The 265,284-nt window shown below is 40.2% G+C and overlaps 6 protein-coding genes across 16 annotated transcripts in view; 3 read left to right on the top strand and 3 right to left on the bottom strand.

Annotated features, from left to right (window-relative positions):
* Positions 1 to 62,435: 62,435 nt before the first annotated feature.
* On the bottom strand, positions 62,436 to 182,251 carry dntt (deoxynucleotidyltransferase, terminal). 4 transcript variants are annotated; one of them, XM_086164535.1, is made up of 13 exons: positions 182,058 to 182,251; positions 172,044 to 172,218; positions 171,152 to 171,165; positions 166,878 to 166,906; positions 165,485 to 165,570; positions 147,082 to 147,252; positions 139,938 to 140,009; positions 139,575 to 139,698; positions 137,563 to 137,695; positions 125,422 to 125,524; positions 106,151 to 106,399; positions 104,957 to 105,040; positions 62,436 to 62,522 (listed from the first exon to the last, which is right to left on the bottom strand). In XM_086164535.1, exons 1-13 carry the CDS (start codon positions 182,249 to 182,251, stop codon positions 62,436 to 62,438), a joined length of 1,521 nt encoding a protein of 506 aa, XP_086020661.1. The 4 variants fall into 4 exon arrangements, with proteins under 4 accessions (XP_086020661.1, XP_086020670.1, XP_086020644.1 ...); XM_086164544.1 differs by lacking the exons at positions 166,878 to 166,906; positions 171,152 to 171,165 and adding an exon at positions 166,971 to 166,982 and having other exon boundaries at positions 165,485 to 165,564; positions 172,040 to 172,218; XM_086164518.1 differs by lacking the exon at positions 166,878 to 166,906 and having other exon boundaries at positions 165,485 to 165,600; positions 171,150 to 171,165.
* A 6,429-nt stretch (positions 182,252 to 188,680) lies between these two features.
* blnk (B cell linker) lies at positions 188,681 to 213,325 on the top strand. Of its 5 annotated transcripts, none has more exons than XM_086164504.1 (24): positions 188,681 to 188,912; positions 189,154 to 189,216; positions 198,148 to 198,194; positions 201,153 to 201,218; positions 201,637 to 201,686; positions 203,810 to 203,847; positions 203,940 to 204,057; positions 205,174 to 205,277; positions 205,375 to 205,441; positions 206,155 to 206,226; positions 208,098 to 208,123; positions 208,213 to 208,241; positions 208,344 to 208,397; positions 208,498 to 208,525; positions 208,614 to 208,665; positions 208,751 to 208,799; positions 209,111 to 209,138; positions 209,223 to 209,253; positions 210,866 to 210,941; positions 211,052 to 211,080; positions 211,167 to 211,222; positions 211,308 to 211,391; positions 211,466 to 211,621; positions 213,047 to 213,325. In XM_086164504.1, the coding sequence occupies exons 1-24, from the start codon at positions 188,844 to 188,846 to the stop codon at positions 213,188 to 213,190; spliced, it is 1,536 nt and encodes a 511-aa protein (XP_086020630.1). In that variant the 5' UTR covers positions 188,681 to 188,843; the 3' UTR covers positions 213,191 to 213,325. The 5 variants fall into 5 exon arrangements, with proteins under 5 accessions (XP_086020630.1, XP_086020610.1, XP_086020601.1 ...); XM_086164484.1 differs by having other exon boundaries at positions 208,605 to 208,665; XM_086164475.1 differs by having other exon boundaries at positions 208,213 to 208,397.
* On the bottom strand, positions 210,368 to 221,133 carry znf518a (zinc finger protein 518A). Of its 3 annotated transcripts, XM_086164454.1 has the most exons (6): positions 216,179 to 220,237; positions 215,126 to 215,465; positions 211,808 to 211,899; positions 211,020 to 211,096; positions 210,612 to 210,661; positions 210,368 to 210,493 (listed from the first exon to the last, which is right to left on the bottom strand). In XM_086164454.1, exons 1-6 carry the CDS (start codon positions 218,319 to 218,321, stop codon positions 210,472 to 210,474), a joined length of 2,724 nt encoding a protein of 907 aa, XP_086020580.1. In that variant the 5' UTR covers positions 218,322 to 220,237; the 3' UTR covers positions 210,368 to 210,471. The 3 variants fall into 3 exon arrangements, with proteins under 3 accessions (XP_086020580.1, XP_086020570.1, XP_086020562.1); XM_086164444.1 differs by lacking the exons at positions 210,368 to 210,493; positions 210,612 to 210,661; positions 211,020 to 211,096; positions 211,808 to 211,899 and adding an exon at positions 221,073 to 221,133 and having other exon boundaries at positions 213,394 to 215,465; positions 216,179 to 218,327; XM_086164436.1 differs by lacking the exons at positions 210,368 to 210,493; positions 210,612 to 210,661; positions 211,020 to 211,096; positions 211,808 to 211,899 and having other exon boundaries at positions 213,394 to 215,465.
* Positions 221,134 to 226,773: 5,640 nt separating this feature from the next.
* Positions 226,774 to 231,944, top strand: ccnj (cyclin J). Its single transcript, XM_086161046.1, has 6 exons — positions 226,774 to 226,883; positions 227,112 to 227,203; positions 228,303 to 228,513; positions 228,584 to 228,883; positions 229,864 to 230,023; positions 231,073 to 231,944. The coding sequence occupies exons 2-6, from the start codon at positions 227,135 to 227,137 to the stop codon at positions 231,431 to 231,433; spliced, it is 1,101 nt and encodes a 366-aa protein (XP_086017172.1). The 5' UTR covers positions 226,774 to 226,883; positions 227,112 to 227,134; the 3' UTR covers positions 231,434 to 231,944.
* Positions 231,945 to 240,223: 8,279 nt separating this feature from the next.
* btaf1 (BTAF1 RNA polymerase II, B-TFIID transcription factor-associated) lies at positions 240,224 to 264,250 on the top strand. Of its 2 annotated transcripts, XM_086164424.1 has the most exons (39): positions 240,224 to 240,638; positions 241,568 to 241,691; positions 241,874 to 241,988; positions 242,558 to 242,701; positions 243,254 to 243,453; positions 244,708 to 244,841; positions 244,999 to 245,128; positions 245,235 to 245,303; positions 245,668 to 245,757; positions 245,843 to 245,938; positions 247,094 to 247,270; positions 247,434 to 247,574; positions 247,684 to 247,808; positions 248,544 to 248,664; positions 248,751 to 248,855; positions 248,991 to 249,140; positions 249,528 to 249,670; positions 250,185 to 250,359; positions 250,706 to 250,909; positions 251,174 to 251,269; positions 251,351 to 251,594; positions 251,710 to 251,894; positions 252,296 to 252,452; positions 252,608 to 252,717; positions 253,213 to 253,414; positions 253,527 to 253,675; positions 253,759 to 253,911; positions 254,660 to 254,781; positions 254,958 to 255,125; positions 255,306 to 255,383; positions 255,454 to 255,583; positions 255,670 to 255,811; positions 255,916 to 256,046; positions 256,224 to 256,343; positions 256,624 to 256,776; positions 257,614 to 257,825; positions 257,912 to 258,071; positions 258,200 to 258,370; positions 259,029 to 264,250. In XM_086164424.1, exons 1-39 carry the CDS (start codon positions 240,625 to 240,627, stop codon positions 259,176 to 259,178), a joined length of 5,490 nt encoding a protein of 1,829 aa, XP_086020550.1. In that variant the 5' UTR covers positions 240,224 to 240,624; the 3' UTR covers positions 259,179 to 264,250. The 2 variants fall into 2 exon arrangements, with proteins under 2 accessions (XP_086020550.1, XP_086020541.1); XM_086164415.1 differs by having other exon boundaries at positions 251,174 to 251,594.
* A 652-nt stretch (positions 264,251 to 264,902) lies between these two features.
* cpeb3 (cytoplasmic polyadenylation element binding protein 3) overlaps positions 264,903 to 265,284 on the bottom strand; it is a 48,254-nt gene continuing 47,872 nt past the window's right edge. Inside the window, 1 exon segment of the mRNA XM_086164403.1 lies at positions 264,903 to 265,284. This exon segment is cut by the window's right edge and continues 1,478 nt beyond it. The gene's annotated coding sequence lies outside the window, so the exon portion shown is untranslated.

The following is a 265,284-nucleotide window of genomic DNA, read 5'->3' as shown; positions in this document are numbered from 1 at the left end:
ATAAAATATAAAAATGAATTAAAATAGAATATACAAATAAATTAAACATAATTAAACACAATAAAATAAAATAAAATAAAATAAAATAAAATAAAATAAAATAAAATAAAATAAATTAAATCCATGACGGGTGGCATAGTGGTCAGCACTTCCACCTAAAAGCACGACAGTCCCTGTTTCGATTCCGATTGGAGCACTTTCTTATTGGATTTTGCATGTTTTCCTGAAGTCTGTGTCGGTTTCTTGCTGGTTGTACAATTTCCTCCCACAGTCCAGAATGCAGAACCCATACAGTGGGTTAACAGGAGACCTTATGTCGCCCAGACGTGTGAATGAGAGTTCTAAAGAATGCTTTATATGTTTATATGTTATACAAGGACCCGTGATTGACTGATGACCCGGTTTGAACGCTTCCCAGCTCCCTCCACAACCTTGACTGCAGGAAAAACGGTATAAATAATGAATGAATTAAAATCAAAACACGATACAAAAGAAAAATTGAGTAAAATAAAACCCCACAGCGTTATCCTTTTGACAGACAAAATTACTGCAACACTGCAAAGTTTCCAGCGTGAGAAGAGAAATACAAATAAATTAAAATATATTGCGTTCAAGCTCAAAAAAAAAAAAAAAAAAAAAAAAAAAAGGCTGAAGTCCTCTCTGTACTTACAATGTGGACTATAAAATCCAGCAGACACAAGTCAAGTGATTACACAGCCCTCGCTGTTTGCGCTGTAAGAGCATCTGGACAAAACTCATTGTCATTCCAGCACGGTCGTAAAAACAACACTCTCTGGCTCGACTATATTTTTCGAAGCCATTTGCAGACATCTCGGGCAAAGTCTTAGATCAGGTTAAAGCCCTCCGAAATACTTGCGGAGCAGAGTCCTGATCTTAGAGGAATGTCTCCACGTCTAACTGACAAAACACATAAAATTCACTTTATTTTCTTGTTCAAATATCGACCGAAACCTCCAAATTTAAAGCTTCTCTCTCATTATTTAGCTCAGATGTTGCTTGTTTCACACAGAGGGGGATATTTTGAAAGTAAACGCTTCAAATTTTGTGTCATTTACACGGATGTATAGTTATTTTACAAATGACGGGGTCACTTTGCTCTATTATTCACTTTATTTACACTTTTTAATTTTATTTTACCTGCATTAATATGTTTACTGCTCCAAAAATATGGGAACGCTTAAACAATACAATGGAAATCCAAGTCAATCACACTTGTGTGAAATTAAACCGATTCATTTTAACACGTTTTAAGGACATTTCATGTGTTTTTCCACTTTTATTTTGAGCGTGACTCCAAATCCAGACCTCCATGGGTTCATACATTTGATTTCCATTGATTATTTTTGTGTGTTTTTGTTGTCAGGACATTCAACTATGTCAAGAATAAAGTATTTCATAAGAATATTGTATTCATTCAGATCTAAGATGCGTTAGTTTAGTGTTCCCTTTACTTTTTCAGCAGTGTATTTTTATTTTTTAAACATTTATAGACGGTGGATCTGCTCTAAGTTGCTATTCTGCCCCTTGCGCCCTCCGATTGTCCCTGGAGACAGAGACCGATTCTCTGATTCTGATTTTCGAATCCTGATTCTGACACTTTTTTTATTTTTCTTTTTTTTTTTCCTTTTGTTCACCCGGCAGCAACAGAAAGTGATGGAGCTGCACGTCCAAGTCCGTCTCCAGCCTTTGTCATACAGTATATCTACATTTCAAACCGCATCAGACGGCCGACAGAACTGTTCCAAATGCTTTCTGCACGACGGCGCAGAATCACCGCTGGCAAACCTTTTTTTTTTTTTTTTTTTTTGGCCCATCTGGCTATATAACATCGAGGAATTACGGCGAGCGATTCGGGGGGGAAAGATGGCGAGCGAGCGGCGATGTATCGGCGTCCGGTGTTTTTAATGCGATGATGGACAGATGAGCGTTAACAATGAAATCGCCGCGGATGTTGGCAGACCAGCAGGCATAAGGTGTGTCATTAATTTACACATGTAGAAGCAGATGGTCAGTCAGGAATGTGAAATTCGGTTTCCATTAAAGAAGATACTATACGTTTTTTTGGCGCGCGTCGTGTTGTTTGCATCGAACTTGGCTTTCGACAGCTGTGCGGCGACGGCGTAGCCGTATAATTGCATAGTTTGTGTTTCGCTCCAAATCCTTTCGCTGGAATCGCATATGCTGAGAGGGTGATATTTCTCAACCCTGTTTGACGGACATTCTGTCCGTTTTCTCCCTTCCATCTGTTTGTGGGAAAAGTCTACACTAAAATGCCCATTTTTTATGCCAAAATAAAAAGAAGCCCATTATTGTTGGGGCCAAGTTGTTTTGCATTTAGATTCAGAAAATGTATTATTTGTCCGTACGATTTCATTACATAGTGTTTAGAGACGACTTAGCCGTGCTACCTCTGCATGCGTGAATTGTTTTCTGCCAATTTATTACAATTTTGCTTTATCAAAAAAAAAAGTTGGGGGAAATAAGAATGTCCTCTGTTGAGATGTTTTGCTGTTGTGGAAATGCGGAGCGCATTACAAGTCAATGTTTGGGGATTACAGAAATATCTCTATGCTTGCCACCAGACATTATTGATTTTTTTTTTTTTTTTGACAGAAGAGGAAACATCTTCGGGTTTTAAAATCTCTTACTTGTGACGCACTCGTATTAAAAAACTTTTTTTCTCACCTTTTGTTCACATCTGTTGGAGTTTCAGGTCTAAAAACAGACTCGTCACCTCGCGGATGGGACTCGACAAAGCTCTCCCACACCGAGAGGGGTCAGATATGGCCGGGAGCGACGTGTGAAACGCGAGTGTGTGTCCGACATCCCCCCCCCCCCCACACACACACACACACACACACACACACACACACACACTGTCCAGCAGGAAGTACACAGTTTTCAAACCCCGGCCCTTGCAGTCAGATTCCTAAAAAGGAGAGCTAAAGAGAGGGCAAGCGAAGGGCGCATTTATATTTCAACATCCTGGTCCACCTTTAGAAAGACTGACTAGGAAAAAGCGAGATCACGCGGGATCTCGCTTAAATGTAGTATTTGTGGGAAAAGTGACGTGGAGGGAACGACCTCACAAGTCAAAACCGCTAGGTTTTTAATAAAATCCAAAAGTAAAAAAAAAGAAAAAAAATCAGCTAATTCCAGCGCATTTAAGTCACTGAATAATAACCGTGAAGCAAATTTGTAACTTTTATATTCCTCAATTTAAATCTATTCATTAAAAATGTTAAAAAAAGAACGATAATACCAACCGCCGACCTCAGTAGCGTTGGACTACGGATGACGGGAATAGTTGCAGGCAGTACTTTGCGGCGTATTTGATAATTTATCAAGAGCCTGAAAGACACATGGATACGCAAAATTTATTTTTCATGCTGACTCGCCGATATTTCGATAGATAGGAGCCATGTTTAAAAAAATCGAGCCTTCGATATTTTTTTTTTTTTTTACATATTTCATATTCATTTCGATGCTTATCATTTCCGCCGCGCATTTAATCGCTCCGATACGGTCGTTCCGGGTCGACGTTTTCCGAGGTGTAATATCTCCGCGCCGGTCTTGTTCAGACTCGTCCCATCCTGGCCTGGAAAACACTCCGGCTGATGAAATTTTCATTAAGCAGACAAAGCCGAGCGTCGTTTCAGAATTCCCCGGCGAGTTGCGTCAGCTTGTACTGATATAGTTCTATCAAAACCCACAAAAGAAGATTTGACGTCTTGATAGCTGAAGGGACTTTTTTTTTTTTTTTTTACCGATGTTACGTTTCGGAGCGGCGTGTTGTTTCCAGAAAGAGGTTGATCTTTTCCAGCGGAATATGTCATTGGCCTTTTCCCGTCGATACAATTTGCCTCGCCGCGGTTGTAACAAAAGGATGACGGACGAGGAAATGCCGGCGGGGATTTGAACTACAGCGCTCGGATACTTTAATAACAATGGTTCCTCCGAAAGACGATGTAAATGGGATTTATCTATGACAGCCACCGCGGGGGATCCGGGCATCCCCGCCGATTCTTGATGCGTCCGCGGGTAAAATCTTTGCCGAAACCGCGCGCGTTAAGCATTTAACGCTTTATTCTGACTTGTTCGAGCGCTTGACCGGCTCTTTCCAGTCGAGTGGAAAAAAGGGATGATCTTCAAAAAAATAATCTGTTTGACGTACATTATGTACCGCTTTCCGAAGCCAGAAAATCATTTATTACCGTGTGTGTTCTAATCTGGGTTACGATGAAATTCTTGCCCCTTTTTTTTTTTTTTTTTTTTTTTTTTTGTCATTTCTTGTCGTGTTGCAGAATAGTGGCACGACAACATGTTTATTTAAACATGTAAATTAGCAAGGGGCGAGAGCGGGTAATATTTTCTAACCAAATTATATGCAAATTGAAGACGGGCCCGGCTCTAAATTCACTCGAACTGAGGGAGGCTTGAATCTCTATCCAAATCCAATTCATTTTTATATTTTAAATATATATATATATATACATATATATCAATCAGCTTTGCTGGAAATACATGACTTAACTTAGCGAGACCAGAGGATGGTGAAGAAAGACGAAGACATTTATTTATTTTGGTTGGAAAGCTATCATCGTTGTTGTTTAAATGGAGAAACGGCACGAAAAGTTACCTTCGGAAACGACCGACAAGAACACACAAAAATAAGTCGTCAGAGCGTCTTGTTTTTATCGGCCGGTCAAAAAAACAAGTTTGGACTTCATCTCTGTTTTCTGGGCCTCCGGAGATCACGGGGACGCGTTTGTTCGGCACGCCGGCGTGAGGTCGTGTCAGCGCAGGTCGACCGGATAAATGCAATTTTAGCGTTCGCTCAGAGATCTTGTTTTGAGCCCGGATCTCCTTTAATCCTCAAGTTGTTACATCGTTTTGCAACTCATCGTTTTTTCGCAACCGCAAATCACCGACTCGTAGCGATTTAGTCAGCGTGCAAGAGCTGTCATCGGCCGGATCGATGGATGCACGGATTTTTCCGTATTTGTACTTTACCAACTTGCGGATGACTCCGTGTTTACTTGAAATGAAGCACTTGAAATACACAAGAGTGTATTTTGTTACATGTAAAATAGCGCGAGGGGCGTCGGTAGAGCGAATCTCAATGAGACACAATGCCGAACCGTAGCCTTGTTAAAATTGATTGGCAAATTTTTGGCAACATTTATCGCCTGACTTCCAGCAGAAAGTGAATTTGCATAATGTTTGACTGTGCGTCTTGTGCCTCGCCTAACTTCTGCCTCGCTTAACTCCCACCTCTGCTCATTAGCGCACGAGCGCCGAGGAACCCGCCGGCTTAGAATAAAACGTTTACATTCCCATAAGGCGTCGCATCCGATGTGGCCCAGAACGGACAAAATGCACTTTGTGCTCCAGTTTTTGCTTTGGATTGTCCTTTTTTTTTTTTAAAAGTCACTCACGGCGATTCTCTTGATCTGCACGCGAACATGTATCCGATGGGTTAGCATAGCATGGCTATGCTAAAATTATGCTAAAACTGTTAAATCTATTTCACAGATGATGTTTGATCATTTTTTTTCTTCTAAGTGATCACTGACCCACCGACGCGTCGACTGTTCGCCCGAATGCTAAACTTCCGAACGCCGTTTTTTCGGCAATCAACGCCAACCGAACTAATCGTATTGCCGCCCTGTGATGATGGACGCACTTTTCGGGAAAATATCGTCCGGGGTGCCCGACACATCCGTACGCAATTAAGATGATGAAGACGATGATGTGAAAAGCGACTCGGAGGGGAGGGAGAAAAGAAATGAGGCGTAAACAGCTCGGCGAGGTTTGCAGCAACTGCATCTTGGATGACTGATACTTCCGAATTACACGTCGCCGTGATGTAATTACAACAAGGGAATCTAAATGAGGGAAAAGTAACCGCATCCATATGCCGGCGTGTCTTGTTTTTTTTTTTTTTTCACGGCACATTTTAAAAATGTTAATTCTCGGAATTCCATCAGCTGAGGGAAGTTCACAAATGTGAATTTTTCACGAGTTTTAGGTGACGTAGATCTCAGTCTGAATGCAAGTATGACCTTCATAAGAAATCAACTTGAAATCGCCTTGGAAAAAAAAAAAAAAGAAAAAAAAAAAGGAAAAGAGAGCGAGCCTTTGTGTTTTTCTATTCTTAGCCGAAATGTTTTGTTGCTCCTGATCTTGCGGTATTAAAAGAAATATACAGATCCAGCAGATGAAGCACATCAGCATTTTGTTTCTACAAAATGCTAATTGCGCTAGTAAAAAGCACGACGCACTGAGACAAAGCTCGATTTTAGAAAAAAAAAAAAAAAAAAAATAGAGAAACGTCTATTTTAAATTATCTCACCGCGTCCGGCATAAATAATTCCGAGCTGTCATTTCCTCTCTGTGTCCGGCGCCGCGCTGACTTGTTGATTCATCCGAGCTAATTTGGAGCAGGTGATGTGGGGAAAGTTATAATTGTGCTTTTGTTCGCACATTCACAGCTGACAATGTACCACCTGCCGCCGTGTGAAGAGCGTGCACGTAGCATGATGCCCGCTCTTGCTCTGCATCCACCGTACACGTGGCATAATTATTCGGCGATGCTTTTCAAATAAGCTCATTACAGCCCCAGCATATAATCCTCTCTTAAAGCGGCATATTTTAAATCCAAAGTCCGCGGTGGTTTTATTACTTTGTATTTAAATGTAGAACCGGCGTTACCGCGCTGTCGTTTTTTTTTTTTTTTTCTTTAAAACAGGTTATCTGACATCTGAAATGGAGGATTCGCTGCGTCGGCGTGAAAAATTTCCCCCGCAATGTGAAACGGCAGTTCATTATCCAGCTCTCGGCCTTCCGCTGGTTAGAGACCAAAATTTCCGAGCGATTTTTAAGACCCCGTTTTGAAGCGTTAACTCTCCGCACAATAACCGTTCGCGCCGTCTCGCCGAGCCCAGTTAAATATTTTCCGACGCTAAATGAAGGGCGTTCAAGATATTTTTGAACATGCTTTTGAGAACTTTGGGTTCATGGATTTCTACCCGCCTTCATTTTAGTGATTAAATACACAACGCTAGCTTGCACAAGCACGTGCATCCCTTATCATATGTTCTGCTTGTTTCACGATGAAGTAAAGATGAAATTGAAGTTTGACACACCTTTTACCTCCCACGCGCACCAACGTCACCCTCTTCATCAGCTATGAAAATGCAGACAGGAGTGTGATGTGGGCCCAGGGAGAGCAAACTCAATAGGACGGCAATGTAACGCTACACGTCTCCTTGCAAAGTAGGTCAATCAAAAGCGCTGGTGTAACATTAAACACACCGTAATGATATAGGGTTACCGAAAACACGCTGGCAGGGGAGTCGTTCTTTGTCTGAGTTAAAAAGAATATAAAAAGGCCTCTTGTTGATTTCTGTTAAAGCTGTAAATCAGTGTTGCGTCAAATGTTTCGAGGGAAAAACAAGACAGAAGGGGTGCTTCGTCGCCATCTTCCGATAATTAAGCGAAGCTCATCGGCGTCACATTTTCCGTGTGATTCTTAGACGTTGATTGCTAATTAATTCATAGAATAACCGAGATGTGTAATTACCCGCAGGGACATTTAGTTTCCATAAGCACTGTCTCTAAGAGGTACAAGCAAAGAAATAGTGATTGAAAGAATTAGCGAGCCCTGCGACTTGGGCTTGATCAATATGATCGATGGCATATGTTACAGCCAACGTCCTAGTTATTGTTAAAATAACTATTATTATTATTTTATAATAATAGTCTATTATTATTATAATTATTATTATTTCCATTACACATTGTTACTTTCATTGATTTCATTGTGTCTTTTAAATCTATATCTTTTTTACGTCTGTATATTGTCCTCGAGTGTCTAGTAAGTTGCCTTCAATAAAATGTATTATTTCTATTATTATTATTATTATCATTATTATTATTATTATCATTATTATCATTATTATTATTATCTTCCATCCTTCCATCCATCATCTGCCGCTTATCCTGCACTCAGGGTATTGGAGGGATGCTGGAGTCTATATTATTATTATTATTATTATTATTATTATTATTAACATTAACATTATTATTATTATTACTAGTATCATTGTTATTGTTATTGTCAGTCATTGTCATTGTTATTTTTATTATTGTTGTTATTATTATTATTGTTTATGTCATGACTTTGTATGGTTCATCAACCACAGATTTACTATTGTTTTCAAGCAAAATAAATAGAATTAAAAAAAATGCAAGACAGACAAAGTCACTTAAGAGGGCAGAAGGAGATGAACAATAATAAGCACCACTAAGCAGGACAATGGAGCAGGAATACAATGAATACTATTGAGCACTACCATGGAAATATTAAAGACTCAAGCCATACTCTTTTTTTTTTATTATTATGATTTCCATGAAAATGCATTCACTTGGCATGAACATGCAAGTGGATGAACTTTGTTTGCCGTACTATGATATAAAGCCATTCGATTTTGCTATGATATATTTTGCAATAGCAGAATCTGTCCTCCCTGCAGAACCCGTGTATAATAAAGAAAAAGGTCAACCAAAACAAAATGCCGGAGCATTTTTTAAAAAAAAAAATTCCTGATGTTTCGGGAGAAATACCCAGACGATGGCGTCCTGGGATGGGCCGATCCCTTCGAAGATGACATCCGAGTACAAATCAAGAAGAATGACAGCGCTGTATCCCAAAAAAAAAAAAAAGCGAACCTGTCACGGCGGTAAGGGATGATGATGTCGTAGCGCGGATGCGTCTGTTGGTAGATCAGTCGTCTCATAATCGGAGGATTACGAGTTTGATCCCCAGCTGTCGGGGTATCCTTCAGCAAGACACCGAATCGCTAACTCCTCCAGATGTTGCGTTACCGGATTAATAATAAGGTGTAAATCAAAAACAGTGCGCTGCTTTTGATACAAGCCTCGGTTAAATGAGGTTAATACACATCGGATGTTTTCGGAAGCGAGATCTTACCTCCGGCAAAGCGAGCGAATTTCAAAATGAAAACATGTTGATGTTCTTCCAAAACAAATTCAGACCCCTTAAAATATGACATCATCTATTGATCCCTCCAACGAGAAGGTCGTCGGTTCAATTAATGGCCACTTTGGCGTGTAAATGGGTGAATGTTTTGCGATGAAAGTGCTATATAAACGGAAAACATGTATATCATGTATCTTGGATTAAGAGGAATAAGTGACCGACTCGCGTCAAAAATAACATCAAACCCGATATCATTAAGCGTAATTATTACGGCGACCCGCTGTTTAGCTACTGGGCTGCTAAGAATCCTTCAATCCGTAAATTTTAATTTATTTCATCACCTTGGGAACGTGGTTTAAAAATAAGTTCGTCAAAACACGATGATACCCGAACCGGCGTTGGATGTGTTTTTCTTTTTTTTTTTTTTGTTGTTTTTTTTTTTTTTCAAAACAAAAGTGTCCATTGAAGAAGTGCATACATCGGCGCGATGTGATAGCGACGACGGTGACGACTTCTTTTTCCCTTTCGATCTGAAGCCGGTTTGAAGTTGCGGTCGCTCAGAGACCCGCGAACCCTTTCTCTGCTAATAATGCCGATAACGCTGTCAGTATCAGCGGATCAAAAATGGCAGAGATAAAGGGGAAGTAGGCAGGGAGCTGGAAATGATCAGAGCCTTTATAAATTTTAGTTAAGAGCCTCTGTGATGTGATATAGCAATTGGAATAAGAACAAAAAGGATGCTCTGTAATTAGTCTTACCCCTTTTTTTTTTTTTAAATTGTCAAGGATACTTACAGGAATGTGTGCATTTGTCACGTGTCCATTGTTTTCAATGTGTATTTACGCGAAGCATCTAAATATTTCATGGTATGGAAAGGCTTTCGATGTTCTGAGTTTACATATTTATTTGTTTTTCGGGCTCGGCAAACGATTACTGACCGCGAATTCGCTAAAGTTGTGATTAGAGGGAAAGTACAGGCTTTTACAAATGAATTCCTCGTGCATTCGTCACTCATTTTGCCGGGCCTATAATTCACCCTCCGGCCCATAATTTAGAAAACACAACGCACAGCGTGTAATGCAAATGCGCGCATGTAGAGCAGAGGTCTTTGATGGATTTTCGTTACAATATGCATGCAACTGTAATTATTCCAGCTGCTGAAAGGCCAGGATTGCAAAGGAAATGCAAAGCCAATGTGTCTTTGTACTGATAGTGCAGCGGCACATCGCCTCAGGTAAACACATCTTCTTTTTTTTTTTTTTTTTCTTTTTTTTTGCTATCATGTCGTCGCCGGAAGCTGCCCAGACTAACTTTGATCACATCTAAAAATCCTGACCATGGAGGAATTACCAAATATGATAACTTTTGTCCCGTACTCAGCTCTTCCCTCATGCTAGCGAATAAAAGAAGCAGAAAAAAAGGAAAAATAGGGTGGTACTTTTGCTTATTCCCTGACAGATCTTTGAAGTTATTTGTATCCTTAGGCAAACCGAAAGTACTGAGTGTGATGGCCTTTTATCCTCTGTATGAATTTGTGTTTGTCTTGTTTCTTTTCATTTTTTTTTTTTTTTTTTAAATTATTATTTATTTATTGCTGCATAACATTTATTAGATACAATGATGGCGCCGAAGCCAAAGGGAGTTCCGGCTCGTCTGCATGACGAGTGCACGTGTGAGGGCCTCTCTATTTCACCGCTGGGGGACAAAATAAGACTATTTAGAAAATTGCAACACAATAAAATGTGATGCAAAGCGTCAACACTCCTTTAAAAGCGAGGGTCGCGCAATCTTCAGCTAGCTTGTTGGTTCGGCTGTGGCTCAATGATTGCTTTATGATCGATGGTCATTAAATAATTTTTTAAGAAGTAACATGGAAAATGAAGAAGAAATAATGAATATTAATGTATACATAAATAACTAATCATTCAAATTAAAGAAGGGAAATATTTATGAATAAATAAATATTACAAGAAGTTGTCAAAAATAGCCTTATGATTAGCACCAAATGCAGGATCTCATATATGGACGTCAGTCTGATTGACGGGTCTTGCAAACATGTAAGAATTTAATATTTTTGTAAGTCCAAATTATTTTCTCTTTCAGTTGTATATCACGATCATTAAATTGTGAAACAAATATTAAAAACAAATTAAAGGTGCATGCAACATGCTTATCCTAGTAACAAAATTTGCTCAGCTCCAACAATGAAGGAACCCATAATAACAACAAATACAGGATCAGTCACTTTAACTTAAGCTCAACATGATGAATGATCTGCAGTCTCTGTCATGATTGACCTCATTCATGTCTTAATAAACTCAGATAGACAGCCATTATTCCCCACCCACATCGCAGTGCAAGCTGGGTTTCCATAAATCGAGCCAGATCGGCTATTTCCTCACCCAAATCCACATTCGTATGATGCAAAGAAACTCCATTCAGCTATTTAACGACGCACGAGGTTAATCGTGCACATGTAAAAACAAACAAATGAATGCATTTCTTAAGAGATGACTCAACCAATAATTGAATTAAAATCCAAAAAGGGCACTGAAACCCTGCAAGGATACGCGTTTATTCCCGAAATAGTGCCGATGTACCCAAATCAAACTTTTTAATTACAAGAATTCCAATGGAAACTTTCCACACTACTTACCACACTTCTGTGTGTGTGTGTGTGTGTGTGTGTGTGTGTGTGTGGGGAGGTATTGTCATACAAAGAAAATCCTTTCAGTTTTTTTTTTTTTTTAACTCTGTTCTTCACTGCCGAAATCACCATACGATCTCGATGAAACATAATTTGTGAGAAGCATTATGTTCAATACAATGTCTGTGAGCTTATCAACTCATTAATTGCTGAGGAACTTAACAAAGAACGGCAGTAATAAAGTTACTGAAAATAATTAGCCCCGCATAGGCCTTCATTAATTTATGGCTAATAGGATTCTTTGATTAAAACACTTTGGGGTTGTCATTCACTGAACAAGAAAGAAAATTATGCCGTTGAAAAATGTTCGCGTTAGTTAAACATAGTTAATGTGCTTATGTCAAGTGAAGCAATAGTAACTTACCTTAAAAAAAATGAAAAAAAATAAAGAAAAACTCGGAGAGAGGTGTTTTTTTTTTTTTATTGACTATTCCTTAAAATTGAAATGCTATTTATGAAGTCTTATTCAGTCATATTAAAGATAACATGGATTTTAGAATATAATTTGTTCAAAATAATATAATATTAATGGGACAGGGTTGATAGGAAAAGAGGTGGCAAAAAGCAACAGGAGAGTTGGAGGGCTTTAAGCGTGGAGATCGATAAAGTTTCTTATTCTTTGAGCCTGGAGATTGTATACGGATCTATTTGAAGGATCTATTCAGATTTTGCTCCAACCTGGTTGTGGCCTCCACCCCTGGTGGGGTGTTTGATCAATGCAGGACTCAGGGTTTAAATCTTTAAAAGTTTAAAGACTTGGACAAAATAAACAGCTTCCCTTCCTTGTGACGAGATGAATGGAATTGGGTAAAAAAAAATACATATATGTATCCCAAGAATTAAGGGGAAACCAAACAACACAATGTACTCAAAGTCAACTGATGAAGCAACATTGATTAATTTTGTTTTAAGGACATTATATCAAAGTATTTGTATTTTTCCTCTTTAATTACGACTCAAAATCCAGACCTCCATGGATTGATACATTTGATTTCCATTGATAATTTTTGTGTGTTTTAGTTGTCAGCACATTCAACTATGTAAAGAACAAAGTATTTAATGAAAAATATTTAATATATATTGAATATTGCAAATATTGAATATATTTTTGAGCACCCTGTATATGTATATGTATATGTATATGTATATGTATATGTATATGTATATGTATATGTACAGGACTGTCTCTGAAAATTAGAAAATTGTGATAAAGTTCTTTATCTTCTGTGATGCAATTACAAAAACTAAAATGTCATATATTCTGGATTCATTACAAATCAACTGAAATATCGCAAGCCTTTTATTATTTCAATATTGCCGACTATGGCTTACATCTTAAGAAAACTCAAAAATCCTTCCTCAAACTATTAGAATATCATGAAAAACAATTTTTTTTTTTTTTTAATTGCCTTAAAGAAGATAAAGAACTTTATCATAATATTGTACTTTTCTGAGACAGTCCTGTCTATGTATATGTATATCTATATGTACACGCATATTTATAAATACACATATGTATGTATATATTTTATGTATATATGTCCTATACATACGTACAGGATGTATATACATCCTCTACATATATATCCTGTACATACATATGTATGGGTGTGTGCATATATATTTAGATTTATATATACACATAAATACACACATCCTATACATACAAACCCATACATACATATATGTGTGTGTGTGTGTGTATGTGAGTATATATGTATATATATATTTATATCAGCAAAGTTTTCATATATATTAGATGACGAGCTATTTAATTTAACCATTTGATTAGATTTACACTAATATGGACGTATTTCTGTAAAAGTATCCGTCTTTGACGCTCTTTTTCCTTTGTTAGTCAATGTTAATTAGCATTTACGTTTGGTTTCATTGGCAATTTTGCCTGAACAGACGGATCCGAGTTTCCTCACATGGCGTCAAACATTAGAAAATAGTGACGACCTCTTGACTGTTGCTCAAAAGGGATCCGAGGCCAGAACCTCTGGAGACAGAAACTGTCGAGCTTTTAACGGTAAGGGTGCAAATGAAAGAAACCTGCAGAGGAATTGAAGAATCTGCTCCACACTGACATTTCCCGACACTATCGCACAGAGGATAACTATAGACGGCGAGAAAAAGTCCTTCAAAACCACACCTAAGATCGATCGCCATGCAGGAAGGGGGCAAACCGATTAAGGGCAACTAAGAAATAATGTCCGTAAATCTTCTCAGGAGGCGACGGCTCCGTTGGCACGGATTTTAAAGATGATTGACATATGACCTGTCGGGAAGAAAAAAAAAAAGGAATCTCTTCCATACCTTTGTCTGCCATTTATAATCCTCCCTTTTGCCAAGAAAGTTGTTGAAATGAATACAGGTTTCTTCCGTTAATCCTATTTGGCTAATTGAAAAAAGCCAAATTAATTCAGGTCTTATTTCGGTCCAACTGCTGTCACTTTGATGGATGACTTATGCGATTAAGTCAGAGTCACCTCTGTTGTTCAGTTGCATCTTGTATGATAATTACTTCCACATTTTTTTTTTTTTTTTTCTTTATATACTTTTATACTGACAGTAAACTAATGGTTTCTATTAGCACTACCAGTAACTGCCTTTTTCCAACAGCGCTTCGATACGCTTTCTGATCTCTTACGATCTGCCAATTATCGGGCGTTATTTTAAACAGACCCATCTAAAACGGTCCTGCGTTGGGTTAAACCGGACCTCGTGGTGCAGCTTAGCGGCCGAGGAAGACCAAGCTGAAGGCCTCTTGCCAGAGAACCCGACCGGAACTCATTCGCATCGTACTGAAGCCAAGCTTTAGGATAAAGTGTCTATGAGAAAATGGCAAAAAAAAAAAAAAAAAATCACCCGGTCGAGGTAATTTTTTCCAAGTCACTGGTTTGGGATTAATTTCTAAGACATCATTGTCAGGATGGCCCTCTTAATGTCAGAAGTGTCTTGACTCTTGCATACTTAGATTGATCCTGCTGAGTCAACTATTAGGTCAAAGACGATTGTCACAACCGGAAAAAACGGGATTTGACTCACATGGGGGGATTACGTATGCTACAATACGCTAAAGATCGAGGTAAGAAATGGTCCATGAAAGGTAAAAATAAAGCAAATTCCATATATTAGAAAAGACTAAACCACAACCTCTCTCACTATGGTGATAAGCATCAGGAAGGGAGAGAGCAAGCGCATTAATGACAAAAAAAAAAAAAATCATAACAAATTATATAAATGCTGTACTTGTAGATAAAATAAAATAAAATAAAAATAAGATTGAATAATAAAACTTGCAATGATCTTTACGTGGAACAATTCTGATCTCTCATCCAAAGGAGTTGAATGGAACTATATATATATATATATATATATATAAAGAACGAGGCGTTGATATTGTGCCATGGCACACAATCAAAATAATGGATAATTTAGACAAAGACGGAGAAAAAGCGTCGAGTGCAACGCACAACTTCACAATGAAAGAGGACACAGCAAATTGGAACCGACGGGGGAGAAAAAAAAAAAAAAAAAAAAAAAAAGTTTGGTGAAGAGAATGACAAAAAACACATTACTCACAAGCACTCTGCACACTAACCACAACAATGCTGCTCATGCTAACGCCCACACATTTGCATTCAAATTAGCAGGTGCAAATAGCCGATTTCTGCAGAGATTTCAGAGTCCACCTGTGTAGAGCAGCTAGGTTGTGAACTCTGTATGACACAGGCATATGAATGCACCCCGGCATCCATCCCTGAATAATTTGTGGGCTACCAGCTGAACCGGGCTAAATGGTCTCCTAGCCCCTCAGAGATGCACTTTGCTCCTCGGTCTCTACCCGTCCACATTTTATGCATCGGGGGTTGCTGTGATGAAAGAAAAACAAGGTCACAACGTGGAGGTTGCATAACAGGTTTTGAAAATGTGTGCCACTCAACAGATGTTCAGAACTAATCAGTATGACTGACATGCACTTTGGGAATAAATCATGGTCTGCATTTAAATCGCTCGAACAACCCTGAGTGTTCGTATATATAGAAGGTATCATTAATTCCCGCCAGGAGATATATAATTATCAATACGTTTCCGTGAAAACGAGACGATAGATTGTCAGGGCTGTGCCGTGACTCTTTGTAGAACACTCCCTGCCTGCTAAAAATTACATTATCATACAAGCTAAATGTTGTTCGCTCATACGTCTTCGCCAAGCGCAGACACGGGAAAAAAAACGGAGCGTCCGAAATTTAAAAACGCGGCCTTTTGCAACGTGAGACGAGCATAAGCAGCTCAATAATAGTTTCGTGTTGCGCTCTCTCTCTGGCTTGGTTTATGTTCAAATTTGTCGGATTCCGAGCGGCGGACGGACGTCTTCGACCCGAGTTCCCGGTTTAAAGCAACCCAACATCTCCCGGGGGAACAATGTGAATTTTAAACAAGTGATTCCAGATTTAATTGGCTTTACTTAACCCGAAACGAGCTCCAAGCTTCTTTAACCTTCATCCGAATCTCAGCAGCGGCAGTAAGAGGAAGTGAGCTGTGAAATTGTAGGAGTAAAACCAAAACAAGGCGCGGCGGGATGCTCTTATGGTCTGCAGAGATGAGTCTGGTGATAAGGCCCTGTGATGCCATTTTCTTCAAATTTTAATAATCACTGATAACTGATGACTGGGTTGAAGCTCCATATGGAAAAGATAAAAAAAAAAAATTAGACTCTGCATCTTCCCATTGCGTTTGATTTTTTTTTTTTTTTTTTTTTTGAATAGGTTTCATCGCCAGACGTGCATTAACATTGCAATCAGAGCCAGCATTATATATGAACAAGACAAAAAGAAATAATCAAAAGGCGGCCGATGGGGATGTCGCAGTATGTGGCGACCGCAGTCGATTTCCTCTCCGCTGAGGATTTAGCGTATCAGAAAAGGGGTTAAGTGCTGCTGATTTTACACTTTGTGAACGGCGACGCGCCGGTCGGGAGATTCTCCGCCGAATTCACGCTCGACCAAGTATGAAAAACGGGGATATTAATTAGAAGATGGGCTCGCCCACCTGTCTGGAAGCCTTATCGGACCGGGCCATCTGCGGGTTTAAACAGTCTAATGCCTGACGTAGATCTTCCGAGCAAAAGGGGGGAAATGCCGGATTCACACCCCATTTGGCTCAAAATTAACATAAATCATTTTGAGGCAAACACTTCAACTTCACGGCAAAGTCTATGATTTCCCGCTATTCTGAAATTCTTACTTCACACTCGGTGATTAATGACGCATTTTGTAAGCTAGAGAAACAATTTCGAGTATTTTTTTTTCATCCTGTCAAAAATAATGAGCGCCATGGGGATTATCAATGTCAGGGTTTTTTTTTTGTTGTTTGTTTGTTTTTATTTTTTTTTCAAGATTCCAGAGGTGAATATATCTTTTTTTTTTTTTTTTTCTTTCAAAAGCAAAAAAAAAAAAACAAAAACAAAAAACATAGTTCCGGGTTCATTCATTTATCTCAAAATATCTAATAAATAAAGAAGCATCTTCTTTTCACTCATGCATGCACACAGATGCAGCTGAAGCTTGAACTGCAGTTTAACTGCCCTGAAAATGCCAAAGCCATGATAACTTCAGTCTGCAAAACTGAAAGAGAGATATTTCTCATATTTTATTTAGCATACAAGCTCAGTGACACTATGTCACAGATCTCATTTCAACAAACCTAATGCCGTCTGACCTGCAGGACTGGAGTGGATAAACACGTCCAGATCCACGGATACGCGTTCTAAATACAGCTCCGACGAAGACTGTGCAACTTCGTACCTCCATAACACGCTGAAATGTATCTCAAAATCACGGTGAATTAAAGTTGCAATACGGCATATTCTTGTCTTCCTTAACTAAGAACATCTGTATGTGTGCATTTTGAGTGTGCAAAGCTGAAATAGTCATTTTTTTTTTTTTTTTGCCTGTGAGAAAGTCATCTGAAATATCAGAGTGAAGCCATGAATTATTCATGCCCGAAAATGTTTAAATGGCAATGTTTTCTCTAAAAGCATGTACCGCTTGCATGCATTAGCTTTCAACAATCGCAAGCATTGTCAAGGACGGATCTGCTTTTTGCAGCCGTTCATCAGCCGGAGTCAAGAGAGCAACAGCTTCGCTTGCCACGGGATGTCAGCCGTTTCTTATGTAATCAACTATTTGATTGGTGTTTGAGGAGTTTTGTTAAATTGTTTTGTCTTTTTTTTTTTTTTTTTTGTTATAGCAGGGAAACATACAGTTTGCAGGATGATGTGTTAAATGTGGTTTCTTGCATGGGGTTCTGAAATGTGCTGCACTGATGTTGCGTGAGACAAACTTACGTTGATAAATGAACAGCGAAGTGCGTTCTACGATTAGCAGGATAAAGTGTCGCTCGTCCCTCCGAGCGACAGGCGACTTCTCCGACTAAATCCTACGTTTCGACGATACGCATTGCAATGTGAGATAAATTACACCGAGAAGGTAAATAATTGAGTAAGCTATCGCAGAATGTTGATGCTATTGGTGTTTCCCAGAGGCTAAAACAAGTCGCTTTATTTAAACCTCCGATCCCAGCATGCGGTGATAATATCTATCATTGCATCGCGTGTTCAAACAAAATGAACGTATTTTCCTTTTTTTTCAAAGCGGCCCCTCTAAAACAACAAATTTAGAGCAACATCCAGCATTATCAGCAGCGGCCAGATGTCTGCAGTCAGAGTGATAGCCTCTATTATACCTTTTCCGGGACATCCTGGTTCTTAAATGCGCGGAGCTTTTTATTCTTACGGGTCAAATGTTTTTTTTTTTGTACAACACAGCGCAGCTTATTCGGCTCATCACCGGCATATTGCTTCTCATCTCCCCTCGAACCCAACACCTGGCTCACCATAGCGCTGTGCATCCATCAGCGCTGCTCTGATGTAGGAATAAACAAAAGGGTTCAATGCATTCACCTTTTTGCATAAACGCTTTTTCTCATTTACTCTAGCCCAAGAAAATCAAATCCAGCAGCTAATTTATTCATGTCTCGGTGGTCTAGCGTTGAAAACCTTTTTTTTTTTCTTTCCCTTTTCTGGCTTTTGAAGGTTTTCCATTAAAAATGAATGGTCCTCAGACCTGGTCAAAGAGAGGCCGAGATCGTGCGACAGTCTCTCAGAAAGAGGACGGAGACCAGAATGAGGTCCAAGTAAAATATCTTCTCCGCCGCCTCTGCGCTCAGGTGTTTTTGGGAATGAGCATGCACGAAAGCAGTTACTTAGAGACAATTCTGTCTCAAATAAAAAAAAAAAAGAGGCACAAAGCAGCTTTGCTTCTCCTTTTAGTGGCAAAAAAAGAGTCTCATGGCCAAGCTCACTTCAGATTATAACATCTAACGCTTGATAATTTATTTACCATTACTGACAAATCTCTAGTTCAAAGTGGAAGAACAACTGTCACAACATATGACTTAGTAATCACTAATTGTTTGAAGGGACATGAAACACATTGGAGCTGTTTAATCTTCAGGGTTGGTTGCAGTTGAAAAGATATTATACTTTGAAAAGTTACCTTTAACAATTTTGAGCTCAAATCTAACGCTTCCCACCTCACAAGCGAGAAGATCCTGGTTCGATTCTCTAGATGTGGCGGATGTGTGGACTGGGTATCCCAACAACCATGAGTGCAGGATAAGGGATATAAATCATGAATGAAATGAAATCAACACTTGCAAAAATGCCAGCCATCTATCCAAATCTCTGCTGCTTATCTGGGTCGAGTTGCAGGGGCGGCATCTGAAGCAAAGAGGCCCAGACTTGGTCAAGCTCTCCCCAAGGTATGCCCTGACCAGCTGAGACACGTAGTCTCCCCATAGTCTTCGTGTCCTGGGTCTACCTCTGGGCTTCCCTCTGGTTGGACATGCCCGGAATGACCTCATCGGAGAGGCATCCCGACCATATGCCCGAGCCACCTGATCTGGCTCCTCTCCATGTGAAGGAGCAGCGACTCTACTCTGGGTTCTTCCCGGATGGCCAAATTCTTGGAGTTTGGCAAGAGTCTGGGAACCCTGCACAGAAAACTCTGGATCCCTGATCTTTTTCTTTCAGTCACTACCCAGACCTTGTGACTATAAATTGAGAGCTTCGCCTTTTGGCTCAGCAACCTCTCTACCATGATAGACTGGTGAAGAGTCTCCATCTGACGTTGCTTGTTGATCCAGCCTTCCTTCGCTCAAAAGCAAGACTACAAGATACTTGTACTCCTCTTCTCGAGGGAGGACCTCATCCCCAAGCCCGGAGGGGACGATCAACCTTATTCCACCTGAGAACCCTGGTCTCGGAGTAGGAGTTGCTGATCTTCATTCCAGCTGCTTTGCATTCGACCGCAAACCACTCCAGCGAGAGATGGCGATCATGGACTGATGAAGCCATTGTACCACATTGTCTGCAAAACGCAAAGACCCAATCCTTCAGCCACCAAACCGGATCCCCTCAATACCCTGGCCGTGCGAAGAAATTCTCTGCTTAAACAGAATCGTGACATGTCATGAACACAGTTGGTGACAAAGGACAGCTCTGGCGGAGTCCAACTCCCTGCAGAAACAAATCCGACTTATGACCGGCAATGGGACCAAACTCCGACACCGCTCATTCAGGGACCGAACTGCCTGTTTTTTAGGATTCGGTAGCCCATACTCCCGGAACAACCCCCATAGGCCTCCCCGCGGCACCGGTCAAATGCCTTCATTAGCTTCACAAAACACATGTGGACTGGTTTGGCAAACTCCCATGCACCCTTAAGGAACATGTTGGGTTATAGACCTGGTCCACAGTTCCACGACTAGGACAAAACAGAGATTCAGCGATCCAGCAAGCCCTCTTCTCCGGCACCGCCGAGTAGACCTTACCAGGTGAGGTCCCCCTGTAGTCGGAGCATACCCTCCAATCCTTTTTTTTTATCCTTTCACCACCACCCCTTCACATATTGAAGCAATGGAAATGTTCCCCTAAAAAAAAGAAAAAACTTTTGCTATGATATATTCATTGTCTCCAGTCTACCGAGACTTGACTGGCCATTAACTTTTTCAAGGCTCTTCATCGCTTCAACAATCTTGAATCTTAGATCCTTTATTACTGGCATATAGAAGAGCTACCCAAATATACCCCTTGTCCTATGTTGGGACAAACTTTTGGTTTTAAATTTATATAAGAATCACAAAAATCTGTTCAATGCATCAAGGCTTTTTTTACTTCGTCAGGTTGGTGTATATCAACAAAATGAAAATGAAATTTAAAAAACACATGCGTCTACTCACAGAAACAGAGACTGTTTGATTTACTTGATTGGTTGGTGTCGGTTTGACCTTGCAAATGCATATTTTGTGTTATCACTTGTTCTACTTTTCATTTACTGTGTGCATTAAACTTCTATTTCTGAACAAAATACTTCTTTGCCTTTTCTTGACCCGTAACATCATAAACGTTACTATGGGCAATAATGTTGAAATGAGAAACTATATAAAACGAGTTTATCAAAGAGACATGTTCTAATACTCCTCAGTAATAGAACCTTTAATTTATTTGTTTTTATGATTCTCTTGACATTCATTTTACCATTTAACACCAAAAATATATAAATATAACATATAATTATGTATATAATATGTAATAGATATTCACACCAATATTTTCATAGAAAATGACATATATGAAATTATGAAAGATAATTGCTTTTAGTATAATTTACAGCTGATTAAGTGTCGAAACCGACTTGTCACAACAAAACTAGGTTGTGAAATCTAACATAGGAGAAGGGATACGCAAGAAGGGAAGTTGATGGCTTGGATGCAGAGAAAACATATTGAATTACACACCTGAAACCAACTGGTTTGGAGAGAGTTAAGTGGATATTTGATTTTCCTGTGAAACGGCATCTTAATGTGATAAAGCAGTACGCAAGATGAATGCAAACAGGGTTCTGTATACCACGGATACGCGCATTCATAAATGCAGAAGCACGTGCTGAATATAATTTACAAACATGCATTGACAATCGCATTCTCCTTTTTCTTGACGTGAATAATTCATGTGTTACGGAGATGTAATATTTTGTGCAACGTGGCGGCGGCGGCACTACTGGTCATTTAAGTTGCCGATAGCCGCTTAGCATCAGGAACCAAAGCAGAATGCCAGGCAAGACTTTTACAGCTAGTATATCAGCACATTAATATCGGCACGTGTGTGTGTGTGTGTGTGTGTGCGTGTGTAGAAATGCAAAAGACAGGGGTACAAGTAAAAAGCATCTCTAATTTCTATGTTGATTATCCTTTTTTTTTTCCTCTAGTGCAAACGCTCAAATAACATTAAAGGAAAAAACAAAATAAAAATAAAACTCAGGAATAATTACATTCAATTTCAGCTGATGCGCCAAGGAAATGGCTCAAATGCAATCTTTTAAATAACCTCAGAGAGGGTGTTTACATCAAAGATGCATCAATAATTCTATGCCAAGACTAATTTCCTGCAGGTTGAAACACTGACAAGCTTAAAAAGTACGGTACATGGATTATATCATGGAGAGAAGTAAATCATGCTGATGGAAATATTAGTTCATTTTTCTCTTTCATTGATTTTACCCAGGGTATATTCTATTCAATACTGCTTCAAATGCTTGTACACCAGATGCCAAAAGAAGGGAACACAAAGGTAAAAAGCGACGGCGCCCAGGACTTACTTGACTTACACTGCATTTGCATGAGCTTTTTCCATGCCACATTAGGCAGAATGTGCAGATAGACTTAATAATATGAGCTCCTTCTCTTCCGACAGTAATGAGCTAATTTTCACCATTACCCTCGAGAAATCTCCTTTATTACCTTCAGGGAGAGTTTGCTGAGTATGCAAGCTCTTTTCTTTTCTCTAGGGTTTTTTTTTTTTTTTTTTTTTTTTTTTATGATGCATATTCAAACGCTTGTTAAGAAAGAAGAATGTGGCAAAAACCGTTGTTTTTTTAACCCCTCCTCTGATTTCTCGCAACCGCAGTCGTTTGAATGCACACGGAGCATTTGATCATCTCTATGTCCCTGATTCTTTGTGCAACGGCCGGGAGGAAACATGAATTGCATGTGTCTGTCCCATTGAGGCGGTCAATGCTTTTAATGCAGTGTTTATCTAGTGCAAGAGGAGGCCAGTCATTTGCAACCTGCTAAACTGTTATCTTATGAAACCTGATGATTTAAATCCAGAACTACAAACAGTACGAATAGAAGATGTGACAGTATCATGCAAGGTAAACAGTTAGTGCGTCCAATCCATGCAAGGGCACATGTCTCCACTTACATAGTGCTTTCATATGTGCTGTTTTAAGATAAGATAAGATAAGATAAGATAAGATAAGATAAGATAAGATCAACTTCATCGATCGCCATAGCGGGAATTCCTTTGTCACAGCAATGTGAAAAAAAAAAAGGAATAAATATGATTATATGAGTATAAATATAAATAGAAAGGTAGAAGACAGGATATAGCTAGACAAAAAAAAGAAAATCTATGAATAAATAGACAGCAGCGCAGATAAGTTGACAACAACAACGACAATATCAGGGATGACAAAGGGCGACATCAAGGAACTAAACAACAATATAAATAGAGTGAGTTATTTTCCTTCCCTTAACCAATGGTCATTTTCTCAAACCTAGTTCATAGAAAATCATATTTTTTTTAATTGTTCATTAGCAACTTATCTGTTGATACAGCCATCATTTTTTTGGAAATAGCTGACATTTTTTTTTACTTATTACTGATTATACTCCATCATAAGAAAGAAAGAATCGGCATTGCAAATGGAATTCTCAGCTTTATTGAACAAATCTGGTATTTTAACAGACTTTTGCTCATTTGCAAGTAGGCAGATTATCTGTTGATTGAATGTAATGGAAACTAATGAGATCTAGCGATGTACATAAACCACTTCTCTTTATTCACTCTGCTCAAAGTTAATGTTTAATAATGGCGTCATTAGACACCAGCTGTTATTGCTCATGGAAATCAAGTGATATTTTATATTTTTTTTAAATTTCTAAATTTAATCCTTCACACTTAATCTAACCACCTTGTAATTCCCCTAAAGCCCTCACTTAATACAGCCCAATTCTGACTGAATCACTCCATTAGCAGCAGGTAGAGGTGGGTGATGTAATCACAACCGGAGCACGTCTGAAATTTCAATCCCATCTGAATTTTTCACGGTACTACATTTTTCTTGAGTTAATTTGTTACAAATCTGTCCGTTTCTTTTTTTTTTTTTTTTTTTATGTAACTTCATGACATTTAGCAAAAAAAAAAAAAAAAAAAGAAAAAATAAACTAAAAAAATATGAGAAAATGAGTCCGGTCCAAACTGACATCCTGTAGCCTGTTGCCAAATTTCGGGGTCATTTCCTGCGAGAGAGAGAATTCCCCTTGTATGGTCACGGACCATCTGCTCCAATTGCAATTGGCAGCAGGGTTCGGCCTCCAGACAGAGCTGACCTGGAGTCTCAGATCTGCTACCGCCGCAAACCCGAACTGGTATGAATTACCTCAAACCAAAATAGGTGGCTGTCTTTCAGAATATGCATCTTTTGGGATTTGTATGGGACCAACTCTTGGTGGAGCTGAGACAGAAAAAAAGAGTTTTATATAGCAGGAGTGTGTGTGTGTGTGTGTGCGCTTTAACTCCTGACAACAAAATTCCGATCAACATTAATTCAAACCTAATAGGGCATTTCTGAGAGGATTGAAGTGATTTATTTACATCTCTGCTCCACAATGAACTGGGGTGTCAGTAAACAGATTTGCTGGTTATTAAAAATGCCATTACTCGCCATCGTCTCGCCTTAATTCCAACTATTATCGAGAGATCCACCGCCCGCAGTCAGCTAATGCCTGAAAAATTGAGAGCCCGAGATTTAATTATTCCACTTACACAGCAAACTGCAATTGAACTAAGTCGTAATAGATTTTGGCTCGCGGTGGGGCCCGTTTGTCACGTAATAGGAGCGGATAAACAAGGCGAAACCTCGATGCCGAAGACACCGCCGTTCGTTATCGGCCTCTCAGAGGCCGAGGTCATCGTCTCTATAAATCTCTAATCGCGAAAAGCAAATCCATGTACGTTCAAAAGCCGAAGCAAACAGCGCTCTCCTGTTTCATAAAGCTGCATGTGTACATAGCGACGCCAGAGCAGGGACGACTTCTTATTTTTCCAAAAAAGGGAAAAGTTGAGAGCCTCAGAACCGAAACTGTCAATCCTATTTTTTTTTCTTTTTTTTTTTCTCCTATTACATCACTCTCATTTGCTGCCGCAGTTGCTCCTAGCAGAGAATCGGTCTAATGAGAAAAAAAGTAAGGCTGAAAAATAGAAATGAAAAGAACATTTCATCGCTTTTAGACAGAACTTGGTGTTTTGCCTACTTTTAATGAGTTTAATATTTGCACTCTCAAATAAAAAGTAACACAAGACTCAAGAGACCCGAGTCCAGAAAACATTATTTTGATAAACAGTTTACCACTTGAGATAAGAACCGTTTACACGGCTGCAATGATGAACAAGGGTTTATTTCAGAACAAAACATAGCGGAGCGTCTTTTCATATTTTAAGATTGAAGATTCAAGATTGAAAACCCTAAATTTCCCAGACGTGTGAAAGAACGAGTGGATAATTGCGGATCTCCATTCGACGTTTGAATGAGAGTCAATGGTCTTTTTTGAGTAAAATGCAAAATGAGCAGCCCGACTACAAATAAACAATATAGATAATCAATGAATGAATGAATGTTAGTAAAGTGGGAATCATTGGGAATTCAATTCCATACGTTCTTACTGTTTTTGACAATATTAGATTAGATTAAACTTATTGTCATTACAAATGTAAGGCAACGGACTTACGAAATGCAGCTAGCATGTATGTGCAGAATGTGCTGTATTTACGGAATAAATGTATTTTTTTACAGCTAGTGCAAGTATGATGGGTAATTGTTATGTGCAGATTATGTACAAATAGGTAGTGATTAGTATAATTAATAAATGGTAATGTACAGATGGAACTATAAGTATATACAATGAATGAATGAATGGAGTCATTCCAAAAAAGAATTAACTTTAAAACCAACATCTTCAGAAATGGGTTGTTTTAAAGCAGCCAGATGGTTTCACACTCATGTACGCAACCTGTTGTGCAAGCAAAATCCACTAAATTCCTCTTTCGTTTGTGTCTGTAATATTATCAATTAATCAAACATTTGCCATAATTACCAGATGTGGTATTTCTTTCCAAAACAATGATATTTTGAACTTATCACTGCCCGTGTTTGTGTTTTTAAGAAGGTTGTTACTTTAGACCAGTGGTTCCCAAACTACGGCCCGGGGGCCAGATTTGGCCCGCCTACTCATTTTCCCGGCCCCTGAACAATACCAAAGATAAATTATAATATTTTTATTTAATTTTGGACACGTAATCGTGACTTGTACAGAACATTCTACTCTACGCTTCTGCAGTTTGTGCCTTATTTAAAACCCCTCCCTCAAAAAAAAAAAAAAAAAATCCCGCACACACCCCTGTCAAATAACACGGAATAATGCCGAAAAGATTAGGTTCAATTCAAAGAAAAGGCTGTTTGTCTCATCTGTCAAGAGATGAGACAAAGACATAATTCATTAATAATGTTATTATTCATGATTTTTTTTTTTTTTTTTTCCTGTCAAGATCCTAGAGAAGGGAAAAGTTATTTGGCCCTTGCAGGGAAAAGTTTGAGAACCCCTGCTTTAGACCTTCATGTGGAATTTCACAAAAAATATCAGGGCCATGTTTTCAAAGCTTTTCATCATTTCGGATCCATGTTTTAGTTTCTCCCATGAATGCTCCTCCTACAACGATTCACCTGTGTTCGCTCCCACCTCCGATATATTCGGTGTGTATTCCTCCCCCTCCTCCCTGCACCGGCTTCTCTTTGTAACAAGACTTTCAGACGCTTTTTCTCCGTTTGATTCCTGCACTGGTTTTTTGACCTTGCGTTATTCTCGACCTTTCATTCAACCTGCCAACTTTTTCTGCCTCACGATATCTATTTTTTTTTTTTTTTCCTTATCAAAGACTATTCTTTTTAACTGACCCGCTTACCGGGTTTTGTAGTTGAGATTCTCTACCGTCTATATGAGATTAAAATGCCAGAATGAGAAAATGTGTCTTGCTGTTTAAGGAGCTACTAAAAAATTATGCGAGATGAAAGACTTGTGAATTAGTTCTGAATTTAAGACGGATGTGCGGAGCTCTTATTTTTTTATTTTTTTTTTTTAGCTGAAGGTGGCTTTATGTTTTGCAGTGCTTGAAAAAAAAAAAAACTCAAATATGAGTGATATGCATGTAAGCTTTAAACTCCAGATAGCGCAGAAGGGAGCTCATATTCAGTTTTTTGACAGGATACTGAAATTCTATACTTACAAGCTGTGATATGGCTTTGGGGAAAAAAAAAAAAAAAAAAAAAAGGATGTATCGCACGTCTGACTCTATAACTGCAAAGTATTGATATATATATTTTGCCATTACGCTGCACTGTCTGCAAATATATCCTTTCCTGAGTTGCTGATTTATGTGCAAAATGTTTGACGTCTCGCGTTTTTGGGGGAATAATCCAAGTGATTAACAGCGAAAAGGTCCAGGTAAAAGTCAAGTTGCAAGACATTATATCAGTCAATAGACATTTATCCGTTCCTTCAAGGCCATGAAAATATGCAAATAAACATTCAATGATTCATTATTTGCATTTGTACTTTTCCGTTCGTTTTGGTGGTTGTTGTTTCAGGAGACATAATACAAATCCAAAGTGTTAGTGAATGGGTGAACGCAATCCAGTGTTATGTGCTTGTTGTTGTTGTTGTTGCTATTTATTTGTGGACATCTTGCTATCTTCCGTCATCCTATTTATATTTATGTTCACATTTATATTACTTTTTTTTTTTGACAGAGGAATTTCACCTATGGGGATCAATAGTTTATCTTATCTTATCTTAAAACACCATATAAGTGGAGACCGTGTACCCTAACATGGATTTCCCACACTGACTGTTAATCTGTTTACATGCTGAATTGCAAATCTAACATTTCCGCTGCATCTTTCATTAATTCATTCATTTTTATGCTGTATTTGTATTATGTCCTCTCTAAGCTACCCATTACTACTTTATGTTTCAAGCACCTCGTCATACTATCCGGCACTGCCTGAGGAAAACAAAGGAGAAGGGGAACATATTTCCTTGTTGTGCATGTGACTTTTAAACCTTGAATCCTTGAATATCTCCACTGATTTTTGTTGGGGATCTGTCAAGCTGACGGCACAGCGGCGCAGCGGTTAGTGCTTCCGCTTCACAGCAAGAGGCTCGATTCCCATAAAGGGGCCTTTCCGTGCGGAGTTTGTGTTTTCTCCCCGAGTCTGCGTGGGTTTTCTCCGGTTTCCATGCGACTCCATGAAGCACCGACTCACTCTCATCGCGAATGAGAGAGTTGCATGTTTCCATATGTGGCTCGCGATTGATTTGCGTCCAGTCGGGGGGTGAACCCTGTCTCTCGCCTGCTGACAGCTGGGATGTACTCCCGCACCCCAAAAAACCCTGAGCGCAGGATTAGCTGTGTAGATAATGTATGTATTCATATTTTGAATTTATCAAAGCTACCATACTTAAGCTCAGTCTTCTTTTGAGGCGATCATATCAATCAGTATTTCTAACTCTGGTATTGTAGTGGCTGAGAAGTATGTTAGACTGGAGCAAGACATGTATGCTAGCTGTGAGACAGTGGGGAGCTGTGCTATAGGGGTAACAGAGAAATTCAAGGTGGAGGTTAGATGGTGGTTGATTCGCTGTGGTGCTTTCTGAAGGGAAAAGCCAAAAGGAGAAGAAGAAGAAGAAGAATCGGTATTTCTCATCATTGCGTCCACATGTGAATGCAAAATTGAATGTTTGTTTGTCTGTAGCCTCTGCATCTGGCCACCCTAACCGTACTCTGTGAAGCAAACCTTGTCAGAGAGCTAAGAGATCCGACTGAAGCCGGGACGCAATGGCTTCCGAGCGAAAGCAGCATCCCAATCATGAGCCGGCGGAAGATAGAGATCTCTTATTAACATTACTTACCTTCCTTTGGCAATTTGAATCGGTTTTGATTGGCTCCCGCTTTATCTCCAAATGCATTTGTCCAGTCGTGTACGAATTGCAATCGTTTGATACTGAGAACAGCGATTTGTCAGAAACTTCATTTTGCCCCAAATTGAATTCTTTATCAAGGTGACGTAGAAACATTTTAATTTAAAATTCATATCAGCGCGATATAATCGAACATAATCAAAATGAATATGCTTAAAAGCATCCGTCCTGCCATAAAAGTTCCACCTTATATATTTGATATTTTTTGCAGCCTTTTTTTTTTTTACACTCAAAGTTGAGTTTCTTTGAAGGTGTTTATCACAGTTAATAAATTCATTTCATGCACAGATGTGAGACACAATGCGGGATACTTAGGTTTAACATCTACCAAGTACTCTTTACTCCGAATTTATTGCAGTTCCAAATTTTTTTTTTCAATTTTTAAGCACTGACTTCACAAAGAAATATAGCAAATGTCATTATCCTTAAATGCTGCTTCCAGATGAGTGTTACATGAATGTAGACGATGTCCAAAATCCCCTCCCTCCACTCAAATATGTGTTTTCTTTCCATCTCCCCTTCTCTCACGGCTGCTGTACCTGTGGATTGTCACGAGAAAGTGATTTTACCGCAATATAACATTTGAATATTTGAGATTAATCTCGCTGCTCTCCCAGAAATTGGACTGTTTGTTTTTAATATGTGTTATTGGTAATTATTAACATCCTTCATATACCTCCCTGCCCTTTATGGATCCGACAGAAGATATAAAACATTCACGTAGGATGTTTATTCACATGAGAATATTTGTTAACTGGTCTATTTCCTGTGTTCCTGTCTCTGCCCGTGTTGTTTGCTCAGTATTGTACTTCAAGTATTGAAGAAAACCGTAGATTAAAAAAAAAAAAAAAAAAAAAGGAAAAGGAAAATGGAGAACAATGAGCGATATTGAAACTTGAAGCCTCCGGGTCACCAACGCTGAAAATGAATTTTATAGAAAAGCATCGTGTTTCCGGCCATTTTGACTTGTGAAATGAAGGAAAAAAAATATTTGCATAATCGTATATTCTGGGATTTGTAACGAGGGAGAAGGAGATGCTGGCTGCTCGCTTCTGTTTGTCTCTCATTTACATTATTTCTTGATGTGTGTGTGTCTGAGTATGTTTAGAATAGAACAGAATAGAATAGGACAGAATAGAATAGAATTTTAATAATCCTGAGGGAATTTCTTAGTTCCTTCATTCATTTGAAACATGATATTGATTTTAGGGGTCATATAGTTTGATGGCTACAATAGAGAATATATTGGTAGACGGATGCTGGAATTGGAGCTGCCAGGCAAGAGGTCTCGAGGAAGACCAAAGAGAAGATTTATGGTCGTAGTGAGAGAGGATATGAAGGTAGTTGGTGTGAGAGAGGAGGAGACGGAGAATAGGATTAGATGGAGAAAGTTGATTCGCTGTGGCGACTCCTGAAGGGAAAAGCCGAAAAAAAGAAGAAGAAGAAGAGTTTGATGGCTACAGGTAAGAAAAGACCTTTTGTGGCGTTCTGCGACGAGCAGCTTCCTGAGCATCCGCCACTGACAAGACTGAGCGGCTCCCGGGGAAAGGTCGTCCGCACAAAGACCATCACCCTTGACAGCACCTTGGTAAGGCCAACGCCAACTGCGAGTAACCTGGTTGTTGTCCTAGTCAACCAACTGTCATTCTCAGCAAACATCGCAGCGGCAACTCCCTCCTTGCCGGCGCCCCGGCAGTGACCATCAGGCCTCTGGAGCTTATCCAGAAAGCGGCAGCCCGCCTGGTGTTCAACCGTCCCAAATTTCTCCCACGCAACTCCCCTTCTTATGTCCCAACACCGGCTTCCGGTAGCCGCCCGCATCAAGTTCAAGACCCTGGTGCTCGCCTACCGGGCGGTGAGTGGGACGGCGCCGTCTTATCTCCAGGGTACTGTCGAGCCACATGTCCCTACCCGTCCCCTCCGATCTGCCACCTCCGGGCGACCGTCCACCGATCGAACCGGTCTCGGCTCCTCGGTGGTGGAACGAACTCCCAAAAAAAGTCGGAACAGCGGGGTCACTGCCCATCTCTCGCCGTGAGCCAAAAACATACCTCTTCACCAAGCACTACCCGATTCATCGCATTTAACTCCCCACTCCCCCCCAAAAAAAGGGTGTATTAATGTACATGGTTCTGAGATGGCTATTTGGTTTAGTGGGCACTTCTGATTTCTGACTACTGGTACTTCGGATCTTCGGTGACTGAATTGCACTTGTTGTAAGTCACCTTGGTTAAAAGTGTCTGCCAAATGAATGTAATGTAATGTGATGTCCACTAGCAAACTCCCAGTACGGGGCCGGACTTCCTGATGAGTTTTTGGTCAATGGACTCCCAATGATGGGACGGGGTTTGTACCGATCCTCTATTTCCTAAAGTCCACCACCAACTCTTTCATCTTCGTCACGTTGAGTTGCCGTTGGTTCAGTCCACGCCACTCCACAAACCTGTCCACCAGACTCCTGTTTATGCTTTTCCCAAAATTCCCCGACCTTTCAACGCCGAGATATATCGCGACACATTCGACGTTGATATCCTCATTTCCTCTTTTACAATTTTAACCATTTCTCCAGGCAAGCCGGTCTCACTGCTCCACCTATTCTCCTGTGGTGACTCGCAATATGATGGCGAGGAGAGGTCGCCGCAGCCGCCCGAGCAAGACATGGACTTCTCAAGGACATCACGGTAAACGCCCCTGAGAAATACAGCAGGGAAAACTATGTAGAACCGAGAAACGTGGCCTCACCGATCACTCATGACATATAGGACACTTCAGAATTTAAAATCCCTTTTAATTCCTTTAGCAGGGAAGAGATCACCTACAACCCTGCAACCTCGCTACAATTTATCTTTCGGGTTGTTTATAGGCCAACAGAACAGCGGTCCAAATTTTACTACCGGTTATAGCTTTTCCGCTGAATACGTCCGATTTTACATCTCGGCTTGATGAATTTGACACCTCTAAATAAAAATGTGACAAAGTCAACGGGGGATGTTGGAGGCCGATGAATGTCGTTCTAATACGGTAAATCCAACCAAATAATGCACGTGTTGTTGTTCATTTATCGCACAACTGTGTCTCAGTCAACAAAATACAACAATTATTATTATTTCATGATTATTATTACCAATTTTATTTTATGTGGGTGATTTTAAGATAAAGCAAGCTCGTGAATGACAGAAGCCAACGCATGAAAGATAAGATAAGATAAGATAAGATAAGATAAGAACTTTTTTGATCCCCTTAGAGAGAATTCCTTTGTCACAACAACGTATCAGTTATAAAGTCAAAAACTCCAAAAGTAAAATAAATATGAATATAGATATAAGTAGATAGAAGAAAGCAAGCCATTCAGGAATAAATAGAGAGCTATAACAACAACAACAGCAACATCAGGGATAATAATGGATAACATAATGGAATAGGAAGGGTGAAAAATATGAAATTAAACAACAATATAAATAGAGTGACAATAGCAATGATAAGAATAAAATAAACAAAACAAAAAAATTGGCATGTTATCTTATTTTATCTTACTTCTCGGCAGTGGTGGGGACCCGGGAGGCTCAGGGTAATTCGGTAAAAATATTCCACTTGCCGAATTTACACTGTTTGTTGAGGATAATGAGTGCGAGACACCAAACACTCCATGTGTCTTGTCAAACTAAACCCTCCCGATCTGCCCATCCGTCACTCCGCCTCTCAGCAGACTCTGCTATTCCATAAATATGAGGTGCAAATACAAGGTCTTACTTTCCCAACATGTCATATTCATCCCCGTGTGAATCTGTACATGTGATTAACACGAGTTCACATTTCCTATTTGTTAGCACCGAGTTTAGAGCAATATTAATTATGACAATGGGGTAAAGACGTTGCTTGATTATTGATTGAGCTCGAATATATACTCTTGATGTGATTAACACACAATTATCCAGTGATTTCGCTAGATTAAAAGACAATAAAAAAAAAAAAAAGATACGACGATAAGAGGATTACGACAAATTAATGTCTGCAATTTAATAACTCGGCTAAATATGCTTATAATTTCCATGGAGAGGCTCGCAAAGGTCAGCGGCATCCATGTGCGAATATTTGACAATTCAATTAAAAATAACTCTACGGTGTGTCTCCTAATTATTGAGCCATTTCTCACCTCATTCAGATTTAAGGGCGTTCTGTGAACTCGCTCATTAACTTCCGACCCATAACTTTTGTTGTGAAACATTAATTGTCTCCCACGATTATTAAAAACAATAAGCAAGCAGCCAACAAGATAACCTTTCAAGGGCTGGATGAACGCATGGAAATTAATTAGGAGGAAAAAAATAAAGAAATCCAACGCAATATTTGGTGCTGTGTAATTTCACAATTATAGCTGCACTAATTATGTTTTTAATTGACTATCAACCAAATGAGGGTGCAAGTGTGTTTAATGGTAAAAGTGATCATCTCTGGAGAAGATGATCATCTGGCTCTCCTTTACAGCTTCACGAGGCGTCTTCATTTTTCCACGGTTATTTTTTGCAAATTTTTTGGGGAGAAATATTTCAGAACATGTACAACTGCGCTATGAAAACTATACATCAACCATTTCTCAGAAAAAATAAAAATAGTGCTAAGAAAATAATTGTAATTGTTACAGCTAGTGTTGCAATTATATATATAAAAAATTAAAAAAAAAAAAATATATATATATATATAAAATAATATAATTTAGATAATGAAATAATAAAAAAATTCAGAAAATGTATTAAAATAATTATAATAATAATAATTATATATATATAATTATTATAATATAATAATAATATTAAAAAGCAATTGAATGAAATAATATATTTATATACTGTTTATCGCTGCTTCTTTTGGATTGTGGGAGGAAGCCGGCATCCAGGAAGATCACGCAGGAAACGACACACACCCTTATCGGAATCCAAATGTTTGTTTTTCGAGGAACCGAACTTGAAGTTCAAGAATCTCATAGTTTCTCAAGTATTTTACTTTAAGTGAAATTGCTGTGTTTTGATATCATCTCTTGCATAAATTAGGTTCCTGAGGCAGGGAGTGTTAAGATATTAGATCAGTCTCATGACAAACTAATCACAACGTATGCATACACACACACTCACAATCACACACACCCACACACACACACGCGCACTCGCACACACGCGCACACGCCAGATGTAGATTATTGAGATGATTCACGATGACACTGACATTAAAACAGGGGATCCAGTGGGTTAAAGACTATTTGAAGTCCAAACCAACCTTCTCTGACATTTTGCTCTCAGAAATATTAGTCATGTGGATAAAAGCTAAGAAACGTCCGCTTCAGGCTCTCATTTGATGTATCAGATACCTTTTTTTTAAAAAAGGTTTAAGTTCCTAGGACATTTAATTAAAAGCCAGATCATGATTAGATACTTGTAAAATGTGGTGAGTCATCTTTACCAACCAATGATGATCATACTGATGGGGATACTATTAAAATAGAACATGATAATGCTAATAATAATAATAATAATACAATTAAAATGATTATAACTAATTACAACAATATCATGGCAAAAATATATAAATAAATATAATTGCATGTAATGATAATAACATTTAATAGTAACATCATTATTATTATTATTAGCATTATTATCATCAGTATTATTACTATTTTTATTATTGTTGTGTTTTTTTTTTTTTTTAATATTGAGCAATCTTCCCCGCAATGATGTACAAATCAGCAGGATTAGGAAAAGCATGCATGTGAAAACAAACATACTTTTCATTCATTTATTTAGTCAGAGGGACTCGAAGGGGTAAGAAGCGTCCAATCAATCTACTGCATATTTTTGGAGTGCGGTAAGAAACCGGAGAACCCGGAGGAATCCCAGACAGACACACAGTGATCATGCAGAAACCACACGGAAAGATCTGCTGTCCGGATCGAACCGCCAACCGTCTGGTTCCGAGGCAGAAGCTGTAACAGCTGCTCTGCCAGAAATGATCTTAACAAAACAATCGTCTGGAACAAAACACAAACAGCAACAAGCTATCGCACCGTTTAAAAGTAGGATTGAATCTCATCATCGCGAGCGATGAGCGGGATCTCAACACCCGTGATTGAAATCGATGGCACGCCGATACCATTTGTTTACTTCCCTAAAAGTAATCAGAATGCAGATGAAACAGATTCGAGCCGCTGCGGTCGACCGATTCCTCGCTCCTCTTTATCACGATAACAAAGGGTACGGATTAGATCGCTGTTGAATTTAGCCATTAGCTGAAGCTTTATGATACATGCCACTGATAGTGGAGCCTGTTAACACAAGCAATGGGGGAACGCTTTGACTTTTGTTCTCTGCGAAGATAATAACTGCTGCCAAAAGCAGACGTGGAGTCACGTCGGGCCTCTATTGGGATCCAAAGTCACTCAGGGTGAGCGGGTTGGGTTTTGGAGAAACCGGTACAGAGAACACACTCATATGAATCACGCCTTATCACACACCACTATAATATAAGTTATGCATGAAGTCAATGGCCAATGACAGCGGAGCACATAATGATGCAATATTGTACTTAAAACATTGGATTCTCAACGCTTATGAATGTGATGACAACAACCGCCGTTGTGTTTTCTTGGAATTAAATTCTGTATCTATTTAAATTAAATATCCTCTGTTCGGTTTGTTGCTTTTTTGCTGTTTGTGAAAAGAATTGTCAAAATTGGTCTTTGCCCTCAGGTAGCTCAACAATCAATTCTTATTGTTTTCTTGCAGCAACTGCTAAGCGGCGTAGCGAGCCACGATGGCGAATCCTGACATTTTTGATATTCTTTGTTACTTTGCGCTTCTAGATTGTCTTTTATCGGCGGATTCCTGATCTGACGCACTTGAACTATGAGCGAGTAAGAGAAAAAAGTGCATCACTGCCTACCGATGTATAGAGGAGGTCATCAAGGACGCCTGAACCACGCTTGCGCTTCACATCACAAAAAGCCCTTTCGCCTTTTTTTCATGCTTACCGAAGACAACAATGCGTACAAAACTCCATATTATTTTCACATGTCTCCACAAGCCTCTCAGTTCAAATAAAAAGCAGTCATTAATAGGCAAATGCTAATTTTCTCATAGCTTTTTTAGACAATACTTGTTTTTTTTTGCTCCACAGCAATGAAAGACATAGAAAAAACATCATTTTTGTAAACTGGAAAAGGTCAGAATATTATACATTCAAATAATAACACTAATGTAATAGCAGCCGGTGAAATATTGAGCTTCTGATTTTTGTGATTTAGCTACAACTCACAGGAATGTCATGTTATTATTTGTCTGTCGGCTTGACATGATGTACTTGGTACAAAATCCAACATAATCATATGGCATCAGCATATGCCTTCCAGCTAATATCTAGTTATGAAATATTTAGCAGAAACATTTCCCGACGAAAGCGCGCCTCCATCTTCGGAAGCAGCTGTGCGTGAACAGGTGGACGGGACTTCCAGCGATACATTTCCATTAATTTTGTTTATGTGGCGCTTCTCTGCTGAATAACTCTTTGCATTTCAATAAGACTTGGGTGTCACTGCTTGGAATATGTGCCGTCCGTTGAAAGTGTAGCTCTCCCTGTGTGAGAGAGCAGGACTGTCGTGGAAATAAATCAGCCTGTCGAACAAAATGGGTCATTTAGTCCGAAAGATTAAAATCCCGGAGGGTTAAAGAGGACTATACCTCATACTGTAGTTGTTCTAGGATTACAGCATATACGCTTTTTTTCTTGTTTTGCTATAGCAGAGTAGGGAGGACTGACTTCCTCTCAAATGTTATCCTCATAGTTTCCACTTAAGAGTGATGATATTAAAAAAATAAACTCAGTATTGGCCGTACAAACGGGAGAAACAAGCAAAATAACAGCCATTAGCTTGAGTTTTTTCTTTTTTTTCTATGCGTTTGTGGAACATCACAGAGAAATCTGCAGCCTCGAAGCCAAAATAACAAACAAAAATACCCTCAACATATGATGCTTGAAATATATCAATACTTGTTCGCAAAAGAAATGCTAAGCTAAGAGTAGAACTGCTGGAAATCCTGATCCACTCCTGTGTTTTCTATTAGCAGGCTACGTGTTGTTATTATTGTTAGATGTGGTGCTTCAAGTCTGTGCTGATATAAAGTTTTAATGAGAATTTATCTATTATTAATAGGAGCCTATCAGAGCCTTTGCAATCATCAAAATTGCTTTTAAATAAATCAAATATTTAAAAAAAAAAAAAAAACATTGAAAAATTAATACAAATTAATTAGGATCATAATAACTTGAATCTCATACTGGTTTAGGTGTTTATATGCGTTGGTTAGCAAAAATCAAAAACAGTTATTTGAATTTAATATTTTCATATTCTCAATGTTGGAAAATAACAATGATAATACGTCATTTTGTGCAACAGCCTGGTTAGGATTTGACATAAAAAAGGCCAGGTTTCATGGTGCGTTTTCAAATTGGAAATCAGTTTTTAAATAGGACTCTCAACAGTTGGAACAGTGTATGACTGAGACCTTTTTATTCCGCTCAAAATTAATTTAATGTCCTAAATCCTACCCTCTATGTAGCGAAAGAAGTTGTGAATGTTTTTACTTCATTTCCGCTCGATCACCTTGCATAATAAAAAATTAAAAAAATACTAAAAAATAAATAATAATAATAATAATAAATAAAAAATAATAATAAAACCTCACTCCTCTCAATAAATGATTCTAATTGCTTTTTATTAATAACCCACTGGTAAATTATCTCACAACTTACTTACTTACAAAGGGGTTTAATTTCCTTTCAGTGTTTGCTAGTTTGAATGAAGTGCCATTGATTCATAAAGTCAAAAATCAACATCTGCTCCAAAAGTACTCTTTTGATAAAATCAATATTTTACAGTGTTGTTGTTTTTGTTTCTTTGAACGACTTTGCCGAACCAGCTGAAGCAATAATCGTGTTTTGCCGTCTTAGCCGTCGAGTGCACATCTTGACTCGGCTTCTGGCTTCGGTTCAAATATTAACTCCAAAACGTTAAAGTTTTCCTTTTATTTTTTTCTCTGACGCCACTTTGCACTGAGGAAACCATCACGCTGCTGGACCTGGACCGTGAAGGACAAACCGGAAGCTATACTGGATAATCGTTTCCGTGGCCGATGTGTGGCTACTTCGGTCGACGGCTCATCCGGCCCCGGTAAGGAAACCGAACACTTCAGACGCTCCTTTGTTACCATGGCGACCATCAGCCTGTATAACAGCAGTCTGCTGCTGCAATCTCACCACCTCACCATTCACTGATGTTGCTGTGGTTGTTGTTGTTGGTGTCTATTTATTCGTGGATTTTTTTTTTTGTCTCGCTATCTTCTATCTCCTGTCTCTATTTATATTTATCTTCCTTTTTTTTTTTTTTTTTGGACATTATAGCTATTATGCTGCTGCGACAAAGGAATTTCCCGAATGGGGATCAATAAACTTTTTTTTTTTTTTTTGTCTCGCCATTTTCTGTTTCCTGTCTTTCCATTTATATTTATATTCATATTTATTTTACTTTTTTTTTTGTTTGTTTTTGGACATTATAACTTTTACGCTACTGCCACAAAGGAATTTCCCCTATGGGGATCAATAAACTTTTTTTTTTTTTTGTCTTGCTATCTTCTGTCTTTCCATTTATATTTATATTCATATTCCTTTTTTTTTTGATATTATAACTATTACGCTGCGGCGACAAAGGAATTTCTCCAATGGGGATCAATAGACTTTATCTTATCTTATCTTAAACTGTACACAAAAAAAAAAAAAAAAACAACTCTGCTGTTTCTCTCTCATGCCAACAAGTATAAGTCCGTATCTGCGTGCACTTTTTTACAGAGATGAAGATGTTGATGTTCTCTTTGGGACTGACCAGGATGGAGAGGATCAGAAATGAGTCCATCAGAGGGACGGCAACATGGTAGATGTTTTGAAGAGAAGGTCAGACTGAGATGTTTGGGTCATGGAAAGAGGAGGGGGTGAATATATTGTGAGACGGATGCAGGAGGTCTAGAGGAAGACCAAAGAGAAGATGATGGATGTAGTCAGAGAGGATATGAAGGTAAGGGAAAAGCCTAAAGGAGAAGAAGAAGAAGAACTGTGTGCACGTTATACTTCATACCTCATTGTTTTTTTACTGTTTGATGTAACAGAGCTCTTTACTGCAAATTTGCACTTGATTGCTATTATTATACTGTTAATTTCATGACACCGTGGGATTGTGAGAAACGTCGTTGTACGACCAGTACGTGCAGAGAAATTGACAATAAATCGGATTTTGAACATAATCGAATTTTCCGTTCTGGACAGGTTAAGCCAGATTGCCAAAAATGACCTGATGGGTGATGGAAACCTTGATGCACCCCGATTTGAAGGTTCCAGTCTCCCACAGTCTGCATGTCCATTTGCAAAACACTGAAACCCAATTTGCTCCCAATAGTGCGTTGAAACCGCGGGTCTTTCGTCCTCCGACATTTAGCTCGGCACGTTTTATTTTTACTTATTCCATACATCAGACTTCTGAATAATCCTGTCTACCTTTAACTGGCTGCACCCATTTGAACCAACCTTGCTCCCGTTGAGCCAGAATATAGGGAATATATGGGAATATAGATTACTTTATGGAAAACCTGTGATCCGTCTACATGCAGTCGGATCCTCGGATTATGAAGTCTGAATATAATTAGTACGTAAGTTGTACGGATATTCATTTTTTTGCTTCCAACTTGCCAATTCGTTCACTTATTCAAGCATTAAATGTGGATGATATTCATTGAAAACCCCACTATTAATGCATGAGCAATTACCGTCTTCCATAATTTATATCATGACGACCCGTCGAAGAATATATGAAGGTATAAATGTGTCATTAGACGGTGGCTAAGATTTTGTTTCATATCAAAGATGAGACCGGAGAGATAGCGATGGCGAGGCTGGGTTGGAGGTGATGAGTCAAACTCAGGAGGCTCAGCCCCATATTGACTTGACGATGAAGCGTCCGCCGCGCCAGGAAATAAAGCAATTTTTCATCATTGAGGCGCTGCAGGAAACATAAAACAAGAACACAATAAAGGTAAAAAATAGTTAGGGCCAAAGAGGGACCGGGTTTGGCCTCCTTGCAAAAAAGTTTGGACCGGGTTGCCATATTTTTGAGCGATGACTTCATTTCACCGATTCAAGAAATGACTTATTTTTGAGTGGTATCACAGTCCCTTCGGGGAAACGGGTAACCTTATTATTCCGGGTAAATTTCCTCTGAATCCGAGCCCGGTCGTGGCTAAACTAGATTATATCCTCAACAGGAGTCGTACGTTCGGCGATAAAAAAAAAATATGTAAAACGACAGCACGGTCTGCTGTGCGAGAATGTCTCCCCACCTTTTTATGCGGTTAGATTAAATGTATATTAAAGATTTAAGCATGTTCTCTTCCCTCCGTTTCCTCGTGCTCCCTCTGCGTCACTTTATTTCTCCCTTTCCTGTGAATGCCGTCCATTATTCTTCCTGTCTGGTGCTGAATGGAGGTTCTGTCTATCACCAACAGAATGCCAACTTGGACACTTTAGGTATATATAACTTGTTTTTAACCTCTCTTTCCAGCTGTTATCTGATAAACCCCGGCCTAATAGTTACAATTAGACCAAGATGACTAATGACCAAAAGGGCTAGCAGCTTAGTCGAGCCGGCGGCCGGCTTGTGTTTGTTAATGGCTCGCAGAGCAAGTTGCCGGTCAGCGGCTTAGAAAAGCCAGGATTGATTAAACATCGGTTTAATTCGGGACAAAACAACCGCTGAGTTTTAAGTGATAAATATATTGTCTTGTAATATATGGCTGGTATTTGGACCCTCACGTCTCCTAATGAAATTTAAAATAAACAAAAATGACGCCTTTTATGCTTTGTATAAACAAAACAAGAGTGGTAGTTTTTTAAATCAGCCAACAACTACGGAGAAAACAAAATCGCATTTCTGCACGCGGCAAAACATTTTGAACTCCGAAAACAAGAACCTGGGTTGAAGGTTACTTTTGAAATATTTTAATGCATTTTATTTAGATGCTGCAAGATTGCTATATTTTTCAAGTGTAAAATTATATTTTAAAAATGAATGAGCTAAAATAAAACACATCACCGGTCTATTTGAGTCCTTCTCGCATTTATGAAAAAAAGTGGAATTTAAATGAACATGCTGTCCTCTTTCTGGTGCGTGCGGAAAAAAATATTTCAACACGTATTATTTGGATGTTACGAGATCGCCATCATTTTCGGATTTAAAATGACATTTTAAAAACGAACGAACCGACGGGTTGCCGACACCCGCACGAAACTGGATGCGGACGTTAATTTGGTCGATTAATGGCAAAGGCGACAATTGTACGTCTGGTTTTTAAAGCATCGTGCAAAGTGCCGGGTTTGATTCATGCAAAGATGCGCTGAAGAAAAGCTACTCCGAAGTTCATGTGGGTCAAACACCAAATTGTTTAATTGCATTCCTCTTTTCATTCATGTACGATAATAAACCACGTCTGTTGGGTGAGAAACGCCAAACAACGTCAGACTTGTATCACTGAGCAGCTTGAAAGGCAAACCTCAAACGGTATATATATTAAAACCTTTTGGAAATGTAGTTTTTTTGTTACTTTGTATCAGAACTTTGTGTATACCTGAGGAAGAAAAGTGAACATCTCATCTTGGGCACATATTACACAAAAAAAGCTTCTTTTGTCTGCTGGATGCAGTCATAACAAAGACCATTTTTCACCGGCAACGGGTATTGACTGTGTAGGCCTGTCTTCAAACATGATCAATAGCAATGTATAATGTCTGCTGGCCCCCCCTCTTAATAATGAGCCACGGACACAGCTAAATTCTCACTTTGTTTGGCTTTGAAAGAATAACAAGGTTGTTAGTTACAAAGGTTACATTGATTAATATCCCTTCCCCCGTCATTGATAAGTAAGTAAATCTTGGTAATGGAACATGTTTTGCTCAAAGAATTGATCGGAGCCTATGGACGTGATGACGAAGATCGGTCTGGAATCAAAAAAAATGGAAATTAGACCACGGCGGGCGCGATCGGCGCCGACGCTTCACAGTTATCATGACTTGAGGAACGGATGCAAAAAAAAGGAACGGGAAAGCTCGAGGAACGTGTCGCGAACTGAAACTATGGAAAATCTGTTTCACTGTTGGAGATGGTGATATTATATGTGGGCGGTTTGCTTTTAACCCACATCCTGCGTGTGAACGGACTGGAAGTGACTCAGACCGGAGGGACACATGCCATACCTTGAGATAAAAACACCCCACCACATTTTAAATTCAGCTGCACGTGGCGAATTTTGCAACAGACGCCGCATCTTGTCATTTTACTTTTTTGTTATTATTTTTTAATTATTTTAGTATTTGTTTTTATTTCTATTCATTATTATTATTATTTTTTTAAATTTTGGTTTATTTTACTTTTTTATTTTTATTTTTCAATTATTTTAGTATTTTTTTATTTATTATCATTATTATTTTTAATTTTACTTCATTTTACTTTTTTATTTTTTATTTTTAAATTATTTTAGTTTATTTATTTATTATCGTTATTATTTTTAATTTTACTTTATTTTACTTTTTATTTATTTTTTTTATTTATTATTGTTATTATTATTATTATCATTATTATTTTTAATTTTACTTTATTTTACTTTTTTATTTTTTAATTATTTTCGTATTTTTTTATTTTTATCTATCATTATTTTTTTTTTATTTGACTTTGTTTTATTTTTATCTTTTTAATTATTTTAGTATTATGATTTTTTTTATTTATTTATTATTATTATTTTTCTAAATTTTACTTTATTTTACTGGCATCTCACCGGCATTCAGGTAAGATGCCATCCTGATCCATCTAATCTTCCCCCTCCGCACCTCGCTGCTGCCTATCTGTAACCGAGGCAGACACCAACGGAGAGCCAGATGGTGCACGTTGCACTTGTTTGGCTGACGTGCAACTGTTATTTATACGCCACAGAGACAGCAAGAAGCCCGACGCCTCCCCATCCCTCACTGCACAACCCCCCGTGATGAAAGGCTTCGGAGTCGGAGAGGAGAGGAGACGAGGGAGCGAGCCGGAGACGAAAACAAATGCCCCTATTAGATCATCACCTCAGGTCGGGTGCGAGAACTTTCTGCCGTCTTCATGTGCGGGCATAGCCGGTGTGGTCCTCCAGCCCCCCTGCTGTCGCTCATAAAAAAACAGAGGTTTGATATCTCAATCCACGGAGTATTAGCCCAGGAAAGAGGCCATGGATCATTGTAACGCCATCTCGTGTACAGGAAGCTTCCAATGGCGGATCGATGAAACATGTCCGCGAGCGACCGATGACACCGACCAGGACTCTCAACCCCCCGCCCAGCGCTTTTTTTTTTTTTTTTTTTTTTTTTATTTTCCACACACACCCATACCCCACCCTCGCCAGCTCAATAAACCCTGCGAAAAAGCAATATCTCTCTTGAAGCCGGAGGAATATGATTAAAGAGTTTTCGCCGCGGTTATCGTCCCATGAGCTGTTAACAGTGAGCAAAATGAAGCAAAGTGAATTACCTCCAGCTGTCACCGTGTCGCCCGCAGACCCTCGAGTCGAGGGCCGTGATGTTTAAAGTATCGGCGCGGCTTCTAATGACGGATTGAGGCGCGTTATTGGGGTTTCGAAAATGGGACCTTGTTACCGTGGGTAAAAGTTTCTGATGTTTCTCTTTCTTCACTGGACTAAATACGCGATCTATGGAACAGCGAAGAGTCTGAGCAGAATATTAGAGACGGATAAATAAGAACTACAGCGCAGAAAACATACAAAAAAAAAAAAAAAAACAGCACAGTCGGGGATTCGGTCGATGTTTTGAACCGGTGGTTAGCGCTTTCGACTCAGAGGAGTCCAAGTGTCCAAATTTTGGAGTCCAAGAGTCCAAATTTGGACACTTGGTCAATTTGCCCAAAGGCAATTTGGGCAATTTGGGCAATTTTGGCAATGGAACTTGACCTATCAGGGTACGATGGTGAGGTTCTTCCACCTCAAAAAAAAAGGTCTCCGCTTTATTTCTGACCTTTCTCAGGTGGGGTTCACATGTTTCCCCCTTCAACCGACGCTTTATCGAAGAGTCCAAGCGCTCCAGATGTGCGAATGTATGTTTGTCTCTACATGTTGTCCTGTGATCGACCGGCGATCGGTCGAGTTTGTTCCCCGCCTCTCACCCAATGACCGCGGGACATCGGCTCCAACCACCCTAACCCCGAGGGTACGATACATCGATACTTGATAAATCAGATTCCGGCTTTAACCAATCATAGCAAAGCAAGATGCGACAAACAGCAACACGATGGAACAGTAGTTCAAAGGTGCGGTTGGTGAGAATTTAAAAAAAGCTAACAGATGACACGGTGTTACCAAATGCTGTTGGAAGTCTGGCAAATTGTATTTCTCCTCGGCGAAAGCTTTCGATGTGTTTTTTTTTTTTTTTTTCGGTTCATCATTTACAAAGTAATTCGTCCAGTCATCCCGTCCTTTGTGGCGACAGCTGCGGCCCTTTTGTGTTCATTAATGCGTCTGGGATTGAAATGTCGGCGAGACGCGACATGAACCCGACCGCGCGTGAGATAACTGGTTGTGTTACCCTGGATATTTACAAATATTCTTCTGAGAATTTTTTCCGATTTTGGTTCATTTCTGATGATTTAATATCTCTTGTGAACTTAACGAAGCCGCGTTTCTGTCGAGGGTCGTGTCGTGTATTCTTTGCTCGAACGGGCTCTTTCAAAATGTTGTGTGTAAAATCAAAGCAAACCACACCCCCGAGCCACTCGAGTGTGAAAAGCAATCAGCCGACGCTCGCCTCATTTACACCTGCATTCCAAACTCGAATTTGGATTTGGTTTTTCCCCATTGAGATGCTGCGCCGATCAAGTTGACACCCGGCCTCAAGCGCGCTTGCCATCACCTCTGATTCACGTCCCGTTTATTTTATTTTTATTTTTTTGACGTCCCAAGGTGCTTATCAAATGGGTTTGTTGTCATTCTTTTGTATACACTGTGCAAAAACATAAAGGGAATACTAAAATAACACATCCTAGAGCTGAATGAATGAAATATCCTTATGAAATACTTTGTTCTTGACATAGTTGAATGTGCTGACAACAAAATCACACCAAAATGATAGATGGAAATAACATTTATGAACCCATGGAAGTCTGGATTTGGGGTCAGACTCAAAATGAAAGTGGAAAAACACATGAAATGTCAATAAAACAAGACAAAACGAATCAGTGGACCGTTTGATTTCACACAAGCGTGATTATCTTGGAGGTGCATTGTGTTGTTTAAGTGTTCGAGTTTTTTTGACCGGTATATATATATATGTACAATGTATATCTATGTATATTTTAACCCCAAAAAATATATATGCGTATTTTGTCTATATATATATATATATATATTTACACACACACAATATATATATGTATATATATGTATATTTTAACCAAAAAAAACTATATATACATATATGTGTGTGTGTGTGTGTGTTCTCGTACATATATACATATATACATTGTATATATACATATACACACACACACACACACACACACATATATATATATATATATATATATATATATATATACAATGTATATATGTATATTTTAACCAAAAAAACTATATATATATATATATATCTTGTATATATATGTATATATATACAATGTATATATATCTGTATATATATGTATATCTTAACCAAAAAAAAAAAAATAGTATATATAAATATATTTACTCACACAGCGGTGAATATCGCAATGTTCAGCTAATTTTAGCGTCCTTGTGCTGGTTATGTTCATAATGCTCACCCGTTTTTTTTTTGTTTTTTTAGTTGTTTTATTTCCTGTAAAACGATTATTTCTCCCTGCTCCCTTCATTTTTTTTTTGAGCGGTATATTTCTGATCCTTATATTTTTGGTTAGTTTAACACTGCCCGCTCGTGCAGAGGGAGGTGGAAACGTCTTTTCGATGTCTCACGCATGCCTGAAGCATGTTTAGCGGATAAGAGAGCAATGCGGGTTTACAGAAATCAAACACGTTGTTAATCCCGTCCCTTTTCGCTACTCTCGCTATTTCCAGGGTCCACTCGGGGGGAGTTAAACACCGCTGTTAAACAATATTCAGTTTGTCCCACTCTTAAACAGCCTGAGATAAGGCCGCGACTCACCCGCCGAATGAAATATCAACAGCTCGCCAAGTGCTAATCACTGGAAGCAGAGACGCCATGAGATGAGAGGCGACTCCGACAAGAAGAAACCAAACGGGAAAGAGGAAATGAGCTGGCAGACTACGAGTACGAGCCGGCTGTCCCGTCCCGTCCCGTCAGTTTTCCCGGTTTGATTGACCAACCGGTCGCACACCTGCTCAGATTTTTTTCCGCTTTGCGTTGACCCGTTCGACAACCGTTAGCGTTCAAATCAACACCCATTCCAGGACCCCGTTGCGAGTGCGTGTTGGTAAATGAAGGCGAATAAATGAGGACAGGGACCCATTTTACACCAGACGGACGATTAAAGGTGCCTTGGAATTCCCTTAGTGAGAACATTCATCTCCTATTTTATGTCCATTAATCAGGAGCAATCATCTAGACTGACACAATGAGTGCTTATGCCAAAAAAAAAAAAAAAAAAAAGATCACGCCGGTTTGATATTTTGGCAGCCTCTTATATCCAGCACTCATTTAACTGTCTCATTTAAATGTGCACGTTGATCTTCTTGAAGAATGTTGCTTGTATTTTTTTTTTTTTAATCTTCAGCATCAACGATCAAGGTGACTTTAAGCATCTGAAACCTTCATTTATCAATATTCATACATCAGGGAGAAAGTGAGAGCTGTGTAATGAGGAAGCCCGTCAACAGAAAACCACCGTGAACCGCCACTTGACTCATACTCTTTACTTTTTATGTTTTGTTTTTTTTAATCAACGTAGCCACATAGCTTACAAACAAAGATAAAAAATAATCACCGAACATCACAAATATTACATCCGGTCATTGATGCAAACCAATTACACCCGGAAGAAGCGGACCGACCTGAAGTTGTAGTTCTTTGTCTTCTTTCCATGTTTATATTGAACTTTGGTTCAATCAAATTATAGCGACGAGCTAATAAGACCAACGCGTTTGGAGTTTGTTACCGTTTCCCCCCAAAAACGTAGAACCCAAGCTTCATAAAACCCACAGCAACCTGCTTTATTGTTTTATTTTGCTTCGTTTTTAATGCTCGGTTATTCGACAGCGATGTCTAAGGCTCTTGTTGCCTCGGTAACCCAATATGGACGGGAAATATCAAGCAGTGGCTTCGCTTCTAGTGGCGTTTACATGAAGCGTGTCGCTAAAAGTCAACCTTATTTTAACAACTTGTCATCATTACAGCTGATAACTAGATGGTTGGGGATAAACGCTTTCTTTTTCTCAGTGCAAACAAAAATAGAAGAAAAATAATCTGTGCATCTGCGCTTTTACAACCTCGCTACTTCACCCCGTTCACATGTCATGCTCCGAACTCTGCTGTCTTTTTTTATCCTCGTCGGTCTCAGCCCGCATACATCCTGCCTATTTTTGTTTATTTTTTTTTTTATTATTTATTTTATTTGCCGTGCAAAACGCTGAACCCCTAAATGCTCCCCTGACGCTGGTGGACGGCAGCCGACTGCTCATGGTTCATCCGTAATGTGATGGATTGATTGCAAATTATAATAATTATTATTATCGTTACTCTAATTATATTGTCGTTTATAGTGTATTTTTCACCATTACTGTTTTTTACGGGTCACATCCGGCCTGTTTTGCCAAACTATTTTCTTTGAATATTTTAATAAATATTTTCAATCAATATTGAATTTAGAGACTCCTCATATTTTCCTTTTCTATAATTTTCGATGGATGATTACATCCAAAATAATGTCGGTACATTTACATGATCACTCATGATTTTAGAGTTGAAATAAAATGCCCCAAAATTTAAATATTTAAATTGCAATTTACATGATTCCTTTTTTGGTCTGCGCATAAAAATGAGGTAAATGTGTCCCGCCAGCCAAAATAATGTTGTTGTTCCCCCTCTTGTCTTGTTATCTTCTCGTTATTCATATATATATTCACATTTATTTTACTTTTTTGTATTTTTTGACATTATACCTGTTACGCTGCTGTGACAAAGGAATTTCCCTCTATGGAGATCAATAAACTTTATCTTATCTTATTTTTGCTTGAATGACCTTGATATTTGACCCATGACCCGAATTTAATCAATTTGGTTGATATCAATGTCAAATGTGGACAAAATTGCTCCGGCCTTCGCCTGTCGTGTTCGGGGGAATATGTCAAAATCCCCACGAGAGCTCAATGTTATATCCATTATTCTTGAAATAATGAAAAAATTACAATTTAAAGCTTCAATCTCTTGTCCGTATTTCAACATAACACATTCCAGACGTGTTGTAGCCCGTTTCCGAGGAGAAGCATTGAGCGATCGGAGTATTTTTTTTTTGTTTTTTGTTTTTGTTTTCGCCCGCACAGTGAGGGGGCAGACGACTCCGCCCTCGAGGTTCGCCAGACGTAGGTGTTTATTCAGCGTGAAATGAGGTGAAGCCCGAAAATAACCAGGCTCGGGTGGGTCGCCGACTGGCTGGGTGGGGTTAAGTGGATGGCCCGCCGTTCAAAGAGTGTCGCAATGAACAGCGCAGCCTCATTAGCGGCCTGATATGGAGCGAGAGGCTCCATCTGGAATATCGGGGAGAGAAAAATCGGTTTACGGGAAAAAAAACAAAAAAGAACAAAAAAAAAAAAACGGGTGGGCATTATGAACTTGACCTGCACAAGGACGCTACAATTAGCTGAACATTGCAATACCGCTGTGTGGAAAAATTATATCCATAAAGATATATATATATATATATATATATATATATATATATATATATATAAAATAATTTTCACACACACATATATATATATATATACACATAAAGTACATATATATAGTATAGAGTAGTATAGTGTATGTATATATATAGTGTATATATATATACATACAGTATATGTATACATATGTTTATATACATATACACACACATATATACATTTACACACATATATATATACATACATATATACACATATATGTACATATGTATATATACATATATATGTATGTATGTGTGTGTGTGTATATATATATATATATATATATATATATATATATATATATATACATACATATGTGTTTCCACTAATATATACCGCTTAAAAAAACAAAGGGAAAACTTAAACAACACAATGTAACTCCAAGTCAATCACACTTGTGCTAAATTAAACAATCCGCTGATTCATTTTGACATGTTTTAAGGACATTTAAGGACATTTAGTGACTCCAAATCCAGACCTCCATGGGTTAATAAGTGTGATTTCCACAGATCATATTGGTCATTTTGCTGTCAGCACATTCAACTATGTCAAGAAGTTCTTCTTCTTCTTTCGGCTTTTCCCGTCAGGTGTCGCCACAGCGAGTCAACTTTCTCCATCTAACCGTATTCTCTGCATCTTCCTCTCTCACACCAACTACCTTCATATCCTCTCTCACTACGTCCATAAATCTTCTCTTTGGTCTTCCTCGAGACCTCCTGCCTGGCAGCTCCAACTCCAGCATCCGTCTACCAATATATTCGCTATCTCTTCTCTGTACATGACCGAACCATCTCAGTTTGGCTTCTCTGACCTTCTCTCCAAAACATCGAACATGTGCTGTTCCTCTGATAGACTCATTCCTGATCCTCTCCATCCTGGTCACTCCCAAAGAGAACCTCAACATCTTCATCTCTGCAACCTCTAGTTCTGCCTGCTGTCTTTTGGTCATTGTAACAGTTTCTAGTCCAAACATCATCGCTGGTCTCACCACTGTCTTGTACACCTTTCCTTTTTTTCTGGCTGAAAGTCTTCTATCACATAGTATCCCTGACACTTTTCTCCATCCATTCCAACCTGCTTGGACCCGTCTCTTCACCTCTTTTCCAAACTCTCCGTTGCTCTGGACTGTTGACCCCAAGTACCTGAAATCCTCCAGCTTCTTGATCTCCACTCCCTGTAGCCTCACCGCTCCACCCGAGTTCCTCTCGTTCACACACATATATTCTGTCTTGCTGCGACTAACTTTCATTCCTCTCCTTTCCAGAGCATACCTCCACCTCTCTAGATTTTCCTCTACCCGTTGTCTGCTCTCACTACAGATCACAATGTCATCCGCAAACATCATGGTCCATGGGGATTCCCGTCTAACCTCATCTGTCAGCCTGTCCATCACCATTGCGAACAAGAAGGGGCTCAGAGCTGATCCCTGATGGAGTCCCACCTCCACCTTGAACTTCTCTGTTACCCCTACAGCACACCGTACCAGTGTCTCACAGCTAGCATACATGTCCTGCACCAGTCTAACATACTTCTCTGCCACTCCAGACTTCCTCATACAATACCAGAGCTTCTATCTTGGCACCCTGTCATATGCTTTTTCTAGGTCTACAAAAACGCAATGCAACTCCCTCTGGCCTTCTCTGTACTTTTCTATTAGCATTCTCAACGCAACTATGTCAAGAAGAAAGTATTTAATAAGACTATTTCATTCATTCAACCCTAGGATGTGTTGTTTTTCGGCTCCCTTTATTTTTTTAAGCAGTGTATACAAAAGAATGACAACATTATATATGTTTTTCCACTTTTATTTTGAGTCTGACTCCAAATCCAGACCTCCATGGGTTCATACATTTGATTTCCTTTGCTAGTTTTTGTGTGACTTAGTTGTCAGCACTTTCAACTATGTCAAGAACAATATATTTAATAAGAATATTTCATCCATTCCAATCGAGCATGTGTTATTTTAGTCTTCCCTTTATTCTTTGGAGCAGTGTATATATATATATATATATATATATATATATAAAGCACATTTTTCCAGTGTGAGGATGGCTGGCGTGGAGAGAGGATCCTTGAAGGAGGCAATAACGCAGCAATACCATCAGCTTACAGATCACAGAGGAGAAAGCAGCTGAAAAGGTGAGATAGTTAACGAAAAAAAAAAAAAAACATTTACTACACCGGGCAGCGCGGTGGCACAGTAGTTAGCGCTTTCGCCTCCCAGCAGGAAGCTCAAATTGGCTTTTCGAGGTGGAGTTTGCATGTTCTCCCTGTGTGATCGCTTTGCTCCCACGATCCAATAAAATGCAATAGCTTGATGGGAGATCCTTATTGTGTATTTTCAAACGAGGTTTAAAAATGTCTGTTTTTGAATATTTCCATATAAAGTGTACTAATCCTGTAATATCTTCTGTGATCTTGTGAGGGTTTCATAACTTTACATTATATGAAATTGTGGCAAATATACATTACAAATATTCGAATTGTGTTGGGGTAAGGGGTCGCCAACCCGCGGCTTTTGAAATAATTAAAATTATAATGGATTTTATTTTTTATTTGTTTATTTTTAAAACATGATTTTTAATTTGACGATGATGGCAATCTTGTATTAGACACTTTATAGTTTTATTTGTATTTCTTTTTCTCCGCCCTTTTTTCATACTCTTTCTACAATTTCCTACTATTATTTATTATTGTTATGTTTTACTTGAAACTCTGGCATAACAATTTCCTTTGGGATAAATATAAATATAAATATAAATATAATATCTTATAAAAAGCGTTCAAATATTTTTGTCACTCTTAATAAGCGACGGCACGTGCCAGTAAAAGCGACATTTTGTTTTTTTGCTGCAGGTGGATAAATTAAGTTCAGGTTTTTTTTTCTTTGTTGATTTTTTTTTTTTTTTTAATAAATACAAGAACTCAAATAGAAATTGAGTCTTTCGATTAAAAGTAACCTTCAACCCAATGTCTTTTTTTTTTAACAGAGTTCAGAATGTTTTGTTGCATGCAGAAATGTCATACATACATTTTAGATATTTTTATAAATTTGTTTCAAGGAAAAGAGAAAAAAAAAAATCAACCTTATATGCCATGTTAATTCATTTTAAATTTCAAAAAAGGGTTGTGTGGCTCCCGGTGTTTTCTTTACAGTGGGGAAATGAGTCGAGCTTATAATAAAAAGTGTCGGAACAAGTCAAGAATCGTTTCCAGAACTGCTTTAATAACAAAATTCATCTGCATTCAAATTTCTTAAAGTAGAGACACTCAACAAGTCCAGCTAAGAGCCGCCACTCCCTTAGAACTGCTCTTTTTCTCTGCGCGCACAATAAGGTCACTGCTTCAAAAAGGCGTAAAAACTAAAGTTGTGATGTTTCATAACTGTCGCGATGAAATATAAAGCGTCCCCGAAGTCGAGACTTGTCATGTGGGTTGTGAGATGCGTGTGTTTTGACGGATTCGGGGTGTGAGGCTGAGGACTGACATGCCGGGAGTCGGCGACCTTTCATTATAAAGTTTTAATGAGGCGGGTGAAACCGATGTTTTATTTCCCTTTTCAAAACAAGAACGGCTGTTTAAAGTTGGTATTGAACACACTCTAGTGACAACTACATTTTTGTATTTTTAAAAAATATCCAATTATATTCAAATATAAATTACCATTTTTTTTTTTATTCCTAATTCAGGGGTGGATGAGGCGGTAACACTTTATTGCTGCAGGCTGGATGTTAAGAAACTAATTTTGTCATCATTTTCACGCAAGTCTTTGCAAACCTTTGGCGTTAAAAACTCACGTTTGAGGTTTCACCGATATTCAGCGCGGACGGGATGTCGAGTCGACCCACAGCAAAGCCTCGGGACTGGGTTTGATTTTCCCATTTTCCTGTTTGCAGACCTAAACTATCTGATCGTGATTGAGACGTTGCGTTATATTAGTTTGTTGAGGCGCTCGGTCGTCCGGGTCGCGGTTAATTCTTGTTGAAATCCTTTCGTGGCAAGTGGATTTCTTCCCTTGGAGACGTTGCACGTAATACGTTATATTAGTTTTCTTTATTGGGGTGTGCAACCGAGTCGACTAATTTAATCAATTCACCGATATATTCCGAGGAACGGGTACGTGAAACCGTGCACGATCTTAAATGCATTAAGGAGAAATACGCCGACACGCCCTTGAAGCTGGACGTCTGTGTCCTAGGAAACAAAGGTTTGGCTGGACGGGAAATCTACTGCCACCACAATATCGACAATAAAATTATACATCCAAACCGGAAATAAGATTTTTTTTTTTTTTTTTTTTTTGCCTGAATTCATATAAAGCTCTTTCTTCTGCCTTATTACTGTTTTCCAGGCCAGTGTGCCTATTTTGTGTGAGTTGAAAAGTTAGTATGAAAAGTATGAATAGATAGATTAAAAAAAAAAATACACAAAAATAAACATTTTTTTAATAAATAATTAAATAAAAAAAATCAAGAAAATCAACTAAATAAATTGATTGATATAAAAGGAAATAATAGTATTAAATATAGAATGTAATGAATAAATTCATACATGCATACACACATGCAATTTCACATACATACGGTACATACGTGCATATATGAAATAAAAGTAAAACTTGTATTTGAAATACGTTTTCGCTAAAAAATGTAAATTTGCAGGCAGCAAACCACTCCTTCAAGAAATCAGCTGGTTAAGTGGGGCGCTTTTCTGTTGAAAAACGGATTCGAATATTACATTAAAATTTCTATTTGAATATTGTTGAATAGAAAAAAAGCGCCCTGTTTGTAAAGAGGTTCGTTTTTCTTCTGCGTTTCCATGCACTTAAACTCCTGCACGACGCTTTGTCTTAAAGATATTAAAATATTCCAAACTCTTCGCCAGATCGGCGCGCTTCTCCCGTATTTCAAAGCCTTTCTTCATTTTAAACACAAAAACACAGTTTCTTTTCCATCCCGCGGAAACAACAGGCGAACTTTAAACCATGATTTTTTTTTTTCTTTCCCTTCACATCCATCATTAGCAACACCCGTAACACACACACACACACACACACACACACAAATACATATAATGACAGCAGAAAGTGATATTTTGCAGCAGATGGCTCATCTCCCCCCTTCCTCCTCCTCTTCCTTGCATTCTTCTGCCACCTGTGGAGGTGGACACACACCCTCGCAAACTGTCCACCCGCCCCGAAATCAAGGATGCAGGTCATTTATCATGAAAGGAGCAGGTCACCTCAAGTTAAAGTGTGTGTCTTCGTATCACGCCGGACCGGATGAGCGTTAAACTCGCCGAGGCGGAACCTCGGAGAAGCGTCTTTTTCGGAGGGAATTTATTCCCCAAAATTCCAGATTGATCATTTGTCCTTCCTTTCGTCCTCTATGAATCAAAAGTAAAAGCGATGCAGCGGAAGCGGCGGCCATCTTTTGTTTGTTTTCCGTTATTACGGCAAATATTGAGATTATATAAGGCCCTGTTATTTTAAAAGTTCCCTGCCCTTTTAAATCTTTAAACAAAGGAATCTCCGCACAGAACTCGGAGGTGGTGACAGACGAGTTTTTTTTTTTGTTTTTTTTTTTTTTCTTGAAAGACGCCTTTTCATCTAACGGGCTCGGTTTCGCTCGCTGCTCCTTTGTTTCAGCGCCGGCCACAGCTTCTGTGTTTTTCTTTCTTTCTTTCTCTCTCTTTCTTTCTCCCCCCCGGCTGAGTTGACTTTGTGACAGGCCTTGAGTGGCAAGGATACACAGTGTCCTTATTCTGTCACCTTCCCCCGTTGGCTCTGACTGGCCCGACGCATCCCAGCTCCTGCAGCGCAGCCAATAAATCACTGTCTTCTGATACAATACAGAAGTTTGCAGAGGGAGCTCAGACTCCATAACAATTTTATTTTCCGGCTGTTTTGTTTTTTTCCTTAACATGAGAGGATAGTCACGCCGCCGGCTCGAACGTTAACCGAGATGCTCGATTATGTTTTTTTTTTTTGTATTCACATACATAAACATCCTATTATCTTTACCCGATGAGGTTTGTTGATATGATGTATCAGATTTTTTTTTTTGATATGCATCATACAGGACTGTCTCAGAAAATTAGAATATTGTGCTAAAGTTCTTTATCTTCTGTAATGCAATAAAAAAAAAAAAATCTTTTTCATGATATTCTAATATTTTGAGATAGGATTTTTGAGTTTTCTTAAGATGTAAGCCATGATCAGCAATATTAAAATAATAAAAGGCTTGAAATTTTTCAGTTGATTTGTAATGAATCCAGAATGTATGACATTTTTGTTTTTGTAATTGCATTACAGAAGATAAAGAACTTTATCACAATATTCTAATTTTCTGAGACAGTCCTGTATGTGTGAACATATTAGCGCACGGATTGACATAATATCTATTTTTCAAAACACAGTTATACACACATATAACATTATTTTCACCTACCGGAGCCACAGAATCTATGATAAATATAGTTTCCCACCAAACCAGACAATGCACAGATATATGCAGACGAAGCGTAGCTCTAATGAAGCGTGATCAACATGTGTGTGTGTGTGTGTGTGTGTGTGTGTGTGTGTGTGTGCGAAAGACACAAATAGTCAATTCTAAAATCAAATATCAATGCCGCAGTTGTAACTTCAATCCGATGCAATAGGTCTAAAAAGCAAAACTCCCAAGAATCTACAGCCTATTGAAAAACAAATGCACAAACATAATAAAAACACACGTTTATCCACAGATAAACATTAACATTCAGTCGGCGGTCCCACTCCGGTCATGAGTCTTTTGTGTTAAAATGTATATTTATTTGTATTCTCGTGCAGAACGCTCAGTGTTTTCAAAGTGTTTTATGCGCTAAAATAAAAAAAAAAAAACAACTTAGAAATGCAAATTGAGATGGGAAAGCAATGCATAAATAAACCGAAAAAAAAAAAAAAACAAATAAAAAAGGATGTACATGTAAAACAGCTCGTATCAAAAGATGAAATAAATAAAGAGAGACATAAGCAGGCTAAATAAGCATAAAAAAATAATAAATGAAGGAGCAGCTGAATAGATTTTATCTCTCGCCGTGACCGTCGGCACACACGTTTATAATCACAGATTATAAATAAAAGCTGTGTGTCGCATTGAGACGCGCTGACCGGCGACAGACGTACAACAGATGTAGGCGAGATCGCGTTGGATCGCTTACATCTGCTGCCGTCTCTGTCCAACCGAGGCCGTTGTCGATTTCTGGAAAAACACCGTCCTTGTCCACCCGATTCGCTCAACGTAAAAACCGAAGTCGGCGTTCTTGTAACCGACGCCATCCTTCAAACCGAACCCGCCGCAACCCACGGTGTTCGCTCGACCTTCTGCCGCGTTCCCTTCGCGATGGAAAGTTGTACTTCATATTTATCTCGCCGTCCTCTACCGAGAGGCTGATGCACGATCCTGCGGGAGGAAAGAGAAACCCATTCATCTCCGAGCGCTTCCCCGTAAATGCAAACTGTCGCCTTATCATCCGCTCCGTCCGTCAGTCTCATAACGAATCGACGGACCCGACGTCATTTTACATTATGATATATCAAAGTGCACGGCCTTATTGAAAGGTCAGGACCGAAGCCTCGCTGCACCACCGGACACAAAATGAGCGAGAGCTACTCGGCATCTACCATCCAGGTGTCAATCCTAAGGCGCTGCGCCTTGATGGATCCGTCCGAGTTAAAAGAATGGCTGTCGGATGGAAATGATTGAAGGTTTTTGGCGACAGACTGTGACGAGAGTGAGCCGGGAGACCCGGAAAGTGATTGCATGGGTAGAAATGAAAACTGATTGGATGGCGAAATGCCTTTTTTTGTCAGCAAATCAGCAGTTTTATGCAAATATCCGTTTATTTTTTTTTCTTATTTTATTTATTTTTTTTAACATATCCGCACATCTGTCATTGCAGCGAGGTCGATGCGAAAACAAACCAAAAAAAAACAAATGCATTAATTTGCAAAGAAAAATGGCAGCGCGCGATTGGCTGAAAGTGATGGCGAAATGCCTTTTTGTCCACAAATCAGCACTTTTATGCAAATATCCGTTTGTTTTTTTTGTTTTTTTTTTTACATATCCACACATCCGTCATTGCAGTGAAACCAATGCAAAAACAAACCAAAAAAAAATAATACAAATGCATTAATTTGCTCATAAAAATGGCAGCGCGCGATTGGCTGAAAGTGATGGCGAAATACCTTTTTTTCCACAAATCAGCACTTTTATGCAAATATCGTTTTTTTTTGTTTTTGTTTTGTTTTTTTAAATATCCACACATCCATCATTGCAGTGAGACCAATGTGAAAACAAACAAAAAAAGAAAACACAAATGCATTAATTTGCTCATAAAAATGGCAGCGCGCGATTGGCTGAAAGTGATGGCGAAATGCCTTTTTTTCCACAAATCAGCACTTTTATGCAAATATCGTTTTTTTTTGTTTTTGTTTTGTTTTTTTAAATATCCACACATCCATCATTGCAGTGAGACCAATGTGAAAACAAACAAAAAAAGAAAACACAAATGCATTAATTTGCTCATAAAAATGGCAGCGCGCGATTGGCTGAAAGTGATGGCGAAATGCCTTTTTGTCCACAAATCAGCACTTTTATGCAAATATCCGTTTGTTTTTTTTTTTTTTTTTTTACATATCCACACATCCGTCATTGCAGTGAAACCAATGCAAAAACAAACCAAAAAAAAATAATACAAATGCATTAATATGCAAAGAAAAATGGCAGCGCGCGATTGGCTGAAAGTGATGGCGAAATACCTTTTTTTTCCACAAATCAGCACTTTTATGCAAATATCGTTTTTTTTTGTTTTTGTTTTGTTTTTTTAAATATCCACACATCCATCATTGCAGTGAGACCAACGTGAAAACAAACAAAAAAAGAAAACACAAATGCATTAATTTGCTCATAAAAATGGCAGCGCGCGATTGGCTGAAAGTGATGAATAAACAAATGAGTTAGATCCGTGGACTTCTAAAAGGTGGAGAGGAAGGAAAAAAAAAAGTCTCTGCAGAGAAAAGAATTTGTCAAGTAATTTGTTTTCAGATATCGTGGCTGTGAATACTAATCACAAGGACTGATAAGCACTTCCTTGTAAATGTGTTTTTAGTCAAAACATCAATGAAGTTGTGCAAATGGAAAGGCAATGTGGTTTGCGACCGTGTTTTTTTTTTTTTTTTTTTTTCCCAAAAAAATCAGACCAAAGTGCTATAATGCGAGAGACGCCTGTTTTCCTCGATGCGGTTTTAACTTCGGCACTGAATTCAGGAGCCGGTCCGTCCAAAAGATCCAAAGGGCGCAATTCGTTCCCATTTCCGGATTGACAGCCGCGGCCAGAGGCGTTACATTTCCCGCCGTCCATCTTTCACACTCTCGACCCATTCGCTGGATGAGATATCTCCAGAAAGCCTTGGGGGATTTTCTTTTTTTTTTCCTCTTTTTAATTTAGCAAGAAGTCCCTCTCGGACGCCTCGGTGAACTGATTAGAATGCGGACGTCATATTTTGTGTCACTTTGACCCTGACGTGTATCCCCTTTGTTGAGAAAGCGATCCCTCGGAAATGCCTGCGGGGGACATTTATCACATTTGTCAGCGATGAAAAAGAGTTGTTTATAATGCGGCGGTCAAAAGCCAAAGTCGATGTGACCTTGCAAAACCGGCGACTTGAAAGTTAATGGATTATTTATGGCGATTCTACATACTGATATTGCGAGTTCGGCTAGCGAGGCTGTTAGCGCTGGAGGCGACGTTTCAGCTTTTCCATCTGACATCTCAGTAGACTCACCTGCTTGACGAGTTCTAGTTATTCTTAGTCTTAAGAGACCTCAGTCAGACTTCAATTATTCGGCGCCGACTAAATAAACTCCCTTTAAAACGGTGACAGGGTGTTTCATTTGGACTCGGGCTGCGGTGATTGGTAACTTCAGCCTGCATCAAACGCTGGGGACTTTTGAGATTTACAACCCTGAAGGTCTTCAGTAGGCAATTTACAATGTTAATCTCACTCTGTAGCGGCGGAGAGCGATGGCCAATGAATAGTAAAGCATTGATACAGCCGGCGAATGAGGTTTGGACGCGAAAGTAAGGCTTTTCATTCTGCCTGGAAGGGAGTCAAACCTCCATCCCCGAGCGTCATATCCATTCAACTCTCTAAAAACAAAACTCGGCGATCCGGCTCAAATCTTCCGACAGGGTTTTTTTTTTAAATTCCGTGGCGGCGACAAGAAGAAACTCTCCTGCGTATTCAGTATTTTTGCGCATCTCCTGCATCCAGAAGAGCTAAAATAGGCTCTACAGTTCGTTGCCGATCACCGCTGGGTGATGAAAGCGAGTCCCATGGCTCAGAAAGAACGGTGACATAGTTATTGATCGATCGGGTCGACTGGACAACATTCAACATCGCCTGCGGATACAGTTCATAATATCGATTAACATAAATGTAGATTATTTTTCCAATTTTTTTTTTTTTTTTTTATGTACCATGAGGTTAGTTTTTTTTGTTTGTTTTGTGTATATATTTTTTAAATGTCTGTATTTTTTTTTGGATACTCTGCCCCAAAAAAAGTAAAAATAAAGGAAAACACCCACATCCTGCTTTTTTTTTGTGTGTGTGTTATATATTTTTTAAATGTCTGTATTTTTTCAGACATACCCCCCCCCCCCCCAAAAAAAGTAAAAATAAAGAAAAACACCCGTAATCCTGTTTTTATTTTTGTTTTCATTTTTTGGTTTTATATTTTTTAAATGTCTGTATTTTTTTGGACATGACTCTCCAAAAAAAAAAAAAAGTAAAAATAAAGAAAAACAATCATAATCCTGTTTTTTTTTTTTGTGTTATATATTTTTTAAATGTCTGTATTTTTTTCAGACAGACCCCCCCCACAAAAAAGGAAAAATAAAGAAAAACACCCATAATCCTGTTTTTTTTTTTTTTTTTTGTTTGTTTTTTTTGTCTGTTATATTTTTTAAATGTCTGTATTTTTTCGGACATACCTCCCCCCCCCCCCCCCCCAAAAAAAAGGGAAAATAAAGAAAAACACCCACATCCTGTTTTTTTTTTGTTTTTTTTGGTGTATCAGCACTGTCAGCAGCTTTGTTTTTTTTCAGGAGACCAATCAATAGGCGGCCTAAATGTAGTTCATCGTGGCAAGTAGATCCACATGGAGGATCTTGTCCGTCTGTTTATTCAGTCGCGTATGTTTATCCCAACCGATAAAATATGATATAATGGCTAAGTTCAACCTACGGATGTTTTGGACGGACCTCCTTTTACTGGGCGCTGACAGCAGAACACCGACATGAAAACCAAGTCCCCTCTTCTGTGGGTTTGCTCAGGGTAAAAAAAAACAAAAAAAACAATGTTATATAAATAATTGAAGTCACACATGAATAATTAAAAAAAGGCAGGAAGATTCCACTCTTTCAAACAATTGGTTAAGCCGGTGTTGTCATAGAAACAAGACACATACCAGCATGTATGAGTCTGCCAACACTTATCTGTGTGGGGAAAAAAAAAAAACAACAAAAAGATAAAGGTAATTTTGTGTCTCGTGTGCGATCATGACTGTAACATATTAGCCATGTTAAATAATCAACTCAAGGGCAGTACCGGGACTCGTACCGGGACGCTCCGGAACAAAAATAACAGATTGAACAGCTAATAAGCACAACAAATTATTGCCATTTATAAGTTATTTTACGACTTAGCTTACGGAGGCTTTTTCTTTCTCTTCGTGTCTTGCCAGGTTTCCATAATTTGATAAAACATGAGAAAAGTAAGCTGTTCTTCACATCCGAGGTTTGTCAGGCCAAATATAGATATATAAGAATTGTAATAATAATCTGAGGTGCCTGAATGAGCGTTCGCTTCAAACCAAAACAACAACCTGAAATAAGCTTGGTAACACGAGTTAATAATTATAATTGTCATACGAGTAAAAAAAAAAAGCAAAAAAAAAAAAAAAAGCAACATTGCATGTATATACAGAGCAACACAAAGTTTTATTAATTGTCATTAGGGAAAAAAAGCAATGAAAATAAATGTAATACTGGATATTTGACAAACATAAACAGAGCTCACCGGCGTATTTTATTCTTTTATTTTTAAATGAATTCATTCACTTTCCTATGTGACATTTACCAACCTATAAGCACACAAACACGCCGATAAGAAAGGACAGTTTTTTTGTTTTTTTTTTTGGCTTCTTCAAGCTCTAGTTATCACTTGTAAATATTTAATTTGACTGCAGCTCTAGATCATAGATAAATTGGGGGAAATAGAAACAGGACATGTATTTACTTATTTATCTCATCAAGCCGTATTGCTATTTGAGAACCATAACACTGACGAGCCCGGGAGACCCGGCGGTCGTTTCTGCGCCGGACTTTCGAAAAAGAAGGAGGTCGAGTCCGCCAAGTGTTGAACTCTTCCCATTGAAGTTTCTTTTTCTTTCTTTTTTTTTTTTTAAATAGCCCGAATCAGTCAGACGCTCCGCTTTTCTTCCCGAAGCGCCGGGGGACGCGCTAGCGCCCGAGCGAAAGAGCAAACAAGGTTGGCGAGGCGGGGGTTTACAGCGGGGTCTTCATGTCATCGCCGAGGGGACGGCTCTGACTCGGCGGATCAATATAATTAGCGATCGGCGCATCACTCTCCCGCTGAGCTGCTGTACATTTGAAAGATACAGACGCGGAGCTTGATAATGCGCCATCCTACATAAAACATAAGACCACGGCGAGCTTGATGTTCGTCGGAGCCGACATCCGGGCACGTGCGAATCCCCCTCCTATCTGAAATTCCTTATTTTTTCGCATCTGATTGGGCGGAAAAGGCCTCCTTTGCGCTCCCCGAAGCCGGGACGCGAGGTAGAACGGCGGCTAAATGATCTCCGGCGGACGTGGGTTTAAATGGCGACTAAATGGCGTCGCGAAAGGCTCCTTTATCTGAGCCTCATTACCTGACTCTCAATTCCCCGAAGACCTGGCTCAGCTTCGCGCCGAGCACATCCCTGCCAGGAGGAGGGCGATTACAACATTTTGCTCAACAAGACCCCTCCCCTCCGCTTCTTTCAGCCTCCCTCTGTTCTGCACCTAGAATGATTCATCCTCCGACCGACTTGTCTTTTGTGTCCTCCGCGTGATTTCGACGCTCGCGGACAAAAAAAAAAAAAAAAAAAACGTCTCGCAAGAGGAGAGCGTTTACATGCTAACAAACGATAGCGAATAAGCAGAATGATGAATCGTGTAATCCTAGCAACAGCAACAACAACAACAAAAAATGGCAAGGACACAAAATGGTATGGAAAACAAAAAACGTTTGAAAGAGAATCACAAGAGAGCCGGGCAGATTGGATAAACATTGATGTCGGGTATCGCCCAGCCAAGAAGGTGCAGACGCCTAGGCGTTTCTCTGCCAAGGCTCAATGTACTCGAGACCCAGATGGGCAAAGATGTCCTTTTCAGTCGCCGCTGCCAGAAACTCGTTCTGGAGGAAGAGAGAAAAAAAAAAAAAAAAATGGAAATGGCACAGGAAGAAATGTGCAGGAATTTGTCCGCATTGAATCTCCGCGCAGATCCTTTCCGTTCAATTTTCACCATTACCTACATTTGAAAACATTTTATTCCAGATTTTCCTCACCTTTTCTATTTTTTTCAAATTCATAGGGTAAATTCCCGGTGTTTACCCGTCAGAGGTTTTTTCTTAAGACTTCTTGACTCGTCTCGTGCTCGAGGGATGCCGCGTCATTTCAGAGCCAATTAAATAGTTTTGACAGGTTCTAATGTTCTTTTCCCGGAGGACTTTTCATGCCAGTCATCGTGCAGCGCCGAACCCACAAACGGATATACAGTAACTCCTCTCCGTGCGTCATCGCTACAAAATGCTGATAAATTGAGCCCCGACTCCCTCTTCTTTTCCGGAAAAGGCCCGCGACCGCATTTTAATCGGCTTTCTCAGTCGTTTTTTGGATGTCGGTTGGGTAATTTACTGTTATGCGTCCCGCTAATAGGCAATTATTAATTAACTGTGTTCATGGACTATTTAATATTAAATGAATACGCTGTTTTAACGGTCAGTTCTTGCAGTTTTTAATGCGTTTTCATGTATTAAAGACACATTTTTTGGGAAGTTGTAGATTCATGATCAAAATTAAGAGAATATGCTGAGGGGAAAAAATGTAATTTGTTTTAAAATGTTTTTGTTTTTTTAAACTAAGGTAAATGAGTATAGGACGGGGGTGGGCAATTTTTTTTACTGGCGGGCCATATTTCTTATTTAATATGACTGCACGGGCCAACTAAATTTTGAAAAATGAAAATTTAAATATTTCATTTTTTTTTGCATTTTATTTCGACTTTAAAATCATTCATGATCATATAAATGCACCGACATTATATCGTATGTAATCATCCATACAAAATTAAACAAAAGGAACAAATAAGGACTTTCTGAATCTTATATGTTTCGAAAATACTTATCAGAATATTCAAAGAAAATAGTTTGGCAAGCCGGATAAAAAAAGCAAAATATAAAATGCCCAGGTCTGGTATAGGATTATCAAAATTGAAAAATGAAAATAAAGTGTATTTGGCTCAAAATAACTCCATCTGTCCCAGAATATTACCGTAAATACACACCGCATCCTTGATCCTCCAACATCGTGGAGGACGATAGATACCGTCAATATCACGACATCGTTTTCTTGCTCCGTTTTCACACCGCAAATGTAAAGCATGTAAATCTACCTCTGACCTTCCACCTCCTGCGCTCTAAGTGACTGCCGCTCAGCACATGAGTATTTCCCCACCAACCACGACAGGGCTATTAACCCGCCGGCCGTCTACCGGCGCCACGTGACGGCTTATGTTTCTATAGGAGCGGCGACACGGTCTGACTCACCTTGGGAGCGAGACAGCCGGGAGAGATAGGGGGCTGCGATTCTGACACATCCTGCCTCGGAGCGCTAAACTGGACCTGACACGTCGTGAAGAAGCGGCGGAAAAAAACCAAGAGCGCGTCGGCGCTCGCTGTCAACCGAAAGCACAGATAACCGAGAACAACTAGTTTGCAGCCCGGAGAGGAGAGAGAACACTACCAGGCATGTCTCCCGCTATCCTGGCTCTATGGAGATATCGCAAATGACAACTTTTGCACGTATTCTCCATTTCCTTCCGTTCTTTGGACGGCATGGAATGTGGTGTTTTAATCGGGAGGTTTTGGACGCTCCCTGATTTTTGTTTTCTAAATGATATCGTCGGCATACGCATGGGTGAAACCATGAGTTTTGTTTTTAAGGTTCTTTCTTGGATGTTTTAGGAGGTAGAAAGACTTTAACAGCTTCAAGCCCAGCACCCTACAGATGAAAAAAAACGCACAAACTGATTCGGAAGTGAAGTCACCGAGCAGCCGTGCGCGGTCAGCACGGCGCGGATTCCCTCGACGCGCTTTGATTCGCGCAATCATATATGAAATCGACTTCATGCAAATCAGAGCGAGGTTCGGATCAAATATCTCCCGGCCTGAAATGCTTTTTAAAACACTTTTTTGATGCTTAAAAAAAAAAATCAGCCCCATCGCCGGTCCCATCTATCTTTATAAGGATCTCAGTAATGTCATTCCAAAGCTGCACGCTGACCACCTCCACCCAGTTCACCTGCTGTCAGGTTTTCCTGTCAGTTTGCTTTTTAGCGTTTTTGCCTCACAGCAGGGAAGGTTCCCGGTTTGATCCAGCGATGGTGAAGTTTGCACGTTCTTCCCGTATTGGCCCGGGTTTCCTCTGGGATCTCCGGTTTCCTCCCGCAGTCCAAAGACATGCAAGAGGTTCACGGGAAGCTTCATCCTCCTTCGAGTCCCTCACTACAGGATGGGGACCCTGATCAACACTTTGATGGAAGCTGCACTAGAAATGAATTTATTATTACAGCAAATGTGTTTTGCCGCAGAACTTACAAATGGCCTTGCTTTAAATTAAATTGCACAGTGATGCAACTGCATCTAGTTTTTATTTATAAACATATATTTATATTCATAGTTTTCACTCACACACACACACACACACACACACACACATATATATATATATATATATATACACACACATATACACATACACATACAGTATATGTACATATGTTTATATACATATTTATACATATATACACATATATATACATTTACACCTACATACACATACATATATACACATATAAACAAACATATACGTACATATGTATATATACATATATATACATATACACACACATATATACATACACACACACATATATATGTATGTATATACATATATATATATATATATATATATATATATATATATACATACATATATATATACATATATATATGTGTGTGTGTACATATATACATATACACACATATATATACATATATACATACAAATGTTTTTTTTAATTTATTTTATTCTTGATGCTGCAACCCCATGTGCACCCCAATTGCCCCCCGGACACAAATAAAGTTTTTTTCAGATGTATTTATTTACTTATTTACTCATGAATTTATGTATTTTTTTAGCTCTAAAATCAACTTGCCAATACATATAACTGGTTTTGAAAAATTTCATATGGATTTTTCACCTATGCTGGTATAGCGTACGATCCACTGACTGGTCGAAGTTGATGGATGATGTTGTATGCTTTTGCACCTGTGTAAAAGGTCATTTGAGTTGTAACTTCAAATTTTGCTGTTTTAGATTCACCTTCAGGTCTTTTCAAATTCACCAACCATCAAATATCAAATAAACCAAGCGTACCTGCGACTAATTACTTAATTACAAGTTGAAAAATCCTTTGAAAATTGTGTAATAAAGTGTTTTATGCGCCTGTCTTTTTACACTGGAAATATCTTAAGAGAACCAGGAAAACAAACAAATGATTGCAAAAGCGATGCACTTCGAGCCCTGAATTGCATTTCGTGTATATTTGAAAGGAACGCTTAACTTTCACGATTAAAATAAAAACTATTACATGTCACTGCCGGCCCACTTTAAAAAAAAAAAAAAAAAAGAAAAACCTACCGCCTCTTAGATAAGACCAATCAATGTGCAATCGGTCTTATTTTCTCAGACACAAAAAAAGATGCTTAATCACCGCGGCGCTGAGAAATATTATCGCTTTTTTCCCCACGGGAAAGAAAAAAAAAAAAAAAAAACAACAACTGTGAATCGGTGGCAAAGCATTTCGGGAGCCATTAAGTGGTCCACCACCGCCTGTATTTTTCCACCGAGCTCATAACCTCGGGCCCATTTATGAGTCTAACCACTCAAAACAAGTGCAATGCAGACACATATCACTGCAATTTATGGTGCGGCAAGCTATACTGTATTAAACAGGCAGGTGATAAAAACTGGAGGCCGAGAGGAGGAATGAGAGAAAACAGGAAAGGGAGAAGTGCGCTTGACACGGCTGATGTGATTTGTACTGAATCCGCAATTCGACGGGGGGCTTATTGTTCTGGGGGGAAACGGGGGCCGACTCGGGAGAGCCAACTAAAAGAAAACAGATGAGATTTTCAACATTACCAATTTAAGCATTGTCCCGGATCAAGAGAAAAGCCCCTTTTCCTGCCGCGGTGTCCACTCTCCTCAATTCCTACAATCCTCACACGCCCGTGGGGAAACGCTGCTTTATTTACTTAGCACAACAGTGCCTGCGCTCCCTGAGAGATAAATCCACAAACCTTATGTACCTCTGAGCTCTACCCCTCAGGCATACACAGGGACGCTATACTTGAAATTCTAGAAGTATCGCTTATTCCCGCTTTTTTTTCCGCCGTATCAAGAGGAGTTCAAAAACAGACCGACGGCTAATTGGAAAGACGGGTTATCTGGCAAAGACGCCCCGGTTCTCCGTGACCGGCGAGCCGTCGGAGCCACAAGTGGTGTATGTTACCGTGAGCCGGTGTCCTTGACTTAATAATCCGCTAATCAGCTACATGTTTCTCTGTCTGCCGCATAATGACATCCCTGGTGGATGTGAACACGTATCGGTCCCTGCAAAACATCTGCCCCTTCTCTGCCGCCCGTCATCCTCCGAGCGCCGACCCGGCCCAAAGCTTGATGGATGGAGCCGATGGACATGGCTGCTTGCCCGACCCGCGGCCCGACTCATCCGACACTTCAAAGATAGGCGGGGAGACAAAGAGACGGATGTGTGGGGGGGAGAAAAGAAGGAAAAAAAAAAAAAAATGGACTGCTGCTAGACTCCTCTTTGCCAGGAAAGAACTGAAGGACAGACACGTGAAATTAGCTCGTTGTCGAGCGGGACGTTTCCATAAATGTAACTGTAAAAATGGATAAATATAATGCAGCTGTCAAAAAAATATTGTAAAAAAAAAAAAAAAACGTGATTCGTAATCCCAAATTTTGTATTTTAATAATATCCTCCTGCTCCATCCAGCAGTTTGAGGCATTTGAGGCATCCATTATTCTTTGTTTCCAAACTGGAGGAAGTGGTTCATTGCGAAGGGGAATTAGTAATACAGCTAAGATGATTTAGAACTCATTTCGAAGCCATTTTTTAATTATTTTTTTATTTTTATTTTTTTTATTTTATTTTTTTTTTATTTTTTTGGGGGGGGGGATTTATATTGATTTATATTTATATTGATTTATATTTTTTTTTTACTCAATACTTGGTGTTTTTCCTTTTTTTTCCCCCGACTTTAGAGATTAATGAGTCTTTCTAATCAATACATCAACCTCATTCATTTGTTGAAGGATGATAGGATGACAATTGCAACATTATTTGGTATTCTTATGATTTTACGAATGTGACTTTTAAGACTCCGAGGATTTGCTCGAGTAAAACGTGTTTTATTTAGTTGATGACTTTATGTCGAAAAATTCATCCATAAAATGTTGGTCTGCCTTAGAAACAGAACTTTCACACATTGATTTTCCGGGGAAACTGATATTTTGGGAGAAACGCCTTGAATTTGCGTAGTAAAAAACAACTTGGCCCACTTAATGTTATTCAGACCCTACATTTTTGTTTCCATGATCCCAAATAACAGGTGTGTCGATACCCTTTTGTTCTATACCGTCCATAGATTTTTTTTTTTTACTATTTTTTTTACTTTTTTACTTTTTTTAATCCTTTTACTGTGTTTTTTTTCATTAATAAATACATTAATTAATTTATCACTCACCAATTCTATTCATTTTCTAAATTTATTTCTCCATGTATTTACCCATCATTTTTTTTTTCCTATATATGTATTCTTTTTTAAAATTCTGGGAAGGTATTTTTGAGGCCTGTAAAAATTGGCTCATCTCACTGGCTGACAAAAACATCCAATAAGCACCCAGGTGAACTGCAGACTTATTTCCATTTCCTCTCCATGCCAGCAGCCATGAAATCCAAGAGGCTTAAAGTGGTGGTCTGAATCAACGTCTGGCTCCAGAATAATTTAATTAGCCGTTAAATCTAATTTATATAGAAACAAGGTAGGCATAATATCATCATCATCATCATCTTTTTCCAGTTTTCATTGGGAAAAGAAACTTGATCTAACTACGCATGTTTGGTCCATTTCACATATCTGATTGATTATTAATCATAACAAAACTAAAATGTTTCTGTCAGTAATAGAGGTGGTTTGGTATCTTCACATGATTGAATCTGACCCTAAAAGCTAAATAGTTTCTACTCATACAGCACTTTAACAGCACTTTGCTGTGAAAACACCACTTTCAACTAGATCGCATTCACACCCGATACACATACGGTCACACACACACACCGATGGCTGTGAGCTGCAATGCAGGGCCTTGCAGGTTCAGTGTCTTGCACAAGGCCACATCAACACACACACCCACACACACACACACACACACACACACACACACACACAGGAAGTGACGAGAATCAGTCAACTTTCCAATCGGCACCCATTCTACCAACAATCTGTGTATATACACATATATCTATATATACACATACGTATATAAATATGTATGTATGTGTGTGTATGTGTCTATATATATATAGAAATATATGTATATATACACATGTGTATATATACACACACATGTATATATATATACATATATGTGTATGTGTCTGTTGTGTTTGTGTGTGTGTGTATATACATACATTTATACACGTATACATATACACATATACATATCTATGTATACACATATGTATACACATACATATGTATATATACACACATACATACATACATGCACACACACATACATACATTTATACATATACACACACATACATACATTTGAATACATACACACACACTCATATATACACATACACAGATACATACATATATATACAGAAGTTATAAAAACATATATATATATGTATTTTTTTTAATTTTTTTTTTTTGCCATTTTGAGCATAGCCCTCCCCTCCATGCGCAGTTCATATTGTAAACGTGAAATGGGAGGAATGTGTCAGAGAACATTCCAGCTTAGGAGGCACACATCACACACTGCTGCTGGTGGATTGAGGACAAGTCAAGGGTGAACACAGTTCCAGTTGATGGCCTGCAGTGTCTGCCAACCCTGACCCAGTGCACCCAAAAATGGTAAAACATATGAAAAACAAGTTTTCTGTGAACATAATGAAGACTTGACCCATATATTATTAAAATCTAACTTAATTTTGGTTAGAATACGCATGCAAAATACTTTGATAATCGGGAAAAATAGCACATCACTTAACAACATAATGCAGAGACAAGTCATCTGTGACCTTCATTATAAAAGTATGCGATAAAGATGCCTGTTTTTTTTTCTTTTTTTTCCTTTCAAGTTGTTTGTCTTATCTTTTTCCAACAGTTTAAAAATAACCAATGTCTTTGGTTGTGTGTGCTCACAGTGAGCGAACCCTCCAGAACCAGGCCTGACAGAACCATCTCTCCTGTTTTTAAAGTAAAGCCGCTTTACCTGCGCTACAGAATGGCTGAGATTCCACAGTATGGGAGAAAAAAAAAGAAACATTTTGGTTTAAAACAAGCTTACGATCCCTTGCAGTTGACCAATGCAAGTCTCGTAACGCACTCGTACAACAAACACGGAGCGGCTTTCCACGTTTCTGTTCAGCGTGCACTCAGCAAAGCCATTTAAGATGTCAAATGTCGCTCCGCCGATGCTGCGGCCCTTTACTGGACCCTCCCTGCTCGTCATCGGCGCCGCTCGGCCCACAACCGTGAGTCCGTGAGATCCCAGAGGCGTTTTTTTTTTTTTTTTTTTGCAAGTACCCGTCAAGCTGCGGATGACAAACCGAGGGTTTCAAGACTCCCCGTTATTCTGCCCGTTAATCTTTAGGCTGAGCAGCCGTACGTGGAATGTGCTCCGTCTGGAGGGGTCGCCAACCTTTAACTCCCAAAGAGCCATTTGGACTCGGTTTCCACGGAAAAGAAAACACTGGGAGCCGCAATTACCTTTTGACGTCTGAAATAAAGGTACCGCTGTATATATTGCTTTTTCTTACCTTTACACTGTATAAACAACTATCATTAAATAATCATTAGATGGTCTATTTTCATCCGATATTTTTCTTTTCTTACATTTCTCCATATTTTGCCAACCAGGGGTCAAAAGTCTTGATGAAAAATCGAGAGGGAAAAAAAAGCGTCGAAAAAAAATAAACAGTACTTTATTTTAATATTTCAAGATCACAATGATCTTCCAGTTTAGAACTAAAATTTAAAAAAAAGGAACTAAAATAAATAAATTACACTTCATCCAACACGTTAAGATATCTGAGCTGGTGTTTTTCCAGCAATTAAAATTTGATATGTCGGGTTTTATCGGCGGTCTGAGTGATCCGCCGCGTTATTCATGCGTGCGGTCTAACCGAGCTCCTATTGAGCAAGTCAAACGTAGCTTTGTTTCATAAAATGTTTGAACCCGGTTTAAGAAAAAAAAAAATAAAATAGACAGAGTAGCAACCGCACCGTGACATCATTCATAACCACTAAGTGTTTTGATAAGTTGCGGCTTTTCCGCAGCGTTTCGGTCCGGAGGCAAAAACCTGTCTATTTCCATGCTGCGGACAAATTAGCCACTGACCATTTTGCAGCTAAAAGGCAAACGTATTTTTCTCGGGAAAAAGCGAAACAAGCAATATCGGACACCTCGCTACGTGCATCAAAAGACTTCGGACGATATTAAAAAAATCAACCGCGCATTGAGAACACGACATCGTTCAAGGTGCAGAATCACAGAAAGGTAATCGCCCAAAGTCCCGGTCACGCTCATGCATGCGTTGAAGGGTCGCGGGGGGGAAAAAAGCCGTCCCCCCTCGAAACGCTTACTGTGAAATCTGAAAAGAAATGAGGGAGTTTGGACTTCTGAAGAATCGGGACATCCGGGGATAATCAAGGGAGAAGATTACAAAATGCACGGTTTTCTGGGGTCAAATTTCCTGCCTCTTCCAGGCAGCGCAGATTGAACACTAGATGCACAAAGAGCTCCTTCAATCGTATCGCGCTGAAAGCAGTGTTTTTTTATTTCTTTTTTACCCTCAAATAGAATTATTTTTACAGCGAGGTTCGATTCAGTATTCATTTTGGTTTGATTGCCTGGGTATTTTTCTTTGCCGCAGCAGCACAAACTCTATTTATCATCATCCGTGATATCATTGACATTATTTGTAGAATTACAACCCCACATTGTCCGCCTGCTTGATGATTAACCGTCTCACGCTGCCATTGGCTTTTTCTGCTGAGGGATATTTTAAAGAGACACGGTAATTGTCGTAAGACAACTTTGTTAGACCGTATAAATAAAATACGATTTCTGATCCCGAATAATTGTTCGCCGTTGTAAAACAAACCAACACTTTTCAGTCTCGGCACGTGCGCTAGGGAATAGTGTGTTAATGTGCTAAATTGTGTTGCCTACTTTTAGCTTCATTATCAACTGTTAGTAATTAACCGTATGTGTGTGTACAATTTGTAGTTGCACCATTAAGGATTTATCTATTCGGGGGGTTTTCGGATGAATTGTCAGACAAAAGAGAGCATTAGAAGAAGTGAAAGGTTGGGAAACTCATTATTTAAACACAGCCCGGCATCGACGCATCAATGCCGATCCGGACGGGTCGTCAAATCGGCAAGTTCGTCCTCTCGGCGCCTTGTTGAGCCGCATTTTGTAATAAACGTCCAAAATGTAATAACTTTTTCATTTCATTTTGTAATAAAGCTGCATTTTGTAATAAACTGCCGCATTTTGTAATAAACTGCCCCAACGCATTTTTGTAATAAATTTTGCCGCATTATGTAATAAGTTATTACATTTTGAGAAGATTATTACAAAATGCACTTGCAACTTTTTTATTCTCTAGGAAATGTAATAACATGGAATTTATAGAATATTCTCTGTTAATGCAACCTTTGAATAGTGTACTGATAGTAATTGCTAAGTGCTGCTACTAGGCTAATACAGTGATACTAATAATAGACCTAGCTTTTACAAATACTTTAAAGTAAAATAAAATACAATCAACAAACTTATGCTTTAGAATTGTTATTACATAATGCACCATGTTATTACATTTCCTAGAGAATAAAAAAGTTGCAAGTGCATTTTGTAATAATCTGCTCAATATGTAATAACTTATTACATAATGCGGGAAAATTTATTATTAAAATGCGTTGGGGCAGTTTATTACAAAATGCGGCAGTTTATTACAAAATGCGGCTTTATTACAAAACGAAATGAAAAAGTTATTACATTTTGGACGTTTATTACAAAATGCGGCTCAACACGCCTCCTTTTTTTCATTTTTGAAGTTTGACAGTTACGCCGAGTGGACTCCTTTGGATCGCCTCCGACTGATTTTGTCATTTTTGCAGCACGCCGAAAAGGCTGTGACCCGCCGCAGACCCGAAACTTCCCCCGTGCGTCGGCCTGCGAGGCTTCGGTTCACAGGAGAGGCCGAGCGACCGAAAAGGGCACGGTTAGCTCACTAATCACGCTGGTAATTAGTGTAAGCATCATAAAGCAACCGCCGCCTATAAAAACGGCGATTGAGTTTAGTGCTATCGTCATTATCTATCCTTCTCTGGCTTGCTAATCAGCCTATGCATGGGGAAAGAGGTAGCAAATAATGACTTTCTAATCAGAAACATTGGGATCCTTTGCTAAACGGTTCCGCCGTTACGGCTCTTTGCTTCTCCGACGGAGTAAACATTTGCAAATCGGTTATTAAGTCGGTAAGGCCGCTCAGATACGACGAACAAAGAAACGCGACACGTGTGTTTTTTGTTTATTTCAGTGTCCTGATCGGGATTTGACACTTACGTTTCCATTTGTGCAAAGACCAGAATGGAGCAATAACAATTTGTGACAATTTTATGAGCAAATTTATGATGGCCATTAGAAACGCAGGCAAGCAACAAATGAGTATTTTAAGCAAATCTCAGCCAGCTTTATATTGTTGTGCAAAAATATGTTTGTAGTAATTAGATTGATTCTCCTGATGCAAAATCCCTGCACGCCCGGCCTTTAAATTTCATTAACTCTGGTTGTCTCGTTCGGCTCAGAATATAAGGTCAGTCACTCGGATGCAACCTTGGAGGTTTCAACCGCAGCAGATCTGAACGGTTGACGGACGGACAGATGTTATAACGCCATTGATTTGCAGATGATAGGGTGTCAGATATGTTTAAATTGTTTTATATTGAAATTATCCTTCAATATTTCTGGACGGCGGGTGACATTCTCCGGTAGATGACAGAAACACTATAGTTAAAAGATATTATTTCTCATTATATAAATATATAGTCATGACCTGTACACGCTTACACACACACACACATTTATATATCTATATCTATATATATATACACGTATATATGTATATATATATGTGTGTGTGTGTATATATATATACATATATATATGTATATATATATATATGTAAATACATCCATATATAATTTCTCTATATAAATATATAGTCATGCCCTGTACATGTTCACACACACACACACACACATATATATTTATATATATACATATATATGTCTATATATATATATACACACATACATATGTAAATACATCCATATATAATTTCCCTATATAAATATATAGTCATGACCTGTACACACACATACAAATAAACATATGTACATACATATACACACATATATATACATACATACATGCATATACATATATACACACACACACACACATAAATAACAAGAGTATTGAATCCTGTCAATCCTTTTAACACGATTATGGACACCTTGTTGTTGAACTTAGACCGTTCACCTTGGAGTTTAACCTTCACCTCCATCCTCCAACAGATACTGAATAATATTTTGAGTTATCTCGTGAAATTTTGAGGGGATTGAACTCTTGCCACAGTTATGCGAAATTCTGTCTAATCCCTGGAGCCTGTAATTGTAGCTCAACCCATCCTCACATGGACACAAACAGAACACTCTTCTAATGATAACAATAAATTAACTTTCTCTGCTCCGCTGAAGCCCATAAATAATTAACTGGTTTGTTGAACAGGGGGTTGGTTTTGCATGATCAATACGTTTCCTGCTTCCAGACAGAATGATCAGATGCTGCTGCCTCAGCACTGCAATCCTTCTCACCTAAAATGGCATATTGGTAAAATATGAGCTTTGTTTGGGAACTTTCATGACATGCTTTCAAACCGACAGGAACCAGGCCTCGTGTCATACGATCGCTTCCAACAGCGGATAATCAGCAACTGCGTAATACAGGACGAGGGGATTCTATATCTATCCAGACACTGGGAAGGTCATTTGGGTCAATGTGTGTGTGATCGTGTTACACTTTGAGATTGTAACCGTTCAAGTTGTGAAAATATAGGTCACGTCAGAGTTTGTCTTTGGATGAAAAATCGGTCCGTTGCAATGCAGACCAGCGTGAAGGGGTTCGGGTCAATAACGGGGGACTTCAAAAAAATAGAATAAAAAAAAATGAAAGAGCCATTCACTGTTTTCAGAAATTTAAAAAAAGAAATATACATTTATTGAAAATGTAAATTTTCTATTTATTTTGTTTCATCATATATTTGCCAGGCTAAAAAAAATATTAATTTTAAATGATTTTTTTTTTTTCTTATCATTCTACCTTCGGTGCTCCATCTACTTTATTTGTGTGAATCATTTCTTGCTGGTCTTGATGCGATACCTCATGTTATGTCATTTAGAGGATCTGGAAATCTCACTTTTAGACAGTTTCACTGCCTTTGGAGCCTTTTTCTTTTACAAATAAATTCAGTGATGTCTTCTTTGTAGCCCAGTCAATAGTCAGAGTACAAGTTCATCCTACAGATTTTTTTTTAACTCTCTACATTGTATTAACTATCTATCTTTCCCATAAAATAACCAGCGATTTTTTGCTTTTTTTTCCAGCTAGAATATGCAGAGAAGATTGATGAAAGTCAATCTCGAAGGGAGTTTACTTCTCCTTCTGGACCCGCTGAGTGAGCAACTGCACTCTCATATATTATGTTCTGTAGACTGATATGCATAATTAATCAAAAAAAAAAATTCAAATTCAGTATTCTTCTCAAGTACAATTAAATACCATTCAAAACATAGTTTTGTGGAATCCTTTTGTCATTTTTTTCCCGCTTTCTTTTTAAATAAAAGTGACTGATGCTTCTGTGTTTCCAAAAAGACGCAGCAGGAAAAAAGGGTAAAACAATTCTAAAAGCATAAACGTAACATCTGTCAAAATATCTGGAACTTCTTTTGAAAAATAGGGAACGTCTTCGAAATAGAGCGCCGTTAAATAGACTTTGTCTCATTATCATTCGAAAATGAAACGTGAAAAGATCGCCGATGGCGGATCGCGTTGGATTTCCTCGGGACGTCGTCCGTCAAATTGACGGACAAGGAAAAAGCGGCACGAGCTCTGCAGCAGAACCAGAATGTCCACGTCAGGCCAATAATGTGACGATGATGTCTGAAAAGATATAAAGCTGTCACTGTACGCCTTCTTAACTGATTTGTACAGTGTGCTGGCCGTCTTGATGAACAGAGCGAGGTGCCGGAAAGAGTCATTTTCTCTGTTACTGCACGAGCTCTCCAACTTGCAATTAAGTGTTTTCATTCAAACTGCCTCTTTTTAGCTGACTTTGCTTTCAACTACAATTGAGCTGTCAGTATGATGCACAGGGTTCTTGTATATGTCTGACAAATATCATCCTTCTACCTTTCTACTGACTCCCTTCCTGCACTGGAAAAATATCTTTCTTAGGATCTCAGAAAATGAGGCTTAATTTTCCTCCTCCCGCGACCCCGATTTTGTCTCGTACGGCTGTTGTGGTGTTGGACGAAACAACGAACAGAATGTCTTATAAAGAAACAAAAGAAAACAATTACATATATTACCTGGCTCTGATTCTGAATTTAGGGCTGGAAACAATTATTAAATTACAATTTGGCATGTTAACTGCTTATTTATTGATTTACTTTGTTGTTTCAATTCCCATTCCTGCAACCTCTAGAAGTTCTCAACGATGCATCAACAATGACGGAGTACAGAGTTTTGTCGAGTGGAGAAACCAGAACCAGCTCCTTCTCGACATCTCCAACACCAAGGAGGTGGTTGTGGACTTCCGGAAGAATCGGAGGAGACGGGTACCTTCCACCGGGAGCTTTCCTGGATAACGGTTCATCCCACCGTCTGCTGACAGTGTTTATTTATCTTATTCTTGTTATTACTTCCGTCACTGTATTTATATTGTTGTTTATTTTTGCTGTTCCATTCTGTTGTCCGTTCTTATCCCTGATGTTGTTGCTGCTGTTGTTCTCCCCGCCGTCTATTTATCCGTGGATATCTTTGCTATCCTCTGTGTTCAAACTGTCTCTCTTTTTATAATTATATTCATATTTATTTTTGACAATATAACTGTTACGCTACGGTGACAAAGGAATATCCCTATGGGGATCGATAAAGTATATTTATTGTCATTCATATTAATATTATTGGTAGTCGTAGTAGAAGTGGTAAGAGGATAGCAGTTGTAATATAAGCGCTATTGTTATTGTTATTTCACAGCTGGTGGTTAGCTGGTGGTTAGCGTCGGCGTCCCAGCGCTAAGGTCCTGTGTTCAATTCCGATTGGAGGCCTTTCTTTGTGCCGTTTGCATATCAGCTTCTCCGGTGTCCTCGCACAGTCCAAAAAACACAAAGTAGGTTTATATGACTATTCAAGGAGGACTATGTTTATATAACTTTCCCAGACGTGTGAATGAGGGGGTGGTTGTAAGTCTATATGCGGCCCTGTTACCCAGCGTTTTAGCGTTTACAGCGTTTTAGATCCTGAATGAATGAACAATCTTGCGTGTTAGCTTGGAATCCAAAGCGTGCACTTTCCTTACACATATGACGCAATACCTCCAACTTCGGGATGGACTTTCTTCAAATCCGAGTTGCTCCGAGAGATCGGTTGCTCAAATACTGGCAGCGGTAGACAAACTCTTAAATGCACAAGGATTCAGAAACATGTCACAGTAAATAAGTGCTCTTGAAGTTCTGAAAGCGACATCGCCTTGCAGGTTGAGTTTTCAAGAGGTCGGCCAACAGATGGCCGCCGCCGACGCGCCGGCATGTGTAAGGAAAAGAAAAGTTGACACGTTAAAAAGCGGTGGCTTATCAGCGTCCCCGTGCCGAACAAGCCCGTGTTATCATCTGTGGATGCTACTTCGCGAGCTCAGAAGCACTTAGCAGCTGTAAACACAGATAAACTGGGAAAAAAAAAAAAAAAAAAAACAATTACTCGGCGTAGTTCACAGGTGGGAGACATTCTATTACCGCCTCGTGGCAGAGGGAGATCTATGTCGCGATTTATTACAAGCAGCGTCACAAACCTAATCCATCAACAGTCCGTAAGAGGCAGAGAAAGCCAGGAAAAGCCGCGCTCGTACAGATTCACCCACGAAGTGGAGAAATCAAAGTATAACTAAATTACCCCTCGACTAATCTGCGCAAACAGTGAACAAAGTGCCGTATCAGGAGCAATAAAAGCTCGTCATCCTGCGGTGTGAAAGCAAATATCCCGACACGTGGACGGCACTGGCCCGAGTTACTTTCAACCTAAAATAGCCTGTGCCTCGTAACTTCAAATCAAGAGGCGACGATACGTGACTAAAAAGTCGATGTAACCTAAAAATGTAATATTAAGAAGTTAGATTGAGATTTAAGATATACAGTCAGTTTGATGAACGCTTCACATATCAGTTTCCAACATTTCATTGTCAAGGGCTTTGGCAAGTTAGAAAAAAAAAAAAAATGATGACGGCGGTTAAAATGAGTTTCTGGATTAAAAGTATGTGTTGAATAAGTTATAAGACTGTGAATATTAGCACAGAACTCTGCTAAAGTTGCAGTTTCTTAATGCGGTGACACGCCATGACTGGGTAACGACCTTCTGGGATGAGGATTGCAGACGCCGAAATTTTGGAAAAAATCTAAGTCGATATTAGTCATCTGAAATATATATCTTAACTAAGTCGAAAGTATGAAACTACGCATTCACTGTCGCTACTGCTCAATGAACTTGATCACCACGTTTCAGCTGTGAGACACTGGTACGGTGTGCTGTAGGGGTAACAGAGAAGTTCAAGGTGGAGGTGGGACTCCATCAGGGATCAGCTCTGAGGCCCTTCTTGTTCGCGATGGTGATGGACAGGCTGACAGATGAGGTTAGACAGGAATCCCCATGGACCATGATGTTTGCGGATGACATTGTGATCTGTAGTGAGAGCAGACAACGGGTAGAGGAAAATCTAGAGAGGTGAAGGTATGCTCTGGAAAGGAGAGGAATGAAAGTTAGTCGCAGCAAGACAGAATATATGTGTGTGACTGAGAAGAACTTGGGTGGAACGGTGAGGCTGCAGGGAGTGGAGATCAAGAAGCTGGAGGATTTCAGGTACTTGGGGTCAACAGTCCAGAGCAACGGAGAGTGTGGAAAAGAGGTGAAGAGACGGGTTCAAGCAGGTTGGAATGGGTGGAGAAAAGTGTCAGGGGTATGAAGAGATAGAAGACTATCAGCCAGAATAAAAGGAAAGGTGTACAAGACAGTGGTGAGACCAGCGATGATGTTTGGACTAGAAACTGTTCCAATGACCAAAAGACAGCAGGCAGAACTAGAGGTTGCAGAGATGAAGATGTTGAGGTTCTCTTTGGGAGTGACCAGGATGGAGAGGATCAGGAATGAGTCTATCAGAGGAACAGCACATGTTAGATGTTTTGGAGAGAAGGTCAGAGAAGCCAGACTGAGATGGTTGGGTCATGAACAGAGGAGGGATAGTGAATATATTGCTAGACGGATGCTGGAGTTGGAGCTGCCAGGCAAGAGGTCTCGAGGAAGACCAAAGAGAAGATTTATGGACGTAGTGAGAGAGGATATGAAGGTAGTTGGTGTGAGAGAGGAAGATACAGAGAATAGGGTTAGATGGAGAACGTTGACTCGCTGTGGTGACCCCTGACGGGAAAAGACGAATGAAGAAGAAGAAGAATGTTCCACGTTTCACAATATCTATAATTGAAGTCTGCATAGGGCATTTTTTCTTGGTATTTGAAACAAAGAACCGCTTGTACTAAAACCTTGTTTAGCAATCCATGCACTTTTCGAAACCAGCTTTAATATATGGATTTGAAGTCAACAACTGTGCACATGTAGAGTCCCGCTAGCTCCACGAAAAGGCGCGTGTCTGTTGGAACTTAAGCGAAAAATTATGAATCACCTTCTAAACTTGAGAAAATCCCTTCTTTCCGGTTCAAAGATTTGTCGTCGGCGACAACAAATGGGTTTTTAGCTTGTTAGGGATTTGTGTGGCAACGGCATCATCATTCAGATCCACTTCGGGAACGTACATCGGGAAGTCAACACATCATTCGCGCCACAGGGACATTTGGCACTGACTAAGTGTCAGCCAGTCAGTTCGGTACACAACTGTTGTTTATCGCTGTCAGACCACAGGGCCGGGTGTGAATACTGCTTTGCACCAGTAAGCCTTCAGAATGATGTAATCACAACCAAACATGCTGTCACCGAAAAAGATCTGCACACTCCACTTGGTCAAAACTTGGACCGGGGAGTTCCTCCTTTAGCATCCCAATCCTATTAGCATGGTATTCAAAATGAGCACATATGAACCCGAAATAACCCCCGGGTCTCCTTGTAAATAAATCACAGGAAACAGGAAACAGGCGGACGCGTGTTTCACAGCGAGGACTCGGTCAATTCATGTAAGGTGACAAGCCTTCCTGAAACCTTCCGACGCTCCGTTCCATCAATTATGGATTAGAAAATGCTCTTCCCCGAGACAGTCAACACATGTTCGGGGCCAATTCAAGCTATCATCGCGCCCCCTGTCCCGTCTTCTTTTGTTAAAAAAAAAACCCTCCCTCTTTGTATGTTCGGTCCATTTTCTATGTCAAGTGATTCAACTCATTTCTTCTCTTTATGCTTCATTTGGAAAAAAAAAAAAAAAAAAAAAAAAGTGCAGCATTTCCATTGTTAGTGAGGCCAAACACGAATCCAGTGATCCGACTTTGTCTTTTTCCGTCATTTCGCTTTAGGTCGGGGAAAGAAGAGGGTGCCAGAATGGTAGCGGTGTGAATGATTAGATAATAATCCTGCAATTATCTTGATTGTGCTTATCTTTGTATAACATCACGGCCCGTCTCCGGCTCCGTCTATCATTTTTCTCTCAGTCTCAATCCCCCTTAATTCCGGTCCATTTTTTCGGCAGGTCCACGTTCCATCCTCTGTCATTACCACCCCTTGTGCCAGGCAGTAGCCGTCAATATGATTTATCATTGATGCTAACCAATGTAGTTGTCCCGCTGCGAGGGATGATTAGATGGCCGACCTGCTGATGCAGCCTGGTCTGGGATAGCGGGAACTGTCCTCTCCTTCCTCCCCTGTCATTCCTTTCCTCCTATTTCATTGTCGTGACAGTTTGCTCATTTCCAGATGTTTGCCCGGTCACGTGGTTGCTGCTGAAAGTTCCACTGGGAAATGTATAATGTCTGTATTTTATGCAGAAATATACACATCCTGTCAAGGCAAATGTGAGCTCCAATTTCTTTGACACCGTTGATTTTGTCCGGTTACGTCGGAATAGAGCGGCCGATGACAGGTTTGCGCAAAAACTAGTGTAAGACAGAGTAAGTTGGGGTCTTGAATCTAGTCTGAATGCAATAGAATATATCTTAACATTTCATTTATGCTTTGGCTAGAAACACGTATCTGTTCGTTATGGTTTCATTCTATTTATCTTTTTGTTTCTCGAGCAGCTCAAATGTTCCCATTTCAACTTAATACTGTTTCCGTTTCTCTGCACTGTTTCTTTGCAAATGATTTATTGTCAAAATAAGAATGTCATTATACAGGGAAACAAGCTTCCGGACTGTACATACATGCCAATACGATTCGAATCTCTATGTTTATTTATTGTAAGCGGTGGCTGTAAATAGCACGACTGATGGAAAAATAATTGAGGTTTTTACATTTTTCATTTTGGCAATCACGTCGCCTTAAGTGCTCATTTCTATGAATTAAATGGTTCTTGAACTCCAACTCCATCACTGTTCGCCGGCGATCCAGCTGCCCTCCCATTCCTCCCAATCATTCCCATTAAGGCGCTTTAATTGTTTCTGTGACCTCTATGTGTAACGACCAAATCACACGGCAGCTGTATCCCGAAATGAATTTCCATTTCGCCTTGTTCACCTGTCACGTGTGTCATTACTTGACACGGTGGAGCGAACAGCCACTCTCCTTCCTCGGTGAAAGGAAGGACAAAAGGAAAGCCTCTTGTTTATTTCTATACGTCTTCCGTTGTCACGTCGGAGAGATGGATTTCACATGCCGTTTAAATTCTCATTCGAGTTCTGGGAAAAAAAAAAAAAAAAGGCAGCGCGGGTTTGAAGTTGTTGAACTCGTCACTTTTATATGAATTAAACAACAAAGTCATTCAACAAACCCCCGAGACTCAAACAGAAACATAAACACATCCCATTGACGGCCTTTAAATGGGAATTTTATGAAGACTGAGACTGGAGACACGACCAAAACGTGAACCCAAATGGAGAAGACAAGCAAGGATGACTTTTTTTGGGGGGGCAAAGCTGAAGAGGATCGGGATTCCACTCAACAACAACAAAAAACCTTCACATACAAAGAAAAAAGAAGCCCAGGTTGAGGCCAAATATCACAATTAAAAAGCTAAACAGTCCAAGCAGAAATAAGCAACCGATAGACCAATACTTTCACGAATCCAGCAGATCGTCGGCTTGGAGACTTTCTCCACTTCCGTCATTTCAAAACTCCTCTCACTAAGTCAAACATCAGCAAGAATCCCTGAGCCACATTTAAACATAATATTTACAAAGTCATAATGAGGTTTGGATCTGACGCGACGACGACGAAAACTTTTAGGAATAGAAGGCGGTTGTGGTTTGAACATTCTTTCAGGGACGGATCCGTGGCGGTATCTTTTACTTTCTTCCATTCCTTGACAATGCGCTGATCCAGACACGCTCTCCTGTGCCAATACAATCAGAATGTGGAGGGATGTCTGGCTAGAAAGGACGCCGGCCAAGTTTGTCCTTGTAACGTCTGAAACTGACTGAATTGTCGGTCACTGCTATTTTATAATTGGTTATATCATGGCACATTACGCGTTTTATATTTTTGGAAATAAGAAAAAGGATGATCGCAGTTCTGTATGCCCCCCCCCCCCTTTTTTTTTGTTATTCTTTGCAATGAACCCTTGAATTTTGTGTATATGAATATATATTGATATATACATACACTCTATATGTTCCATATTGTTGTTATGTCATCATCGTAATCAATTGACTGCATTGTCTGTCATTGCTATTTTATAATTGGTTATATAATGGCACATTACGCGTTTTATATTTTTGGAAATAGGAAAAAAGATGATAGCAGTTCTGTATGCCCCCTAGATTTATTTATATTGTTTTTTTATTCTTTGCAATGAACCCTTGAATTTTGTGTATATGAATATATATTCATATATACATGCACTCTATATGTTCCATATTGTTATGATGTCATCATTGTAATCAAGTATTCATTCATTCACACATCTGGACAATTTCGGGTCCCCAAAGACACAACTCTTAGAATTATTAGCATTTCAATGTTTTGTTTTGTTTTATTTTTTATCGTTTTCATGACTACAACAGCTACTGACAGATTTGTCCATGTATGTATAATAAATAATGGGACTTGTACACTCACAAATGGTATTTTCCATACCAAAGCGCGTTTTATGATTGATGGTAATTTTAGGAGTGGAATGAATTCAGCATAGCTCTCTCTCACACACACACACACACACACACACATACACACACACACACACACATATTATGGTGGGTTAGAGAACCCCAGAGAGGAATTAAATGCTGCTGCAGCAAACACCTTCACATCATCTGCAATGGATGCTGTCACTGCATAATCCATCATACATTCCCACTGATTTACCTGTCTACAACCATTCCCTTTCCCTCCCATTCTGCAGTCAGATCCTTTCAAGACCAACTCAGGGACACACCACAGAAATACGTCCAAACCGCCCGTGATCAAAGCAAATCCCTGAAATTAAAAAAAAAAAAAAAAATCTTGAAACATTTTTTTTTTTTTTTGCCTGGCAAAGGAAAATGGAAGCATGTGCAAGCTTTTATGGCGCACCAGCAAACTTCTGTCCTTGTAATGCTGAGTGGCAGCTCCCTTTGAGGAGTACGGGGTTTTTAATCAGAATAAATGCGAGATGACACTCCGACCTGTTGCTTGGCTCTGACATTAACGTGGAGTATGAATCAAATGGAACACGGCGGTCACGTCCAGGAAATCCTGTTTTCATCACCCGGACTCAGATTGGATCGCGGAAGCAGCAAACAGGCATCAATCGATGCTAATTAGTTAGCCAAAGGGCAGCGACATCCGAGGCTTCCCCGCGAGTTCAACAGTCACTTGGCTATGAATGGAAAAGGAACACAAACATTACAATAGCTTTGTTTTTTTCTTTGCTCTTCCCCACCTTTAAACCTGATTTTCTGATACGGATGTAAACAAAGCACTCAGTGGAAATTGCCGCAAGTCCTACAACTAAATGTAGCAAGAAAGGAAAATATGATACGAGGGGATATTACAAATGTCAATATTTCTCTATTATTTAGAAAATATTCGGAATTGGATATTACTTATTGACAAAAATCACTGTGAAATTAAATCAATAAATAAATGAATGGATAAATAAATAAAGATCATACCATGTTGAGGTATTTGGGGCAAAACTGGAATGCAGTTGCGATTTTTACTTGTTGCAATTGCATGACATGATGACATTTCACATTATGACTTTATTACAATTGCTGCTGTAATAAGTGATAACTACGAGAAAATGAAAGTAGGTGAACTAAAGTAAAGGCTCAAGACAAGATGGCTGCCAATGCGAACGTGGCGTGATTGGTTTATTAAAACACTGAGCCTTTCAATACGGAGAAAAGGTCGGCTCTATAAAAAAAGTAGGATTTGGTTGGCAGTTTGCTGTGTATTACATTATTCTCAGTGCTCAGTGTTACATCATGCATTCCATTACTTACATTTGTAGTTCCTTTGTACACTCCAGTACTCTGACGGGTTGTTGCATCACTCCTGTCATTACTCTCACATGGTGTAGGCTATTGAGCATATACTACACAAAAAGTGCCACTATGATATCCATTTTTCCTTTTTTTGTTCCTTGCAGTTCAGCTGGATCCAAGTTGGGTCATCTTTTTTTTTTTTTTTCCCTTCAGCGAATCAACCTTCACCGTCTAACCCTGTTCTCTGTATCCTCCTCTCTCACACCAGCTACTTTCATATCCTCTCTCACGAAGTCCGTAAATCTTTGGTCTTCCTCTAGACCTCCGATTCCAGCATCCGTCGACCAATTTATTAGATTACGTTCAACTTTATTGTCATTTCACATGTAAGGATACAGAGTAATGAAATGCAGTTAGTGTCTAATGAGAAGTGCATATGTAAAGAATGTGCAGTGTTTACAGATAAATGCAGTATTAAAGCATAAATGCAATTCTTTATTTTTACAGCTAGTGTAAGTAGAGTTGGATACGATATGAGCAGAATATGTATAGCTAGTGCAAGTATGTTATGTGCAGATTATGTTACGTGCAGATTATGTACAAATAGGTTGTTTTTGGTTTGCTGCCAGTGGCTAATTTAAGTTCGGCACAAAAAATAAAGGGAAAGCTTAAACACGATGTAACTCTGAGTCAATCACGCTTCTGTGAAATCAAACTTTCCACTGATTCACAATGCAATCTGCAAACATCATGGTCCATGGAGATTCATGTCCAACCTCATCTGTTACCCCTACAGTACACCTCACCACTGTCTCACAGCAAGCATACATGTCCTGCACCAGTCTCCTGCTACTCCAGACTTCCTCATACAACACCAGAGTTCCTCTCTTGGCACCTTGTCATATGCTTTTTCTAAGTCATATTCATACTAAAACGAACCTCAGCATGTTCTGGCAAAATTGTTCCGGAGTGTACACATGTATGTATGTGCGCCTGGGAATACAATACAGATATTGAAAATACTGTAATGACATAGAACTGTCTTCCAAAATTCTTTCACGGATGCTGAATATGTGGGTGTTTTCACTTTATTCAACTTTATTGTCATTTCACATGTAAGGATACAGAGTAATGAAATGCAGTTAGTGTCTAATGAGAAGTGCATATGTAAAGAATGTGCAGTGTTTACAGATAAATGCAGTATTAAAGCATAAATGCAATTCTTTACTTTTACAGCTAGTGTAAGTAGAGTTGGATACGATATGAGCAGAATATGTATAGCTAGTGCAAGTATGTTATGTGCAGATTATGTTACGTGCAGATTATGTACAAATAGGTTGTTTTTGGTTTGCTGCCAGTGGCTAATTTAAGTTCGGCACAAAAAATAAAGGGAAAGCTTAAACACGATGTAACTCTGAGTCAATCACGCTTCTGTGAAATCAAACTTTCCACTGATTCACAATGCAATCTGCAAACATCATGGTCCATGGAGATTCATGTCCAACCTCATCTGTTACCCCTACAGTACACCTCACCACTGTCTCACAGCAAGCATACATGTCCTGCACCAGTCTCCTGCTACTCCAGACTTCCTCATACAACACCAGAGTTCCTCTCTTGGCACCCTGTCATATGCTTTTTCTAAGTCATATTCATACTAAAACGAACCTCAGCATGTTCTGGCAAAATTGTTCCGAAGTGTACACATGTACGCATGTGCGCCTGGGAATACAATACAGATATTGAAAATACTGTAATGACATAGAACTGTCTTCCAAAATTCTTTCACGGATGCTGAATGTGTGGGTGTTTTGAGAACTGATAAATTACTTTCCAGCAAATGAAAAAAAAGCCTTTAAGCTCTTTTTTTATCCTTTGCTCCCGCCATTGAAGCATCTTCAGACTCACTTATCTAAAGTAATCATATAAATGTCAAAGATCAATGGATGCCGCTTTATCTACAATCATCCCTAGATGTGCATTGAGACAGACTTGAATGTGACAAGGTCAAATTGGTTATACAACCCCCAACTTTTACACTGTGAAAAAATGATTGGTTCTTCATTTTGAATCTCGCTGGCATCTGACATTCCATCAAGTGAGATATTTCTCCAATCGCAGCCCCGAAACAATGTTACTTGTGTTTTGTTTTTAGCATGCTTTGTTATTACCGGCCTTTAAGAACTTGGACAAATTTGATGTTGCTTATCTCTCTAAAATGCACGGTAGAGTCATACTAAATTGCGGCTTTCATTTGATAAATTGAAATATAAAAATACAATACAAATTTTAAAAGGCAACATATACATCCTTCCTCGCTTTTGCAAATTTCACCCTGCATTTCAACTGTTAAAATCTCACGCCACGCTCATTGCTAAACTGCTGCTATCCTGTGATGCAAAAATAGAAAAACAAATCAAAGTATAAAAATAAAATGCATCAAAATAAACATTTGATTTTAAATGAAAAGTTAACGTCATGAATCAATAGATAAACAAACTGTATTTTTCTTGCTATGGGTCATTAAAATTGGATAATGCCGGCATGAATATAATGAATTACAATACATTCTGTAGCTGGTCTTGGAAAAAGAAAGCAACAATAATGATGTCATTATATACACATACAGTGTGATTGTTTAATTTTGTTTAAAATAGCTAACAGAAAATTGTGTTCGTTGGACTCTACTTGCTCAGGTTAATGTTGGCTGAAAGAATAATAGACCAGAGTTATAGTGCTACATTACACTGATGATTTCCTGTAAATAATCACATAAATCCCAAAAATGTCTTATAGAATACTTGCGTTTGTGCGCCAGTCTCTCAATGCACAACATGACAATCTAACGAGGCACTACCTTTTCAGATAATTGGGACTTTTTTTTTACAAATCATTAATGGCTGAATGTGTTGAACTGCATTAACAATCTATTTTTGTTATTATTATTATTATTATTGTTATGACCGCCTTTATTTTTTTTCATCTGGAACAGTTCACAAAGACAATGTTTGCCATGAAAATGTGATTTTTCCAGGCCAATCAAAACACCATTTAAAAATCTTACTCCCTAAATGGTTTGGGCTTTACTGACAGAAGTTTGACATGATACAAACTTTAACATAGAGGATTTAAACATCATTATAAATATTCGACAGTATTGATCGACGCCCCAATGCCGTCATGAATTGCAGAAGAGAAAACGCCACGCGGGGTAATAAATGATGGTTATCCGATGGAAATAACATTATTTGTCTAGCTTCTGGTATGTCAACATTTTAGAAAAATGATGTGCTTTGAGTGCAAAACTAAAAAGTCTCTCATGCAATTCAATCACCCACACGAGTTTGACTCCCCTGAGTGTGACAGCAGCCTGACTTTGCTGCTGGCCTTGCTTCACACCGCTTTTCAGATTCTCGCCGCAGCCCGGAAGAATGCAGATGTTTGCAATATGTGAAATGGTCCGATTTCCGCAAATCCTATTTACGAATCCAAATGAATCTGGTAATCTGTAATTTCCCATCCTTATCTCAACTAGGTGGGAGCTTCTCTTGGAACGTAAGACAAGGTTTTATAAGAGAAATGCGGCGCCGGCGGCCTGTAAATATGAGATATGTTTAGATTCTTAAAAAATGCTGCAGACTGATCCCGGCTTAAGAAGCACATCTTCATCCTGCTCGGCTCCAAGATGACTTCATGCAGTATAGAGCTCTATTTTTATATATTTCCTGAACAGTGCTGTCACATCACAGGGAGATATTTTACTGGGTTTCGTGTTGCCAGCGTGGATCTCCAACTTTACTGAGCTAGAAACAAGAATGCAGGACGTGGTGAGGATCTCATTACCAATGATTATTTCCTAATTACAACCATGACACTGATACCACAATATTAATTAACAAAAATCACATTTCTTGATCTCGCCTGTTTAAAAGTGAAGATGCCTTGTTATCAAGGCAAAATTTTATTTTTTTTCTAAAACATGCCGAAGACTCGAAAAAATCAAAGCGGGCGACGGGTCCCTGACATTCATGGTTGGAAACATATTTATTACTAATTCAGCCGAGCACCCGTGAACTATTTGTTATTATTATACTATGTGTTGTCAGTATTTTGACTGTTCTGTCGCAAAAAAAAAAAAAAAAAAAAAGAAGAAAGAAGAACAATTTCAGATGCACAGGAAACAGACGTGCTAGATCTGTCAGGTTTTGCATAATGGGAAACACGACAGTTGGGAAAAGCGTATTTGGGCTTTTTTGAGTTGAATTATTCATTCATGTTTAAAAGTATTATAAGAGTATTTAATTTTCTACGAATGCATTTATTTACTTATTAATTATTTGTGCGTTTAATTCTTTTTTTTTTTCTTTATTTGGAATATCTTCATTTTATTTTCCGTGACGGCATTGTGACACGCAGGAGAAAACCCTTTTTCACATATTCCTCAAGCTAATGTTAGAGTTAGTCTTATTTATTTTTACAGACATATTTATTTGGTACCATTCGCTCAAGGTGACATTGTATCTCGGTAAATACCACCGCCAGTGCTCGGCCCAATAAGACTGACGGGTTTATGTCTGTCATTGACATCTCGCAAAGATTACCCCTTATTCTTTTAGGGCTATTTTAACCGACGCCACAATATATTTGTGGGAGTTTTTTTATTTTTTTTAAGCGGAGCCCATAAATAAAGAAAATTGAAAACAGTAAAGCAACTCCTGGTCGGGCCAAACAACCTTCTAACCTGAGCAATAATATTTAATGAAGAGAAAAGTGTCCGCTTTCGCTATCAGCCGGGTAAACTTCTTCAGAAGAAATCTTGAGCTGTAATAGGTTTTAGGCTTATGAAAGGTATTACAGTTTAGGTAATCCTTTGAGTACCTTGTTGTACTTCAGGCGGTACTTGATAAGTAAAATATAATTTTTTTTGCATGAATCAAAACTGAGGATGTTTTTTTTCTTTTCCCTGTCTCGGAAAATGACCTTCAGAGAAGCATTTAGTTTCAAGTCCAATTATCCAAAAAAAAAAAAAAAAAAAAAAACACACTCATTGCAGCTGCAGCCCTCTCTTAGTGTTAATTTGTGATAACAAAAAAAAAAATGGTTTGCAATTAAAGTATTAATTCAGCAATTATTTTATTAAATTAAAAGTTTGTTATTTAAACAGCACAGGCATGCTGCTGGATTCTACCTTTTTAACAAAATTCTGTCACACTCCTCTGAAGGTACGCGGCTCAATTATTTATAATCACTGGGAACAGTATGAGAACGGGTGAAAAAGGCCATTTATTTCACTGATAGAATGTTATAGGCTTTTGCCGGTAACATTACACGTAGTGCACGGGTAAAGGTTAAACTGTGCTCAGAAAGTTCTGCTTAACACATCCTCGCGACCGTGAAAGTAGGTCAAATGCAAAAAGAGACGCCCATCTAGTCAATGTAGGAAAAAAGGTGTAAGTAGCTGCATACTTATATCCCTGAGACTTTATCCAAAAAATATCTTCTATTTTTTTTCTTCCTTTTGCAAAAATAAGTCAAAAATCATGTTTTCTTAAAATCTGACTTCCACTGATCAAATGGCCTTAGTCATGCATTGCAAATAATTTGACAATTCTACATAGTAATGCTCAAATATTTTGAAAAATAAATACTTCAACTACAACTATGCAGCTGATAATAAAATCAAGTTCAGGATTTTTTTGGGACAATAAAGGAAAAACAGTCTTATATAAACCTTTCTCCCATTTTATATCTTAACCTCTCTCTTAATTGCAGCACAATTTCCATTCATGATCATTAAGCAATGACCCGGAGACAAGAAATTATTATTTGGATGATAATTCCGTGCATTAGCCGGAGAAATGTATTCAAAAGCACCTTTTTCCCCGACTCCCTTTTCAGTTTAAAGAAATACAACCTTTAATACTCTGCTTTTGACTGACGGATATAAAACTGCTGCATTGAAACTGGTCTTTTCATCGGTCAGCAAAAGTACAGCTTGCGATCACGATTATTTTTTTCTCTAAAACCATGTCAAATGAGTACTTTTCAGTGTAACTGTGTTTATCCAAGGCTTATTTGTATTTATAGGTTTAAGAAGAACAAATCTGAATTATTTATCCACCAATGCTTAACGTTCTAAAAGATGAGCTGTGGTTCGTTATATTTTTGGGTGATATTTCCTCCTCGCATGAATTCCCCTAAACATTGGAGAGCAATTTGAAAATAATATTTATATCTTTAAATGAACAGGGTGCATTTGAGTGTATTAGCAACCATAGTGAGTCATATTCTATGGCTCCTGAGTCATGATTCTTTGTCTCTATTAACTTGTTCACTACCTCGTAGCTGCTCCGAGAAGTTGCCAACCGCAAATAAGAGACCGGAAAACACAACACTCTTGCACGACTGCTATTTTAAATGTTTTTCTTAAAATGTATCACATTTGGGGAAGCTGCAAATGAAGAATTACAGAGTTCACACAATGGCCTCTCCCCGCTCACAAAACAAACGACTCACTCCGCAATAGGGGTGTAAATCAGAGCCATCATGACGATTCGATCCGATTCGATTTCTCAAGGCAACGATTCGATCGATTCGATTTTTTTTTCGATACTTAAAAATGCCCCACGATTCCATTTTTTTTTAACTACGACACAATTTTTTAGTACGATTTTTTTTTTTACTATTTCAAATTTTGAATAGATCAACGGAAGCTGTCATATCGTATAACTTCATATATATTCAATTAACTTCAATTCGACATTCTTTACATATCGCCACATCCTTTACCAATTCTTTCCCGTTTTTGCGGAAGCCGAAATACTTCCACACGAACGATTTTAAACCTACAGGAGTGTGTAAGTCCGGGTCCTTCTCAGCCATATCAATGTCCGCCTCCCGAATGTTTAAATACGAGTGCTATGCCAAAGAGGGTGTGTCCGCTGAAAGACTGTGCTGAAAGAGGGGAAGGGAAGCAAAGTAGGTGGAGACAAAGTAGGTTACCGCCACCCGCAGCACGGAGTGAGAATTACGCCTCAGAGCAGACTAAAAATTGACAGGTAAAACGCGTACATGGATCGATACTCTTGCGGACGTGTCGATGTATCGGATCGTCAGCTGTCGGATCGATATATCCATACATATCGATTTTTTTTACACCGCTACTCCGCAACTCTACAAACGAATCACTAAGTAGCTCGGAATCGCCCGCCCCCGTCAGAAAACGAACGACTCACCCAGAAGTGAGTGGGGCTGCTCCTTTTAGAAAACAGGTGACTGACTCAATAATTCAAATTACCTCAATTTATTCACCTGAATAAGCCGCGTCGGCTAAAATGTGGACATACATAGGCCACACTTTCAGCCGCAGGTGTCAACGTTGCAACGAGATATTTACACAGAAACATTTTTTAGCTGTTATGCGATCGCTATCTTGGTCTTCCACTAAAACCATTAACCCTCATATTATGTTAAGGGTCAATTTGACCCATTTCACCCATTGACCCAATGGGTCAAATTGACCCTTAACATAATATGAGGGTTAAAGACGTCATTTTCTGTGCCGGAATTGAACGGCCTCAAAATTTCACGGTAATTTCATTGGTCCGATGTGATGCAGTCAAATGTTTTGGCGGCGTGAAGCTTGCTAGCTTGCTAGCAGCATCACTGTTTAACTGTTCAGCGAGTGAAAAAAAAAAAAAGGTGCAACCGGAAAATACTGTACTCGAAAAAAAAAAAAAAAAAAAAAGTCAGATTATTTGTGTCAGTAAAAAAAAAAAAAATGGAGTTTCCCATTACTAGGAGAAGCCTTAAAGGAATAATAAAAAAAAAAACATTCATTCTGCTGACATTAGAAGAGCGAATTGCAGCCTTGAGTGTTGCTTTTGTTGTGTACTGCACTCCCCCAATGGCGATACACAGTGACGGTGATTCGACTTGTAATTCACTTAGCCTCCACAATGAAACGCTACTCGCTATTTGCAACCGCGTGAGTCAAAGCGAAGCGGGCAAACCCTCCACGGCACTCCTGTGCACTCAGCGTCTCTCTTCTGTATTTCAAATGACAACGATGAGGGCGCGGAAGTCAACTGGGCGCGAGTCTTATTTTAGCACCTTCATTCCTGCACTCCTCTTGACGCTTACAGTAATCAGCAATGGATTAAGACTCAGCGAAAGAGCTTTAATGGAAACAGGCACAGTTATGACAAATCACATAGTTGCTTTCTAATTGGCTGAGGACTTTTTTTTTTTTTTTTCTTTTCTAATTACAAGCAGGCTTGAAGGCTCTACCTTCTACATAAATCTGTAATTTCCATTTATTAATGGTAGTGGTTATAATCTGCCCTGCAGTTTGACAAAAAGACTTTTTAACTAGTTTGGGAAACTTTAGGTTCGAGGTCACGTACGCGATGAACTTTCTTCAGTTGTTTTTTTTTTTCCTTTAAACGTATGAAAGCTCTCACAAACGCGATCAATCAGTTCGGTTTGAGATATTATATTCCCGAAATTAGCGCCACAAAAACACCGGACTATTTTTGACCTTGGTGAGGTTAAAAAAATAAAAACAGATACATCAAAATGTGTGGTTCTTCATTCAGTCACATAGGATCTATTTTTCAGAAATATTTGCATACGACGAGCACATTGTTTCATCACACAAAAAAAATTAAAAAAAACGACAGATGGGCCGGGTTAGCACAAAATACGATACATATAAAAAAAAAATTAAAAAAATTGTTAACAGTACATATCAGACTCATCTAACATTTTATTGGTTTTGAAGGCGCTAACGTTTGCTTGCATTTCATGCACAAATCAGTTTTTCCCTCGTGGCTTCACCTGCAGCTAAATCACGTGTGTCAGTATTTCCGCAGTAAAGGCTAAATCACAAAGCTAATCTGTGTCATTCAGTTCAGGACAATTCTTAAGTAGCTCTAAAAATGAAATAATCTCCCACATTCACTGGCCGGATTAAAAAGACCAACGGGCCGGTTGTGGCCCGCGGGCCGTAGTTTTCCCACCTCTGGCTCGCTCACAGTTTAGTCAAAACATACATCCACGTGTCTTCGTGTGTGTGTGTGTGTGTGTGTGTGTGTGTGTGTCCTCCAGTGTGACGCCTTGAGGGCCCCGGCGCCACCATCCGCTAAATTAAACCTCCCCTCCTTTTAGCACTATGGGGCCCCTTTTTTTCTGCAGCGCTCCCATCCACGGCGCAAACACCGCCTGTGAGGGGAGCCTTCAAAACAGCGCTCCCAAAAGCCCAGCGCAATTGCCCTGTTATTGTCCATTCATCCAGTGCGTGCACGGTGGCGGGTCGAAAGAGCTGTGAGCGCTCTACATCCCAGATATTGTAATTTGACAGTGAGCTTCATATTAGATTCGGCATAGAGAGCGAGGGAGGGAGCGAGCGGTGCACTTTCTGGATAAAAACCATCATCACTTTTTGATCACTTTTAAATCAAACATTTTATGCTTGTCAGGGAAAATTGCGGGAGGCTGAGGATGAGGACTCTGCTGAGCAGTCTTAATTTAGTAATGTAATTTAAAAAGAAAAAAAACATAAGCTTTAATTTCGTTCTTCGGTCCTTCGTCTGGGAAATTTGCTCTCAAAAGCTTAAACAGATTTGTCATTGCTTTCTGACAGTGATAAATATCTTGCAAGATTCTTTGTCGGGCCGTTAAGTTGAGATTATATTTGGGGATGTTAATTTATTTGTATTTCAATAAGTTCTCCGGGTTTCGGCTTTCAGGTTGTTATATAACACAACAATTGAATAGCTGAACTTATAATATGCATACATGAATAATTTAGTCCGGCCTAATATTCATCAAAACTGCACAGTATAGTATTCATGCATACATTATAAAAGTAATAATCCTTCATTTTACAATAGTAGAATCATAACAAATAAATAATGGTTTTATCCGGTTTACATCCTGAAATGTCACACATCAAGACACAATTCATATAATTTTGCTCTAGACAAAGCAAAAATGCAGAGTTAACAAAAATAAATTTGTGAATGTATATTGTTTGCAACTTTGTGCGTGTTGAAAGGTCTCAGTGTGACCCATAAAAAGGAAGAAAGGATGAGGCTTTAAAACAGTATACACTGAAAAATATAAATATTAGAACCGTTGTTTTTTGTTTTGTTAAGTAAACAAGAGCACTTTTTTTTTTCTTTTCTTTATACACTGTACACACAGACACACACACACACACACACACACATATATATATATATGTATTCGTACATATACACACATATATACATACATACACACACATATATATGTACATGCATACATATACATACACACACAAGCACACACACACACACTATATATTTGTGTGTAAACACCATACATAAATACATACATACATACATGCACACACACACACTTATATATACATACATATATAACTATACAAACACTTATATACACACACACATATATAACTATACACATATATATTTGTGTGTAAACACCATACATACATACATGCACACACACACACTTATATATACATACATATATAACTATACACACACTTATATATACACACACATATATAACTATACACACATATATATATATATATATATATACACACACACACACACACACACACACAGTGAGTTCCAACTTTATTCCTCTTTATTCCTCGAACACCAACACAAAACTCAAAATGAACGTCTGGAGACCAAAAAGCCCCGGACCTAAAGCTCGCTGGAGCCACGAGTCCCCTGGGATGAGAGGCTTCATCCCTCAGTATCCACAGAAGGAACTCCAGAAAACAAACTAGTCTCTCATGGGAGGTTTGAGACGCCTGCCATAACCTCTGCGGAAGAAAGTAACAACCCAGGAAGAAAGTAACGCCGTGCCACGTCCGAGGTCTTGGTGGAGGACAGCGGGACGGCCTCCGGCCACCTGGTGGTTCAAGCAACCACGATCAGCAGGTTTGTTACACGGAGTGATCAAGTGTCTGGACGGAATCGGGAAAGGTTGGAGGGGTTCCCTAATGTGCTGGTGACTGTCAGGTTGCCACACGTGCAGCCACCGACTCCTTGATGTCCTTACAGACGCCACGCCAGCGGACATTTAAACTCAACAACTTCAGTGCCGCCTGGGTGTAAGAGGAAGTAAACAGTCAAAAACATGACGAAGCCAGGCCGCTTGAACCACTGGGCGGTGGAAACATCACGGATAATGACAGGACTACATTCTTGCACAACCACATCCTCCAGTTTGAGGCTAGTGCGCATCGATTTTCGGGCAAGGCGCCAGTCACATGAGCACACGCGACAGGAAATCAACAATAAGGTTGGACTTCCCAGACACGGGCTGAATGTCTGTCATGAACTAAGAAGTTGCTGCAAGGTCACTTTGGACATGGCAAAAGTCAGTGGTCGAAGGAAGCAAGCCAGAGTCCACCAGAAACTGTCGGCTTGACCTCGAGTCATTGACGAAAAACAGCTCGGCGTGCCTGTCAGCCGCCACAGCTGCCGCTCCAGCACCGCCCTCGGATCTCCTCAGTGCCTTGAAGGAAAAGCGCTGCGCCTGGCCGCCGAACCGCTGGTGGAAAAACCAGAGATTGGCCCGGCGTCGTCTCTGGATGGCCACTCTGGCCACCGTGGCCGGACCCCCTGGAATTGTCTGCGGGGGCTCCGACGCCACGCTCTGGACGGCCAGCCGGCCGGTAGCCGGGAGGACGTGGTCGGCCTCCTCTGCCAGACCCTGGCAGCCACCGACGGCCAGGCACTGGGAGGTAGCCAAGGCTGCGGCACCAAAGACGGGAGGAAAAGGAAACCGCCTTCATGGGATCCGCACAGCAACAGCATGCTGCTCATCAAGTTTACGCCATCCTGTCTCAAAAACTGGACTGGAGTCCGTCCGGCTGTTTGAGGGCGATGGATTTACAGTGTGGCGGAGGGTGGCGCAACAGCCGCAAGACTCGCGGTCCGGAGGGCAGTGACCACAAGGAAGGATCTGGCGTCGTCCGAGACGATTCCACACAGGTGGAAAAACGCCTGGACATGCCAGAGCAAGGACTCTGCCAGAACTCCGTGTCTGAAGTGCGGTCGTACGCTCGTCAGATACGTCCGGAACGGGGTCACCGATGTGGTGTGAGAAGGAAGGATTGCAGAGACGAAGGCAAGTTCCAACTTTATTCCTCTAAACTCGCAACCGACTTCAGCAGACCAAAATACCCGGGACCTAAACCACACCCCAACCCCGAGTCCCTTAATGTCGCAACTTGAAAATGTACCCTAAGTGCAAATGTGAAAATGTCTTTTTGGTTTGTTTGTTTTTAAATATATAATATACACAGATACTGTCACTTTTCTGGCAAACAGCCGGGAAGAAATTAAAACATCATCATGTTTAAATATCAGCGGTTCAACGGCGGTCGGGTTTGGCGCTGACACTACACGGGGAAAAAGCTTGGCTTGAGGTTGACTTATGGCTGCTGAAACTCACTGGTGTTCGGCCAGAGAACGTCAGCCAGAGAATGAATGGACCTCTCATATCAGCAACTGCGCTTCAGGACTTAAGCCAGGACATCTATGCTTGCAGCCATTTGACCGGGACCTCATTAATCACACCCCTACACATGACGTGGAGTAATTACCCTCTGCAAAAGACACACACACGCTTGGATGTGTGTGTATATATATCTTGTTTTATGCAGATGACATGATGCATAAATAGGCGAAGCTTACTGCTCTGAACAGTTTTTACAGCGACGTACGCTTTTTTTTTTTTAAACGTTGACATTGCGATGCGAGCGGCGAGCGAGTAAACAAAAACCGTTGGCGCTCGCGAGCTCCTGCGCCGAGCGGGTTTCAAGGGTAGATCCTGCCACAAACCGCCGAGTGTGTTTGAGTGTGTTTGCGGAGGTGTTGGGCAGGTCATGGATCCCTCCTGCCCAGGGAGGGAGTAAGTCTGTCTAGGCATGATGAAATCCTCCACCTGTCCTCATTCATCAAGGCCACTACATATATTAATTATCACAAACCTTCAGACTTACAGCAGAGGACACACACACACACACACACACACAGTAAAGAGCACACAAACACACACAGCGAGCGCTCTCAGCCGGCTCCCTCAACGGACTCTATCGACCTGTATTTCAGTATTTTTCTGCAACTTGTACATGTTCATTTTAGACAAGATTCATCGAAAAGGCCTCTTAATCGTCCATCCATCCATCCAACCGCTATGAACTTGCTAAATTGCCGTCTCAGTATTATCCGTCTCTTCGTTCCAAAGCCCCCCCCCCCGGCACTCAGGACAAAAGGACACACTGGCATTGCCTCCGGTGGACAAACCAGCAATTTCTCAATCGCTCGATCCATTCGGGTTATGCCAACCCTGACTTTTTTTTCCGTAAAGCAAGAATTGCTTTAGCGGAAAGATAACGGCCTACGGGTGTCATTTAAACCCGAGTGAACGACATCTCGCCGCGAGTGCACGCCTCTGAACAACATATGAGGGATCTTCAAGTCCGTTGAGGCAACGGCAGGCCACGACTCTGTGCTTTGAAATGCCGAAGAAGTCAAATCGAGTAAAACAAACCCAAACGGCAATCGGTTGACAACATTTTGGTGCCATTACAATCTTCACCTGAGAGCTATAATGTCTACTTTTAGAAGGATCGCGGCCCAAACAGTGAAAACAACTGTGATTTAAAAAAACAAAAGCTAAACAAAAAAAAAACAAAAAAAAAACAACGGAATGGTAAGACGGCGTGAAACCAACTTTAACAACAGTCTGTGATTAAATTAAGCAAAAAAGGCTATGATTTTGTTAATTAATGCGATGATCAGTGTCCGGAACCGACAGATGCTAACAAAATAAATGGTGCTTCCAATATTGAAATCACGACAGTTTAAAAAAGACAGAATGAAGACGCTCTAAATTGAGTAACATCCATCAATGCTGACCTTTCGGAAAAACAACATCTGTCTTTGCTGTATTCGATTCTTCAGAGAAAACAAAATACCGCGAAATAACTTTTTGCCAAAGTATTCTTCTAATCACTGAAACACATTCGTGGACGAGGTCTATTGTCAATTAATCGACAGCTGAATATTTCTGGATTTATTCGGCGAAGCAAGGACTAGAAGAGCCATCTTGCTTTTTAATTATATTCTTATTCATCCTGAAAATCAATAAATAGAAAATCACAAAGAATGGCTACATGAAGTTTTTCTCCCCTTTGCCTACAAGAAAAAAAAAAAAAATGTTTCCATTTTTTTTTTTTTTTTTTTTTCAGGGATTTCACACATTAAAAAAAATAAAAAAAATAAAAAAAGCAGCCAAAAATTGGGCAAGCTGTCATCCTGCCAGATTATAGGATTTGGCAGCAGGAGGATTTGCAGGGAGTCTAATGGTGTAGGCGAAACAAATTTAGCTCGGCGGCTCGCGATGGTTGCGCGTTCCTCCTCGGCCTATATCCTCAATAAAGGTTCCTCTCATTTTTTTTTGCCGCGCCGGGCTTCGGAATCCGGGCTGTCGACACGCATTTCCCGTTTGGCCGCGAAGCATCGTGTTGTTCGCTCATTTCCCCGGCAAATACAGCCTCCGTTTTCATCCCGCTTCCTGTCGCTCCGTGTGACAGTACTCTCACCTGTTCGGGGTTAGCGAATTCTTCAAAACATGTTTTGCTTGCGTGACCCTTATGTTATTATCTCTCCGCCGTGCGCGCCAAGCCTCCTCCCACAGTGATCTGCAGATTTCCCCCGAGCCCGTCCCTAATTGGGAGGAGATCATTAGTTTTAGTATAGCCGTCTAATCTTTTTTTAAGCATTTTATAATAAGACAGAGACCAGCTTGTATCCACTGAGAGGCTCTCAGAAGCCCACGAGATAAAAGTCCTCTAAATGACCGCCTTTGCTCCTCGGTTGCCGTGTCCCCCCTTTAATCAGACATCAGTCCGCGTCGCTCCCGTGTTTTTCCGCGACGCCGGTCACGTCGGCGGCGCCGTATCCTTTTCCGAACCACAGGCCAATTAGGAGGGACACTGAGAAGATGAAGGCGCCATTATCGCGCCGTCCCGAAGCCATACGTCCCACCGATTAATGACGGGGTCCGGCGAAAAATGGGTGTTGGGAGGAGGTTCGGCGGGGGTTTCTTTCCCTGCCCACAGCAAAGTGAGAGCGAACAGAGGGACGAGTCAGCCTTGTGTGAAGGCGGCCATAGGACAGTTAATTGATCTTCATTACATTAATTACCGCGGTGATGGGGAGCGTTGGGGGAGAGAAAGGGGAAAAAAAAAAAAAAAAACCTGCAACGTCGGACGACGCGGAACCCCGTCCGGCCTTTCGCCGACCTTGAAATCCACCCGGGGGAGGAAAGGATGCTTTCGAAGCGAGCGCCCGAACAGCCTTCCTTTCCCCGCGCTACCGTATTTCGCTCGCACCTTGTTTGCTCATCAAACTCCGGCCGGCAAAACTGGAGCGTCCGTCCACTCCGGTGCACGGATGGCTGCGCTGTCAGCGAGCCTGATGTTGACCTTGCATTTTAATAAACGCCATCTGAGTCGGCGAGTTTGCGTTTAAAAATCTGTCACGGAACTGCCACGCGGCCGTCCCGGGGACTCTGACCTCCGTCCCCGGGGGAGCGTCAGACAGGACGTCGCGTTGACAGGACGTCCCCCCCCACCGCCGCCCCGAACCCCCCCGCCGTCGATCCGTACGCATCGGAAAACTTGACAGGGAGCCTTGCAGGATGCAAAGAATACGGCCCGACTCGGTGACTGATACTCGGCTGGGAAATTGATCGCTATCGTGACCGGTCTATAAACTTTCCCCCCCCCCGCTGAATAGTTGAGTCCTTCGCCGTCAGTCTTTTATTCCATTTCCACGGGCAGTGAATCAGGCAGTTGGAATTAAAGGAAGTGGGGAAAAGAAAAAAAAAAGTTTGGTTGGAAAAGTGAAAAATATGTTTCAGTCAAACCTGTATTTGTTTTTTCTTTTTTTGAGTGGAGGGCGTTTCTGGGAGAAAAAAAAATTATCCTGGAGTGCTAAAATTCTCTAAAAATCCAAAAAATCATATTTGATGCACATGATTGCACAGGTTGTTGTTCTTGTTTTTGTATTTTATTCATTTTTTTTTTACATATTTATCCAATCTGCAGCCACAATTTCCTGTGGGTAGAATATTAATGATTCATCCTTAAAATAAATAAATGTCTATTATCTACCGCCCTGTTCCCCGATGTCCTGGAGGTACACATTTGATTAATTGCAAGTGTATAATTTACAAATTATCACTAATTGGACCTGAACTACACATATTTTGCAATTCTCATTTAGTTTTCCCTTTGATCATCTATTAGATCATCACAACTTCCTTTTCCCACCTAAACAAAAAAAAGCGAAAAAAAACCCACTCAACCCCGCCCATCACTCTGCTGCACAAACTCTGATCCATGCCTTCATTACTGCCTGAATCGATTACCTCAAAAGCACCCTTTAAGGCGCATCACTCAAAGTCTCAAATAAATCCCAGCACATCCAGTACTTTGCTGCAACTATTCCATTTCACTAAGCTTTTAGACATTACACATACTATTACATATAAATATATATTTTCACACATACATATATATATATGCATATATATACATACATATGTACATACATAAATGTGTATATATATATATATATATATATATATATATATATATATATATATACACACACACACACACATACATACATATGTACATACATACATACATACATACATACATATGTACATACATATATACATACATACATACATACATATGTACATACATATATACATATACACATATACATATATACATACATGTATGCATTCAAACATACACATATACATATACACATACATACATAAATATAGATATACATATACAAACATACATTTATACTTGCAAACATACATATATACATATAAATATAAACACATACATATATAAATACATACATACATATAAATATACACACATACACAAATACATACACAGTTAGACATACACACATACATATACATACAAACTGTACATATACATATTTAAACACACACCACACAGGCATATATATACATACATATGTACATACATAAATATATATGTATATATATACATATACACACATAAATATATATATACAAATGTGTATTTATCAAACATACACATATACATATACGCATGCATAAATAGATACATAAATATATATACATATATAAACATTCATCTATGCATGCAAACATGCACATATACATATACACATGCATAAATACATACATAAATATGGATATACATATACAAACATACATTGATGCATGCAAACATATATATATAAACATGCATGCATACATACATATTTACACATACATACATTTATGCATGCAAACATACATATATACATATAAATATATGCACATACATACATATATAAATACATACATACATACATATAAATATACACACATACATAAATACATACACAGATACATATACAGATACATACATACTGTACATATACATATTTAAACACACACCACATATATACATATATATATATATATATATATACATACACACATATGTACACATACATATATATGTGTGTGTGTGTGTGTGTGTGTTCTGAACAAACACACATACACACACACACACACACACACACACACACACACACACACACACACACACACACACACACACGAAGAAAAACCTCATTTAAACCTGGAATGATTCATGGCCCTTTGGAATTAATCGTTTCAGGTTTTTTCAGGTTTCAGGTATAAATATCGCAAGGTTCTGGTCCGGGTCCTTTTCTGTTCTTGGTTTTTCTGCTCCATCTTGGTCAAACGATCAGTTCCTTTCGCTGAATCCTCCATATCTTGTTTAAAGTTGATGACATCCACTTGAACTGCCCATTTTCATCCTCATCCCTTTGACCAATTGTTCCTTCAGAATGAACGTTTCAGCGTATTTAAGATCCGGGTGACTGATTACACTCCCTCAGCTCAATTATGATAAGTACGATGACTTCATAATAGCGCCGGAAAATTGAATTCCAAACATCAAGCAAAAGACGGGGATCATTAATTTCCTGCGTTCGGCGAAATGTCCAAAAATTTTTTCAGGGGACTCGGCTGGTCCGCGTTATCTCCAGCTGTTTTTCAAAACAAGCTTTTTTTTATAGTATGTTTTTCCACACGTGTAACGGTCGCGCCCCGATTCTACTGTTTTCTCCCGACTCCTCGGAGGACGTCATGAAACACTTGAAAGCACTTTTCCTCGCCCACATTTCTGTGATGCTTACATATACGGGTAATTATGACTGCTGAACTTAACGCGGCGGCACCAGCAATACCGCGTCAATCCTCGCCCTGCTGGTTAAGAACAAACCTCCGCTTTGTTTTATCCTCCGCGATACCGTCTCGGCACATAACTCCGAAAAATACACAAAAAAAAAAGACCCGGTGTTCTGAAACAACGGCTAATTAGCATTGGTAATTTTGGTAAACTCAAATGTACATATAGCGGTCGATTTTGCATGGTTGTTGTTTGTCAAATTTATTTTTTTGTTTTGGAAAGGTGTAAGTGAACTCTGAACTCCCTGATGCAATTACCGTGTTAACAAGCTGTGCTTCCACACGCCGAGACATGAAGATACATGTGTTTTGTTTCTCGGCGAGCTTTGATACGCTCTTGTATACTTAGCGTTAATTTGTACGCGTATGAGACAGAGGGCTGCACCGAGCGCCTGCTGAACCCTTCTCGCCTCCCGCCGAGCTCCGTTCTATAATTAAAAATGTTGATTTCACTCCTGTATCGCCTTCCTGTTCGCTCAGAGAGGAGCTGCATATCGCTCCAAAAAAAATTCCACTTTATTTGTTTTAATCCTGTTTAAGGGATTCCGGTGCATCGGGATAAACTACCAAAAACAAAAAAAAGAAACTTCAATGACTGCACCCTTGCAGTAGTATTTTCACAAAAGATGAATTTAAGAGCTTTTTGAGTTTGAAGAATTCCAGAAAATTTACATTTGAATAACTGGACAACATAAAATGCTAATCCTACTCAGTCAAGATCCCTTTCTTATTGTTAAATGGCCATCAAATGTACTAAACAATTGTCTCTTTTGCAGTTTAACGTTTGTTCATTTGTTTCTGGTGAAAGTAAATAAAGTTACGCCTCCTGACCCACGACTGACAAAACTGCAGAAGCAACATTCATCCAGCTTGATTGCAGCAGCTATTCTTAACATTTGATAGCTTGGAAAAGAAAAAAAAAAAAAGGAAGATGGAAAATGAAAAAATAAATGTATATAAAACCATTACATAGAGGTGACTTATATCCTTGAAATGTTATGCATCTGTACACATCTGGTTACTTATAAGCGCGGGGATGAAATTTGAAATACTTTGGTTACTAGATTTAAAAAAAAAAATCAAAGTGTTGATTCACTGACATGAATCCATCATTAAAGTTACTGAAAGTTGCAAAGGATAATTTAGCCGGACTCATTTAGCAGACAGCATTGCTCTTACTCAACCATCTGGAGTAAGCTATAGAGTGAAAAATTAAACATATGGAGTGACTCCATTAAAAAGAAAAAAAAAAGAAAGCTACAATATGGCCACATTTGCGGCGTGCGGTCGGAACTGTTTAAGTCAGCATAGCAAGGAAGAATGATTATCAGTTACAATTTGGAAAGTGCAAAAATTAACATATGGGGGGGGGAAATGTCAGGGACGGATGACGAAGACTGAACTTCAGCAAGTTGTATTTTGGTAAATTCCAAAGCATATATTTTGTACACTGTTTATAACCACTAGGATGATCAACTTTAGTACCCGATGATAGTAACTGTACAAAATATACTGCTCAAAAAAATAAAGGGAACACTTGAACAACACAATGTAAGTCCAAGTCAATCACACTTGTGTGAAATCATAGTGTCCACTCAGGAAGCAACACAGATTCATTTTGACTTGTTTTAAGGACATTACATCAAAATTGGATCAGCCTGGAGTTTGTTTTTACACTTTAATTTTGAGTGTGATTCCTAATCCAGACCTCCATGGGTTGATACAATTGATTTCCATTGATCATTTTTGTGTGATTTTGTTGTCAGCACATTCAACTGTGTAAAGAGCAAAGTAATTCATGAGAATATTTCATTCATTTAGATCTAGGATGTGTTTTTTAAGTGTTCCCTTTATTTTTTTGAGCAGTGTAGTAAGAAGAAAACGCTCCGGTTGTACAGTACCTTGGTTTTGTCATAAAGTGTGTGGTTGTCCAGAATCATCCGCCTCTCGAATCGAGCAAACCTCCTCAGGTCTCTCTCGAACAGCTGCGGAAAAGGAAGGAATCAATTGTCCGACACCAAATACGGGCCTCGGCTTGTCTTTTTTCATGGCACCAAAAGAAATTATTGTCTAAAATCCCAGCATCTTCTTCCCTTTTTTTATATCAGGATGTGATATTTTGACTTTATAAATTATTCACACTTGGCACATGCTGTTCATGCGGTCTAAGATATCTTCTAGCTAGAAGGGACCATGTTCTTTCACCTTCAGGTTGTTGGGTCAAAGCACAATATCATGACGTTTGGCAAAAAGAAAAACAATGTCTAGACCAGACGAGGGCATTTTACGGCCACATCCAGCCCGCCAAACCATTTTCTTTGACTAATTTATTTCATAATTCATTTGTAAGTCATTAATTATTGTAATTAATTAAATTCATTATTTTATTCCACAATTAATTTGCAACTAATTTAATGAATTGTTAAATTGATAATAATATAATAATAATATTTTAATAATTTTGACTATTTTAACCATTTTGTGGTCTCGCAGGTCAAAAGTGGCCCACTATCATGTTTAGCTGTAGAAAAAACACCTTAACCTATTTTTTTCCAACTTGAAATTTTATGACTTTTCCTAAAGAGACCCCATAATTAGAAAAAGTGATACTTCTTTTTTATTTATGTTTCCATGTGGGCTGTACACCACAAGGGTACAAAGATTGTCTCATGGGTCATTTTTGACCCGTAGGACAAGGGGAGTAAACACAATGTTAAGATCGCACGAGAGTTAAGTAATTTCAATCCACATTGAATCTAGAAACTCCTTTTGTTTGTACAAAATCATGTCGGTACATTTATATGATGGTTAATGATTCTAAAGTCGAAATAAAACGCCCCAAAAAAATGCAATTTTCATTTTGTTCAATTTACATGATACCCAGTTGGCCGGGGCATAAAAATCAAATAAGAAATGTGACCCGCCAGCTAAAATAATCGGTCTACACCGACCTCCAAATGTTCAAGTTTGTGCACAAAGAAAAAGACTCCCTTAAGCGACGGACGAGCCAAACGATTATCACCGTTGCTTTCCTCCACTTCTGGATTCCACCCGAAGCCGCCTCCTTGTCATTCAGTCATTAAAATCCTTCATACCTTGGATCCGGTCCAGCCTAGGAGAGCGAAGGGGTAACGATCCATGGGCGGGGACACGATGTCTACACGCACCGCCCTCCAGCCCCGGCTGTCACCCTCGGCGCAGTTGAGACCTCCGTCGACTTGGCTGCCCTCCAACCGGAGGATCAAGAAGCTTTTAGCGTAGCTGTCCATGGCCTCGAACCTGTGGTTGGGAAGCTTCGACATATCGAAGGTGGAGGCCTGGTGGTCGCAGTAAAGCGTGAGTCCCTGGTGGAAGCCAGCGGAGAAGATTAGGGGGGAAAAAAAAAACGTGATTACACATTAAGAGCCTGTGGATAATTGTAATTACTTCTGACAGCAACAAACAAAAATGCCGTGATTACTTGGTGGGGGAGATTATAATTAGATTATGACTGTGAGGGATAACTTTATGAAGGGTTATTCCCGTAATCCGCGATGCGATAAAGGCGGACGCTTCGCGAGTGGACGCACGGGATCGGAACCCGCTCCGGCCACGGTGACGTTCTGAGATTGCTTTGCCGCATTTTGATTTTCTACCGGCGATGCTTCATAAACCGTGTCCAAGCGTCATCGAAAAAAAAGGGAAGGCCCCGGGAAAATTACAGGGCTGTGAATTCAATTTGACACCCGGGCCAACCTGTGTATTTACGCTGTCGGAGGATGAACACTGCCCCCACACAGATGATGAAATTAACTGCAGCATTCAGCTGCAGCGTCCCACCGAACCATTTGTCTTCCATTAATTCTCTAGACCTAAATATATTAAATATAGACCAAGGTTTTATTCATTTATTTTAGCTATTACAGAAAAAAAAAAGTGGACTTATCAAAAACGCTCTGCCATTGAGCGAAAGAAAAGGATCTAAAATAGTGAATTAATGATACACAATTAATTCACTTATTATGTTGCGAACCCCTTTGAAATTGGTCAGGGGCTCCTTCGAAAAATTAACCGGTGTTCTACTTCGACGGACCTTTTGTCATGAAAAAAAAAAATCTTTTACATAATTTAACATGATCATTTAAAATCCTTTAAAATAATTTTATATATGATGCCGTATCAAGTTCACCACGTTCTGCTAAGTAAATAGCGGAACTGGTTATCTAACGCTACAAACTCCAACAGAGTGGAAACCTTACACGTCATCGCGGGATCCGAGTGTTAGGGAGGGAATTCTCAATCGGACTCTAAAAAAAAAAAAAAAAGAGAAGCAGAATAACTAAAAGACTAGGAAGAAAAAAAAACGGTGAGGAAAAAGGAGGCCTCAGGCACCATAGTAAGGAGGTTAAGGTCAGACTATTTGAATCCTTCACTAAGATGCTCTGTGTGTGTGTGTGTGTGTGTGTGTGTGTGTGTGTGAACACCCAAACTACCCCACAGACTTTTGCAACAAGAATGTTGCTGTTCAGAACGTTTACAATGGGAAATAGCAAAACGGTGCGCTATGGTGACGCAGACGTTAGCATTTCCGCATTAAAGCCAGATGCTTGAATAAGAATAAGAATAAGAACAACTTTATTTATCCCGAAGGATATTGTTGTGCCAGAGTTTCAAGTAAAACATAACAAGAATAAATAATAGTAGGAAATTCTATAAACAGTATAAAAAAGGGGGGAGAATAAGAAATACAAATAAAACTATAAAGTGTCAAAGTAACAAGTCAAGGCTACAAAGTGTCTTAAGGTTTGAAGTACAAAGATTTTGAGATTTTGCTTGTTGTTTGATTTAGATTTGGTCTTAGTGTCTGCGTGGGATCTGGGTTTTCCGTTTTCTTCTGTTCAGCTTTATATGCATGCTCAATCATTCCCAACACCATCATTAACAAATGACTACAATAATATTCAGGAAGCTAAAATCGCTAAAAGCTTATTGAGTGCATTCAGATGTCATGGGAGCACACATGCGTAAGCCAGGGGTTGGAAATAGTTCTTATTTCATTTTTTTTGCACTGGCCAAATTGTAACAATATTGAACTTGAAATTGTAAGTTGAACAAAATTAAAATTGCAATTTAAATATATTTTTCGCATTTAATTTCAACCTTAAAAATCATGTAAATGTACCGACATTATTTTGTACCTAATCATCCATACAAAAGTAAACAAAAGGAAAAACTGAGGAGTTCCTAAATTCAATATTGATTGAAAATACTTTGTAAAATATTTAAAGAAAATTGTTTGGCTGGCTGGAGGTGGCCCGCAAAATACCCCGGTCTGGCGTGAGCATCGCGATGTGTCCTCAATCAAAACAATATTATTATTATTATACTATCAAAATTCTGCAATTGGAAATGACTAAATTCTTTGTATTATCAAGCGTTCTTGTTGAAAGCAGTCAAAATACAGTAAAAAAAGAAAAAGGTCTCCCAAAGACAATGATCCAGGGTGAACCCCGCCTTTTGCCCAATGAAAGCTGGGATCCCCCCACATGACCCTGACTGCAGGATTAGCCGTAGCAAACAATAGCTTAGCTTTTGCTGTAATTATTTTTATACACCGTGTGCAACTGTGCATATTTTTGCGACTAATTACGAATGTGTGCTTACATGTCTGCCAGTGTTTTTATAGGTATGTGACTGCGATTTTTCATTGTTTAACTGAATTAAATTCACTATTTTTCATACCTTGTCAGCCATATTTTTCTCATTTATTTCCACAGATTGTGTTACTCAACATCTGAAAGCTGCTCTAATAAACCCAACATATTTAAACAGTGTCTTCTAAAGAGCCCCGGGGCACACACAAATAAATTATTTTAGCTCGCTAAACAGAGATTTACGATCACCAAAATTCACAATGAGCAACAAAGCAGCTCCATGGAGACACACACACACACACACACACACACACACACACACACACACACTCACCAGCCTTTGTTTGGCTGACTTACTGTCTCAGAGTTATTCTACACAATAAATACAATTTAAAAACCAGTTTTTCAACAGAATTAGATTTTTTTTTCCTCTGGTGATTGGAAGGAGGACATCTCGTCTAGATCTCCCTTATTAAAAGCCAAAAAGTCTCATAATTCTTGATGTGATGTCTGACCCAAACACAAAGACATTCAGGAAGTGAAGTGTTTGAAGGGTTTTTATTTTACAAGGGGGATGGATGGAGGTTTGGGCAGGGCCTGGGTGGCTTCTGGGGGTGCGTCACAGGAGTCTCTGGAGCTACCAAGAGGAGTCGGCCCTCTGGAGGTACCAAGAGGCATCGGCCCTCTGGAGGTACCAAGAGGCATCGGCCCTCTGGAGGTACCAAGAGGCATCAGCCTTCTGGAGGTACCAAGAGGAGTCGGCCTTCTGGAGGTACCAAGAGGAGTCGGCCCTCTGGAGGTACCAAGAGGCGTCGGCCCTCTGGAGGTACCAAGAGGCGTAGGCGCCCTGAAGCCAGCAAGAGGCATCAGCCCCCTGGAGCCATAAGAGGCGTCAAACCTCTGGAGCCACCAAGAGGCGTCGGTCCACGGGAGCCAGCAAGAAGCATTGGCCCCCTGGAACCAGCAAGAGGTATTGGCCCTCTGGAGTAACCAAGAGGAGTCGGCCCTCTGGAGCCACTAAGAGGCGTCGGACCTCTGGTGGTACCAAGAGGCATCAGCCCTCTGGAGGTACCAAGAGGCGTCGGCCTTCTGGAGATACCAAGAGGAGTCGGCCCTCTGGAGCCACCAAGAGGCGTTGAACCTCTGGAGGTACCAAGAGGCGTAGGCCCTCTGGAGGTACCAAGAGGCGTCGGCCCTCTGGAGGTACCAAGAGGCGTCGGCCCTCTGGAGGTACCAAGAGGAGTAGGCCCCCTGGAGCCAGCGAGAGGCATCAGCCCCCTGGAGCCATCAAGAGGCGTCGAACCTCTGGAACCACCAAGAGGTGTCGGCCTTCTGGAGCCACCAGGAGGCGTCGGTCCACGGGAGCCAGCAAGAAGCATTGGCCCCCTGGAGCCAGCAAGAGGTGTCGGCCCTCTGGAGGTACTAAGAGGAGTCGTCCCTCTGGAGCCAACAAGAGGCGTTTGCCCCCTGGAGCTAGGAAGCCTGGTCAGGGACGGGCAGCCAGCACCGACGAGGGACAGAGTCCGGTTTGGGACGGCAAATTCTGGACTCAGGAATGAAAATGGATGTTACTTTGGGGATAAAGATCCGCCTCAAAGGGATGAATGGCACAGTGGAGAAGGTGCCTCACCAGGAAGGGAATCCGGAAGAGGGGTCCGTGTGACCCCGCATCCCAACAAAAAGGTTTAATGAATAAGTATTGATGGAATGACTTATTTTTTGAATGACGTATTGACGATTTTAGACCTTTTTTTCCCAGGTGAAGTGACATTTACTAGTAACTGGCTGTGAAAGATGTTTGTCAGTGACCGTTTGGCAAATCAGACATCAATATCTGTCAACCTCATTGAATTTTTTTTTTTTTGAACCAACATTTCGTTTCTTCAGACGTCTTTAATGCCAGGACTATCTGGAGTCTCCGCACGAGGGTGGCATTTGAAATTGTCAGTTTGAAAATGACTGAATGGATTGCTATGATATTTTAAGCAAACATGAATTCCACCTTTTCATCGACTCGGTACATATTCACTCATATCGTTTTCTTCTGGTTCGATCATTGGGGTAAAAACGCGATCAATATCATTATCATGAGCTCTAAAGCAAAGTCACGCGCTGGAGCAACTTAAAGCAAATCAATGGTCGGAGAAAATATTTGATTCGGGAATTATTTTTCTCATTTGAATATCAAATGATTAAGATGGTTGTTTATGCGTTCCTTATCTATACTGCCTCTCCTGCATCATCATTGCATTACACGCCATATATGGACATAACCATTCACGGATCAATTTAATGTCTTCAATTGATGTTTTTGGAAAACGGGTGGAAACCGGAAAACCTGGAGGAAACCCAAGCAGACACGGGGAACGTAAAAAAAAATGTACATTATTATCTGTTTTTGCACACAAGATTAGAAAATGATTGGAACAGTCCAAACCAAGAACGCCAATCATGATAAATATTATTACACTGCTCCCTTTATTACGAGGGATTTTTTTTGACGCACCCTTTCTTTGACACCCCAAATACAGCATCGGCGGTACTGAAAATTAATGAATGTACGCTTCAATTTTTTTTCTCTACGAGTCTGCAGCCTCTGCGTTCGGCTTCGCTTGGTTTGACGCACACTCGGAGCGATAATTTTTTTTTTTTTTTTCTCCCCCCGCTCAACTACTACAAGAAGTACCGCTTCACAAGACCGTGTTGCCATTTGTACCATTTATACATTCATGAACGTATTCAGTGATTAAATCAGGAGCAAAATCCGCTTGTCTGGTTAAATGAAGGTAGAAATAACCGAAACGGTTATTGTGGGGAAACGTATTACCGCCATATGGCCGCGGACTCAAAAAGGAGGCAACGGACGACTGTGACTCCTCATTAGTCTAATTTGATGCTCGGAGCTGTGAAGGAAAAAAAAAAAAAAAAAAAAAAAAAGGAATGACTGAGTGTGAGATTCAAAGAAGACGTGCCTCCAGTCAGCCACGGTGGATGGCTGAAGCCCATTCTCTAGTAAATGGCTTCACTCTTTCGATAATGGAAATCTCTGCCGAGTAAGATGTCAGTGTGTTGAAGAGCGAGAAGGAAGGGAGGCCACTGATGAGTAACAAAGCCATAAGTGTCAGGAAGAGTGAAATGAAGGGAGGAAAAGGGGGGGGATCCAGAAAAAGTACAGAAAAGTAGATCGTGTCGAGGGAGGACAGAAAATATGAGGGGAGCCTCTGAACTGATTTCCTTCGGGCCTTTCTCCGGCTGTTCATGCATCTCCCTGGATACGTTAAAGGCTAGCGAGATTACAGATTGTCAATTTAATTCCAGCCCCCTCCGGTATAATTGTTGGGGTTCCACTCTCCCGTCCATGACCGTAAATCTGCGGCGCTCTCCTTGAAGAGCAATAAGCGGCGAAGCGGCGCCCGTGCAGCCGATGACTGGGGTTAATCACGAAACATTTAACAGCGTCAGCATTGCCTAAATACTTTTACTAAGTAGTTTTGCCTGACAATTGACCCCCAAAACTACCCACAAGAAGATACTGCCTCCCAAAGCCATTAAAAAAGGAAAACTAAGAAGGTACCAAACCTGAGGCACCCATATTGTTGTTCCTTTGTGTTCTTTTTTTTTTTTGTACACTTGTTCTTACTTAAGTTTCTAAACCTGTATTTCCATCATTACTTCCCTCTTTTTTTTTTCCCGCATCATGCAGCTTCCCGTAACTGAACTGTTCTTTGCAAGAGTAATGAGATCCAGGAAGCACTGATCTGTGTTTTTTTTTTTTTTATTTTATTTTAGGAGAAAACAAACATTAGGGAGTCAGGAAAAACAGATTTATGCAAATAAGCCTGCTGTCTAGCTATGAGGTAACAGGTGGCTATAACACTAAATTCATTAAAAAATGATAACATCAATAAGATGAATGATAACTGTGATTAGTGAAGTTGTAACCTACTGGGTTTTTGGTTTTTGTTTGCACGGTGAACGTGAAGCACGAACAGGGTGACGAAATAGAAAACGGTCCTTAATTTCCAGGTTACCCTCGTCTCCAGGTTACCACCTAAAAGTCGCTTCAATCGATCGTGGATGCAAAAGCTTGAAAGGGGAAAAAAAAAAAAATAACCCGGGCTCCAACCAGGCAGAGTGCCAGCCGTGCACACTTTCTTGCATTTTGTGTTTTTATGTCTCGTAATTCCAATAAAACTGCAGCTAAATCAGGCGCTAATGTGTTTTTTGGAAGCCTGGAAGTGACAAGCGGAACACATGACTCCTATTTATCAATGCGCAAGAGCTACTTTACTCCCCCTCCATTTATAATACTTAGTATTTACTTTCTTAGTTAGTTTTTATAATTTACTTATATTTTTGCTGTGTCATAATTTCATTATGCATGTTTTTTTTTTTTATTTTCAGTACATCTCTAAAAGCTTGTCGTATCATCTAGTGTTATTGTCAGTTCTTTTGCCATTCGTCCGTTGTGACGGAAGTACTAATTTCAAAACATTGTCACATTATTCTTACAACATATATTACATTACATTGCATTTTGCAGACGCTTTTATCCAAAGCGACTTACAATAGAGGACATAGGGACTGCAAATACACTTGCAAATACACGATGCACAGGAAATATACAGAACAGTCAGCTGGGGTTAGTGAGTTTTTGTTTTTTTTTTTGACAAAGACACACACACACACACACACACTGCATAGCCTAACTTGCTGCCTAACCTGATCTGGGGCATCAGCGCAGTAAAAAGTCCTGAAAGAGAACAGTTTTTACCTGTTTCTTGAAGGTTGAGAGAGATGATGCTAGTCTTGTTGCTTCTGGAAGTTTGTACCACCGCTGATGTACTTCGCTACTTCTATTTTTCTATTACTTCTTCTTGCTTTAGTAACTATTAAGTTAATTGAATTTCTGGCACAACAATTTCCTTCGGGATTAATAAAGTTGTTCTCATCTCTCTCATGTAGTAGAACTGAGAACAGTTTTGCCTGAGATCGCTTGGAGCGAGCAAAAGGTACTGCTAGTAGGTTTGTATAGGTTATATATATATGACAATACAAATCTCGAATCCTCAAACTGCGACGAAGTGGAAAAAAAAAAAGAAAAAAAAAACGCCGGCAGACATCCTCAATGTCACCCTCCACTTCACCCGGGGATCAACCCCACTCCCACTCCCCTCAATTACACATAATTCACTTTCCAATAAACTTAATAAAGTTTCCTTTTCATTCAATGAGCGCGAGCTTAGCTGGAGGCGATGACAGTTCACACTTAATGAGGCCAGAATGACGGCATAAAAGCACTTAAACGCCGACTAATCTGAAACCCAAACCCCCTTCCGGCCACACTCCAGCCGAGCTGCGCGAGGAGAAGGTCTGCAGCCCGTCTCGTTCACGAGCCGCGAATGTGGGTCACTTCTTATTGCGGCGGACTTTTCGTTCCCTTCCGGCGCTACATTTTATTTTAGCCTCGATTCATATCAACGCCCTCGGAGAAAGGAATTAATAGTTATGGTGACAGTTGCGCCGACTGTTAAATACCTGAATACAGATGCTTCTACTGAGGTTTTTGCCCCCCTTCAGCCTAAACACACACACACACACATACAGCATTGCATAGAGGCACTCTATCTCAGTCTCTTTCAATCTCACGCGGCATATGTTTGTAAAATGCCACCTGAAATCAAGATGTAATAAAGTTCCCGTCCCGGTATGGCCGCGGGCAGCTCTGCAGTAATCATCTCCCACGCAGCAGGTAATGTCAGCGAGCGTCTAAGCGTGAGCTTATTCAAGAGTTTACGGAGGGAATTACCGAGGAGGACAGTGGGAAGATAATCTTTGGCCTCAAAGCTTTGCCTCTGAGCTTTAGAGAGAAAAAAAAAAAAAAGTCAAGTGAGCATGACTTTAGAAACTATAATTTTTTTTATTCATTTTTTTTTTTTAAATGTGTTTTTTTTAGTCACTTGCATCTGTAGGACAATCACAAAATTGCCACCAAGACTGCGCCTTCCTTTTTGAGAACGCTTAAATATCAGGCTAGGCTAGCCAGCTAGTTACACTGCCATAGGCTAACTAAGATAAGATAAACTTTATTGATCCGCATGGGGGAAATTATTTTGTCACAGCAGCGTAACAGTTATACCGTCCAAAATAGATATGAATATGAATATAAATAGACAGACAGAAAATAATAAAGACATCCATGGATGAATAGAAAGCAGGGGGAATAACAACAACAGTAAGGATGAAAAAAAGACAACCAAAACGAAACGACAGTATAAATAGAGTGACGGTAGCAATGACAAGATTAAAATAAATAACAAAAACAGGCAGGATGCGTGCGGGCTCAGACCAACTAAATAAAAAATATAAAAAAAATAAAAGGTGGTGAATGGGATGAGGGATATCCAATGAGGATCTTGGCTGATAGAATGGAGATGAAGCTCATTGGGAATCAGTGGGCTGCTTTCACAGAGCGTCCACCTACACCGGAAGGACGAGGTTCTTCTGAAGACGGCCATGTCTGGATTTTGGCCAGAGATGGTTCGAGAGACGAGTCAAAGAAGCCATCTTTGTGAAAACGGAAAAATCATCTCTGAACAACCTTTCACAAGCGTATAACGCCGCACACATTCCAATCCGTGTAATCCCACAACGAACAGCAACCCCATTAGCATAACAACCCCCCCCCCTTACACCTAGTTTCTGCAGATCAACTCTTCCATTTACCCCGGCAGTTATATTTAGAAACTCCCCCCAGAACTGAAGAAGCCTCTGGGATGACGGCTGAAACGTCCTCAAGCGAAGAAACTCAAGTCCAGTCGCCAAAACAAGAAGATTTTGACAAGAATTCGCCATGACCCGAGACGGGCGAGAGCCTCCGAGGACATTTGTTTACGTGACATCGGACGATGCTTCAAAACTCCGGGTCGAAGATGAACGCGCCGCTTTTTAACCGTCCGCACTTTGACTCAACTCAGAGTTAAATTGAACGAGACCGATAGCATTTTGGCACGACGGCGCATCCATGCGAGTACGTCCGCTCAACCTATCACGCTTCCCTTTTCGTTTGGAGGTCACTGCCCAAAAGTACGCGACCTCAATCTAGCCTCGACTGAACGGACGGCTCGGCCCGAATCGCTCATTCGACCGGAGGGGAAACGCTCTTACGGCATCGGACCGCTATGAAAAGCGACGCCTGCGAAGCTCAGCCTTACAGTACAGTGATCCCTCGCTATAACGCGGTTTACTTTTCACGGTTTCGCTACTTCACGGATTTGCGTCGTGCGTTGTGTTCCGCATTCTGATTGGCTAAAAAGTCACTCCGCTTCCTCTCTACCAGCACGTCAATAACGTCGCAGTTTCATATGTACACGTACGTAAAACAGCTTGCCAAATCTACGTTACGTACGCGTAAATTCTCTCGCAATTTCGAGTTTCTCTAAAAACCCATAATGTTGACAAAACGCTCTGGACCGACAAAAGCACCTGCGGCAGGAAGATGCTATCTATCGCAGATAAAGTTAAACTTCTGGACATGCTAAGGGACGGTAAAAGCTATGCAGCTGTAGGTCGGCATTAATGGAATTAATGAATCTTCCGTTCGTTCCATAAAGAAGGAAGAAAAAAACATAAGGACGACAGCAGCGATATGTTTCGCAGCAGCAACAAGGTGGCGGTGGGCGGTGCTAATCTCCGCAATTTGAAGCCTTCTGTTCACATTGATGATTAAAATTATTATTTGACAGTACAGTACAGAAGTTATTTGCTGAAAAAAAAAAAAAACATTTCTAAAGTACAGTACTTTTATTTGTGAAACAAAATGATTGAGCTTGAAAACGTTTTGTTCTGTCTTTTCAATGTATAATAGAGTATTTAATTGTATAGTAATTGTAAAAAAAAAAAAAAAAAAAAGGTTTCTACTTCACGGATTTTGCCTATCGCGGGTTCTTTTTGGAACGTAACCCCCGCGAAGAACAAGGGTATACAGTACTGCAGACTGCGGTGATAGATGAACGGAAGTTGAAACGCTCTCCGTCGCTATTACAAAAAGCGAGCCGAATCCCATCCGTCTGCCAGCGAAGCCGCCGCCCGACCTTGCCTCCGCCTCCGCCTCCGCCTCCGCCCTCGCCGCCCCTTCCCCCAGCTTCCAGCATAACGCTGGAAAAGGGGGAGAAATGATGAACCTGTTTTTTTTCACAAGGACGTTTTCTAGATAGATGTATTTTTAACTCCCCCCGCTAGCCGAAGAAGGGTAACCGGGAAAGGGTGGGTGGGTGGTTGAGGGGAATGGCGGTGATTTGAGCGCCGCGTGAAGATGCGCGGGCCTCCCGGGGGGCTTGATTGCAGATGACAAGGTTACATGACTTAGAGTCAACCTCTGCTACCTCCACTTAATCACTGTCTCTTGTGTCCTCGCCCCTTCAGACCGGTCCCACTCGCTTCGCTTTTTCTATCCTGGACCGCCGAGAGGAAAGCTTCCCGACGTATCGCGCGTCCCTTTCTGAGACTCTTAAAGTACTCGCCGCCGCTCAACCCGCACACCCTTCGCGTCCGCTTTTTGACGCCGTCGTTCTCGCCGCCGCTACCTGCGGTGAGCAAAAGTGGCTGCAAGTGGCGTGAGCCGCCGTCACAATATATGGCGAGCGCGAGGCAATTATCATCAGGACGAACCTCCGGAGGAGCGGAGACGTGCGGAGGTGCGGATGGAAAAGGCACCGACGACGGAGGGATTTATTTTTAAACCCGGCGATGACAAAAAGCAGCCAGCAGCCCGGAGTAGACAGCATTGGCCCCCACTCTTCATCAAACACTTGTCTTCTCTCATGACCCTCTCAACTGCACATTTATCAGAGGGAGGGGACGGTGCTGCCAGAAAAAAAAAAAAAAAAAAGGTCCTGTTTTTCCCGTTGCCCTACACTGGTATTTCAGACATGCAATTATCTTTTCCAGCCATGGATGTTCATAATCTCTCTCAGGTAGAAATACAGTTTCACCATTCAAAGGTAGAAACTATCAAACACGTATGTACAAGACAGTGGACTCGGGTGACTGAAATTGCTTTTTGACGTATCGCACCTTTCTGACGACAGTTAGAACTGGATTTTAAACCCGGCATCCGAAATCTGTCCGATTGTACTCTTAATTCCTGGGATGAAGGGCAACCTTCGTCCCCAGAGCCGTCCAACTCCTCAATTCCCAGCAACCCTGCACCTTCTTCGCCAAATAATACCGCTCATGTTACATTCATTACATACATGCAAAGCGATTGGGTACCGACAATTTGCACAATAATGCCCAATTTTGTAAAGCAATTTATATATATGCGTGTGTGTACCTACATATATACATATGGATGGCTGGAATGTAACACCTCCTATTTGGAAAAAAAACACTTTTTTCAGGAAATGAAAAAAACGTTTCATTTGATTATAGTATGGTCTTTGTGAAAGATATTCAAGAATATTCTATTGTTCACAGCCTATATTTCTATGATATAATTTAGAAATACCTAGCATGTATTTTTACCACTGACAATGCAGATAATAGTTTTTTTTTCCTATTTTTTTCTGCTTCATTGTGCACACAGGAGTTTTGTCATGTGATATTTATGTCAAAAGAAAGGGCTGGATTATCTCACAGATGGACTGAAAATGTGCAGCCATCCCATTTCTCACCTTTCAATGCAAAAACCCAAAATCGAAAAATTTGCAGATAGGTTTTGCATTCCAGCCATCGATGTGTATATATATATATATATATATATATATATGTGTGTGTGTGTGTGTGTGTGTGTGTGTGTGTGTGTGTGTACACATACACATATATACACTGCTCAAAAAAATAAAGGGAACACTTAAAAAACACATCCTCGATCTAAATGAATGAAATATTCTTATGAAATACTTTGCTCTTTTCACAGTTGATTGTGCTGACAACAAAATCACACAAAAAATGATCAATGGAAATCAATTGTATCAACCCATGGAGGTCTGGATAAGAATCACACTCAAAATTAAAGTGTAAAAACAAACTCAAGGCTGATCCAACTTTGATGTCATGTCCTTAAAACAAGTCAAAATGAATCTGTGTTGCTTCCTGAGTGGACACTATGATTTCACACAAGTGTGATTGACTTGGAGTTACATTGTGTTGTTCAAGTGTTCCCGTTATTTTTTTGAGCAGTATATATATATGTATATAGACACACACATATATATATATATATATACACACACATATATATGTGTATATATACACACACATCTCTCTCTCTCTCTGTATATATATATATACGCATATATGTTTGTGTATGTATACATACTTATATGTTTACATAAACACATATATACATACATATGCATATATATATACACATCGACATACATAGATATATATATATGTATACATATATATGTATAATTCTCTTATTTCACTTTTTTTCTTTTTAACTATTTATTTGATTTTTTCTACTTTATTCATGATGTTCACAACATTACTCCATGCTGCCCTCGAGGACAAATAAAGTTTTTCTGATTCTGATTCTGCTCCTTTGCCAGTAATGGGAAAATACAGTGTATTTTCCTAGTGCACCAAACCCCCCCCTATATCAGAATGGGAGAATGAACAAAATAATGAAAGGTCCTCTGATATAGAGGGAGGTTCATGTAATATGATGCTTGGTCAACTGCCAACCTTTCCCCCGTGCATCCATGAATCCTGGCACCCAGACAGATTCTGACAGGCCGCTTGACAGGGTGCAAAGTGCCTTATAGCCACAGCAGGGAAACCCGCCGACACACACATTAATCCCGTTCATAGCATTTGTCTCTGTGATTTGGTAAATTTACGGCGAGGAAAATTGGATGGTTTGATTAAATTGACCTGTGCTTTATGCATGAGAACAGACAGGGCTCAAGCAAAAAAGTTTTTATTTTGTTTTTTTTTTGTGTGTGCGTCTTTACACCGAGCTCTCACATAGGTCTTTTTATGTGCGAGGAAACCAGAAATTCTGACAGAAATTCTTGTGAGAAAATCTCAGAGCATTTTTTTTTGTGTCTGTTCTTTCCCTGAAGTACTCATAAAAAAAAAAATGAAGAAAATTAACCTTGCATCCTTTAGAGATGTTACGGACTTGCTTGACAATCTTATAATTAGCAGACTGCAAACTGGAGGGGGGGGGGGGTTATGATAAAAAAAAAAAAAAGAGTAATAGTGGAAAAACACTCAAAATATATCTCCTTGCATTTGGGTCTGCTCTTTTTATCTTTTAAGGTGCTAACTTGAACCCGTTTCCTGTATTTAAACGTGAAATCCACATGCGTGTGGGCTTAATCTTCTGCAAGGTCATCCACCACCATTTTTATTTCTTCTATGAATATCAAAGCATTTCAGCTATTATTTCCATCTAACTGTCAAAACTACTGTTATTTATTCCTTCCAAGTGTCTTTCCACCTCTAGCGGTCGAGGCAGAAGGCCGCTCGCATCGAGCTGGGATTCGAGAAAGGCGGTGTTTCCTCGCCGTTTTCGCCGAACGCTTCATTTTGAAGACCGTCTTTCCAAACCTGGTCTACATGGAAAGCCTCATCACGCAGTTAACTTGTATTTCCATAAGGAACATCACCTGAAACCGCGTGATACCGGCTCAGTTTTTTAGTTTAGCGGTTTATAGAAAAGGTTGTTTCGAGCCAATTTTTTTTTAATGGCTTGACAGAATGGAGATGAAGCACCTTTGCACGCTACAGTCATTGGAAATCAGCGGACTGCTTTCCCTGCTTGTGTGGGAGGAAGGTGTTTTCATCCTTACAGAAAGTATGTATGCATGACTTTCAGTACACACACACACACACACCGACAGAGCGGGGAAACTAAAGCAGAGTGAATACTGTTTTCAGAGCAGACATTATGGTGTGACACACACGAGTGTAACTAATGACACAATTAATTGCTGCAGTGCATCGCAATTATTACCGAATCCAAGTCATCATTAATGCGATTCGTGCCAGCGGTTAAAAGGTACGCCGTGAATCTCATTTATCCGAGCGCTCCGATTCAAGATGTTCATGTTTTGACGGCGGGGGGCCAGTTTCGGGGATGGGAGTTGTATTTTAATCCGATGAAAATCGGAAATCGGAGGGAAGAAAAAAAAAAAACATGATTGATCGGCGGGTGATGGATTTGAAGGTGAAAAGTTTGGGGTGAGCGTTTGAAATTTTTTGGAGATTAAGGTTTCGGAGGGGGTCTACGTTTGGTGTTCGCGCCGTTTAAAAAGGCGCAAAGCAGCTGAGCGAGCAGAGGAAGCAAAGAGCAAAGCTGTGAGGCCGATCGTTGGCGCTTTGCAGATAAATTCAAAATAAATGTCTGTTGCCTCTTGATTGCCGCTGTGTTAACACAACCTCCCTGGTCTGCCTGACTAGGATATCGGTTATTTTGGATTTAGGGCGATTTTATGCCGCTGTTTTTTTTTTTGTTTTTGTTTTTTTTAATTTGTCGGAGCTGTCAGAGAAATAGATAAGGAAATATTCCTCATTTTAATAACTCCATGATCAGTGCTTTGCAGTGTACTCCTCCGAGGTATTAAACTGCTGAGGGGTTATACATAGCAATAATACAATAATAGGCATATGCGTATCCTTTCCAAAACAAAGATCTAAAACCATTTTTATAGGCTCTGGAGGGAGCGGGATTTCATGGATAGTTGTTTTGCATAAATTACAGCTCTTCCTTCCTCACCTCATGAATTCTGCCCAAAACGTTTTACCCATTGGTACTGAAATTCGAGATCTAAAAGAGGAGTAGTATTTCACTCAAAATGAGGACGTTACGTGAGGTTTCATGAATCCTAATCTGAAAAGAGTTCAGTTTCTAAACCAGTCGATTGCTATTTTTATCCGTAATTGTCTGACTCAAGGGTAGGTTTCATATCCTTTTTTTGGCATTTAAGTGTTATATTCTCATTTGGGATAACGAGAGGTTGATGAAGGGGGCGTTACAAAGACAGGAGGATGAATTGGATTTTCAAAGGAGGGGAAAAAAAATAAAAAAAAATAAAGGAGGTCGATTTCTATGTTTAGCAAGAAAAGCCAATCGTAAATAGCCGAGAAGAAAAGATTTCGCGCAATCGGCTTATTAGCGTCGAACAGGCTTGCATGAAGAGAATGGAGTTCTGTCTGGACGGTCATATGGATACAGTTAGATCAGGGTTTCAAACGACGGGGGGGGGATTTAAGTATACGTGTGACCGGTCGAAGCAGCGGGAGATCCGAGCCATTTCGGCAAAGAACCAGCACCGCGCTGTGATTCCGGCTGAAGTCGGTAACGGCGGTTTTCTAAGTGAAGGTCTGAACGGGCCGAATTAGATTATATGCTACCGTTTCCAAACAATCGTGTGCTTTTCCCACCGGAGGTTGAAATTGTCGGTGAAGGTCTGGGCGCCGCGGGCTGACGGGGGGGGGGGGGGGGGGGGGGGAGGCTCGGTGTAGACTGGCAGTAACCGGTTCCACCCCCAGGAGGGGATTGGATACAGAAATAAAAGCACTCGTTACTTTTCTTCAGGCCGCCAAACGATTGCACAAGCATCTCTTTTTACAATTGCGCTTTTTCTTTTCCCATTTATGCCTGTTTGTTGCATCCCGTCATAGACGCTGCAAGCAAAAATATTAAATTCCCTCATTGCTGATAGGGTTTACGACTATTTTGGACCCGTTTGCACTTGTTGCCATGTTGTGGAGAGCATGAGGTGGATTCCAAAGAGAGACTGAATGACACCCCGGTGACAGTTGGTCTGAAAAAGATCCCCATATTGGGATTATTTGCAAGCCTGAACGGCGGCTAATGGATATTTAGTGGAGTTTTCGTGCCTGAACCATTTAAGATAAATTGTCCAACTCTCCGTAACACATTTCCCCAAATTGCACTGGTATGATAAAAAGCAAATGGGGAAAATTAAAAAAAAAAAAAAGACACGATTACAGGACTGTCTCAGAAAATTAGAATATTGTGATAAAGTTCTTCATCATCTGCAATGCAATTAAGAAAACAAAAATTACTTTTACATGATATTCCAATATTTTGAGATAGGATTTTTGTGTATTCTTAAGATGTAAGCCATAATCAGCAATATTAAAATAAGAAAAGGCTTGCAATATTTCAGTTGGTTTGTAATGAATCCAGAATGCATGAAATTTTTGTTTTTGTAATTGCATTACAGAAGATAAAGAACTTTATCACAATATTCTAATTTTCGGAGACACTCCTGTATTTGTCCATTCCCATCAAAATTGAGGACTGCATTTTTCCCATTTTGTAGTTTCTTGCAGGAACTGTCCGTTTATTCAATACATCCGGATCCATATTTAGATCGAAAAGAAATACAAGTCGCCATGCAATTGACAGGCAAACCAGTGATATAAGTGGTATGCATGATGAATGAATGAATTTTAAGTGTGTGTGTGTGTGTGTGTGTCATAGGAGAGTTAGTCGGGAAAATCCACACGATATAAAATGCTCCAAAAATAAAAGAGGATTTATTAGACATATAACGTAAAACACTTATTCTTGCACGCATGATGTTTCAAGCAAAAAAATAGTTTTTTCTTCAAATGCGTGTGCTAACCGAAATTATTATTTTGGCGCCATTTTTTAAGAAAAGAGAATGATCATGTGATTGATTCCCCCTATTTTTTTTTTAGGTGTTTTGTGTGCGCGTGTTTTTCTTTTCTTTTTCGTAGGAGAACGATCCTCCTCCTTCGACACGCGCTTGCGTAACCCTTAACGCTTTGGTAAATTTGAACACGCTGAACATCTCTGATAAAGACATCCATTTAATATAATTAAAAGGATGTTATTTCACGTCGCGAGTTCTAATTGTACACCTCTGTTGTGTGTTGATATGTGTCACATTACTACAATATGGGCTGTGAATAATTCTTGTAATTTAAGTGCATCTGGTAATTAAACCATTTTGTTTATGTAAATATATCTTGCCATTAACATTGTCCGCCTGCGTTTTATCTCCCGCAAACACATTTACCTTCCATTCTTACTTTCCTCTGGCTTTCTCTCAGCTTTAATTGGCCACTATCGGTTTGTCTGCATCCTTGTTTCTCTTGCACGTTCATCCTTTCTTCCCTTTTCATCTCCCCTCCTACACCAATCTCTCATCCATTACGGGATACTTTTCCTTTCGCGGGTCTCCCAGCACTGACCACGCACCTTAAAAGCCCAGCCGAAGGGCATCAAAGTATCACCGAAATTGCGCTATTTATTTCACAAAATCCGCTCACCTGTTGCCATTATTTTTTTCCATCAAAGAAAACAAAGTGGGCGTAACTCGAACCTTTTCTCTCTGTATGGTTTATGATGTTTTCGGAGAAGGAATTCGCAGTTGACCAACTCAAATGAAACGCGCCACTATCAAAAACCTACCCAGCTTTGGTATGATTTAACATCTCGTGAATATTGAATATAGCAAGTGAAAGAGGATTTATTGGGTTATCTTCATTCCTTTTATGACAATTTTTCCATCATATCGCATCGAAAACGCTCTGGGTTGAACATCTATCCGGCTAAACTGAAGTGAAACCATAAGTGAATCTCCACTTGCATAAAACACGGTCGCTGTTACGAGCGAAATCAAATACCGTCGGCGCGCAATCTCGAGAGCTTCTTCTGTTTTGGAGTGTGACATTTGTATCGAGACCTTATCAAGAGCTGTCAGTCACTCGTGTACTCAAATCTAAGGTTCTAGTGGCAAACAGGAGGTTTGTGAACGTAATCTACTTTCTGCAAAAAAAAAAAAAAAAGGACAATTTTTTTGTTTGTTTTTTGGCTTGTTTTGCGCAAAACGTTGAGTATTAGGAGAGACCGAATTGATCTTGAATGTTTGACATATCAAGTAATTATTTGCAAATTTTGGCCAGTGTAAGACATCTTAATAATCCCTTAAATAATACCCATGATACGGGACTGTCTCAGAAAATTAGAATATTATGATAAAGTTCTTTATCTTCTGTAATGCAATTAAAAAAAAAAAAAAAAATTACTTTTTCATGATATTCTAATATTTTGAGATAGGATTTTTGAGTTTTCCTAGGATGTAAGCCATAATCAGCAATATTAAAATAATAAAAGGCTTGCAATATTTCAGTGACATTTTTTGTTTTTTATTGCATTACAGAAGATAAAGAACATTATCCCAATATTCTATTTTTCCGAGACAGTCCTGTAGATCTGAAATCTGCCCGTTCATACTGTTATTGCAAGAAAGGAACTTTTTCAACCACCAAACGGAAATAATTCCGTTACAAATTTTGATCTTTTGAATCGACAAGTGTCTAATTCGCATCTGTTGGAGACGGACACTTTTGGGGCTTTTTGGGGCTCCATTTAACACAAAAGTGGATTTGCTTTTCACCACACCGGAGCAATTTTGAGGAAATCTGTTACGTACGGCCGGACAATTCATCCTCGACGCTTTTCTTTCGAGCGCGCCGAAAAAGAAGGACTCGTCTTTCGAGCTTTCAGGGAACCTTTTCGACCTCCGCCGGTCTATTCAGCAGGACTTGAAAGACCAGGGAAGGCAAAAGTCTCCTTTTAGTGCCCAACTCATGCTATTTACCACTACACGGCGTACAGCTGTGGCTTAACCTCCACACATAAAGACCCCCGATGGACTCCACTTCGGGTCCTTCTTGCTGTGAGGAGTCTACAATGCCTATTTGAGTCAAACGCTTACTTGTCGTTTCAGTAGATCCACGAGGGCCGTCAGTAAGTATTCCTCTTTCCCCGTCTCGGGCGTGGTCACGATGAAGTCCACGTCGTGGCCGAACTCTTTCCCCCTGCGAAGAGAAATAACGACCGTTATCCGCTCCGTATTTGCAGAAAAAAAAGAAATAATGAAAAGAACAATCTCATTGTCAGAGTCCCTGACTAATGAGGAGGAAGGTTGACGGGTCTTGCAAGAGGCAATGACTTGATTCAGTGTTCAAACATAATTGGAAATTTGTCCAAGGTTATTACATGAAAATGCTTCTTCTTGTTTCTTCAGCTGTTGGAACTTTTGTGGAAGAAAAAAAAAAAAAAAAAAAAAGCTTGTTTTTATTCCTGGATCACCGATCTCAACTGTCTGGAGGATGATGGTTGCTTTTTCTCTGCAAGTACGACTTCAAGCGTCGGGAAATTTCAGAGACTGGAAGCACGCAAGCAGGAACAGATACGGTGAAAATCTCAGTAAAGGGGATATTTAATCAGAGAGCATATCAAAACATTTGTCTCGGATCAGTCAGATCAGATCAGGAAGTTACAACACTCCCCGGTACACTGCTGTATGCAACTCTGAAAACAGGCTCTTCAAATTAATTGAGTTCTGAATATTTATCAATTTGGCCTTTTCACACGGGGAAGCGAAAATATGTCCAATTTCCTCCCAGAAAGGAGAGCGTAGTATAACTGCCAATATGTGTAACCCTGTGATTCTCACGCCTAAACCTACTCGGAGGCGGCGAGTTTATGAGACCAAGCAAACGGTGACCTATTGATTTGCCCTGTCTTGCTAGCGCCAGGCTAATCGGGTTGTATATTGCACCCACTAACAGCATTTAACCTCCCCTGCAAGCGCGCACATCGTACAAATGAATAAAACATGGTTTGCAGATAAATACGACATGCAAGGAATGTGAATAATACATTTGAAATTACATTATCATGTGCTGTCAGCTTGCTAACTGAAGGATGCTGTTTACATGCCGCTTGCTAGCATGTTTCTTTTTGTCTGCTAGCAGAAACATCAATAAGCGTGACCATAAAAACACATTAAGACGCAGCGAGGTACACAAATTAGGCCACCTTAATACCACATTATTTCATTTTTTGTTTTCATTTTTTTGTTTTTATAATTGCATTTCAGTTGCAGGAATACAACAAGTTAGCAATACAACAGCAAAGTGAGTCTGGTATGCCAAAGTAATTGCTAAGTGAGGCAAACTTGACAGTAGCATAAGCTAGTGCTCAGTTACTACATTGCAGAACTTGTTTTAAAAATTCACAAGTGATTTTATTCACTAGCAGGAGTTTAAAAGACACTTATTTTTGAAAGACAAGCTACTTTTTTATGCATAGTGTGTGATGCTTAACATAGCACCACAGCTACGCTGCCGCTATCCGACATAGCGAGTCACATGTAGCACTTCTTTACCCTGTTTGCATGTTGTTTTTTTTAAATAACTTGCAAAGATACCTGCCGTTGTATTACTTTTGATTTTGATTGGTACAAACGAACACACAAAAGCCTCCGGTTGTCTATGGCATGTATGATTTCATTTTGTTGAAGGAAGGTTAAGGGGCAAAAATCAATGCACTGCTCATTGCTCTACAACTGATTATCTTTTAATAACATAAAACAAAACAGAGGTGAGAAAATCCCATTTAGATATCACATCCTTTTTCAACTGAAACATCTCCTTTATGTTTTTTTCAGTCATCCATTTTTTTCATTTTCTACTTTTTAACTTTTTCAATGAAGCAAAGGTGCTCATATGGAATTGTAATGTTGACGGAGGTAATATAAATATTCTCAAATATACATATAAATAAAATAGATATTCTCTGTTATTAGTGTTTTTTGAAAAATGTGGAAAAAAAAAAAATATTTGAAAATATATATATGCACTGTAATTATTCAGATACCTTGAGTTATCCCCTAACAGGTTATCAAGATTCTACGATGATTTTTGATCAATCAAAATATATACATAGATCAAGTGAGCGCATTATTTTTTTGCAATATATTTTTACAAACATATTTAGATTATAAATCTTATGGTTGTTTACTGCTTGCAATAACAAACCATTCAAGTTATATCATCAATACTATTCATTGTGACTGAAAATTCACTGGTAAAAGAATGTATCCATGACTTTTGCATAAAATACTGATCCGTCCTTCTAATCAGATAAAAGACCGAAATCATAATTATTTGTCAAGATGACAAATTAAAGTTTAATTACTTGTCAGATTAGTTAAGTTATTACGTGTTTCACAGTAATGCTGTTTGGTTTCCCGTTCCATCTGCTGGCTCTCTGGCCAAAAGCTGCTCGGAAACATCTTGACCAATATTCAAATTGCACAGAAGAGCTGCCACATTTGTTCTTAATTATTCCTTCCGCGCTAAAGTGTGTGAGATGCATAAATGAATATCTCGGTTCAGTGCGGAGGCTAAATTAAAATTCAGTCGTTCACCAGCCGGGCAAACTTTTTTTTTTTCTAGGTCAAGGTCACAGAAGCTTTCAGAAGAACGGTCTGCTAAATAACTCAATTAGAAAAAAAAAAAGCTGTACTTAAACCTTAAATAATGAACAAGGTAGAAAACATGATTGAAAATTGTCAACATTTGCTTGACCTTTTAATTTGAGGAGCAAGTCATCTCTCCACATTGATCTGTTTTCGCCTCCTGCTATTTTCCACCTACTCAGCGGAGCAGAAGCGTCAGTAGATGCTTAAACCACCTGCCTCAAGTACAACATGATTTATTCGCTAAGTCAGTTCCTCTTGCACTTTGCACATCGCTCAGATATCCTTCTCATCGATACACCATTTCTGACTCAGCCAAGTGTGAGAACTTAATGATTTTACAGCTCTTTTATTTTTTCCCTTAATTGAATATGCAAAAAAAAAAAGCAGATTAAAATAAATGAATCAAAAAAAAAATAAATAACACGCCTTAGGTTTCACCTGACCTTGAAAGCACATTTTATGGCTGAGCAGGTCGGATTACCGGGGGCAGGTCAGGGGAGAGGGCGATTTGATTCACCTCCGGCGACTGATGGATTCCAATATATTCATGATTGGATGTGATGAAAATGTCCTGGTTGCGCCGCGGCGTGGAAGGATTGCACGCAAACGTCGTGTCATCGGCACTGAGAAACACCAGGTGACAAACGCATGTGGACACATCGGGGCCGGTATTTGCATTTAAGTGTATTTGTGAAAAAAAACATCAATGGTTGAAGTCCTTTGTACTCTCGCGCGCGACGTAAACACATTTTTGTCGATCTGTTTCACCGTCGACTTCCATCAGGGTGTTCGATTTCAGATGAAACAAGACGCACTACATGTGCAGCCATGAGCATTTTACACACCTTATTGGAGTTAATGTAAAAATGCTATTGCAGACAGTTCATTTTATTGCATATTGTACCATTTTTAGTGCACAAAATAACATGTGAGAACAATTCACTCTTGTGGTTTATTTATGTGAACCCATTTCAGATACTATCCGTTCCATGTTTAGTGTCGGTCACGGCTATTTAAGTGAAATGCCGCATGTAGTCCATTTGATTCCAGTTAGGTAGCACCTTTTAGCAGAAAGTACAATATACACTGCTCAAAAAAATAAAGGGAACACTTAAAAAACACATCCGAGATCTAAATGAATGAAATATTCTTATGAAATACTTTGCTCTTTACACAGTTGAATGTGCTGACAACAAAATCACACAAAAATGATCAGTGGAAATCAATTGTATCAACCCATGGAGGTCTGGATTAGGAATCACACTCAAAATTAAAGTGTAAAAACAAACTCCAGGCTGATCCAATTTTGATGTAATGTCCTTAAAACAAGTCAAAATGAATCTGTGTTGCTTCCTGAGTGGACACTATGATTCCACACAAGTGTGATTGACTTGGAGTTACATTGTGTTAAGTGTTACCTTTATTTTTTTGAGCAGTATATTTTTCCACCATATAAAAAGGGGCAGCAGCCACATACATAATATCTTCACCTGAAAAGTAGGTAAGATCTACTAAGGATGTAATAAAGTGAAACTAATCACGTTATCTCAAAACTGAGCTTAAGTAGGTGACTTAAGTATATGAATTGTGTTATCTTCCATCCTACTGGATACTATTTTGCAAAGTGTTAAGCTGAGAATCAAAACATCAAGTGATATAAAATGGTTATGTGAAGAGTTCTCCAGTTACCTCCCACAATTAAACATGGAGGAGGTTCATTGGAGAACCCATTGCGGTAAATAAGAGCGGTCGCATGTCTCGATGTAAATGATTGACCGCTTAAACCCCCCTCTTGTCGCCCACTAACAGCGAAGAGAGGCTGCAGCAGCCTCGCGACCCGAAGCGCAGGATGAGCGAAATAGATAATAAATGAAAACATATGCAACATATTTGGAAGACCAAATTAATCTTTTTTTTTTATTTTGGGATTTGAAACATATAAAAGAACATATATATGCATATGTGTGTATATATATATATATATATATATATATATATATATATATATATATATATATATATATATATATATATACAGACACACAAATGCATGATATATATATATACACTGCTCAAAAAAATAAAGGGAACACTTAAAAAACACATCCGAGATCTAAATGAATGAAATATTCTTATGAAATACTTTGCTCTTTACACAGTTGAATGTGCTGACAACAAAATCACACCAAAATGATCAATGGAAATCAATTGTATCAACCCATGGAGGTCTGGATTAGGAATCACACTCAAAATTAAAGTGTAAAAACAAACTCCAGGCTGATCCAACTTTGATGTAATGTCCTTAAAACAAGTCAAAATGAATCTGTGTTGCTTCCTGAGTGGACACTATGATTTCACACAAGTGTGATTGACTTGGAGTTACATTGTGTTGTTCAAGTGTTCCCTTTATTTTTTTGAGCAGTATATATATATATATATATATATATATATATATGTGCAATTTATAAATATACATGCATATTTATATATATATATATTTAAAAATACAAATAAATGTTGAGCCACTTATTTTCTCATACATTTCAATTTAAAATATTCATTTCATTCATTGTTTACTGCAATGACTTTTTTTTTTTCCGCTTTTGACAATATATAATGTTGAAAACCTAATCACATGTGAAACATACCTTAAAAAGTCATTTAAATTCTACTGTTAAAATTCATTGCACCTTCTTTCCGATGCATCATTTAAGGTTTCAGATCCCAGCGCATCTACTTGGAATCATATTAAACAAGGAAAATGTTTTTAAAAGATACAATAACAGCATGCTGCTTTTTTGACATTCCCTTGATTTATTTCATCACTCTTTTGTTGTTCTTTCTGAGTGATATTAATCACTACAGATGTTCAAATGATAAATGAACCTTGTGTGTGAAGCACCTGTGATTAGAACAGCCCTATGTGGCATTGGGCACACAACACACACACACACACACACACTCGAAAGCACTGACGCTGCCCTTAAAATTGACAAACACTTTGATCCACAAACACCTCGGGCCAACAATTTCCCTTCCTGCCAAAAAATCCCCCTGCAACCATTTTCAAATCTGGTCATTACTCGCACACATGCTCACTCCCGAATCCTTTGATAAACAATAGCGAAGAAAAAAAAAAAAAAGAATTAAAAAAAAAAAAAAGAAAAAAAAAAACGCCCGCGAGTCAGCGTCGGTGTCACGGCTCGCAACAAAGTGACATCGGATGTCGGGGGTCGGGGAGGAGGAGGCGGCGGGTGAAGCCTTCGCCGCTGCGAGGCTCGGCGTTTGATCTCCAGCTCGCCGTTACTGACAAATGGATGAGCGGTGAGCAACATTAAAAGGAGCGGGAGAGGGTAGAAGCTGTGAATGGCTTGTGGGAACGCTTCAAAAAGGTCACCGTGGTTAATTCAAGAAGCGCGGAAGTATTAGAAAACAGCCATTAGAGCTCCGCAAGGCATGAGAATGTTAATGGTTAGCGTTAGCGGCGGAGAGCGCGTTCCCCCGGTGGGACGGAGGCGATGAGCACAGGTTCACTCGGCAGATGGTGCTTTAGTCATGCTCTTTTAATTTGCACTGTGGCCGTACATCATCCGCTCCTTTTTTTTTTTTTTTTGTAAAATAATTTAAGATAAACACTTGTGTTTACACCCGGCGGCCTTTTTGTGTGTGTGCGTGCGCCTCTAAGTGAAAGGCTGACACATTTTTAATGAGTTCTCTCGTAAGACGCCGTCGTTCGAGGACGCATGGGAGATTCCGATCTGCACGACCGAGGAGGAAAAAAAAAAAAAAAACCTTACATCGACGCCCGAGATCCCGCGACGTTTCCGGTAAGTTCGACACGTTGAGGGAATCTCACCGCCAGCCTCTGCTGCGATGGCGAAACTCACCGCGCGCGCCGCATAAATGCGTGCCATGAATAGCAAACGTGTGGCGACGAGGGCGGGTGAGAGATCATCTGTGCGCATTAGCTTTACCACCAAGAAACGCTTAAAAACAAGATTTCATCAAATCGTGCGCGAGTGGGATGGGAATCTGCCGTCCTCGTACCGGGAAGATACCGAAGCGTGACGCTTTTTTCGACCCTTTCTGCGATTCGTCTTGGCGCATTAGTATGTGCCAGGTCTGCGCGGCGGCTACGTTCTCTAATTCAGCCCCAGTCAGCAGGAAAAAAAAAAAGAACGAAGACGGCACGCCAGATGCATTCGCTCGAGCTAAAGGGGTTGTTTTTTTTTTCCTCCTCTTCTTCTCCGTCTCTATTAGGCATCCACTTTTGCTCAGCGGGAGATAGGACTTGGAGGACTCTGAAAATATTAGCGGTGATGGACTGCTAATGCTCTCTGCGCCGCGACGCCGCCAGACTTGCGTTGCTTTGAATTACGTGCAACCGAGGCAGAGGAGGCCCATAAACACCTGGAGTGAATTTAGCCTGGCTTGCTCTTTTTATTGCGTGCGGGAAAATGTTAAATTATTAAGGGTTTCTGCACAAAGCCCATAAAATATACATGGTTATTTACAAATTTTTGTGGACGGCAGGGGCGACACGTATGAATAATACAGACGCGGGGAAGTTTGCGCCGCTGAAAATGTCACCGAACGCGCACGTCTGCAACGAAAAGGTTGTGTAAAGTAGCTGTTCCTGGAACATCAGACGTTTCATTTACGTAAATCCCCCCCCCCCTCCCCCGTTGTTTATATTCCCTCCTAATGCTAAAAGAAGAAAGTGATAATCAAGTGTATAAAACACAAGGAAAAGCAATAACGCTCAGGTGCGCATCGGCTGTTTTCCCCCCCGCGGGCTGACAAGTTCTGGAAATTATGACACCCCGGAAAGATAACTATTTCTTATCTCGCTTGTTGTCCCGGGGAAACAATGCGGTGAGGATTTCAGAGCAGGCAGCCTCACCGCTGTCACTTTGAGACAGACTATTCCAGACAATCTGATTTTAAAACACCATCCGCGGCGGAGACCCGCCGGTATCCGCGTGTGTCTTTCACACACATTCCTCGTAGAGGGATGTATTTTCAAGCCTAATCTATTTTTAATCCCCCTCCTTCCCCCCCTTCTACCCAACAACACCGCTTTAAGACTTGTCACCCGCCTTCCACAGCTGTCCTTTCAATAAGGCTAATGTCAGTGGCATCAACAAATCCTCGCCGCACCGCTTCCCCTCTGAAGTGGATGACAGCTTGAGTTACTGGAGCACGCAGCTTATTTCGCGGCTGCCTTTTTTTTTTCGGCGGCGAGTTTCAGCTTTGTGTACGTTCTCCGCCGATGAAAAGCCTCGGGAAGGGGGCGCGGCGCCGTACTGTATGTGCATCCTTATTTAAAATTATTTCTAATCGCGGCTAAACGGATGGAAATCACAGGTAATTATAAGGTCGCTTTGACCACGTCTTCATACATGTCATACTGGGGAGAATTAACGGATTATTAGGGGCGACGCCGGCGTCCTAATGAGCGCGTCGGCTGTTTTGCTGCCTTAAAAAAAAAACAAAAAAAAAACGACCAGCTGTGTTCGAGCCACTCCCGGAGAATCTGAATCGTGATAAACGTAAATTATTCACTTGCTTGTGGATATTGCACAAGTCGTTGTTCTTCAATTATAGCGCAGCACGATACCAATTAGGTTTCACGTAATGCTCCCCGAGCCCGCGCGGAGAAAAAAAAAAAAAAAATAAGGGGAAGTAAATGCGCTTCATCTCGAACCCATAAAAGCCCTCTCATAGGCCTATTTAGGCTTTGCAGCCAAACTCCTGGCCCATAAATCTTATTCCGTTCCTCCCCTTCATCTTGATGTTAACTATCCATGATGTTCTAATCACTTTCCTCATCTCTTTTACCACATTTTCCCCTTGAGAAGCAGTTATTTACATAATCAGAAATCATTCCAGCTGTCATTTAGCCCTTTGAAGATTAGAGATCGCGGATTTATTTCGGGATTTTTTTTTTTTTTTTTTCCCCCCCCACGCGGTTTGATCCCCGTCTTCACACGGGAGCATTGTGGACCTGCTCGTGAACCGCGCCTGGAACGAAAGTGCGGAACTTCGACCGGAAATAGCTCTAATATACGACTAAAATTAGAGCGCTAATTCTCCGGTGTTGCGTTTCATTTTCCCGGTTAGTGCCGGCTCATAATCGATACGCGAGGTTCGGTAAAAGTTCCAGCATTGTCTTCTCGAAAGAGGCGGGACGGGGACAAAAAAAAAAAAGTTATTTTTAAGGGTGCCACTTGATGGACACTCTTCCCACGCCATACAACGGAGAAAGGAAATTGAGCCGTCACTCACCGCGAGAATACATATAACTAATTGGGGATGAAAAAGCGGTTAGATATTTTTGGATAAGACGTGTTGTTTTCCTTTTATTCAGGGAACTGACGGATGAATGATGTGTTTGTGTGTCGTGCAATGGAGCGCAATGTAAAAGTACATTGTATTCTTTTATTCATTATCTATACCGCTTATCATCCACTCAGGGTTGCCGGAGCCTGAAGCCCTGATGTCATTGGACGGATTCGCTGTCAATCAAAGGGCCACGGACACGCGCAAACAACCATTCATTCACTCATTCATTCATTCATTCCTAAAGCTGACGTTCCCGTAAGACGAATTTTACGACAAACCTGGAGCATCGGGTGGGCATCAAAAACTGTATCTATTTCTAAACTTCACCGAAACCAAAGCGGAGGTTGTGTTTCCCCACATATTTTTGTCGTAAGTGAGAAATTGCGTACGTCAACGGACGCTTCTTCAGGTGCGTTGACAGAGGACCAGAAAGTGCAGCGGTATCTGACGCTAAGTTATTTATGCCATTCATAAGGGGGTTAGGGAGATATATTTACACATATATATGCACATATACAATGTATATATATATATATGTATACACACACACACACACGCATATATATATACATATCTACTGTACATTTACACATAAACACACATATATATATAAAACATATATATACACACGCACATATTTATATATAAAACACATATATACACACACACAGACAAAATGTATATATATATATATATATATATATATATATATACACATATACACACACATAGACATACATATATACACACATATATACATCCATGCATACATACTCACACCCACATAAACATACATATATATATAGATACACACACACACACACACATATATATATATATATATATATATATATATACATACACATATACACACGCAGACAGATGACAGATGAAGTTAGACAGGAATCCCCATGGACCATGATGTTTGCGGATGACATTGTGATCTGTAGTGAGAGCAGACAACGGGTAGAGGAAAATCTAGAGAGGTGGAGGTATGCTCTGGAAAGGAGAGGAATGAAAGTTAGTCGCAGCAAGACAGAATATATGTGTGTGAATGAGAGGAACTCGGGTGGAACGGTGAGGCTACAGGGAGTGGAGATCAAGAAGCTGGAGGATTTCAGGTACTTAGGGTCAACAGTCCAGAGCAACGGAGTGTGTGGAAAAGAAGTGAAGAGACGGGTTCAAGCAGGTTGGAATGGATGGAGAAAAGTATCAGGGGTACTATGTGATAGAAGACTTTCAGCCAGAAAAAAAGGAAAGGTGTACAAGACAGTGGTGAGACCAGCGATGATGTTTGGACTAGAAACTGTTCCAATGACCAAAAGACAGCAGGCAGAACTAGAGGTTGCAGAGATGAAGATGTTGAGGTTCTCTTTGGGAGTGACCAGGATGGAGAGGATCAGGAATGAGTCTATCAGAGGAACAGCACATGTTAGATGTTTTGGAGAGAAGGTCAGAGAAGCCAGACTGAGATAGTTGGGTCATGGACAGAGGAGGGATAGTGAATATATTGGTAGACGGATGCTGGAATTGGAGCTGCCAGACAAGAGGTCTGGAGGAAGACCAAAGAGAAGATTTATGGACGTAGTGAGAGAGGATATGAAGGTAGTTGGTGTGAGAGAGGAAGATACAGAGAATAGGGTTAGATGGAGAAAGTTGACTCGCTGTGGCGACATCTGACGGGAAAAGCCGAAAGAAGAAGAAGCCACATATACACACGCAAAGACATACATATATATACACACATATATATGTACATGCATACATACGCACACCCACATATACATACATATAAATACACACACACACACACACACACACACACATATATGTGATATATATATACACACCCGCACAGATATACATGTGTATATATATATATATACACACACACACACATATCTATATACATATATACACACACACACATCTATACGTACATATGTTCACATATATGTGTGTATATAATATATATATACGTAAAATATATATAAGACAATAATAATATTCACAAACACATGACAAAGATTATCTGATTAAGTTTTGATAAAGTCAAAGACAGCGTCTTGGAGAGTCGAATTACTCAAGTGACTTTGACCCACGGCTAACAATTTTTACACTTGTTGCATGGTAATTATTTCTAACCTGAAAATCAGCTTCGCAATAAACCCGCTCCAAATCGTCGAGTGACAAATTTGGAAAAAAAAAAAATTGAAATAAAAAAAAAAAAAAAAAAAAGAAAAAAGAAGCAGGGAAGCCTCTCCTTGTACTACCTTGTACTGCACGCTACCAGCCGGGCAGCGTTAAAGACGACCGTCTAACTTACGGCAGCCTCTTCACCCTCGCTGGAAGCGGAAAGCATCTTTCGTCCCCGCCGGACAACTTTTGAATGATTTACCGCTCACACCGCCGGTTACGACTGGCTTTTCACAACAACGCGGAGCAGAGCACTGCACTGCTTACTCGGGGGCGCCGAGTCCCACGCATGAAACAAGATCAAAACAACAACAACAACAAGAAAAAGCAGAGGGAAGCTCTGGCTGCGGGGCCGTAGCGGTCGTCGGCTTTGCAACACTCGTGCAGACGGACTGACGACGGGATGCGTTTCGGCGCCCGATGCATATACACTGCTCAAAAAAAATAAAGGGAACACTTAAAAAAACACATCCGAGATCTAAATGAATGAAATATTCTTATGAAATACTTTGCTCTTTACACAGTTGAATGTGCTGACGACAAAATCACACAAAAATGATCAATGGAAATCAATTGTATCAACCCATGGAGGTCTGGATTAGGAATCACACTCAAAATTAAAGTGTAAAAACAAACTCCAGGCTGATCCAACTTTGATGTAATGTCCTTAAAACAAGACAAAATGAATCTGTGTTGCTTCCTGAGTGGACACTATGATTTCACACAAGTGGGATTGACTTGGAGTTACATTGTGTTGTTCAAGTGTTCCCTTTATTTTTTTGAGCAGTATATTAATGCACAACTTGTTGGATATGAAGATTGAGATCCTCTGCTGTGTTTAATTAACCCTGTTTATCCGCCGTGTCACCGAGAGCGTGCGCCCCCGCGCGCTTATTTAACGCGACGTAAAAGCTACGTCCGGCTGCTTTTTCGCATTTCCCGGCGTCTATTTAACATCAGCGCGGCAAAGACGACAAAAACAAGAGAGAACTTTAACGTTTCAACGACTATATGAACATGACAGAAGGAGACAAGTATTTGTACCTGCGAAAGCCACCTGTCAGCACTAATATGGCGTCCGAGGTGATCACACGGACAGCTTCGTCAATAATGTTCCCCAGGGCTCTGGCCTCCGCTTTGCTGACAGCCCTGGAGATGTCTCCATAATGCAGAAAACCTGCAGGGAAAAGACCATGTGGTTATTAGTCTGGGAGCCGGCCATCAATCATAGCCACTTGCTCGAGGGAAGCGGAGAGTCAGGGTGAATTAAAAGTAAGGTACGATGTGATGTGTTCTGCCGGCTGATGGAAGGAGACGGCCGGCGTTCGCCTTGCGCTGCCAAGGATGACGGATTGACTGACAAGTGTCCGAGCCTTTTACAGATTTCAAATGACCCGTTGGTGATCCATTTTTCACCGCGATGTGGAAAAAAAAATAATAAATCTATTTTCTTTGCCTCGGAAGACCCGCGGATACAATCTCAAATAACCCTCAAAGTTCACCGATGTTTTTACTTAACATTCAACCCACCGACTGATAATGTTTTTTTTTTTTTCATATTTATTCTATTTTTTTTTTAATATATATATAAATTGAACAAAAAATAAATAAAAAATAGGGGCGCTTTTTTTTCCCCTCTGTGCGGATCTGACACCGCAGTGCTGGATGATGGATTATCACCAGCGTGATGGAGATGTCTGTCACTGTAATGCATTACTGAATGGAGTTTCATACATAAATGGGAACCTGCGAGCAAAGACGTGTAATGTTTCCAATTACCAACTCCTGCATTTTCTATTATGTGAATGCAGCGACATCCCGGGCATCGGGAGAAACGGAATATGACCCAGATGAATGAAACGCTGACAGTATTTTTCCTCGTGACACTGCGGCCAAATGCATTTCTTATTATGTCGCAAATACAGACCGATGCCATTAGAAAGCCGAACGGTCTTTTTTTTTTTTTTTATTTGCGTGTCTTTTTTTCCGGAACATGGAGCCACCTCTGAAAAGATAACAAAAACTCAAAACAGTGCCACTTTGACATTTCGCTCTCCGCGTCCAGGCTTTGAATTTAATTATTGGTCATAAGTCAGTCGGATGGGTGAATTACACACGCGTCAACTACAAGATACATCACATAATCATAACAATAATGGTGAAACGCCCTGGAAAATGAAAGAGGCTGCTTCAAATACTCCGTCAGTGCAGCATCAAACTAATTGGCGAAGTAATAATCAGTTTAATCTTAAATTGTCCTAAGTGAGTCGAGTGCTATTTTGCTCTCGCTAATTTGCTAAAGCTGGAACGGTTGATATGTAACCCCGTTGTCGTTAGCTACTAAACTCTGCTAAAATAAGTCAACGTTACAGAACCACTAACACGCCTTTTAACACTTAATCTGTTTTCTTGTAGACAATAATGCATTTACGTTTAATCACAGTATTGCTTTTTTGATCATGTCGCGAAAACGCTTCTCAGTCTATATCTTTTAAAGGTGAATTCATGTACTGGGGGAGTCTTGAATTAAACGAAGTTACCAAATTATACCGTAAACCATTCGTATCAATTTTGATTCAAACATAATTTGCCGATCCGCCAGTTCAAAAAGAGAGACAAACCCACACCGAGAGCATACCGGCCAAAATTTGACTTCCAGGGAACACCAACATAGTTCTCAAAACCTCATGAATTCGACATTGAACGTTCCCTTTCGCCATCACTAGTCATTGATTTTTATCTGTAAAAAATAAACACCTCGGCAGGTTTGTTTTTTTTTTTTTCCTTCCACTTTCTTATTTATTGTGAACACCTGCTGGTCTCATCTCGATTGAGACGGGGGAGGGGGGACAGAAAAAAATAAAATAAAATTACAGCTCGCGTTACATATAAGCAGCTTCCTTTTGAGACGAAAATGAACGCAACGCCCCGAACGATAAAGCGAACCCCGGGAGGATTTTTACAATTACGTCTTTGGGCCTTTCTTAGCAGCCAGCTCCACTTATATTTTTCAGTGTATAATTTACAGAGTGGAAGACGGTGACATGTTGATGTACCACTTTGCTGCATCCGGTTTAGCTGAATGCTGGGTTGTGCCAGAATGTCGGTGAATGAGCGCAGCCCTCTGCAGAACCACTTCTCAGCCGTCTTGGGTCCAACCCCAAACACACTCGTGAACAGCTGGCAGGAAACGAGGTACGAAGGCAATCAAGAAGACATGCACTGAAATGACAGCTCATCCGAGAAAAAGGGGGGTGGGGGGGGGGGGTCGGGGGTTGGTTAGCGTTCTGACTTCTGAAGAGGTCCGTGTGCTGGAGGAGGGCGAGCGAATGCAAAAACATTTCCACCGCTATTTTCAAAATGCAGAAAGTGAGGCGGGGAGGAATTGACTGGAACATGGAAGCACTTCATCTACTGACCTTTAAGGTTTGATATCGCTCATTAGAGAGGATTGTCTCGGCTTTAAACGAGCGGCCACATTCGAGGATGTCCTAAAAAAAAAAAAAAAAAAAAAAAACAACACACAGAGGTGGATGATTTAATGGAGGAAAACGCTGTCAGTTTCTCTTCTATCAGCAATTAACACATTGCCTGAAAATTGCTACTCATTTTGAAAACAGTCTCAGGTGCATGTCCTCATTTCCATTTCCCTTTTCAGAAATAATGACTCTGTTGTTGTAAAAACCTGGGATTAATGCCGTCTTTATGGAATTCATAAAAAAGACAAAGAACTTTTTTTTTTTTTTTTTCCCCAGGATTCTATTGTTTGCTCCGAAACAACCCCGTTCCGTCGTAAACTATCTGCCTCAGCACAGCTCGAGCAATTTTAACTTTCTTGGCTGTGTGAAGGTGTAAAAGCGGTTATCTGGTTAATATCAGACATCCTCCCGGGGGGAAATGGGATTTGATGAAAGCAAGGCTGCATATTTGTCTGATGCAAGGTTTTTGCAAGCATCAAAAGCATTTTTAAAGTGGTGGATGAGGCACTCAGCCTCTTTTCTTGGGCTAAAGTAGAGATGCAGTACTTTCAATATAGAGAAATACAAGTAAAGCTTTGAATTGAAAATCCCAGATCTGTCAACTGTAGAAGTATTATTAGCAGAATGTACTTGAAGTATATTAAGCAAATGTACCATTTGGCAGGCATTTTTGTTTGACATAATGTTTTTGTGGATGACCATCAGACAACTAAATACACCCTTTGCAACCTCAATTAATACGTGAAAAGCACTAATTAAAATATACACGCCCTAAACATAAACTATAAATGTAAACTATCAAATGACATCCATTAGTTATTCTTATATGTAACCTTTAGGAAAGAGAAATACACACAATATATTGTTACATCTAGGTTTTTCATGTAGATGACATTTTACAACATTTAAGGTGAATTGAGATGCAATGCAAAAACTAAAGGCGTTATTTTCAGCACATTTTGAAAATGCAAATTATTGACAAAAGCGATCCCAATTCCATTTACAGCCGGTGATCGCGCTCAGTGCTGCACCACACTTAACACTTTTTATACATAATATGGCAAGTATCACGCTAATAAAACCTATTTTTTTAAAAGAAAGCAAATCGAATAATGAATTAAAAAAAAAAAAAAAAGTTTAACAGTCGGCCAAGATGTCAAAATCAATGTTGTGATTTAAAAGTTAAAAGTACTTTAACATGAAAATGCACAACATCAGTGTCAGCTTGGATCGGCCCCAGCACCCCCATCACCCATTTGTGCAAAATATGCATTATAGACAATAAAATGAAATACACGCCGGGTGCAAGTACCGCTGTAGTGCACATACGACAAAGTGTTGATTAGCCCAAAATTATTTATCACAAGAAAAGTCATGCTGGGCACTGTAGTCACAGATGAGGGCAAATTAAACCCATCAATTTCACCTGGAGCAAGGCTAGTCTTGGAGGTATCGTCTCCACCCGGGAGACAGAACAAGTACCTCGTCCTACTTTGCTTGCTGCTTTCACGTCGTTAAATGTCCGGCTGACTTCTACACTGGATTATTTTCCTGCCAATAACTCCACAAGATTTCAAATGGACTAATCAAAAGAAAATCCTGCAGATGGGTCCATGTTCTGGCTTCAGTGAGCTCAAACCTGAGGATATTCTAGGTTAGTGGGAAGGTTTCCTGATGGCCCTTGATTGACCTCTCCATTTCCAATCTGATCGCAACGCGAGGAAACTTCAGAAATACCTGTACTTACAACTCATTTGAAGAATATACATTTGAAAGTACAGGTCTTAATTCCTGGAGTGAGCCTGGACTGTACATCATAACTGCGTCTGGGTTACCGAACCTTTTAGCCATGAAAGCCCGAAGCTGACATGGAAAGACACAAAGTACCCGTGTCACAAAAAATAAAGACGACATAAAGTGGACCGCAGTTCTCTGGCGCAAATGTGTTGTTGTTGAAACCTCCAATCTACGAGTAAGTGCCTCTCCCTCTTGGAGCGGTGACTAGTCTTGTAACTTGGGGATGCTTGTAAAAACAGATGACTGAAGTAATGGCTGCATCATCTACCACTCCATTACCCCGATCCGTCTGCATCCACAGGATTTTCCAAAGTTACCGTCTCTCAAGTGATGAACACGTCCACAAGGGGGCACAAAGCCCAGATAAATGCAGATGGTTGTGTCTTGTAAACCCTGTGCCGGACTAAATATGGAAATCAAACCTATGAATTTCATCCCGGATCCGGCGAGTCCGGGTAAACAATTCTTTTGGCAGCCGTCCTCAACAGATGAGTCAGGCGAGAAGGGGAAATTCTGGAGCGAGCGACATGAAACGATGCAGAATATCCCAGAGGTGAGAGAGGAGTGATTGGTGCCGACTTCAATGGGCATGCTGGTGAAGGCAAAACCTGTCATGAAGAAGGGATGTGCTGGACTCGTAGACTTTGCAAAAAAAGACGAACAGCAGGCGTGGGATCGACTACATTTTAAATAGACAATATAATCCGAAAGAGATTAGTGCGGTAGCCCCATTAGTGTGGTCGCCCCATGTGTTACTGTTCTGTATATTTCCTGTGCATCGTGTATTTGCAAGTGTATTTGCAGTCCCTATGTCCTCTATTGTAAGTCGCTTTGGATAAAAGAGTCTGCCAAATGCAATGTAATGTAATGGTAGGTGAGGGTCTAACCAGGAAGGGTGGTGGTGGGTCGGACGACTCCTGTGGCAAAGAAGATGAAGAGGACAAAGGCAGAGCAGAGGACGAAGTGATGGAAGCTGAAAACCGAAGTGTTGCGCCGTTTCCAGAGAGGAGTCGAGAAAGGCTCGAGTTGTTTCCAGGTGAATGGACAATTGCCGCTCATGTGATCAGGGAGACAGGTACGGCAGAGGCTACAGAGTATGTCATCTCCAAGGAAAGCAGATAAGGCGACGTGGGGGCGGGATGAGGAAGTGCGGTATTATACAAAGAAAGAGGTTATCTAAGAAGTAGGACATTCACTCGACAAGGGCGGACGGGAAACCGGGGAGATGCGGTGGAAGTGGAAGGTGGAGCTGTCAAAGGTCAAACAAAGGGCGCGCAATGACATGTATGACAGATTCGACATTGAGCAGGCCAAGACGGATTTACAGAATACTGGTTAGCAAAACGGACACAATGAAATGCGCTGCAAGTTTGGGTGTCCTAAGACGCCGGAAGAATGATGGAAAGAATACTTTGATGGGAGAATCACGGGGTAACAGAGATTAGTAAGAGCATAGAAGAGGATTAAGAGCAGTTGGTCTTGATGTACCCGTGTGGGTATGCGCATGTAAAGGAGAAATGCCGGGCGAATTTTCGTTTTGCTCGTTCAATCGAAGAATGGCCGAATAACGGAGGAGACGATTTTGAAGTCGTGAGTGAGATGTCGAGCCGTACAGTGAAGTTATGGGAGAGAGTAACGGAAGCCAGACTGAGGACAGAAGGCAGCATGTGTGAGCAGCAGGACTGTTTCATACCGAGAAAGAGTACTACAGATGGAGTATTCGCTTTCAGAAAGCTGATTGAGACATACCGAGAAGGTCAGGGGGGACTCCATTGTGCCTTTGTGGATCTATATTTGGCATGGCGCAGAGGGGAACCGCGGTATTGTGTTAGGAAGTCAGAAGTGTGTTGGACTGATGTAAGGTATGTATGAAAGCTGTCACACAGGGGTGAGGTGTGATGCAAGTGTGATAGGAGTTCAAGGTAGAAATGGGACTGCATCCCCTTTCTTTTTCTCTATGGTGGTGCGCGGGCTGACTGATGAGGTTAGACGGGAATGAACATAATATTCGCAGATGACACTGTGATCTGCAGTCGGCGGTACCTCCTGGAAAGCAAGGAAAAGTAAAGTCAGTCCAGCGATGCGGGGTTCTTAACCTGGGTTCAATCCAACCCCGGGGGTTCGGCGGAGGTCGAAACTAACACCCGACTCGTAATTCGGGATGACACGATCGCGCTACATAGCTTGGCCGATCTGTAACGCGGGGATTTCGGTGCGCTCGGTTGTCAACTTGTGACTGTCGTGGGATTTCTTTCGTAATATTTCAATCGCTTCGTGGTAATTGCGTCGAGCGAAAAAAAGAACGCGGTCGGACGAATATGTACGATATGGAGTCACATGTATAACAGAACGTGATGGGAGTTGGCGTCCTAAATGCATGATTTGCAATGCCAAGTGGAGCGATTCTAGTCCAGGACCGACAAAACTAAGGGAACGCTTCCTTATTCCTTCCTATTCATTATGTTTTGCTGGTTTTGTTCTTTTAACAAAGTGATTCTGGTGCACGGTTTGTGCACCAGCAAAACATAGCTATGTCTTGAATTGGACAAAAATCATTTTATTTGTCCAATAAGGAAGGGTTCGGTGATTCCGCATATGAAACTGGTGGGGTTCGGTACCTCCGACAAGGTTAAGAACCACCCGTTTAAAGACGGTTGCGTTGAGGAAAAGACAGAACGCAGAGCTGAAGATGTAGAGGTCGTCTTCGGGAGTGACGAGGACGGATAGAACCAGGAAGGTGTCCATCGGAGGGACAACGCATGTGAGAGGTTTTGCAGACGAAATAACAAAATCTCCCCGTCAGACTGAGATGAGCTGGTAAAGAACAGAGGGTGGATAGCGAATATCTGGGAAGACGGACGCTGTGGTTAGAACCGCCAGGCAGGGGGGCCTGGAGGAAGACTAAAGAGGAGATTTATGGATGGAGGAAAAGAAAACGTAAAGTTAGTTGGTGTGAGAAAAGAGGCTGCAGGGGGGAGGGGGTTAGATGGAGGTAGATAATTCACCATGGCAACCCCTGAAAGGAAGCCACTGAAAGGAAAAGAAGAAAACTTTCCCTTAAGTGACGAAGTCTCGCATTGTTGAGTCACTGAGGCTCAGAAGCTGATAGCATACAGTCGAAATCGCTGCTCGGCACTACATTCACCGGTCCACCCGTGCTTTACAACCCTCCGGCTAAGGCCACGGATAAAGCTTCGACACGATCCCTGCGGCGGCAAAGGCGGCAATAATACTTTTCCAAAAACAGATAACAACACACGCAAGCATATATGTGCGAATTTATATACCGACTCTCCATCCTTATCTGCGCCTCTGTGATTTCAAACTTTGGCGTCTTTTGGTTTCCCCACGTTGGATGTTCAGTCAACAGCGAGTGGCTCGGTTGCCGCTGACAGCGTGTCACTCCGCCGTTCGCGGGCGCGTCAAGCGTTTTTGTTTTTAGCCCTGTTTGGTTTCGCATTGTTTTTGGTGCCGTGTCGTTTTCAAGTTTCGATTTAAAAAAAAAAAAAAAAAAAAAAATTACAAGTATTCGTAATGATTTTTTTTTTTTTTAAGAAAAAAACAAGGAGCAAGAGGCCGGTCGCGGTCTAATTTGGTCTCGCTGTGATATTTATGTTATTTTTTTTTTTCAAACGACTACCTCCATGCTGACAGATTTGACAGACGTTGACATGCGCAGTATGTATGTCGGGTTTAATGTGTCAGTATGTCGAACTGCACGGCTCATCTCGTTCTCCTACAGGGACTCGCCGTGCTCTTCAAGCAAACGCTTCTCGACACTTTCTCTGACAACCTGCCATGATTCCTGCTCTGCGCTCACCTGTAGGCGAGCGTCTGATTACTAAGTGACCCAATCAGCCCTTGGTTTACACAAGAGAAGACACATTTGTGCAGTGACTGTCTGTTTATGTCAAAACGCATGTTGTTTTCTGACTGGGATGCTAATTCTAATAAGTACTTTGGTAAATTTCTCTTTAAATTTCCCGTGAGTTACCTGAAATATGTTTTTCATTTGGAGAGTCTAGTTTGGTCTCGGCTCCCCGTATTAAAGTTGTTCAAAGAATCAGATACGTCACTTAAATTGTACTCGAACGGCAAAACAATGAAGGAAAGAAATGATTAGCGGAAGTGGAACGAACCCACTGGTGAAAACGGGTTGGTCAAGTTACCGAGCCACCCGAGAGGTGAAAAATCAGCCAGTTTATTTTCCAATAGTGTGGCTGGATTTATTTCTATTACAGCAAATCTGAATTTAAACCGGGTCTTTTACTTTTTACACAGCTTGTACACTAACTACGACTTCTATTCTTCCTCATTTGCATACCTTGGCCAATCACATCACAGATGCAACAATATCTATAATTTCAATTTTATCTAATTCTATAATATAATTTGAGCAGAGGACTTTTTCATGTCAATGATTTTTTTTTTTTAGATAACAGCAATTCTGCTACTGCTACTTAAAAAAAGTTACTGTGTACTTTTTCCCATCGCTGATCATTGGTCATGTTTACATATAATCACATTGTGTATTTTTATCTGTATTATAATGTATATAATTGCATTAACCTGCCAACATAATCTGTTTCAATTCAAATGGCATCAACTCTTATCGACCATTGATGAGCTGATAAATTGCCTTTTACATCAATTTTTTGAGGGAAATTTCTTGATAGGCCATAATGCCAGGAAGGGATATACAGAATTAAATCAAATTAAAAGTCCATTTGGATTTTTTAAATTGTATTTTTACATTTTCCCAACATTTCCTTGAATTTTTTTTGTTTGCCTTCACCAATAATACTTTCCTCCGTGTGCCAGTAAACACCGTGTTTTAAAGCTGCCACAACTTTTCAGTAGACAAAGCAACACCTTTACGGTTGACACACTGCTCATTTACACATTCATCAGTTATTAGGCAACATGACCTTCTATTTAGAGTCATCCTTCGGTCGATGTCATTTTCGACTTTTGGTATGATGATAAAAAATAAAAAAAAGTTTGAGGCAATCATCATGGTAAACATTGGGTCAGTGTCTGAGAAAGCGATCTCTATCAACACTAAATATTTCATAGAAAGCTGCACAAATGAAAAATGCATTGAAAAGTTACTGCGAGTTTTCAGAAAAAAAAAAAAAAAAAAAAAAAAAAACAACAACATGCGCCGACTTTTCGCAACGATGTCCTTGTGAAATAAAGGGAATAACATTCCGTATTGCTTCCAACGCCACCTCCTCGCTTTATAAAATGGATGAATTTGATTCCTGACGGCTACGGGGGTTTTCACCTCCATGACTTCCTTGGCGTTTTCTCCCAGGCAGGGCAAACCCTCGACGGCCCCCATGCACCGCACAGCCCGGGGCAGACTCTTCAGGACCGACGCCGCCCTCCTGAAGGCCAGGCTTGGACCTTCCAGCTCATTGAATTCATAGTTCTCGGCCAGCACTTCAAAAGCATCCTGCGGGGAGACGGAGTCAAAGACAGGTTGAGGTCATTGGAAAGCGGTAGGGAAATTTTTGAAAAATATGGGACAGGAGAAACGGCGGATATAACCCGAGTGCTGTGCAGTAAAGCCTCGTTTATTGCGGGGGTTAAATTCTAAAAACAACCCGCAGTGGGTGAAATCCGCAAAGTAGTCAGATGTATTTTTAACAATTATAGAATACAAAACTGTACAGTAGAATGAAACTAAAGATCAAACCCTGTTTTCAGGCTCCTCCTCTTCACTGTCATGAATGTTATCGCTGTCAGCAAAGGTTTCATAAAGTTGTTTAGCTTTTGTGCGGATAGTGTTGCATGATAAAGCATGATGTTCTTCTTCCTGCAGTCATTAATCCAGGAAGCTAAAGCAGACTCCATCCTTACAACGGTTTAGTTGTGGACAGTCACAACCCTTTTTGCATCCTTGTTAAAACTTAGCGCTGCTGGCTTCCTTATGTTATTTTCCTCCTTTATGTAACGAACTAAAGATTAATTCATTCCGTAGTGGCGCCCTATAGCCTCTACATTCGGCATGTCCAGAAGTTTCACTTTTTCTGCGATAGTTGCAGAACGTTTCGTCGACATTGTGGGTTTTGTCACGGAGAAAATTAGCAAACGTAAATTTGACAAGCTGCACAGAGATTGTTGACACCGGTCAACTTTTCTTTAGCCAATCAGGATGCAGAACACGACATACTGTACTGTAAAAAATTAGCATTAAAAAAAAACTGCACCAAACCCCACCCACCTACCCTGGACCAGCGGCGTCAGAGACTTAAGGATGTAAACTGCATGGAACGCATAACAGCAAACTTACGACTTCAGACAGACCTATATCTTGACAAATGGGCACCCATTAAAAAATATTTGGAGAGTTGAAGATATTATCTCTATTTGACTGAGTTAGATGGTTTTTTTTGTGTGTTTGTGTGTTTTTGTTTTTTTTCTCTTCTGTTTTTTAGCTTTATTTTATTTTTCACTTGCTATCGAGGAAATAAGTGACCTATAAAGATTATTGTATAATGTATATCTTGTTATGAGGTTTTTTAAGAATGTGTATGACTCTGTTAAGGAACCTGTTCTAATAAATGTTCAAAAAAAAAAAAAAAAAAAAAACTGCACCAAAAAATATCCGCGAAACAGTGAAACCACAAAAGGCGAACCGCGTTATAACGGGGGTTTACTGCGCAAATACCAACAGTATGAATCGTACGTTCAAAATTAAATACTCTTTCAAGTATCAGGATGGAGAGGAGGAGGAAAAACGTGAAGGCAAAAATGTGTCAGGTATCCATTCCTATGCAAGATGCAGTGACCCGTCAAGGAAACCAGACAGAGAGCGCGAGTCTCCTCTCCGTCTCCGTCCTGGTTGCCGGGTCAACGTGGGACCTGCTGCATGTCGGCGCTCTTCTGGATGACCGGACAGGAACCTCGGCAGCTGGCGAACACCGAGAGGGAACCTGTCATTTTCCACTTGTTCGTGAAAAGCTCTCCGGGGAGCCGCCGTGAAATCTCCCGTGACAGAGGCGACGTGTTCGAAATGCTCAGATATGCCGTTTGATAGATAGAACACGCCACTGTAATCTGTTCAGTGTGGATAAGTGGTGGAGGATTTCAAATTACACCGCGGTTGAATGTGGAATTTATGTTTGTGGAAAGATCGGTACATTGTGAGGATTATTAATGTTGCACTTATAAAAAAAAAAAAAATGCAACACTTCACCAAGAATGTTTCAATCTTATTTAAAAAAAAAATGTAGCATCTTGGACATTATAATTTTTTTTTTTTTCAAAAAATCTTCCACAAATGTATAATAAAAACGTATAAAAATAAATAAAAACATATTAAAAAAAAAGCACAACATGCATGGAAAATGCACTTTATAAAAGTACCCCCATTAAAAACTAGTACATGCTTTTTACCTGCATATGATATTATGACAAACAATATAACTACTGAATTTAGATAATTACGTGAATTAAATTTCTCTCATTAAAAAGCCCAGCCTTTGTGGATATAGAGATTTTATTTTTTCACGCCAGCAGCTTGAATCCGCCCTGATTCGTAACTATGTTTGTGACCTGAATGCATTCAGCTTTCGGATCACGTTTGTGTCTGAAGATTGGCACACATTAACATATTAACATATGTTAATATACGGACATATTAACCCTGAGCGTCGACTTGTTGAAATTTCAATAAACTATGGAGCAACAAAAACAGACTTCCGTTGTCAGATACAAAAAACGTAATTTCCGCACCAAAGTCGCCAGGTAAAGAAGACCAAACAGAGTTTCCGAGGAAACAAAGCGAGATGGCCGCAGTGGGCTGTTGAACAGAGAGCGGCAAGTAGAAGCGTCACTAGTCGAACGAAGGCAACAGCGCTGGCTAGCGACATGAACACCGATGAATTTAGAGGCGGCCGTTCTTGGTGCTTTAATTTTATGTAACGCTTTCAACTGTGACGAATGGAGTTGGAAATACATTATTTTCAACGAGGGCGGCGCCAAAAAAAACGGTAAGAGCTACCGAGTGAATGCACTTACTGTACTTGTTTTGGGAGTGAAAGGAGTTGTCAGAACGTTGGTTTGAATTCTATTAATAAAGTTTGACTGACTTATCTGACTGTTTTGTTGACGTTCCCTTTAGCGCAGCTCCATTTAGTGGATGCATAACGCAACCCCAGCCACTGCTGTAGCTTCTATTATATGCGCCTTATATGTGACATTTTTTTTAAAATGGGCCATTCATCGAAGGTGCGCCTTATAATCCAGTGCGCCTTATAGTGCGGAAAATACGGTACTCATTTATTCATTATTGCAGGGAAGCTGCATTCTCTCTGACTCACACATCTGGACAATTTAGATTCGACATTGCAATGAAACCAGAGATGCTGGGGAGAAAGTCCGAATCCAACCAGGAACCCTCCTGGTGCGAGGCAAAGTCGCAAACCGCTGTGCCGCTCCGCTGCCAATTTCATTCATTCATTCCTTATCTGTCCGGCTGAGCCTGCACTTAAGACTTGCAGGAGGGTTTCAGCGTAGCCGAGCAGTCATCGGGCGGTTCGCCCTGGATCGATCACGGGGGGGCCAAATACAGAGACAAACAACCATTCGCTCTCATTCACAAGCCAGGGCAACTGAGTATCCAATTAACTTGTTGTGTTGTTGAAAATTTTGGGGGAAAAAAAGCCCACACAGACACGGGGACGACCTGTAAACCCTACCTCGCGTCGGAAACCAGGAATTTTTACAACGTGAGACGGGAGCTCCAACTGCCGAACTAACTACCAACTACCATTTACCGAATATTCCCTTGCAAAGTATGAAAACTAATTCTGACAAGGAGACCATAACTTTTGATGGCTCAATCGGTGCCTTGCGTTCCTGTCTACGCCTAAAAAGTTTTCAGCGGCTTGTTCTTTAATTTGTAATACCGCGAGAAGCTTTCAATGCAGTGGGACGATTCGGATGAAGAAAATATATTCTTTTTAAAACAAGTCCCTCAGTTTCACAGACGAACCGCCCGTTAAGTGAGCTGTCTTGGATCACTTTTAATGAGCAGTTTGGCGTTGCAACAACAAATAACCGCGGAGAACCGGTTTGCTCCCCTCGGTTGATTTTCGATTTCCATTGTACGGTAATGGCAGTCGCCGACCAAACGCAGGCAAACTACCAATCACAGCCGAGGAACCGATGAAACAAACAATTATGGCCGAATGAACTAGGATACAAAAAAATAAAATAAAATAAAAAAATCAGAGTGAAGGTTGACATGCTGCAGCCAGTCCCTTCGGAAGCCCTGCGCCGATACTCCTTCTCGCTGAAAAATTGCAGTGTGTTTTTTTTGTTAATCATTTAAAGTAAACGAACCGGCACGACAGATTTTTTTAGAAGTACTCTTAAATTTATAAATGTGTCGGATTCAGGACATTGGTTGTTTTTTTGGTTTTTTTTTTCTTACAAAACCTTTGAAAAAATGATTTCTGTTTAAAGCGGATTTTTGATGTTAAACATTTTGCTTGCGAAGGGAATTAATTTTAGAGCTGTTTTAAAAAAAAAATAGTGTTGGCAAGGTCGCGGCGACCTAGAACGTTGATCCTTGGACACCATTTCTAACATATTGGAATCCAAGTGGATATAAAGCAAATCCGCCCAGACATTCCTAATGAGAACAAGTTGGACGTGAGGTCATAATGACCCAGACCCTTGACCACCACCACCAATAACAACTTCGTCCTCCACGGCAGCTGCTTTTGTTGCGTCAAAGTTAAATAAACGCCTTTCGTGGAAAGGATAAACGAATGAAAAATATAATGGCTTGTCGCCGAGGCGTAGCGGAGCATTAAATACCGCTGAAATGTACTGTTTGGGAAGTGTAAAAGACAGATATATGAGCATTCTGCATTATTCACCGCTGAGACTCCAGCGACGGATTGTTTTTTAGCCTTCTGGTGATTATAGCGAGAGGTGCCCTTCATCAAACGCTTTCAGTGTCACGCTTGCGGAGCGTTGGCTCGCAGCTCAACATTTGGCAGCGCGTTCCGACGCTCGGCTCGACGGTTCGCGCTGATGAGCCGCCGTTGCGGAACGGAGCGGAGAAAATCACCACGGGACAGTCGGATCATCGGTATTCCTTAGCTAAACAGATGATATTTGGGTCGACTGCGGCAAAACGTTTCAAATTAGAGCTCGGTCTTTGAGAGACCGGTTACAATTTCATTCATTAATTATCTATACGGCTTATCCTGCAATCAGGGTGGCTGGAGTCGATCCCGGCGGTGCCTCGTGTAGCAACTCGCAACCGTTGTCCGACGTGCAAATCGGGCGATTGAAGGTCTCCGATTGACCAACCGGGTGTTTTCGGACTGGAGAACCCGGACGAAATAAAATAAAAAAAACATGCATTCCTACTCTTAATCCTCATCACGTCAGCAGCACTTTACTGGAAAGTGTTCTTTAAAATATAATCCACCTGCTATTCACCTATTGCACGGGTCGGCGATTGGATGCTCCTCGATCCTTCTGCTGAGGCTCCCGGTGGCTTTTGAAAACGAGTGTTTCATTAAAATGTATTTTATTTTACTTTGTTCATTTTTACAACGCAATTTTAAATTTGAAGATTAAGGCGATCTCGTAGCATCTAAACAAAACGTGTTAAAATATTTTTGTTGTTTTTAAAAAAAGACACCGTACAGCGCGGACAGCATTTTTGGCGGTGGATAATTCAAGTTGGGCTTCTTTTTTCATAAAAATCCAGGATTCAAGTAGACAGAGTATTTTGTTTAAACGCAACCTTCAATCCAACTTTTCGCAGTGCAAAATGTTTTGCTGCGTACGGAAATGTAATTTCGTTTTCTCTGCAGTTCATTGACTTATACATACCAGAAAGGCAAAAAGGATAATATTGTAAGCCGTGTTCGTTCATTTTAAATTTCAAAAGGGCCGCGTGGCTCCCGACGTTTCCTTTGCTGTGGGGAAACTGGTGCAAATGGCACTTTGAGTGGTAAAGATTGCCGCTTACGCAACAAGCCGCCATAAACTAGACCCTTCAGGTGAAGAAATTCCAGTCCAAGAGGATTTCGACAAGAATTCACCGTAACTTGGACATGCGTGTGGTATTGTTATTTATTTATAAAACTTTTTTGATTATAGTTTGATTATTGCCTTTCAATATGGCAATTTTGTCAGGACTGCATGTCCTGCACACGGGGTGATGGAGCCTATCCCAAATGAAGTTACCGTGGACTTACTTTCCCGAAGTTGCGATTCAAGTTTTCTCCGACGGTCGCGAAAAAATAGATTTGTTGCAATTCTATGATCTCCCGGAGACTTGATTCAGTTACTGCAGTCATCAGCAAAAGCTTATAACGCGCAGCAAATGACTAAAACCCTCGAAGAAACAATTCAGCCGCTCCACAGGTGCTTCTGTAAATAAATGTGATAATTGGCCGCTTGTGAGAAAGGGGTCACGTTTTCGCACAGTCTGACAGTTTCTAAGATTTACAGAGGAAAACACTCCCCTTCCTTAAAGTCCTCTATTTAAGAGACTTTTACAAAAATCCCTTTGTACTCTATTTTTTTTTTTCATCATTATTTTTAAACCTCAACGGCAACTGCACCTTCTGATATTCCACGGTCGGAATAAAAAAAAAAAAAAGCAACAGGAAACAAATCCCCTAAAAAAAAAAAATTAAAAAAAAATTAAAAAAATCATATATTTTCCGTAAAGCAAATGCTCAGAGCCACCTGTTGCCCTTCCCAAAAAAAAAAAAAAATGGGGGTCAGGCTAAAATTATACGTTGAGCCGCGCCCATTTAGAGGGATGGTCAGTGAAAATAGCCCGTGTTTACGTCAAAGAATATAAGGTGCTTAAAATAACCCTGCGGGTATTTTCAGACGTCCCTATTTTCTGGAAGGTGTACTTATTTGAAGCACCCGCTTGGAAGGATATTCTGAACACAGCTGTGTTTTCGTAGCAATGGGACATGACTGATGTTGAATTCATGCAGGACTTAACGCACGAACAGGCATGAATTCATTCATGAACCAGCAATAATGTATACAGGCTAATAGCATCTCATGCATGTGAGATTTCAACCACAAGGGCCTCCGTGGATAAATAAAGGTCGAATGAATAAAAAGAAAAAAAAAGAATCCTGGATCAGCACAAATACATTCAACAATTTAGATGTTTGGACGCCTTTTTTGAGCGGAGTTTGCATGTTCTCGCGCTAAGATCGCCTCCAGCTCGCAGGATAAGCAGCATAGATAAGAAACTTTATTGATCCCCATACGGAAATTTATTTTGTCATATCAGCGAAACAGTTGCGTCAAAAATTTGAAGAAAAAAAAAAAAAATGAATAAGCGAATATAAATACTTTTTTTTTTTTTTTTTTACATAAGCATGTGACAAAGGAATTTCCCCTCTGCAGATCAATGAAGTTTATTTTATTTCACATTAGAAGAGAAAATAGCAAAGACAATAAATAGACAGCAGGGAGAACAACAGCATCGGGGATATTAACAGAACGGAACCGTAAGGGTGAAAAACGGACGACCAAAACTAAACGACAATATAAATAGAGCGACTTTAGCAATGACAAGAATGAGATAAATAAAAACAGGCAGGATGCGTGCAGGCTGGGACCAACAAGGATAAGAAAGAGTTGTGTGGCGTCCAGACTGCTGTTATACAGTCCGTTGGCCGTGGGCACAAAGGTGCGTCAAAGGAATGAGAGTTGTAGTACTGACTATATGACTTTTGGCAGCGTCCTAATACTTTGTGACATGCCGTAAAGACTTGGATGAGACTCAAACTTAAACAGATACTCCAGCAGTGTAATTTGCAAGTATAGTTTGCGTCTTCTTCTTTCGGCTTTTCCCGTCAGGTGTCGCCACAGCAAGTCATCGTTCTCCATCGAACCCTATTTTCTGTATCTTCCTCTCTCACACCAACTACCTTCATACCCTCTCTCACTATGTCTATAAATCTTCTCTTTGGTCTTCCTCCAGACCTCTTGCCTGGCAGTTCCAATTCCAGCATCCGTCTACCAATATATTCGCTATCCCTCCTCTGTACATGACCGAACCATCTGATTCTGGCTTGTCATACCTTCTCTTCAAAACATCTAACATGTGCTGTTCCTCTGATAGACTCATTCCTGATCCTCTCCATCCTGGTCACTCCCAAAGAGAACCTCAACATCCTCATCTCTGCAACCTCTAGTTCTGCCTGCTGTCTTTTGGTCATTGTAACAGTTTCTAGTCCAAACATCATCGCTGGTCTCACCGTCTTGTACACCTTTCCTTTTATTCTGGCTGATAGTCTTCTATCTCTTCGTACCCCTGACGCTTTTCTCCATCCATTCCAACCTGCTTGGACCCGTCTCTTCACCTCTTTTCCACACTCTCCGTTGCTCTGGACTGTTGACCCTAAGTACCTGAAATCCTCCAGCTTCTTGATCTCCACTCCCTGTAGCCTCACCGTTCCACCCGAGTTCCTCTCATTCACACACATATATTCTGTCTTGCTGCGACTAACTTTCATTCCTCTCCTTTCCAGAGCATACCTCCACCTCTCTCGATTTTCCTCTACCCGTTGTCTGCTCTCACTACAGATCACAATGTCATCCGCAAACATCATGGTCCATGGGGATTCCTGTCTAACCTCATCTGTCAGCCTGTCCATCCCCATTGCGAACAAGAAGGGGCTCAGAGCTGATCACTGATGGAGTCCCACCTCCACCTTGAACTTCTCTGTTACCCCTACAGCACACCGTACCAGTGTCTCACAGCTAGCATACATGTCCTGCACCAGTCTAACATACTTCTCTGCCACTCCAGACTTCCTCATACAATTGCAAGTATAGTCTGTGTAGTCCCCCCCCCCAAAAAAAAATAAAGGGAACACTTAAACAAAACAATGTAACTGCAAGTCAATCACTTGTGTGAAATCAAACTGTCCACTGATTCATTTTGACTTGTTTTAAGGACATTATATGTGTTTTCCCACTTTCATTTTGAGTGTGACTCCAAATCCAGACCTCCGTGGGTTCATACGTTTGATTTGCATTGATTATTTTTGTGTTATTTAGCTGTCAGCACATTTAACAATGTAAAGAACAAAGTATTTAATCAGAATATTTCAGTCAGTCGGATCTAGGACGGGTTATTTTAGCGTTCCCTTTATGTTTTTGGGGCAGTGTGCATTTGTTTAACCGAAGACAACATTGAATGCAAGAGTGAATTGTTACATTTGGGAACCCCACCTCCTGTGCAAAGACTGCCACAATTGCTGAATTATTACCGAAAATCGCCGTAAATTCACTCTCTGACCGAGGGAAAAACGGGGTTCGGGCATCATGTGAGACGACGTAATGTGTCAAATCATGACGGATAGATAAATGGATTTCGAACCAATTAGGGTATCACAAGTTCCTCTTTATCGCCTTTAAATATGCACGTGTTTCCGTATTCACATCATCGCTCCCACCCCGGAAACAACTTATAATCCGTATTTGCCTTAGAATTGTAAAATGCCCATTGACACTGTTTTTAGTTTTATTCCTTTGGGAACTGCAGGTTTTTGATGAACCTGTGTGAGTACTAAAGAAATGATTAACCTCTTTTTTACTGATAGGTCATCGCCGGACGGAATGCAGGCTGTTCATGCATAAAATTATCATTGCGAATCATGTTCTCTGACTATCTTTTGTTCCCAGATAAGGGGTGTTGCACAATGTCGTATTCACCTCCTTTGTCTTTAACATAGTGATGTAAGACATCCTTGTTCAAAGTAATCCAATTGCAGTTAAGAATCACACAATTCCTCATTACTTGCATTATTATCCGCCAAATGAGTGAGGGGGGGGGGGGGACAATCAAACTGGTCTTTTCATGTTTAATATATCCGTACACTGAATTCCACTAATTGCCATTTCTCAAATCGGTCTGCTTATTTTTTTTTCTTTAAATCTCCGTCCGCGGAAGCGCTGTTTGATTAAAGAGCATGAAATTGTATTAGTCGACTAAATCCCGGGTATCTTTCATTCCGATCGATAAATCTGGAAAGATACATCGCCGACTTCATGTACAACGCTTGAGCTGAATTGCAATTGCAGGGCAAACACTTGTTTCTGCATACCTGACAGTGAAAGCGGAGCGTATCTGACAGGATATATCTGAGTTTTATCTCCGATTTGCAAAGTCTCATCTCATTTCAGCCCACCGGGCGAAGCAGCTTTGGGGCTTCGCAGTCAACTTCAACGCGTTCGCTGTCGGATTGTTTCCAGACAGCTGACAGAGCGGTGAAATACCTGACGGCGTGCTGTTTCGGCTGCTCGAGGCCAAAAACGATCCTGCCGGGGGATCGGCGCCCGCGAGTCATCCTACCTATAACGGGGGATGCGTCTGAATCGGCGTCGAAGTTCAGTCAGGCTTCAAGCCAACTCGGATAAAGAATCGAAAAATCTCACGACTCGAATTTGAAAGTACGACCGTTATGTAACGCGTGAGTCATGTGGGAATTTTTAACCGCACGGTTAAAATTTTTTTTTTTTTTTTTTTCCCTGAATTCAAAATTCAAACCGGGATGCGACGGGGACAAAAACTCAGCCCCGTTTCTGCTCCGGTTCCCTGCTTCTCATCTAAGGTCACTGCACCACCCGCAGTGCAGCGCAGACCGACAGCCTCAGGTCAGCGAGCAGCAGACTTTAGTCCAACCCACCCAGGAGACGCACTGACCCGATTACTGCTTCACATGGAAAGGGAGCGACCCTTTAAATCACACAAACACACACACACACACAGCTCTCCTCGCATTATGCGACGGATCGGAGAAGAGGGATCATAATTGTAGAGGTGAGAGGTCGTGTTTGTGGGCAGGTACTGTTATGGGTAGTTTGTCAAGTTGTGTTCGAGCTCCAGACGGAGAGCAGCTCTTGTGTCAGACGAGCAGACGACGGTTATTTGGGGTTGTTGAATACATTTTCACGATAATTTCACGACTTTAAAAAAAAAAAAAAAAAAAAAAAACAGTGGATTTGAAACACCAGACCATCAAGACGAATACAGTGATCCCTCGCGATAACGCGGTTTACTTTTCACTGTTTCGCTACTTCACGGATTTGCGTCATGTTCTGCATTCTGATTGGCTAAAAAAGCCACTCCGCTTCTTCTCTACCCGTGCGTCAATAACGTCGCAGTTTAATACGTACACGTACGTAAAACGGCTTGCCAAATTTACATTGAGTACGTGCAAATTCTCTTGCGATTTTGAGTTTTTCTAAAACCCATAATGTTGACAAAATGCTCTGAAGATGCTATCTATCGCAGATAAAGTTAAACTTCTGGACATGCTAAGGGAGGCTAAAAGCTATGCGGCTGTAGGTCGGCATTACGGAATTAATAAATCTTCCATTCGTTCCATAAAGAAGGAAGAAAAAAAACATAAGGACGGCAGCAGCAATGTATAATAGAGTATTGTATAATAATAGTAAAAAAAAAAAAAAAAAAAAAAGTTTTCTACCTCACGGATTTTGCCTATCACAGGTTCTTTTTGGAACGCAACCCCCCCCAAAAACAAGGGTATACAGTGCTGCATTAACCAATACTTATATTCAACACTGTTTGTATGCTGCAGCTCGTAGCTGGCTGTTTAAACAATTGTTCTTTTCATTGATTTTTTTAAAAATCCGTTACCGGCGGTACCTCGAGTCCGGTGCAACGGAGAAAGTGGAAGTGTGGAAATATGCACGACGCAGGTGGGAAAGGGTGGAGATCTGCATCGCGGCAGGAAGAATGGAAGGAAAGGTGCACGGGATGTTTTTCGAGGAACAGACAGGAGGTAAAGATGAAGATGTTGAGGAGGAATCAGGAATAAGTTCATCAGAGGGACGGCGCATGTTAGATGTTTTGGAGATCTGGATGGTGCATAAAGGGGTCGAAGGATGCTGAGGTTTGAAATAATTGGCCCGCCATCCAGAGGTAGATGATTTATGGACGGAGCGAAAGAGGATGAAGGAGAGGGTTAGATGGCGGTAGATGAAATGCTCTGGATTTCTAAATTGGACGGAGCGCGATGATCATTTATTCCACAATTAGGTGCTCTTTTTGACCGAGCCAACTCCCTTGTACATACTGAACGTTGGCATCTCCGCAGTCGCATTTATTTATTTGAATCGATATCGTGTAAGCTTGTAGGAGAAGGTCGTTTGACATGCAATCCCGTGTCCTGAAATATAATACGTCTGGTTTCTTTATCCGACCGATAAGAGCCTTCATGTCGCAAATAGGCTCGTGCACCTGCTTTTCCCCTGAACGGGTTGACCTTCCCGTTGGTTTATCGGAGTTCTTCCCGACCGCCGTGACTTCTAAATTGAAACCCGGTCGCAAACTACCGCACTTATCACCGGGAAATTATCAAAAAGTCTTCTTTTGGTCTGATCCCCTTCGAAACCCCAATCCGAAATCACCCGTGAATTATCCAGACGGGCCCATTTGACTAAAAGCGGATGTCAAATCGCGAAATCGACCGGCCTCTCCGAGTTTAGTCCAGGCTATTTCCCCGCTGAGCACTTTCCGCCGCATGTTTCCCAACGTTTGTGTTGGAAATGAGATTTTAAGGGTTCTCGTCTGAGTCTTCATACGGGTCGGTAGCAGGTTTTTCCTCTTAATATTGTAAACGTAGCATTGAAGGGGCTCCGCGTATTATATTAACAATTCTATCATACAGCAGAAAATTCAATGGGAATTTCGCGCCTCTCGAACCTTGCTGTTCGAATACGTGGACTCAGAAACGGGGGCTTCAGATTGTACTGCCTCTGACCCGGCAGCAGAGGTAGTTACAGCACTGGATCGATATCAGAATGGCACAACAGCAATTACAGAATACAGATGCTGTTTTGTTTACGCGGTCCCTTCGCTATTGTGAAAACGGCTTAATGCTATCAGTTCGTACGCTGGGGCCGGGATATGCCCGCGTTCTTTGTTTTGATAAACATAATCATCATTATGGTGCGGAATCTGTGTAAAATGGGTAAGATGATTATGTGCATCGTGGATGAGGGTCCCTTGTACGGCCTTGTGAATATCAATCCACTTAACGGTCTCTCTGCGGGATATCCCCAGTGTGTTTGTTTGGTTTTATTTGCGTTCCGCAAATGTACAAGTTCGGTTCCGGCGTGGCCCCTTTACAAGAAAAAATATTAATCGGGAAAACAAAACCCAAAACAACAGCCATTGTAATCAAAGATGTTTTTTTTTTTTTTTTTTTTTTTTTTTGCAAAAACCATCGCAGTAAATATACTACGATGAGCACGACACGCGCTAAAAGCAGCATACGACGACGCTAATCCCAAAGCCACCATGTTGTTTCCAACACAAGCGGACAGATTGCATGTGTACCGTGGGTGGACGCTTAATGGAAAACCAGAAAGCAGTTAGTGAAAAGAACGACAAGTCTTGCTATTTTAGCCCGCATGAGGTGAACTTTAATTTAACCCAGCAGATTTATCTTAACTTATATCAAAAGCATTAAAAAAAAAAACATGCATTCTGCAGCTGGACTGCTATCCTTGAGCTACCATCGCATAGGATACTTTTCATATTCTTTTTTCCTATCAAATACGTATTTAACTTACAACGCTTTCGAAAAGAGTTTTGAATGTCCTTCCATTTTTCCTTGTGATCACAGATCAGAGCATAAGAGCGCCGAAGCGCCGCGAGCGTCGCGCTGATGGATACCGTTGCGTTTCCCGCCGAGCCTGTGGAGAAAACAATGCTTTGAGGAGAGCAAATAATTTACTCAATTTACCAGGTGCCCGGAAGCAGGTCTCTAAATAAAAGCTAATGTTGCTCCGCATCTGCTCGACGGGTTTCCCCCTCGCTTTTTCAGACGCTAACAGGACGGTGCTGCGGGTTTAACTCTGGATAAACAAACGCCTCCGATGCTAATTGGCCGTCGCGTAAACCGACGCGACGGATGAAATCAGGAACGCATTAGAAGCCAGGGCGAAATCCAAAAGCGTGGCTGGAAATATTCTTCCCCCGGTTTAAAAAAAAAAAAAAAAACTGGATACCGTAACATCACATAGCTATTCCGTCAACTGTCATTTCACAGTGGAAGCCGCGTGGACTCAGAGCTGTGGGCTACAAAACCGCCCCGTATGGGTTCATCTAATTAATGAGGAGTTAAGGCTGGTGGGGGAACTCGGTGCAGAGGGACGGTGATGTAGCGCGGCGATTTACCTCCCACCACCGGATATCACGGACATGCCCGGGAGTCATGTCGGCGCAGCGGCCAGCCTCGCCGCGTGTGCGAAAAAGAAACCATGAAAGGAGGTCAGAAAACCCGCTGAGAAGAGTTTCCGCACGTTTAACAGCGAGGATGGATTTCTATCTTTTCCCCCCCTCACGGTGGAAAAACGCGCCGAATAAATCCGAGGTTTTGTGTTTTTCTTTTATCGCGTTTGACCGCGGTGTGTCTCGTCACGTTCCGAGAAGACGATCGTTGAACTTCGAGGTCACGTGTCTCGAAGAAATGAGTCCGGTCTCATTTTGGAAAGTTCTCGTTTCTTTCCCGGGAATCAATTTCAAACACGCGGGGTTTGACATTCCGCCCCCCCCCTTCGCTTCTTCGTCCGAGCGTCATCGATACGTTGGAGGCCTCGTGCTGAACCGATTCAGCGCTGTTCATTAGTCCATCCCTGTGTGTGTGTGTGTGTGTGTGAGCCATCGGAGATAAAGCATCGATGCGGCGCGTCCATCAGCCGAGACACAAATGTCAATGTTGTGTCTGTGCATGTCGGGCTTATGGTGATATCATGACAGCAGACGTGTCAAGGATAAGCAGATGAAAAAGAGGTTGTGTAAGCTGGGCTTTTGTGTGTACGCTAAAATATACACACACACACACACACACACGGTAAGAGACCCCGTGGGGATTTCCGAGACAGAACAAGAGGAGTTGGCGAGGACGGCTAGATTGCAGACGTGACAAAAGGGCAGACGTAATACGGGAGCGAAAGACTGCGCGGCGCAGATTGCGAGGGATAAGGAGGATGCGGGGATAAATAAATCAATAGAGTTGCTGTGGAAAGGAGGGCCGCTCGCTGGCGGCGCGTGATTGACGCCTCACCGGGGTGCTGTTGCCGAGCCCGTCTCCATCCCGCCTTCCTGATCCCGACACCTCTCTGCACCACCTACTTCCTTCTTCCTTTTGCGAACGCATCCTGCACGAGCCCCCGTCTCGCCGCGGCAGCGCGCAAACAAAACGAAGATGAGCTCGGAAATAGAAAGCGGCGGAAGGACACGCGGGAAACTCTGACAAATTATTTCGGTTTTACCGGTTTGTGGCTATTAAGGCGCAGGATCGGCCAAATTTAAGGCTTTTTTTTTTTTTTTCGGTCACATCATTTATAGCGTAGGCTGTTTATTTAAGTGTACTTTTCAAAAATCAAATATCTGGGTCATTTTTGCATTTTTTTTTTAATAACTAATTTTGTTGTGGCTTTTATACACTAACTTGTGAACTTTAAGGTAATTTCTTGCAGATTTCTTGAAGATTTTCCATTTATTCTACATTAATACTTTATAATGCACTATATCATATTGCTATACGATTGCTTGTAGTTGCTATTCAATTACACTATACTATTACTGTATGATATACTACTATTATTATTATCATAGGTATAGTAAAGAGCTTTTGTTTGGCAATATTTTCACACTAAATTCTCTATTGGTTTTTCATAATTGAACATATGATGTCCAGATATCTTATGCAATCTATACGTTATATACTTTGATATGTATCAATATTTTACTTTTAATACATTTCCTGTTGCATCCTGCATTTTACACCCGTCTGTATAAGAGGTAGTACGAGGCACTATTTATTGACGTCCGCTCACGTTGCGCTTGTTTTTCCACAGAATCCTCGAAGAGAAGCACAGCTATCATTATTCAATAATGCCAAAGACAGCCGTTTCAGTTATGTTCAGGAAAATGTCAATTTTACTTTAACCTTGAGATTCTGATGTGGCGATCAACTCATCCATTGTGTGCATGCTCGTGTGTGTGTGTGTGTGTGAGCCAGAGCAGGGAGGCAATTAGCTTAGCATTAAGCCTTTATGAAGCGGGCGTTGCTGCACGCTCAATTTTGCATCAAACTTCAACGTGTGAGACGAGACTATCGACGTCGTCCGGGGAAGAGCGGCGGTAGCTGAGATCGGATTTTTTTTTTTTTTTAAATCCAACTGCGACACACTCGCCTGGACGGCAACATAACTGCAAGAACATAATAAAAGGCCGATAGCCTTCAATATGAATCGCAAAATAACACCCACCTTCATTAGTGAGAATCATCAGCAAGGCAAAAACAACCCTTGTGATCTTCTTAGTCAATATTTATCATGCAGAAATATGGAAGAGACACCATGTTTATCCACCTAAGCAGATCTTAACGAAAAAAAGGCACCCGCGAGCACGAGTTGAGCTTTAGCGCCTCGCAGCTTCCTCACTGTATTTTCATTAGATCCGTATTCACAGCCATTGCATCATCGCCCCGCTTAGCAAATATGCAGGACGGATCAAGGATAAGTTTACCGTCGTGAATCAATAGCTCTCCTCTCATTAGCGGCTCTGCCATTCTGCGAATATCCCGTGTCTTTCCGTTTGCTTGTTATCAGACGCCGGCTTCGCAGTCAAAAGGCCAAGACAATCATTTTTCCACTTCCCCGAGACACAAATATTTCCAGCCGGCCCATTTTATCTTTATCTTTTACCTGCGTGTGAGAAAAAAAAAAGGGTTCTCTAATCAGAAAGAACTTCTTTGATGAGGTTTTTCGGCGGAATAATGACTTAATCATGAGGATAGAGGAGCAGCGCCGTGCTGCTAATTACGGAGTTAATGTGGTAGAAAGAAACCGGGGAAGGCGGGGGGGACGGCCGGCCCTCCCAGGTGTGCGAGTATCCATTGGCCGACGTGGAGGCGAACGTTTGCGAACGCGCACGGGTGCGAGATTCGCTTCACGTGCGCGCATCCGTTACTTTCATTCGCTGTCGCCGGGAAGGTAAAAGCCATTATGTGGCAGATGCCTCGCAGGATCCGTGTTAGCTGTGCTTAATAGGTCTTTGAGGAGCCAATCAGATGGTTTCCGGCTACCACACACACACACACACACACTAACACACACACACACACTCCCGGGTCGGCCTGTCGGCTCACACTGACGCCACGCATCCATAATGTAGCATAAATGTAGCATCAACACAACGTTACCTACAGCAAAAGGAGAAGTTTCATCGACACCTTCTTAACATAATTGCCAAAGGCGCTTTTTGACAATTGTTTTTTTGGCCTGAATCAACAACTTATTCAAAATTATTTTAATCATTTTTTTTAAGTGACTTGAGCAACATCCTTAATATAAGGTTGATTAAACATTCACATTTCTCTCTTGCTTCTTATAGAGGGACCCTATTCTTTGTATTTCAAACAATGCTGTTAATGCGGAAAAAACTATGGATATTGTGACTATTATTTAGTCAAAAATTGATATTATGGCTGTATTGTATGGTAAAATTAAAAAAGGAATGTAAAAGAATTTCACTTTATATCACTGAATTGTTAAGCAGATTAACATTAATTCTCATTTAATTTGCTTTTTTTCCCCACTTCTCCTTTTTTGTAATCTTTGGCCTACTTAGTTTTCTACTAATGGTGTTTTTTTTTTTACCTAAATACTCTCTTCTCTTTTTTTTTTTTTAACTCTGCGTCCCAATTCAGCTCTGTTTCTTTTAATTATTTTTGTTTTATTTATTTCAGCATCTCTTCATGATTTAAACTTTTTTTTTTTAGAATTACTTTCCTGTATGAATACTTCACTTTGTGATGTTTTGCATTGTTTATTGTGTTACATAAAAAATGAGCTGAATGCACCTTGATTAATTTATCCATTTCATTTTTTTTTTAGGTATGTGTGTGTTGGCTTCAATGATGAAAAAAAAAAAAAAAAAAAAGAGTTTAAGAAACATTTTTGGTTTTGTACTGCTGCCTTTTGTGCTTCCAACTCAAGAGATTTTGGCTTCTGCAAAGCTACCATTGTAAATGCCAATGCATTTTTAATGAAACGCCTAAACAAATAAAGATGAATGATTGAGAGGGTATAATTTCAAATGAATCCCTCATATCACTTTCCTGATCCATCTACAATATAAGAACACCTACCGCTTCCTGCTTTACTTCAGCATCATAATTTCCCCTTTCGGTCACGGCCACCGTCACCTGAACACGTTAGCAGAACAGCCGCTTCTCCATTCTGAAAATATAGGAACTTCCTCTGACTTTCACCGCCCCCCCCCGTCCGCCCTGCAGCCGGGCCCGCCAGATGGCGGCGGGACGGGATCCCTCGCCGCTTCTTCTCGTGTCACGTCTGTCGCGCACGTCGGCGTGGCGAGCGCCGCCTCAAGGTGTGTCCGCGCCAGCTTTGAGCCAGGGGTTCCACGCGTGTCGCCGCCGCCTTCGACGCCCTTCTGCTGCAGATGCTACTCGTTTGCGCGGTTCATGTATTTTACGTCAATCGATGACTGGCGTCGGCCCGGCCGGCGAGTTGGAGCGGAACTAATCCGAGGATCTTTTTTGCACGGAAGTGAAGGTGTGTGAATGTACGTCAAAGTGTGTAAAAGAGTGATAGCGCTTCCTTACTGTGAAGATCTGGTTATTGTTTTCCGTGCTTGTCCGTCTCTGGCAGGCGTACTGAGAAACCGGCGGCGCCGGAGTCGGAGCTTCTGCTGCGTCCTGGGAACACAAATAACCAGATACTCATGAAGACAAAGGCATATATGTATGTAGGCATGCACACACATATACATAGTTATATATATACATATATTCACTCACACACACACACATATATATATTGTTACACACATACATATACACACACACATACAAACACACACATATTCTCACAACACACACATATATATTGTCACACACATACATACACACACACAACTTTTTTTCTCACACACACACACATTCGCACACACACACACACACACATATATATATAGTTACACACATACATATATACACACACAAATATATATATGTTGTCACACACATACACACACATATATATATTGTCTCTCTCTCTCTCTCTCACACACACACACACACACACACTGTTACACACATACATATACACACACACACACACATATTCTCACACACATATACACATATATATTGTCACACACACACACACACATATATGTATTGTTATACATATACACACACACACAAATATTCTCACACACATATACTCTCACACACACACACACATATATATATATATTGTCACACACCTACATATATATTGTCTCACACACACACACATATATATATATGTATTGTTACACACATAAATATACACATACAAATATTCTCCACACATATACACATATATTCTCACACACACACACACATATTGTCACACACCTACATATATATTGTCTCACACACACATTCACACACATGTATTTTCGCACACACACACACACACACACATGTATTTTCTCACGCGCACACACAAATATAAATGTTAATTTGAATCAAGTTAAACATGCAAATGTGTTCTGGGGTATTCCTGAGTCACAAGCAGCCAAGAGTTCAAATTGAATTACATAAAAATGTAGCCGTTCGCCTCGGCGAAGTTATTTTTATGACTGAGTGTCTCCAGGGCAACAGGCTAATGACACTCATCTCACAGTCTGGTGGCATCCAAATCCATTACGGCGCCGAACCCGTGGCATTACGGATCTGCTTGCCATCATCCAATTTGCCTCCTGTAAATTGCCTTTTCATTCCACCAAGAAATGGATCCCCATTTGTGATATATGTGTCAAAAGGATTACCAGTGCAATAATAATATTCTCGCGGACAATTAGACGTCACAAAGGGAACACGGTGTCCATAAAATTAGCCGTGGATCAGGGATGATACAAGATGGAGGAAGAGGAGAGGGAGGTGAATGGACAGATTGTCCAGGAGGTGTCTCCGAAAGATAAAAACCTATTTGGCACGAGTTTTCGACCAATCGGAGGAGCCGCCGCCTCAGACACGCTGTAAACAAGGTGTTCTCAGATGCTTTTTCTTCATTTGTTTACTCCAACCGGCCTTATTTTACAGGCCGGTAATTCTGTGGACGTTCAAACTTTCACACGGATCTCAGCAGCAGCGGTCAACAGACTCCGTGGATTCAAATCTTCTCATTTAAAAATCAGCAGAGTATCGGATTACCGTTGCGCGATTTGCGGTGAAACGACCGGAAGAAATTGACAAAAATAGCACCGAGGCCTTTCACGGCCTGTGGAAAAGCACATTTATCCGAATTATCATTCAGGCCTTTGCATCATTTTTTTTTTCGGAAGAAAGAAACAAACGTCTTCCTCTGCGAGTGCAATTCGGACCAGTCGCTAATAGATTAATCGCTTTTCCACGTTTTTTTCCCCCCGGTGTGTCGAGCTGTCGCAAAGTCGCCGGAGAACGGTGAGGAGCAGCATGAAAGCGGACGAGAACGTTTCAGTGCTTTCATAAAAATAAAAAAAAGATCGGTACTGAACGATTGTTTAAACACAGCTTGAATCCAGACGGATAGAATCTGCGGAGGACAGCAGTGTTTCCATAGCTGCCGATTAGAGTCAGCTGAGCCCCAAGAGAAGATTTATTAGACACCTTGCATCCCTGAAGACATGTTACCAAGTGATAATGAACTGGTTCTGACCACCTTTCCTGCACACACACACACACACACACACACACACACACACACACGTTGGTGGTTCCCTCCCTAAACCACTGCTTATCAAAAACACCACGTCCACTCCAGTTTTTTTGTTGCCTTCATCCATTTCTGTGCCATCTATTTTTACTCTATGGTGTGTATGTATGTTTGTCTATTTAAAATATTTGTGCTTTTTTTTTATGCGCCGCTTTGTTCTGACAAAAAACTCTTGAATCTTATAAAGTTTTTGTCTTGAATTAGCACTGAATGGCAGAAATCCATTCAGTTCTGGCACCAGAGAGCTGTTTTAGGTGAAAATAGGCAAAAGGAACTTACGCACAGTAGGAATTCTGGGCTTGTCTGGGATAAAGCTATTTTTTTGTTCATTGAAAACACGGCCTTAGTTCCGAAAAGCAGTTTAGCTCCCGGCAAAGTTCCCATGGTTCCACATGAACTCAGGCGCCTGATGAAACTAGTAAGCCCTTGCCCGTTATCAGGTTGTTTTTTTTGTTTTTTTTCCCCCCCAAACAAGCACAGTTATCTAACAGCAGGGTTCCTGACATGGAGAAAGCAGTGCAGGCAGGGGAAAAAAGAAAAAAAATGGAATAATTTAAGATACAACTTTATTGATCCCGCAGTGGGGAAACACCAGTGTTCCAGCAGCAAAAGGCACAGTGCAGAAGACCGGCTGGACCAAAACAATTACAGCACTATTTACAACAGGGATTTACTCGTATAATTTACATCTACAATAGTAAATATTGCGCAAAGTAGCGCATCTGAGGTGGTAAGTAGGAAAGTAAAAAGCGATTGGTTTATCGAGTGCTGATTACACAGTCCAATGACTGCAAGCAGGTGGGAAAAGTCTTGCGCTGAAGAAGCTGCACGTCGTCGATGGTGGGATGTCAGCTTGACCATCATCTTTTCCGTCCGCCGTCTCCTCCACTGACACCAGATGAGCCGGCGCTCGACAGAGCCGGGAGAGGACGACATCATCGGCGCCCGGCGCCAAGTCCGGCGATCCATTTAATAGTCGGCGGTTATTATATCCGCCGCGCGGACCGTGAATACGACAGCGATTTTGCTCGTGTCGTCGGTGTTCGCTTCCTCTTCGGAGATTTTTTTTTCCCTTCTCTCCGTGTGAGGCTGTTTAGGTAGATGGCACAGATGCTTGCGTCACTAAAGGCCCAAAGTGCCGGTGCAAATGCAGAGCTGAAAGAGTTTCCCTGGTGGAAGATTGTTCCTTGAACAAAACTCGGACTGACAGTTCTGAGAACCGTTCCGTCCAAAAACAGCTAAAACGCTCAACAATGCTGGAGGTTTTCCTGAAGGGAGAGTTTTGAAAGAGAGAAAATGATCTTCACTTATACAGCGCTTTCAAAGCCTGCAAAACCGGAGCGTTGCGCTCAATTGCATTCTTCCGTTCACACCGATCGTTCTCGGAGCTGCCATGCAAGGCACCTGAACGAGGCCGTCGGGAGCAAATTGGGTTTCAGTGCCTCGTCCAAGGGCATGCAAACGAGGACAGGGTCTGCAAAGGTGAGGATCCAAAACGTGCAACTCGCAGTTGACAAACAACTAAACAATGTTGAGTAAAGTGAGAAGGGGAATCTGAGGGAACAGTCATCGAACCAAGAAATTAAAAGGTATTAAACTTGAGGCAAACTACAGGGGACCCATGACCGGCATCAGAATTCTGTTCCTATGGCGTTATTTCACCGTAAGTGGTACAAGGTGCAACTTATGCACAAGGTACAAGGGGGGGGGGGGGGGAAGCAATTTTAGCACATTCCAAGAAGCGGCAAATGCAAAGGAGTTTCTTCCCAGGTCAGAGCACGCCAGCTGCCCCTCCCCAAGAAGTCGATGCCTCGCCTTTCCTCGAGTTTCTAGTTCCAAAGACTCGAGGCCTTGCCTTTCCTCACAAGTTCCTGAGACTCAATGACTCGCAAGTTCATGATTGCCGTGACAAAACCCCAGAAACAACCTGGACCCAGCATAGCCTTCCATTCATCACCTTTGTCAATAAAACCCCTTAAAACACGTTAGCTCCTGAATGTCGTTTCCTTTGGGTCGGGTACACCCTCCAAAATCATGACAAATACAACATTTTAACAAAACCTGATTCTGGTTTGGGACAGGGATATGGGAACAAGACTCAGGGAAGTGCAGACCACATATACATGCACTCTTAAATGGAAACCAGTGGCACCAAACTGGGGAGGAAGTACAGCTGCTCCTGGACCATCTGATTGGAGGGACGCCTACCCCAAAAATGTATCCACAGCTGGTCAGAGAAACCTCAATGCGAGTCGAGCTTCTTCCATTCCCACCTGTGCCCGAAGGTGTCACATATTGGAGAGCAGCTCTGAATCCTGGCGAGTCCGGTCCGATTGGATTAATAATTGGCTAAAACAGGTCACATTTGAGCGCAGATGGTCGCTTCCCCTGAGTGTAACCATGCCGACATTAAACTACAAAGAAGGTCCACTAACTCACCTCAGTATAAGAATTTTTCACCATCTCCCCCATGAAAGTAATGATAATTAGCACACATTTATTACCACCCACTCCTTTCATTAAAATGGAAAATGAACGTATAAGGGGATGTTTCTTTTTATTACAAGCCGAACCGCCGGGTGATGTCTTATTTTAACGATAAGTCTGAAAGATTAAACACCAGAAGCACTCTCATGTAGTCGTGATTCCCTGGTGAGCGGAGACACCGACAGTAACTGGTTGGGTGACCACTTTATAAATAATTCAAAATAGAAGCGTATAAAATGAAAGTATTGCGTCATGTGACGAAGCAATACATTGAATCCTGTGCTTGTATGGCACCTAAATTCAACCTTCCGGTTGGAGTCCGGCTGAGTCAAAGGCTGCTCGCCGAAGAAAAGCAGGAAATTCCTTGTATCTCAATCGATATCGGCGCGGTATGAAGCGACGCCGGCAGCGCAAAGGAAATTCAGCTTTTTGCGGCTTGACTCAGAATTGAAAATTCGTAAAGAAATAAAGCGCATGAGAAATACGGCGAACTAGAATTAAAAAGCAAAGCCTGCTCTGAGGGTTCTCGTCAACATTTGCGCAGACGCGACTTCCTGCGGTCGCCGGGGCAGAATTCCCCGGAATATGTCCTTCCTGTCAAACGAACGCATTTCCTCCAGTTAAAATATTCATTCGGTCTCAATGCCTCGCGGCTCGATGATACATCATTACCCGAATTGTGACGTGCACGGAGGAGCGTTTGGTGATGTAGGACAATCTCTGAAAATAGACAGACATTGTTGCTGCTATATATTGAAGGATTCCAGATGCCGGAATCAGTCCATACGTTACTTCCAGAAATATAAATAGACGCGCTTTAAATCCGTTTTCCAGGAAATCGCCCGTACTTTGCCATTTTCCTTGCGGTGTGTTCTTCCATCTTATCACCACATTTAAACATCTTCTCGTAGGTACTGGGAAATATTACATTTCAACGGGTTCAACGCTTGAAAATTCAGACTTACCCACGGAATTTTTTTTTTTTTTTTTTTTTTATATAAACGCATTACATCTCCAAGAGAAGAGCTGCGAGCAAACGCGCCGGAGGAGTTGCCTTTTTTTGTGGAATATTTTCTCTTGACGTCGAAGCTCCTTGAAGGGATTTATCACTCATGAGAAACAATCAGGCGAGCAGAACTTGCACATAAATGCCACCGCGTGTTACCTCTTTCACTTCTTTGCCGAGGACATGCATCGCAAAGCAAGCCAAGGAGAGGGCTCGCGGTTACCTGGGGAGACGGGTCAATGAATGTCAGCACGGCATTATTAGCTCTGTCAGCTAATGATGATGCTGGCTACAAGCATATTACTGAGAAATGATGCCCGGATGGGGGAGAGGAAAAAAAAAAAAATCATGTGAAGGCACAAACAAGTCATTTCCTGTTAATGTTGCCACACAGAAAAGCTAGATTGAGCCCGGTAACTGTTACTTCAATGTTTTTTTTTCTTCTCTTCCCCTCCTCCTTTGTGGGAGGAAAAGTAGAGGCCATTTAAAGCGAGCGACATATTTCTTTATTTTGGATCCATACGTTGCCGAGCTCTCCGAGCGCCATCCACGAGGGGGATATATGCGCGTGTCTTTCAGTTAGCGGGACACTCTGAGCCCTGGCATCCCGCCGATGGGTTTATTTTGCACTCCCACGCAATATTGGGGGGGGGGGGATCCGGCGCTATCGGCATGTAGATATGAGCAGGGGGCTGAGGAAAAGTCTCATTTGGGTTATAGATGTGAAAGTAAGACACTCATGCGTGTCTTTTTTGTACCTGCATATGAAATGCATCCGTAATATCCGTCACTTGCATGAGAAATTGTTAAATTATCTCGGGTTCCCTCCAGCCACCAAATACATCTTTGAGACACTTGTTTGGTTTGCAGTGCCATCTAGTGCTTACGCCGCTCCTCCGAACGAAGGTCTGATTCAAGACACCAACCTCAATGAGGTGCCTGGTCTCCACAGCAACAGGTCTGCCGGCCCTCATGCTGTCGGTGAACCAGCTGATGTGCAACACTTGCATCAGCGATGGATTCTTCAGCCCGCGCGCCTTCAGCCACGGCCGCAGGAACGAAGCCTGGCAGCCCTCGCACACCACGTGGGTGACCTCGTCGCTGCAAAAGAGGAGGAATTTACCCTTGGTTTTCAAGGATTGCACGACATTTAGCTCGATATGATCAGCAACAGCCGATGATACCTTCAAAAAAAAAAAAAAAAAAAAAAAAAATTACGACTTTTTTCAGATTCTGTGAAGAGCACTAACTTGCTGAGGCATGCATCGTGAAGCTTGACGTTTAAACACACACACACACACACACACAACTGGGCGACCCATGAGGTCACAAATTTATTTATCATCTATGCTGCCTTCCGCAGCCGGGATGAGGATCAGCACCTCCAAATCTGAGACCGCCGCGCTCAACCGGAAATCGGGCGGAGAGCCCCGAGGTCCTGCCCCGACATGGAGGAGTTCACGTATCTGCGGGGAGGACGGAGCGGGAGATCGACAGGCGGACGGGCGCGGCGTCTGCAGTGATGCGGACTTTGTGCCGGTCTCAATTTACCGGTCGATCTATGTTCCAACCCTCACCTACGGTCAAGAGCTGTGGGTAGTGACCGAAAGAATAAGACGGCGGATACAAGCGGCTGAAATTAGATTCCCCCGCCGGGTGGCCGGACTCTGAGGAGTTCGCTCATCCGGGAGGAGCTCATATAGTAGAGCCGCTGCTCCTCCACGTAGAAGAGTCAGATGAGGTGACTCCAGCATCTGGTCAGGACGCTTCCCGGGGGAAGATATCCCAGGCGTGTCCATCTGGGACGAGGCCACGGGAAAGACCCGGGTCACGCTGGAGAGACCGTCTCGGGCTGGCCCGGGAACACCTCGGGGTCCCCCCTTTGCTCCAGCCGCCGCCCCCGTGACCCAGATAAGCGATGGAAGATGGCTGAATATCTACACTGCTTATTAGCGCACGCGGGGTCGCAATGGGTGCATCCCGGCTGTAGTGGCTAAAGCTCCCTCTAAGTATTTGCCAAAGTATTTCACTCATTTAACCACTCTAAGACAGAAAGAACGAGTCTCTAAGCGCGTTTACTGTTGACGACGGTCGAAAAACAGTGTGTTCTCTCCGTCCTTTACTGAATCAGCCCAGGTATCAAACAGTTTTACCTTATTTGGTTAACCTAAACATGAATACATATGCCATGAATAAGCATGTACTCAACAAAAAAGCAAAATTAAATACAATTATAAATAATTATGCTATAATCACCAATCACCAAAATATAATTTAAATAATATTATATCCAAATCGGAGGCTAAATTACAAAAAAATGGAAAATGGTACTAACACCGGCTACCATTGGGCGAGAGGTTGGGTTCACAGTGGACCAATATAGTCAATCACAGAGCCGTATGGCGAGACATACAACTATTCACCCTCTCTTTCGCACGTCTGGGCAATGAAGGATGTCCAGTTAATTCCGACTGGACCGGAGGAACCCCGATAGACAAGGCCTGATTCGTGAGTCTTCTCGATGTGAGGCGGAAACGCTAACCAACGCCAAATTTTTTAGACGCTCGCAAAAGGTTCTGTCTCTTGCTCCCGGGAAAAAAAGCGCCGTGAGCCCCCTGCCGCCGCAAACAGACGCCGCTGTCTGCTGGTTCTTTCCATTCACCGTGGCGAGAAGTTCCCAGAAACCGGCACGTCGAGCCCAGGCTCTCGTCCCGTCTACAAATCTCCCGGCGGGGCAGCGATTACGCCGGAACCCGACTGCAGCCTGTGACCGCTGTTCATTAGCGGCTGTAAAACAAAAAAAAGGTCAAAACAAAGTCAGAAGGGAAAATCAGAGGCAGTAACGCTTTTGGTACAAGAGATGCAATTCCAAAATGTGCACGCAAGACACGAATCGGGCCTTCGAAATAACATTTTCAAATGATTCTGAAAAAATAATCATAATAACCGTTCTGTGTCACACTTCTCAGACATCATCATGCAAAGTGAAGTTCACGTATTCAAATGTGAGAGCGAGTTGAAAAAGGCATTTTTTGATTGCGGGAGGACTCGAAATTCATCAAAACAACCTCAAAGTCAACACTGTGGATGAAAATACTCAGGGACTTTTTCAGGAGGGGGCGTCTTTCAAAAGGTCCCGCAAGAAAGCAATGGTTTATTTTGAGATTTTCATTTGAAAATTAAATACTTATCAGCGATTAAATATTCCACACGCTCCCGATTACAACTAGAGCACATCTGTTTTACTAAAGAAATGAGAGTAAATAAATTCTAACGGGCCATTCGGTTCTACATCCGTAATTCAAAGGAAATATTCCACGAATGTTATAGAAACCACCGCATCCACTGTACGACCTGCTTATATTATTCACAATGCAAACTCGAAGCGGGCACTTCATACCAAGCCTGTGTTCAAGAAGGATTTCTTGACGTGTTTGATTGAAAGATCTGCTTCCTGCCAAGGACCCAAACTACCCAATCAGAGAGCCAAGTCGTGCATAATCACCCACAGCCAGCTCCTGTTCTTGCCCTCTCCTGCTCGCGGTTAAATCAGTGGAACAACTCCTTCTGGACTGGAGGTCGGGCCGCGGCCTAATTGGCCAAATCACTGGAGAAACCAATCCTCTATCTGCTTGACATATCAGCGCTGCTTACGGCGGTTCAATTTCAGGAAAAAAAAAATTAAAAAAAAAAACCTTTCGCAGCGTTCAGGCGCGTAGAGCGCTTCACAAACAAAACACAATATCCGTGTCTAAACGCGCATATAGAATTCTGAATTGGTTGACTTCGCTGCCAAATTAAAGGAGGGTTGCAAGTGTTGGAACAAGATTGAAGATAACATTAAGAACGACCTCCTCCGTTCCCGCCGTGTTTGCCGACCCCAGACCTGAATTTGTATCCTTATCTTACACGTCGCCGCGCGGAATACGAAATGACAGATCGTCATGCAAATGAGCGAGAAAGCAAAGCGCCGGCGCCAGAGTGCGCCTTCCAGAATCGGCGGGACTCTGTGCCCAGACGCAAGGACGGGCTAAAGTCAATACAGCTTTGATATTGAGAACTCTCCGGGGTCGTCTCTCCAGCCCGTTCCTGTCAGCGCCTCGCCTCAAATCCCTTCCCGACGTGAAAAACAATAGGCGGATCAAAGACCGAGTGTGTCCATAACAGATTTTTACACCGTGGCGAGGTTTTCGTCCGTTCGCCTCTCAGCGCCGCTCTCATGAGACGTCCGCGCCGACGTGAACGAGAACGCCGTGACTAGTTAATCCATCACGCTATGCTAAATTAAATTCATTAATTCTAACAATCGTGAAACGTACACGGGAGCGGCTTCTGTGCCTCATCAACACGACAGGAATCGCAACAATTGTCTTTGTGCACGGAGCGCTGATAAAGGCCCTCAAGGGATGTAATATAAATATAGAGTTTGGGGAAAAAAACCTGCACGCTGAAAAAAAAAAAAAAAAACTCCAAAGACTTGATTTATTTGACATAACATTTATTCTCACATGCATGACGTTTCGAGCAAAAAAAATGGGCTCTTCCTCAGACGCTTACCAGAAATGTGTTAAATATGTTGTTGTGTTAAATATTTTCAGAGGCAAATGATCATGTGACTTTCTTTTTTGGATATAGGATGTCCTTTTAACATTTTATAACTACAACATTCAGACTTTTATAATAAAGAAGAGGCGCAAAAAAATACCATTATTCTCTTTAAAAACAAAACTAATATTTCTGATAAGCATCTGAGAAAGAGCCTATTTTTTGATTGAAACGGCATGCATGCGAGAATAAGCGTTTCGTGTTTAATGTAAAATAAACCTAAATAATTGAAAACAAATAATTGAAAACACAAGCACATTTATTTAAAAAAAAAAAAAATCATTTTTTGACAAATTCATTTGAGGGGTACATGTCAATCAACATCTTGTATGTATTGTATTTCTTCGTTTTTGTTTGAGGAATTGTGATCCTAAGGGATAATTTTCAAAAGCAAATACTTGACTTTTAGAAGATGGTCTCGTTTTTTGGTTGTTAAGGGAACATTATCTTTACATAATATTGTCTCAGGGATTCGTGTCATCCTTTATGTAAGAAATGTTCATTAAAATACAAACTTGTATGAAAGATTTTTGGTAAATTAAATAGACACTATCCTATCCGTGCTGCGGATTTTGCCGCCCTCAGTTGTAGTTACTTGTGACTGTCGTGATGGTACGTCATGTGATTTCTTACTTAATATTCTAATTCCTTCATACTAATTATGTCGGGCAAAAAAAGAAAGCGGTCGGAAGAACACGTACAATACGGATTCACATGTACGACGGAACGCGATCGGAATCGATGTCCTAAGTGCATGATTTGGAATGACAAGATGAGCAATTCTAGTCCGGCACCGGCAAAACTAAGGGAAGGCTTCCTTCAGCTGCATGGAGATGGGAACTACAAGAACATAGCGCTCGCTGAATTCAAGGTGAAGGGAGCCAGATTCCATGAAAAGGCTACTCCGCCTGTTCTTTGCACCCATCGACGAAACCATCCTCGATCCAATAAAGAAGGGTTCGGTGAATGCGCATGTAAAACAGGTGGGGTTCAGTACCTCCGACAAGGTTAAGAACCACTGCTCGAGGTGGAACATCACCCTTGCCGGCCTGTGTGAATCACGCTGGCGCGGAACTGGAGAAACCACTGCTGGCAACCATCTTTTCCTCTGGAGCGACCCAAATGATGGCAGAGGCCTTTATGGAGTAGCCCTAGCCTAACTTTTTGATTCCTCTCCATTCAGCCGCCGGCAACCAAAAAAACCTATCTTTAACCTAAAAAAAAAACAAAAACTGTGCAATATTCAGAACTGTGCAATATTTCATTTCATAACAGCTACACTACAATTTTTTCCTTTTATCATACTATTGTGCACTCCTTACCTCACTTGTTACGAAGACACTTATAGTTTTATCCCTTGTTTACTAAGACACTTTATAGTTTCGCTGAGACACTTTATAGTTTATTTTTATTTCTAATTCGGCCTTTTTCTTTTTATTATTTATTACTGTTCTAGTTTCTAATAAAGTTGTTCTTATCTTATCTTATCTTAGCCATCCCGCTATACCGGAGGAACACCGTCATCGGTTGGAAACCAGTTAGCGATCGACTGCTGTCCGCCCGCCTCCGACACCAACACGGGAAGCTGACAGTCATTGTCGCCTACAGCCCAACTGACGTCTCCCCAGACCATGCCGAGGACACATTCTATGACCAACTGCGAGATGCCATCCAGGCCGCGACCCCCCCCATGACATCGTCATTGTCCTCGCCGACGCCGATGCCACCGTCTCCATTCAGGATCCGACCCTCCCGGCTCCGTCGATACCACCACCGACGACAACGGCAACTTAACCTCCGCAGAGCCACCAACCTCTGCATCGCTGACTCTTGGTTTCCCCAGAAAACGAATCCACCGCCGGACCCGGTACAGCCCGGACGGGAAGACAAAAAAAAAGCCATAGACCACGTCCTCATCTCCCGCCGCTGGAAGACATCGGTTACCAACTGCCGTGTCTTCAGCTTGGCAACACCGACCATCGCGTGCTGATAGCCGACCTGCGGCTAAAGCTCAAGGCGGGGGCCTCGGCCAACGCCTCCCCCGAGCTGGACTCTTCCCGTCTCTTAGACCCTGCCATCACGGAGCGCTACAGCTGCTCCATCGCTAACCGATTTAGCGCCCTCACCAGCGGGATGTCCCGGGAACTGGCCTCACTTTAAAAGCGAGGTGACCATGGCGAACAAGACCGGCCCCCAAGAAGCCCTGGATTTCCCGAGCTACGTTGGACATCGTCAACAACCAACGGGCAGCAAATTATGGGCTCTGAAACTACTTACTTTGGGGATGACGCACCATCTGGGAGCAGCGTCCATGTGGCAGCACCCACTCAAGACGACCATATGGCCCCGGCGGGCCGACGACGAGCTCCTCTTAAGCTCAGCCCGACGAGGCCTGATGATCCACAGGTGTGCGTTGCACCCCAGCTGAAATCAATCTTCTGAATCATGCTCGCTGCAGAAAGGCCGAGGTGATCTGGCACACAATATGTGATGCCGGATCCCGACAAATAACTCCTGAATATACTGCTCAAAAAAATAAAGGGAACACTTGAACGACACAATGTAACTCCAAGTCAGTCACACTTGTGTGAAATCATAGTGTCCACTCAGGAAGCAACACAGATTCATTTTGACTTGTTTTAAGGACATTACATCAAAGTTGGATCAGCCTGGAGTTTGTTTTTACACTTTAATTTTGAGTGTGATTCCTAATCCAGACCTCCATGGGTTGATACAATTGATTTCAATTGATCATTTTGGTGTGATTTTGTTGTCAGCACATTCAACTGTGTAAAGAGCAAAGTATTTCATAAGAATATTTCATTCATTTAGATCTGGGGTGTGTTTTTTAAGTGTTCCCTTTATTTTTTTGAGCAGTGTATATTGCTCACTGCTGCATTAAAAGCCATAACTATCGGGTGGTTAAAGTCGAATCTCTCTACATATGGATCCAAAAAGTATGGGACATTAACCAGATGGAGCAAAATTACAAATTCATTAAGACTTCATAAGCCCATTTTTACCAAACAATTGGAACTTGTCATGTCTTTACTAAAACAATAAGGTTGGATTCAAATTGTTTTGGATTTGCAGCATACATAAGCATCCTATCTTTTCCATTATTTATGTACAGCGTTTTTTTTTTTTCTGTTTTTTTTTCATACCCCTTTTTTTTTTTTCTCATATTACCTGTATATCTGTTATTTCATGTCATATTGATGTAGAGAAAAAGTAAATAAAACTTGAGTTAAAAAAGAAAGGCCACTCTTTTTTGGGAATTGTACCGGGGAACTTCTTACTTTGAGGGGGAAAATCGCATTTAAAAATTTCCTTCTATCTTGTTCTTGCTAAAAAAAAAACAAATTTGTAAAAGGTGAATTTGCGGTGCATTAGGAAGGCTTCTTACGACAAAAAATAAGGGGAAAAATTGGGGGGCTTATGAAAGACTTCCTTGCAGAATTGTAAGATAGAGTTTTTAAGATCAGACTATCGCTGTGTAAATTATGTTTACCTTTTAGACACACTATGTCAGTTCTTCACACAGTGGATAAAACACAAAATTACGGTAAATGCGCAAGTAATCTCCAAAACACAGTTTCAGTTCTAACAAATGGAAGTAGGTGCTTTATTCAAAGTTACCTCTGCGGTATTTCAATAGTGAAGATGTTTTCTGTTAATCTGTGCGGAGGAACGCGAGCTTCAGCTCTGACGCTGCGAATCCAGTTAATCCACAGGAGATTAAGAGCAACATGAAAAGATATTATTACCGGGGTAATACAGTTTATCAATTAAATCCAAGCTTTTGTAAATTGGTATTTTAAAGTGAATTCGCCATTTAAAAAAAAAAATGCCAATTTTGTAAGAATCAACGTCAAAGAAAAAAACAAAACCAAGTCAATTTAATTATGATACTAATATATTCGGTATATTTAATCATAGGATAAGGATAGATTTAAACGTTAATTATTAGCTTTTATTTTCTTTCATCTTTTAATGCTACCCGTCACTCTAACACCACTTTAATGCCATTTTTATCAAACTTTAACAGTGTTGGGAATGTGTGTGTGTGTGTGTGTGTACTAGGGTCTGGGTCCACACCTTGTGCGAGACAAGACACATGTGCTGTTGCGATCAAACTGCAGCTTATATCAGTTTTGTCGGCTTGCAGAATTAATGTCGGTTTGAAGCAGGCACGCTCTACTTCCTGCCGTTGGTTTCAAACAATTGTATCAAGCCAAGTGTAACCGAAGGAGTGCTCAAGCTGTGTTTCTGGGAATGCTGCCACGGCCAAGCTGGCATGTGGCTGGCAGGCACACTCAAGACACACACACTTAAACCCTCGCTCCTGCAAACACACACACACACACACACATTAGGCAAACAATACTGTCTAGATCAGACCTGGGCATTTTATGGGCCACATCTGGCTTGTTTTGTTTTTTTATCCCGGCCCGCCAAACTATTTTTTTTTGAATATTTTGATAAATATTTTCAGTCCATACCCAAAAACTCCTTATTATTTTCCTTTTATTTAATTTCGGATGGATGATTACATACAAATTAATGTCGGTACATTTATATGATCAGTAATGATTTTAAAGTTGAAATAAAATGCAAAAAAAAATTCATTAAATTGCAATTTCCATTTTGTTCAACTAACATGATACCAATTTGGCCCGCGTATGAAAATAAAATAAGAAACGTGCTCTTTCCTAGTCTACATGCCTACGGCCTCGATCAAAAAAACGACAAAATTCCAGCCTCACGTTAAAAATGCTCCACCGATAAAAACATCAACGATAAAAATAACCTCTTTTTTTTTTCATTCTGAAGTCGCAGGAACCGCTTTAATTCTCGCTATTGATTGAGGTTTTCTGGATGTCATACAGAGGACATCAATGCGTTCACAGTTTGAATTTTGGGCTTGAAAAGTTGGGATTTTAAAGGGCTCGCAACAAGACGGGGAAAATAAATGACGGAGGCATGCTGCTTCAATAATTAGCTCACAATAGATCGTTCATCATAGAAGACGACAAATTCGGGGGAAAAAAAAAAAACGCCTCCGTTAATGTCACACTAGAAGAAACTTTTGTCGCTTTGAGAAAATAAATGCAGATGATCTTTTATTTTGCATGTCTCCAATTCCAATCTATCTACAACCTACCGGATGTATCTATTTAGGCGCTCTGTATTTTATATTCATGAACCCATAGCTCTTGTCTAAAGGGCAAATTTGAGTTTAATCGCATTAACAGAGCTGGACACCTTTTGTAATGGAAAAAAAAAAATCACAAACCAACAAAGTAGGGAACTGGAACCTGTGTCACAAAAGAAGGATGTGTTCATGTCACGACGTCAAAGGGTTCGATTTTTTTTTTTTTTTTTTTTTTTTTTTCCCCATTGGTTGTCATAGTAGATTGTAGGTTCACATTTACAAAAGAAATAGCAACATGCAAAGGCAGCCTGTCGACCCACTTGATAATAAGGTGTTTTGTTGTTGTCAGGTACAGACAAAATCATTCAGGGGGTTTTAGGAGATAAATAGTTTTACAGATTAGCTTATTTTTGAGAGTTTGTGCAAAGCATCATACAATACTGGGTTGTGCTCAGTGTGCTATAATATGAGCCTTCATTCTTTGCGGCGTGCTGCAGAAATCATGGCTGAGGCATCGGGGACTTTAGTTCCCACGAGCCGAGGCTGTCCACTTGTCGAAAAATAATTTCGATTTTGATATTCCGACCAGATGAGAACAAGCAGCGGAGTGATTAATCAACCCGAGTTGCCTACGACAACAAGAAACAGTCCCGTCTCTCCGACACGGGAAATCATTTTAATTCCGATTAACGAATTCTTGAATCTAGATCGGGCGATTTTTTTATCCGAAAGTGAGAACGAGACCGTTCGGCTCTTAACCCTTGCGTTGTCTCGGGGGTCAAAAGTGACCCACTATCATGTTTAGCTGTGGAAAAAAACACCTTAACCTATTTTTTTCCAACTTGAAATTTTATGACTTTTCCTAAAGAGACCCCATAATTAGAAAAAGTGATACTTCTTTTTTGTTTATGTTTCCATGTGGGCTGTACACCACTAGGGTACAAAGATTGTCTTATGGGTCATTTTTGAACTCTAGGATAAGGGGAGTAAACACAATGTTAAGATCGCACGAGGGTTAAGATCATCTGAACTCACGTTATGACCTTCAATCACGGGTTTACATAAAGGCCTTGAAAACAAAACAAACAAGCAAGCAGAGCGGAAAATATACAGTATTCGCTGGCAAAACTGCTCCCATTTAGCGTTTCTCCTCGTCTGGAAATTCAGAAAAGTAGCAGACCTTAGGATGTCATCCACAATGAAGCCCTTTGACCGGGCCAGCTGAGTCAGAAAGCGTCTCCTGCTGCAGCCCATTTTCCTCTCCACCAGGTAGAGCCTTATATCCTCAAACTTCACAACATCCTGGCCGGACACGCCGGCGTCCACCGGTTTTGACCTTTTCCTCACACGGGGCTCAACGGGAGCGTGGAACATCTCTCCTGAAGTATTTGGGGGGAATATATCTCCCTGTTGCGTGCCGCTTAATGCCACTGTTATTTATCTCATGATATATTTTTTTTTTTGGGGGGGGGGGGGGGGTTGTTTTTTTTTTTTTTTTTTGACACCGTCAGCTGGAGCTGCGTTGGTGAGAGCTGGCAGAGAGGAAAAGCGTCTGGCAGCAGGTGTTAAAGATTTGGTGTTTACCAAAAAAAAAATGAACACCTGCCAAGATCGAATGATTGGGGACGTGGGGGGAGAAAACAAGAAAATAAAACCCTTTTGCTGCTTTTGCAAACACACGAAGAATACGGTCGTATATATCGAGAGCGGCCGGGAAAAAAAAAAACAAACTCCGGTCGACCGCTAGCCGATCCTCCGAGGGGAGGAGGGGGAACCTGCCATCTGAATTCTGGTCACCTCACACACAACCCACACAGCTGTCCTGCAAAGTCCATGTTTTCTTGTTACTCACTGACTCATACGTCCAGACCCAGCCTGCGCCATCTGCTCCAACACTTTAATTAGCTCACTTCATAACTTGAAAAGCCTGGAAAAAAAAGCTCTCGGGATACCGCAAGATCATCCGCACGCGGTCCGCTCCCATGATTAGGAGGAATAACGGCATATGTTGCGGTCAGGTGCGGCGTCTAAAAAAAAAACGGATATTATATCGCATTCCCCCGGCCGATTAAATCACGAGCGTTTGTGTGGTACGGGCTCGGCCGCGACGGTAAAACGGTCAGAAACAACCGCGGTTGGAATGATTTGTTGATTCGTTCAAGAAGGGGAAGGAGGGGAATCATTTCGGGCATTCATTTTTACACGGAATGACCAAACTGTCTCGGCGTTATTATGCGCGCCTTGTTTCTGAATTTATCACGGGCTTCTCGCTGACGGACCGCCGGGGTTAACGGGTGTCACAGGGCAGAGTTGACTTACAGTCTATGACTATTTACCCCCTCCCGTTTTCACGCCCCCCCTTTTGCCCTTTTCAATCGCGCGACTGCAAAAACGAAGGCGCTGGCCCCCTTCCAAAATCCGCGGCCGATGAAATTCTAACATCGCAAAGACAAATGGCTCCCTCACTGCCAGCAGCAATCTCTCAGAGAGCAACCAACCCAATTATTCAACTACCTTCCCCCTCGGAGCTCCGTGGGCGCCAAATCAAATTGTCCAATAACTGCTTATAATTATCCGACAAATACAATTTGTTGATGGAACGCCAATTTCGCTCCCTCACAGTTTCTTTCCGTGAATGCCTTCCTTTTTTTTTTTTTTTTTTTTTTTTTTTTTTGTTGTTGTTGTTGTAGCGAAACAATTGGTCTTGTGTGAGGAGCCTGCAAGTAGTCGGACGCCTTATGCTTTCCATCATGTTTGATCATCTGAGAATGTTTTTATGCCGTGTTCAGGTAAGACTGAAAAAAACGATCGGATGCAAACCTGCGTATCATGTTATAAATTCTTTGAGAAGATGGAAAGCATCTCGTTTTATGTGAAAAAAAAAATTATAAATACAATTGAATTGCCTCTTCGCATAACAGAATAAGGTAGCACTATTCTTAATACATATCATTATTATTATTTTTATGATTGTTGTTGTTGTTGTTGTGTAAAGTATTTATCTAATTCATCATTATGAACAAAATACTGATTATGATAATGATTATGATGCTAGTTATTATTATTATTATTTATTCTGGTTCCGTTCGGTGGTAAAAAAAAAGGTGTCGCTATTCATGATAGATGTCACCATCATTTTAATAATAGTAATAATATTGATAATAAGAGTAAGTGACAGTAATTGTTGTTGTTGTTGTTATTATGATTATTATTATTATCATTATTATTGTTGTTGTTGTTGTTGTTGTTGCTGAATGATGAATTCATATGATAATAACAATAATGTTGTTATGATGTTAATTTATAATATTAAAATAGCGAATATTATTATTATTATCATTATTATTATTATTATTATTATTATTATTATTATTATTATTATTGCGCAGCTAGCTCACCCTGCATCAGCATGGGTTTCCTTCAGGTTCTGCAGCTTCCTCTCAGGTCCAAAAATATACAGTAGTTTCACTAAATTGCAGAAATGTGAATTACAGCATGAATGGTTTCACATCTCTACATAAGAATAAGAATAAGAACAACTTTATTCATCCCGAAGGAAATTATTGCGCCAGAGTTTCAAGTAAAACATAACAATACTAAATAACAGTAGAAAATTGTAAAATGCATGCATCTCTAACCAAAACCTGCGTTCGCAATGAGCGTAGGTGTCATTGCGTGTCTCTCTCCGAAAGATCCAAACCAAAACGGCAAGGAGAAGAGATTTGAGGCAAAGGCTGTCTAATACTCCGGCACCGACTTGACCCCGGAGGTTACGCAGCCAGCGGAAATGCAGACCCCAAGCTTTAACTTTGAAGTGCAGCTTCACCTAAAATGTAACAGCACGCAATGGTGGAGCCAAAAATGATCATTCCCTCCCGCGTTCCCACGCTCTACTTTCCACGTCCACTCCGGGTCTGAGTTCTCGTTTTTTTTAAAGTTTTTATTTACTGGACCGCACCGAGACCGACGGGCAATGAAAGGCAATATTTAAGTCGCGGCGCTAATCGTAGCTTGACTGCAGAAGTGGGCTGCACGAAAACAAACGAAAAAAACAACGGTTCGACCGACGCCGGGAAAAGAGACGACTTACTTGGCGAGGATTTTTTAAAAACCTCGTTTTTCATGTTTTCAAAGTCAGGAAAGTGGTTTGTGGGAACGTTTGAATCTGATAAGAGCATTACCCCGACTCACCTGCGCTCGACGCAACAAGGCGGAGGAATGTTCCTTCTGAAGAAAAAGAGAAAGCAGGTACGTTCGGCCAAGACCTTGAATAAGGCCTGGGGAAAATACCGTCTGAACTTGGACTTTATACATCTATATTTCTTTTTTTTTTTTCATCCCGAACCCAATTACAGCACCGCATTTTTCTCAGATCTCCCATAATAGACGGCGGAAGCCAGCTAATTTCCCACAACGGCGATAAAGATTGGTTATTCCGCCGGAATGGGATTCATTTAATCCTTTGACTTTTTTTTTTTTTTTTTTTTCTTCTTTTATCAACGGCGTCGCGGCGCTAATATATTAATGTATGGAATGGACTGGAAGGAATGAGACGACAACAAAAGACAAACTGCGTGTCAAAGGATTTTAGCTCTGCATTAAAAGGCAACCGAGCAGGAACACCCTGGGGCTCTAAAATCCATTTTTTTGAAAATGAAAAAAAAAAAATATATATATATATACTTTATGCCAAACAGTTGGATCAAAAAATTGGGAAAAATTCCCCCGAATGAGTGACTGACTGGTTGGCTGATTGACCGGCAATTCAACTATGTAAAGAACCATTTATTTTATCGAACAAGAATATTTCATTTACTCTGATGTAGGATGTGTTATTTTAAGGTTCCCTTTATAGTTTTTTGAAGCAGCACGTATATATATTTGACTCGAGATAATGAGAAGGGCTCGACACGAGCCTGTCGTGAGTCGCATCAGGCGAACTCGTGACTGAGTTGAAGGCGCGATCTTCGCCTCCAGTCGATAATTGGATTTTTACACTTTCGTAAAACGGCGCTGTCCAAACACGGCTGACGTGATTCAAATACACGGTAAACGTCGGGTGAAAACCCCTGCTAATGCAAATCTCCATGTTAAATGGACCCACAAGCATATGTAGACTAAGCATGCATTTTTATTCAGAATACAAACACACCTGGGATGGACTATTAAAAAGAAGCTTAACAAAATCACCTTGTCCTTTTACTCATTTATAAACACGTAGCACATTTATCCGTGCTAATCCTTTGTACCCGTTGTTTTGGCATCTAATAGACGGTCGAAGGTCGAAAACGGAAAGGTTTTTATCAACGCCGTTTTCTCGTGTCGTCCCATACGGCGTGGGAAGTCGAGATCAACCCGGCGCGTTTTGCATTTAAGGTCTTAAAATCAATAGGTTTCGTAACAGCCAAAAGGTAAATCATGTTATTCTGTTTCCTTGCTCCTTTATATCATCAATATTTCAGGTCAAGGATAGTTCCTATATCGAATAAATGACTTATGAAGGGAAACAATTCATAAATAAAACATTCGGTCTTATAGTATCGATCCGAGTACATTCCGGAAGTAGGTGTCGGAATTTGAAATGTGAATTTATCGGACAGGGTTTTTTTTTTTTTTTTTATGGGCCGCCGCTGAGTAAAGTGTGAATCATAAAATTGTCGGAAACAATTAATAACGGGCTTCTGAAAAAAAAAAAAAAAAAAAAAAAAAAAAAAGATTATCTCTCGTATCCATGGGTTTAGAATTACAGAGAAATTTACCGCATCCCAGAATATTTACTCCTATTTACTTTCTTGCTTGGAGCTGGAGGAGAAAATTGATAGCGGGTTGATGTCCGCGCATGACTGCACCTGCCTGATTTTCATAAAGCCGCAGTTGCGAACGGGAGCTCCTCGTAAAATAACAAACTTCATTTTAACCATTCTGTGTGTGTGTGTGTGTGTGTGTGTGTGTTTCCAATCAATTCATGAGATGCAGCACGTAAACATATTTTCAAGACCGGAGAAAGCCAGGCCGGCTGCCTGTCTGTTTCCAGCATGCTAAAATCATCCGTTTGTTTGCGTGGAATTTTATAACCGTGTTTAAACGTGAACTCTTTCATATCTTTCATACAGTCATTTATTTATTAGTTCATTTATTCATTATCTATGCCGGCGGTGTCAAACTAACATTTGATGTCAGTTAAGTCCAAATGTTTCCTTTGTTTTAAGTGTAAAAGAGGTAAACAGGTAAATTATAAAAATCTTTACATGTACTGAGCCGTTCCTCTAAAAAAATACATGATGAATTCATATTAAAAATGAATATTAAAAAAAGAATTGATGAAATTACACCCCGGAAATATTGTTGCGTTAAAAGAGAAAATCTTGTCACTGTGGGAAAATTTGCCACTAGAATTTATTAGAAAATGGATTGTTAGCATGTATAAGAGGAGGTATAATGTTTACATTATTATTAAATCAATCTTTTTAATTTTGCCCATTTTTTTTTTTGCTATTGTTTTTGTGTTTTTTATGGAAATAAGAAAGAAAAGTTTTAACAATGTCACGAGACGTTTTTCCGACAAAAAATAATTTTGTTTTCAAATTTTGAAGAAAATACTACATTGCAAAGCTACTTTTTTATTATTTTCCATTCCGTTTTTTTTTTTTTTAAACCAACCCCCAGATGCTATGAGAAAAAAAACACGCTAAAAATAATAATAAATAGACAGATATATATAAATAGTGCGGGTGGCATGAAGGGTGATATGCATATGTTTAAAGTGCAAGTTTTCATGCAAATAAAATTTGATTTGGAGGATTGAAACAGGCGTCCTGCTAGGGCTTCTTCTATAAATCAATCCAAGAACTTTATCTAAATGTTTCATTGGATCAGAAGCAGATATAAAAAGTCTCCAGGTTTTGTAAATACCAAAACGAGCATCTGTGCCATCAATCTCCTGCCTTGATACGTCAAATAACCGATGGAAACGAACCGTTTTTTGGAAAACCCGAAGGAAACCCGCGTAAATATGGGGAGAACATGTGAACTCCACGCAGAAAGCTGTGCTTTGTGTTGTTAGCGTGACTTCCTGGTTTCCTCCCACAGTCCCGAAAACATGGGTTCATCGGAGACCCCAAATTGCCCGATGAGTCGCATGTCTCTTAATGTGACCCTGCGGTCGTCCGGCGCCCAAACCAGAACCAAGAACTCCAGAACCAACCCCGAGTGCAGGAAAAGCAGTGCGAATAAAAAAATGGACGAATTTCGCGGATGTTTCCGAAGGACGCCGATAGATTGTGTGGTTGCAACCGCGTTGTTTCGTTCCTCCCGGTATCAATCAATTGGAGCACGACTTACACCGCGGATAGTCTCGGTAGCCACTTGATCGGTCGATGTAACCTCAACAGATAAAAAAAAAAAAACGTTTTGTGCGTTTTAAGTCAACAAAAGTCCAAGACTATATTAGAATGGGGCGCATTTGTGGCTTGTCATACCTTTAGATCCCTGCAGTATTTTACATCGGTTGCAGCGCGTGCAACCACAACCCCACGTATTGGTCAATAAAAGTAAAAATATCATGAAAGTTGACCTTTACCTCACTTGTTCGTGCATCTATTATCAACAGTTCCCCCTTTTCTTTAAAACCCCAGTCCTCATAAATAAGCAACTTTGTGAATGCGCATTTAGAAACAGTCATCTGAGGAAGTAAGTCAATGACCTGTTGCATCAAATCCCTATTTTGACATTGTTCGGCGAAGGTGTTTGCGTCGAAAGGCAAAGAGGAAGTGCTCGCTATGTTCGGATTATTGAAAAGGATTTAACAAAAAGGAGAATATGTATTGGTTTTTCGCCGAGGTGGCCCTCCCTCTACTCGCTTCTCTCGGAAACCGAGCGGCTCGGTTGGGTCAGTCTATCGTCGGGCTTTCAAAACTTCACTTCGGCTCGCAGGTTCACAGAAAAAAAAAAAAAAAAAAAAAAAGAAATGAACCTGCCGTCCAGAGAGGAGTGCGAGACCTGGGACCAGGCCACGGTGGCTTTCTTCATGTCTAAGGTGGGGACCGGAAAAAGACAAAAAAAAAACATTGCACCGCGCTAAGAAAGTCAAGAAAGATATGTTGGGCGATATCGAGAGCAGGGTTTGACGGCGTCTCCTCACGCTGTGCGTAAAGCTTCTTAAGATAAGGTTAAATTATGAGGATAAAGAGACGCAGGGAGAGAAAGATTGAAGCCAGGCTCTGCCGCTGTGATTAAATGTCATTTCCCTGAGACTAAAATCAATATTCTACCGACAGAACCAATTGGACGACTGCGCTGCCGTCGTCACCAGATTGAATATTACCGGACACCGACTCCTGGTGAGTAGTGCTGCTCTTGTTCTGGGACTTTATTTTTATTTTTGGTTGTTGTTGTTGTTTGCCGCTTCTGTTTTCCGCAGTTTCTTGAACGCCCGAAGGTCATTTTTGCATAACGGGAATACAGGTTGTTTTTTTTTTCTAATCGTATCAAAATTGACAAATCGTCCCAAGTAAATATTCACCGCAGTAATTGCATTTATAGGACCTTTTAGTGCCCGATGTGATAAAAATCAATTTGAGCTTGAAATGCCACACGTTTTTTATTTTCTTTTTAATTCAACTTTTCATGCAGATGCAGAAAACAAGATTAAAATGCCGCAGCACTCCAAAAAGATAAAATTAGGAAATATTGAACTGCAACTTCTGCTTTTCATTGCTTTGAATCTCATCTCGGGCTCAAGAGTTTTTCATTTTTTTTTTATTTTTATTTTTATTTTTATTTTTTTTTTAAACAAACGAGTGCAGAAGCTGAAATACAAAAAAATAAAAATTAAAAATGCATACCATCAACGTTATTTGGATCTAGATCTATTAAAATGGCCACTGGTATTCTAATGAACCATCTATTATAATTGATGTAACAAATAATCATCTACCTGAGTTGTTTTCTTATGAGTTACTTGACCTCTTAAATTAAACTTAAAAAAAAAAAACAACAACCTTCAATCGGTATAATATTGGTGTAACTTCACATTTGGGCTTCCTTGGATTTATGAATTGTGCTGAGATCAATGGAGATAGAATTTTTTTCCCATTTGTTTTCAAATGTATTATTATGATTATTATTATTATCGATAATAATAATAATCATAATAATTATAACAATAATGATAATAATAATTTACACAGAAATAATTGTTACTATTATTGATAATGATAATAATAATAATAATAATTTATTATTTGTTATTAATTCTAATTTCTTATTTTTGATTAATCGGTCTTGAGTGTTTTGTATTGACCCCCTTTTCATTTGATCTTCATATCTCACTAATGCGGCTCCTTTCTCATAATCCCAAGTAAACAACGACCTCATGTTGTCTTATTTAAAAAAAAAAAAAAAAAAAAAATCAAGATTATGAATTTGACATAAAATCACAAGTCAAATTGAACGCACATTTTTTTCTGTTGCGATTCCCGAAATATTTATCCGTATCGTGTTCGAGGCTCCTCGTATTACAAGGACCCTTTCACATCGGCGACGGCTGACATTTCTGCATTCATTTCAACCGCCACTCACAAACAACCCGTTTCGCACGAAACGATTTACAACTCATTATTTACCGACCCTGAGCCGATTCTATTCTGGGAGGGATCTTGCATCATTCAAATGCTTTATCCCCCAGGCACATCTCCAAAATATTTCAGCGTGAATATTTACCAGTTGGAATTATTCATATTTCACAGCAGACGCTTTGATGTGCAAGTTGTCGGTGCTAATCTGCAAGGTACTCATTCACACGCTCTGTGTGCTGAATGATTGATCAGATTTAGCCCTGGTAAATCCTCTTTTATTTTTATTTTTTTGCAGAGAATTTTGCAATCAATATGTATTTGGCGACGCTGTCACGCGGCAAACTATCTTTCTGGGGGTCAAAGAAAGCTATGCGGCAAAAGTTCTTCCGTGTAATCTGCCGGCCGGGTTTGCGAACGTGTTCCTCACGGTGTAAAACTGAAAGTGGAGAAAAAATGGACACGTCACCTTTTGACAGCGAGATCTATTTATAGCGTCTGCTTCCCCTTTTGTGCACGGATTAAAATAAAAAATATTGAGGTTCGTACGAATCAACACGCCGAGATCAAATGCAAGATTTTAATTGGTCAAAATATGCAAGCGAGTAAGTTAAAAATGAAACAAAAATTTTTTATTTTTTTTTTATACAGAAAAAATTTTGAAAAATTATACAAAAAAAAAAATTTTTTTATTTATTTATTTATTTTTTTTTTATCATAAAATATTATCGATGGCTTCCACCTAAAAGCAAGAAGGTCCCCAGTTCAATTCCAACATGGAACGGTTCACCGATTAGCTCTGAACTGCCGAAAAAAGTGAATGAGCGTGAATGATTGTTTATCTCCATATGACCTGCAAATAAACAGTAGTTTGTCTCCATGCGTGGCTCTGTGATCGAGCGGCGGCCGGTCCGGGGTGAACGTCGCGTCTCGCCAAGTGACGGCGAGGTCGGGCTCCGATCCCCGGTGACCCGGCAAGCAGGATAAATGGTTTAAATTATGAATGAATAAATGAATATATAGCCGATGCATTTATCCTGTTCCATTGAGGTGGATCAAGGCTCTGCTGATGCCTCAGACTTGAAATAATTACCCGTGACCTGGCCTCGCACTTGCTATTCTATTTTCTCTTATTCTGCCAGTATTTCTCAGTGATGCACGCCGGCGTTCTACAAACCCAACAGTTGTAATCAAAGTTGCGGTTATTTTGAAAACAGCCGTCGGCGCAGCAGAATCAGTTTGAGTGCCCGTATATGTTCACACATGCAAGGAAGTCGGAAATTTGGGAACAACAACTGAATAACAACATTGTAAACTGTCTAAAGTGCAGAGTGAAATGTATGTTTAAGTCATGAGGCCACGAGCCACATGCAGTAGTTAGTTAGTTAAGACAATTCATATTTCATTATATTTCTTATTCTGCCTCCTTTCTACTATTATCTATTACTGTTATGTTTTTTACTTGAAACTCTGGCACAACAATTTCCTTCGGGATTAATAAAGTTGTTCTCATCTCATCTCATCTCTCAGTAATGTGGTCTGAAAGGTGGTGCGAAAATGAGGTAATTAAATAAATAACATGCTAATCAGGTTCAGAAGTTGTCGTTAATTGTTTGTTTTTTTAAATGTTCTTATATTTTTGTATGTTAACATTAACTTTACTTGGCTTTAGTTATAAAATTTATTTCTTAACTATACCTGCAGCACAGTCCCCTTTCTGCCGTGCAAATTAAAACGTCCCCATTGTGGGACGCTTTAAAGCACATTCTATTTCTTTCTCTAGAAATCTCTTAGATAATATAATATAATATAATATAATATAATATAATATAATATAAATATTTGCATTATTATATGATATAATATGAATATTATATTTAGAATAAGAATAAGAATAAGAATAAGAATAAGAATAAGAATAAGAATAAGAATAAGAATAAGAATAAGAACAACTTTATTTATCCCGAAGGAAATTGTTGTGCCAGAGTTTCAAGTAAAACATAACAGTAATAAATAATAGTAGGAAATTATATAAACATTGAAAAAAAAAAGGGGGGGGGGGGCGGAATAAGAAATACAAATAAAACTATAAAGTGTCAAAGTCAAGGCTATAAAGTGTTTTAAGGTCTTAAGTGCAAAGATTTAAAGATTCCCTGCAGCTGAAGGAAGAGGAATTAAAAAGTCTGATAGCCTCAGGTAGGAAAGACCTCCTGTGGCGTTCAGTGGATACATATATTATATTATATTATATTATATTATATTATATTATATTATTTTTATATCTACATTAATATATCTAACATATGATGTAATACAATATAGTTAATAATAATATCAATATATGCAATATTATATTATATTATATTATATTATATCATATCATATTATATTATATTATATTATATTATATTATATTATATTATATTATATTATATTATATTATATTATATTATATGAAGCCAATGCCCAGGGAAACTCTTTATTTCTCAGAAACATCTTGATTCCATGTTCCTGGGGATTTGTCTCCCTGCTGCTCTGCTCCTCACCTGACCCTGCAGAAAGGAGATAACGTCACGTGAAGCCACTTTAATAAAGATGGATCATAATGAACTGGCTGCATCTACAAAAAGTCAATATGGCATCTGTCCAAATGCATAACAACAAAGGGGGGGGGGGGGGGCTCTCCTGCATGCTGCATCCCATAGTGAACAAACACATGGTGGATTTTAGTGGAGCACATCTTTATGTTCTCTCCATACTCAAACCATCCCGGAGTATTACGATACATCATGTATTTCCAGAGGAGTTTTAACCTTTGGAAAAGCTCGCATTTTTATTTCATCGTATATACAGTATATAAATGAGAAATTATGGACCGGAAGGTATAAACAGCGTTCACGTTCACCCAGTTGCAGTTGTTTATTCTTTACCCGGGCGCCTGAATAGCGCTAGATAGAGAGAGGGTTATTGTGATAAACATTGGCATGCATTAATATAATGTGCTGTGAAAATACTTGTTTACTGATGAAATATTAACACTCAGCGAAAAAACATGTTTTTTTTTGTTTTTTTTAATGTAATGGGGGATGAGCCTCACTATGCTTGTGTGCCCTTGCGTTTTATGACGTGCCCCTAAATAGTATGTTACTCTATATAACCTTTACTTTTAGTCTTGATTCTGTAAGTTGCTCTCTCTACTCTTGTTTAGGACGTGCATGTCTCAAAATACCCATTTCCTCTTATAGTCCATCTATGCAAAATATCACTTCCTGTTGCAAAAACAAGAACACTGAATAAAAATGAACAGTGCTTCATTCATGCATTGATATTTTTTCCAAGAATTAATAATGTGCAGGTCTGGGTCTACACAGCGCAAAAAAAAAAACACATTCCACTTTTTAAAGGTACTGGGAGGTTTTTAAATACTACCACTACTACTACCAGTATTATGCAGTGTATTTCTCCACCAATAATGTTTCAACTTCCTGTTTTTGTTTTTGTTTTTCTTAACTCACACCCCTTTTTCACTCAGGGTCAGATTTATACTTTCACCAGTCAGTCAACAGAGAAACAAAGGAAAAAGGCAGTGATTTTTTTTTTTTTTTTGTAATAATTAATTCATTTGAATCTCCAAGAGCACAGCATGTGCACTCTGGGCTCTGAATGCCATCCAGTGAATGTTTGTGTGTGTGTGTGCATATGTGTGTCTGTGTGTGTGACCATTGCCTTTGGACTAATTTGCATATTCATATTATGGTTGTGCAGGAGATGTAGCAAAGGTTAGAAAACCTCAAGTTAATGGCCAGAAGGAAGCCGTCCGTGCAGATTTATCACAAGGTCATAAGCATGTGTTTGGGGTTGGGTAATTATATAAAAAAATTTTGTGTGTGTGTGTGTGTGTGTTTTCCATTGAAATTAGGATTGAAGTTATAGGATTAAAAAAAAAGGACTTAAATGCAGGTTTTTCTGACGCCCACTATAACACATCACATGATCATTTTGTCATTGGCATAAAGACTTGTTGAATTTAAACACAATATAATTCATAGAAAACTATATGGTGCATAATTGGAAAAAAAAAAAGAGCTCAGCGGAATTTAGTTTTCGCAACATTTTAAGCAGATTTTTTCATGCGACAGATTGCTATGAAATAAATTTAACTGCTAAAATTTCTATCCAGATAGAAGCGAATGCGCAAAAACGGTGCTAAATGCACATGCATGTTAATGTGTCACACCTGTCTGTTTTTTCTGCAGCTACACGTGCAGAGAAACCAAAAAAGGTCATTTTTAAAAAAGGCTGCAATGGGATTCCGAGTGGGTGTAAAAAAGAAAAAAAAAAAAAATTGACCTCCATTTTTGTTGTGTACATGCATGGTGCGTTAAAAGATGGTTTCCTAGTTCCGACGTACAAATGCAGCATCTCTGAACCTCCTGAAATATGACAAATCATAATGACCCCCGTCAAAAAACAAAATCCAAATTTTTTTGCGCTCTTGATATTTTTAGAGCCTCGCATTTTTCACACTTTGTCGGATTTGATTACGGTAACACACGCCGGGGCGGCACTGGAATACCAGCGGTTTCTGCTTGTTTTTTTTGTTTTTTTTCTCACCAATGTGCACCAAAGAGAAGGGTGAAACCTTAAAAATAGACCAGGAGCCAAATGATGTCGGCTTTCAGGAGCGTAAAATGGAGAAATATGAAAAATGAAGGAGTGAGTTCTATTATAGATTTATTTAGCTGTTTCATTATAGATATAGGGCATCTAAGGCATTGTAGTCACCAGTTCATGTTCATTCATTCATTATCTATACTGCTAATGCTACGCTAAGGGATGTGGGCCTCTCTTGGCTGTCATTGGGCGAGAGACAGGGTTCACGTGCACGTACATGCAACATTTCACTCCCTCATTCACGTTAAAGAGGATAAAACCGTTCCCTCATTCTCATTCACGTGTCTTATAGAAAACTACAATCACTCTCCTCTTCACACATCCAATACTGACATATCATCAATCAATACTTTTGTTTTTTTTTTATTCTACTTATTATTGTTATTATTCTATTATTCTATTAATATTATTATTGTTGTTGGTTTGTTGTTGTTGTTGTTGGTGGTGGTGGTGGTGGTGGTGGTGGTGGTATTATTATTTTATTGTCTATTTTTTTGCATCCTTGTTTGCGACACTATTATTATTATTATTATTATTATCATTATTATTATTATCATTACATTTATTTATTTATTTTTCAAATCCTTGTTGGTGTCACTATTTCATTTTATTTTTATTATTATTATTATTATTATTATTATTATTATTATTATATAAGTTAATTTATTTTTCAAATCTTAGTAGGTGGCATTATTTTATTATTATTGTTATTTTTAGTTTATAGTTTTATAGTTAGTTTATAGTTTTATATTTTTTTATTATTACTTTTTTTATGATTTATTTTATTTTTGTCATTGATTTTGTCACTCTGTTCTTATCTTTGTTGTCTATCTGGTTTTCTATTCTAATTCTTTTTTGTTTTTGCATTCTGTTGTCAATATTTAGACATTTATTTGCATGTCTTTTGCTATCTTTTAATTGTCTCTTTTATTTATATTTATACCCATATTTATTGATATTGTTATTGTTGCTGCTGTGATCCCCTATGGGGATCAATATCTTATCTTATCTAATCTTATAACACAGTTAAATAACAACAATATATATTTCTGAGCACCTCAACACTAACATAGAGTTCCCCAATGAATCGGCAAAAAGTGCAGAGTCAATGATTAGAATTAATCATTATTAATCACCATACAAGCCTTCATTCCCATTAGCAAATCTAGGCAATTTAGGGTCTCCAACAAGCCTATTATTAAAATAATCCACTTTAAATTGGCAGTTAAAGATGTTAAACAAGCAAAAAGTTCAAAATATAACAGTTTCCAGGCTGCCCTTTTTTTTTTTGCCCCCCACAACCTCCCTGTCAGACATCAACGACAACCACTAATCTTTTCCGAAAAAAGCCAACGGAAGTACAAGAAATAGGGAATTAGCAGCTGATTTGTTTTTGCCCGCGGGTGTGTAACATCCATAAGAAGAGCTATGATCCTCTTAAGAGATGAGGGGAAATATTAATATGAATGATTGACGGTTCAAAGCGGAAAACGTGGCGCCTTTTGACGCCTTCTTGATATCATCTGCATCCGAGATGCGATGCAGAAGTCAAAGAGCGGCGCGTGTGAGCGCAGATGCAAACAAAACCAAAAAAAATAATAATAATAATAATAATAATAATAATAATAAAATCATGGGTCTGTTTCCGTTCAAAAATGCTAAATGCTGAAACCAAAAACGTGTAAAATATAATGTTGATTTAACACTTCACGTGAAAGGTGCATGATATAACAGAAAAAAAAAAAAAAAAAAAAAAAAGCAGGCTTGTAGAGCTGTTGTGTCTCTTTTGAACAAGCACAGACACCCTTATAAATAATTCAATATGGGAGCGGTGCCTGAGTATCCACTGGGGCGGACTATTTGATATTTTATTCGGTGTCAAAAGGCTAAGTCTGATTTTTATACAGATACTTTTTTCTCTCCTGTAAGCCGGCGGAATGATTAAGTGTGTATCTGCGGGGCCAAGGTTCATTTCTTTGAAGGTAAAGCCTTTCATATTAAGCGATCTCGCTCTCTGATTTACAAATGATTAAATCACAAGCGCCGCTTAAAGGGGGTTCCGCGCGGCCGCGGGGGTTTATTCCTGGAGGTAATCCATCCTTTTGTTGCGCCGAGGTTTTCTCACTTTGCTCCTTTATGAAATCCCCTCCCGCAGGGAAGCATCCTAAACAGCCGTAGTAAACTCCTATACGATCCGATCTTACCGGCATCGCCTCGCTCTGTTTCGCAGGACTCCGACGATTTGTACATTATTTATAAGAAATGAAACGCTCGTATTAGTCCCGCGCAAACCTCTTCTATCCGGGCTCTCTCTATTTGTAAACAATTACTTGCGCAAATATTTGTTGTCCTGGATATTCAGCACCAATTATATTGAAAAAAAAAAAAAAAAACAGAGCGGGTAACGTCCGGAAGCGATGAATTATGAACGATGATAGAAATGCATAATTTAGCGGAATTTTTTGCATATTTTATGCTAATCGTTTTGCTTTCGCTTCCCGATCCGCGATTGTCTAACTTTTCCACGGATATTTAACGACGAGAGCTTCACGAAACGCGATTTGAAAAGCCGACGCTTATTTACGAACGACGACGAGGACGTTTTTTTTTTTCCCGCGAAAACCGATAAAAGTGCGAGTCGCCACGTGGCTAAGGCGGGAGCGAGGCCCGTTTTCTCACGCGGCGATCGTCCGGAAACCAAACCATCGATATTTAAGTTTCTTCAGCTTTGAGGAGATGAAACGTCCCAGAGTTATGAAAGAAACGCGCTGATATGTTTAAACCAAACGCGTATTCGGCACACAATCTGCAATGTTGCGCCTCAGTGTTAGCTGAGATGTGTGTGTGAAGGGGGTGGGGAGGCGGCGGGGGGTTTTTTGAGACGGCCCTCGGTGAGATGCTGCCATCTTCTGTTTGTCGAGAAGCGATGCAAAGGCTGACCGAGTCGTCTGAGAAACTAAAATGAGTTTTGCTTCCCGTCTCGTTGTGGTTTGCGTTCACGCCGCCTCTCTGCTGCGTTCACAGAACCTGTCCGACGGGGAGATGAGCAAATTCGGTCCCGTCCAACAGCTGTAAGTCTTTTTTGTTTTTTTAATTAAAATCCAAAATAGCTTGACACAAAGTTTCATGAAGCAACAAAATAATAAATTCAAAAAAAATAAATAAAAATCACTCAAACCCTCATAAAGTCTGGTTATAGCATTTGTGTTTGCCTCTGTTTTTACTGATACACATCTGTATGGTACAATACAATACAATATGTATACACTGCTCAAAAAAATAAAGGGAACACTAAAATAACACATGCTAGATCTGAATTAATGTAATATCCCGATTAAATACTTTGTTACTTACATAGTTGAATGTGCTGACAACAAAATCACACAAAAATGATCAATGGAAATCACATTTATTAACCCGTGGAGGTCTGGATTTGAGTCACACTCAAAATGAAAGTGGAAAAACACACGACAGGCTGATCCAATGTTGATTTAATGTCTTTAAAATAAGCCAAAATGAATCAGTGTTTCTTCTTAAATGGAGCGTTTGATTTCACACAAGTGTGAAACTTGTGACTTGAGTTACATTATGTTGTTTAAGATAAATTTTTTTTGAGCAGTATACATCCATCATGACTTTGCAGTCAAATGAAAAGCAGTTTCTGACAATACTATAAAATAAAATAATATCAAAAAAATAAATAAATAAACAGATAAAATCTTCTATCAGGGTTTTGGATTCAGAACATTCAGCGGCAAAGAAATGCACATTTTTTTCGTGATCGGTCTATGAATCTATGTTTTGTTTTATTACCCTGTATGACATCATATCCTCCCCGCAATGTGATTGGTCGGACTTTCCAAACCAGGTGTTCACTTCCTGCATTATATTTTGCTATTTCTATTCAGCTTTTGGATGCATCCATGCCACAGCTTCTCCTTTCACAACACAGGTCGCTACTTCCCCGTTTGCTTTTTACCTCCTACATGCAACAAGCAGGTGAATAAATGCATTTCAGCATTTTCCAAAGGATGCAAAACATTTCGCGTATATTAATTTTCGATGAAAGTTTGGTATATTTTCCCCTCTGGTTACCGCACCTGCTTGAACATGGACCGTGGCATAAATTCACTTTAAAAAAAAAACTTAAGATGCTCCATTCCTGCGTTTTTCGCACGAGAAAAGATCAGTTTTCCTTCAGAAAATACGCAGTATTTTGCCAACTATATAAATATTTACCCTCCAGCGATCACATAGATATAGCGCAGTAGATCCAGTACGTTTTTAAGGACGACATGAAATTTCCATTTTATCCAAATAAGCAGCATAATAAAAAAGAAATTTGCCATTTTGAGGGGTTTATATTTATTTGAATATATAAATTGATTTATTCATTTACTGAGGTAATTGGTTAATTGCGTGTTATTTACTTTAGCAAATTTAGCAAATTCGGATGCAATTAAAATCACATGAAAGTGTGTAAAATCAGCAGAATTTAAAAAAAATATATATCTGCTTTGTGAAAATACACTTCATTGTGGATTCAGCAAAAAAATAAGAAATAAAAATACATAAAAACAAGCAAGAAATGTATGTCTGAAATGCAGGGTATTACTGAAAGAAAAGCAACAAAAACGCGAATTTAAAGTCCCAACCTGGGTTTAGTGACTAAAATCAAAGCTGGAACTGATGTTTATTTTGCCAAAATCCCCAAAGTGACCACATCGTCTTACTTGCATTCTCCAAAAACAGAACCTAAAATTCTTTTTATCACAACGTGCAAGCCACATTTAAATATAATAAATATTAAGAGACGTGAGGGATGATGTCGTTTACAATGAAATGTAAGTGAAGCAGATGGAAGCGCATTAACATCTATGGAAAATATTAGTCATACGCACGTGCACGGAGGCTTTGGCCGTGTCGGTGGGTGTGTGTTACCCGCCAGAGTGGAAAAGGGAAGTGATTTCTCTCAGGGATGCAGATATAGTGAACTCCTTCCTCTCCGTGAAAAACACCAGACAAACAGAATAATGAGAGTTGTGGATGACGGCGGAAAATGTGGCCCGTCAGATTAAACATGAATACGGATACTTTTATGAAATTTGCGTCTCCCGCCAGAGCGAAGATTCGGTAAGAATTTGACTTTTTTCACGGTCGGATTGATAAACGAAACTTGTAATTGTATACTGACAACCTTTCCGATGAGTAGCGGCGCATCACAACTGATCTCTGTTTGTATTTAATTTAATATCGTCAAAAACGTTCAAATAATTGTAATCGATCCCAATGTAAAGAAAGTTATTTCGATGCTGTTTTTAATTTAATGATTGTAAAAGACAGCCAGCTGCATTAACAAGCATTTGAGCAATATTTAAATAACAAAAATCTCACAAAATATTTAATCATTATATGTGAATTTATTAACATTTTCATGTCAATGATTATTCTTTTTATTTTATTTTTTTTTAAATATGTATATTATATAACAAATTTCAATTATCTGATCACTTTCCAGTTAATCATATAAAAAAAAAAAGAGAAAATTACAAAATACAGAATATTCAAAAGTCGCAATTCATACCTGGATATCAGCAGTTAAACTGTATTTGTGTTTACAATATTTGTGTATATAATATTAAACTGTCGTTAAAAATGCAAGCAACGGGACACATTTTTAGCGTGAAGCTACAAATAAAAGTACAACTAAAACCAATTTTCTGATTGGTTTCTGTGTCATCACATGAAATAATTGGGCAGATTTCAAAATAAAGAACATTCAGATTCGCAGTTCATGCCTGGGAAATTAACAGCTATTCATTTAACACAAATATCATCTAGTTCTGCAAGCGACCAAACACGTAGGCCTGTAAATTAAAAGTCAATTAAAATTAAGTCATTTAAGTCAATTAAAAGTAAACTCAAACCAAAAGCACATGATTTTGCCAGTCTCACCCCGAATAATCCGCTCTGAGGGAAGCTTTGCTCATGATTTTAGCAGAAACGGTGACAAAAACGATGTTTTCCAGGCAAATTCAGCAGCTGGTTCAGGACATCAAGAACAACGAGGGCGGTTTACTCAACAAGCTGAAGAGGTAAGAGTTTGACACGTCACAAATCCAGAAAGTCAAACTCTACACATCTTTTTTGTCTGATAATATCGATTCCTCTTTCACACCTGGTGGATTTAAGAGTTCAAAAATAACCCTGCCAGATGGGCGTCGTCTCACTTTCGTTTGGTGAAAGAAATGAACCCTAACATCGATTACGCACGTGTGACGTTCATTATTCTCCTATCTTGTTATAATTTGTACGCGTACACTTCTTTGTATTCTTTGAGAAATCTGGAACACACGCAAAAGTGATGATTCAGACTTTTAGCGCTGAAATTTGCTGAATCTCAGTTTCCATCCCGTCTCTCGTAGCGTTTTGCGGCGTCTATTGATACGTTTACGCTTGTCAATCAATCAACATTCGGCCATTCATCAACTACCTCTGTGTTTGTTGTTACAGTAGAATAAAGGGCAAACCGCTCCCAGAGTTGCCTGCCAGAGATTACAGAGGTAAGAGCCGTCTTCTCCGTCTATCCCCACCAAAATAATCCAAAGGTCAAATGCAGCGGTGGGCCGTCAGGGCCTGCAAGGCCTTCTCTGCTGGCCTAAAAAAATCTGCATCACATTTGCTTTTTTATCCGGCCAGCCAAACTGTTTTCTTTGAATATTTTAACATTAACTTAGAATATTTTAAGTATTTTTGATCAATATTGAATTCAGAAACAATTTTTAAATTTAATTTAATTAAATTTAATTTTAGTTTAAATTTTAATTCAATTTTGTATGGATGAATACATACTAAATAAAGTTGGTCGGTACCTTTTTATTAATGATTTTAAAATTGAAATAAAATGGCAAAGAATTGAAATATTCAAATTGCAATTTTCATTTTTGTTCACCTAGTTTAATTTCACCTTATTCAATAAAAATTGAATAAGAGATCTGGCCAAAATAATCCCTTCCCCCCTGCCTTAGAGTGAGGGAGTCTGCCCTATTTGAAAAAAAAAGGCGGCATCCAACTGCACTGCAAGCAAACACGTGCACTTAAAAAATAAAAAATATGTCTCCATAGCAAAGAGTTAGAAAGGAAAAACACAAAGTCCAAAATTGGACTTATTAGACTTAGTAGAGTTTGGAAAAAATCCGCCCACCAAAAATAAGCTCCAAAAAGAAAAGATTTATTTTACACTGAACAAAAAAAACCATAAACTCGCATGCATGACATTTCGAGCAAAACATAGGCTATTTTTCAGTCCCCATATCTATATATCTGTACATATGGGGACTGAAAAATATGTAAAAATGTAATAAAGTATCAGGTTGGAACTCGAAAAGTAATGATAAGAATGTTATCATGTTAAAATGTTAAAAGGACATTATATATCTCACAAAAAAAGGGGGAATCGATCACGTGATCATTCTCTTCTCTTTAAAAATGGCGCCACAATAACGTATTTGTGAGTACATATTTCCGATAAGCATCAGAGCAAGAGCCTATTTTTACTTTTCGATCCAATGACAGCTGGGATGAACCTCTATCGTTCACCTCTGGCGAAATTAATATATCGCAAATAAATCGCAAATAAACTGAGCAGCGACCAGACGCAAACATCCTGCCATTCCAGTTATTACCTGTTACTCCTGTAAATATTATAACTATTATTATAGTTGGAACTATTATAACCACCTCCCAGCGCGAGCTAACAAACTGTGAACGCATTGTTGAATGTTAGAGCTTTATTGCATGCCTTTTACGTTTTTATTACCGACATTGTTTAGCAATGAAGTCCTTCAACAGGCCAATTATTCTCTATTATATAAGAAATTCTGTTCATAAAGCGTCAGTCATTAACTTGTTGTTGCAGTCGATGCAGTGTTAAGCTCTCTGTACGTCCCAGCAGATGCATAATTAATTTTATTGCGTGTTGACCCTGCTGTGGCAGGTCAGACCAGCTGCTGTGTGTGTGTGTGTGTGTGTGTGTGTGTGTGTGCGTGTGGAGAGGGTTGATTAACTTTTTTTTTTTTTTCCAGAAAACACACACCATACCAACTTTTTTTTCTTACTAATTGGGTGTTTTAGTCTTTAATGAATGAATTCCTTTTAAAGCTGAGATATTTTGAAATTGTGTCTCTGTTTAAAAGAACTTTCCTGTTTTTATTTTTATTTTTTTATGACATGTCACTAATGCGGTTCAGTCCAACTAAATAGAAATATAGACATTAAAAAAATCTTTGCTTTGTTATTTTATTATTATATTTATATAATTATGTCTATTATATACTAATATTTTTATACAATTATATATATTATCATATTTAAATAATCATATTCATTATATATTACAATTTTTATACAATTATTTATATTATTAAATTTATATAATTATATATTTTTTATTATTTTTTGTATTAACCAGTTATTTTGACTACGTCCAGCTCTTCTTTAAAAAAAAAAATCACTTGTTTAACATTTTACTATTTGAGATGTGTTTATTAGCAGGGTAGAGGAGACACAGTTTGCTACCCATTCGCTCTAAAATGTGAAAATCTACTATGACATTATTGCTTTAAGCTTCAATTTGATATTTTCATACATGTTGTAATGAAATCATTTCAAATGATCTTATCGACAGACAGAGAAAATGAGGAGCAGCTGTTCGATTTCGATTACGTAAGTTGAGAACCGTAACGTCGGGCAAGACTTATTAGGACATTTTTGTTATATTTGGATGACAAAGTGAGGCGTGTGCGTGTCGCCCGCAGGATAATGACATGTGCGACGTTCAACTTCAGGACCAGGACGACAGTTACGAGCCTCCTCCCAGTCACAGAGTCTTCACCTCGGCGTCTTCCTTCTCGCCCCTCAGGGAGGATTATCTCGGTCTGTGACGCTTTTTGTTGAAAAATCAGTGATCCGGTGATCGCTACGTATGACTTAACATCACATGTAGCGTTAAATCACAACACCACATGTAAAATTGAAGTATATACTGTCATTCAAGACTGTGGCTTAAACGATTAATTTTAATTAATTTTAATCAATTAATTTTAATTAATTCGAAATAATTGTAATTAATTACTTTTAATAAATTGATTTTAATTAATTTCTATTAATTAATTTTGATTAATTAATTTTGATTAATTTTAATTGATTTTAATTGATTTTTTTAATATTTTTTAATAATTTTGATTAATTAATTTAAAATGATTTTTATTAATTTTAATTAATTGATTTTAATTCTGATGGGTTAAGTGCGCAGGAGAAAGATTAGCGATCAGCTGGAGTAGGACAAAGCTAGTGCGGCTTATATTCAGGTGCGCTCAATAGTCCAGAAATTAGGATCCATAACCAGTGAGCTGTTTTTGCATATGGCATCAAAATGTTATTGTCTTTGCACAACAAAATTGTTTAACTTCCCAAAAGTGGTCAAAATGCTGCTTCTTAGCTTCTATCTCACGGCAAGAAGGGAAACGGTTCAATTTCCACTTTTTTGTGTGGGGCTTGAGTGTCTGCGAGGGTTTCCTCCAGTTTATCCGGTTTCCCTCCAGAATCCAGAAACATACAGCAGGGAAATAAGAGGGCGAACAGTCGTATGTCTCTATATGTGTCGGATATATGATGTCCTTTAAACCGCCGATGTCCACAGACTGCCAATGTTCAATATGGTCGGTTATCAAACATTTGCACAAATCCATCTGAAGGTCAAGTGTATCTTTTTCTACACTGGATCAAACATGTCGGTTTAACAAAAGACAGCTGTATCTTCGCCTACACACACTTGTTGCCCCGATTCCCAAGTGACGAGCACTCCGGCTCATGTGCACGCGTTGTTTTTGTCTCTTTTTCCCCCGCGGTCATCGCTTTCTCCGCGAAGAGGCGATACGTCCAATTACGTCCGTTGGCTACCGTTGAACCGAAGCCCGCAGACGTCCCTCAGAGAGACGCTTCATGCAAATGCTGACGCTCTTGTTTTTTGCTTCTGCTTCTCCTTTCCAGACAGCTGTCGCAACCCGCCCAACCAACCCCCGAGGAAGCCCTTCCGTCATGGCAAGCAGTTCAAACAGCTGCCCCCCAAGCCCAGCGATGTGGCTGCTAATGAAGTAAATGTTTACCCGCACCTTTGAGATTCCCGCTCAACGTTTTCCTCCGTCGGTTAAATGCGTAACATGTGCTTTTTGTTGTTTTGCGCATCCGTAGGAAGACTACGCAAGTTCAGGTGGCAATGATGACAACTACGTGGAACCCGCGGAGGATCCAGCTGCCAGTAAGACCCACGTGGACATAGACTTTGCAAAGAGCTTCTTCTCCTTTTGGGAATTTCCCTTTTTTCGCTACAGCGAATCCTCCTCTCTCACACCAACTACATTTGCATCCTCACTACCTCCATAAATCTTCTCTTTTGTCCAATTCCAGCATCCGTCTGCCAATAGAGCCAATAGACCCAACCACCTCTGACCTTCTCTCCAAAACATCTAACATGTACCGTCCCTCTGATGGACTCATTCCTGATCCTTTCCATCCTGGTCACTCCCAAAGAGAACATCAACATCTTCATCTCTGCAACCTCCGACATCATGGCTGCTCTCACTACTGTCTTGTCCACCTTTCCTTCCCTTCTGGCTGATGTTCTTCTATCTCTTCGTACCCCTGATACTTTTCTCCACCCATTCCAACCTTCTTGAACCCGTCTCTTCACCTCTTTTCCACACTCTCCGTTGCTCTGGACTGTTGACCCTTGGTACTTGAAGTCCTCCAACTTCTTGATCTCCACTCCCTGTAGCCTCAACGTTCCAGCCGGGTTCCTCTCATTCACACACATATATTCTGTCTTGCTGCGACTAACCTTCATCCCTCTCCTTTCCAGAACATACCTCCACCTCTCTAGATGTTCCTCAACCTGTTCCCAGCTCTGACTACAGATCACAATGTCATCTGCAAACATACGTTGGAAATAATGCTTTTCACATCATCATTCAGGTCCTCTGACATGCAGCAAGAAGGGGCATCCCATTCCACATTTACCGTTATCAGAGCATTCGGCCAGTCAAGGTGCGTGCTTTTTACAACAAGCTTTTTAATTTTTTTAATTTTTTTTTTGCATTCTGACACAAAATCAGAGCAATAATGAAAAACTCTCAAAATTCTTCTCTCTTGAGTCAAAACAGCAAAATATTTTTTTCTAGCCAGCAAAATGCCGGGATTATTACAGCATTGGTTTTTTTTGTTTTTTTTTTTGTACAGATGTTTATATTTTGCAACTGTTTTTAATGACATAACACAACATTTAGAACCTAACTACCTCTTCTGCACTGTCCGCTTTCTTTGCGAATTGAAATTTCCCCATTGTGGGAAAACGAAAAGCACATGCTTAAAAAAAAGTACGGGGCTTTTGCACGGTAAATACAAACTTCTCATATCCTATGACTGATTTATTATCATCATCACTCTACATTAGTTATACTTGTTTTAATGCAGGTACTATATTTCAACTTGTTGTTACCACATCTCTACAACGATGCTAAAGTTTCTGTGAGAGACACAGCTAAGGGATACAGGCTGCGTCACAGCAAAGACATGCCTCACATTTGGAAGGTCATAACGGGCTGAATGAGACCCAAAGGTACAATTTTGAAGGAGTGGCAGCACGTCTGTGGTCATCATTCAGCCCTCATTTGCTCAGCTGCACCTTCATAATCATACCTTTGCCCAGATTGAAACAGAAAGCCACAACGTTACCATTGACTCTGTGTGTGTGTGTGTGTGTGTGTGTGTGTGTGTGTGTGCGCTGATATTCATTTTAAACTTTGAAATATGCATTCCCAAGTAGATGCTCATTTTTCTGCTTTTCTTGGACCCCTTGTCAGGAAAGTGTATCAACCAAGACATTTTATACAGTTAGTAGTATTTACAGTAATGATAATATTTGCATTATTTTAATCATCATTATTATTTTTATTGTTTGTACTAACATTATTAATGTTAACATATTATTGTTAAAATTATTATAATTATTGTGGTAATATCAATAACAATAATAATAATTGTGATGATGAGCATAATTATTACTATTATTACTGTTGTTGTTGATATTACTAGTAGTAGCAGTATTATGGTAATATTAATAACAATAATAATAATTGTGATGATGAGCATAATAAGTACTATTATTGTTGTTGTTGTTGTTGATATTAGTAGTTGTAGTAGTAGTAGTAGTAGCAGTATTGTAGTAATATTAATAACAACAACAATAATTGTGATGATGAACAAAATTATTACTATTATTATAATGGTTGTTGCTATTGTTTTACTATTCTTATTGTTGGTGTTGTTATTAGTAGTAGTACTATGGGAATATCAATAACAATAATAATAATTGTGATGATGAACATTATAATTACTATTATTATTGTTGTTGCTATTGTTTATAATTATTATTATTGTTGTTGTTGCTGTTGTTGATGTTAGTAGTAGTAGTAGTAGTATTGTGGTTATATTAATAACAATAATAATAATTGTGATGATGAACATAATAATTACTATTATTATTATTGTTGTTGCTGTTGTTTTATCATTATTATGATTGTTGTTGTTGCAATAATTAATCCCTATATTAAGTTGCTCTGGACACAATTCCAATATTTCAAGTCAAACATCATCAGGCTTCCAACCATATGAAATTATTGTATTTCAAAAAAATTAAACAACGATACTATTGGATAAGGTTTAGACAAATATGATTCAGAACGAGTGCCAGAATGGGAGGATTTTTCATCACTGTTCTGCACAATTTGTGGCCAGGAAATGCCACGCTCGGAGCTGCGATTTCTTCAGACTCTGTGTGAAGCCCCAAAAATGTTGCAAATGTCTATTTTTATGTCTTGAAATGCTATGTTTAACTGCGTCATCGAATTTTCTTGCAGATTTTTACGAAGTTCCGGACAAAGAGGTAAGATCTACCGCATCACTGCAGCTAAAAAAACAATTTTTCAAATTAGTTTATAACGTCTTTTAGATCTCACTCACGTCTTTTTTCAGGGAACCACGTTGCCTGTGCTGATGAACAGGTGGGTGAGACACTTTCAGATGCCGACACGATCAGATTCCCCGGAGATTTCTGTAAAAAAAACAAAAAAAAAAACACATAACCGCTCGGCTCTGCGTTGCAGACTGGCGGCCCCGACGGCGCCGTCCAACCCTTTACCCCCGAAACCCAGCCCCCGGTAAGACCGTCACCGTGATATTTAATGTAAAAGCTAAACATTTGTTAAAAAAAAAAAAAAGCATTTTCACAGCCTTTTAACAACAGACATCTATTTTCAGGATGAATATAAGAAGATCTCCCATCCCTGTGAGTGATGACCAATAAACTTATTTTTTCTATTTCAAAAAATTCAAGGGAAAATATCAGTTTTCCTGTTTTTTTTGAGAATCCCCAGGTCCAGCAGCACGACTCTGACTGTGAATATGAAGTGTGTGATCCGGATGAAGGTGGGTATTAGCGTCGTTTGCCATCTAAAGGCTGACCGGGGGAATAATTAGACTATATGATGCATCGTTGTGCCAATTCTTGCAGCGTCCGGGGAGAAACCTCCTCGTCTCCTGCCCAAACCTTTGCCCAGAGAGTAAGAAACGCCTCATACTTTCCATTCATCAAATGAATGCATTTTTATGTAGAAAAAAAATATATTAATTATGAATTACTTTTCTCATATGGGATTCTGTGGTGGGTTTTATTCATTTAAAAATCCATTTATTTATTCATTTATTGCAGCTCTGGATGTGGAAAAGCTGAGCAGCAGCACTAATTTTGATTCATTGAAATAAAATCATAACATAATACTTGCAATTATCAGTTTTTAGGTTAAATGTTCACTAAAATAGAAATGATTTCTCTTCATCAATAATTACTGTTTTTCTCTGTTACTCTCTGCAGGAGGTCACCGCTGCCACCTTTAAGGCCGGTAAGTTGCCTCCGACATTATCTGACTTGTTTTTTTTCTTGATAACATGCACTCGTAAATGTAACTTTATGATTGCGATTGCAGAAGCCAAACGTCATGACAAGAGAATTTGAAAGTAAGTGCTGCAATTTATTCACAACAAATCTCGCAATTTTAAACCTCAAAAAGATGAAGTCGGCGGAGTTTCTACAACAAACTTGTGTCACTTTTTGAGTTCAAACTTAGCTTACCGGATAAGGATACCGGCTATCTTTCACATGTTTAATATTGAATTCACGCTTTTGTTGTTGACTCATGTCATGTGATAATGTGAATCATAATCATGTTACAAAAGTTTGCTCATCTTTTACCATAATAGGTTAAAAAAGGTCTGGAGACTCTTCCGGAGCATGATATATGAGTCATTGTTATGCAATAAAACAGTGAAGGAATCAGCTTAATGGATTGAAAAAATACCTAAAAATCATGAGCAACTTTTAAAAAATAAAAATGCAGTTTCTATATTGTATGCTATTTCTGTTTTAGTCAGTGTTTGCAACACGGCATAACACTATGTGACTCACAACTTACAGCATATGGGTGAAAATGCATCTTCCGGGTTTATGAATAGCATTTTTATTTATTATTAGAAATGTACTTGCTTTTGCATTGGACCCGACACCCTCATCAGCAAGACGTCGTCATCTAAAAAGAGAAAAGTTGACATGGAGTGAAGGGTTTTCCCACTTGTTGGGATGGACCACTTGTTATTTATTCGTTGAGGTTCATTAGGTCGGTGCGGATGCAGCAAGTTTCGGTGCCCCGGTGAAACTCACAAAGGCGAAAAATGCAATAAAAAGACAGAACTTGAGGCATAGTGTTGTTAAAATTGCACTTACTTTTTACAATTTACCTGTTCCCCTTTGCACTAAAACAAAGGAAAAATTTGGGACTTAGTGTTACTTCTAGGTAATTACGCTGATTTTACTGGTCTTTTTTGACATCGAAGCCATATGTGGCTCCGTTTGCCACCCCTGGGGTAGAAAAAGAGAGCGAGGGAGGGGAAAAAGGACAGAGATAGAAAGCTGACGGAATCCCATTTGTAGCAAAACCACAGTTCCAGACTTGCTACTTGTGTGGCACATTCCTGTTGTGACTCAACTCATTACTGTGGTGTCAAGACTATAGTGTTGCAATGTTATTTTAAGACCTACCTGCAACTTTTTTTTTTTTTTTTTTTTTTTCTGGAGCCATCAGCTCCGTCTTAACGCACCGCTTCCGACGACTTCTCCCGGCTCCTCGCCGAAAGGCCTGTGATGGATGGCGGTGTCAGCCGTCTAAATATAATGTCCGACTAGTTATGTGAAGGCACAGTCCTGCAAAAAAAAAAAAAATGCATAAATGCTTAAATTCATCATTCTTGATCCCTATTCTTTTTCTTACAACACCACTCATTACAATGAGAGACGTGGGCGTCAGCTTTAAACATAATACCTGCGTGCACGTATTAACTGTGACGGCAGACTTACAGAACCTATAATATCCTGCAGAGGTGTAAAGAGATACATGAATGGTGAATATATTCAAGTGGAAAGTCTAGCGTTCTTATTATTAGGAAACTTAAAACCAAGCCTGTTTATGTTGTTTATGCTCATTCTTATTTCTAAAAATCCTTTGCAAGCTATTCTAAAAAAACCTATCACGATCACTTTATTGAGAAGTAACAGGATGTTGGAATTTCCCCACAGGCAAATCACTACCTGTGATTCCCGCCCAGCAGAAAACTCCACCAAACTTCTTTTCGCTGGATCTGAAACACCCCGAGTAAGAAACACAAAACTGTACCGCATTGTGAAGGCTTCTACTATCTTATTCGGGTTTACAAAGAAGCTCAACGGTTACCTGACAGTTATTGTTCGTGTCCTCTTTTGCAGGGTTCCTCCGCCGCAGCAGACGTCGCCCAGTACGTAGTTTGCGGCCTAAACGGGCGATGTTGTATTTTGAAATCCAAAATCAGAGTGGTAACAATGCATTTGTCTCTTTGTGCAGGACACGCTGACAGGGGAAGTATTTCCATTGAAAACAGGCTAAAAGCTAAAGAAAAGGTCATTCTCCTATTGTGAAGAGGAATAAATATTACATGCGATACATCCGGTCGCGCTTCAATCGTCTCTTATTATTGAATTTCAGGACACGGACATGCATCGGAAACCCTGGTTCGCCAACACGTGCGACCGCAGGACCGCCGAAGACGTCCTCCTTTGCTTCGATAAAGTATAAATAAAGCCGCCGTCATCATCCCTCATTTATAATTTACCGCTGACAAGCGCCCCGCTTTGCGTCTTAAGGACGGGGCGTTCATGGTGAGGAAGAGCTCCACTCAAGACGTGCAGCAGCCGTACACGCTGGTGGTGTTTTACAAAGCCAGGGTTTACAACATCCCCGTCCGCTTCATACCCGCGACTCAGCAGTACGCACTCGGCAGGGAAAAGAAAGGAGAAGAGGTACGACGACGGTGTTATACGGAAAATATTTGTCAAAAATATTTATTCGCGGGAAAAGCGGGATGACAACGGGAATCCTCGATGTTGCGTGAGAAAAGGTAAATTAGTTTCCGACTTCCTCGTGCAGGAGGGGAGATTTACCGCTGCTTAGATAATGTGGGATGAAAACCTGTGTGAAATTCTCACCTGGAGCGCCGATATTTACATTCGCATCGATCTCCTCCCTTTGGTGGTCGGTGGAAAAGGGCTGAGGTTTGACTTGAGGAGTGGCAACAAGACTGAAAGAAATAAAGACAATCAAAACGGTGTTTGCAGACCTCCGATAAATTTGGGTTTTTTAGGGAGTCTTTCCAAGTTGCTGTGCATCTTCAATTTATGTAACTTATTTAGGATTCTACATAAGCACTGTCCAACTATCCTCAAAAAAAACAATCCATCAATAGCAGAGTCATAAATGGTTAATTCTGATCAAAGAGCAGAGGGGATAAATATTATTTTTAATGTAGTTGTGTCATTTGGATTTTCTACCAGTGGCAGGAACAGAGGGCCTCTATATCTTAAGTTAAATACAATGTGTTATTTTTCTCTGCTTGAAGTATAAAGTTATTGGACAACTCAAAATGTAATGTCACAGGTTCAAGAGTAAGATATTTTAAACACCACCTGTTTAACATGCAGAGGGAGGCTGTATACTGTATGCACTGTTGATAAACAGATAAATATCACAATGTTTGCAAACACCAAACAATGAAATGGCATTTAATGTCATTAAAAAAAAAATGACAAAAAAAATCAAAATAATTTGCAGTGATCACATACTGGGAATAAAGCATGTAGGAAAAAAAAATAAAATAAAATCCACCCTCTGCATTGTAAATGGCATGACAACTCATGGATCTATGTGGAGAAATATCACCAACATTCAGTCATTCTAATCAACTGCAAGATTAGGAAACATGCAATTGTTGGATTTGGAAAACATGTAGATAGTTGAATTTGCCAATGTTTGCATCCATTAGGTTATTAAAAAAAGAGTGGAGGTATTTCATCATTCTGCTGTTTACGAAATTGGACGCTTTTTTTCCATTTCGTTTTCTCCTTCGAGGAATTTTTCCCCCCCTAAATCAACTCCTGATTAAACATATGGCTTTTTTTTAATGTTTTCAGAAAAAAATTGAAAAAATAACATGGACGATTATTTTAAGAAGGCAAAAATATCTTTTAAAATTAGCTGTGAATGGCCTCCTTTTTTTCCAAGCAAATTTCCACAAATCCGTTGTATTGCAGCCGGAACGCAGAAAAAAAAAAAGCTTTCTCATCTAAATTTTCCTGTTTATTTCCATCTTAAAATAAATTTCCATTTTCTGAGTCGTTTAGGCATTTTGCCTCAGCGCTGCGCTAAAAAGATTCTCCCTTTCCTTTCAGTATTTCAACAGCGTCTCGCAAATCATTGAGAACCACCAGAGGGTCCCTCTGGTGCTGATCGACACCCTGAGTAACACCAAGGACACCGCCAAGTTGTGCTTCCCTGTCAAGCCCGAGATGATTCTCAGGCACGAAATCCATTAACTGGACCACGCGGGTCGCAATACGACGCCAGTCCTGTTTTAACCGCATGCTGGTCATGCGGTTAAAACAGCATCGACTCAAAAAACTACAACACGTGTTTTATTGAGATGTCAGTAAACAGTGTATTGAAACAAATGCAAGGAATGAGACAGCAATGTTTACAGCAATGGGGGGGGGGGGGTTAAAAGATGTGAGGTTGTATATTTTGAATAAATTGCTTTTTTTGTTCTTTTTTTTTTTTTTTTTGTCTTGGTGTAAATCTGCCAGTATCTTTCACTATCACAAAATGCCACCGGGAACTGACTTGTTTTTTTTTTTTTTCCCCCATTTATACTCCTGCAGATTTGTTGCATAATAAAAATTGCTAGGCACTTAGTGATAAAGGTCAAAGTTCATATCTTACAGTACCTGTAGCGGGACTATATACACACACACACACAATTATAAATCTCTTATCTAGATTGAAAATGTATACATATATTTACAGACAGACGCTGATGCGTGCACTGTTGAAACAGGGATTCACTCCTGTCCAATGGTCCTCGATTGACAAACGCGAACATGCACGCACACACAAACACACAGATGCACACGTGCACACACACACACCGCAGTTCCCCTGCTGTGAATACTGAGGGCTCATGGCTGCATAAGGAAATGTTTCACTGCGGGGCGCTGGTTGAGATTGTCATAGGCTTGGGCCTGATACTGTTGAGGTAACAGGAAATATAGATCCTCCTTTCATAGTGCAATTAAGGAACAACAAGATTATCAATTCAAGTTAAAAAAAAAAAAAAGTGTCTTCCAATCTAGCAGATTTCAACAAAAGATTTTTTCTCTTATTTCATTGACATTGCATAACACAGGTTTTGATTGTTTTGAATGAATTCCTCAATATATATAGACATATCTATATATATATATATATATATATTTAAACATAATTTGGGAGTTTACATAAAATTGTACAAATAGCCCCTAAAAGCAGAAATAAAAAGCATATAAAGTCTATAACTAACTGTCATAAATAAATGTAGAATAAACAGCTTATTGTCTTTTTTTTTTCTTCTTTTTCAGAACACAGTTTTGGTATATCTGAGTTACTTGAGGGTCTCCGTGCCTCATTCCAAAAACATAAATATGATAGCTACCACTGTATAGCCTACCCGTACTTTAACTGATCCACTGAACTCAGATGGTATGGCAAATTACAAAAAAAAAAAAAAAATACAGTGTTCTATAAAAGATTCCATACGACAGTGTACTTAAATCACCTTAAATAAAGCTATTTTGTAGACAACATACAAACAGTACAAAGACCTAAATTACCAACACCACATACATGTGGTTTTACAAAGAATTACTCGTCTACAAAGTTTGCATCAAACTACTCAGACCGGGAGAGAGAGAGAGAGAAACGAAAAGGTAAATGTTACCCTGAGAATGTGAACCCTCCAGGATGTGTCTTTTCTTTTACTTTGAAAAACAACCACTCATCATTAAGACTTGAAAAAAAAAAGACAAGACTAGAACTATTTCCATTATTGTTTTGTTGTATTTGTATTGCAAAGTCATCTTCCAGGCCATTATCCAGTGTGTGCGACAATTTCACAGCTCGGCCTTTTCCACTCCATCAGATGTCGCTGTCTGTGGACCATCCACGTCTCCTGGCTCGAAAAGGCCCTGCCGCAAAACCAGCAGCTGAATTTCTTTGCGGCGTCCAGACCGGGAGAAACGGCTCCGACCACCTCGTACTTCTTCCTGCTCAGCCGCCGGAGTTTCAGCTTTAAAATGAACCTTTCCTGCACCGCGTTTTCCGCGTGCCCGGCGAACGGGGTCGGCGAGTCTGCGGGACGGTCGGGCTGGCCGGCTGAGGCCGCGAGGGCGCTCAGAGTCCTGCGTGACAGAATGACCTTCTGCACTTCCCCGCCGTACCTGTTCACCACCTCCATGATCCTCGCCACCTCCGGGATGTCGGCATCCGGGTGGTTCAGAACCACGACGGGCTGGTCTCTCACTGGCCGCTTTATCAGCTGACGGGGATTTATGGCTACTAACTTCAGGGTCCTCTCCAGGGTCTTCGGGACTGGCTGCCAGTGGCGTTCAAAGACCGGCGAGGCTTCCTGATGGATGGCGTTCCCCACCGGCGAGTCGCCGCTGCTGAGGATCTCTGTCTGGTGGTCTGCAGGCACTTCTTCACCTCTTATCCTTTCATCACTCTGATCTCGCCCCTCGAAAGTCAGCCCGAGACTTAAATCTCCTGAGTTTGTGTCTCCTGAAAGATCAAATTTGAACATCTAAAATCATTGAAGAACCTGACAATGATAAGTTGATGCATACGACAACACTATTTTATTACATGTGAATGTTACTATGAGCGTTAAAATGACGCCTCTTAGTTTTGAAATCAAACTAACAAAACATGCGCATTCATTTATACGCTAATGAATAATACGGTAAAATGACTTGCATTATGATCAATGACAATAAGTTACTTTGCAAACAACTTTAACCCCTTTATCATGTCTATTGTCACTGTCTGTGACCTAGATCCATATTTCTGTGTCCTGTCTGTAATATATTCCCCAAGCGCGACGAAAGTTTAAACTCTTGTGAAACACACACACACCAGAAATATCTCACTTCAACGGAAATATATATTTACAAACACACGCAACGTACATTCATTCTATAGTGCTTAACCGCACCCAGGGTCACGACCTTTGGGGGAGAGGCGGGATACACCCCCATATTGGCTGCTTGTCAATCACAGAACCGCGCAAAAATGTATTCGTTTATTTTGTGCCGACGAGCTGATCTGTGACAGGGCGACTGCTTTTGATGTGTTTCACTTTACTAAGCTGGGCAACAAGGTGGGTAACATTATGCAGACAGAAGCGCAAACTGTAACTGCAACTCCACGTGACATTTTTGTCATGACATTTTTATTTTTCGCGATAATAACCAATGTTGAAATGATAAACCTACCCTGTGGCGTAAGAGCATGTTTGGACTGGTGCGCAGAGACTGTGTCACCGCAGTGAAGGGTCACGCCGTCACCGGGCGGCGTGCGGCAGTCCGGGACATTATTGAACGTCCGGAGCTCGTCGTCCTCTGCGGCACAGGTCCAACAGGGCCGCCCTCTATCATCCGATTCAGTCTGTGACTTTTCCGCCTCCTCCCCTTTCTCTTCTTGACTCTGCGGGTCTTCCGGCGTGCTTGCGCCGACGGGATCAGACTCTCCTGGCGTTGCGGCGACATGGCGAAGAAGTTCAGCCGCCGGCTTTGAATGTGCGAGCGCGGCGGTCGCGTCGTGCTGTTCAGGCTTGGAAGCTACGCTGGCGGTTTTCTGCTGCTCCTCTGTCGACGGCGGATTTGAACAAACCTGCGCCGCGTCCTCATTTGCCGGGGGAAGATTCGGTCCGTGCTCGTCATTCATCGGAGCAGCTCCTGACAGGGCCAAAGAGCTCTGCGACACCCACTGCTTCCCTTTCACAGGATTCTTCTTCAGCACTATCTTTAAGGCCAACGCCGCAGATCCTGCAATTTGTTTCTTATATCCGCTCTTTCTTTTCCGCCTTCCTTTCCTTCTCTTATTTTTTGTCAGGGATTTAGAGGCAGTCTGCTCTTGGCCTTCATTTATGACCATCAGCTCAGTGGCTATACCCCCAAAGGGATGTGCATTTTTAGGCTCTGCTAGTTTCTCATTATCCAAATGTGTCTTCAATTCGTGATTCTCTCGATTCTCCTGCATCCGAGTGCACTCAGGTGGGTCGTTCTGGGCAGACAGTTGGGCATCGTTATTTAGTTTTGGTTCGGGAAGCGGACGATTCGAATCGTCAATCAAATCTGACTCGCATCCGTTGTGGTCAAGTAAGCGATGAGCATCACCCGCGGTATTCTCCAGGGTTTCGTTCGCAGGCGACGCCATCATTTTCAGTCTCTTTGCATATGTAGCACCGTTCTGAGCCAGAGTTATTTTGTTCTTAAGGAGGACAGTGAGATCCGCGGAGTTGGACATGATGCCGTTTTCGGGCTTCGAATGAAGGTTTATGTCTTGGGGGACGTTAGACAGAACTGTTTTGAGAGCCTTGGTCCACTTCTGGTCACTACTGTCGCCTACAGATTTCATGAGGAACTCTTTCGTCTCCTCTAGTGTAGTCTGCGGGTCGGACAAATGGCAGTATTTATCCAGGAATTCCCTCCCTGGCAGAGAGAGGCAGTCGTCTGTCAGCCAGCACATTTCTCTAACTGCACTTCTTGTTAATCTGGGCTTCATTTTTGGGACCGGGTCATTTGGCTTCAATGCTATCGTATTTACCCCTTTCTTCTTCTGGTTGCCATTTTGGCTAACATGGTTAGCATTAATGTGCTTAACGAGCAACCGTTTTTGAGATGCCTCGTAGCCGCAGTGCTGACAGCGTAAAAACTGAGTGGTTGTTATTGCCCCAAACTGATTACTGTCCTTTGTGTGCAGCAATAAATCAAACTCATTTGCTCCTTCCAGCCCAAAATGATACAGACAAACATGCTCCAAAAATACGCCGACATCTGCTGTCGAGAATTTCTGACACTTCTCACATGAATATTTACCATTTTGGCAGTGGCACAAGGTGAGGTGTGCGCTGAATTCAGGCCACGTTCGTTTGACATTGTCATTGCAAATGCTACAGGACGAAAACGTGTCCTTGTGGCTTAAAAGATGAACCTGAAGGTAGGAAAACTCGTGCGTATTGAAAGTACACATATGACAAGGGAAAACTGGCGCGATCCCTCGGTGGCTTTCCTCAAAGTGTCTCACTAAGTCTTTGGGAACATAATCCAAGTTGTCCTTGCATTGCGAGCACGTGAACCTGAGTGTATTTCGGCTATCGCTTGTCCTGTGTTGCTGTTGCTGCTGCTGCTGCTGCTGTGCTTCCTGGGGGGGCTTCTTCGATGAAGGCCACGTTGTGCTTTGCTTACACTCCTCTGGTATTTTCTTTGGTCCATGCTGATCCTCACTTTGCATAGTTGGGGGGTGAATGGCGGTCTTCCTTGGGTGGAGCTGTTTGTGCCAGGCTCTCCTCCTCTTGGCAGCACGCCGTTTCGGATTTGTCGTGGAGGTAGCTGCACAAATATCCACAGAATCCATTGGTTTCTAAAAGTCAGAGAACAGGAGGGAATTCAACTTTTTATCAAAGCAAAAATAATAATAATAATAATAATAATAATAATAATCAAAAGGCAGAGTTTAGACTTGATCTTGATATGGGGAGGATAAAAAAAAAAAAAAAAAATCCAGCACTGGCAAACCAGCAGATGTTTATGCCCCATTTAAAATTACCCTTAGGCAAGTTTATGTACAATATAAGACGTGCCATTAACTCGATGAACAACCAATCGAGCAACACATTAGCTTGCCATATTAGCATCACATCAGCAAGACTTGAATTTAACACAGGAAACAGAAGAGGTTAATATCTGGCGCGGTGGACAGATAATTGCATTTTTGGCAGAAATGAAAATCAATTTGGGGAATTTTAAAAGTCTACACAGTAAAATGAACAATGTTACTTTAACCTTGGTGCAGATAAAGAAGGTGGAAGATTTTAAGTATTTCAGGTCAACAGTCAAGAGCAAAGGAAAGTGGAAAAGAGGTAAAGAAATGCATTCAAGCAGATGTGGAGAAAAGTGTGTGATCCTGGGGTGATGTGTGATTAAAAAGAGTATCGGCCAAAATTAAAGGAAAGGTGTACAAGACAGTGCTGGATGGTTTAGAGCAGGTGTGCCCAATACCTCGTTGGCAATCTACCGGTCGATCGCAAAGGTAGCGTGTGTATTAGCATGGCATTAAAACGTAGACGTCATCATCCTCCTATCATCCTCACTATGAAATTTGTCACTAGACTGACAGTCGGTCTGTCCAATCTGACCTTTTCCGACACAGGCGTCACTGCACGTGTGCACATAACTGCGCTAGCCTCCAATTTATATCTTCTAAACTTATGGAAATAAAAATGAGTGGGGGAGCTGGACCAAGTAAAAAGACTATAACATATCACTTACACACGGAATGGGAGGTGGACTTTTTTTTTTTTACTATGTCATTTTCAAAGTGCACTTGCCTCATCTGCCGGTCTGCCATTGCTACACCGAAAAAGGGAAATGTGGAGCGGCATTTTCAGACCGTTCATAAAAACTACAGCACTGCCTTCCCTCCGAAAACTGAACCAAGGAGGAGAAAGGTGAAGGAACTAAAACCCCCACCTGTCAGGACGGCGGTCATTTTTCTCACAGCTAACTTACACTATGACTCCATTCAAGTCATCAGAATTAGGTTTTTACCAAAAAAGTACTCTGTTGCAGTGTGCCATAGGGGTTCATGCAGTTATGCAAGATACACAAACATTTATTGTGTTAAGTATACTCAGTAGATTCAGCAGTTTTAGTGGAGGTAGATCATTTCCACATGGTCATTTCAAAAGTAGCTCACAAAGCAAATAAGTGTGCGCACTCCTGGTTTAGAGACAGTGGCATAGAGGAAAATACAGGATGCAGAGATGTTAAGGTTCTCTTTGGGAATGACGAGGACAGATAGGATCAGGAACGAATCTCACTGAGGGTCAGAACATGTTAGATGCTTTGGAGAGAAGATGCCAGACTGATGGTCTGGTCATGTACAGAGAAGGGATTGTGAATATATTGGTAGAAGGATGCTGAGGTTGGATCTGCCTGGCAGGAGTGAGAAGATTTATGGATGTAGTGAAAGAGGACATGAAGTTGGCGAGAGAGGAGGTTACAGAGAATAGGGTTAGGTGGAGGAGGTTAACTGGCTGTGGCGACCCCTGAAGGGGGTGCACGAAAGAAAAACAATACAACCTTAACATCATGACAACAACAACAATGTCAACTTTAACTTTAGCTTATACACGCTATGGATGCTCTCACAATGATAGCCACAACCTATATTACATCAAACATCTAAACAACTCTGGCATCCAGCTGGAATCCTGCAAGGGAATGAATACAGCACAACCTAAAATGACTTTTTTAAAGTTAAAAAAAAAAAAAAAACACAAATGAAAGCAGGTTATAGTATGATGACCAGGTTTAAGAAATTTAGTCTGTCTCTGCTTGACGTTTTTGGTTGCTAGTCCACCTGTTGCTGGCGACGGTTCAACATCCCTTGGCTCGGACATTTGTTTAACATGAAATTAAAAGAAAATAAACTCAATAATAACTCAAGGTTGTTTTCCCAGCGCCAGGTGTGGGATACGCTTTCCTTCCTTTCGCCGACGTTACGAACTTGAAACACAGGCTGAAAAACAACTCCTTTTGCTACGGTGGTCGGCTAATTCAAACACCCGCCGATACGACGAACAAGACGACTCATAAAAACTACAAATCCTTGACAAAACAATTTTTCACAGCGGGTTATTGGTTGGAGTCTGGCGGCCATTGTGTAGTTTTAATTTGACCACAATAAAGTGATGTGACCGCTTTAGCGAGCAACTAAAGTCTCAAGGATTGGGAAGTGACGATAAAACAAACAAACAAACAAACAAACTATCCTCGCTACGATAACATTCGCATGTATACCGTTTTAGCCGAGCGGAGGGGAATAAAAAACATGCTTTACAGTTGTGTTGCCGAGTTAACTGTTAAAACGTTATCAGAGATAACGTTTGAGTGATTTGAATTAACGTGACGCCGAAGAGCTTACGCACACACACACACACAGGCGAAATAACTTAATAAGAAAGCGTAGCGACAAAGTTACACCCAAGCCTTCCCTTAAAACTTGCATCGCGCTTTTACTGCACGTTTATATTCCGACCGGTGTAAATAAACTACAGAGGCGTAATTATTCGTGCAGTTGTCTCGGGTTTTTCTTTTTTTTTACCTTTTCTTTTGTGGAGAGCTTGACAGCTCATCGAGTGGCAGCCATGATGGTTTCATCCGGGGATTATAGCTTGTGAGCTTCTTTAGCCTTTAGCCTTTAGCCTTTAGCCTGATACCACCGCGCCTTCCCGGGGCCTACTGCTCTCACCCCTCCCAGCAATACCATGTCAATTATATTGTTTAAAAAATAACCTCAAATGGCTAAAAATGTATAATTTAATCATCCTAATTCATTAGGACATGCTCTTCTAACTTCATTATCTAGCACTATTAACCATGAGATGAATAAAAGAGTTCATGATTATTTGAGCTGCAGGTTGTTGTGCAATTATGTAAGTTTTTTTTTTCAATAAATAAAAAAGAAAAAAAACATTTGAAATATAAGCTATCAAACAAAATGTGTATTTATTCATCTTTGGTAGATAGAGATTTCTTTGGTGTCTTGCACACTGCTTCTAATTGCACTAATACTCCAGGGGCCTCTGTGGTATTTGTGCTGTACATTTCATAATTCTTTAGGGAATTACCATATTTTTAATTTTATAAACTGAGAGTCTTGCTATTAAGGATTTAGGTACTTTGCAATGGAAGAATGAGCCACTTCGAGGTCTTATCTTAAGAAAACCTTTTTGTCATTACGGTCTGCACATGCATGGGATTCTCTCTAATAACTGCCTCGACAGATCATAATACCAATCGATTCATGAAGCGTTCAAGTTAATAGTGCTATGTTGATATTTTTATCTCGCCTGCCACAAAAAAGTGAAGTAGAGCGTGACAAATTCTGAAAACTAGGACAAATGGATACCCCGATAGGTTTTGAGATGTTTTTTTTTTTTTTTTTTTTTTTTCACAAGAAGCTTGAAAAAAAATGGACGATTCTGGGAAAATCATGTCCCCTGGTCACCCAAGACAAATAATGAGTCAAAAAATAGTGGCTATATTATGGTATTAAATTCCATTCCTGTGCTATTTCTTAATTCCAAATGTATACCATGGTGGTTTGTTTACAACAACATTTGTAAAAGCCCAAATGAAGAAATTAAGTTGGTTTCACAAAACACCCTCCAACATACAATTTAGTTGACTTTGAGAAAACACTTGAAAATTAACTGAAAAAGAAAACTGCAGATTTACCATGGATGGTAAAATATACAGGGGGGGCGGAGAGATCAAACGAGCCAAGCTTTCCAGTTCACATAGTGCCAAATACAGTGAAGATTAAATCTCAAAAAAATGAAAGAATAATTGTCGGTGGTGCACAGGGTTGCTCAGCATGGTGTCTCTGATTTACTTTGCTGTGTACTAGGCAGCTCTCCAGATATTCATGTGAATCTGGTTTAATTTGTTTACTGTTTGTTCTAGTGATATTTTATTTTGCTGTCAAATTGGCAATTACAGCACTACACTAGTGTTGTGCATTGTTTATTTTGGTAGTTATTTTATTATATTGTCTTGCTTTTTTTTTTTTTCATCTGAAAGAGTTTTATCCTCCTTTCTATCACCTTCTTCTAGGGTACTTCAACATTTTCTCCCCTAAATAAAGAATTTAAAACCCAGCGCTCCTGTGGACACGAGTGTGTGTCGGGTTCAGACAGAAAATGAATGGCGAGCTGCACTCTGAGAGGGATTTACTACATCTAACCAATATCTGGAAACACACCAAACATGCATTCATTTTCAATGTCGCTTGTGCGAAAAAAGGCAAAATTGGATGCTGGACTGGTCATTAGCCAATCACAGGGCCACATACAGAGGCATACAATAATGACAGCTCAGTACATTAAACAGAGAAGTACTGAGTATTCACAATAGGGGGTTTGTTTCCAGTGCCATCTGTCTGTTTACCTCCTGTGTTTGGAAGGATTATGCCAAAACTACCAACCAGATTTCATGAAAATTGATAGCAGGGTGGAGCGCGGTGCAAGTACATAAACAAACTTGCTGGTTTAGAGCAGAGGGAAAATATACCAACCCTTTGTTGTTGAATTTTTTATTAAAACTGTGTGATAGGATGCTTTTCATCTGAATATTCTAGTACGCATTAAACACAAAGCGGTTAATGTCTAATTTCTGTTTAATTGGTCCCCATGGATGAAATTTCACTCATTTTTGTGTTTTTTGGGGTTTTTTTTTTGCCATCGTGTTCTTTCAGATATGCATTACAAATAGGAGCTATTGGACAGAAACCTCAATTTGATTTTAAATTACACTTCATTGTTGTTTGTATACACTTTGTGGAGACGGACAGCTGACAGTGAATGTCCAGCCGTGAATTCAACAACAAGCAGTCCATGAGAAACATTTAGGTGTCATGGGGGTCCTTAAATTATATGAGATGGGCTCTTGACCAACCATTTGTTTGAATCAGTAAACACTCCTTCTAGATACTCTTCTCCTCAAAGGTACCTACCAATATTGTCACATTTCTTATAATATGAATCAACTATATCCAATGGTTCACATTTTGAACAAGTGTATTTTTTACTTTAAATGCTTCAAGCATTTCTGAGTTATTTAAAATTCATTTGGCCAGACACCGACAAGGTCTGCGCACTTTTCTAATCCACAAAATGAAGATTTATAAAAATCACAGAAAAGGCCTAGAGGGTTTAGTTCAGTCAATATGAGACACTTTCCTGCACCAAGCTGATAAATCTGCAGATAAACACACACCGCACCCTTTTAGTGATCGTTTATGGGGCTCCTTGATATGAATTTGGGAGGAATAAATTCATGCATATCATTTCATGTTTGACCATTCTGGACATGTTGGCTGCTCATTAAATTGTATGAAAGAGTCTGTGCAAACAGAGGTATGTTTGCACAGCCAACAACCGACAGAAAAGCCCTCCAGTAGTTTTATAAGGTAAGGATAAGCGTTTGTTTTTACCAAAAAGCAGATTAGAGTGCAATAAGTCAGTGTCTGTTTTGGGAAAGCACATGTAAAAACCAGCTCCTCCTGAAAACCCCCCACACTGCAAGGTCAGATCCAATCTAACACCATTAGTGCGTGACAGCAAAAAATGTCCAGGTTTGGAGTTTTTCATCCCATCTGTTGTGGAAAAGAGCTGCGGTGGCTGGCTTACACTGCCGAGCAGGTCAATAGCAGTGAATTGCACCACGGAACCTGATCCCCAGGGAAAGGAAAAAGAAAGATGGTCGTCACCCGTGGTTTTCACTCAGGACACCATTTGGGAGTTATTTTAGTCAATCAGAAACATGACTTCTCACTACTTCCGGCCAACCTGACCCCTGGATATCCACTGCATATCCACATATCTGGGCCTCTCCACTCGGAAGCACTGCAATGTGCGTGCTTTGTACTGTATCCGCAATTTTGTTTATTTAAAATAAAATGCGTAAAATGTGTAAGACTCGGACAAAATTTCTGTTGTCATGACACGTGAGGAAAAAAAAAAAGCCTCTTAAATATTGTCTTAAAAGCAAATAAAAACCTAAAACTGTCCAAATAATTTGAGAAACAAATATTTCTTGAGAAAATTAACAATAAAACAATTTTGGGATACAGTTACACATGTAAAGATTATTATGTGGTTAAAATGTACTGAAGAACTCAAATGAAACGGTTCTTTATTTTGCTGAGGACAAAAACAGGGCATTCTTAATCTTTGTTGAATTTCCTCCAGAGGTTCGTCTGAGCGCCGTGCCAAAATTCAAACAGTTTCTTTGCCTACTTACTGTCTGGCGAGATAATATAATCTGCAGGACACTCCAGTGGTATATGAAAGGGTATATTGTCATCAGCAGTGAGAGTTTAACTAAACCGGGACAGTCAAGCAGATATTTGTCCTGTATAGCTCTTTAAGAGCTACTAAACCAGAGATATTTAAAACCTATTTGGGTCAAATTGAATTGTGTTGTGCTGCTGAAGCAAAAAAAAAAACAAAAAAAAAAAACCTGACCCACTTAAAAATTGTGCCGCTACAATACAAAACAAAGAGCCGGACTATCATTTATGTCAGGGCAAAGCAGACTGGAGCCATCAAATGTTAATTTCATAGCTTGCAACATATTTTGTCTCCGCATCCACATTGCGTACACCCTATTTCTATCTTGATTTTAAAGATGATGATGTTGAAAATAACAATAACAATATTGATGACTATGACTATAATGATTAGTTGTAGAAGTAGCTGTGGTTGTGGTTATAGTAATAGGTAGTAGTAGTAGTAGTAGTAGTAGCAGTAGAACTAGTAGTAGTTGTATTTTACTTATATGTCTTTTCTCCAAAAAGATCTATTGCATTGCATTTTTTGTATTGTATCACTTTAAACCTCACAAAAGACAATATGGCACCTGTAGATTGATTTTTATAAAGCATGACAGCTCTTTGAGCGACTTTGGAAATAAAATGCTTTTTGATCATCCAGTTTTTTTTTTTGTTTTTTTTTTCCTTTTCACAACAATAAATTCTTGTATATTTGAATTCCCTATAAAAAAATTCAAATTAAATATAAGCCGGGCAGTTTAGTCTTCCCTTAATTTCACCACCAAAGCAGAAAGGTGTAACTTTTTAAAAATCCAATTTCTCATGCACTATTTAATCAGCCTGTGTACAATTGAAAATATGGTCATATTTGCACTGCATTTTATGTGAGACTGGCTGTGGTTTCTTGTAAAAGGTTTATTTAGAAATATAATTATGGCTTTGTCAGAAGTGTTCACTGTGGTTGTGGACTGTTGGACTGTGGGTAGAACAACCACTACTACGACTACTACTGCAACTAATAATTCTAATAATAATGATAATATTTCTTTGGGTGGCGCAGAAGTTTGGGCTTCGGCCTCACAGCACGAAGGACCCTGGTTTCTGGATTCTGACAAGGGAACCTTTCAGTGTGGAGTTTGCATGTTCTCCACGTGTCTGTGAGGGGGTTCTCCTGTTTCCTCCCACAGTCCAAAAACATGCAGGAGGTTAATTGGAAAAAAAAAAAGTGAAAAATAGCCCAGAGTGAGTGAACAGCAGTCTGTCTATACACATGTGGTCCTGCGATTGACAGGAAAATAATAACTATTACAAATTCTACACCTATTTTATTCTCTTTATTTCTTTATTTATCTACCAATCTCTTTCTCTGCGTTTTCAATATTCTGTGAATTTCCAGTTGTTTAGTACTGATAGAATATTATTTATTTTTATTTTTTTACTTTTTTTAAATAAAGAGTGTCTGCCTCCGGCTGGACCTTTTCGATCTGCTCACCGATTGGCTGCTCGCAGTTGCATCCTCACTTGTAATTGGCTGCGTCCTGTGAGCTCCGGCAATGGTGGCAATATGATGCTGCCTTCATGGCCAAATGGGATTTTTTTTATCACAACTTTCCAAAAAATGGAAACACCTCCTTGAAAAATCTTTGCAGTTTACATTAAAAATACCACCCCCTTGCACATATTCAACTTCAACTAATTAAACGCTTTATTGAAGTACATTTAAACATCTTAACCTTTGGCCGACATGAACAGATTCACATCGAAGATATGTGTTTTTAATTAAAATGAACTCATGGTTAAACCCGATGAAATCATCATGAAACGCAATGAAATCCCCCGATTAATATGTGTTTAGTTTGCTTAACACTTTGAACCTTGTACGCGTTGCTGAGGAGTATTTCTCAACATAAAACTGTTATTTCCGACGGTCCCTGAAGGTAGCAGTTGCGTTTGCTGAGCCGGAGAGAAGCTTCAATGACTACAACAATGAGTGCAGTGAACGAGCATGTCCGGCTAGTTTAAATTGAAGTTTACCTTTAAGTGAAACTGGCCACAGTTTTCACCACATGTCCTCATTAGGTGAGTTTTATTTTCTTTTATTTTTTTTAGTTGTTTACGTCCGCAGTTTCTCCCCGCCCCTTATATTTTGGTTTGGAAAAGTTGAATGAGCGATAAAACGCACCGGCTTGAGCTAACACTTACTTGAGCCAAACTTCGGGAGTGTCGTCTAATTCCACATACGCCTCCCTGGGTAAGAGGTTTATCACTCTTGACAGATAAATATTATATTTACGTGTTGTTTTTCAGACGTTTCCAAAGCCTGGTATTAAATGGAGCTAGAGGATCAATGGTGGAAAGGACAACTGGCTGCAGATATTTACCAAGCCTTGCGATACAAGGTGGGGGTCACAAACGGCTTGTCAGTCTTTCCCATTCACTCTGCTGTGTTTATATTTATTATTTTTATTTATTTATTTATTTATTTATTTATTTAAGTTGTCACGTCTATTTTATAATCTCCATTTATTTATTTATTTTAATTATTAAAATTAAAAAGTGGGTTTGTGACTACTGTGATTTTTTTTTTTTTCCTTCTTCATTATCATGTGTCACAATGTAATCCACAAGATTTTGTTGTTTCTCTTTAAATGTTTTGTGCTCAGTCGTGCAAAGGAAAGCACCCATGCATTAGATGAGGTTTGCTTTGTTGACAATTTTGATATGAGACCAGATTCTCAGCTGACGTTAGCTGTCAACATGAAAGAAGGTCAAATTACAGATCGCTTGATGAATGGACTTGGATCTGCACTCAAAGGCAATGCACTCAATAGGAAGAGAGACCAAAGAGCTGCTTTTAAAAATTCTGTTTCACTGGGAAATAAAACTGTGTTAACCCCTGACTCTCTCTATATATACAGGGCTGTGTCAGAAAATTAGAATATTGTGATAAAGTTCTTTATCTTCTGTAATGCAATTACAAAAACAAAAATGTCATACATTCATTACAAATCAACTGAAATATTGCAAGTCTTTTATTATTTTAATATTGCTGATTATGGCTTACATCTTAAGAAAACTCAAAAATCCTATTTCAGAATATTAGAATATCATGCAAAAGTAATTTTTGTTTTTTTAATTGCATTACAGAAGATAAAGAACTTTATCACAATATTCTAATTTTCTGAGACAGTCCTGTATATATATATAGATACATGTGTATATATACATACACATACTGTGGATACTGTTTGTACATACATAATGTAAAGTATTTTATGACCTTTAAACACAGTCTGGGAAATCCTCTACTGTTATTTTTTTTTTTCTTTTAGTTCTTAATTTATTCTTTTTTATGTTTGTTCCGCTGTTATTCTTTGCGCCGTCCATCTTTTTATCGTGCTTTTAACATCTTAGTAGAGTGAGTATAGAGTCGCAGTTCACATGTGCAGAAATAACAACAAATTTAAGTTGATTGTCCGTCCCTTGTCTCGTAAACAGGAGCTAAAGTTGCCATCCTTCAAAGGCCAGTCCCCTCAGCTCAGCTTCAGACGCTACTTTGCAGACCTCATCGCCATCGTCAGCAACCGCTTCCGACTGTGTCCCGCCGCCAGGCACCTCGCCGTCTACCTGCTCGACCTTTTCATGGATCGCTATGACGTCACGGTGCAGCAGCTTCACATGGTCTCCCTGTCGTGTCTCCTCCTGGCAAGTAAGTGTGGATCGGCGAGAGCGCGTTTTCGGCAACCAGCCGCGTGATCGCCCGCCGTTCTCCACCGCAGGTAAATTCGAGGAAAGAGAAGACCGAGTGCCGAAGCTGGAGACTCTGAACAGCCTGGGCTGCTTGAGCTCCATGAACCTGGTCCTTACCAAGCAGGGCGTGTTTCACATGGAGCTTCTGCTGCTGGAAACCTTCCAGTGGAACCTGTATCTGCCCACGGCCGCCCACTTCATCGAGTACTACCTGTCCATCGCCGTGCAAGAGGGAGACCTTCACGATGGCTGGCCCATGACTTGTCTGGAGAAAACGAAAATCTACATGGCCAAATACGCCGATTACTTCCTGGAGGTTTCCTTGCAAGGTGAGCTATTTTAATAGATTTTAATTTTTTACGTGGCTTATTTAGACGACCTTAGAACAGTCAAAAACAGCGTTATGGTTCTGGTAGTCCAGAGACTATCTAGACCAGGGGCGGGCAAATATTTTGGCTCCCGGGCCACATTTCATATTTCATTTTTATATCATGTAAATTTGAACAAAATGTAAATTGCAATTTAAATATTTGAATTTTTGGGCATTTTATTTCAACTTTAAAATCATTAATGGTTATATAAATGTACTGACATTATTTTGAATGGAATCATCCCTACAAAATTAAACAAAAGGAAAAAATAAGGAGTTTCTAAATTCAATATTGATTGAAAATACTTGTTAAAATATTGGAAGAAAATTGATTGGCGGACCAGATAAAAAAGTTGCGTCTTGCTCAACCAAATATCAACATTCAAACGCCGCTCATCATTCATCTCGTACTTGATGACAATTATATTTTAATTCTTTTCTCAGTTTCAAAAAAAGTTAAATGTTCTACTCATCCTGCACTCAAGGGGTGAAATCTTGTTTCAAAGTAGAAAGAAGGCATGATATATTGCAGTGTGTTTGCTTACCACATGTAGATTTCTCTTTCTTTCTTCCGACCAACCACTGGCAGCTTATTAGAAAATAAGCTGTGAAGAAGAAAAATTGAATTAAAATTTGTCTAAATAAGTAAATCCAACAGAGGGGGAATGAGTTAATTTTCTGTAGATACCCTACTAAAATAGCTGGAATGTCAAAGTATTCAAAGTTTAACACAGCATCTCGCATAGGTAAGGACAGAAGCATAAACAAAACAAACAAAAAAAGAAACAGAATAATGTATTAAATCTGATGTGATTTCAGGGGAGGTCAGTGGTTTATGTATTGACGAAAAAAAAACAATACTTTTATTTATTTCCCAGGAAAGGGCAAATGAAATGTCTTTCTCAACCGGGTGTTTTCTTCCCTCCCTCCCCCCCCCAGATCATGTGTTTTTGTGTTTCGCTCCCTCTCTGGTTGCCGCCGCATGCGTGGCCGCCTCGCGCCTCATCCTCCACCTGTCGCCCACGTGGCCGCCTCGGCTGCAGCGACTCACCGGCTACCTGTGGGACAACCTGGTCTCCTGCGCTGAAAAACTCCTGATGTGTGTATCCGTCGGCCGCTCACGCGACACAGCATTGGATTAAGAGATACTCGACGGTTTTACTCGTGTAAAATTCTAAAGAGGAATTCCGGTCAGAGAGGATTTTGAATAAATTGTACGCCTTTACGCTTGTACAAGACTGTGGGAGGGGAAACAAAAACAGCGGTTACTTTGAAAGCAGTTCAAGCGATAGTAACTTTTATTCCCGTTGTGAGCAGTAAAACAAAGTCTAAATCTCTTAAACGGGATTCTTTAGTGAATCATCGCTTTAATGATTTTTGCGATACATCGACACCGACAGTTTTCAATACCTGTCGCGTTTTAATGAAAGCTTAAATGGAAAGACCCGACCTTCTCCGGTCTTCTCTTGCTTTTGTATTCATTCCTCCAAGCCTTTTTGCTCTCATTTAAATCTTTAATACACGCCCAGTTCTGCCTCAAGTGCTTTTTAAGATTCTCCTTTGCGGTATCTTGCATTTTTCTGATTTTTCTGAAAAAAAAACATATCTTTGCTCAAAGATTTTTTTTTTCTTGTCCCGTCTCCTCTGATTTTTATTGGAATTGCCGCGTCCTTGCTTGTTGAGTTTATTCTTAAGATTATTTCCAACATCTTCTGGAGGTGAAATAGGTTTTGACACTAAATGAACAAAATATGTTGGGAGGTTGTGTGTCTATCTGACTTATGTGAACATATTTATTCGCTGACGTTTTGTTATAAGGCAGTTGATTGTCTTCTATCCCTTACATTCACGTGTTCTCACCTTCTCGACAATTCCTTTAGGCGCCTCTGGTCATTCTGTTTTACGTTCGGCATCTCCGTGGCTGAAGCTGTTTTAAAAAACGTTCAATTTGAAGCAGATCTCCGTGTGATGTTTGTTTAAATGCAAAAACAAATATAACATGCAAATGCAATCTGCTGGACCGAATACATATTAGTGCTTATTCATCGGGATCGTAGGAAATCATGTCAAAATAACAAAGTATGTTACCGCTCTCACGGTTACCGAATCAGCGCTTCATTTTTTTTTTTTCTTTTTCTTTTTGTCCAGTGCACATGACAGCGATGTCAAAGAAGCCAACAAGCAGAAGTGCCACCAGCCGAGTCAGCCGGCGCCGCCGCCGCCGCCGCCGCCGCAGCAGCAGCCAGTGTTCCACGGTTCAGGCCCGGCGGCCACCGTGGCTCAGTTCCTGCACCGGCCCGGCTTGCCGTACCCCCAGCAGCCTCCGCAGGCAGCCCACAGGCCCACCTCATACCTTTCCCACTCCGCCAGCTTGCAGGCCCCAACTGCCGCCCAGCAGGGAAACAACCAAGCCGTGACCGCTTCATTAGATCCCAAGTCCAGTATCTCCAACAGGGCTTACCAAGTCAGCATGCACTACACCTGCCCTGCTCCGTGCTTTGACAGATGATGGCCTTCCAGGGTTTTTTTTTTTTCGCGGTCTGGTTCTTTGGGACGGAAAAGGAATACGCTGAATGTAAAGGTGTTTTTAATTTGAAGAGACTTAAGGAGATCGGTGCAGCACTTTGAACCAGAAGGTGTACGCTATGTGCAATATGCATGCTCTGTCATTTCATCGTGAGGAGCCTGCATTAGATTTTTTTTTTTTTTCTTTTCCAAGACATTTCAGATATTAGGTATGAATGTAGTCGTGAGTCGGTTAGCACCACTATACTACTAGTGTTTCTGAATCGTTTAGCTGAAGACCAAAGGCCTGAACTACCTCAAAAAGTATTGATATCGCAGCCATGATGCTTGTTTTCTACAAGACAGTAAGAGGAAGGATTGTGGTGGAAGAGAAAAAGTGAGAACAGTTTTCATTTTGTCTTTCTGTACCTCCTACTTTTGCTTTGATTTGTAAAAACTAGGCAAGAAACCAGCCCTAGATGTTACATATTTTTTTTGTAGAGAAATTAGTTGCTCTTCTGTACACAGAGGATTTCATTCAGTGCTGTGCACTACCATGACAGTTTTAAATAAAAAAATACTCTGTTAATTGAGCTTGTGTGTTATTTTAATACATTTAAGTCTTTCTTTCATGATCCTGTCGCAAGATGACAAGATAAACGCTCCTCTCCGTCTGCCGTTGGAAACTAAACCCCCGTCCTTTTCTAGTTAGCTCTACCGAGCGAATGCAGCCTACTTCTGTCAAATGTTATCAGATACAAATTCCAGCTGAAACACCGCGGTATATATTATGACTCGTGCAGATAAGAGAAATGCATTTATCCCTAACGAAAAAACAACAGGTATATTCCTAAAAATGTCAGTGCATCTCTTATCTTCTCCTGCAACCCTTCTGATTTCTCACCACGTGCCGGGAACCCGAACAGACAGGAAAAGGAGTTTTGATACTTAAATATTATTTTGCGGCACAGCAGGATGACAACTCTTAGACACAACAATAACACGCACTGCTTTTTTTAAATAACTGCCCCTGAAGAGTTTGACAAAAGAAAAACAATACGCCTGTCAAACAATGTATGAATGAATAACCGGATGACAAAACATCTCTTGGCTTTATGCATAACAGGTGCATCCTCCGCACGCTGCGGGGGATTTTTTTTTTTTTTTTTTAAATGCACATGCACATACAGGACTGTCTCGGAAAATTAGAATATTGTGATAAAGTTCTTTATTTTCTGTAATGCCGTTAAAAAAACAAAAATGTCATACATTCTGGATTCATTACAAATCAACTGAAATATTGCAAGCCTTTTATTATTTTAATATTGCTGATGATGGCTTACAAAAACTCAAAAAATCCTATCTTAAAATATTAGAATATCATGAAAAAGTAATTTTTGTTTTTTTAATTGCATTACAGAAGATAAAGAACTTTATCACAATATTCAAATTTTCTGAGACAGTCCTGTATATGCATGCACTGTAAATACACTGCTCAAAAAAATAAAGAGAACACTAAAATAATGAAATATTCCTATTATATACTTTTTTCTTTACATAGTTGAATGTGCTGACAACAAAATCACACAAAAAATGATCAACGGAAATCAAATGTATGAACCCATGGAGGTCTGGATTTGGAGTCACACTCAAAATGAAAGTGGAAAAACACACGACAGGCTGACCCAACATTTAAATAATATCCTTAAAACAAGTCAAAATAAATCGGCGTTGCTTCCTAAATGGACGGTTTGATTTCACATCACAAGTGTGATTGACTTGGAGTTACATTGTGTTGTTTAAGTGTTCCCTTAATTTTTTAGCTTATATACTTATATTGTCTTTTACTGTCAAAACAACCCAGACCTGGCCAACCTTTTATATCATTTTATATAACACTCATTCACACCTTTTAATCTCGCTGTCCTCCGCTCAAAGTAAACAGTAAACGGTATTAACAGAGAAAAAAAATAAGATAAATGAAAAGAAATAAAGGTCTGCCGTAGTCGTCTGTGTTCGGAATGAGTCACAGTCATAAAGATGTTAAATTGGGGTAAATAGTTTGGTGCCTTTTGAAATAAGAAACCTATTTGTTCATATTTATTTAGGCTTCATCTGGAAAAAAATATATATAAGCACATGTACACAAGTAGCCTCTAGAGGGCAATATGTGTCTCATCTATGTTTTCATGTGCATCCCTCAACTTTGGCAAATGCATGGAATAAAATGGATTGGATTGTTTCGTCTTTAAACAAAAAAAAAAAACAATAAAATGTTCCATTGTTGTCAGGACAATATTTGATGATAAAAAGTGTGACCGTTCAGCTCCCACTCAATCTTAATTTCCTGGCTCTAAAGTTGAATATAATTGGATGAGGATTAGTTTGTTCTAATAATACCCATGAGATGTACCAACAATGCCAAGCAATCTCAATAGGAGGAAAAGATAAAATAGCACACACACACACACACACACACACATACACACACAAAGCCTTCCTCCTCTCTGTTACCATTTTTTTTTTCTCCTGCTGATACGCTTTTATGCAATCCAAAGATGGTAATTAAATCATTCCTGGTGGAAAAAAAAAAAAAAAAAAAAAAAAAAAAGTGGTTAACCCTCATGGAAAAAAAGGCTTCCAAAGTAAACCTTTAAACCTTAAAGTGACAACATGATATGGTAATACTCCGAAAATAGCGCCGGGGTTCAGAGGTTAATATGTTCTGCAGGCTTCCCGTGGAGGAGGAAGTCCACTGATGAGGGTGGCGGTGAAGATCCAAGGAATTTTTACCGTTCCGCTTTATTTGTTTATTTCCAATTTCATTTTGTCCTTCTGACGCACAGATGTTTGGGGTGTGTGTTTGGTCCGATGCAGGGAAAACAGAGTACAAGCGCAGAGGACTCGCAATAAGAGCAAATGTAAAATTCCCATGTGACCCATCTCAGCAATTGCGTCAATTTCTTTTTTTTTTTTTTGTTCCCCAATAATTTCTGAGAAATGCATTTTATTCTCTTTCCTGACTCCCACCAATCTCTGCAAATAAGATAAAATCTAGTTTATAAACAAAATACACAATATGCTTCTATACAATGGAAACCGTTGCAGAATACACACTCAGACATGATAGATCTGCTTTTGGAATTGCATTTTTTAGAAATACACACATATTTGGAATATTTTGAAAAATATGTCATCACACTGCATGTGGTCTTGTCTCATCTTTAACGTCAGTCAACTGCTTTCTGTAAAAAAATGAATGAATAAACCACGACTTTCCGTCACACTTTAAACTGCAGACAATGCGGGCAGTAGGTTAGAATTATTCAGAAGAAAGAGTTTTTTGTTTGCACTCTCTGCAACCTTGATTACTGCCGTCTCTTTGGAAAGAGTTTTTCTATAAACAGAACCAAATTGTTCAAATATGCAGGTATGACTCATTTGATAGCAGCTGGGGAGAATTCAGAATCCATCCAAAGATGGAGTAACCGCTGAGCTGAAAGGGTAAAAAGCCCGGCGGCTCCGAGCATAAAAACTTCACCAACTGACCTGATTCTATCTTTTTTTTTTTTTTTTTTTTTTTTGCATCTCTCAAGTACAAGTAAGAATATTCAATTCCCATTTAAATATTGGAAAAAAAATATTTTTTTTAAGATTCCTTACTTCAAGGTTGTTTTTTTTTTTTTTCTGATTTCTGCATGAGGCCATTAACCCTATTAACCCAGGAAGTGAAAATAAAGTGTGTTCTAAAACACACCGGCTTAAAAATGGCCTCTGCGTTTATAAAAATATAATTTAAAGAACAAGTTTGTGTTTTGATTCAAGCACAGTAATGATTAACCTTTACCAGTTATCAGATATTAATGATTAAAAATCATTCTTACATCTAGGAATAGCCACAAAGAGAGCCGTCTTTAGATAAATTCTTCCTCTAAAAAGACAAACTTCCCCCCACTGGGTTTATTATATATAGATATTTAGTTTTTATTCAAAAGGGCTCACAAAGGCATCAAACTTTGCTGGAGTTACAGCTCTGAGCCACACTTTGTAGTTTTCGTGTTGCAAGATGCCAAAACATTGTCACTTTCAATGAAACACCGTTTAATTATAAATTATTATAAATTATAAATAGATAAATAAATAAATGTAAAAATATATATATGTATTTGCAATATATGTAATGGACTGGTTGTGCTCCAGCTCACTCGGGACCCCGTGTGCAGGATAGGCACATTCAAATATTACTGTTATGTATATACTTCATTTACATATTCTAAAATTGTCATTTTATCCTCTGTAACTTACATTTCTCATTATGTTTATATAATGTATAATAAAATCTCTTTCTGCATATATATATGTATATATCAGTCCTATTATGAATATATCGTTTCCATTACATCCTGTGTGTGTGTGTGTGTGTGTGTGTGTGTGTGTGTGTGTGTGTGTGTGTGTGTGTGTGTGCAAATATTCCAATGTTAAGACCTCTTTTTATTTTAGGTTATGCAACCTTTTACATTTTTTACCAAGTTAATTTCCCTCTGAGATCTATCTATCTATCTATCTATCTATCTATCTATCTATCTATCTATCTATCTATCTATCTATCTATCTATCTATCTATCTATCTATCTAAAAGCATACAGTATGTTGAAAATAAGATATTTAGAAGATAAACATTAGACAGGAAATTCTGGAATTATATGTATATATATATACGTATAAACACACATGTATGTATATATTTGTGTCTGTCTATCTATCTATCTATCTATCTATCTATCTATCTATCTATCTATGCTAAATAAATGCATAAACAAATAAAAAAATTAACATAGGGATTTACTCTATGAGCTTAACGTTGCCATTCAACAACATTGATAAATCATTTTTTTTTAAATCCTATTAAAATTATATAATATAAATAAAGTATCTGAGTTAAAAATAAAAAAATAAAAAAAAACTGGTTCTCTGCCGTTTGAGTCAACAGTTCTGTTCTGTCTCATCTGCTCTTTTCAAGGAAAGAAATGAAACTCGGTCAGTCGACATGCAGGTCGAAGCTGCAGCGAGTTTCTCAGGCCTCCGCCAAAAGAATGTACCGGTGCAGTTTCTGCTGCCAAGTCAGCACACTATCCGGACTTAAATCCTAATTTTTTTTCTCAGACGTAGCATTTTCTGGGACGCAGTTATAAGAAACAAAGCCACGGTTCCTTTCCTTCTCAGATCTGCGGTTCATTAGTTGTTTTGTGACCAGACAAAAGATGATTTCTCGCCTTTTGACAATTACCTTGCTGCTATTGTTCCCAACTCTGAGAACAGTGTTTCCCTTGTCACATTTAGAGTCTGTGCAAATCTCATTTCTCTATTCCAGTGACTTTCAACCTATTTTGGGCAAGTCAGCGGGCGGGGATCACTTTTAAGCAAGTGGCAAACCTCACTATTTGTGCAATTTTTCTCCATCTTTAGGTCTATGTTGGTAACCAGAGAAATCCATGAGAGGATACCTGAAAAGACATAAATCAAAAGAAATAAGAAAGAAAATTGGAAAATAAAAGCAAAAAATGACAGTAAAGAAAACAAATTATGACCTGGCATTTCCAAAAAGAGAAAAAAAAAACTCAAAACCTGAACGAATCAATGATTCAGTTACCTGGAAATAATGTAATTAACAAAAATGCACCGCAAAATAAAATTGAATTTACCTTTTGGTTGGTTCTATCATGGAGGTGCCGACTGCTTATTTATTTGTAATTCTTATACATACAAAGGCGCATCTAAATCAAAATAAGAGGATATGAGAGATTATTTTAAATATGCATGAAAATGTTCTCAGTCCTTTTTAAAAGCTGGTGTTTCGCTGGAATCCGTGAGCAGACGGAATACAGACGGAAACATAAGACTGACAAGAGAAGCAAATGCCACAGATCCTTATCAAACATACCGAAAACACAGTGATGCTCTGTCTGGATGTAAAATGTGTGCACGCAATCAGTTTGTCCCCCTTGAGTTCAGAAAACAGTTCTTGTATGTCTGTTATTACATTGTAATCAATTGCTCTGCTAGTGTTTAGCTCTTCTTGTTCAGAGGGAAGATATAAGTCAGTGCAAACGCAAAGTGTCTTTTAGCAATGCATCGTCAGGGGGTGTATTGTCAAACATGTTTGATACGGATCTGCGGTATTTGGTTCACTTTTCAGCCACGTGTCAAGACTGTTTATGAATCTCTAACACTCTAAGTTCTAACTCACTTCCAGTACAATTCGGCTTACTTGAGTTGCTATAAAACACACCTCATTTCCTGTCATTCTGATTTGGGGGGATGTGTCCATATATAAACGTTCTACATCATATAAATACAGAAATTAAACATTATTGACATGAAATACCATGTCTGTCCTGTTTATCATTTATTTATTGAACTGAATTGTCACTGAATTCCCTGTGCGTCTACATGTATATTGTAAATAAATTGAATATAATCCAATCTAATCTATAATTACATTGAAAACTGACTTTGATCAAGCGTCGCATTAAAGAACAACCTCTTCAATAAGAGACGTCTCGGCTTCTCGTACTGTATAATCGCTGAAAGCTGATTTAAAGCTGTGCGTTGGCAGATGCTGATGTCCGACACATGCATTTGCAATTGCCGACAATGCTGCAGCTACAATGACATCATGCTGAACGGAGGACTTTTTTGCTTCCCTCTAGTTCAGGTCATAAAAAGTGCTGTTTCGACAGGGGTACAGGGCACTTTGTTGCAGGAAAAAAAAACAAAAAAACACAGTGAATAAAAATATGCAAGTAGAAATATTTTGATTTTTTTTTTTTCTTTTGTTGCTGTTTTAGCTTTGGTGTTTTAAACTAAACCCCTAATCCTACAGAGCACAAAGTGCAAGAAGCTTTTATAAAGCTTTTATTAAAAGTATTTATGTATTATGTATTAGACATGGCCAAATAGATATTTCAGGGCATTTTACCGAATCCGAAAACAACTGCCTTCATAACGTGCTCTGTGAGCAGTGCATTTATCCAAGACAGCAATTGGAAAAATTGTTGTTTTACGTTGTTTTATCACACCAATGATTGCTGTGTAAATGATCATTTATCATTACATGCAGAAACATGAACAACAGGAATTACCTTAATGTAAACGAGAGCAGATACTTCTCCAAACTGCTCTGCACTGGGCTTATTTTAGACATTGCATAACAACGTTTCATAACCAAAATGCTCAGACCGGGTACTCATGCTGATATAAAAATCATCTTAAATTCGAATTTGTCATAATGTTTTTCATCAGGACCTGCAAAATAAAGTGTGCAACTTTGTTGTCTAGAAACCTGCTTTCTTCAAGGAGTTATTAACAAGGTTCTTGTCTGATATAACACCCTCACATTTCTTTGGTTTGTATTTTCATCATGATGAATATTATATAGGTTTCTCAGTAGGCACGGGGAGCACTGAAATAATGCTGCTCTCTAGCTGTTTGAAGATCCAACCTGTGTTCATTTCAACTTTTTGCACAGGAAAAAGCAAAGGGAGAAATCAAATCAGTTGCAATAAATGTCTTGCATTTTCATATTTATACTGTGAAGATGTATGGATACATACTGTGGTTCACAATTCACACAATTTCACCAGGGGAAAGGTCTAAGTAGATAACAATAACAATTCATAAAAAAAGAGGCGCTGTTTTGTAACAATAATCTGAAACAAATTCTAAAAAGAAAAAGATTTGAATTCAAATTCTCATTTAGGAAGTAAAAACGCCGTCAGAGATTGCAGTCCTTTTATAACCAAAGTATTAAGGGATATTCGAGAAAGCGAAACCAGTGTAACAAGGAGGTTTCCTGTGTAATAAAATTAAACTATCAACAGATCGTGTATTTTGTCAGCTACCGATGAAACGCGCAGTAGGAAATTCAAAAGCTGTCCCAGATTATCCAAATATTAGTGCAATGACCAAGAAATTGCAAACTGAGCATAATCTGAAAATCCGGTATGAAATTTTTATCTTTTTTTTTCTCCACGTTCTTCATAAGCTATTATTGCACCAAATGTTATCATATCATTAGAGGCGGCCTATTTTTATTTTTGTCTTGCTCAGATATAGTCAGATTTGTTGGAACAAAGTGAAAGATAATAAAATGAAAGTACATATTTCACTTCTGCCTTAGAAAATGTAGGTTTTGTACAATTCATATGTCAGGTTGCATCTACATTACATGTTTGATTTGCACATTAAAGCGGCATTCACATGGCGTTCATATTTAGCTATTTATATCCGTTATAAGAACACCAGAAAGATCAGATCCATCATTGCTATCTCATGTTCCTCGGTTCTTACAAAGAACTCTTTGTTCGAAACTGAGAGCCTTTCAGCACCATGGTCAGCTCATGTTCAATTTCTAGTTTGGTCGCAGCTGAACGCAAAGAAGACTGTAAACATCATCACAACAAAACAGAATTAATTTGAAAACAATAGAACTAATTCAAATATTGGCGATTCAAATTAATGTGACAGCTTCGGTCAGTTTATAGTTTTTTTTTTTTTAACAGTTATGCAGCTTGTGTTGTGTAATTAGATATTTTTAAATTAGGACAACCTAGAAGCGATCTAAGTGCAACATTTGTTGACATAAATGGGAAATAAAAATGTAAACTGTTCCTTTTTCATTTTTTTCTTTCCGTTTGTTTCCTCTTTTAACGTGGGTTCTGATTGGCTGTCCCCGGCGCCTGTAGCCAATCAGCCTCAGCCTGCTATGGAGGAAGGAATAAATGCAAGATGGCTCCTCATATAAAAACAGTCTACTGGGTAGTCCTCAACGCGGCACAAAATAACTCTTTATATCTCATTAGGTTAAAATATTTATCCGCGAAGAGTTCTGAGGGTTAACGCGAGCTACAGATTGATATGTGTATGGTGCTTGGCGATCGCTTGTAGGAGAAAATAACGAAGAGATAAGAGAGACAACTTTGAAGCCATGAATCGGTTGTGAAACTCGGCCTTTCTGCTAGACAGTTGGGGTGGTCTGGAGCACATCGCCTGGGCCTCTGCTAGCTATCGGTAGCTGCTAACTAGCTAATGATCCCATCAACTGTTTGCCGCATTGGAAGTTGTTAAAGGGAGAAATTCTGTAATTACTACTTGCCTGTTGAATGTGGGACGTGAAAGGCAACGCAACCACTGAACATGGCTGTATCGAGGTAAGAATGGCTAAACTTTACGGCAAAACTGACCCGAGTTAGTGTGCTCCGAACAATTAGCTAGCTAATCTGTTTGTGTATTCTGGCGTCTTATACATGGGAACGGCGTGGCGAGAGCTGACTTATAACGGTTATTTTTTGTACACAATTTAATGTTGTGATGAAACTTTGTCACCACACATCGCAGGCCGAAACGGCAAGCAGTTCGGATTTTTATTAGTGCTAGTGCTATATGCCAGTTATAATGAATTTAGCAGAGCGGCCAGTGTTTAGCTGTTCACTGCTAAACCCAGCTTCACCATGATGGTGAGCTGTATGTCAGGAAACAGGATAACCGTTTACCAATTTTGGTAGTTAACCATATTCGAGAGTGTGAAATGGAAACAGAAACTCTCAAATCGACTTGCGATCACCTACTTGTCAAACTGCAAGCGTTTGCAGCCTGTCGTTTATCATGCATTGTGTCTTTAAACTTTAAAATCCCCCCTCCTCTTCCCCCCAATATATTGGAGTAAAATCTTTTTTGCATTTCCTCATACTGTCAATCGATCATCTTTGGAGAGAATTTCAGTCTATGTGTAGTTAGGGTTGAAGTATTAGTGGTGTCTGAGGTCAGGACCTTTATATCTCTAATCCACTTCACCCTAATAAGCCCTGCTAATGACCTCAGTAAAACACCATGTTGGATAGACTGGTAAGCAAACCAGCTGATAAATAACATACTGGTTTGTTGCTGGAATTAATGTTTGTGGCTTCTTTTCTTAACTTTGTGCTATCTATGAATGAATTCGTACCAATGTTCACAAACCTTTGTGTGTTTAAAAAAAAAGGGGTCGAACAGAAAGTCCATCAGATGCTAAACAAGGAAATAGTGTGTGTGTGTGTGTGTGTCCTGTCATACAACCTCATTTGTTTTTTCCTTTCTTTAGACTTGATCGTTTATTTATCCTCCTTGACACCGGAACAACACCAGTTACAAGGAAAGCAGCGGCCCAGCAGCTTGGAGAAGTGGTCAAACTCCACCCTCATGAGCTCAATAATCTTCTATTAAAGGTGTGTTTAATAGACTTTTTAACAGTATGCTTTTCTCTGATATGGTAAGGAAAAATACATCTGATATGTAACATAACACCAATCTAATTCTTCATGGAAAACATTTGTTCTCTCTGTACAAACAAACTTGTATATTATGTAGGTTTTAAGATGCTTAATGGTATTTTTTCCCCCCCCTCAAGGTCTTGACCTACCTAAGGAGTCCCAATTGGGACACTCGTATCGCAGCAGGCCAAGCTGTAGAGGCCATTGTGAAGAATATTCCAGAGTGGAACCCAGCCCCGAAGCCTAAAGAAGGTCAGTTGTTTATTTTATTTCAATTAGAATCAGAAATACTTTATCGATCCGGGAGTAAATTGTGTTTAAAAAAAAAAAAAATTGCTACTTTCGCCATTCAGATATTTTCTATCTTGTTACCATTTTAATGATCTATTATAAATAGTGATTGCATAAAAGTTGCAATTTATTAAAAAAAAAAAAAAAATGGAATTGACCTGTCCTGCTCTTTTGATAGTCAGCATGGAAGTGCTTACCATATGCTTTTCATAACGAACTTTGACCAACCGCAATGCTTGATAGTTGTTTGCTGTGTCTGTTAAAAAAGTCTCTTCCAGGAATAGCGGTAGATCATGGATGATGGATTTACGCATCTTTCAAACTGATTTTCATAAATGGCATCAGCATGTTCTCCCAGTTGACACAGCTCCATCCTCAGGGTGGTTGTTATTTCTGCGCCTATAACATTGTTTAGAAGACAGATATTTAAGTTGCAAAGCCACATTAGAAGCAAAATATGCATTATTGTTAGTGTGACACTTGAAGTTACCGGTGCTATGTCATGAGTCTCTGCCGTGTCTTTCCTGCAGAGTCCTCTGAAGATCTGTCGCCAGAGGAATCCTCCTGTGACCGACTGAGTTTTTACCACTTTGACATTTCCCGTCTCCTCAAGCATGGGGCATCTCTTCTGGGGTCTGCTGGTGCTGAGTTTGAGCTGCAGGATGATAAAATTGGTTTGTAGAATTTCTGTTGTGTTCTAAGCAGCTCATACCATGTTGTAATTACCATTTTGTTAAATTGTAATCGTGGGGCATAAGCGCATCTTTTCAAAGCTGGGTAGCCTCTTGTATAAGCTGATTTTGTTTTGAGACAATTTGCCATTACACCAGCATTTCAGTACTTACTCATACATGTGGAATTTTATTGAAGCTCTTTTCACGTAACTGTTACCCAAGGTTAAACACAAATACCTGTGTTACTATGCCATGAATTGAAATGCCGTGTAGGCAGATGAACTCCCTCAACTTTATTCTGTGCATTTAATCTGGAATTTAACGTTCGCTCTGTTTTTGAATTTTTTTTTTTTTTTTTTTACCTGTCTTTGCGCCGAAGTGCCCCACGCTTCATTCAGTTTCCGCTCATTCAGTTACTAGCATTACATATTTATTTATTTGAATTTTAGTTCCGGACGTGCGTACAAAAACAAAATATTCTGTCTGCGTCATCTGTTTTCCATCATGTCTGACCAAGCTTTTTAAAGGTGTTTACTTAACATTTATCCTCAGCCGAGATGGACCCCAAGGAACGTTTGGCCTGTCAGAGGAAACTTCTTCAGAAGAAGTTGGGCCTGGACATCGGCGCTGCCATCGGCATGGACACAGAGGAGCTGTTCAACGACGAGGACCTGGACTATACTTGTCAACAAAGTGCTCCCCGAGCACACGGAAGCAAGACCGCACCGGGATCTAGCTCCCGCAACCATGTGGTAGGTCTCATTTGAGCTCCTTTGCTTCGATCCAACTGTCTGAAACCTCGGTTTCCTCTCCAGTAATGTACATTCTGTATGGCTCCTCCTGTCTGTGTAGTTAGTGGTCATCTTGTGTCAACAAATCAAGGGTAAACTACTTTTCGAAGGCCAATTCACCTGTGCCAGAGTTGTTGCTTTCCCCCCATTGCAAACTGCTGTCACTTGTCAACAGGTGGATAGACACTCTAGAAAGTGGCCTGAGTATTGAAGAAGACTTAAAATAGTTTTGACAAATGGCCCGAACCATTTTTAAAGGTCCTTGTGTGACTTATTGATCCTTAACAGATTAAGTGTCACGGCTGCACCGCTGCGGTGGAACTTCAAGGATGTTTGGAAATCTGAATCCATATGTTTTGGGGAAAGTATTGTGGAAAAATTGGAGCTATAAATACTAACTTTGACTGGTAATGCTAATATGCTACTTTCCATGCACAGCGTTGACGGTTATGTGGTCACATGACCACTATCAATCGTGCATTATGTGCATCTGCTAAAATGTTTTCTGTGTGAATCCCTGCGCTCTACCCAGACATTTAGATCATATGACGATATTGTGCAGCCACTCGAAATCTATTAAAGAGGGGAGAAAAAAGTGATGTTTACAGGATAACTGTTTGTGTTAGAAAAGAGACACTGAAGGTAAATATATCGTCCGTTCCCCCTCAGGAGTCGCCATAGCGAATTGCCTCTACATAACCCGATCTCCTACATCCTCCTCCCTCACACCAACTTTACAACCTGCCAAAGACAGACGGTTTACCAAAGTCTACTGGCTATTATCGTGATGATGGATACCCATGTATCTGTGCATCTATTGTCTCGCGCTCAGCACATTTCAGTCAGCCTCTCAGCGATGTCATCGAAACATCTGTTTTGTTTCTACCTCTCAGTATGTAGGTCTTGTACATACCGAAAATAATTGGGAAGTTTGCATTGGGAGGTGACGGTGCATATGGCCTATATGTCATTTTGAAAGCGATCCTTATTCAGTAACGGCATGCACATTTTCCCGGTCTTAAACAGAAGTGCAAACAAAATGAAATGTGAGACAAAGTGCAGTGTTTCTAAAAGAGCCGCTGTTGACATAAACTTGGAAATTTAGAGTTGATCAAATCAGAGATCTCGGTGTTCTTAGAATAGCTTAAAACGACCCACGGATGTAAATTCCTGCCTACCTACTTTGAAGTAAATTATAAACTCTAATGTTGTTAGCCCATTCAGGCTGCCGAATTGATCGACTCCGAGTTCCGGCCGGGCATGAGCAGTCGTCAGAAGAATAAGGCAAAGAGGATGGCGAAGCTGGTGGCGAAACAAAGATCCCGAGATATGGATCCCAATGAAAAGAGGTGAGAATAGAAGAGGTGGGTCAAATTATTGCTGGCCCTTCTTACGTTAGATGAGATCGTGTCCAATGTATTCCGCTCTTTTTTTTTTTTCGAGCAAATAGATAACCAGATGTTTTTAATCCTAAAATGTCAATGATTTCCTGTCTGGTCAATTTAGCAACGACAGCTTTGAAGGCGAACCAGAAGAGAAACGAAGGAAAACCACCAATATAGTCATCGACCAACCAGCGCCAGAGAATAAAGTCTTAATCAATAAACTTCAAGACAGCCCCAGTCTTTTAGAGGAGGTAAGCAAACCAAGTAATTATTTGGTAATTGTTAAGCCCCAAATCCTCTATTGGCTCAATTAAAACGATTTGAATCATGTACTAGCAGTAACTGCTTTGTGTTTAGATACACGAGTGGCCTCTGGAAAGCTTCTGCGAGGAGCTCTGCAATGACCTTTTTAATCCTTCCTGGGAGGTAACACAACCATCATTAGATTTTGTACTTCATACTTACAGTTGCCATCGAAAGAGTGAACATACCATATTTATTGCATTCAGATAATTGTTATCTCATGTAAAAAAAAAAAAAAAAAACACACTTGAACTTTATCTACCTCTTGAGGGATTTTTGATTCTCTCAAGGGTTGAGTTGCATAGCTGGAAACCTCTTTTTGTGTGTGTCAGGAAAGGGGGGTGTTCATTTGTTTTTGAGTCATAACATAATTATTATGCATACTGATGCTATCGTCTGCCATTTCAGAACAAAGTATTTTTCACGAGCATGTATTTTTCTATCTAATTATGTTCCGAGGGAAATGACTGTACTTTGCTACCGATAGATCCGTCACGGCGCCGGCACAGGTCTGAGGGAAATTCTCAAGTCACATGGTGCCGGAGGTGGGAAGCTCATGGGAAGCACTGCAGAACAGGTAGATATTACCCTTCTGGAACGTTTGTGTTTCATTGGAAGACGATCACGTGAATCAGTTATTGCTTTTTTTGATTTGATCCCAGATGTTGCGGCAGCATCAGGAATGGATAGAAGATCTTATCATCCGTCTGCTGTGTGTCTTTGCCCTTGACCGTTTTGGCGACTTTGTGTCTGATGAGGTTTGTGTTTCACTAACCCACTTCCATCCTGTGAAAACCTAGTTCTGTTCCTTCAACATGTTGACACACTTTGCGCTGAAGGATATAAGTACTGAAAACATCTTTTTTTTTTTTTTTTTTGGCATGTCAGATGTTTTCAGTGTTTTAAAAATGCGTAAAAACTGTCATCGACACTCATGATCTACTTATTTTTTATTTTTCCTAATCCTTTATCAACGTTTTCTCAAATATCCTGATATGGTATATTTCCATAAGGAAGTGATTTGTGGCATATGTAGATATGCAGTCCATCTTTCCCAGAGGAAACTAAATATTTTTGAGTGAAAACTATTCAAGATAAAGCTATTTTCCTTCCTGTAGCAACCGCATACATGAGATAGAGTCCTGAAGATATGTAGCAATCACTGTGTACATGCATAGAAGATTGAACTAAATACCTATAGGATGTCTGTCCAAAGTGACCTGAAGTCTCAAGATAAATAGAGTTTTCATTCACGTTTTTTAAGTGCCGCCCAAACTGCATTTTAACGTTTTCCCTCGATTTTTAGAGGCTGTGGACTTATTTGTATGCCTGGTGTTTGTGTTCTACTATTTGTATGCACACCTTCCGCGCTCTGATCAGCTAGATTAAAATTGGGTTGAATAAATTTAAATTGCATGCCAAAAAAGAACATTGACAACTTTGGCGGAGACACAAAGGTCCGTTGCCGGGAAAATTCAGTTTTATAATATTCTGCTTATTCTGACAACGTGGATGAACCTATCCTGATGAAACTAACAAAGCCATAAGGCATCTACTGTACGTACAAGTACATCAGCTTTCGTGCCGCCGATGAAACGTCTGGGATTCTTCTGGAGAAAGGACAAAAGGTTGAATTCAGCAGCAGAGGTTCATTCTGGTAGCCACGCTGGCGTTGGAATGTGTCACTCACCGACCCGATGTAATTTAGAGACCGTCTTCGGAGGAACCCAACGTGTACGACAGAGGGGGAACAAAACATCCTCCTGTTGGCAGCCACAGGAAATAAGTCAACCGAAACACTGCCTTTTTGTAAGACTATAGTGATACTTAACTGAGAGTTGAAAAAAACAAACAAACATAGGATGATGTTAAGTCTAAAGAAATTGGTACACTGACCATTCACCCTCCGACAGGTGGTTGCTCCTGTCAGGGAGACGTGTGCGCAGACACTCGGCGTGGCCCTTCGATACATGAACGAAACTGGCGTTACCATGACTGTAGAGGTACTCCTCAAGTTATTAAAGGAAGACCAATGGGAGGTTCGTCACGGAGGCCTACTGGGGATCAAATATGCCCTCGCCGTGCGCCAGGTACTGTCCATTGTCCTTTTCCGTGGTGAACTGGTTAAAAATAGAGGGATTCTTCCATGTATTTGGATAAGCGGGGAACATCAACTTTACATGGTCCTTGTGGAGCTACCTTAAACAGCGCGACTTTGTCTTACTTCCTAATTCTTCTGGTATTTTGTCCCAGGACCTGATCTCTGTGCTGCTGCCGCGGCTGCTGCCTGCCATCATGGTGGGCCTACAGGACCTCGACGATGACGTCAGGGCCGTGGCAGCCGCAGCCCTCATTCCAGTGGTTGAAGGCCTGGTGCAGCTCTTGCCCAGCAAGGTCCCAGATACGAGCTTTGATTCTTCTACTGAAATCTGCCCCACTCGCACGGTTGTCTCCGTTAAGGATCTAATTTACATTTGAATTTTTCTGCGCGCGTGCACCACAGGTACCTATCATCATAAACACACTCTGGGATGCTCTTCTGGATCTGGATGATCTCACCGCTTCCACGAACAGCATCATGACACTGCTGTCCTTGTTGCTTACTTACCCTCAGGTCCGACAGTGCAGGTCAGTCCAGTTTTCGTTATAAAAAGACCTAAATGAAAAGTGCCGGATCGTTCAGGGTGGTGTGACTTTTAACTGTATTTTTCGCTGACTTGGGGCGTAATGTTTTGCGTGAGGAAAGAAAGGGGGAACTGTCTCATCATATGTTGTTGTGAATTACTCATAAGGGAGCTATTGTATCATTATCATTAACATTCTTCACATTAAACATGCATTACTTACCCTTGAAAACATCTGGCCATTTCTTGCAAGATTGATGGAATGACAGATGATTCCGATATTGATGAACCATCTATTAACAAAAACAGATCATATAAATTTAAAGCCTGCTCTTTCGGTTTAAGATTTTGTGAAATTTGATATGCAATGCAATTTTACACATTGAAGTAGCTTAAGTTCACTATTCTATATGTACGTATTTTGATTTAACATCTACTGAAAAACACTGACCTGTATTTCCAGTCATAGAAACATGGGAACTGAGAACAAAAACAATAGAAAGGTGGCCACCGAAGGTCGTAAATCATCAGATAATGAATTTCAAATGAGCGTAAAACTGACCTGTTGGTAAAGAAAAAAGCAATTACAATCCGAAGCACCAGGCCGATTTGGGTTTGATAGGGAAATTGGGTCAGAAAATATTTGAAAATTAAGTTAAATAAAGTTAAATGACCATGGAAAACAGTATTGAAATTACTAATACTTTTGTTTATACTACCACTTTGTTTGCTACCCTAGCATGCAGCAGTCACTCACAGTCCTTGTCCCTCGGGTTTGGCCCTTTCTGAGACACACCATATCATCAGTAAGACGGGCTGCGCTGGCGACTCTTTACACGCTGCTGTCTAAGACTGACCAGGTAACCTTGGATTAGCTTTTCTCATTTATTTTAATCCAATTGAAAATGGTCTGGTTGACTTAGCGCTTTGTATCTTTGCACCGCAGAAGTGCGCAATGTGGATCAACCCTATCTTACAAGACATGCTCCGGCACATCTTCCAGTCCTGCATTCTGGAAAGCAACGAGGAAATTCTCGAACTAATCCAAAAGGTTGGCCGCATGACACGACCTCATATTTTGCCCGAGTGTGGAACAACACTCCCCACCCCCCCCGTGACGTCACTGGCTTTTTGTGACTGTTCGGTAACATTATGAAAGGTTGTTAATGGATGGCGCCTCGTGCAGGTGTGGATGGAGCTGCTGTCCCAAGCGCCCCAGCAGTATGTGGTTGCGGCCAGCTGTCCATGGATGGGTGCCTGGCTGTGCCTCATGATGCAGGCCTCACACATTCCCATCGACCTGAACATGCTCCTGGAAGTGAAGGCTCGCTCCAAGGTTTTCCTCTTTGTTCATATTTATCCATGTCAAACTCAACTCTTAACACAAATTCCTTTCTGTGTGATATTGTAAAGGTTATATTGGAATCAGGGTGCATAACTAGAAACTGACCGGCGATGAAATGTGGGCCAATTTTATTTATGATGAATCCTAATCACTGTCAGTTATACTATTGAACATTCATTTGGTGGTGAAAGCTGATGTTCCGTTTTTGGTTTTTGTTCGTAGGGAATTTGAGCTTTTTATAGACGTAAGCACCTTATTTATAGACAAATATGACTTCATTTAAATTTCAAACGGCCACAGGCTCATGACAAAACTTAGTCAGCAGAACCCATGTCAATTTTTTTGTGAACATAAGTTACCTGTGGGTTGATGCAACAGGATAAGACTGGCGCTAAAGCTCGGCAAGGGGCCAATCAAGCAAAGGAAACGGTCCAGGAGTACATAGCAGGGGCGGAGACAGTGACTGATGACTCTGTGACCAGAGACTATGTCGTGGTCCGAGCTCGCCTTATGGCCGCAAAGTAAGTTGCCATGTTTTTGCTGCAGAAATGTATAAAAAAAAAAGATTAAAGTGAAACGAATTGATTGTGTCTTTACAAGCACGTTTGTTTGATAGTTGTGCTCTTTGTGAGCAGGATGGATCCTTCATAGGTTTAAATCGCTGGGTTAAACTTGTAATTATTTGAAAAACAAAAAATGTTAATTTCATAATTCCTCGATAATTACCTATTTGGCACCATTTGTTACATTTATGTAGCCCACAAAAAAAGTCAAATATCAACAGTACAAGAGTTTTCAATTAAAAATCCTATTCAGAACTATATAGTTGTACTGTTGCTCAGTGGCTTGGATTTTTATCATAATTATAGAACGCATGAAAATATTTACATTTGCGTCAAATATTTTTTCTTTTTTTTTTTTTTTTCCAATATCTGCTGTATGAAGCCTGTCGTGGATTTTTATGCTGGTCATTGCGAACCTCAAGCTGCCGGTGTCCTGAGAATGCTCTGTCTTGAACTTCCGGCTCTCCTGCAGGTTGCTCGGGGCTCTCTGTAAGTGTATCTGCGACCCGCAGCTCAACGCGCCGTCTCAGGAGATCCGACCAGCCGAGTCTCTGGGCCAGCTGTTGCTCTTCCACCTCAATTCCAAATCTGCCCTGCAGCGCATCGCTGTGGCACTGGTCCTTTGCGAGTGGGCAGCTCTGCAGAAGGTAAACAGCTGTTAAAGCAATTCCCCCCCTTTCCTATATGCACTTGCACCAATATCAGCTGTTTCTGTTTATTGTTGGCATTGTAGATGACACCCACTCCTCGCCAGGCTTCCCATTGTGCTGTTTTGCTTTTTGTTAAATATTCTTTCATCCTATTTATGGTTTGCTTTTATCATGGTCATTCCATTGCTTTCTGTTTTTATTTATATATATTTTATGAGCTGTCGCTTTTGTTTGTATACCGTCCAGACCGCCTTTTTTTGCTGGGTATTTTTCTTTTTTTTTTTTTTTTTATTGTTCTCTCTTCCTCATAAATAAAGTAAATGTACATGTGTTTCCCACTCAGGATTGTCAGGCGGTGTCCTCCATGGTGTACCCTCGTCTTTTGGCAATTCTTTCCGAGCAGCTTTACTACGACGAGATCGCCATTCCCTTCACGCGCATGCAGAACGAATGCAAACAGCTCATCGCCTTGCTAGCCGACGCCCACATCGACCTTCAAGACCGGCTCAATTGCAGCGTTTTCACCATCGATCAAGCCAGTGAACTGGTAGGAACGGGCACACGAACATAACAAGAGATCAAGAGTTTACAAAGTCAATACAAATGGAAGTGAAGCTGATTTTGGATTGAAAATCCAGATTCGATAAGTAAAATAAGTGACACTGTTATCATACATTTTGCATTAGTTCTCACAGCAAGTTTTCATAGCGTCGCTCACGGTCTGGCACCCTGTTTACCGCCAGCTTCAAAGGTTAATGAGTATAACCCTCTGGAACAGGTTGCTCACCTCCCCGTTCTGCTCCTCCTCCAGGTAACTACCATTTTCACAGAATCAACAGCAGGCCTGAACGTCAAGACGAAACCGTGGCAGGCCCTGGACTGCAAACGACAGCAGGCGCAAGCGACGGTGATAGAGACCAGTAACGAGTGGCAGCAGCTCCATCTCCGCGTCCACATGTTCACGGCCTGCGCGGTGATTAATCTGCAGGTGCTTCCCGACAAGCTCAACCCCCTCGTCCGGCCTCTGATGGAGGCCGTGAAGCGGGAGGAGAACACCCTGATCCAGGGTTACGCCGCTTCCTTCATCGCCAAACTGCTGCAGCAGTGTGCTGGACGCGCGCCATGCCCGAACCCCAAGATTATCAAAAACCTTTGTGCCTCAGCCTGCGTGGACTCCTCCGTCACCCCCTCATCCGCATGTCCTGTACCCCTCAATCTGGACATCGCTAAAGGTAACTGCTGTCCGGCAACTTCATATTCCCCGGGGGAAATCTGTGTCTCCAGCGTTAAAGCAACCGCGAAGACCGGGTTTTTACTCGCCCTGTTGTTTTTCCGCTGCACTATTAGGCAGTGGGTTAGAGAAAGACGGCCTGCATCACATGGTCAACAAAACTCGGGGCATCATCACTCTGTACCGCCACCAAAGGGCTGCGTTTGCCATCACCAGCAAGAGGGGCCCCGTCCCGAAGGCCCCAAAGACCCCCAGCACAGAGCTTCCTCCTGGCAGCACCATCAGTACAGATAATGATGAGGTACAGCTTATTACATTACATTACATAACATTGCATTGCATTTGGCAGACGCTTTTATCCAAAGCGACTTACAATAGAGGACATAGGGACTGCAAATACACTTGCAAATACACGATGCACAGGAAATATACAGAACAATAGGCTTGGGTTAGTGAGGATTTTTTTTTTTTTTTGGACAGACACACAAACGTACACACACTGCATAGCCTAACTTGCTGCCTACCTGATCTGGGGCGTCAGCGCAGTAAAAAGTCGTGAAAGAGAAAAGTTTTTACCTGTTTCTTGAAGGTTGAGAGAGATGATGCTAGTCTTGTTGCTTCTGGCTTATAAAAGCAAAGCTACTTTTTTTCCCCCAACCTTGTGATTTCATTGCTGTTTTTAATTTCCCCTTTCTTTCTTAGACCAAGAAGCCATTTCTTATTCAAAGGAGAGGAGCAGAGTTCTCCCTAACAACTGTTGCCAGGCACTTCGGTGCGGACCTCACCAAGTCTCTGCCATACCTGTGGGAGAACACAGTGGGCCCACTGAGGATGGTAGTGAATGAAAATCAGTGCATAGGTAAACTTTTTTTTTTAATCATTTCAATCCGACTGCAACATTTTTGTTGCGTGCAAAACACACCATGCAATGTTCACTTTTAAATTTAGGCCAATTTTTGATTTGTTGATAGCTTTGATCAAAAATGTGAGTCCTGTTCATTTGTTTTGTTGCAGAGCGACAAGTCCAGCTAGAGAAGGGAGACGCTGTAGCTCAGGAACTGGTTAACTCTTTACAAGTGCTGGAAGTTATGGCCGGAGCCATGGCCCAAGAACTGAAACCTTTGGTACGATTCACCCATAACTCTTATTTTGCAAGTCCGTAGACTGTTACTGTCAGATGCTTACATTTGCAAATGCGAGTGCCCTAAGAATCATCGTGTATCAGTCTGTTTTTATTGTGGAAAATAATTATTCAGTTGCCTCTCGAACGTTTTACTTTGCTGTCTTTGCCTTTCCATTTTCCCTGTGTTCAAATCTCGACGAGCCAGACTCAATGTTAATGAAAGTGTTGTTCGGTACAATTGTGTAAATTTTGAATTATTTGCCTAATAATCGGAGGGAGCCTTTTATACTTGTCGAAACCCTACTTACCCCGTAGCTAACTTTTCTGTTTACCTGGTTCTGCAGCATAAATTGTTAAATCAATCCCGTTTTGCGAGTTGTTCCCGTGGACCGCTCGCTCTGAAAGGGAATCGTCATCGGTATCATTTGAATGTTTTTAAAAACTATAATGCAGCAATTGACTCATTCTCCCGATTCTTCCAATTTTGGTCCACCAGCTTTTGGAGCACCTTCCCCATCTGTTCACTTGCCTGCAGCATCCGTACACCGCAGTGCGTCACATGGCAGCGCGATGTGTGGGCGTGCTCAGTAAGATCGCCATGCTGGACACCATGAACTGTTTTCTGGAGCGTGTTCTCCCCTGGCTCGCTGCTATTGATGACTGCACCAAACAGGAGGGTGCCATCGAGTCATTGGCCTGTATCCTTCATCAGTTTAGGTGAAAACGGGAAGCGTTTCTTACCAAGCCGGGACCAATGAATCTGATACGAACTCAGCTTCTGTAACAGTTGTCCTTGACCAAATGTATCAGGTGTTATGGAGCAGCTCGACGTGGATATCGTACCCTATATTGTTCTGCTGGTGGTCCCGGTGTTGGGCCGTATGAGCGATCCCAGCGATAGCATTCGTTTCATGGCCACACAGTGCTTCGCCACTCTCATCCGCCTGCTGCCGTTAGAGGTACGGCTTTTAAACACCCTCCCGTTAGTCATTCGGCGCCGTGCCTCGAGAGTGCGCCCATTCCATCCCTTCGGTTTCCCCAGGCAGGTATACCCGACCCCCCCGCCATGTCCACCGACCTGATCCGCCAGAAGGCAAGAGAACGCCACTTCCTGGAGCAACTGTTGGACGGCAGAAAGTTGGAGAACTATAACATTCCAGTGCCCATTAAGGCCGAGCTCAGGAAGTACCAGCAGGTGCGCGTGTCTCCTCTGTGGAAAGATCCCTTTTACCTCATCACATCAAAAAACAAACATCCAGGAATATATATATACACTGCTCAAAAAAATAAAGGGAACACTTAAAAAACACATCCGAGATCTAAATGAATGAAATATTCTTATGAAATACTTTGCTCTTTACACAGTTGAATGTGCCGACAACAAAATCACACAAAAATGATCAATGGAAATCAATTGTATCAACCCATGGAGGTCCGGATTAGGAACCACACTCAAAATTAAAGTGTAAAAACAAACTCCAGGCTGATCCAACTTTGATGTAATGTCCTTAAAACAAGTCAAAATGAATCTGTGTTGCTTCCTGAGTGGACACTATGATTTCACACAAGTGTGATTGACTTGGAGTTACATCATGTTGTTCAAGTGTTCCCTTTATTTTTTTGAGCAGTATATATATATATATATTTATTTTTTTATTTTTTTTTCAATTATACATTTGCAATTGATTTTTTTTTTTAAATAATGTAAGCCCATTTTTAAATAGAACATTAGTTTTCTGTCATCTCTGCACCACAACAAATTTTAATTTTGAAGCACAGTAAATCCCACGGTCGCTCAAGTCATATGATCGAATTGCTTTTTTTTTTTTTTTTTTTTTTTTTTTTTAAATGCTTCTTTTCAAGACTAGAACTGAATTTCCTGACCATCACCTCAATGTTGCCAAAATACAATTCCGTTATACTATCATCGTTCTGCCATCCAGGATGGAGTGAACTGGCTGTCCTTCCTGAACAAATACAAGCTGCACGGGATCCTGTGTGATGACATGGGCCTCGGCAAGACTCTGCAGTCCATCTGCATTCTTGCCGGCGATCACTACCTCAGGTACTGAGACCAGATGGCAAAACACTGCCGTCACCGCGTTTTGACTTTCCACTACTACTTTCTCGAGAACCGGTTTCGAATCGTGCCTTTTTAACACAGTTACGATTTTATTCTTCCGAGAGCTTTAAATTGTTCTAAACACGCACTGTGGTGTTTTGCGTGCAATGTTCGCCCAGGGCACAGGAATATGCAAAGACAAAGGCGGCAGACTGCAGCCCCCTGCCGTCTCTGGTGGTTTGTCCGCCGACGCTGACTGGCCATTGGGTGGATGAGGTGGGCAAGTTTTGCACCAAAGAGTACCTCAACCCGCTGCACTACACAGGGCCGCCCACAGAGCGGCTGCGGTAAGTTGGTTCAAACCGAAACGGGGAATGCGCTTGTCTTAAAAATTGTGCAATACACTCGCGTCATTATTTTCACACCCGAGGTAGCATTTTTTTTTTTTTTCTTTTTTCTCTGATACATTTGGTTTATCAATAGACGTGTTGAAGATCGGGATTTTCAGTTGTCGTCTGCATTTGCAGGTTGCAACACCAAGTCAAAAAACACAATCTGGTCGTAGCCTCTTATGATGTCGTACGGAACGACATAGACTTTTTTAAGTGAGTATCGCAGCAATTTAACATCGGCCTGTTTTGGCATTCCATTCATTTTCTATTTTTTTGTTGGTAGAAATATCAAGTTCAATTACTGCATTCTCGACGAGGGCCACGTCATCAAGAACGGCAAAACCAAACTGTCCAAAGCCATTAAACAATTGGCCGCCAACTTCCGGGTCATCTTGTCAGGAACACCCATTCAGGTGCGGTTTGTTTTGTCTCCCCCCCACCCACCATGACAATTTGAAAAATAAAAAAACAAATAATCTTTTACCTCCTCTGCCCTCAGAACAATGTCCTGGAGCTCTGGTCGCTCTTTGACTTCCTCATGCCCGGATTCCTGGGGACGGAGCGCCAGTTCGCGGCTCGGTACGGCAAACCGATCCTGGCCAGCCGGGACGCAAAAAGCTCCTCGCGGGAGCAGGAGGCGGGTCAGTTGAATCCCACGAAACACAGTCCTGCTAAGAAAATAATAAATTTCATCGCATTTCTGCTTCAGGGAAATGCGATTATTAACCCCGGCCCCGTCCTCTAGGTGTCCTCGCCATGGAGGCTCTTCATCGGCAGGTGCTGCCCTTCCTTCTGAGGAGGATGAAAGAGGACGTCCTCCAGGATCTTCCACCGAAGATAATTCAGGATTATTACTGTAATCTGAGTCCTCTGCAGGTACCTGTGACGCCCCCCCCCCCACACACACACACACACACACACACACCTCCCTGCACAAGCTCATCTGTCACCACCAAGATAAAATGGATCAGAACCTTGAACGTCGATGTCGTTTTTCACTTAAATGAAACTCACCGAATCTACCCGTAATCTTTTTTTCTTTTCACCGTGCAGGTTCAGCTGTATGAGGACTTTGCAAAGTCTCGCGCCAAGGCCAACGTGGAGGACAGCATCTCAGACACGACAGAGGAAGAAGAAAAGCCTAAACTGAAGGCCACGGGACATGTTTTCCAGGTTTTTTTTTTTTTGTTTTTTTTTTTTCTCTCCAAGATGTCAATAATTTTGGCATCAAACGTAGTCATTTTATATTATTCAACACCGGAGATTCAGATTTATTGTCACACGCACAGTGTAGAAATGTGCAGTGAAATTCCTACTTTGGTGTCCGCAGTGCATTTGATAGGAAGAGTGTAAACGTTATTATAAATACGAACAGTGGCACGATTAGCGTCTTTCCGTAGAGATGGATGTTCATCGTGGCGACGCGGTAATCTTCAAATCTCCTCCACTTCAGGCCCTGCAGTACCTGCGGAAACTGTGTAACCACCCGAGCCTGGTCCTGACCCCGCAGCACCCGGAGTACAAACGCATCACCGAGCAGCTGGCGGGTCAAAGCTCCAGCTTGAGGGACATTCAGCACGCGCCCAAACTCTCCGCACTTAAACAGGTAAAAGTTTTGTAAAGTCATGCCCGTCAGTATCGGACCGCGGAAAGAAAGGTCTCGGGGCACACAAGCGCACAAATGAAGAGACAAATCTGGCGCTGGAAAACCAGGTTGTGCATTAGATCAGGCGCAAAGAGATTGATTTTACATTATAAAACTGGATTCAGGTACAATCCTACCAATTAGTACATTATGGAAATAATAGGAAAAGTGGTTAATTCATCAGAGTGTCATTTTGGAAGATATTGTCCTATAAATTAGCAAAAAAAAAAAACAAAAAAAAAACACCCTTTTTTTTCTCTTCACAAAATGTAACATTTGTCATCTACAAGACACAAGAGATTCGAATGATTTTACATTATAAAACTGGATTCAAGTACAATCCTACCAATCAGTGCATTACGGAAATAATAGGAAAAGTGGTTAATTCATCAGTGTGTCAGTTTGGAAGATATTGTCCCTTTTTTCACTTAAAAAAAATGTAACATTTGTCATCGTAATCATTGGATGAATCCCTTCCACTGGCGGGAGGGATCTGATGGAATTATGTATCTGCGGGTGAACTTTAATTTGATATCCAAATGTTCATTAAAATGACAAAGGGTATATAAGTTGTATCTCGATACTGTCAAGGGAAATAAACGTGTCTGTCAGACCGAGATATGGACTCAGCCGTGGCCCAGAAGAACTCCGATGAGGGATTTTCTTCTGCGGTCCCTGAGATTTTTTGCAAAAAATGTGCAATAACTTTGAATAGAAACCAGACCGCAGAGGCTCAAACTGTCTTGGAAAGAAACCGCAGCCGGCCTCGGGTCTCACGCCGCTGTCCGTCTCCTCCAGCTACTCCTGGACTGCGGTTTGGGAGGCGGCGGCGGATCGGAGGGAGGCACCGAGGCCGTGGTGGCCCAGCACCGCGTGCTCATCTTCTGTCAGCTGAAAAGCATGCTGGATATCGTCGAGCACGACCTCCTGAAGCCCAAACTGCCCAACGTTACCTACCTGAGGCTGGACGGAAGCGTGCAGGCCGGCCTGCGCCACTCCATCGTATCCAGGTCACTCCGCGGTCGCCGTAAACGGAAACCGGACTCGGGCTCGGGCGCGCGATCCGAATCAACCTCCCCCGTCGTCTCTGCCGCAGGTTCAACAACGATCCATCCATCGACGTCCTGCTGCTGACCACCCACGTCGGGGGTCTGGGTCTGAACCTGACCGGGGCGGACACCGTCGTGTTCGTGGAGCATGACTGGAACCCCATGAGGGACCTGCAGGCCATGGATCGGGCCCACAGGATAGGCCAGGTATTATCGCCGATTCTAGAACGATCCTATTTATGTTCCACTCGCATCAGCGCCCTGCTTCTTCTTCGTCTCATTATTATTATTAAATCGAACGGCGTCCTCGGTGTCCCGGTGTCCTCGCCTCGCAGAAACGAGTGGTCAACGTTTACCGGCTCATTACGCGTGGCACCCTGGAGGAGAAGATCATGGGCCTGCAGAAGTTCAAAATGAGCATCGCCAACACGGTGATCAGCCAGGAGAACGCCAGCCTGCAGAGCATGGGCACCGACCAGCTGCTCAACCTCTTCACTCTGGACAGGGTATGAACGGCCGCGGGCAGAACGTTCTGGTGGAATAATATGCAAACACGTTGAGAAACCGGCAAACGCGCGTCGGTCACCGATGCATCACGTCGGCTTTCGTTTATTTGTTTTTTCTTTCCCCTCTCGGAATCTGATCGTTTTTTTTAACCGTCAAAAAGAGCGAGTTCAGTCTTTCCCTGTGTGGATTTTTGACTTCTACGCTTGAATCTGAACATAGAATCTATTTCTTCCGAGCCCAATGTTTCTGATAAGTTAATAGCCATCAATATAAACCATGACTATATATTTTAAATTATAAATCTCGCTAGATTGTTCCGTCTGCCGACGACAAACAAGCTAATATTTCATGATCGAGACTAATCCTCTTCAACTTTACTTTGAGAGCAGGCCCTCGTTTTAGGAAAACAAGGTTATTTTAGTGGTTTAATTCATGTATTAGCGCCGCTGCTGCGTCGGTTTTCAATGCGGCCGCACCGTCAACTCGTGCTTTGGGTCACCGGACGCGTTCCTGTACCAATTAGCATGCGCGAGTGCTAATTTCAGGGGAATAGAAACGCTGGTTGAGACTTGGTTTTGTCGATCCTGTTAAAAAGCTATAGAATGTTGCGACCGCTGCGGATGTTGTGACTCACAAGCACGTCTGTGCACCGTGCAGGACGACAAGGGGGAGAAGGCGGAACAGTCCCCGTCCACCTCCGGAAAGGCTTCCATGAAGTCGGTGCTCGACGGGCTGGGGGAGCTTTGGGACCAGCAGCAGTACGACACCGAGTACAACCTGGACAGCTTCATGCACTCGCTGCAGTAGCGCCGCGCCGCGCCGCGACTCCCCTCGCTGGCCAAGCTGGACCTGGCCAGGATCCCCTCCGGAGGGCCGTCATCCCAAGCGCACACTTAAAAAAACGAGGCTATCGGACGAGAGTCGCCGCACACACTTCCCTCCCCCCCCCTTGTTGCCGGGGCGGGTTACTCAAACACAGCCAGAAGAAGTCCCGGTGCTCACGACGTCGGCGCCCGAATCCCAGCAGGATCAGCCGCCGACCTCTCCGGGGGGGCGACGACGACGTTACGTCATCGGCGAAAAACCCAACTGCGTCGTTATCCGAGCGCTGTCTGCTCACGCACTGCAATCCCCCAGAGAGACAGCGTCAGGAAACCCGCCTCTCCAAATCAGTCTTAAAAGCACTGCTGTAACAGTTGGTTTCACTCCCCTTCTGACCGATACTCACACACCCAATAAAGGGAAAACGCGGCGATCATGACGAGCTCGCCGCCGAAATCATAGGTTGTCGTCGCGTTTTGTTTCTTTTTTTTTTTTTTTCTTCTTTTTCCCTCCTCCTCCCCGTTTTGAATGCACTGCTAACAACCGGGGAAGAGACGCGACTCCCATCCTCCAGATGGTGCTAGTTTTTACCCCCCCTTTCTTCCCTCCCCCAAGCAGAGCCCGTTCACATGACCCGGGGGGGGGGATGCGGGAAGGCCTCGGGGAGGAAACGGTAGGAGTCGCATCGAGTCCGGCTCCCGACCTCGTGGTGTAAACTGACCTGGAAAAAAAAAATATATATCTGCACTTGAAGCAGCATTACAGACTGAACCGCCGGGCCTGAGAAACTGGTACCTGGAAAAAAAAAAACTGTCAAGTATTTTAAAAGAAAATAAGACTTGTACATATTTCTGTAACTGCTGCTTTTTTGTTTATGATTGTGGAATTGTAATAAATTCTGCAAAACTTTGATGTTACATGTATTTTTTTTTTTTTTTTATAATCAGACGGCCAGTAGATGGTGTGATTGTATGGAAAATATTACTGATAAGACTCAAAGCAGTCCACGCTTCCTGAAAGTCAGTTGACCAATTTTCCAGTCTTGGAAAAAAACAGAAATGTGAGAGAGGAAGAAGAATGTCCAAGGAAAATATTATCTCCTAAACACTTGAATATTAAACCAGCAAAGAAATTCCATATAAACTGTCATTACTGTGTCACAAATGACTTGTTTTAGAATGACTAACTAGCAAAACATTCACCTGAAAGGAAGAAAAAAAAATGAACATTTCTTATGAACTTGGAAGAAATTAGGCTGAATTTTATTTTCTTTTTCAGGACCAAAGTTAGCATATCATCGATCCTTCTGTTCCGTTCCCACGCTTCCTGAAAACACTTTTAAATATCTCTCCAGTCACGGAAAACTTGAGTAAAGCGGAAATTCACCTTGGTGTTTACATTTGACAAAATGTATCCGCACGTCGACATTATTTTTTTTTTTTCTTTTGATTTGCACCAGCTGATACTGTCACCTCCTAGAAAATGAGAAACGTGCAAAAGACCACAAGGTGTCAGAGCATCATACAGCTACGTTTAATAGGATTTTTGATTATTAGTACAGAAAAGGAAAACTGAAGGTGGGAGAGCAGTAGTAGTAGTAATAGTAATAGTAGTAGTAGTAGAAGATGAAGCATTAGCAGCATTGAGCTCCATGTTTTTCAAATCACAGTTAACTGCAAAAAAGTTCAGGCCACCGTGTGTCCAAGTCAACAATCTCAAAAGCCTCGCTAGTGTTTAGCTGGGAAATATATAAAAAAAAAATTAAAAAAAACCCAAGACATGTAAGCACAGAAAAATAAGATACATTTCAAAAAAAAAAAAATAGTGAGATGTTGGTGGAGGGAAAGCACGTCACCTCTTGGGATTCACAACATGACGAGACCTACAGTGTTTACCTACCCAGAGAACGCCCGATAAGCAGTGAATATACAGTATCCAAGTCTAGTTACAGCAAATACACATTTATATAGGAGGAATATAGAAAAATGTCTGCCATCATTCAAATCATTCTTTACATTTTGCACAAACTTTCCTTTTTCCAAGTGAGTGAAAAGGTACGACGGGAAGGAGGAACACGAGATTTGCGTGAGCACCAGGTAGGAAAAACAGGTAGGAGAGACGGGTGGGGGGGGGGGGGGGGGATTTCAGAGATGGAGCTTCAGGAAAACTTCTAGATGTTTGTTTACGTGAGAAGCTACAAGCTTCTCGAGCAGCGAGGAAGCAAATAATGTAGAATTGTATGTATTGTGCGTGTATAGAGGACGGCGTGTACACCAGGAAGGTGAAAAAGCTGGTGGGGGGGGGAAAAAAAAAAGAAGAAAAACACTTTAGAGCCGCCTCCGGATAAAACTCGCAAAGCTTTACCCAAACACCATTATCCAGTGTGTGTGTGTGTGTGTGTGTGTGTGTCTACATTCACACTTAAATACAATCACACTGCAGGAGCCCACAGCTGATCTGCAGGAGGAGCTGCTGAACATCTGAAGTCCTCCTGGAAAATCTAATGCACAGCAGAAGCAGTTAGGGCTGGGCAATATATCCGTTTTGATCAACTTTCTTATTAAAATACCCAAAATGGACTTTACGACAATTTTAATTTTCACAAAAAGTAGTCCGTGTACCCCTTGAATTTCAATTTTCCTTTTCTGTGCGTGTTGCTTAGTTTTTTGGCAACTACAGTTTGGTCAATTTCATTTTAAAATAAATAACTAGATTTGTGCAAATGTCTTCATTCACTTTCCTGCTCAATTTGAATTGGATTTTTTTTTTTACATTTTATTTTTAAACTGTATTAATTTTATTCTATGTCGCCATTGGTACATATATATATATATATATATTGCTGTTTTTTGCAAAGAAATCATTTTTTTCAGACACAAATCCTATCGGTTTCATTGTAAAATTAGCTGTTTTTTTTTGGCTATATCAATTATATTATTTTTAGCTATTTAATTAGCTATATATATATATCGAAAAGGCCCTCTTGAGTGTTGTGACAGGGATTTGATACCGTATCAACCAGCCCTAGAAGCAATGGAGATGATCAGCTTCCACAATTAGATCACAACATGGTATGTGTATGCTCTGTACTGCCATTTTTATTTTTATTGCCCATTCATTTGTTACATTGTGAATCACTTAAAAACATCACCAAGCCCCAAAATCTGCTGTTTGTGAGTATTCCCCCCCCCCTCTGTAGACCATTTTCACACTAATGTAAAGCAACATCAGCGAGTTAACATATAAAGCCAAGCATTTTCAGACGCTTTAGTAACAATAATACAAATGTTTTTTGTTTTTTTTTCCTTTTCCGCTTCAAAAATGAAAAAAAAAGGTGAACGAATGAAAAAAATAAAACTTTCTTTTAAAGAATTAGCATCATAAAATTAATTTATTCCAAGTAAAAATACAAAATAATATTAATGACATTGACCAGATATGAAAGTCTCCCCCAAGAAATAATGGTTGAGAAATAAGTCTGTGAAGAAAAAAAACAAACACAAAAAAAATAAAAAGAAATAAAAATATGTAAATATGTTTTAAATTCTTTTTTTTTTTTAGCAAAACTCTCTAAAAATAATGAAAATTTTCTCAGTACAAAGGCTACATTACTACTGGAAGGTACTAGCAGGTAGAGTAGGTAAATACACAGTAGAAAATGATTTTTAGTGAATCACAATGCTCGCAATGAAAATAATTCTGCAATAAAGATTTATGCCTCTTTTTTTCCTGTTTTTTTTTTTCATCTTTTTCTACAAACAGTACAAACAGTATTGCACATTTACAACAAAGAGTCAAGGTTCTTAGCCTTAAAAAGAAAACGGGACTAATTCAAGTCTTGCGTGAATAAAAGGCCACCAGTCTAAATCGATGCGCCTCGCGGGGAGGTGTGTGTGTGTGTGTGTGCGGGTCGAGTTACAGGTGAAAACACATTTGTTTTCTGTTTTTTTTTTTTTTGTGTGTGTGTTAAAAATAACATTCGTCTCTCCGCCTCCGGTGGACTCTCATCCCGACGACTGAACAAATAGGGGGGGGGGTCGTGTGATTCTATTTTTTTTTTTTCTTCTTTTCTTTTTTTTTTTTTTGTCATTTTATGAAACGAAAAAGGGAGCACATACCTTTAGGAAACATGAAAAAAAAAGGAAAAAATTCTTAAAAAAATAATGAACAGAAGATCTCTTTCACAACTCTGGTCAGCTTAGTAAATGACTGATTATAAATATACAAAACGACGCAGGGAAATAAAAGTTCCGTGTTCTCGAAGCTCCCTTTTTCCATCTGAATTCATCCAGAAACTCCCGATTCTGCTCCCGCACTCATGAAGTGGGCTACTCTCAACGACTACATTGTTATATTATATTAATTATAAAGCTCTAGCTCCTTCAGTTGTCGTCTTTTTCCAAAAAAATAAATTCTTGAAATAAAATCAAATAAGCATGATACAAATAAAAAAAGAAATCAACCATCTGTTAAATCATTTCTCTTGAAGAATTAAATTAATATATAGGTTTTTTTTTTATCATCTGAATAAACTTACTTAGAAAATAGCAGTTTCTCTCCTAATATATTTTTCAAAATTGAGGTATTGCAAAAGATCCTGTCAGTCAGAAAGCACTCTTTACCTTTATCCTCTTTTTTTTCCATTTTTTTTTTTTTTTTAACTTTTAACAAAAGAGAAAAAAAAATAGAATAAAATAAAATAAAAAAAAAACACAACCGCTGACTGTCAAAAACTGTCTGGATACAAAGAGTAGTGCATAACAAAATTTTTATCATAGGGGAGGGACAAACATAGAAAAACATGGGTTTGGGTGGAGGGGGTCAGATGGGGTCACAAAAAAATAAAAAATAAAAAAAAAACCCACCCAGAGTTCACTTTGAGAGGGGACACTTATTATTACTCATAGTTAGCCTCAAGGTTTGTTTATTTCTATTTTTTTTTCCTAAACCAGTAAAAAAAGTAGCTTAGCTTTGATGTCTTTTTCTTGGACAAGGAACAAATGACACTTATCCAACAGCGAAAAAAAAAAAAAAAAAAAAAAAAGGACAAACAAAAACCAGAATGAGGAAAAATAAAGAAAAAAAAAATCAAAAACGAAATAAAATAAAAAATAAAAAAGGGGACAACGTAATAACCTGTAAAAATGATCCTATTTGGATTGTCCACAAAACTGCTAAAACCAGTGTAACTAGCCCCCACCCCCCCCGCCCTAAAATTGTCGCCGCCCTCGTCTTCAGCAGCCCGTACTTGTAGTTTCTAAACGCCCCGACCAACCAAACGCGTGCCAGAACCTTTAGATAAAAACTATATATATATATGTATATATATATATGTGTATGTATGTATGTATGTACATATATATATGTATTTTAGCAGGTCCATTACTTCAAGCTTTGCAGGAAAAAAACAAACACATCTGGTTAAATATGACCCCCTCCGATCCACCCGCGACGTAGAGAGAGCATGTGCGGCGCTCCAGTAGCTTCCATGTTTCGTTTCCGACCCACCCTCCCCCCCCGAAAAATAAAATAAAATCCCATAATTCTTCTTCAACAACCGCCCCTCCTTCCTCGCCCCTCGGCGCGGCGCCCCCTAGCGGGCATGTTTTGCTCGGCTTGTGTTAGCCTGTTAGCCGTCCCATCGAGAGTCGAGAACACACGTGAGCTCTTTGGTTGCGTGTAAACGTGCGCGTCTGTCGATGGTGGAGCTTTTTGTTTTCTTTTTTTTTTTTTTTTTTTTTGTATGTGTGTGTGTTTTTTTTTTTTTTCCATTGAAAAGTTTAAACTCGCATCGTTGCGTTTCGTCGTCGGATAAAATTTGTAGGCCTGTTTTTGTGTGTAAGTGTGCATCTGTGTGTGTAGAGGAGAACATATATACGTGTGCATACACTAGTTATTAAGTTTCACAGGACTTCTATGTCGGACATTGACGACAGTTAAAGCGAATCACAGTTCTAGGCATACTCAGATCTAACTACGTACGGTATAAAAAAAATTGCACAATTATATCAACAATCACTGCAAAAAAAAAAAAAAAAAAAAAAAGAAAAAAAAAAAGAAAAAAAAAAAAAGTACTTCACCTATCAGAGAC

Source organism: Fistularia commersonii, chromosome 2 (assembly GCF_037954325.1).
Source record: "Fistularia commersonii isolate RoL2024-O1a breed Wild chromosome 2, RoL_Fcom_v1.0, whole genome shotgun sequence".
NCBI classification, from domain to species: Eukaryota; Metazoa; Chordata; class Actinopteri; order Syngnathiformes; family Fistulariidae; genus Fistularia; species Fistularia commersonii.
The sequence above is the reverse complement of the archived record's forward strand: the minus strand, read 5'-3'. Positions and strand labels throughout refer to the sequence as shown.

Bases quoted from the DNA above. Each gene is read 5' to 3' on its own strand.
- dntt (XM_086164518.1), bottom strand. From the start codon at position 182,251: ATGTTCCACGCTCCCGTTGAGCCCCGTGTGAGGAAAAGGTCAAAACCG. The intron at 172,219-182,057 runs GTCTGCTACTTT...CCTCTTTTGCAG, and splicing joins ATTGTGGATGACATCCTAAG to CGACGAGGTCACCCACGTGG. The intron at 125,525-137,562 runs GTACAAATACTT...TTCTCTTCGCAG, and splicing joins CTGACAGGTGGCTTTCGCAG to GGGGAAAGAGTTCGGCCACG.
- blnk (XM_086164467.1), top strand. From the start codon at position 188,844: ATGAACCTGCCGTCCAGAGAGGAGTGCGAGACCTGGGACCAGGCCACG. The intron at 198,195-201,152 runs GTAAGTCTTTTT...GATGTTTTCCAG, and splicing joins TTCGGTCCCGTCCAACAGCT to GCAAATTCAGCAGCTGGTTC. The intron at 209,254-210,865 runs GTAAGTGCTGCA...ATTTCCCCACAG, and splicing joins CATGACAAGAGAATTTGAAA to GCAAATCACTACCTGTGATT.
- znf518a (XM_086164444.1), bottom strand. From the start codon at position 218,321: ATGGATTCTGTGGATATTTGTGCAGCTACCTCCACGACAAATCCGAAA. The intron at 215,466-216,178 runs GTAGGTTTATCA...TTGATCTTTCAG, and splicing joins ACATGCTCTTACGCCACAGG to GAGACACAAACTCAGGAGAT.
- ccnj (XM_086161046.1), top strand. From the start codon at position 227,135: ATGGAGCTAGAGGATCAATGGTGGAAAGGACAACTGGCTGCAGATATT. The intron at 227,204-228,302 runs GTGGGGGTCACA...TCTCGTAAACAG, and splicing joins ACCAAGCCTTGCGATACAAG to GAGCTAAAGTTGCCATCCTT. The intron at 228,884-229,863 runs GTGAGCTATTTT...TCCCCCCCCCAG, and splicing joins CCTGGAGGTTTCCTTGCAAG to ATCATGTGTTTTTGTGTTTC.
- btaf1 (XM_086164415.1), top strand. The intron at 248,665-248,750 runs GTAACCTTGGAT...TTTGCACCGCAG, and splicing joins TGCTGTCTAAGACTGACCAG to AAGTGCGCAATGTGGATCAA. The intron at 255,812-255,915 runs GTCAGTTGAATC...CCCGTCCTCTAG, and splicing joins CTCGCGGGAGCAGGAGGCGG to GTGTCCTCGCCATGGAGGCT.